Genomic DNA, 224,581 nt, shown 5'->3' with positions numbered 1-224,581 from the left:
GGCTGATTCCTGGTGGCTGTAAAGACCAAGTGGCAGCTTTTCTGGGAAGCCTTCCCTAGCCACTTGTCCCGACCACCCTTTCCACCTAATAGGTGCGTGTTTTTGGTGAAGGCTCCTAACTGACATTCTCCTAGTCCCTGTTATAACTGTCCTTGTACCTGTTTGCCTCCTTCACTGATCTCCAGAACAGGGACTGTCTTTTTCAATTCTGAATCCCCAGTGTAGCATAGCATCAGGCATAGAGTTGGCACTTGGTAAACATTTGCCGGGTGAATTTTTTGTGCACCAGGTTCAGAATTCACAAAGATACTCTGTGGATCTAGGGGAACTCATGGTCTAGTGGGCCAATTCTCAAACTTCTTCATCTTAGAACCCCCATACACTCTTAAAAATTGAGAGTGGCGTTTGAAGATCCAAAAAGCTTTTGTTGGAGTCATATCTATCATATCTATCAATCTGTCAATACTTACCATATTAAAATGGAAACTAAGAAAAAATTTCAATATTTATTAATTCATTAAAAGTAACAGAAACAAACCCATTACACATTACCATGTTAAGATACTTTTAATGAAAAATAACTATATTCACCTCCCCAAATTAGTGAGCGCATGGCAGTTATTTTACATTTTTGCAAATCTCTTTAATATCTGGCTTAATAGAGGACAACTGGATTCTCAAAATCTACTTGAGCTTTCTATCTGTTGCTATGTATTGGTTGTTTAAAGTACCGTATAGGAAGAGAATCTAGTTTCACACAGATACGTAGTTGGAAAAGAGAATAGTATATAGCTGACCCTTGAACAAGACAGGGGTCTGTGAAGTTGTAAACCCATAACTTAACCCTCTGTATGCTCGGTTCCTTCGTCTTCATGATTCTGCAACCCTGGATTCAACAAACCGCAGATCACGTAGTACTGTAATAAACTAGTCCACATATAAGTGGACTAGTGCCGTTCAAACCCATGTTGTTCGAGGGTCATTGGTATTTGTAGCCTTTTTGTGTGATCCTGGATATTCTTCTTTGATGCTACATCAACACTTGACAGATGGTATGCTCTTAAGGGTTAGTTGCAATGAAACTATATCAATAACCTTTTTGTACAACGTTTCATTGTAACCAATTAGTCTGTGTTGCACTTTGGTTGGATCTTTTACCCAGGGATAGTTTTGTAACATCAAGCATTGGTCATTTGGAAAATGATTCACTGAGCTATGCAGATGTTTCAAATGTCAATACATTTCATTATATATTATTAAAAAAATCACGATGGTTTCAACAGAAAAGTTTAAGTGTGGGGAAGCTGTAAAGCTCACGGCAGAGACAAGTTTTCTAAAATTCTAGTTTTCACTTGAAAGCTTGAATTGGATCATTGGCAACAAGTACCGTCAGGTTTTTCCCTGAAGTGACACAGTCTGGTTTTTTGTATTGTTTTTCGAGAAAAGACCTGCCAGATACCCAAGTCTGATAACCATGGTTTGTCTGTCAGTCATTCCTGCAGGTAAATGTGGCGCTCCATGAAAAAAGCAGCTAGTTCAGCTCACAACTCAAAGAATTGTCTAGGTGCTTTCCTTTAGACACCACCATACTTCGGTGTGCAGCAGAAGTGCTCTATGCATACTTCCCAGTTCATCACACAGAATATTGAAAAGACTTGTTGCTAAAGGACTAAGATTTAATAAAATTAATATTTTTTTACTGCCTCATCAAGGACATTCTTAAGTAAGAAGCCAGCACTTATTTCTTAAATTGCTAGTGCATGGTGGTACAGACTACAATGACCATTTGTAGTACAGTTTGGGCTACTGCCTTGATTTGTACTAAGGCAGTTTATCCACCAATGTTCTTGCACCGTCAGTGCAAATGTTGACACTGTGAAAAAGGAAAATAATGTCTTAGTATTATTATGAAAGTAATCTTGACCTTATGGACCCCTGAAAGGGTCTTGGGAACCTCTAGGGGCCGGAGGGCCAACCACAGTTTAAGAACTGCTGATCTAATGGGTATTCAAGTCTCTCCCCAGAAGGCTCCCTGAGGCATCACTAGTGAGAGGTACGTGATTGGTCACAATTCCTGAGGATATGGCAGGGAAGTGGTAGCAGGAGTCAGCAGCTGTCCTGGGCTCATAGCTGGAGGAGTTCAAACAGTCTGGACTACCACTTGTTGGGGAAGTTTTAAAAGGGATTTGATCTCTAAGGTCCTCAACGATGCTAGGACATTGTATCCGGGGTTAGGGGGCCACAGCAGTACGTATTGCAGTTGCCAGTCTGCGTCAGAGAGGTGATAATACATCTGTTTTCCAGTGCGTAGCATGGGCATGGCTTAGTAAATATTGAATGAATTACTCACAGGCGACAGGAGTGATGGTAGGAAGTTGGCACCTCCCCTAATGGGCAGCCCTGGGGAGGACAAACTCATTCTGTCTACTTTAAACTTACTCTAATGGTATAGGAGTAGAAGATGTCATGGCTTCAAGGAGGTGACAGGAGGTGACAAGAGTAGCAGCAGATGGGCGGTAATTGTGTTCCACTTGGAGGGAGAAGCAACGAAATAACTGGGCCCCAGGGCTGGTTAAAGAATCATGCATGAAAGTAGCGGCAGATCTGAGAGGACTGCCAGGTGGTCCATGCAGTGTGGGCAATGTGGGCAGCGTGGGCGGGTGTGGAAGGAAGTGGAAGCACACAGCACCCACCTCCCTGACCGCTTCCCTCCACTCAACCTACAGGTTAGCAGGGCAGCTGGAACAGGGCTGCGAGCACCCGCCTGGCCACTAGGGGAGCTCTGGTCTCTGATTATGCGGCCTCACACTTGGGTCCGGCTTTTTCAGTTACTTTTGTTCTAGCGCTATTCTAGGCCGGTGCAGCAGCAAGGCCTGGCAGGGCCTGGAAGTGCCCAACCCAGTCAACAGTTGAGCCTACCTGAGGCAGCCTCAGGTTGGATTTTTGCTTGCTAACTGCCTCAACCAAATCTGTGGCCACAGTTCTCTTAGGCCCAGGCACTTGTATCCATAGGCTTACTGTTTTCAGCAAAGCTGCTTTTTGAAAATTCGGATTTGGCGAGGGACTGGATTTGTTCACGTACTCTGAGCAGTGATGAAGCACAGAGTGTCCCTTGCAGCCACAAAGAGCAGCGGCAGCTGCTGTCCCAGCAACAGAAGAATGACACTTGGTGAGGCGTAAGGCGCTGGCCAGTGAGCTAGGGGACAACAGGAGTGCGACTCCTCGGGGACAGCTTCCCGACGAGGATGACTTCAGGGATCTGGGTGCAAGTAGGAGGAAGGGGCCTCGGGGCAGACTGCCGGTCTGCCCCCGCTCCATTTCTGAGCCAGATCAAGTGGGTACAGAACTGAATCCCACTCTCTCTGCCCTGCCCTGGGGGAACCTCCTCATGAAGCCAGGCAGAGGCTGCAGGCAGAATCACCTTTATTGGAGCATGACCTGTTGGGGGCTTGCACCCTCACGGCCCCCACAGGTAGCTGGGGGGTGGGGCTCGCCAGTATCAAAAAGGAGGAGAAGAGCGGAGGCTGTGGGGACTGGCTGGAAGCTGCTGGCGGGGTGCAGCGGGCTGGGGCCCTGGCAGGTTCAGACTGAGGTACAGCAGCGTTAATAATACTCTCGGAGCGTTAATACTCTGGGGAGGGGCAGGCACTTAGGGGGCCCTAGGGCATGAAGGCACTTGGATCCGGGAGGGGACAGGGGATGTGCAGTGGGACTGGGCAGGGCCAGGCCCGGGGTTTGGCAGGCACTTCGGGCAGTGCTGGGGTGGCAGGCTGGGCCCGACAGCCCAGAAGGCTTTGGTGGTGGCAGGCACAGTCTCTGGGCTGGGTCTGCGTCGAACAGAAGTGGCTGCCCTAGTGCTCATCTCGAAGCTCTGAAGGCAGGAACTTGTACTGCTGTTGCCGGATCTGTGCCAGCTTCTTCCGCGCCTCTTCCAGCTCTCGTTCCTTCCGAAGCATCTCTTCCTGGGCGGCAATGATCTGAGGGATGGAGATCAGGGACTCAGGTCAGTGCGTCTGTGCCTTAGGGTTTAGGGTTGTTGAGACCGGCACGGGCACTGGGGCCGCCCTGCTGACAGCGTCCCTCAGAGTGTCTGCCACAGAGCTTACCTGGGCAATGCCCCCGACCATCTTCTCCTTCACCACCACTGTCTCGTTCTCCTGCTCTTCAAAGGCTGCAGCCTTCTGTGCCGCCTTCACCAGGTTATCCGAGGCTCGTTTCACTGCGTTGCCGGCAGCCTGGGTAGAGAGAAGGCAGCATGAGTTGAGAACTCAGGTAGGGTCCCAGCTGAGAGAGTCCCTCAACTCCCTCACAGAAAGCATGCCTCGGGGGTGAGTTTAAAGCAGCACAGCTCAAGGTACAATGGGATGGGTCAGGGTTCCTCACCTGAAGCCGTTTCATTGCCTCAGAGTCCTGGTCTGCCTTGACCTTGCAGGCCACGAGGAGCTGGGCTGTGGAGGCGGCGACCTGCTTGGCTGATGAGATGAGCTTCTCCTGGCTGGCGTGGCCTTGGACAGCTGCATTGGCTGCCTCACACAGATTGTTGGTGGCTGCAGCCACCATCCGGGCCTGAAACAGGGAGATTAGATTACAATATGCCTCTTGCTCTGGTCCATGCCCTCTCCAGCCTTCTCAAGTCTCTGAAGCTCAGAGGGATGTAGGGGGAGTTATACACTCACGGCAGAAATGAGGCCCTGGGACCACTGCCCATCATCCAGTGCATTGGCTGGAATGGCGCCCACCTGTGGAGGAAGGCGGGAGCCTGCTTAGACCTGTGCTCTCCGCAGGTCCTAAGGGCCTCCCAGCGACAGTGCAGGCAGGTGTGGACGGCAGAGCTGCTGCCGTCCCCTTTCTGCTGGCTGTCCGAGTCCTTACCTTCCCTTGGGCCACCAGTTCCCTCTGGGCGGCTGACGCAGCCTTCACCAGGGCACTGGTGGCTGCTGCGATGGACTTGGCAGCTTCTAGTATCTGTTCCTCGAAGTTCAAGGACTCGTCCGCCTCCTGCAAAGAACAGACGAAGGTTTGCAGAGAGAGATGGAAAGTAAGAGGGGCTGAAGGTGCAGATGTTCTGAGGGTAGGGGAGAGGGAGGGAGCAGGACTGACCTTGGGTTTGGCCCGGGGCTTCAGCTGCTCCAGCTTTTTGGCTGCAGCCTCAATGGCAGCCGCAGCTCCCAGGAGCTCGTTCTCAGCAATGACTGTGGGGTCCTCTGGGTCCACCCATTCTGTTCCTGGTGGGACGAAGTGGGAAAGGAAGAGGCTAAGGCAGAGCAGGGAGGTCAGGGGCACTGGGCAGCACGGTTACTAGCACCGGGGCCTTGGCATCTGTGAGGACTATGGGCAGAGGCCAGCTCCGAGCAGGCTACCGGAAGTAGAGGTCTCCCCGGGACAAGCGTCTCCCTTCCCTCCCTGCCCCTGGTCGCCCCTCACCCTTCATGGCCTCAGCAGCCTGGATGAGCTCAGTGACTGAACCAGCCACACGCTTTGAGTGCCCCGTCAACTGCTGCTTCAGTTCTGGGCTGGGCTTCTGCAGGGTCTGGGGAAGACGGGGGCAGGGAGCAGGGAACATCAGATCTTAGCGTCTACCTTGACCTTTGAAAAAGGGCAGATCAAAACCCTCCCCACCCCGCCCCCATTCCTAGACCGCTCCACACCACAGCCTCAAACACCACACAGCCTATGCAGGTGGACTCCAGGCATCACACGGCACACATGGTGAAGACAGTGGGGCTGGGCTGTGTGTCACTCACCGGCTGACAAGGAACAAGGAGAATGATGAAATGAGAAGAAAGAAGAGATGACGAGGTAGAGAAGGAGAAGGTCAGGTGGGAAAAGAGGAGAAAACAAAAAGAGGAAGAGATGAGTGGGAGAACCAAAGATGCTAAGACTGATGGGGCCCCAGTGGAAAGGAGACTTGGAAATAAGAACAGATTTGGGGACTAGATGGTGGGGTTGGGGGGGAGATTTGAACAAAAAATTAGAGAGCGGGGTCTGAGGCCTGTGGGAAGAGCACTGTGTGTTTAGGGAGGCTGGTGTGAGGAGCAGACAACTCCCGCCTTACCAGCAGCACGTGGTCCAGCAGTTCCAGGTAGCCATTGGCACATTCCCGGCCATAGTGCAGGGCTCGAAGCCGCACATCAGGGGCCACTTCTGGGTGGTAGGCTGCTTCCTATACCACCGGGTAATATGTTAGCTTTAGGATCCTTTGGGAGCTCCCAGTCCCCCAAGTCCCTACAGTTTCTCCCTACCATGTTCTGCCCTAAAGCTGCCTCACTGCCTCAAACTTCTGCCTCACCACAAGGATGTCTACCTTGCAAGCCCGAAGCATATCTGCGATTGCACGGCGACTTAGATTGGCTGTGGCAATGACATCCTCCTGGCGACAGGAGTTCCCAGCAGCCACAGCCTTGGCTGTTGCCATGGTGATACCCTTGGTCATGCGGATGAAATCTTCCGGGGTAGAGGTCTTGGCAGGTGGCTCTGGGGAACAGAAGACCTGTTGGGGGTAGAACAAGAAGAAAAATTCCACAGTAAGTGAGGCTGTAAGATAGCACAGCAGTCATGTGATTGGTTTATTCATCCATGTGTTCACTCAACAAGCATTCACTGAATATTTATCATAGGTCAAGTGCTTGGAGACTTTCACACGTTCACAGCTAATATAATAGAAGGCAGCTGGTCGTTATTTCTGACTGAAGTGATCAGGGAGAATTTATCTGTTTGAAATTAAAGAAGTACCTCTGAGCTGGGTTTTCATTCGTAAAGTAAAGAGAAGCCTTGACAGGGTGAGTGGTGAAGGTGGGCAAGGAGCCAGGTCTTAAGAAATATAGATAACAGGAGGGCTTTTTTTTTTTTTTTTGCGGTACGCGGGCCTCTCACTGTTGTGGCCTCTCCCGTTGCGGAGCACAGGCTCCGGACGCACAGGCTCAGCGGCCATGGCTCACGGGCCCAGCCGCTCCGCGGCATGTGGGATCTTCCCGGACCGGGGCACGAACCCGTGTCCCCTGCATTGGCAGGCGGACTCTCAACCACTGCGCCACCAGGGAAGCTCTGGGAGGGCATTTTAGGTAAGTGGTAGAGCATGAATAACCAGGACATCAAGTGGGAGAGTATCAAGGAATGTTCCAGAATACACGGATGAAGGAGAAAAGATTGTTGGGGTCTTGAATATCAGAATAAGGAAGTTAGAATTTCATATAATATGTAAAAGTCATAAAAATATTTTGATGTATGTGTTCATCCAACAAATTACTAAAGATCAGCTACGTGGCAGATTCTGTGTGAGGTGCTAGGAATGCAAAGGGGGATAAGGTAGACAAGGCCCTTGTTCTCGTGGAGCTTACAATCTGGTTTTGGATACAGATTATACATAGGTAAACGAGCAAAGAAACTAGACTGTGAAGGAAAAAAAGAGGGTGCTGTGATGAGAAAGAAAAAGGAAGTCCTTTTTCATAAAGGTGGTCAGGGAAGGCCTCAGGAGGAGGGGATGTTTAAGCTGAAGCCTAAAGGAGTAGAAGGAACCAGATGTTCAAAAAGCTGGAAGAGAGCAAGAGCAAGGGCCTGCAGTGGGCAGAGCTGAGAATGCAGTGGGCCTGGGGCCTGGAAGGGGAGGAGAGCAGGGGCCCTGGGGCCTGGGAGGCGATGGTAAGGAGAGTGGATTTTACCACAGATGCCAGGGCAGTCACTAAAGGGCTATAAGCACTGAAGTGACATAACCTGATGTATATTTTTAAAAGATAATTCTGGGAATTCCCTGGCGGTCCAGTGGTTAGGACTTGGTGCTTTCACTGCCATGGCCCTAGGTTCAATTCCTGGTCAGGGAACTAAGATTCCACGAGCTGCAAGGCACGGCCTAAAAAAAAAAATTATTCTGGCTACCGTGTAGAGAGGATGGACTGGAGTGGGTGAGTGGAGTGGGGAAGCAGGGAGATTAGACAGACACTATCACATAAACACAGCTAAGGACCGATGACGGTTTGGACAAGGTGGTGGTAGCAGAGATGGGGCAAAGGGCAAATGAGATCTATTTGGAGGGAGCACTAAAAGAACTGCTGATGGGCTCAGATGCAGGGAACGAGAGAAAGATGTTAGAGCTGGGTTTCTATCTTTAGGAACTGAGTTACTAAGAGGTGCCACTTACTGATATGGGAAGATGAGGGAATGATCAGGTTTGGGAAGCAGAAAGTTAGGAATTTCAATTTAGACATCTCTAAGGAGAGGTGAAAACAGAAGATGAGAAAGACGAATTTAGAAGTTAGAAAGATGAGGGACTTCCATGGTGGTCCAGTGGTTAAGAATCCGCCTTCCAATGCAGGGGACGTGGGTTCGATCCCTGGTCAGGGAACTAAGATCCCACCTGCTGTGGGGCAACTAAGCCCACGCGCCACAACTTACAGAGCCCACGCGCTCTGGAGCCCACAGCGAAAGATCCCGCATGCCTCAACTAAGACCCAACGCAGCCAAACAGATAGATAAAAAAAAAAAACTTAGAAAGATGAGTAGGAAAGATGAAAGTGACAGAGACTGAAGGCAGGGACACCAGGTGGAAAACTGGCACAGCAATCGCAGTGAGGGAGAATGCTGCCAGTGGGCCCGGAGAGGAGGGCTGAAAGGAAAAGAGAACAGAGGACCTGGCGATGGCCTGAATATGGTGAGTAAGGCAGTGAAGTCAAAGATGACTGAGGGAACCTTCAGGACCGGGAGGCTGTTACCATCGTTAGTGGGAAGCAGCACGTCAGGAAGAACAGCTGGTTGGGAGGCACTGCATCTCGGTGCTGACGTCAAACAGGCAGTTGGAAATAACTAAACTCAGAATTGGAATTCAACTTGTTAGAGAACAATAAAGAGAGTGGTTAAACTTGCCAAAGAAGAGGATAGAGTAAGAGGGCGATATGTGCAGTTCTGGGAAGGCCTCTATGTCTACTAGGTTGAAGGTGATTCAATGACGACTACAGAAGAGACGTGGGAGGCAAGAGAAAAGCCAGTGTCAAGAAGACCAAAGGAAGAAAAGCTTTCAAAGAGAGGCTTGCTAAGGGAGTCAGCTGCTTTGGAAATGTCTGAAGAAGATGAAGGCCAAGAAGCGGCCACTGCATGTGGCAACTAAGAGGCCACTGGTGACCAGAGAAAGTGGGGGGATGAAAGGGAGGTGTCAAACGCTAGGGAGGAAATAGGTGAGGAAGGGGAAGACAAGAGTGCAGCTCGTGTAAGAAGTCTGGCAACGAGCAGGAGACTGTGTATCTACATCTGTGTGTGTGTGTGTGTGTGTGTGTGTGTGTGTGTGCAGCGCAAGTTCACCATCTCTCACGACCCTGCTCTCCGACCCAAGTCCCCGATGCCCCAGACTTGCACTCACCGCCAGTTCCTGCCGTATGTGCTCAGTGGTTGCCTCCAAGGCCCGTGTGCCTTTGGTGGCCTCATCCTCCACAGCTTTCACAGTCTTAAGCAGTGATGTCACATTGGTCACCATCACCTGGGGAGCACCAGAGGAGGGAGGGAAGGAGGGATCATTTTAAGGAACAGGAGGAAGCACAATGATCCGCTCCCTCCCCAGAAGCAGCTCGCATTTCCTCGCACCTTGGCAGAGTTCTTGAGCTGCCACACGGCGGGGTCGTCCCCAACTTTGCCAGCTGCAGCCTTTGTTGCACTGATGAGGTCTCCCAGGGCCTTGGCCACATCTTTCACTGCATTGATCAGCACCACCTGTGTGGGGGAGCAGAGGCTCTGGTCTGTGGGAAGAAAAGGGGGAACAGGAAGTGGTTCTGGCCAGAATTAGGGGTGTGAGTTGGATACCTGGGTCTCTGGGTCCTCGGCTCCCAGGCTGGCTGCACCCAGCTTGACCACGTCGGCGAGGCGGGTGATGGTGGCCACAGAGGACTGGGCAGCCTGTGCCAACTTCTCCTGGCTCCCAGCTGCGTTCTGCACCAGGACCTTGGTGTCCTCCACCAGCACCTTTGCAGTCTTCAGAATGCCCTCTCTGGGGGAGGGTCCGGCCCAGTCAGCTCTTCTCAGGCCTCCCCCGGCCCCTCCAGCCTCTGTGGCCCAAACCCCGCCCTGCCTCCATGAGGCCCAGTGCCCTCCTCACCGGTGGTCAGCGAAAGTTTCAGCACCCTCTCGATTGAGTGTACCAGCGGTAGCGAACATGATGGTGGTGTCGAGGTCGGCAATGATGCCGGACACAGCACTGGCTGCCGTGATGCAGGCCTGGGTGCCACGATTCCCGGCCTGGAGCGCAGCCAGCACGTGGGAGACCTGGGGGAGGAGTCATGTGGCGACTGTGGCCGGTGTCCCGTGAAAGGGAAAGGTCACCGGTGTCTGAGAGAAGGGACGGAGGAGAGGGCTGGGAAGGCTGGAGGAGGATGGGAAAGGCTGCAGGGTTGGGGAGCCTGGCCCTCAGTCCGTGGGGATGAGCTCGGTCACCTTCTCAGAGACTCGCCGGGCGCACTCTATGAGCTCCTTCTTGGTGTAGGCGTCACTGGGGCTGCACTGCAGGGCGCCTGCCTTGGTGGCCAGAGCAGCACAGCCGTGTCCCAGTTCCTGAACCCGGTGCTTGATGTGGGCACCTATCTGTGAGCAGGTGAAAGAGGGAGATGGATTTTACGAGAGGCGCTCGGGTACGTCCAGTGCGCTCGGAGGAGTCACTAAGGACCTAAGAAACCATGCACTGCAGACTGAGGAGGTAGTGAGAAAAAGCGCCCAGCACAGACTTGTCCTGTTTCACAGCCTTTAGTCAGGAGGCCACCTCCCACACATGGAAAATACTGGCCTGTGGGCACCAGCTGTGAGGACCTTGTTAAGCACGGTGAGGAGGAGGGGAGAAGCACTTCATGCTGGGGTATCTGAGTCAGAGGCCACGGCTTACAAGTTGGCCTGTGTGCAGTGCGGTTGTGGAGGGGTTTGGGGCTGGGGATTAGGTGTGTCACGCTAAGATCCATTTTTACTTGCTTTCTTGGAAAGCCAGGAGCTTAAGGAAGGAAGCGCTTCAGGGCTTTACAACAGAAGAACCAGGAAGGGAATACAGGCTTGCAGCACAGCAGAAAAGCAGCCACAGGCCCAGAAGAGGGTCAGCAGAGAAACAGCGGCAGACCAGGAAAGCTCTAGATCCTGGGCTGTCTCCTTTATGCCTGTGACCGAAGGCTTTGATGCTGTCCCTATGCGGGGCCCTGATCACTCTTTCGTGGAGTGGCCCTGAGGAGGAGTTCCCCTTTCTATGAAAGATCAGAGGGGGCGAGGGTGGGACAGCCCCACAGGCTGACATGATGGGACAAGGGGCATGCCTCTGGGGCTTCCTGTGAGGCGCTGGGGAAGGTCACAACTGCCTCCGAGTTACCTCTTCATTTTCAGCAGCCACAGCTGCAGGCTTGGCCTGTGAGGCCAAACGGCCATAGTCACTGGTCAGCTGGTTAGCGAGAGGGCCCAGCTCCTCAGGGCTGGTGTTTGACTTGGTTACCTGGAGACAGTGGAAGAAGTGAAGTTATGTCCAAACTCGACTTTCCAAGAGCAGTCCTCTTCTTCTCTCCCAAACTCACCATCTCCTGAACGGTGACAGCAATGGCCTTGGCTGTCCGCACCATAGTCGTCTGATAATCCACGAAGGAACCTTCTGGTTCACCCATTGGTCCTTCATCTAGCTAAGGGGAGAGAATGGGGGAAGAGGAAAGATTGTTGGTCTCTGCCACTGGGCTCAGGGACCCTGGTCCACAGTAGGCTCTGTCCATGGGCACCCCAAGACTCCAACCTGGTTGATGGCCTGGGTGATGGAGTCCACCATGCCGCCGACAACCCCGGCAGCACTGGCTGCCTCGTTGAGGGTGGCTGTCAGGTCCTCCACGGCCTCTGTCATCATCTGTACAGCCTCCTCCAGGGCTTCCTGGGTGTGAGCTGCTTGCTGTGGGGCAGACTGAGTGAGCTGGGGCCCAGCTGTTCCTGCTTCTCTTACTGTAGCAGCAGCCTCTCAACCCGGCCCTCAGTACCTTGGGGTTACCGCCAGCCTCCTTGGCCGTGTACAGCAACTGCAGGGCAGACTCGGCCAAGGTTTTGGTCTGGTCCAGGAGTGCCATCTGCTGAGGATGACTCAGGGTCTTGGAGGCAGCACCCACTGCAGCCAAGGTGAGCGGCTCAAAGTACTGGGCCATCTGGGACACCTGAGGCAAGGGTTTGGAATGGGTCAGCCGGGCCAGGTACCCTTGCTTACCCTATCCCGGTCTCCCCACGTGTCTCCCCAGGTACCTTGTGTCCCAGCTGGGAGGCTTCCGCCCGGGCAGCACTGGCCAGTGGCTCAATAAGATGGGAGATCTCCTGCACTGCAGTGAGCATCTGGGTATGCAAGGCCTGGGGAGGAAGCGAACTTTAGCTCTGACTGTGACCTGCAAAGGGACCCTCTAGTTGCACAGAACCCCACTCTTCCTTCCACATCCAACTAACTAACCCCCTTGGCATGTTCCATACCCTCGATGTTTCTATGAAGCCCATTCCCAGATCCCCCACCTTCCTCAAGCCTGCCATCGCTCCTCCCAGACACCTTTCACAGAACCCCCTTCCCCCTTACCTCTTGAGAGATTCCCTCACGGGGAGCAAGCTGCTGGCTGATTGCGGCAAGGGAAGCCTGGTCTAGGTCCCGCAGACAGCTGTTCAGAGCTGCAATGGCTGCCTCACACTCCAGCTGCCCTGGAGCCTTGTCCCTGCAGACACATCACAGGCTCCAACACCAAGAACGTCCCTTTAACATAAGGCTAGCCTGCCTTTCCCTGTATCCCCCGAATCTTGGACAACAGGTGTTCTCCAACACCATCCCATCTCATTGCACCTAAGTGCCCACCCCTCCATTCTGTCACAACGTATATCCCCCAGTCACACCGGTTCTCCAGCCCGCCCCCTGTACCTCATGCTTGTAATGAGCTTCTTGATGGAGTCTGAGACAGTACGGGAGTGGCCAGCCAGCACCGACCAGCGCGGGGGGTCCCGGGGATTGACTGCCAGGGCCCGGGCTGTCTGGATTAGGCCCCCGGCACTCTCCAACATTGTCTTGGCAGAGATCACAATGGGCTCCATGGCAGCCCGGCCCTGGGGAGAGGGGAAGCAGGGAGGTGAATCTCAAGACTCCTGGGAAGATGAAGCGGCAGACGGCCCATCCATTCTGCCTTCACCCGGCCTCACCTCGGGGCTGATCTGGGCGGGAACGCTGGAGAACTCAGGGTTGGACGCAAAGGCACTCAGATTTTCCACAGCCTCTAGCAGCGGGGCTGTTGCTGCTCGGCACTGTGCACGGTTCTCCTCTGTGAAGGCCCCGTCCAGCGCCTGAAAAGAGAGTGATGGGGAGGCCCTCAGGACGGACTGGAGACAAAGGCGGTGCAGCCCAGGTCTCCCTCCTGAGCTTAAAGGGTGTGGGGAGAGGCTGGTGATGACCAGCCTGGATAGGACAGGCCTTGGGCTCAGGCAGGTGGGATTTGGTAGAAAGCCTCAGGGAATGACAGGGGGTCAGGGGAGAGAAAACTGGATAGGTCAGGGAGAGGCTGAGAATTCAAACACCGGGAACCTTGATGGTCTTGACAAGATTGGCCGTGCTGTTGGCCACCTCCTTGGCCGATTGTACGAACTGGCGCTTGGCTGTAGGATTGGCAGTCCGGGCAGAAGCCAGGCGGCAACTGTTACACAGTGCAGACGTGTGTTTGGCCACAATGGTGGCTGCAGAGAGCACCTGAGGAGACAGAAACGTGGAAGAGCCACAATGAGGGCAGGAGGGAAGTGTCCACTCCAGGGAGCAGCCCCTTTCGCTTGGGGGATGTATAGCAATACCCTTGGAAGTCTAATTAGGAAAGACAAAGTCACCTGAAAAGTCAAGATCTGGGAGAGAGAGATACCCAAAGATGAGCATGAGCAGGGTGTGGGGGAAAGAAAGATGAAAAGCCGACACACTGATGGAGAAATAATAACAGGCTCTGTAGGAGAGTGAGCTCAAACATCCATAAAGAGGTGGTGAACTTGGCAGTAAGTGAAGGAACAATGAGAAGCACGGCAGGAGAAGACAATGACCCAGAGATGCTGTGGGTAGGGGGTCAGAGCTGGGGCCCCAACCTCTCCTTCCCCACATGTCCTGCATCTCCCTCTCCCCCTCACAGGGCTGGTCTGTCCTGGCTCAGCAGCCTTTCCCAGGCTTGTCCATGGTGCCTGTCCCTTTGAGTTACCTGGGCCTGGGTGCAGCCAGGCTCTCCCAAACTCTGACAGGCCATCTGAATTGCCTGGTTTGCTCGGGCAAACTGCGTGGGCTCCACCAGCCCTTGCTGTCCAGCTTGGCTATTGGGGTCAGAGACGCCAACCAGATATGCAGCCTGGGGAGAGAGAAGAGGTGGGGTGAGGAATAAGGAATATTCCTTAGGTGGGATTCGAATAGCGATAGTGGGGACAAAGGGGAGCAGGGCTAAGTTTAGTGGCCAGGTTCTATGTGAATGGAGGTATATTAGCTAGCTATAGTTACACTATAAGAGGGAAAAAAACCTCTCCTGTTTTGTTAAATTTGTTCAAACATTTCAGAAGATTAAAAAAGTAAAAAAAAAAAAAAAAAGGAAAGACACAAAATAAGGTTTTTATTAAAATTCTATACGTATGTGTTTGTATGCTGGGTCTTAAGGTAAAAAGTACTGCTTACTGTAAGTGGCAGTAAAAAAAAGTTTGAAAGCCCCCCCCCCCCACAAAACCCCTTCTAGAGATAGTTGTAAAACTATAGAGGGTGTTAGGCTAATTAACACTTACGATACCTCCAAGCTTCAGAGATTTGGAAAGGGGGAAGGGATGGGTATAATGGTTGCCAAAATCTGTTTTTGCTTGGAAGACCATCATAAGGTTTGATTCTTACTTCACCCAACACATGGTAGCTTTGCTTTTTCCTCTTCATGCTATTCCAGAAATAAGTTAAACCATATACCGCAGGCCACCCAACAGAACAGGACACGGGGAGGTAGGGCGACTGAAGGAGCAGGATGATAGGCCTTCAGGGACACAGTCTGAGATGATGAGCTCTCAAGCCAGTTTGTTTTAAGGATTCATATACGAAAGCAGAATACTCTGAGCTAATAGGTCGTTTTACACTTCATAATGTAGAAAAAGGCAAAGTTAGTGGTGATGCAAGTAACTGGAAATTTAGTCCCTGGTACTATTCTAATAAAGTAACAATTATGTGGGGACTTCCCAGGTGGTCCAGTGGTTAAGACTTCCACTGCAGGGAGCCCAGGTTCGATCCCTGGTCAGGGAACTAAGATCCCACATGCCTTGCGGCACACCCCCCTGCCCCGCCCCACCAAGTAATAATTATGTGAAAATAATTTGCATATGCTAATCAGCATATACCAAGAAAACTGGGTCTGGAAACAGCCCAATGATTGGACAGTGTAACCATACCTCAAAGCACCAGGGCTCAGGGGTGACAGTGATCAGAACTGCTGATGTTCTATGATTGCTGACAAATATCTATACTTTAGGAGGGGGAAAGATCCCCAGTTTCCATACAGTTAGCTTTGCAAGCATAACTTTCTGAGTTTTCTGCAAGTGTGTCAGGCTGTGAGGAGGTGGGGGAGGGAAAGCAGGGGCATTCCAGGGACCATCTCAGGAGCATAACCTGTGCAGCTGCCTCGGTGAAGCCGCAGAGGGCCTTGGAGGCTGTGGCAATGGCCTCCCCAAACTCTGGCAGGTTTCCGTTCTTGGCATTTTGGGAGATGCCAGTCATGGCTTCACCCAGTACCTGAGGAACACAGTGTGTCAAGAGAGTCAGAGCCTGTCCTCAGAGGGACAGAGCAGCCCCCGGTTAGTTCCATCTTCCTGTCCTCTGCCCTCCTGGGTTCTGGGTGCACTTACCTTTGAGTTTTCCATGACACTGTCCAGGCAGCCAAAGTAGGACATGTCATTGATGGGCTGGACTGGGTTCTCTAGGAGTTCCCGGACCGTCTGTAGAGGGGGTGGGTGAAGTGAGATCCAAGACACCCCCCTCACCCTCCAACCATGAACCCTTTCCTCAACCTCAACCCCATTTAGCCTGACAGGGCCCACCTCCAATTCCCGCAGGGCATTGTCACACTCTTTCTGGCCGGGCGCCTGCTGGGTGCACATGGTGATGAGCTGGTTGATGCTGTCAGTCACTGCCCTGGGAGGAAGAGAAAGTCAAGTGAATGAGCGCAAAGGTCATCATTTCTGCATCCTGTACGTGTAGGAAGTCTAGCCATTTCTCTTTTGCCTGGAACAACTCCTAAGCCAGGGACTTCTCATGAGATGTCCCCTCCCCAGTCTCTTCAACATTCTAGGGCTGGGCTTCCCAGCTCCCACGTACCGGGCAGCTGCAGCCAGCTGACTCTTGAGGTTGGGGGCTGCAGGGTCTGTGGACAGGGCTTTGGCGGCCAGAAGAAGTTTGCTTGAAGACATGGAGATGCCCTTCAAGTTGGACACAACCTGGGCGCGGTCCTCCTGGCTCTGTTGAAGGCAAGAAGGTCAACACATTGTCCAGTCCTTTCTTATCTGTCTCTAAAAGGGATCTTCTGTCCCAGACACTCAAGTACTGCTAGAGACTGGGGAGGGGAGTGAGCCAGGAACAGGTGAGGACTCTGTGGTCACAGAGATGCCTCTGATCTAACCCTCGAACAGGACCCAGTGCCTCTTCGTACCGGAGCCTGGCCTGCCATCTCCACACCAGCTTCCAGGAAGGTGCTGAAGTCCTGTCCGAATCGACCTGAGGCTCGAGCCAGGTCCTGAGGGGTTCCCCGAGAGGCCTGCACCAGTTCTGTGGCTGCCTGATTTAGCCCAGCAGCGGCTTCATTCAGGCGGCTCTGAGCTTCTTGAAAAGTCCCGGTGCTGGGGGGAAGCTGCAGGGTCAGAGACAAAGTCAGGTGCAAGAATGGGAAATGACGTGAGGGAGAGTCTGGTAGAGGAGCGCTGAGAGGTGGGCACAGACCCTGGGGGCAATGAAAGGGGATACATCTGGGGAGTCAGGGTCAAGGAGAGGTCCAGAGGTAGAAGCTTGGAGTCCTTCATCCTCCCTGTGTTCCCCTCACACCCCTGTCCTCCTACCGAGTCACTCAGGAGTCGCTTGCTGGCATCTCCCACTGCTCTCAGGGCATTGTCCACATCTCGCTGACCAGGCAGGCAGCTGACGCAGCGGTTCAGGGCCTGGGTCACTGCTTTGGCCACCTGAGGTGGGAAAGGAGACAGGGGTTGCCAAAATGGAAACAACTGGGAGATCCCCTCCTCCACCCATGGGAGACTCTGAAAGTGAAAGCAGAAAAGGGGTGTTTTAGCTGAATAGGCCAGGGTATCACGTTAGGGTATCAAGCGATGCTGACCAAACTTCCCCAAATGTGGCTTTCAGCTAGGCCCCTGCCTCAGTCTAGCTAAGACACTTCTACTAAGACTGAGAAGGAAGGGCGGAATCCAGAGAGGAGCTGCGGTGTCGATGAGACTCTTCCCCCGTCAGGGTGGGCCTTCTGATGGGATCTGGGGGGGAGGCAGGGAGTGGCCCTGTCCCAATACCTGACCTGCGCAAGCCGCTGCTGGCTCTCAGGGTCCCCTGGATGGCCAGCTGCCTTCTTCGCCTCCTCGATGAGGCTGCTGGCCTTATCCAGTACATCACTGGCTGTGTCAAGCACAATGGCTTGCACCGCAGGATCTGATGTCAGGGCAGCTACGCCCCTGGCGGCTTGGGCCAGTGACCGCAGCCCACCTGCCACATCCCGAGCTGCGATACCTGGGGAAACAAGGAGAGAGGAAGGAGGGGAAAAGGCACCGTCACTGCCAGGCCCTGATGCCAGTGGCTTCCTCCGTACAGCTCCCATTCCCCCATCCTCCTCACCACATGCCCCATTCCCAGCCCTGTCCACGTACCTGCGTAATTCTCATTGCCCTGGGCAACCTCCCCCAGCAGCTGGGCGATGGCGGAGCTCACTGCTTTGGTGCTGTTGCCCAGGTCCTGGGCACACTTCTCCATCTAGGGATGAAGGAGGAGACTCAGGGGATCAGGCGCAGGAGGAACTGGGAAGAGGGAACCTGAGCAGCTATTCAGGGACAGCTGGCAGTTTGAGTGAAGGTTCTGGGCAGCTCTGGGGCACGGGTGAGAAGGAAGACCTCAGGGTTTGAGAAAGAATGAGGTCTTTCGAATACCTACCGTCTCCCCAGGTAAGGGCTTAAGCTTGCCATCTCGAGCCGCTGCCTTCACTTCCTGCAGATCTCTCTCTAGATTTTGAACCACACTCAGAGCAGAATCCATCTCCAAAGGCCCACATGCTTCCTGAGCCTACAAAGATATGGGGGGCGGGGGGGGGGGTTGAGGTGTAGGAGGTACACTGTGTCTCATTCACGCCTCAGGTTACACAATTACCCATTTTAGGATATTCTGAACAGATTCTCCATCAGCCTAGGACTCCCCCCTCATCTTCCAAAAAGGTAGCCAGCTCCTATACCTTCTGGGCAGCGGTGCGGAGTTCAGCCAGCGCAGTGCCAAGGTTTTTAGCACACTGACTCAGCTGCATGGCCGACGCCTGGTCCTGAACTGTTGGCACTGAGGCCTTCGCGGCTGCCACCATCTTCCCACCTGGCTGTTGGGGAACAGGTAGGCAGATGAAGTGTACCATACGCCCTCTGGGCTTGGGTACAGGGACTGATGACGGTCAGGATGTGGTGAGCACTGGGGCTCAGTACTGGGAGAGAGGCTATTGGCAGAGATTTAAACTGATTAAATCTAAAGGTCTCACAGAAGAGTGGGAGGGGTCTGGTCTGAGTGGTGAGCGGAAGATGCCTTGCCTGCAGGAAGCTCTGGCTGGCAGCGATGAGGGCTAGCTGCGCACTGGGACTGTCAGGCTGGGCTTGGCTCCCTCGGACGCCCTGCACCAGCAGTGGAATCTGCTCTGCCACAGCCTGTAGGTGAAAATGTCATCAGGGCCACCTCTCCGCAGGCTGGGGGAAAGTCCCCCATCTTCCATGCCTCCTCCCGCCCCCACGCGCTTCCTGGCGTCTCACCTTGCAGCTCTGCATCAGCTGTGGCTGGGGGCCGGCAGAGGCCTTGGGGGTGGAGGCTGCATGTTGGGCCGCAGCGATGGTCTGTGTAGCTGAGGCTGCAGCCTGCTTGGCTGCGTGCTTTAAGGACAGAATAGGGAGGACGAGGCCCAGACATTCCTATACCCTGTCCCTGGCTTACCCTGCCCGTGCTATCCCCCAAGGAAACATCAGCGTCCCCGCACATCCCTCCCAGTTTCATTCCTCCTAGAGCACCTACACTGGCTTGGTTCCCAGCCTCACCTCCAGGCGCTGCACCAGCTTCTTCTTGATGGCATTCTGTGCAGCTGCGTTGGTCGCCATGCGGAGACCCTCAGCTGCCTCCCGCAGTCGCTGCTGCTGCTCCTCACTGTCAGGGTGGGCGGCTGCTCCCTGAGAGGTGGCGAGGGGACAGTTACCACCCTGCGTCCCTGTGGACCCTAAATAAGCTCTTCCCTGACCCCTCCAAACTCAGAGGTATTTTCCTGAAGGCATTTCTAACTACCCCCACTGAAAGGTAATCATAGTTGAGACGAGCTACCTCAGGCAGGCAAAAGGGGAGCCTACAGGGGCTCTGGCTTCCGTCTGGGATGCTGAAGTCCCTTTCTTGGGTAGAACTGTTTCTGCTTCCCCTCTCTGGGGAAGCAGCCGTATTTCTTCCCCCCTCCCCACAAAACACCACTAGCAAATGGGGGTGAGCAGGGCTCTCTGGGACAAGGATGCGGTTTAGAGCAGGGATCTCAGGGATGCCAAAGCAGGGGCCCTGGTTACTCCTGCAAACTGAAGAGCCCCAGAGCCCAGGGAGCCTGGGAATCTACTGGCTTCTTCCTGACAGTCCTCTGCACCCTTGTGTCCCTGTGTCCCACCGCCTTGTCTTTCTCTGCGCTGCTAGCAGCGGATCCCCTGGGACTGAATGCCCGCGTGCATTCACAGGAGACCAGGAAGCAGACAGGTGGTGGCAGCAAAGTAGGGCAAAGTAGGAACCGCAGGCCTTGGTCTTAGAGGAAGAAAAAGGGTACAGTTTCCTATCAGTCAGCAAGGACTCCGGGAGTCACACTGGCTGGAAGCCTGGCGCCATCCACTCACCGCCTAGGGGCGCATTTTTTCCTCAGTACTCCTGTATTTGTTCTCTTGTATCTTCTGCTTTTCACCTCCCATAAGTGAGGGTGACTCTCTGGACCCTTCTACCTCCCTACAGGGCCCAGTCTGGGGGTGTGCACAGAAGGCTCTCTACCTTGGCAGCCTCCACCATCTTGGCTGTGGCATCGGCCAGGATCTTAGCGGCGCTTAAGAGCTTGCGGGAATTCTCCAGATCACTCTCGCCCTCGGCATCAGCCTTGATGGCATTGACCAAGTCAGAGGTGGCTTGGGCTAGGATGCGGGCCTGTCGCACCATCTCACCTGAGAGCGTAGGCACAGTCAGCGAAGGGAGCCAGAGACACTGAGAGGGTGTTGGGGGTGGAGGAAAGTGGTGCAGGCAAGGTGGGTAGGGCTTTTAGGGACAGTAAGGAGACACAGAAGTTCTTGAAGTGATTTCCCTGGAGTTACTGTTTCCTGGGTTTAGGATCTTGGAAAGGAACAGATTTCCTGGTGCGTTCTGATGGGAGGAGGGGCCGGGGGGCAGTCTCCAATGGGCATTTTCCGTAAGTAGTCTTGAGAGGATGAGACTCTTTGTGAAGGATTTTGGGGGTTAGGGAGTAGAATGGGGATGGCTATCTCTTAATAATATCATTTTCCATCTATTTTTGTGTACACGTTGGTATGTTCTTTAAATACACCAAGGAAGGCAGAGTGGATATCATATTCCTGCTTTACAGATGGGGAACTGGAGATTTCAGAGATTAAACACCCAGCCCACTGTGCTGAGTGCTTGGTGGGGGGGTGATGGGTCTGCAAGGGAATTTCCAGTGGACTCGGGGAACCTCACTGGGATTCTCTGTCTTCCCGGGGGGCTGTCCTTACCAGCATCACCCATGGAGCTAAAGATGTTCTCGGTGACAGTGAGGATGGTGTCAGTGGCCTGGTCATAGCGGCCAGCAGGCCCAGCCCCTGTGGCATGGGCCCTCACGTGCTGCAGCAGCTCATTCAGGGCCTGGGTGACAGCTGTAGCCGCTGCTCCTACTCCCCGCAATAGCTGCCCATCCTCTGTGGCGGCCTGGGAGGCGGACACACAGCCCTCCACGGCTTTGGCCACTAGTCGTCCGGCCTCCACCAGCTGCTCTTGGCAGACAGGGGAGCTGATAGTAGGAGCCACCACCTGTGGGCAAAGTGAGTGTCAGAGATGTAGGCGAGGGAAAGGAGTCGTGAGGTAGGGGTGTCTGTGGTGTTCACAATAGTTATTAGGTTGGGTAGTGAGGCCTTGGGGGCCAAAGAGGTAAAATGAGAGGCTCTTGTGTGTGTGGTAGCATCACCCCTAGGCACAGGCTGCAGCAACCTTTGGGGCTCACCTTGGTACAGGCCACCAGCTGGGAGGTGGACAGGGCACACTGTGTTGCTGCAGCAATAACCTGGGTCTGAAGCCCTGAGTCCTCTGTTCGCTGGGCCACACTCTTGGCCTTGAGGACCAAGGCAGCTGCAGCACTTGCCACGGCCTTGGCTAGCTGCATGAGCACCTCCTGTGAGAAAACAGCAGTCAGCATGGCCTGAGATCCAGCTTGGGATCCACGGACCCTTCTCAGAGGCACAAGCTGTTTCATTAGTCCCACCGACTCCAATCACGGAACAGTGTACGCAGAAGCAACCAGAACCTACCCCAAGCCCCTGCCTCGAGCACCAAGTGGGACAGAACCCCCACCAAGGAACAAACCCACACCGAGAGAAACAGTGTCTACACCAAAGGGAGAAACGCATGAGGCGGATACACTCGGACGGCAATGGGGAGGGAGGGTGGGCAGCGCTGTTACAATGGGATGGAGGGAGGGGTCCCTCCCACCCCCAGCGTCTTTTCTCCATTTCTTCTCAATCTTGGTTGGAAGCAGTCACCCTGGAGTCTTGGGAACAAGTCCCTGTACTACCCTTCGGACCCCATTTTCTCAAGTCCTGCCTGGGCCGTGCCTCCCCAGCTCCCGTCATGTTCTGCTCCCCCAGGAGGCCAGGGGAGGGGGCAGAGCGAGTGTATGCGGCTCAGAGAGGACAAAGCTGGGAAGGCCCAGGCCAGAGGCCGTTACCGTGGGGGGATCGGGGGGAGATGGCACCCCAGCCCCTCTGGGCGCACAGATCTGCATGGGAAATCCAGGATGACAAGTCAGCTGAGGAGACGGGCATGGGGCGGGAAGGGGGAGCGAGAGGAACAGCGTCCTCTGGGTGTGTGGTCCAAAGGACTGGAAGCGGGGGTTCAAGACGCCCTCAAGTTGGGGTGAGGGCTACATACGGGAAAGATGACAGGCAGCCAAAAACATATCACCAATAAGGGCCAAGGGTGAACTAATAGGTTAAGTTTGGATTCAGGGGTTCTGAATTCTTATCCCCAAAAAAGGGACTGGGGGTTCCCAGTGTCATCCCTGGAAACAGAGGTTCAGGTTGGCTCTGAGGGGTCAATTTACAGTAGCAGGACAGGAGCTGGATTCAGGATCAGAGGTTACCTCCTAGAAGCTGGGGTCTGGGGGTTGGGTAAGTCACCAACCTGGAAGTGGGGGTCAGTATCACTTTCCCCAATTTGCTGCAACAGCTCCCCACTGGCCTGGCCCACGTTCCCAGCTGCTTGCAGCAGGTTCTGACGGGGCTGTGGAGAGTGAACACCGGTCAGAAGCTGCCTAATCCCTGCCCACATGTCCACGGGTCCTACACGCCCACGGGTCTCACCCTTCCATCCCGCAACATGGACCGCCCCCTTCTCCTTGGGCTCAAACCCTCCCCTCTCCCTAGTGCCAACCCCTGGCCCCTGACCTCGGCACTGGCCGGCTGGGCACTGCGCAGCAGTTCTGACACCGCCCCCGCCAGGCCCTTCGCTGCCTGCAGCAGGGGCCGGCCACTGCCACCTTCGTCCTCCAGCAGGGCAGCCAGCAGCTTCACGCCACGGGACATCTCCGTCAGGTTGGAGGAGATTGTGGTGACTGCACAGCCCACTGCGGTGTAGTCTGTCTCGGCAGGGTCCCCTGGGGGGAGAAGGAAGAAGAGGAGGCCAGTCACAGGCAGTTAGTCACACACACGTCCTGAGAGAGACGTACACACGAAGTCCCTTCCGTGAGTCAAGGTGCAGTCACACCGAGCCAGTCACACTCACGCTTGCACATGCTCGCCCTCCCCTCCGCCACCGCACACAGAGGGCTGGGCATCCGGCCTACCTGCTGTCAGGTTCACCACGGAGGCAGTACCGGCTGTGATGGCGTCTACCTGGGAGTGGATTTCATGCTTTGATTCATCCATCTTGTTCTTACGCCAGGCCTTCGAGGCCTGAGAGAAAAGAGGAACAAACCTCAGGACCTGCTCTGCTGCAGTTAACCCCAACCCTGCTCCTTGGAGTCCCAGCTTCAGCACCATCGGCCTCTCCTCTGTCCCATACTCACAGCATCCTGTCCCAGAGGGGGCAGAGTGTCAAAGTCATCCAGAGTGGCCTGGGCAGCCTGCACAGCTTGCATGCTGGAGTTGATGGTTCCAGTGAGTGCCTGCTGGGCTGACGTCTATGAGTCAAAGAGAGAAGTAACAGGGAACATTTAGAGGAGAGAGAAGGCAAAAGAGAGCCTGAGGCCGAGAAGGAGACAAATAGGGACACGGGAAAGACTGCCGAACTCCTGGCTAGGCCCAGCCAAGGGGGGCTAGGCCCGGAATCATGGCGGCAGTGGGGGCACTCTTACCAAAGGAGGCATGTGTCCTCGGTGCATCTGGCCACTGGTGATCTGCTGCTGGGCAGGTGGCATGCTGCCCACCTGGAAATTTTCAGGACCAGAGGCTCCGGAGCGCATGATGGCTGGCAGGGCCACGGAGCCATGCTCCACCTTCCCCACCCGGTTACACTGCTGCTGAAGAACTGTTGACCTAGAGAGGGGACGTACGGGGAGCACTCCGAGGACCTCCTCCTCTCATCCCTTCCCACCCCGCTCTACAGCCTCCGCACGTCCTGTGGTCTGGGCGGTGCGTGAGGTCTCACCACAGCCTGCGGCTGGTTAGAGGCATCCTAAGGACTCCCCACCTCCCACAGTCCTTGGGGGTCCTGCCTTGCCTTCCCTGCCCAGTTCCCCTCGTACTTCTTGGGGGACACCGAGTCCTCCAGCATAGTAGACTCCTCGTCTCCTTCCAGTCCAAAGTGATCCTTGCTTTTTTTCTGTAGGGAGAAAAAAAGAACAAGAGTTAAAGAAGAGGGAAGTGGGAAAGGCAGCCTTTTCCTTCCGCAGTCAGCCATCTTCCGGAACTTGGGTCCCCCTTTCTAAAGGACCGGCTTGGGGACAAGGTAAGGGAGGAGAAGGAGAAGGTGGGGGTCAGGCAGTGCTCACCTTCTTAAGGATGATATCGATGTAGCCAGCAATGAGCTGTGCGATCTGCTCCCCCTCGGTTGTCTGCACCGAGTAGTAGCCATCTTGGTAGTCCCCGAAATCCTAGGGGGACAAGGTGGGGACTCAGTGGGAAAGCCTGAATCCACCCAGGATGGGAAAGGGTGGGGCGGGAGCCCAAGGTTGAGCTGATGAGGGGCGCTTCCCCGCCCCGTGCCAAGAGCCTCTAGGACAACAGCCTTTCTTTAATCTCCTATTTCTTTATTTTCCTTGGAGGGAAATATTTTATTTCCGAGGAGTGCTCTTTATGCTACAGTTTCAAATGCGTGGCATTTAGGAAATCCCTCTTCTCTCACCCTGAATTGGGAGGACACATTTATCATTTATCATTAAATGACCATAGTTAAGGATTAGTACTAGTACCCAAAATGGAAAAACCACCTTTACTAATTTCCCTTCTCAGTGGGGCACTTCCTCAAGGTGGGATCAGTTTTCAATTCATAATGCCAAAACATAAAGCTAGAGGAGGAAACTACTGTAAGTAGCTGTTGCTGAAAGAGGGGAGGCTTATTTTTCTTTCTGTCACCTTTTTCTTCCCTCTCCCCAAGTTTCCTGTGATCTCAGCTTGCTGGTTACAGTTATGTTCCGTTGATTTAAAAAAAAATGTTTCATTTAAGCTTTCCTCATTCTCCAGGAGAGTTTCCCCTCTATTCTAATCTCCACGTTCCTGCAATAGTTCCAAAGTTTTCCTTTTTTCTGGAGTTGCATTCAGTGCACCTACCCCTGAGCAGGGGTGCGGGGGAGACCTCTGTGGCTGCCCCTTCTCTGAAAACTCCAAAGCCCTTTCTCCCCCGAGACCCCAGCTCACCAGGGTGAAGCTCTTGGGAGAGGCAGCCCAGCGTTTGATGTTGGTGAGGTTCCACTCCTGGATCACCTCTTTGGTCTTCTCGTCCACTCGCATCACACACTCCTTAGTGATGCCCAGAAGCCTGGGCACCAACTTGTTTTTTCCTTTCATCTTTTCCTGTAGGGCAGAGGTTGTCATTGGTGTTATTAGTCAGGGGATCAGATCCAGACCACAGTGGGGTGCTGAGGTGGGCAGGGGTGAACCAGGGTGTCTATGGATGGACCTGGGACAAGGCTATGTTAGGATAAAGGTAAAGGGAAGGAAAATGCAGGGTAAGGAGGGAAGTGATGGTGGAGAACTGACAAAGGGGCAAGTTTTCACACGGAAGAGAATGAGATTCTTGGGGAACAACGGGAAATGTGACTGGGGGCAGGGTTAGAGGCTCAGAGAGGAAAGGGTAAGAGTAAAAGTAAGGGTGGGCAGAGAGAAGTATCCGTAACCCACCTTGACCAGGAAGAAGGAGACGCCGTACGTCTTGAGGGAACGGGCTAGCTTCACATAGCGTACCTTGGCCTCGATCTCACTCATCTGTCCACAGTTCTTGTGTGCCTTCGAGTATGAAATGGGGAAACATTTAGCAAAATGTGGGGAGGATGATATCGCAGATGAGGAGTTAAGTTGGGATGTGAATTATGATGGGAGAGCATGATGGGAACAGAGGAAAAGTTAGGGGGATGCAGGCTATAAAAAATGAGAAGGTGAGGGGATGGGGCTGATAAAGGATATGCAGAAACAATTATTCAAGAAGCGAGGGATACAGTTAAGGAACTTGCAGACATTCTGTAGACGTGAATGGATGGTTAGGAAGTAGAAGGTCAAATACAAGGCCTTTTGGGCTGAGGATTCAAAGAGTGGGGATAACACCTTCCGTCTGTACGAAGATATATACTCTTCACAGTAATTTAGGCATACTACCTCGTTTGATTCCCCTATCAATCCTACTCAGGGAACATAGTTATCCCATGTTAGAGGTAAAGAAAAGAAAACAAGATTACTGAACTGAGTTCCACAGCAGATGCAGTGTGCAGGTGGAGACCAGAAGCCCAGGTCTTCTGCTTTCTCGGTGCAGGAGGGGTGGGAGAACAGCTTGGAGGGTGGAAGCAAGGTAGGGGTGATAAGGAGGGGGCGGGGGTCCATTTAGTCAGTAGGATTAAGCAGCAAAGCTCCCGGGTCATCCCAAACACTTTCCCCATCCCCATTCACCTGGAAGATCTTACGCTCTCCCTTCTGCTTCACATACTCCTTGGGCAGGAAGTCCTTCAGGCTACACCAGAAAAGGGAGGGTCAGCATGTAGTGGACAGCATCAGGGCTATGTGGGCCATGGACTGTGGGCCTAGGGTTGTAAGGAGATGTCTAGGAGAGTATTATCTTTGGGGAGAAAGAAGACTCAAGGGACTAGATTCTGGATTGTCCCTGAAATCGAGATGACTTCGTACTAACTCTTGAATACAGCCTGTGTCCCTCCTTACAGGGAAAGAGACTAAGGGAACTTGAGTCGGAGGCTCATTCCTTCAGGAAAAGAGGGTCGAGAGCACAATTTTAGGGGACCAAGGGCAGAAGGAGCTCACGAGAAGGATGACCATGCTTGTAGGAAGCTGAGAAAGCCACACCAAACTGTAGATATTCTGAGAAACACCAGTGGATGAGACCTGTGAGACTTTGGAAATCTGATGTTCCCTGTGACGAAAATGTACTTTCCCTCTGGCTATTGCAGTACAATTCTTCAGAGCATCTCAGGAAAGTTACATGCTCACTTCAGAGGTAGGGGGCAGGGGCAGGGATTCTGGACTACATTTATATTCCACATGAGGCCAGGGAGGAGACAAATGGACGATGGACGCTGAAAAGGTACCCATGTGGGTCAGACCCTGGGACCTGAGAAGAGGAAACAGGGGAGAAGGACTGGGATGGAGACAGCCCCGTTGTGCTGGGGCCACAGTGGCAGGGAGTCCTGGGCCCTGCCAGGGTATGGGATGAGGGTCACTCACTCGAGGAAACCAGCCTTGTGCTTCTGCTCATTGTGGGGCCCAAACTGGATCTGGCATTGGAAGCCAGCGAACTCACAGGCCTTGTCGAAGGAGACAGGGTGGGAGCCATTCAGGATGTCATCTCGTGCCTGCAGAGCACAGCGAAAGGAGGCTAATGTTGTCTGGGGTACAGAGATACCCCCACTGCGCTTCTGCCTCTCTCCCTACCACCCCATGCCAGGCAAGTCCTTTCCCTACCTGCACATAGAGAAGGTTCAGCTGGACAGGGTCCCGGGAGTCCACATTCTGGTCTGAGTAGAAGAACTTCCTCCGGAGCAGAAGCGTCTCGTGCTCCTCCACTCCCTGTTCCCTCAGCGTCCGGCCATGGTCCAGCCAGTTCACTGGGACACAGAGGGTCCCCTCAATGTCTAGTCCCTAGAGCCCCTATGCCATCTAATCTCCGGCTTTTTGTTTGTTTCTTCATTTCCTACCCTCTCTCACTAATATGTTAAGTTCCATGAGTGTAGGACTTTGTTTTACTACAGATGCATCCCCAGTGTTTAAACAGTGCCTTGCAAAAGCAAGTATTCAGTAAATAACACAGAAACGGCAGCCCCTGCCACCCTGCTTGTTTCAAATGCCCTCTTCTGTCCCTTTCTGCTTACGCTCGTCATCTGTGTGCAATTTCTGCTTTAGTTTCTCCATCTTCTTTTCATCTCGCAGCAGTGTCTTGTCCTTTCGTAAGGTCCCTGTCACCTCCTCCTTCTTCTCTTCCATGAGCTCTCGAACCAGTGAATATTCATCATGGTTGGTGATGCCTGGGGGAGGGGGTGGGTTGGCAGCATCCCAGGCACTGCAGCCAGGTCTTCCGGCAGAGCTGGGGCCTCCCCCTGCGCCTCCGGCCCCACTAGCCCCTTACCAATGCGGGCACAGATGGTCATGAGCATGTCAGTGACGGTCTTAGAGTCGTCCACCATGACAGTCTTCACAGTGCCATCCAGCATACGGATCTTCAAGGGCCTCTGTTTCTTCCTGTACTCCATGGTGTCCTATTGGGGCAGGAATAGGAGGCAGGGGCCCACTTTAAGCTAAAGGTATTACTTCCTTTTCAGGCAGCCAGAGGCGGAAGGAAAGTAGATTACTAAAAGGAAGACTATGGTGGCTCGCTCGAAAGCAGGGTATTATGACTGCCTGTAATAGAAAGAAGGTATGGGGGAGGTCAGAGACAACAGATGCGGGTGCTGAAAATAGGAAGTGGAAGGAGGGAAGTGATGGAAGAGGATATTGGTGGTCCTTGATAAGTCATACTCACCCCATTTCGGAGCATGTAGTAATCCAAAGCTTTCCCGGCCTCCAGCCATATACCCTTTTTGGGGTCATCATCTGACAGAAATAGCCCAAAGTCGCTGGCTAAAAGAGAGGATGGATCACCTCAGACTTATAAGGACCCCAATGTGGCTGAATGGCTGCACCACTGCCCCTTATTATTTTCTCAGTGATCTGGGGCCTAAAGGGGAGGGAGGGAACCAAGGAGCACAGGCCTGAGAGATGAAAAGCCTTGGGGGACAAGAAAGTCATCCCCCAAGGCCAAGAGCCTGGGAATGAGAAGGGACCGAGGACTCCCGCCCCAGCCATCTGGGTCGTCAGACTCACGAGGGCCAGACAGGGCCTCTGGGATCCGCTCACGGATGATGCGACAGGCGTCATACACCATGGTAGACGGCTCGAACTGCATCGTCTTTACCACATTCCCAATGCTGATCTTCAGCGAAAGTGCAACCATGGTGGCGGCTTCTCCTCTCCAGCCTGGCTATACCTGACCTGTGGCATCAGGGCATTAGAATACACCCTTGTTGGAGGAGAGGAGGCCCCCCAGATGGAGGCCCAGGAAAGGGAGTCACCAAAGCAGATAGCGGTGAAGTTGGTTTTGTTTTATTTAATAATTTTAAAGAATGAAAGATGAGTTGCATCAGATGGATGCCTAAGGTGTCTAAGACATCTGAAGGAGAGGCTGATCTGCAAGGTACAAAAGCAGGTCTGAAACGCAGTGTTACCCGAGGACACCGCCCCGCCCCCAGCACTGGAATCTGTGCCTCCCTTTTTTCTTCCAAGTGTTTCTCTCTTACCCTTGTCCCTGCTCACCTCCTTTCCCAGCCCTGCCTCTGCCCTGTTTTCATCCTTCCTGGTTCAGTCTTCTTCCCTCTTTGTCTCTTACTATACCCTGCTGACTTCTTCCTGTCTGGAATTTTCAGAGCTCTGCCCTGACTCATCATATGATCTTCCCTCTCACAGCTTTAGCCTCCTCCTCTGCAGAATGAAGACGTTATATTAGATAATCCCCAAGGGCTCTTGAGACCTGCAAACACTGTCTCTAGCTAGTTCGGCAGGGAGGCCAAACACTTGCTGTTCAATCCATCCAGGCCCACTTGTCTCAGCTTTCCTCTAACCTGACATGCTGGGGGCCTCCCAGAGGAGTTTGGCCCATGTTTGGTTTCCCAGCAGTCAAGCTAGAATCATGATTTTCTAACCCAAAGGGATCTCAGAAGTGATCTAATCAACTCTTTAATTTTGCTGAAGGGGAATCAGACCGTGTGTGTGTGTGTGTGTGTGTGTGTGTGTGTGTGTGTGTGTGTGTGTCTGTGTGTGTGTATGTGTGTCTGTGTGTGTGTGTGTGTATGTTTCAAAGCAGGTCAGAGAAAGAGCCCAGTCCTTCTAACTCAGTCCTTGCTCCTTCTAAGTCACCAAGTTACTACCCAGTTCTCACGGTAACTCCTCCTATGCTCTCTCATCTTCAGTTAGTCCTTCTGAAACTCTGCCCTCCATCTCAGCTGCCTCTCCTGACAGTATTTTCATTGCGGCCGGGGACACCAGTCTCATCGAGCCCTCCCGGCACCACCTCTCAGTGGAGGCGGCAGGCAGTGCAGAGTGTACCAGACCACACGTCTGCCTAGCAGCTGATGATGTGACCCAGCTCCGCACAGAGATTGGTGCCTCTTACCTAAGAGAGTGAGCAAATCTAGGCTGCCCATTGCCCTCTCTACAAACTGCTAGCCCCAAAGGGAAGAAAGCAGACTAGACAGAAGGCTGGAAGCAGAGGTGGGGGTGTTAGGAAACAGCAGCTGAGGATCAGGGAACTTGGCAAGGGGTATGTTTTTGGAGGGTGAAGAGATTAGGAGGGATTGAAAATCTAGGTAGAAACAGGAGGCAGGAGGCAGATGTGGGAAAGGTCTGGACCAGGGATATGATAGACAATTTCTAACCTTATAAATAGTACAGAGTCTCAAAAAAGCAACAGCCACAGCTCGTCCTCTATCGTTACTCCCAAGAGCGGACTCTCCCAGTCTCCCCACTACTAGGTTTCTACTCCCCTCCCCATTCCTGGAGCACCTCTCCCCATAGCTGGACAGACCTGGCTGTTGGGTCGCTGGAAGGTCTGCGAAGCTGAGGGCACACTGAAAAGACCTTAGACCCTAAGCTGAAATTGCATGTCTCCCCCCATTTCCTCCGGACATATGGACACCCCCTTCTTCCTCAAGCACGGAAACCTCTGGTGAGACCCCGATAAGGGAGTTGAGTCATGGCTACCCTCACTTTCAGGCTGGTCCTCAGTGGACATCCACATGGCTACAAGAGGGTGAGGGAGGAAAGGGAACTGAGCGAGTTGGGGGCGATGATAGCACAGAACAAGGCCCCTGGAAGTATGGGGAGAAGCTATCCAATTCCTGTTCTGGCCTGAGAACTTTGCTCCCCTTTCTATCATGTTTTATGGAACAGCAACAATGCCCCCCCTCCGTGTCCCCCTCCCAGAGAACTCCTCCTCCCTCAAGACATTCCTGAGATACATTCCAGAGGAGTTGGGCAATTGTGGGGGGGGGAATAGAGGACAGGAGGTCAAATCCCAGCAAGGAATGGAATGTAAATGTACTGGGGGTAAGGAATTTGGGGTACATAGAGAATACAGTCAGAGCAGGTACCCACAAAGGGAGCTACAGAAAGACAGGGAGTTACAGAGAGGGACAAAGGGAGAGAGAAAGCTGAAGACAGAGTCAGAATGTAAGAGGGCTGGGGGAGTAACACTCAGTCTGTTACCAAATTTGGCCTCTGAGTCTGTAACCGCTGAGAGGGAGGGGAGGGTTGTGGGTGAGACTGACATATCCGGCCTCAGGCTGCTGGAGGCTCATTTAGGGCTGGACTGGGCAGCTGAAGGGCTGGACCTGACTTCCCCCAGCACGACCCTTCCCCACCTACATCCAGATCCATGCATATTCATTCTCCCTAGATGTACCCCAGCCTATGCAGAGAGCTCTTTCCCACAAAGCTACTTATACAGTCCCTACCTACACATTATCTCAAACACACAGCCCTACACAAATCCATCACAACCACGTCATCTTCCCATGGACTCCACCCCACGCACACAGCTGGGACGTACAAATACACCTCTATCGGCAAGCACACAGCACTCGGCCCCAACACCTCTCCTCTCATTATACAGACATTCTCCTTCCATCCATCCAGTGAGCATTTTCGAGGGCGTGTTATGGGAAGGCCTTGGGCCAAACTCTCAGTGGCGGGTAAGCCCTAGCCTCTGCCCTCAATGGGCTCCTGGTCAGCAGAGTGGATGAGCTACATACAAAGTTACAGAAGGCAGGATGTGGTAAGAACCAGGTGGTATGTGCTCACGGAAGAGATCCCTTTAGGTCAGGGAAGGGGGACTAAAATGTCTTCACGAAAAGTGTCATTTGAAGTTAGGATTTAAAAAAATAAAGATAATAAAAAATAACAATGATCTATCTTTTATTGACTATATGTCAATTTCTTTGTGTACATAATTTCATTTAATCCTTACAGCAACCCTGCAAGGTAGGTGTCGGTATTTCCATTGTTACAGATTAGGAAACTGAGGCTCAAAGAAGTTAAGCACTTGTTCAAGTGTTTAACTTGAACAAGTCACACAGCTAATAAGTCACACAAACGAATAAGTTGTGAAGCCAGGATCCAAACCCAGGTCTCTGACTCCGAAGCCCAAGCTCTCTCCACTATTCCAGCCAGCCGGAGATGAGTCAGGGGTGGCATTCCAGGCAGAGAGAATAGCATAAGCAAAGGTGGAGAAGCAGAAAATCACGGAGGGGCATTCAAGGAAGTGAGGAGGCAGGCTGGTTGAAGCACAGCGTACCTGCAAGTGAGCAGTGATGGGGAAGTCAAGGTTAGGGTGGAAAGGCAGGGGAGAACTCGGTCAGGAGTATGCGGAATTTCACCTACCGGAGGGCAACAGGAGGCAAAGGGAGGCTTTGATCAGAGAAGGGGCATAATCAGAACTAAACTTTAGGAAAATAACTCTGGCATCTACCTTGGAGATTGGTTGTAAAGACACTGCATTAGCACAAGTGGGAGGTAATGAAGCCAGAGTTAGAATGGTGGAGAGGAGGACATCACTCATTACAAATTTTAAGAGGTAGAACTGACAGGAGCTGATGACAGTCTGTCCTCAGGAACCAAGGCCCAAAGTCAGGCTGGGGTCCCATTGCTTCGCGTCATCAGTAGGCACTCAGAGTGGCTGGGAGAGCTTGAGTTTAGGCAAGGAACTGGGAAAGGGGGAATGAAAGGAGCAGATGGAGCTGAGAATGTGAAGATGAGGCTGCAGTTAGGGGATGTGGTTAGCAGCCAGGTAGGGGCAGAAAGGATGGGGTTAGTGACTCTATCAGGCTGGAAATGGGGAAGACAAAGTGTAAAGAAAGACTGGGAAGATAACAGTAGGAAAAATAGTCTATAGTTAGTCACTGGATCAGGCTGGGGGAAGAGGAAGAATATGTGGATGGTGGCTAAGACAGGGAATGATGGAGTGAGGTCAGAGGCCAAGTCAGGCTGCAAGAGGTTGAGAAGAGATGTGGTAAGTGGCTAAATTAGGCTACATTAGTGGGATGGGGGGGAGAGTGAAGGGACGTTGGCAGTGTCTAAGTAAAGATGGAGTTGAGGGGAATGGGATGCAGCCAGTGGCCGGGTCAGGCTGGGTAGGGGATAGTGTTGTGGTCAGTGGCAGGGTCAGGCTGGGAGTGAAATGGGGGTGTGGTCAGTGGCCTGGCTGGGCGTGGGATCAGCAAGATCCAGTTTCCTCTTTGGGTCTCATTTCCTCTTTTCTCTTGGGGCAGTGGGGGAAGGGGATCTATAACTAGACCGAGAAATTAAGGAGGCTTAGAATCAGGGAATGGCACATAGCAGGGACCGTAAAGACCTGGCAGTAGTGTTGGACTGGTGGTGGGGTATTCAGCAGATGACCTGGAGGTATGCACTTGAATGAGTGAGTGAAAATGGTGGGAGAGTGCTTTAAAATGATGGGAAAGCTCAGATTTGCACGAGAGAAGGATGTGCGGATTCAGGGGTGGGAAGGGAGGCAGAATTGACACTGAGAACGGATGGTAAGGTGAACAACACGGGAGCATTAAAGGCAAGGGAAGTATTCTGTAAGTGGGTAGGCCTGAAGGGTGTGAAATGCAGGGCCAGGGAGGAGAGTTGGAGGGGAAGGTTTAATATCCAGGGAATGAGGGAAGACGGAGGCAGTAGGGCTGAACTTTCAGAGGATTAAGCCATCCCCTTCTCCCATGGGAGCAGTTTCCTTGGTCTGCTTCCTCCTTAATCACCATCCCGTCTCCCCTAGGCAGTCCCCCACTTGTTACTAAGCCTTGTACACCTCCTGAGTCTCTAACCCTTTCCCACCTCCTATCTTTTAAACAGCATGGTCCAGGAACCCCTGCCCCTCAACTGTGGTGGTCACAGCAAGAGCCCTAGGCTTAGACAGTAGAATGAAGCTGGAATCCCAGATGCTTGCAATTCTAGCTGAAGCCCAGAACCCTTGCCTGAAATTAGTTTGTCATTTCTCTGGGCCAAAGAAGCCCCTGGTACTACAGAGGCATAAGAGCCCTCCCCGCAAAACAAGGGCATCTACTTACCGCCAATCTCTTAAATTTACCTGCCCGAGGTCAACCACCCTGACCTCAACTACAACACCGAGAACTGCCCGAGATTCCTAACATTAACCCTGACCCTAATTTGTCTCCTGATTCCCAGTACTGGCTTTGACACTCATCTCTTTCTTAGCACACACCTGAATCCAATCCCTGATCCCTAATTTTGATCTAATTTTTACCTTTAGCACCAAATCCCGACCTTAACCCTAAATCTTGACCCCTAAACCTAAAGCTCATTTGTCACTTGATTCCTGATTCACCCCTTCCGTTTATCCCTAATACTGACTATGCCAACCTTCTCTAATCCCTAAAACTGGACTTCTAACCTAGTTCCTGTTGGTGACCCTTAACCTGACCCTGAACTCTAACTTTGACTTATGTTGGCCATCCTAGAAAACAAAATAATGCTCTTAATCCAAACTTCACCTACACAAAACACACCTGACTCACACTAATAAATCTAAATTTTAACCCCGGTTTTATAACTCCAAAAGCTAACCTTAACTCCTAAACCCAACTCCACCTAATCCGCAACTCACCCAATGTGTTCCTACTCACCCGCTATCAACTAACCTCAAAGCCGATCCCCGCCCTGCGCCACACTGCCATCCACTCCTCGCCCTCCCCCAAACTCATCTGCTCCCAGGAAGGGCCTGGCTCCTGAAAAACGGCCTATTTAACTCCGAGCACGGAGATACACTGGACGCTGATCTCTCCAACAGGACCCGAAACAGACGCAGAAGAGTCAGCGGTCCCGCCCGCCCACCCGCCTCCCGGACCTGGCCTCGCAGCCCCACCCTGAAGCCCCAGCTCGCCCGGTCCTCCCTACCTGCGCTGCCCGGCTCTGTGCCCCGCCCGCTGGTCCGCTAACCCTCTCGTTCTCCGGGTGGCTCTCAGGCTCCGGCCTCGCCCTCTCTTCGACACTCTCTCGGCCACTTCCGTCCCGGGAACGTCCCCCACCCGCGGGCGGCGCCCTGGGCCCGCGCTCTATGGTCGCGGGGGCTGCAGGAAGCTGCTCTGGCTCCAGCTCTCGATGCTCGGGAGCCCGCCGACTACCGGCAGCCCCTCCCCGGCAGGAAGCGAGGGTGCGGCGCAGCCAGAGAAGGCGCCCGAACTGCGCCGGAGTTCCCTTTTAGGCTCTAATCCTTCCTTCTTCTAGCCCGGGGAGAAGGCGGGGTCGGTTCCCCAGAATGCCCGCCCCCAGGGAGTGAGGGGGCGGCAGGCACGTACCCTCTATTTGCATAGCGCCCGGGACGTGGCGCGCACCGACGCCGCTTCCGCGTCGGGGGGAACTCCAAGTCCCGGAATGCCTCTCGGGTAGGTGCGTCACTTGTGTTGTGTTGGAAGTTGCGGGGAATCGAGTCTGGGAGGCGGGTCCGTTTTCAGAGACCCTGCTAGCAGCTAAGAGGAAAACCCCGCTGAGGAGCCTATAGGTGGGGTCGACTGACGGTCCGGGTCGCGCGTAGGGTTGGGGATTGGGGCCGGGTGGAGGGGTGAACTCCTGCGTTTCTGCACATCCTTTCCGTAGATGTCTCATATGGAGCTGGCGTTGGACCCGGGTGACCATGACCTGCTGGGCTTTTTGCTAGAGGAAAGCGGAGGTTTCGTGGCGGCGCCCGATGAGGCCTTGGAGGCTCCGCTGGGTTGGGAGCTGCCACTTTTTGAGGTGGGTAGGGGTCTGAGTCGGGGAGGCCCGGGGCCGGTTGTGGGGTGTGTCCCTGAGGCAGTGGGAGGTGATAGGTTAAAGCCTGTTAATCTGAACCCTATGCAGGCTCTGAGCAATTGGGACGTAGAGGATTTCCTGAGCTGCCTGCCGAGTCCCCCAGCATCGTTGACCGTTTTCAGCAATTCTAACCCCTGTCTTGTCCACCATGATCACACCTATTCTCTCTCACGGGAGCATGTCTCCATAGATCTAGGTAAGTCTGTAATAAGTGAAGTTTTGGGGGAGGAGAGGACTCACGGGCCTGGCTATTCATACTTTCCCTTTTTCAGATACTGAGAGATATGGAGAAGAGGGGGCTCAGATGACTCCATTGCATGTGGAGGAGCCGGCAGAGCAGGTACTTGACTTGATTTACAGGAGGATTATTCCCCGCATTGCACGGGTTGGGGCAGGATTCCCCATTCGTTTCTGACATCCCTTTGCAACTCTGCTGCCCACCTCTCAGGAACCCCAGGAGATTGCTAGGCTAATACTGACTGAGGAGGAGAAGAGGCTCTTGGAGAAGGAGGGGCTTACCCTGCCTGGGACGCTTCCTCTTACTAAGGTAAGACTCCCATTGGAGGAGGGTTGTGAGTCCCAAGTAGGCCAGTTCTGTTAATTTTATATCAGTAACTTGAAAAAGAACTGAGGTGAGAGATTAGCACATTTGTTGTTACTAGGAAGCTGGAGCATGTAGTTAGTGTGCTGGGTGCAAGGGCAGATGGTGGTTTTGCAGGGCTTGTACAAAGTTTGGTGTGCTTTTTAAGTAAAAATTCAGAATTATCAGGGTAATATTAGTAAAGGGATTTGGAAAGTACTGTGCAAGCATGGGTCCCTGACACTTATATTTCACTGGTTTAGCACTAATCTACCTATAGCTGAATAGTAGAATTAAGTATTAAGGTTCATCAAGGCTGGATTGAGTAGTATAACAAGAATAAGTGTAAAATCCCAATTTTCAAGCAGTGAGTGGTGGCTTCACATGCACAGCATTGTGATACTGTGATGAAATCAATGTTCATTAACAGAAAGGTTAAAAGAATTTTAAGTTCTTAAAAGTACAAGTTGAGGGAATTCCTTGGCAGTCCAGTGGTTAGGACTCTGTGCTTTCACTGCTGAGGGCCAGGGTTCAATCCCTGGTCAGGGAACTAAGATTCCACAAGCTGTGAAAAAAGAAAAGTACAGGTTGAGTCAACAGTGTGATATGGCTACTAACAAAGTGAATGGAGTTTGGAAGCTGTATCGTCGGATACCAGTAAACTAACAGTGTTGCTGCTAGAAGGGCAGTAACCATCTTGCTCTCCTTTTTACTGGCCAGAAAGCATCTTAGTGTCCAGTTTTCAGCCCTGATCTTTTACAGATATTAAGTATCCTTATTAAGTCCATCCTGCGAAGAGTAGATAAGATGATGAGTTGTTTTTTGCCCAGTTTTTTTTAAACTCTGAATAAATGTCAAGTGCTTTTAAATAGCTAAAGACCTTTGTTCTATTACAGCCCCAGAGATCAGGTGCTACGTAAGTCTAATAGGTAGAAATAATAGAGGCAGATGTTGGCTCACAATAAGGAAGTTTTTTTTTAGTTAATAAAATTGTTACAGTGGCTTGGCTTGTGAGGGCATTAACAACTGGTCCTCAGAGGCACTCAGACAGAAGCAGAGTGCCTGTTGGTCAGGGAAGCTGTAGAAGGAATTTCCACATTGGGAAGATCGAACTCAGTTGCCTTCAAACTCTTTGGTCTAATGTTCCTCGGATGATACCCCTTTTCCTGTCTTCTCTCAGATGGAGGAACAAGTTCTGAAACGAGTGCGGAGGAAGATTCGAAACAAAAAGTCTGCTCAAGAGAGCCGCAGAAAGAAGAAGGTGTATGTGGGGCGTTTAGAGAGCAGGTATAAAAGGGAGCGGAACTCGGGGGTGGAGAGAACAGAGGTAATTGGAAGTGTTAGGTTTTTTAAGGGTGGATACAGGCCATGCCCCCACATCCCTGTTATTCCTCCAGGGTTCTGAAATACACAGCCCAGAATCTGGAGCTACAGAACAAAGTACAGCTCCTGGAGGAGGAGAATCTGTAAGCAACTCTTCGACATCAGTCCTTTCTCATCCCTCCCATTTAATACTGTCTCAGTCTTTCTCTTGCTCCACACTTGATTTCTAATTAGGCAGCTCCCACGTGTAAGGTCTGATGCTTGGCCTTTAGTGGGTCTCTGATTCTAAGAAGCTCATAGTAGCAGGGAATAAATTTGCAAGTAACTGTGGATAAGTATCAAGAAGGAGAAAGGAGGGAATAAGAAAGACCTCATGTGGCGGATGGCATTTGATAGTAGATAGGATTCTGGGGTGGAGGTGTGGGGAGCATTCTAGGCAGAGAGAACACAGCATAGTCCAGTCTGGCTGGAACCCTAACACGGGTGAGTTGGGCTGGAAGGTAGAGAACGTATAATCCCTCTGTGTGCAGAGCCGATCAGGCAGTGTAGAACCACTGAAGGGGTTTGCAGAAGGAGTTTAAATCAGGGCAGAGACGTGTGTGTTTGTTTTAGTGAGGTCAGGCATTTTGTTCACAGAGAGGAAGAGATCACTTGCAAAAATAGGTCCAAAAGTAAGAGAGGATCCAGTGCACAGGTGGAGGGGATGAACTTAACAGGAGGGTTTTGTTGTATGTCAGGGTGCCAGGCCAGGGCCTGCTGTCTGTCCCCTCTCTTCCTCTAGGTCCCTTTTGGATCAGTTGAGGAGACTCCAGGCCATGATGATTCAGACAGCAAACAAAGCCAGCAGCGGCAGCACCTGTGTCTTGGTGAGGATGGTGATGGAAGGAGAGATTCTCTTCTCAGGTGGCACGGATAGGGGTGCAATGCAAAGCCCTTCTTCATCTCGTTTCTCCTGTGCTCTAGGTCCTGCTGTTCTCTTTCTGTCTCCTTTTCGTACCTGTGATGTACTCGTCGGACACAAGGGGGAGTCTGCCAGCTGAGCGTGGAGGTGAGATCCTTGAGGATACCATTAAGGAAGGGCTAGGGGAGAAGCCCAGCCTGCCCTGAACGGCATTTGTCTCCTCAGTGTTGTCCCGCCAGCTTCGTGCCCTCCCCAGCGAGGACCCTACCCAGCTGGAGCTGCCTGCCCTGCAGTCAGAGGTACCAAAAGACAGCTTGGACCATGAGCTCCAGGCTCCTAGCAATTCTTGCTGCCTCTTCTATCACATGCCTCAAGCTCCTAGCACAGAGCCTCCCCTGAAGTTAACACTGCCTGACAGTTTCTCAGCGTCCTCCTGCCCAGGTCCCATCTCTCCCCTGCATGCAAATCTCACAAGTGAGGGAGGATGGCTCTCTACCCACAGCTCCACGTCTGTTATCTTGCCGGGCAGATATTCAGGCTAGGTGTGAGGATGTGGGGGCCTCAGTCATGGTCTGCAGCCCCCAGTCTGTGTTCAGAGGAAAAGGGACGGGAGGGGGCTCGCCTCAGGTCCTGGTGCCCTGTCAGGAAGCCTGAGGACTCAAACACACCACACTTACTGGCTTTCTGGGTCTTTTATTTGTACCCATGTATGTCTGTCACCCCATGAATGGGCCTGGGGGAATCAACTGACCTCCTTGAACACTTCATGCAGTGAGGGGATGGGGTGAAGAAAGAAATAAATAAGTGATTCTGACGCATGGGTCACCCTCAACCCCTCTTTACTGGCGCGGTTGGGTGGGGAGAAGGGAGGGCATGATTGTCCTGGTGGCTCAGGGCTGCAGGAGAGTGGGGGTGGGTGTGGAGGAGGAGGAAGGGCCAGGCTGAAGGCTGGGCTGTTAGCGCCTCCTTCCACAGTTCACGAGGCGCACTCTGGGCTTGGGTTTGCCACGGCTTCCTTTGGTCCAAGTTTGGGCCTGGTGCTCAGTCCCGTGTCCTGTTTGGCGATTGGCCCAGGGGCCTTTTTATGCTGCTGCTGCTGCAGGGCCAGCTGCATGGCCCAGATGCTCAGCGGCCGCATGTAGGCCAGCGAGCGGAACACCTGCTGCTGGCAGTACGCCTCAGGCGTCTGGAAGGCCAGGCCCAGGCGTTCCCACACAGTACGGTAGCAGCCTTCAGCTGTCCGGAAGCCCTCCCAAGTCAGGCCCTGTCGGGAGAGATGGCAGTCATATTACTTGGCAACCTCTGAGTAGCTATTTCAGCTGGACAGATGGAGAGAATAGGGTCTGTGCCCTCAGGGAGTTCCCAGCCAGTGGGGGAGATAAACTTGACTCACAGGCAGAAGCCTGAAGGCAGGAGATAGAATGCATGCCAGGGAAAAGGGGGAGGCTCTCTGGATGGATAAGATGACATTGAATCAGGCTGTACATAAGTTTGATGGCTGAGGAAGTTTGCTAGGCTAAGGTACAGATTGCAGAGAGTTGGGGAAGGGAGTGAATTACCTCTTGGATCATGGTGGCTGCCAGCCCGTAGACCACACCCACCCAGACTTCATCAGACTGGACACTGGATCTATCAGGAACACCATGGGGCTGCATTCCATTCACAGCCCCCATGGCCCCTCCTGCAAAGCCCTGGACATTGAATTCAAAGATAGTTTGGAGAGCACGGACCACATGTGGGGTAGGAAATACCTAATGGGGCAAGGGAAGAAACACAGTCTCTTAAACTTGTTTCCCACCTCCAGGAAAAACCCTTACCTTTCTCTCCGGTTCCTCCTCCTAGTCTCTCACCTCACTGTCTCCTTCTCCTAGGCCACTGGCCCTCAGGAACCACTGGCCAGCACACTGGTCAGACATGATGCTATAGGACTGAGGCTGAGAGCTGCAGTCATAGTTGTAATAGCGGCCTGGAGAAGGGGAAGGACAAAGTAGGGCTCCTTGCCTCCCCAGAGCTGCCTTAAGATTCTTTAGGATCCCCCAACTCACCATTCCACAGCAGTCTCTCATAGGCTTCTTGGCCCCGGCTAAGGATGGAAGAAAATTTATCCTGGACCTCCTGTGCCCCACACAGAGCAGCCATCTTGACCATCACAGCCACAGCTGCCAGCCACAGTCCTCCACAGTAAGCACTGATCAGAGACACAGGTTCAGGGATTAGCCTGGCAGCTCTAGCCACTCCCATGTAGAAATAATAGGCAGTCACTCGTCCTTAAGCCCACAATCCCTTGATGCTCAGTTCCCCACCTCAGGCCCCTGGAAATCCCTACCCCCCAACCTGGGGCCTGTGGTGACCCATCCATCATAGGTTTGGTCTGCATAGCCTCCATTCTCAATGAGTCCATCTTGGTCCTTGTCAAACTTCATTTCAGACTCCATCACGGCCTAGAGAGGGACCAAGATACTGAAGACCTAGATGCTAAGAAAAGACAACAGTAGCCAGCCGGGCTCTCCCCAAACACCAGGCAGCATGCCCCTGGCATGACCACTGCACATGCATCCCTTACCAGACACACAGGCCACATGTCCCTCAGGAAGCAGTGGTCACCCGTCAGGTAATAGTCCCGATAAACCTGCAGCACAAACTTCAGGTTCAGGTCCTTCCAGTCCGCAGTATCATGGACCACATATGCATTGACCCGGAGCCATGGCTCATCATCTGGGGAGGGGAGAAAACCTGTTTCATCTGCACTGCAGGGTAGGGTAGAGGGTGCAAAAATCGAGGAAGAGAAGCTCACTTGTGGTGGAGGGACTTTTACCTGGATCCCCAACATCATGAGGCACGACGTTCCTCCTTTTCACAGGTGCTATTATCCCACTCATCAGGTACTGTTGCTGTGCCAGATCCTCCCTGAGAGTGGCCAGAGCTGGGGGAGCAGATACACAAGCGGGGGGCGCGGGGCAGGGAATGGGTAGGCTTGGGGTAGGGCACAGAACTGTGTGTGTATGACTCCAGAGGGGAACCAATACGCAGGATCCACATTATGTTTGGGTGGAAGAGGCAGTGTGAGGGACCACAAAGGTTCAGGGGCGTGGGGAGCTAAGAGGGCGGAAGAGGCACAAAAGGGACCCTCACCCATGTCATACTGCAGGCTGAGCTCGAGTTTGGGCCAGAGCATGACGAGGGCAAAGGAAGCGTAAAAGTGGACATCATATGTGTTGTACATGCGATATTCCTGGCCTGGAGAAATGAAGGAGACACACTGTTGCCAGGATTCCTGCTGATCCTTCATACTGCCCTGCCTAGCTGCTCCTCTAGCATTGGGGGTGGGGCACTGTCACATTCCATACCTGACACTTACCCCTCATCCCAACCAGTACCCTGGGATAGGCAAAACCCATCATCCCGCCTGGGGGCAGGGCACCAACTGGCCTCATGGATATGGCCTGCCATACTGCGTACACCAGCGGCCCATACCTTCAAGGTAGCCGAATCGACCATACTCTCGTAGGAGGGGGCGGAGCTGACACATGCTCCCCACCGGCTCCTCTCGTAGGCAGTCCTCAGGAACTTCCAGCCATACTGTGCCCCCATCAGCCAGGAAGTATAGTTCATTGAACAGCGCAGATTTGTACCAGGCAGGCAAGGATCTGGGGAGTCAGGAGGAGGGAACAGTCCAGTGAGTGTGGACCTCCCAGGAAAGGACGGATTTTGGGGTTCAGCAGAGTAGGGGTCCCAAGTGAATCCCAGCCCAACTCTGCTGACTTTGGTGGGTGGAGACTGAATCAAGGAGTCCCAGTTGAGGTGTGAGTGCCTGGGAGAAAGGCAAGAGATGGGCCCCGTTGGCACCTGTCATCCAATACCGGGCTCTGCCAAGCCGAGATCCTCTCTTCCCAGTCTGCGTATCTGCACAGTGCATAGTGGCTAAGGGTGGGTGCTGCATCACCATCTGGGCCAAAGAACCTTGTGTACCGCCTGGGGTGGAGAGAAAGGGGAGGGATGAGAATGTGGGCTCCAGCTCAGAGCCCCAGCACCACGGACCCTGTGCGCTCTCATTCCCATCACCTGTAGTAGACCTGGCCCTTTGCTCCAAACATGATTCTGGGCATGTCCCAAGCCAGTGAGAACTCCAAGCGGCACTGGCCTCGAGGTGGCAGCTTGCCCATAACACACACTGCCCCAGCGATGCCTACTCCTTTCTGCGAGGGGAGGCTTTGGCCTGAGAGAAGCGCAAGATGAATCAGCACAGGCACCCCCTTCAGCCGCAGGGGTCCCTAACATGGGACTAAAGCCTGCTTATTACCAGGCCTCCCACCCCTGCTCCCAAGACAGGGACAACCTCTCTTCCCACCACCTCCCTGTCAGACCCCCCATTACCAGCGAGGGAGTCCAGCTGTCCATCCTGAAGTAGATCCTGCCACACCTGCTGCCCAGTGCTGTCAGGGTCAAAGGCTGTGAGGTGGGTTACCATGGTATCTGCCTGTTAAGGGGCCAAAGACTCTGTGAGGAGAAACTCCACAGGTACGCTGGCTCCTGACTAACTCCCCTGAATATATTCCCGCCTCCAAGTTCCAGAGGCTAGGGTGGTGAGGGTGGGACTCAGGAGGTGAGGAAGTGAAGAGACCATGGTGGCATGGGGGCTGGGCTAGGGCCAGGCTGAGAGTAGGGGTTCAGAGGCTATGGTATGGGGCAGCCTCCTCCATACCGTGAGTCGTGCAGCCACAGCCATCGTGTAGGGATTTGGAGGGGTTGGATGATGCAGAAGCAGCCCCTGTACAGTCTCCCCATCACGCTCCAGACAGAAGGGCTCATTCCACAACCCCCCCGGGGCATCGTCTTCACCCCCCAGTCCATTCCGCATGGAGAACATGATGGACACGTCCAGGGCTTCATCCCCTTCATTTTCCACATCCCACACAAAGACTCCTACAGGCAGGCTGCTGTCCTGGGAGCAGAAGATCAGACTCAGATGGTCCCAGCGTATCCCTTCTGGCCCCACTCCCCAGGATCAGTCCTTGGCACCGATGATCTGACTCAAATACCCGGCAATATACTCTCTCTTCCACTTGCATCTCCCCATATTGCCTGGCAGGCTGTCTGCCAGGAGACAGAAGACCAATTGGGCGGTGGTCCTGGGAAACCAGCATGATGTTCACTCTCCACCCCCTCTTGCATAGGTCATGGAACTTCCAGGAGAGACAGATCCTGGGGAAGGGAGAGCAATGGAGGAAACACAGAAGGGGAGCCTCACCTGGTAGTCATGGGGCAAGATGGGTGTGATCTGGCGGCAGGTGAGGGTGACATTTTGGCCAGGAAGCTGATAGACAGTCCAGGCTCGGGGATACAGGGCGTGGTAGAATGCAAAGTACCCACACAGGCCCCAGTTCCAGCTGTGCAGGACACTCGGGCGCTCCACAGACAGGACTTGCTGGTACACAGTCTGCCCTTTCCGGCGCAAACACACTGTGAACTAAACCAAGAAGGTACATGGGCTGGAACGGGGTAACCCACAGGTACCTCAAACAAGTCTCCCTCTCCTCAGAGTAGCTCCTGCCCTGCCAGAGCCCGCAGTGGCGACCAACGCACCACAGCCTCACTCATCCCCCAGGCCTTCCCCCCCAGGCTCGGAGTGACCACCGAGTCGTGCCTCCCCCATCTATCTCCCTTCACTAATGTGGTCTTAGTGCCCTAAGCCAGGCCCTCACCATCTCTGCTTTTACTCTTCTGCCTCTTCTGAAATTTGGATTTCAGACTGACCTTTCTTACAGAGAAATCAAGATATGTTAGTCTGTGTTTATAATGTTTCAGTGACTCCCCGTGGCCCTCAGGCTAAAGTCTAAACTCATCTACCTGGCTTTCAGGGTCCTTCTTGATGTGGCCTCTCCCCGCCCATCAGACTCATTACCTGTTCGAGCCCTTATATTCTGCTCATATCAAATACTGTTCCCTGAGAGCACTACATTTCCTCCTCCACGCTTTTGCTCATGTTCATGCTCCATTTGGTAAAACCCCTCATCCTTCAAGGCCTAGGTCAAATGCCATCTCCTCTCCTCAAGCAGTGAGTCATTCTGCTGTGTGTCCCCCTACCCCTCTAGTCTAGCATGTTATAATGTGCTCACATTCTGACTCCCTGACTCCTCTGGAAGGAGGGCTATGAGGGATTAATATCTCTTCCTTGGTTCAAAGTATGCCTGATATCTTTAATGTATATATGCCTGTTATATTTAATGTATATATCAAATAATTTTTTTATGTTGTTGGAATAGTAGGTAATGGTTAAGACCACAGGTTTTTAACCGCAGAGAAAACTGGTTCTGAATCCCTGTGCTTCCATTTACTAACCATGTGACCTTGGGCACGTTACTAAATCTCTTTGAATCTTAGTTTCCTCATGTGTAAAATGGGCCTAATAATGGTACTTCCCTTGTAGGACTGTCTTTAAATATTAAATATTATACAAAAGAGTCACAAGGTTGGAAGACATTCCCCCGGGATACCTCAGGGATGAGCCACAGAGGAAGCCTGGGCCATTGGGCAAGGCTGGTAAACCTGAACTAGGAAGGGCATTATCATTAACAAGACTCAAGGTCTGCTAGTCATTTCTCCTTTGAAGATAAGCTGAAAGCTGGAGGCCTCCCTCAGACAGGAAATAGGAACTTGGTGGACAACTCAACATGGGAGGGCACTAGAGAGATATGATGAAAGGTGGACCACATGCCTCTGGCAATCAAAGGCCTTCATCACTCCTTGATGAAGGAACACAGCGAAAAGAAGTGAAGCTTCAGAAAAGGGAAGAAGTCTGGAGATCTATGCCTGGGAGAGGGGCTTCCCAGGCCCCCAGCCAGAGAGACCTCCAGAGGAGTGACCACCAGCAGAGAAGCTGGCCTCTGGCTGAAGCCTGGCAAATCAGGGCGAGCAGTGGGCGCTCTGCATCCTGTCCTCCTGTGCATTTGTAGACTGTTGGTTTGTTTTCCCTTCTGATCTTTCAACCAGGTTAAGTGATCCTGGAATTCTCTGACTCTCTGTGGCTGGGTACTGGCTCAGCTAGTGGAACTGGGGCAGCAAAGTAGGTAGGAGGCATTTACTAGAAAAATGAAGGGCACAGGGGTACCTTTTTTCTTTCAGGAAATGTGTGCTCTGAGTGTCTCGTTCTTATAGTACATCCTAGCACACGGCTGGGCACACAGAAAGCATCCTGAAAGTACTTACTGGACTGAATCATGTACATCTCTAATTGCCACATCCTACACTAGCAAAGAGACCCTTCCTGGCCTGGGAAGTACTGCCTGGACCTCTCCTCCACCTCCTGGCTCTTACTTGATCAGCAATGACTGTTTGGTGCTGGTACATTCCAGGATTAAGCTGCCAACGACAGAACTGGCCTCTCCAGCCTCGGGTGATAGTGCCTCCCCCAATGCCACCCAAGGGACAACCTAGAGAAAGAATCAGGATGGTTAGTGGGGCATGGGAGAGGAAAACGAGCCCATTTCTCACTTTCTAGACTATAAAGATGGATTCCTCTAAACACCATGGGGATATCAAATCGACACATTGTACATTTTAAACTTACACAATGTTATATGTCAGTTATATCTCAATAAAGCTGGGGAAAAAACCCTAGGGGATGGGTCAGAGCAACTTAAATAAGCTGAAAGCCTCTTTGCCTAGCTCTGCAGTAGGCCTGGACGCTGGGCCCTCTGTGACTGGGGAGAGCTGGAGTGAGGCTCACCATAGATCTGTCTCAGGGGCACAGAGTTGATGAGGTCGATGAAAGGTGTCTTCTTCTCCACCTGGGTCTTCCGGTACCACCACTGCAAGTACCTAAGGAGCAAGGGGCAGTGTGAGTGGAGGGGCGGCGGGCGGCAGTCACCGGCCTCTCTTTGGACACCCAGCTGTGACTTCCCATTAAATGTCCCGAGGACCCATCGCCTTCACTTCCAAACCTCTCCTACTCTCAACATCTCTACAATTCAAGGTCCTCTCATCTTCCCAGTCACCCCAGGTCACAGTATGTGACTGTCTTTGTTTCTCCTCTCTACTCTCCTTAGAAGGAACTTTCTGATCTTTTCACACCACTAACTCCACCACCACTGCTTTAATTTACTCCAGGAACTTTCCAGTTATGGTTTCCTGATTTATAATCACTCCCACCCCACATACAGGCATAGGCTGCTGCGATAACTTTCTTCTTTTTAAAATGATGATTTTTCTTCCTGATTATGAAAGGTGAAAATTTGGAGAATGCACTAGGTGGAAGGTGAAAAAAATCCCACCTATATACAACCAGTGTTTACATTTGGGGGCATTTCCTTTTAAGTCTTTTTCTTTTTTTTTTTCTTTTTCTTTTAAGTTCAGCATTTAAACTATAAGCTTTCTAATTTTGCTCTCTCATAATATCCCAGTAAAGCGTTCTAAAAACCCCAACATTTTCCTGGTCTTATCACAGCTCTGTATCCAATAGGCAAAAGATTCTGTTTGGGATTCAAGGCTTTGACATCTCTCTCAAGTCTATTTTCTAATCTTCCTTCCTACAAATTCCCATTCAGAGTGGGTCCTCATTAAGCAACCCCTGCCCTGCCAAACTCTCTCCCAATTCCACTCTTCTCCCTCACCAGCTAGTTTATACACATTGTTCAAGCACACCACTTGTAACCATGTAATTGGGTAACCCCGCTGAGGCTTAGTTTCCTCATCTACAAAATGGGGATACCTATTGCCCTTCCTACCTCAAGGAATGGTTGGAAGGGCAAATGGCACAGTAGATAGGAAAGCCACAAAGTGGAATATCTGTGCATACACTGTCTCAACTCCCAGTAAAACACTGTCCTGTTATTTTAGTGTTCCTCATGTGAGTCTGACATACTTTTAAGTTTCTTGGGGAAAGGGACAGTGACAAAGACTAGTTGATTATTACCCACAGCTTCAAGCACAGGGCAGGGCACATGGTCTGCAGTCAGTAAGTATTTGCTGAATTTACAAAGAACGTATGTACAGACAATGGGGCATAAGAGAAATGAACAGGGACAGGAGCAAGGGGAGGGAAAATCTGACTAAAGAACAGGGAGGGTACATTCTGGGGGTGAGAGGAGAGGGAGGGAAGACGAAGGATGGGATGATTGGAAGGCAGATCTTCTTTGCCAGCTTAGAGGAAACTGGACTTTGAAACTGGAGGCCACAAAGGATTGGTGAAGGGAGGGAGGGCACAGCCGGATTAGGGCAGTGAGGGAGAAATGCAAGATATGAAGATAGGCAGAACAAAGGAGTATCAGGCGCAGAACAAGCACTCAATACATATTTACTGAATGAATGGATTCTGGCTGAAAGGGAGAGCAACCAAAATTGAGTTCTTACCGCTCCAAGGCCAAGAGAACTCTGTCTTGCTGGAGCTCCTAATCACAGTACCTACCCCCAGTTCAGCTCCCTCTCAGAGCCCACCTTTCTCTCACTCCACTTAGCTGCTGGCCATTCCTGACCTATTTGGCCTTTTCCATAATTTCAGCCCCCACTTAAGAATAATCATTCAGAATTCTTGCTTGTCTCACCCCTGATTTCTCCTCAATGCAGGACCTCATCTCATTCCAAAACTCCTGTGTCAGTGATCCCCACCCTGTCCTGGGATGCAGAGCCAAGTCCAGGGGCCTGAACACAGCTTCAGGCCTCTGTGATTCGGCTCATACTTAGGGACTGGGGGGTAGGATGCCTACAGATGGGTTCTTGACCTCCACGTCCCCACCACATGCACCCCAATGTGCTGCTCTCAGTACCCCAGCCCTAGATCCTATTTTGACCCAAAGCCTTTTGGGGTCAAAACTAGGCCGGGTCAATTTCAGAAGCAGCCTGGAGGGATTATTTTTGTCTGGTACAGGCCACCCAGGGGAGCTGGCAAAGAAGTCAGATACCCAGGCAGCCACAGGCCCTTCCCATTGCCTAGGGCTTGGGCTAGGTACACGGGCTCCCCACCCCAGCCCCAGAGCACTGACTGTGGAAGAGAAGGAGCCCCTATTTAAGAGGTTGCCAGGCCTGGGTTTCCTGAACTTTAAGCCTCCCTCCCCAGCTCTGTGTTTATTGTGTGGACTGACTCAGGATGACCTCTGGGTGATGCTTTCTGTTCTCACATCCACCTGCTCCTGTTAATAGGTCTTGGCCCCATCACTAGTCTTTGAACTCAGTGGGGATCTAGAGGAATCTGGAGGAGTTCTACAGCCCAGGATAAGCTCTTGGAGTGTCTGCCACCCTTGTGTAGGGGGAGACCAGGAAATGCTCTGGAAGATTATTACTAAGCTCTGGGGACACCTAAGGCAGTGCCTCTCTGGTCAAAGGTCTTTGCTTTTTATATAACGGGCCATCTATTCCGGAATAGAGTGAATAGCACCTCTTATCGCTCTCTCCTTATAGTTGAGAGCAGGAAGGCTCTCACCCTTTCCCTGGAGCCAAAGCTTGAGGAAAGAAGCTGATGGGTGTTGGGACTATTAAATGCTGTGCCTAAAAAAGGTTCAATGAATACTCCAGCTGCTCAGGAGAATCTGGGGCTGAGAATCCCACCTCCTCCCCAGAAAACAACATTGTATCAGTACCACAGCTGCCAGAGTATCCCTTCCTACCTTGTCACAAAGTACAGCTAATCCCAAAGAGCAATCTCTGGAAAAGAGCGTGTATGTGAGAGGGAGCCTAAATGACTACAAGGCCCAAATGCTCCTGCTCCTTCTTGCTAAAAAGACAAGTTACTGGAAGGAAGGGGGTTGCAAAGAGATGTGACCTGGTCTCACCCTCCAAAACCATGGGCTTAAGAATTACGTTGGGAATGGGGGCCACCTGACTAGGACAAGGTATCCACCTATTTCTCACCCTTTCCTGCCGCTGCTGGAACAAAGTGAGGTATAATAAGGTAGTCTAGGCAATGGGATCTACTCACCTCAAGCCCATGCCCAAATGCTTCATTAGGTTGCTTAGCGAGACATTGTTGGCATTAAAGGGTTTCCTCTTCTCTGCAAACTCGTGAGCCAGGCAGATGCGCCAGCCAAAGGGAGGCACCTGGTAGCCCTTGGCTTTACCCTCATAGGAAGCCATCAGCGGCCCAAAGTCCTGCGGATTGCTGTAGCACTGCTCATTCTGGGGTTGACTGTCTTCAGGGTTCTGGCAGTCTGTAACCTGCACAGCCTCAGTGCCTCCAGTATTTTCAGGGCAATAAGCCTGTGGATCCCCTTTGGCACAGCTGGTCTCTTCCGAGGCTGGGACTCCGGTTCTCATATTCCCTGGATTCTGGGTCCCCACGACCTCGGTGGTCTCGGTTCCCGAGCTTTCTGGTACAAAGTATCTGGCCAGCCAAGCCCAGATGTGGGCGCGGATTGTTAGGTGTTCTCTCGGAGGGCCGGCCTCTGGGTAAAGCTGAGGTGAGCTGGTGTCTCCGTGGAGCCGGGGAGCTGTTGCCGCTGCTGCGGTGGCGGCGACAGCAATAAAGCCGCCACGGTCTCCCTCTCGGTCCTCTCTCTGGGTCCTGGGCGGGAAGGATAGGGCCTCGACGTCATTGGGCCGCGGTGATTAGCTGGCCCTGCCAAAGGGCGACTGGGCCCGCGGAGAGGGGAGGAGCCCTCGGGACCAGCCCGCCAGGCACCGCCCCCGGGGCCCGCCTGGGAGCTCGCGGCAGCACCGGCCCAGTCACTGGGCCGTGGCACCAGACCCCCCCGAGGGGTGGGCGCCGGGTCCCGCCGGCCGGTATCCGGGACGGCGATCGCACCCGGGTGCCAGCCCGTGGGAAGGTGACCCAGGGTAGCGGGACCACTCGAGCCCCTTCCGGCCCTGCCGGCCGGGCGCTTCCGGCCGGAAGGGGCTCCGAGGGGGAAGAGGTGGGGGGGCGGGGGCCGAGGGAAGTCCCGCCTCTGCTGCGGCCGCAGCCACGCACTAGGTCCCGGCCCGGTGGGGCGGGCGACCGAGGGCCTCGGTGCACCGAGCCCCCAGTTTCGACCGTGCGAGGTGTCCGGGCTAGGGGCGCGAGCTGCTGGGCGGCCGTGGCCCTGGGCTGGGACGTGGAACCTCGAGGGAAGGGGGCGGAGGCGGCCTGGGGGTCCCGGCGGGGTAGGGGGAATATTCGGTGCTGAGCGGGGCTGGGGGCTGGGATCCAGAGCGACTCCCTCTCTCTCCGCAGTGCCGAGTCAGCTGCCGCCATACCTCCCTTCCGCCTTCCCGCATCCCAAATCTGGGCGCTTCCCTCTGACACCCTGGTGCTGAACGTCCATTCCCCGGGTCCTCACCCCCAGGCTCACCTGAGACACCCCTCCGGGCCGTGGTACTGACCTCTGATACCCCTTGTTTCCTTCTAGATCCGATTCCGGAGCTGCCATGATTGAAGTGGTAGCAGAGCTCAGCAGAGGTCCTGTGTTTCTGGCAGGGGAGACGCTGGAGTGTGTGGTGACCGTCACCAACCCCCTGCCCCCCACGGCCACTTCTGCATCCAGGTGGGGGTGCCGGTACTGAAGAAGCTGGTCCTTCTGGGAGGAAGCCTGGTATCTATAGTGCTGAGCCAGAGCTCAGGTTGTCCTGTGACTACAGCACCACCTTCTTGCTCATTGTGCTCTCATTGTAGGAAAGGCTATTTAACATTTAAGATGTGGGTGACATAGCCCACCACTCTCCTCTCCTCTCTCCTCCCCCACTCCCCCTTTTACCCAGTATACTTCTCTTTGTTTAATGGTTTCTCTTTGGGGTTCTGGATTCTCTGATCCAGAGGACAGCCGCCTCACTGTGTTGGTCTTCTCAGTGTGGTAGGGAGTTTGGGGGAGCATTTGTGAGGTCAGGAACTGCCCTCTGATGTCCTCTTTTCCTCCTCCCACAGTGAGGCTCTGGCATGGGCCAGTGCCCAAATCCACTGCCAGTTCCATGCCAGTGAGAGTCGAGTAGCACTGCCTCCCCCTGACTCCAGTCAGCCAGATGTCCAGCCTGAGAGCCAGACTGTCTTTCTACCACACCGAGGTTAGAGATGGGGCATTTGCCTTTGGAGGGGGATGGAATCATTGTTACCCAAGGGTGAAATTGTCAGATTGTTCTGGTGGGTCATTATAGTCTCTGTTGCACTGGGGATGTGGAAGAGTGTAATTATTGCTTTGGCGGCGTAAAACTGTTCCTATTTCACAACGAGAAAAGAGGAGTGGCTTGGTTTGGGTTGCCCTTTGTTGGCAGTGCTTACTGCCCCCACTTGCTGTGCTAGCCTTCTCCAGTACTAGACAATGGGATTATTAAGTTGCAGTCTTATCTTTTCTAGGTGAGAGGGGTCAGTGTATCCTTTCCACTCCACCAAAAATCCTATTCTGTGACCTGCGGCTAGACCCTGGAGAGTCGAAGTCATGTGAGTGACTGCCCCCTGACCCCTCGATTGCCTTCTAAGGCTCCTGGAGGGAGGACCTCTCTGGCTGCTTCTGGCTGCCCTGACTACTACCTCCCAACCAGACTCCTACAGTGAAGTGCTGCCTATAGAGGGACCACCCTCCTTTCGGGGTCAGTCAGTCAAGTATGTCTACAAACTGACCATTGGCTGCCAGCGTGTCAACTCACCCATCACTTTACTCAGGGTCCCTCTGAGGGTTCTTGTGCTGACTGGTAAGTAAGGGTTCCTGGAGGGAAGGGCTGGAGAAGAGCCTCACCAAAGCAGAAATGATCCTTAGAGGGTTTGTGAGAGGGGCTGGAGGGAAGCTTCCTGGTCTTAGTGAAGGTGTGAGGGGGTTGGGGAGAGAAGGTTCTGGAGCATAGGTGAGATGTGTACCTCAGCCGTGGCGCCCCTTACCTACAGCCCTCTCAGGTTGGAGTCTAAAACCCTACCCACTACTCTTCTCTCTGTTCTCTCCCACCACCTCTCCACTCATTTTCTCTCCAGGCCTTCAAGATGTCCGCTTTCCCCAGGAGGAGGCAGTTGCCCCATCCAGTCCATTCTTGGAAGAGGATGAATGTGGCAAGAAGGACTCATGGCTCGCTGAGCTGGCTGGGGAGCGCCTCATGGCTGCCACATCCTGCCGCAGCCTCCGTGAGAAGCCCTTCACATTGTCCCACCCCATCCTCCCCTCATAGTATTCCTGTCTCAGAGATTGAGTCTCCTAGCTGCCACATTCTCCTGAGGATCCAGTGATACCTCACCCCAGATTCTAAAGGAAAAGCCCCACCTTTTGGCCTCTGGCTTCCAGCCCTAGACATTCCCCAGTGCGGACCCCAGGCTTACTGTGTCCCATTCTCCCCAGATCTGTACAACATCAGTGATGGCCGAGGAAAAGTTGGGACATTTGGCATCTTCAAATCTGTATACAGACTTGGCGAGGACGTGGTGGGGACCTTAAACTTAGGGGAAGGAACTGTAGCTTGTTTGCAGGTGAGAAAGGAGAGGGACTTTGGGGGAACTGGGTCTGAAGGTCTGGGTGGAAAGAGAGGGTCTGCATAAAGAGGGGTGGCAGGTAGAAATGGGCAGTGAGGTCACCCAGGATCCCTCTGGTAAAACAGCGTGAGGTTGGGCTGCCCTCCCACCCAGAGTCAGCGCATCCCAGCGCCTGCCAGCACGCACTTCTCTTCTTGCTCCCAGTTTTCAGTGAGCTTACAGACGGAGGAGCGTGTGCAGCCTGAGTACCAGCGGCGCCGCGGGGCAGGGGGTGCCCCCTCTGTGTCTCATGTCACTCATGCCCGGCACCAGGAGTCCTGCCTACATACAACCAGAACGAGCTTCTCCCTCCCCATCCCTCTCAGCTCCACACCAGGCTTCTGCACAGCTGTTGGTGAGACCCTGACTATTACCGGGGGTGGGGGGGCACGGTAAGATGCTGCGTTTAGGTAGCGTATAATGAATCCTGATTCCTAACACACTCCCAGACATACCCATATCCAGTCTGTGACCCTTAACACTTTCTCAGACCTTCAGCCTGTTTCCTGGGTGCACTGACCCCTAAATTCTTAACAGCTTTGCACATCTTCACTCCCCCTACCCACTGGGACCCTGTGATGCACTGATCTCTGACTCGCCATTGCATTTACTTCAAGCTACGAAGTCTTGACTGTCTCACACTTGGGTTATTAGGTAGTTGATGCCATCATCCTTACTGTCACGGTTCCAGTTTACACACTAGATTTCTTCAGCCAAACTCTCGATCCTAGCTCCCTGACCCACACCTCCCCGCTCTTCCTGAATACAGGTTTGTTTTTTTTTTCTCATTTGCTAACCACATCCTGTCATTGGGTTTTACTCCTGGCTTCTAATGCTTCTACCTTTATCTTTTTTCCCACAGTATCCCTGAAGTGGCGTTTGCATTTTGAATTTGTAACATCCCGAGAACCAGGTTTGGTGCTCCTACCTCCCATGGAACAGCCCGAGCCTGTCACCTGGACAGGGCCTGAGCAAGTGCCCGTGGACACCTTCAGCTGGGACCTCCCCATCAAGGTGCTGCCTACAAGCCCTACCCTGGCCTCATATGCGGCCCCAGGTCCCAGCACCAGCACCATAACCATCTGAAACTGGCCCACGTGGCACTACTTTCTTCAGGATCCTGAGAACTCAGCACCTGGACTCTAGTAGGGCCCATTTTTTCCACCTGGGGTCCAGTGGCACAGATAATGAGAGGCAGGCTTTCAGCTGTAGCATTAATTTATTTATTCAGAATAAATCGGCAGCTTCTAGTGGTTTCCCTGGAAGTGGCAGCAGCAGTGGGCAGTCAGCAAAAGGGCGGTCGGTTGAGTTTAGCTGGAGTGGGGAGCAGGAGCCGCAGGAATAGGGGTGTTAGCTGAGCCCCACTCTGGGTTGGGTCCTCCCTCTTTGCAGGGCAGCCGGGGGTCAGATTTTTGCACCAGGGAGAACTGGCACGTTCCTGCCTCCCGACGTACCTCACACCCAGCGGGGAAGTCGATAGGATGTTGGGACCTGGGGAACCAAAGGACGGGGAAGGAGTCAGGACAGTGAAGGTCCACCTTTATCCCTGCCTCGCATCCCCCCTCCCAGCATTCCTCCCATATCTTCCCCCAGTGCCCCTGTCCCCCCTAACCGAGCTCTTGCCTGCCATATATGGATATTTTTCGTTTCATAGCAGGAATATTTTCCCTCCAGATCCACCCCAACTCCCCTTACTTTGTAGCCTGAAGCCTTCTCTCTCACATTTTTGTTGGTACCTTCAGGTTCGGCCAGCTTCATACTGCTACTTTGTTCATTCTCACACCACAGCAATCTAGTCATGACCTGGCCATCTCTCAGTCACTCACATCAGAGCCATTCTCTCTGGCCCTCAGTGGTCACTCACGTGTCACAGCAGCCCACACCGACGGGATGCAGGCAGGTGCAGTGGAAACAGTCCTTGCGGAGCCAAGACTCGCCCAGGGTGAAATATTTCCCTTCATGGTGGCAGGGCGCTAGGGAAGAGCAGGAAATGTTAGTGTGCTGGAGCGCAGGGAGTAAGTGCTGCCGCCCCCGCGTTTACCCTCTCCTGTTTCCCAGCTCGGGGGGTCTGGGTCTTCTGACACAGGATCACCCCTGAGCCCCCTTCCTCCCAGTGCCCTCTGCTCCTGTCCTTCCCTAACGCCTCACCCAGCTTTACCTTGAGCTTGGAAGTAGCACTTGCTGTGGACTCCTGGGTGCTGGAGGAGCAGAGATATCACCAAGCAGGTGATCCCCCAGCCGCCCAGGGTCCCCTTAGCCTGTCCAGCCCAGAGCATCCATAAGGCCATTCCCGCAGTATGGCCCTTTCGGACCGTTCCTGGCTTCTGTTCAGGCTACTCTGGTCTTGTCTCCTTGGCTTTTCTTTGTTTCTCTCCTCGAGTCTTAGTTTCTGTCTTTCTCCCCTGGGCTCCTGTCTCGCACCATCTCCGTGCCCTCTCACAGGCTTGGGGATGTTTATAAAGTGAGGACCCTGGCCCCCTGCTGAGTAGAGCTGGAAAAGCTGTAACTCTGTTTCCTGAGGTGAGGGCATGAAAACAAGAGGTCTAGCTTTAACAAGCTGTGAGAGCTGATTCATGCCCCACACAGCTACGGGGAGGGAGGTGGCCATGGAAGGGGCACTGGACTGGGCACTTCCCCAGCAAGGAGGTGGGACGGGTGGGGGCCCCCAGGTGGTCCCCAGAACTCCTCCCTGGCCTGGAGAGGAAGCATTCCACCATCTCCCCCCGCCCTGTAACACACACACGCGCACACACACACACACACACTTCAGGGGTGTGTACGCTGGGATCCCTGCCTGGACCGGAGGGAGGCATTTCCTGGGGATGGCTAATCCTGTGCCCCAGCCAAACCGAGGAGATGCAGTAGGGTGCGACAGCCAGAGGCTCCAGGAGAGCGAACAGGCACCTGGAGTGGAGAATGTTTCTCTCAGACCCTAGGGCAGGGTCTCCTTGCAGTATCCTAGAGATATGGCTGCCCCTCAGAGATTAGGGCTGGGGGGCAGGTGTCTCTTTTTTACAGGCATCCCAGAGATTATCCATTGTTCATCACCCCTAAACATACTGCAAATAAAGGTTCTCCCCATGTCTGGGGATGGTTCTTTCAAAGAAGAACATCTCTAAATGCCCTAATGGTATGGATCGCTCCAGTTTCACAGAGATACCGCCCTTATCTCCTGTACATTATGGAATGAGAATTTAGGAACTTATCCTCTGACATCCTTTTTTGGGTTTCCTGCAGGTTCTGGAGAACCTAAAGATGGGTGATTAAGAGTATAGGTTATAGAGTCAGACTCTGGATATAGATCCTGATTTTACTTAAGAGTTGTGTGACATTGGGCAGGTTAGTTCACCTCTCTAAACCTGTTTCCTTAACTCACAGAGTTGTCAAGAGGATGAAATGAGATAATGCGTGTAATGCTCCTGGTACTGTCCCTGGCACGTAGCCCTCCGAAAAGAGTGGCTGCTGTGGCTGGTGCCAGACGTCCCTTTCTTTGAATGATGGTGAGCAGCTCTGTGTGCACAGCTGAGAGCTTCTGCTGGGGCTGCTATCTCCTGGCACAGAATTCTGCCCCTTTCACACTTAAGCTTCTTGTCATCCCTACCGCCTTCAAAACCTGCCTCCAGCAACATTTTGCTTTTGGTCGGTGTATGCTTGAAATTCTGAATGTCTGCTTTGAGAAACAGTGTTGCTAATGAGCCTACTTTTCCTAGGTCAGTACCCTCACTTCTACCCTGGGAAGAGGTATCCTTTTTCCATCCTTCTAGCTAACTTTAGGACTCCTGCTTTTTCTGGTAAGGATTCTGATCTACTTCTTCCCATCCTCACTCAAGTGAACTCTCAAGTTCTCCTTTCTGACCAGTCTAATGCTGGCCATCTCATTGGTACTAATTGCCCCAATCAAGCTGGATTTCTTTCCCTTTTTCACACTTCAAAGACCCCTGTTCCAGCTATTCTCCTACCCACAGGGCCAATCACTTTGGCATTTATTCTATTTTTCCTTGTAAGTCTCTAGTTCCATTTACCCCAAGACTCCCACTCCCTGCCACCCAGTGGTTCAGATCCAACTACTTCTGGCTGACTTTTCCAGAGGGTTACCCTTCCTCTCACCTCCTCACCATTCAGAAACAACTTCGCCAGTCCGCCCCAAACTCCCTGTTTTCTTCCAAGAAGACAGCTTAAGTGGCTGGAGATGCGGACTGCACCGCACCTTCCCCCTAGTCAGGTCTGATATCCTTTCCATTTCAGAGGAGCACCAAGAGAAGAAAAGAAAACTCACAGAGGAGCAAGGTGCCCGGATATAGGCTGGCATGTGGGAGGCATGGCCTTGGACTGCTCAGGGCTGGAGCAGGTGGATTAGAAGGCCTGACTAATAGAAGGGCCCAGAAGTCTTGTCAGTGGTCAGTAGCTCTGCTGGTGCCTTTGTGGGGCACCAGCTGACACCCTTGATGTTTGGACCATAGACTACCTTCTGCTCCTGTATCCGGGAGCCAAACCAGTAGGGGGCGGACACTAGGGGGGAGCTAGGGAGCTTGAAGGTGGTGGTGGTGGTCATGCTGTAGGCAGGGGGGGCCCAATGGGGATTGGTGTGTGTGAAGTCATGGGACAGGAGAGGTGAGAGTTAACCGCCTGTAATGAAGATGAGGTAGGCATATAGGGGCAGGAGTAGGGGTCTTCTGGAAAGAAAGGCTGGGGCGGAGCCAGGAGCCCTTTCCCAGAAGTTGGGTGGGGGAGAGGGCGGCGGGGAGGTGTTGGTTGAACCCGTTTCTTGCACGCCTGCGGGTGTGCGCGCTCGCGTGTGCATCTGCCTAGCTTCTCGGGGCCAGAGGCCACGCTTGTGGTTGCCGCGTGTGTTGACGGCTGGGGGTTCTGTGGTCAGGGCTCAACTCCGCGATGCCAGTTGGTGCCGGGGGGGCGCGACGGCTGGCTCTCGGGCCGGGAGGGGGCGGCTGGCGAGCGCTGACCACGCGGGGACAGAAAAACATCCGCCGGAGGCTCGGCTGGGCGGCGCTCCAACAGCTCCGGGCAGGTGCGCGCGGGGAGGAAGTGAGCGCATTCCGACCCCCCAGCCGCTGGCCCTTCGGTGAGTCACCGCCGACCCCCGCCGGATAGGATAGGAAGGACTGGCAGCGGCGGCGGGGAGGTCTGGGGGCCGGAGCCCCGAGGGGCAGCTAGGCTGGCGTGGGGAGCCGGGGGAGGATCGTAGAAGCGCCCGAAAGAGTTGGGGGGAGGGCCCCGAGGGGTCCGGGTCTGGGTTTCGCCCAGGCTCGAAGCACCTAACAGACACCCATCGACCCGCAGAGCTTGTGACTGCCCGGGGAGACGGGCGAGTCCCCGGGGGAACACTGGAGCTGAGGGAGAGGGGCCCCGGGGCAACACCGAGAGAATCGGGGAGGAGAGACCCGGAAAGGGCCGGGAGAAGTGCGTGGCTGCGGAGCGACAGCGCGGTTGGCTGGAGTGCTGGATAGGCCTGGGCCAGCCAGAGCCTGAGATGGAAGGAGACTTCCACCCAGGCGGGAAAGGGGAAATGGCCACCCCCCCTCCCCCCCCCGAGATCAGGTCTGTCCAGAGGCCGTGCGCGCCGAGAGTGAGAGGTAGGTTAGGGAGTAGTGGGAGTTAGGGCTCTTTGGGTACAGTTGTGGCGAGGTCACTAAAGGCTTTGAATGCCGAGATGAGGAATTCGGATTGGCCTCGCAGGCAGAATCGATGGTCTCTAAGCAGTAGTGAGGAGCTTAAACGCAAGGTTATCTGTGTCTAGCACTACTGCCGCCTTCAGTCTTTGCCAAAGGATTAGGCATTGATCCTCTAATTTTTATAGTCATTTAAAATTGCATGACTACATTTATCAAACGAGTTAAGTAATTTCGTTGAATTTTTAAAAAGAGAAACGTTGAAGAATCTGATTCAGTATTTGATTTAAAACCCAAAAGTGAGGCTACCAAGATTAGTTACATGGCATCGAGTCTTTTCCTTTGTCTTGCTTTTGTGCCATTTTCCCCTCACTGATGCGTGGGAGTTCTTGTGTTGTTAATGCTTCAGTTCTATGTCAGTAGCATAGCAGTTCTAGTTTTCCTCTCCCTCATCTTACGGTCTTTACTTTTAACGTTAACTTTTGTCTGTGCAGCCCCTTAACTTGCACTATGTATCCTAAATCCAGTAAAACATTTCATTGGGCTATAGTATAGAAAGATAAGTAACCCAGCTTTACCATATATGTTAGGTTACTTATTATCGTCTGTGGGCATGTATGTAACTATAAAGTTTCTATATTTACCCTGTGGCTGATAGAGAGATACAGCTAAAGTTGTTATTCAGGATAGTATTTCTATAAACAGAGCAATTTATTAGTCTTATTTATCTTCTAAAATCAACTCTACAGTGTCAGAAACTGACACTAATTCTATCGTGATCTTTTAAATTGATGTTATCTTGGGCCAAAGGCAATTGCAAAGATTAGGATTGTTATAATTTATTTTCAAGATCCTTAAATTTCAGTTACCTTTGGCCCCAAGCAAGAAAATCTGGGTCAGTTAATTTTTTAGAAAGAATATAGTTTCCCACTCTGGGCCCTGTTGTTTTCTCCTGTGCTGTTTCAGCCCCAGCCCTACCTTATTCCTAGTGGCCTTTGCCTTCATTCCTTCTTTGCTCTGCTGGGCATCTTTAGAGGAAAACTTCACACCAATTTCCTCTACCATAAATTCTCTCCCTCCCCTCAACTCTACACTTCTCTTTGCCAACATACACCACTGCTTCTTCATTGATTTTGTTTCTTTTAAGCCTACAGCCCTTTCTGGCTCTTTTCCATCTTAAACTCTCTTATGTTGAAATCTCTTTTTCTTCCTTTCTCTTTGGTAAGACCTCGGATTTTTAAAAGGTTAGGCTTTATTTATTCTGCATGATCCACTTCTGTCTTCCTTCCTCTTCTATCACTTTTTTCTTATTCTGGACTCTTTGTACACTCTATTATGCTTTCTTTCAGCAAGGCTTCAACCTTCTCCTTGTGATTAAACATTCTTCCTCTATATACAGCACAAGATGCTTATGCTTCCATTCTGTTTCCTACAAGAAAAAAAAGTCGTCAAATTCACATCTACTTCAGTCTCGTCTTCCAACATTTTGCATCCAGAGTCATGACGTGGCTATTGTAAAGTCCATTGAGTGACCACTTAAGCTTGGTGTCGTGCTAGGCACTGTAATGGTGCATTTCATAATCCTGGTGCCAGATTCCTAAATGCTTACCAATAATGGATGTTATCACATGTGTGTGCATGAATGCTCTCACATATGTATACACACCAAAGTACACAGATAATAGAACCATAAGTCAGTAAATGACTATGAATATGTATATTCAGTATATTACATTATAATCAAGCCAAATACATTTTGGGGTGGAAAATGAGGATGAGTAAATTCATAGCTAGGATAGAAGGTTAAGAGACAGTATCCTTTGGCATTCTGTATTCAGACGAGAAGGAGAGGAGAGAGTCTTGCCTGTGGAGATCAAGAGACTGTTTGAAGGTGGCTGAGTTTCAGGAGTTGAGAGAGATGACTTGTAAGGCTGTGGTGAATGGCAGGAGGATGGGATGAAGGGGGCAGAGTCCCAAGAACAGACAGTTGCTGTACCCAAACAGCTCATATTCTCTCTGGCTAGAGAATATAAAAGATTCTTGGGTTGTGGTACTGGTTTCAACTATAGTCAAGTTTCTCTTGATAACCCGTATTGAAGTTTTCCGGCCTTGTCTCTGCACCATTAGAACCATTCTTACCAATTTTTTCTTTTTAATTTTTTTCTGCTTATAAATCGGTACATAAATGATAGCCCCACCACTAATAATTAACCCCCGGCTAACCATCATTAATTTTGACTAAGTTACTTATCTACTTATATGCTTTAATTTTGCCTGCCTGCCCCACAGTCTACTTGTGGTAGTAGTGACTTTTAAAATGCCGTTTATGACTCTCACTTTTATCTCATTTGTAAATTGCTCTTTTCTTAAAATTGCAGACTCAAAACTAGATACTGAGAAGGCATCTAGTTCTTTATTATCTCTGAAATATGACCAAGGAGGTCTTTGCTTAACTGTCTCTACTGAATGCAATGGGTTACTGCCACCTGTGGTGAAGGTGGCCCATTCTATTGTCATCTAGCTTTAGGTACTAGAGGTTGTTCAGCTAAATCTGCCTTGCTATAGCATCTCATTTTTTTCCCCGTAGTTCTGCTCCTTGAAACATATGGGAAAAGTCTACTTGTTTTTCAATGTGGCAGCTCTTTAAAGATTTGAAAGGGTTTGTATTTTGTTAGCTATTTATCTAAGCTTTTTTCTTTACTCCAACACTGTTTAATAGAACCTACTATGATGATGGAAGTGTTCTCTACCTGTCCTGTCTAAACAGTAGCCACTAGCCACATGTGACTATTGAGCGCTTGAAATGTGGCTAGTGTGACTGAGGAATGGAATTTTAAATTTTAGTTAATTTAAATTTAAATAGTTGGAGGAGGTGAGTGAGTCTTGTGTTAGCATAGCTGTAAACTCTAGGAGTTAGTACACTGTCACATGGCTGTCTTTTGGCTGCTCCAGAAATCTTATGGTCACCTCAGACCTGGTAAAAACATATGTAACTGGGCTCTTGATCTGTCTGGAGGCCAGTCTTACATGTTGTCACAACTAGAAAAAAACACAAATCCGGCCCCCAAAGCCCTGTTGAGTAATGTCAGTTTTTGTTGGAAGTTTCTTAGAAGGGGTAGAAGATGAAGGCTATATCTCATCTCCCATATCTCAAAAGCAACACTTAAAAAAAATCCCTCATTTAATCTCTCTCCCTGAGAGTCCCTGAAGTCCCTCTCCCTTCTCTTCCCTTCCTTCTCTGAAACGTCTTTTCCCCTCTTCCTTGAGCCTTCCTCGTCCATGCTCTTTGAGCACACCTCTGACCCCTGCTCCTTGGAGAAGGGTTCTTGGGTGTGCTCCTCGTCCTCCAGCTCCCCTTAGGGAGAGGTAATTCTTATGCCCTAGGCTTGACCTTCCTGTGGCATAACTGCTGCATTACCCGCATTTTTTCCCTGCAAGTCTTCCTGGTGCTTCAGCTTCGCTTCCGCTCTTGACCCTACGATGCCAACACAAATAGGGAGGCCTCAGGTTACTAGGACAACCAGGGCACAGGAAACCGTAGAGGCTCAGCACTCCCACAGGCATCACAGACTGGCTGTGCCAGCTCGCTTTCTCCTTAGGGACTCAGTCACACCTCCTAATCCCCATCCCCAAATTACCCAGACTGGAGGATACCCAGGCCTAAGCCACAGACCCCTGATTTTGCAGACCTGGTGGTGGAATGTGGAGTGGGTGGGATGAGGAATGGTGAATGAAGCTTTCTTACTAACACTGATATTCCAAGTCACCTTGGTGATAATTAACTTTTGTACCAGTGAGAATTACATTCCCCTGAGAGCTGATGAGAGTGTAAGCTTTATTTATGTTATTTATACTTGCTACATTGCACCTTGAGTCTTGGATCTTTTTGGATCCCTGAGTAGATGTTTTCACAATTTGCTTTGGGTTAAAAGATTTAGCAATCTACTTCTGATACACTGGCACCAGTTAATGTTTAGTAAGAAAATAATGGTTACCAGATAATGAATTTAGGTTCTATTTACACTTTATTATAAAGCTAGTCATTTGTTTCAAGGAAGACCATCTGATTTGATTAAGTCTTTAAAGCTGTGAATAAGTGCAGATCTACTTGTACTTAGATGCTCAGAGAATGTTGAATTGATCCAAAACTGGAGCAGGCCACTTCTGTGGAACATTCCTGGTAGGCCAGAGCAAGAGAGAATAAGGGGGGATAAGGTAGACCTGAGAGCTCTTCTCAAACAGTTGCAGGACTGTCTTGTGGAAGAGGGGTTATATTTACTTGGTTTACCTTCACAAGGTGGAATAAGGACCTTTATTTCAGATGGCAGTGATGGCGGACAAATTTTGACTTAATAAGGAAGAACAGTTGAATAGTTAGAGGACCCCAAATTGGAATGAGCTGAATTGTTAGGCAATGAATTATTTGTGACTGTATTGTTTATATAGAGGTCAGATTACCATTTGCAGAAGCATTGGATGAGATTTTGGACATTTAATTGGATTTGACCTGTAAAGAGAAACAGGCAGATTTATCAGAAGTCAATTCACCCTTTCTAATATGATTCTGTGCCACCTATTGTGGTCAGTACGATTTTCCTAGACACTTCTGCCAAGTTTACCCACCTGAGTCACTGAATATTAGATTTGGTAGTAGAGTGTTTAGAGACTTCTCTAATGCTGTGCACTAGTCCTCTGTTGATTCCTCAGGAATGCCTCAGAGGTGGCTGAGAGGTGTAATGAAGGAGAGCTGGGGCTCTGAGCCCTTTACCTGTGCAGGGAGCGGGGGTTCTGCTAGAAAAAACCCCCAACGCTTAAAGGCCCTGATATTCCAGTTTCTTCATCTTATTGACAGGGGAAAAGATATGGAGCAGGGACGTGTCTTACCAAATGTCACACAGCTAATAAATTTCAGAGCTGCAATTCAAATCTAACTCTTCTAATTCCAATCATTTGTTTCTTCCACTCTACTAGTCTACCTTATAATTCAGGAAAAGTTTCTGTCCATTTTTCTGACCACCGCAGTAATCCAGAATTTTATTTCTTCAGATCTCCTCTTCTCTGTTAGCCACTGAACTAGTCTCCCTGCTGTCCAATCTCTACTTCTTGTCTATATTATCTTCACTGTTGCCAAGTTACTCTTCATGAAACATTGTCTTCATCATGAAATTTCCCTGCTCAAGAACCTTTATGTCGCCTGTGAGAACTTTACAGCCTGGCACATAGCTAGCATTCCTTAGGATTCTTGTTCAGCCAGCTGAACTTGAGCGCATTCTCTTATGGGCTGTGTAATAGTGAGATTAACCAAGTCCCACCCTACCGCTAGACTCCAACTTTGGTAGAATTTTTATGTACATTTTTAATCAGGGATGACGATAAGATACAAAAGAAATAGAAGATCACAGCTAATAAAAAGCAAGTTGTATAACAATATGTATAATATAATCCAATTTATATGACACATGCATTTTTTAAAAACAAAAATGAGATATATAGAAACTGGAAAAAAACACACCAAACTGGTGACAGACATTAACTCTGATGAGGGGGATTAAGAAAAGTTGGGAAGTAGGGGAGGAAGGTGGGAACTTAAAATATGTATTTCTCCACTGAGGAAAGCCTCACAGAGTGGAAGGGAAACCTAAGGAACCAGGCTTGGAACTGACAAGAGAAAGAACTGCTTAGTTGTCTTGCCTGGCTCCACTGCAAGCCATTTCTTTGCCTCTTGCATCACTCTTTGAAAGAAATAAAAGTCGCATGAGATTATTTGATTGGTCAAGCTTAAGTCATGGCCCATCTGTGGCCCTATCAGGATATAGAGAGAAAGGATCTGGGGGAAGGACCCCCTAGGGAAGCTCCTTGGTTTCTGTCGAGGGAGGGCAAACATTTGATTTTACTCTCCCAACAAGGCTGTACACAGAGCTGGAGAGTCAGTAGCCTGAAAGGACATCAGAGTAGTCTTAGGATGCTGGGGGCTGGAAATGACAAATGTCCACTGACTTCATCACCCCTCCCCGACCTATCTGCATCTGGATCCTAGGCCTGCCTTTTCTTTTGGCTCAACCAAACCCTCTGGTGTGGTTTGTTTTTTTGTTAGTTTTTTTTTTAAGATGGAAGCGTTTACTTCTCAATTATGTATTGAAGATTTTTTGGCCACGCCGCACAGCATGTGGGATCTTAGTTCCCCGACCAGTGATCGAACCCATGCCCCCCCGCTGTGGAAGTCTTAACTTCTGGACCGCTAGGGAAGTCCCTCTGGTGTGGTTTTAACCTTTACTAGAGAATGAGGGGCAGTGAGTTAAGGGGATGGGGCAGAGGAGAAGGGTAAGGTAGGGCAGGTAGAGAGGGCAGTTAGCAGGTTTTACTTTGCTTTCTCCCTTTCCTGTGCTTGCACAGAAAGCCTTTTCAGTGACTGACAGTTAAAAAAATGATCATAATAAACATTTGTGAGTCCAGTTACAAATAAAAACCTTATCCCTCTGGCTGTTCTAACAACCTGCTCCTCTGATGGAGGAGCCATTCTTCCCCTGTGTCATGTAGACTGTGGCCAGGGTGGCATTTCTGTCCCTCTCCCGTGTATGTGTCCCTGCCAGCACACACACCAGATGACTGTTGGCCGTATTTGGAAGGTCCAGACCCCAATCAGAGTATGTGCCAAAAGTATTTTGTTTTCTCACAGGGGGGATTCTTCACTTTTGAAGCATTAACCTTCTGATAAAAAATACCTTTCTTCACCTCTTAACATAGCTTAGGCCTGACTTTTTGAAAATTAACTTGAGTTAATCACAAAAGGGTGTGCAAATTTACACTCTAACTTCTGTGAACTGGAAAGCAAATTCCCTGACCTAACTCTATTTCTGCTGGTTAGAGAATCCATTCCTCTGGTATGTTTCAGAAGGCTGATGGACCAGGGATAATCTTATACCACAACGGACTGATTAACCTCTGTAAAGACTTATTGGCCAGCTACCATTAATAACAAAAAAAGACTTAAATAGCTCCTTAACTGTTGCAGAATAATTATTTTTTCAACTTTATTGAAATGACAAGATGATGCACACATTTTATTTATTTTTTAAAATTTTTTAAAAATTTTATTTTATTTTTGGCTGCGTTGGGTCTCCGTTGCTGCACGTGGGCTTTCTCTAGTTGTGGCGAGCAGGGGCTACTCTTTGTTGTGGTGTGCGGGCTTCTCATTGCAGTGGCTTCTTTTGTTGTGAAGCACGGGCTCTAGGTGCATGGGCTTCAGTAGTTGTGACACATAGGCTCAATAGTTGTAGCTCACGGGCTCTAGAGCACAGGCTCAGTAGTTGTGGCGCACGGGCTTAGTTGCTCCGCGGCATGTGGGATCTTCCTGGACCAGGGCTCGAACCTGTGTCTCCTGCATTGGCAGGCGGATTCTCAACCACTGCGCCACCAGGGAAGTCCAATGCACACATTTTAAATGTGTAATCACTGAGTTTTGACAGATTTTTACACCCATGTAATCATCTCTGCAGTCAATATGTAGAACATTTCTCTCACCCTCCCCAAATTCTCCTGTTGCCCATTGCAGTCAGTCTCTCCCCACCCCACCTCAGACATCCACTGATCAGATTTCACCGTAGATGTTTTGCCTACTGTAGAGCTTCGTGTAAATGGAATCATACGGTATGTATCCTGTGTATGGCTTCTTTAATTCAGCATTATGTTTTTTCTATCCATCCATGGTTTTGTGTATACCAATAGTTCATCCCTTTATTGCTGAGTAGTATTTCATTGTTGGATATACCACAATTAGTTTATCCATTCACCTGGTGATGGGCATTTAAGTTATTTTCCACTTCGAGCTGTGAACGTTCACATACAAGTCTTTGAGGATATGTACACATGTTTCTTGGATAAATACCTTGGAGTGAAATCTTAGGTCCTGTGTTAATTGAATGTTTTTAACTTGATAAAGAAAAAACTACCAAACTTTTGCAAAGTGGCTGTTCAATTTTACATTTACCAGCATTGTATGGAAATTCCGGTGTTCTGCATCTCCATCAGTACTTGGTATCATCAGTTAAAAAAAAAATCATTCTAGTAGCTGTGTAGTGATATCTCATTGTGGTTTTAGTTTGCATTTTCTCAAAGACTAATGATACTGAACATCTTTTCATGTGCTTAGTTGCCACCTGTATCTTATATCTGGTGAAGTCTTTTTAAATCTTTTGCACATTTAAAGAATTAGAATGTTTGGCTTCTTGTTATTGCATTGTAAGAGTTCTTTATATATTCTTGTTATTATAAAGGTTTTAAAATATTCTGGATACAAGTCCTTTGTGAGTATATGAATTGAAAATATTTCCTCACGTTCAGTGGCTTGCCTTTTTATTTTCTCTACGGTGTCTTTGGAAGAGCAGAACTATTAAATTTTGGTGAAGTGTAATTTCTTACTTTTTTCTTGTCTAGTTAGTCCATTTTGTGCCCTGCATAAGAAATCAAAGTCACAAAGATTTTCTCTTGTGTTTTCCTCTATATCCAGAAGTTTTATAGTTTTGACTTTCACATTTAGGTCTATTTATGTTTATGATCCATTTTGACTTCCTTAACTTTGTCCTCACTGCACAACAGATGCAGTAGGAAAGGGGGAATCTAAAATAAAGATGATTACCTCTCTCAAAAGCAGATATATTGTAGAACAAAATATTAAACTTTTCTTCTGTGTATTGTTGTCTTCATCTAATACTATGTATTAAGTATTCATTAGTAAAATATGTATCATCAGCTACTGTGAGTCAGGCACTGGAGTTACAGCAATGAACACACTAGACACTGTCCTTGCTCTGTGGAGTTTACATGTTAATGGGAGAGGTTGGGTTTTAGTGAGCATCCATTGTATGCATGGCAAAGTCAAGAAGATGTCATTGCCTCTATCTGTGATTCCTCAATTGAAGGAAGTATTTCAGATCCTTGGCAATCTGCTTAATCTTATTGTATGATAGAGCAGGAACCTCCTTCCACAAAGGGTCACTAATCTGTAGAGAAAAGGGAATCTTGGGCTGCACACAGCCCGCTATAATGCAGTAGGGGAAGTGGTGGAGCAGTACAGGATGGAAAATGGTAGTAAATGGTCTCATGCTCCTGTTACTGCTGAGGTATAGTGACTGGACTTAATGCTCTCTTCCTTGGTTTAAGCTGAGCGTTTTGTTTTTGCCTCTAATCCTGTTTTTGAGGTCTTTTTGCCAAAAAGAGTTCACTGATGGTATCTTCAGAGAACTCTTCGATCTCTTTCCTGATAGCCAGAATGCCAGATATCTTCTATAACTAACCATTCGTATGTTCTTTAAACCCAGTCATAATTTATTTGTGTTAAATATACCACCATTGTTCAAGCCACCTCAAGTATAAGTGCCATTTACTATTAACATTTATAAACTAGTACTAATATTAGATAACCAGATAATAAGTGGTGTTAATTCAGAGTAGGATGAGATCACTGTGGCCCACTTGACCTTTAAAGAAGAAATAAAGCTTGAACTAGTCCTGAAAGTTAAGTAGGATTTTGGTTGATAATAAAGAGGGTGGATTAAATAAGGAGGGTGGATTAATTTGGATTAATGGATTTGAGGAAAAAGAGATTAAGGACCAGCACATACACCATTCATGGTATAACTCCCCTATCATCTAGCCATAGCAAATGTCATTAGTCCATCGTGGCACTCATTCTTACTGAGCCTGGACACAGCCCAGTAAGACTAGAACTAGATAATAGGAAAAAAAAATGTAGACATTAAATGGAGAGATATTTTGAAAGAGGTATCAGTGAAAATGTCTGACCCTGGAGGTTAAGATGTGGGGCATCTCCCATGTGCAACCGGGAAGCCCTTGGTACAGAGACTGTGAAGGGTTTCTGTTGCATCTGTGCTGAAAATACAAGCATCTGAGGGGTGTGATAGGCATCACAACCAGGCTCAGAAAGATAGTGCCAGGGGACTTCCCTGGTGGTCTGGTGGTTAAGAACCTGCCTTTCAATGCAGAGTACGTGGGTTCGGTACCTGGTCGGGGAACTAAGATTCCCACATGCCGTGGGGCAACTAAGCCCGTGCGCCACAACTACTGAGCCCGCGCACTCTGGAGCCCGAGCGCAAGTAGAGAAGCCTGTGCGCTGCAATGAAAGATCCCATGTGCAGCAACTAAGACCTGACACAGCCAAAAAAATAAATAATAATAAGAAGAAAGATGGTGCCGGGGAAGACAGTGCAATTTAGTTTGCTGGAGGGGGCCATTCAGGCCGTTTCTAGGCTGGGAGAGACCCTAGAGTTTTACCAGCCAGCAGAATAAGCAGCAAACAGGGGCAAAGGAACATTGCTCTGGAGATCTAGGAAGCCAGAGGACCACCAGCTCAAGGAGTTCAACTTTCTCCTGCTGCTACAAAGTCCCCTTCCCCTCGTACATCCAGATCCATCTCCAGCTAGAGAAGCAGGGGAGAGGTGGCTATGTGAGAGACTGAGCAAGTTTTATTCAAGAGAGTCTGAGCAGTACCTTAAAGACTGTTGAAATGATCAGACCTGACTACATTAGACTGGTTCAGGGACTTCTGAAGGATGTGGTGTCAGCAACTGTGAAGATGTACAAAACCTTTATGTGAGTAGAAGGTGTCAGTCAGCTCATCTACCACCTTTGACGAGGTAAGGCAGGAGTGAGTGAGGAATGTGCAGGCCTGTGCACATGTTTCCAAGAGGGGCTAATTGGGCCCATCTGAGGTAGGTTAGGATGGATGCTCAGTGCACTCAGATTCAGGGGGACTGCTTACCCATGTGTACCTGCCTTAGCAGCACCAGTGTCCCAGCACTGGCTGGACCCATGGCCAAGGAAGAACCATGTGACTGGAACACATCCACTACACCTGGCCCGGTCAAACCTATGAGGACATTCCTGTGATCTGCTGTTTCCATTGGCTTCTACCTTTTATCTGACCTCACTCATCCTGAGGAGACCATGTTTTGGGGAGTCATCCAAATTTCTTGGATTTTGTCATTTACTCATTTTCTCATTTATTCTAATATTAGTTGAGTCTGTTATGCCATACACTGTGCTAGGCACTGAGGATACAGTATTTTGTAGCGGTAAGGAAATAAACACAAATAACTATAATGAGGTTTGAGCAATATTAAGTTTGAAAAATATTACTAAGAAAGTACAGAACATTATTGGAACACACATTTTGGGGGGACCTCGTCTACAAAGGAAGTAGTGATGTTTACGTTGTGACCTTTAGAATGATTTTGAGGTGATCAGGTGAAAGCTGGGAAGAATGTTTCAGGCAGAGGGAACAGTATGTGCAAAGGTGACAGATATGAAAGGAATGAAAGAAGTTCAGTGTATCTGGAGCCTAGAGGGGGAGGGGAAGGATGTGATGTGAGATGAGGCTGAAGAGATAGGCAGCGACCAAATCATTGAGCACCATGAAATCCATAATAAGGTAGTTCATCCTACTATGGAGGCCATTCAAGTGTTTCTATGCAGAGGAATGACGTTGCCAGCACTGCATTATGGCTGTTCTATAGACAGAAGACTGGAGAGGATCAACACTAGATGCTGGGAGACCACTTAAGGGGCTGTTGCTTTGGTCCAGGTGAAAGACGATGGTGGTTTGGACTCCATAGGGTAGAGGCAATGGAGAAGTGGATGGCCTTGAGGGCATATTTTGGAGGTATATCCAGCAAGACATGGATGTGGAGAGTAAGGGAGATGGAGAGTTCAAGGATGACTCAGGTTTTTGGCTTGAGCATGTGGGTGGATGGTGGGTCATTTACTGAGTAAGAGAACAATGGGGTGGGAAGATATTTAGGGGGAAAATCACGTGTCAGGTTTTGGACATAGGAGTTCGAAGTGCTTGCAAGGCCATCAAGTGAAGAGATCCAGTAGGCAATTGGATATATTAGTTTAGAGCTGACAGAAATGGACTGGTGATTCATTCTTGGCCTATAGAAATGGTCATTGGAGTTATGCGTATAGATATAATTGTAGACAAGAGAGTTGGGTGGAGAAAATCTAGAGCCTCAAGGAACACCAGTCAACCCAAGGGACAGGTAGAGAAGGAAGAGTCGGTCAGAGACAGAGAGAACTGGTTGGAAGGAACCGGCAGTGTGGTGTCACAGAAGGTGTGCCACTACAGTTTGCTCTAGAGACGTGTCAGAGCGTTTGGCTGGACTCCTGATGGTGCTGAAGTTACCTATAATGTTTGATGGGGTGGGTGGGCTACAGAGGACCAGAGGAGCACACCTGGAGCTCCCCACCTACCTTAATAACCAAGCAGCCTTCTGCCTGTCGAATCTGAAGAAACCTGGACTCCAGGAGGTAGCAGGGGCTCAGAGGAAGGAAATGGTTCTCACACAGGTGTATTACCATCAAGCCTCTGCCTTTAACCTGGTGAGGTTTGGAACGATCAGAGTGAATCCCAGTCTATGGACCTGAGCCCTCCCACAGATTTGGTTGCATTCTTATCACTTCTTAGAAGTGTGTAAGTGTATCCTCATCTTTTTTTTTTTTCTTTTTCTGTCTTTGCCACTCTGATTCTGCTGCCCAGTTGGTTCCCCTTGGTTCTTGATCTTTGATTTAGTTTGGCTTGCTCTCCCTTTCTGAGGAGTAGCTTTCATATATACATACTTCTTTTTTTTTAATTTTAATTTTATATTGGAGTATAGTTGATTAACAATGTGTTAGTTTCAGGTGTACAGCAAAGTGATTCAGTTATACATACACTTGTATTCTATTCTTTTTTTTAAGTATTTTTTTTAATTGTTAAAAAATTTATTTTATTTTTGGCTGCATTGGGTCTTCGTTGCTGCGTGTGGGCTTTCTCTAGTTGCGGGGTGAGTGGGGGCTACCTTTCGTTGCGGTGCGCAGGCTTCTCATTGCAGTGGCTTCTCTTGTTGCAGAGCATGGGCTCTAGGTGCACGGGCTTCAGTATTTGTGGCATACGGGCTCAGTAGTTGTGGCTTGCAGGCTGTAGACCGCAGGCTCAGTAGCTGTGGCACACAGGCTTAGTTGCTCCACGGCATGTGGGATCTTCCCTGGACCGGGGCTCGAACCCGTGTCCCCTGCACTGGCAGGCAGACTCTTAACCATTGCGCCACCAGGGAAGCCCCCCCATCTATCTATTCTTTTTCAAGTTCTTTTCCCATTTAGGTTATTAAAGAATATTGAGCAGAGTTCCCTGGCTATACAGTATTGGTTATCTATTTTAAATGCAGCAGTGTGTATATATATACATACTTCTAATAACCCCTCTGCTTGACTGACAGGCCCTGGAAGCTGCCTCCTTGTGCTTGTAATAAGCAGTCACCACCGAGCACAGCCCAGTTTTATAGGCCTAAATAAGTGTAGATGCTTCCTTTACCCCTCTAGAGGTGTTAGTTGCTCTGAGCCTTGGAAGTTCAGTTCTCAGTCATCTCCTTCTCTTCTGTTTTGCTTGGCTGAAGCATATTTATTAGCTAGATTTTAAGGTGGTTCTACCTTAAAAAAAAGAATAGAATACAAGTGTATGTATAACTGAATCACTTTGCTGTACACCTGAAACTAACACATTGTTAATCAACTATACTCCAATATAAAATTAAAATTAAAAAAAAGAAGTATGTATATATGAAAGCTACTCCTCAGAAAGGGAGAGCAAGCCAAACTAAATCAAAGATCAAGAACCAAGGGGAACCAACTGGGCAGCAGAATCAGAGTGGCAAGTTCAGTAGAAACTTGGCTAGTATCTGGGCCCAGTCTTGTTCGTGGCCTTAAGGCTTTTGATGGCTTTTCCTGTGGAGTAATATTCTGTGGAGCTTTCTACCATGTGCTTTCTTTCCTGCCAGGATTAGTCAAAAATTAGCCCCAAATTGCTACCCTCCTATTCCAAAAGTCTGTAACCTTTATGTTCCTTGTATTGGGTCTGAGGGATGACTGTAGCCCTTAGCTTATTTCAGGACCCATGATTAACATACCCTGGGTCTAAATAATGAATCTATAAGCCCAGTGGTGGCTTGTAATTTCTATACAGAAGCTTAAGGGCAGAAATCTGATTGGAAGGGGAGGGAGGCGGTTAGAAGATTCATCTTGATGCTGAGTCCAAAGAGTAATGTGACCAGCTGACTAGGACTGATCACCAGAAAAATAAAAAACAAAGATATGCTTAATAAAAATATGTACTTTGTTCATATAAGTGAGTTTTATAAATATAGAATCTAGGACCTTTAAAAATATTTTGTAGGCTAATTATTTCATTTACTTAGTTTCTTCCTTCCCCAAACAAAGTATGATACCGTTAACCTGAGAATTTTAAACACATGCTTTGCTGACTTTTTCTGTTTGTATTTTTAAAATATATTTATTTAGGCTGCACCAGGTCTTAGTTGCGGCATGCGGGCTCATAGTTGCGGCATGCATGAGGGATCTAGTTCCCCAGCCAGGGATTGAACCCGGGCTCCCTGCATTGGGAGCGTGGAGTCTTACCCACTGAACCACCAGGGAAGTCCCTATTTGTGTATTTTTATTTGGTTTACTTTATGGGACGGGGGAAGTAGTTTACTGCCATCGATGCCAACAACTCTTCCTCAGTTCCTCCAAGCAGTCTTTTCCTTGGTAAGTTATACTGTAAAATTCTAATCATTACTGTTGTGCAATGTCAAAATGCCTTATATATGTAGCAATGACAGCACACATGCCCACACCCAGGGAAACAAGGTCATGTTCCACCTGAAATTATCTCCACTGAGGTGATAGATCATGCCATGATCGTGGATGAACTCTCCGAGGAAATGACTATGGGAAGAAGAATGCCAAAAGCAGAGGACCAGAGCGTTGGTGGGGAGATGGGGGTGGGGGTGGATGGCCACAGTTCAGAGGAGGAAGAGGATCTACACCACAGTGAGCGATCAGCGGATACTGAGATGGAAGGATGACTAGGAGGATGAGCTGTGGTGGAAGCCATGGTAAGAGATTTAAGAAGAAGGTGTTGGCTGACAGTGTCAAATGTGTTCGAAGTATAGTGGAGGAACTTACTGTCCCCTGTAAAGTAGGAACTTCACTGGGTTCTTCCTCATCTCGATTATTTATAAAAAATTTACACTAGACTATTCAATTCTATTCAACAAGTATTTACTGAGGGCTTCCCTGGTGGCGCAGTGGTTGAGAGTCCGCCTGCTGATGCAGGGGACACGGATTCGTGCCCCAGTCCGGGAAGATCTCACGTGCCGCGGAGCGGCTGGGCCCGTGAGCCATGGCCGCTGAACCTGCGCGTCCGGAGCCTGTGCTCCGCAACGGGAGAGGCCGCAACAGTAAGAGGCCCGCGTACCGCAAAAAAAACAAAACAAAACAGTATTTACTGAGCTGCATACTAACTGTGGTGGGGTTGTATAAAAGAGGTAGAAAGTGTTTTAAAGTAATATGTCTTTTTAAATAAATATACTGGTTAATTTGTATATAAAAGCTCCATCAGTTTGGAATGGTATATTTGTTAAATGGAAACTACAGACCTATTTCAGTGACATTTGAAGAAACATCTTTTGGTATCCTTTCATCCCTGTGATACCTTTTTTTTTTTTTAATCCTCATCTAATTTTTTCTTATTATAAAAGTGATACATAATCATTGAAAATACAGTTATATGTAAAATTCTGACTCATCCCCAAAAGATAGTGATTCTTAACATTTTGATTTATATCATCCCAGGTGTCTACTGTGTATTTATATGTGTGTATGTGTGTGTTTAATGAAACTGGGCTCATTCCATACATTTTTCAACTTTCTGTTTTCACTTAATGATATATCATGAACAATCTTTGATATCACACATCTCTGAAACAATGTTTAGTGGGCTGCTTGGATTTTAATGTATGAGTGTAACATAATTTAATTATACAATGTCCTATTATTAGAAACTTAAGATCTTTCCTGATTTTTCATTATTACAAACAGTGCTATATTGAGTATCTTTGAAGCTAAATCTATGATTGTTTTCTTTAGCTAAAATTCTTGAAGTGGAATTGGTGGGTTAATGGTAAAAATATTTTAAAGGTTTTTGATGGAAATCACCAAGTTGCTCTCTAAAGTTGTTCCAGATTGTACTCTTACTAGTAGTATGTGAGAGTACCATTTTCCTACCCACTTGCTAGCGTCAGGTATTAATATTTCAAAAAACCTTTTTTATAGGTGAAAAAATAGTCCTTCATTGTTATTTCAGTTTTATAGCCATTTTATGTCTGTGTGTGTGTGTGTGTGTGCATATATATATATTCGTTGGTGGCAAATACTTACTCTTCGAAGATAAATTTTATGAAAACAGAAGTGTTTTAACAAGGTGAATGGTCCGTCTTGGTAGTACAGTTTTTGACTGAATGTAGATGTGACCCTGAAGTGGCCATATCCCAGGTCTGTCACTTACTAACTGGACAGTCTTGGGCAATTGGTTAATGCCTCTAGGCCTCAGAGTCTTTACCAAATGAGCACTATAATAGTACCTGTCTTAGCGAGTTGTTAGGCAGATTAAATGAGACAACTAGATGCAAAACGCATGGCCCAGTAGTTGGCATACGGCACAGAATAAATATTAGCAGTAGTCATTGATGAGCCTGATTTTCTCGTGTGGTCTCAAACCGGCTGAAGGCAGCATCAAAAGTGAAGTTTCAGGGGCTTCCCTGGTGGCGCAGTGGTTGCGAGTCTGCCTGCCAATGCAGGGGACGTGGGTTCGTGCCCCGGTCCGGGAAGATCCCACATGCCGCGGAGCGGCTGGGCCCATGAGCCATGGCCACTGAGCCTGCGCGTCCGGAGCCTGTGCTCCGCAACGGGAGAGGCCACAACAGTGAGAGGCCAGCATACCGCAAAAAAAAAAAAAAAAAAAAGTGAAGTTTCAGAAACAGTTTTTTAAAGGCATCATCTTGGGAGTGATCATCTAGACTCCAAAGGATACTGTTCTTTCCATCAACAAATGCCGTAGGTGCTGAGAGGATCCAAAAACGAATAAAACATGTCTTCTGTTTTCAAGTAGCTTACTGCCTCGCAGGAGGGATGAGATGTACCCTCATTACTCTAATATGAGGCAGAAAGCGAAAGCCTCGCAGAAGAGGTCAGATAGAGCACCGTGAGGGTTCAGGTGAGGGACAGTTCTCTAACAGATGGCAGCAATATTTGAACCAGACCTTGAAGAAGGGTTAGGATTTGAATTTGTGAAATATGGGATGGGAATGGGGAGGGTTTTCTTGGCAGAAGGAATCACCTGAGCATGAAGGCAAGTAAAGCTGGACATAGAAATCTGGGTATTATCAACCTCTGGCACTAGCTAAAATCGTGGAAGTGGATAAATGTATAATTGGTATTAATTGCACAAGTCACAGACTTGGAGGTGTAGAGATTTTAACTTTTGTTTTTAGAACTGGTATCCCCCCTCTCCACTGAGAGAGGAAAGCTTACTCTTGTACATTTCAGGTATATACCTGTGGGCATTCTACCAGTTTAGTTCTATCCTTCAGAATTTTAATTCAAGGATGCAGGCCAGCCACTTGTAGGGAGGCTTGTATCCTTGTCACGAGTCTCATCTTGGTCATTTCCTCCCTCTGCAACAGCTTGTCACGTTCTCCTCTCCCCATAGCTGGTCCTTTTTAAAATTTTTATTGGAGTCTAGTTGATTTACAATATTGTATTAGTTTCAGGTATACAGCAAAGTGGATCAGTTATACATATATCCACTCTTTTTTAGATTCTTTTCCCATACAGGTCATTACAGAGTATTGAGAAGAGTTCCCTGTGCTATACAGTAGGTCCTTATTAGTTATCTATTTTATATACAGTAGTGTGTGCATATGTCAATCCCAGTCTCCCAATTTATCCCTCTTCCCTTTTTCACCCCCCGGTGACCATAAGTTTGTTTTCTACATCTGTGACTCTATTTCTGTTTTGTAAATGAGTTCATTTGTACCATTTTTTTAGATTCCACATATAAGTGATATCATATGGTATTTGTCTTGCTCTGTATGACTTCCTTCACTCAGTATGAAAATCTCTAGGTCCATCCATGTTGCTGCAAAGGGCGTTATTTCGTTCTTTTTTATGGCTGAGTACCAATAGCTTGTTCTAAGAAGATGATGGCCAGTGGTGGTTTTGATGGATGGTGCATAGATAACTCCTTAGAGACGTGTCCACTGTCTGCCTCACCACCAGCAGGTGAACCCTGCACATCCTCTTGCTCTTTCAGAGACTCTTAGGGTTGGCACTCCAGCTCACTTTCCCTTCTAAAGCCTACAGTTCCCTCTGGGCCCATATGAATTTAAGAATCCCTTCTCTACACTCCCGGGTCCTTAGGAGACTCAGCCTTCCAGCATCCCGCACCCCCCATAATAGTACATGCACCATCCCTGAGAGGCTGGCCACTGGCGCTCTGGACAAGGCAGGCTGCCCAGGTCCATCACTGGATGATCCAAAGGGTAGACTAGATGTATGCTTAGGGCACCGGCAAAGCAGGGCCACAAAATAGATTTGGAGGAAAAGATTTTGATATATTTTTTTAAATGTGAAAGTAGTTACTGTGGGAAAAAAATCAAATTTATTGTACTTCTTTATATTTACATTGTATTATATTGTAAGTGTGAAGGACTGATTTTATTTTTATTAATTTTTTTGGCGGGTGGAATACCATAATCTTTCAGTGTTTGGGGTTTCTAAAGACCCTAATTTGGCCCTGTGCAGGTCTAGTCTCCTCTTTGACTCCTCCAAATTTTAAGGGGCGGGATTGTCCTTGCCCTTGTCAGCGGCCCCTTCCCCAAATTATCCTGACGACAGGGAAGTAGGGAGTCCATAATGCTCCTTTCTCTCTCTTTTCCCCAACTCTTTTTCTCTCCTGATTTCCTGTGTTCTTTTGGAAGAAGAGGAAAATCAATTCTGTCTCTTCATTCCTCTGTATAACTCAGTCTGAACTCACACCAATAGCAGTGAGCTTTGAATTTAGCAATGTTGGAATCGGGGTCTTTGCTCTCAATAGCAGTCAGTTCATTTTTGGCTTAGCTGCCACATTTCGAGGTCCAGCCAGGAAAACAGAAATCACTCTAAGTATTTAAATCAAAGGGAATTTCATCCAGAAAATTAGCAATAAAAGTGAAGGAAGAGCTGGGAAGCCATTCAAGGGAAGGCGAGGCAATCCAGAGATTAGCAACAGCAGGAATCATCTTATCATCCCTGGGCTGAAGGAACAAGGATGAGTTAGAAGCTGGAACTGGGGAGCGCCTGCCTGAGGGCGGCTGCAGCCACAGGGGACACACAGCTTCTGCGGGAGGTGCTGGCCAAGGCAGAGGGAGAAGGGGAGGAAACACCGGCTCTGGCTTCCTTCTGACATTCTTCTGTCAGTGCCCCTCGCTGACAGCATTCAGCAGGGATCCGGGAGCCAGGGGCTCAGTCTGTGAATGTCAGCCTCGCTGGAGAGGGAACGGCGTGGATCTGATAAGAAACAGGCCAAGGACTGAATGGGTGGGTTGGGCCAGTGGGCGCAGGAAGGAGCCCTTCACCACTTTGCCACATAAACTGGCTTTTGTCCCTTCCTAGTTAGTACACTTCTTCAGGGTGGGTGAGGCAGGCAACTATATTCTGACTTATTTTTGTGTCCTCTGAAGTCCTCTCAATAAATATTTGTTATATTGAACCGAATTTAACCGAATTCCTAAACTCTCTTTTGGGCATGTATCACTGACTGGCTCCTCTTCTTAGACTTTTCAGTGAGGAGATGAAAATTTTGAAGACCTTTGCACAGTTGCTATGAAAACAAGCAGACTCATTGTCTTCAAACATTTCACCTTCCAGACTGTGACCTCAAACTGCTGATGGTGGGGTCTAGTTCCTTTTTGGGTAGGAAATATCTGTAATAATTACCATAATAATTAACATTTATATAATGCCTTACAACTTACAAAGTACTTTTACATTCATTTTCATCATAAGTAGGGGATCCTGGAATTCGTTTCTTTGTCCTCTGTCAGACTAGCGTAAAGCTTAGATTTGAAAGAAAAACATCAGGGTTCTTCTCTTCTGAATCGCAGATAGTGGGCAATCTTCTCGGCCCTTTTTGTTAGATAGTTTAGTTACTTTCAGTAGCTGATGGACATGTTCTCAGCTGCCGTTTGTTGGCAGAGACTGGCATCACATTACTGCTCCATTTTTCTCTCTCAGGGACCTAGCAGGTGTTTGAAGACAGTGACCATCTCATCTACTGACATGGGGTCTTTGCAGTCATATGTAGCACACCTGTTGTTTTTAGAGCCCTATTCTCATCCAAATATGTATATATGTACAGTTGGCCCTTGAGTAATATGGGGTTTAGGGGCACCAGCCCTCCAGGCAGTTTAAAATTCATGTATAATTGTAGAGGTGGCTCTCCATACGTGGTTCCTCATCTGCGGATTCAACCAACCATGTAGTACTGTAGTACCTATTTAATCGAAAAAAAAAATCTGTGTGTAAGTGGGTATCATGGCATGATATGGAAAAATAAGTTGAACCGTGTTAACCAATCAGAATAGTTTGGACAAAACATGTCATTTAGAAAACTGGCATCTGGTGTGGACTGCTTCTGGGTGTATGCACGTCCCTAAATGTCTGACCTTTCAGGATTTGCCTTATCTGCATAAATACCACTCCTTCCTCCTACATAGAGAACACTGGACTCTCACCTCCTGCTTCCTTTCTCTTAGACTAAGACTTGTTAATCTGGGGTCCTTTGGCCTTCAAGGGTCTCAGAAGATCCTGGGTCCATGTGTCCCCAAAACGATATGCAAACTTTTGTGTGTAATATATATATGTGCCTTTTGGGGGTGGGGGGTAGGGAGAGAACGTGTCCATGGTTTTCATTCAATGTTCTACCCCCAGCCTGTCTCTGTCTTCTTTCTTTATTCTGCCTGAACCTTCAACTCCTAGTTCTTTCCCTCACTCAGAAGATGATTTTGCATCTTCATTAAGGCATGCAGTGGAGCCCCTTATTTCACAGAACTTGTCATATTATAGAAGATATTGAGTCGAATTTTTCCTGTTGCCCTGGAATTGGTGACTAGGGTCTAAAAACGGGGACAAAGAAACACTAAGCACCACACATTCTGGAGAGAGCAGCTAATGGCTGGGGTCAGTCACCTTCTCGAGGGCTTACAAAGAGATAGCAGAACTGGCCCTGGTACCTCTAACCACTAACCCCACCCATCCCTCATCACCTCACCTTGTTCCCAGTCTGTGTGAGGTGTAAGAGGACTCAAGGGAGGGAGTCATGAGCCTACCAGGGAGTACCTCCCCCTCCTTTTGCCCCCCAAACCAAGTAGGAGGATATCAAAGAGAGTCTACAGGAAAGAGAGGCTGATTTCTCATTCCCTGGCTAGACTCTGTGTTTAGACAGTGGACTTGTTTAGCTCTGCATTTATCTGAGAAGAAGAAAGGCAATTAGGCGTGAAAGACAGGGGCTTAGTGGTAGAATAGCCTGTATTCCTTCTGTTTGGCTTAGCAAGGACATGTGAGTTTCTCGTGGTTCTGGGGATACTGAGGAAGATAGCTGGGCTTGAGCCATCTTGCTGGTAGTCTATGCAAGAGGCTGCCTGCTGGACAGAAGCTAGGAGGGTTAAAGGAGGTGACCTGGAGCGGGATTGTTTCCATTAGGGCACAGCTCAGTGGAGAGGCCTCACAAGTGCCCTATAAGAGAGCTGGCATTTTGACATCTGTCAAACAACAGGCTCGGGTGGCCTGTCGTCCACAGCCAACAGTGGTTTGTGATGACAGACACCTTATTAAGTGAGGAGACGGTTATCTCTTCCCTCTCTGCTCTCCTCCTGGTTCCCAACCCCTGTAGAGCTAGACCCCTTGTAGAGAACCTTCTAGAGAAGTAGAAGAGGAGGAGAAGCCACAGGAGGGAGCATGCTCTCCTCCCCACTTCAGGTTCCTTCAACCATGGCTCAGGCTTGGGCTGGAAGAGGGAAGGAGACGAGTTCTGTGTTGGACCTGAGATTGGAGTTTAAATCAATTGGATTGGACTGAATTGTCACATAACTAAAAAGGAGCGGAGAGCTGTGGAACCTGTCTGTGCTATTGTGAGGAGTGGGAAGGAGACATGTCAAGGCACAGTTGAAGACTGTGATGGGGTGGGTGGCAATGTTTATACCTAGCTGAGTTCAGTGCTCAACCAATAGTTACATTTATCTATCACTAAATCCATCCCTGAATTCATTGTTCCATCTTCCCCTGCAGTCTAAGAGGATATGTTTCTTTTTCTGTAAAGTGAATCCCTCCATCTGTACTCTTGTTTGTTCGTTGAGAAAACATTTATTTGACATCTTAAATGTATTGCCGCTGTTGAGGTACAAAGATTAAACATGAAAGAAATTTTTCCCTTGTAGAATACACAAACTAGCCGGGTAGGGTAGAAAGTAACTACCTGCTTTAAAAACAACATCTTAGGGCTTCCCTGGTGGCGCAGTGGTTAAGAATCTGCCTGCCAATGCAGGGGACACAGGTTCGAGCCCTGGTCTGGGAAGATCCCACATGCTGCAGAGCAACTAAGCTCTAGAGCCCGCGAGCCACAACTACTGAGCCCACGCACCACAACTACTGAAGCCCGCGCACCTAGAGCCCCGCTCTGCAACAAGAGAAGCCACCGCAATGAGACTCCCGCACACTGCAGTGAAGAGTAGTCCCCGCTCTCTGCAACTAGAGAAAGCCCGTGCAGAAACAAAGACCCAACACAGCCAAAGATAAATAAATAAATTAAATTAAAACAAAACAGAATATATTGTCTTTAAGAAGATACCTGCCTACCCCACTAGGTCATGTATTTTATGAGAGAAGGAACTTTTTTTTTTTTTGGCTGCACTGCACTGCACGCAGGATCTTAGTTCCCTGACCAGAGATTGAACCCGTGCCCCCTGCAGTGGAAGTGCAGAGTCTTAACCACTGGACCACAAAGGGAAGTCTGAGAAGGACTTTTTATCTTGCTAATCTTTGTACTTCAACACTGGCAATACATTTTGGATGTCAAATGACTTGAGTTCTGCATGATTTTTGAATGTTCCACTAAACATTTGTATAGGGTGTCATATATAAATAAATCTGTTCTGTTGTTACTTATCCTAACACTGGTGTTTAATCTGTTTTTTTTTTTTAAAGGAACGGCTTCTGATCTTACTTCTCTTAAACCCTAACTTACTCATTCCTTACAATTAGGTGCAAGAATCTGAGTGCTTCAGTAAGTCTTCTATGATGGTCATGTCCAATCATTTATGTATTGAAATACCTATTATTTTATTATAAGTTATTGCTTTTTATTTCTCTTTTATATTAGATTTAGGACATTTTATTGGTGTTTTGAAATTATGTGTATAGATAGCTTGTATTATCTATGAATTTCGTTTTAGGTTAGTAAAGGTGCTGTTATTTAAAATATTTATTAGAGTAATGGAGACTTAGGTCTGATAGGACCGAGAGCCACTATGTAGCCATTGGTTTCCAAAGTGTTGTTTGGAGCCACAGAGCTCAGATGTTTTGCTCATGAGCTCCCTAAAATAACAATAACCCCCTCACACCATTTTAAGTTGAAACCTAACATTTATTATCCAAGTTTACATTTATGTATTGTTAACAGGAGATAGAAAATACTAATCATTTTATAAGTTGAAATAAGCTGAGGATTGACTATAATCATAAAAAATATTTCATGATGATTTGACAAAGTAGACTTTGAACTATCTTATTGAATAGAGCATGCCAAATACGAAATAAGTTACTGAATTTTTTATCCATGGGTTTTTTTCAGTGTATCTGAATTTTTTCATGGCCCGTAAGACTTTCCAATTACATTTTTTTAAAAGTCAGTTTATTGAGGTATAATTTATATATGGTAAAATTCAAATGTGTACTCCAGTTACTTTTAAAAGAAAGTATGTCACTAATGTATTTTCCTTTGGCTGTGCCAATTGTAGAGAATCTCAGCATGGGCTAAACACCCCATTTCCAATGCCACGTTTTACCCTTAACAGAAATATGTATATGGTAAGGAAGGCAGGAAGCCCCATTAGTTTAAGGCCCCTTGATTAATCTTTAAACATTTCCCTAACCAATACCTTCATTTATATATCCCTTTGTTGGGTGCCCCAGTATTTACACTCTAGAACAATTCATCATAGTAAGGTTTGGCGGCAAGGGACATGCCTTTCTTTTGTAAAGCGGGGGAAGGACTATGTGAGCCCAAGTTCATTCTCCAGAAGATGAATTTTAGGAAAGAGCACATATGGAAGACTAGGGCCTGGAAATGGATTCCCTTGAAACGATCTGTATATACATAGCCCTTGGAAAATCTTTCTGTACTCCCCTTGCTTGAAGGCTACCGCCCAGAGGTTCAGGGCTCAGAAGCTCTCTCTGAGAGGGCATGAAGGGCAGGGGTTGTGGATTTCTGGGCTCACTTCTACTACTTCTCCTGGAGCACCTGGGCTTCTTTTCTGTTTTACATTTAAACTTTTGTTTGAAGGAAGGGTTTTGCTGCCAAAAATATCACTTTGAAAAGCACAGCTTCCATGGGGAACCATTGAAGAAGTTCAAGCAGAGAAGTGACATCATTAGGTTTTTGTTTCAAAAGGGTCATTCTGGCATCTGAACCTGTCATCGCAGAGGATGGATTAGAGAGAGGTGGGACTGGAGGTCCAGAGACCTGTCGCAGAGGCATTGAAACAGTCCAAAGGAAAAACTGTAAGAACTGGAGACTCTGGGCTCCATCCCAGAGTGGCAGCATCCACTTTAGATGGAGCAGGGCCTTCGTGGTTTGTGAATCCCCATCCAGCTGCCTCTCACATTTACACTTCCTGCGTGGCCCTGGAGGGCCTGTGCCTTTGTGACCCCAGCCTTAGAGGAATCTTTGACTCTTTCCTCTTCACCTGTGGATCCAGTCTGCCACCAAGTCCTGTTGTTTCTTCCTTCAAATCATCTTGTATTTGTTTCTCTCTCTCTATTACTATTCCATCATCTTGGACCAGGTGATTAGCATTTCAAGCTTAGATTTCTCCAGGAGCCTCTTAACTTATCTTCTTGCTTTCAGTCTGTCTGCCAACCAATCCTACCTTGCCACTGTAGCTACTCTTTTTGTTTTCTATGACGTAATTCAACCACGTAAAATGAGTATAGTTTTGTTAAATCTTGCTTCAGATTTCTCCTCCTGTCCCAGTCTTTGGCTTCTCTAGAAAATTCTAAGCACAGCAGAAGATTAAAATAGGGATTAATACATTTCCATTCTCTAGAAGCTGTTGTTTAGATCTAGAAGATTATGTTTCCTTTGCTTCTTTTTATGTGAGATATTTGTAAATTGAGCAGGAGGGAACACCTGCCACTTTTTCTCAGTGAAAGATTTTGCAAAGAAAGTATAATTTTAAGTAGAGTAGAGAAGGAAATATAACCGAGAATATTATATTTAAGACTTTATGGCATCAGATGCTCCCAAGGGGTGGTAAGTCATTACTGGGGATGTTAACAATGGTGAAGGGTGGGAACAGGAACATAGGGAAACGGTATATAAACCTGGGAGAACAGGCCAAGTGTGGAAGAGCAATGGGAACCACTGGGACCTTCTTGGACACTCACAGAGGTGCTGGTCCAGGCTTGGAGGGAGCAGATGGATGAAAAAATGGGTTCACCTGGAGCTTGAATCATCATGGAGATAAATGTGTACGGTGGCTTCTCCTGACAGTTCTTAAATTGCTTCCTAGGCATCGTTGGCTCTCCAGGAAGCATTTTCCATGGAAAAAACTGCTCTTCTGGACCGTCTTTTCACAAAACTGCTATCTGTGGCCCTCACAGTATGTATCATTTCAACTTTCAGAATACATATCCAGACAGGTAAGTTAGAAGCTGGGATTTGATTTGAAAATATTTTAAATTTTAAAACTTTTTTAACTTATACAAGAAAACTGTGTGTGAATTCAAAGTGAAAAACCCTTGACCCTGTAAACAATAATAGCAGCTCTTTGGGGATATTGAACATGATGAGAAGGTGAACCCAAGGTCTAGAACCATGCTGTGTGCTGCTGTGTGGAAGGTGAGGGGAGTCGGGAGGGGGAGGGGAGTGGGCCACATGAGCAATAATGGGGATTTGACCTGTTTCCAGGAGTCTCTCTTTCCCTCACTAGGGCTAAAAGAAATAATGCAGAATTTTAGTAAGGTCTTTTTTTTACCTTTAATATGTTTCAATATGTTGGTTTTTTGTTTTTGTTTTTAAATTTTTATTTGGCTGCAGCCGTGTGGCTGTGGGATCTTGTGGGATCTTAGTTTCCTCACCAGGGATTGAACCTGCGCCCTCCGCAGTGAAAGTGAGGAGTCCTAACCACTGGACCGCCAAGGAATTCCCACTGTGTTTCTTTTTTATGCTGCCTCTCCCTCTCCCTTACTGAAATGCTGCATTTGAAAATGTATCTTTTCTGCCTTATTTTATCTTACTTTCCGCGGCTGCTCTCTGCCCTCTGTTGGCAAGTTCTCTTGGACCTGTCTTGTGTGCAGGAGACAATCACATGTAAGTCAAAACCTTTTTCTGCAGGTCAGGTTGGTTAAGCAGAGAGAAGACTGGAAGGTGTTTTGTTTCTCTGGAATCCTATAGGCTTGGAGGCACAGTCTTGGTGTAGAGCAAACCGGAGGGTCCAGAGTTAGCTGTGAAATCAGGGAGGTTCCAAGTTCAGTACTGAACTGGGAGTTTGTTTGGGGCATCAGGGCTTGACATGGAGATTGGCATGAGCCTGAATCCCATGTCAGTCTCAGAACTCAGCAAGAGTCTGAGGATCCTTTGGCCTGAGTGTGACAGGCCTCAGGACTTCTTTGCACTAAGGAAGAGGGCAACTTGGAAACTACCATAGCTTCTAGCAGCTAGCTAATTGATGCTCCACAGTTTAGTTCTGGATCAGATATGAGGTGTTTGGGCTGGCCCTGTCCCAGAAGAAATTATAGATGGTGTCTGTGAAGTAGTGAGAGGCATTACCAACTCTACAGAGATAAAGTTGGCTCCTAGCTGGGTGCTGCTCAGGCCAGCAGGACCTTTAGGTTTCCCAGGCTTTGTATGGGTAGCAGTAGGGCCACCAAATACAGACAAAATCTTATTGTCCATATCAGTGAGGACATAATTAGATAGTTGGAATAAATAGATAATTGATCTCATTTATCTAATATTTTCAGCCTCTCCCTACAAATAAACCAACAAAACAAAAAACTTTCATTGGATGTTAATAAGAAACAGCATTAAGTGATTAACTTTTATTTCCCTGACCTTTCCCACTTTCTAGTCTTAGTGGCCAGTTGGAAGGAAGAGGGAAGGGGCAAGATGCTTGAAATGACATGTCATGCATTTAAACTTGTCTGGGGAGTCTGGGCAACAGTGGTGTCTGGTCCTCACTTGGGTCTGCAGGTGTTCCAGAGAGACTCTTCTGGGTCTTTAGTGGCCATTACACTCTAAGCACAGCCTCACATGGTAAATTCCTTGAGTCAGCAGAATATCTGTACAGAGCCCCACCTTAGAGACTAGGAAACCTGGATTCTCGTCTCTGCTCTGCTATTAAAAAGCCATGTAGGATTGGGGGAGAGGGGCAGGGTAGGAAGCTATGGGACTTCACTCTCTGAGACTCAGTTTTCAATTATCTTTAAATGAGGGGAGTGAACAATATTACTTATAAGATTCCTCCTAGCCCTGAAATTCTGTAATTCTGGCAGAGATTGTGTCATTTGGATTTGCTTCTCTCATTAAACTGTGTGTAGTTGCTTGAAAAGTATTATTTGGTGGATTGGGTCTGAAGTTAGAGCCATGTCTTTTTCAGGTTGTCCCATCACCCTTTTGACTGGTCTATATCCTTCTTTTCCTTGCTCAGATAGAACGAAATTTCTTTACACTAACAGTGTCAGGAGCTGGAACTGGAGTTAATCCATCTGTGTTAAAGAAAGAGCTGCCCTAAGGTTTTCATTTCTACCAGGTTGAGGGCAAGAGACGTTGTTGGGGGGCTTGCCTTTGGCCTCTGTGCCCAGGGATTCCAATTGTATGCTCCTCAAAGGTAAGTCTATCATTCAGCTTTTTGTATTCACCCCCATAGCTTGTGCAAGGCAGCCAGTGTTCAATAAAGTATCGTACCTAAGAATAAAATGGCATTGTCCTTAATTTCCCCCCAAAACCACTAGGTGTCGCCTTCATCTCAGAGAAATTACGCCCCTCCACTCCCTGCCCGCCCACCCTCCTCCCTCTACTCCAGCTTTCTCAGCTTCTTGGCACTCTGATTTCTGGAGAAGTGGCTTGAAGCAGGAGACAAACTGTGGCTCTTGGCAGGGAGAGGAGCATGGGTTTATGTGCATCTCCTTTATGACAATTTGAGGAAAACTCCCTAAGGTCCCATGCAGCCCCTCCCAGCAACCATGATATCATCCCTCACACGCTGTTCCTCGGGATCAGATCAGCACTCCAGATATGGGGTGTCTGGGGTGAGCCTTCTAGGATGGAAGCTTGGGAGTGGGGTGGAACCCAAGGGGGGCACAATGGGCTTCCACTACTGGGGAAACGTTTTGCATAATCAGTCTCTGAGCCTTTATCAGGTGCAAGCCCAGGCTGTGCAGGAAGACAAAAGAGAGAAGAGGCTGCTCTGGGCTCCCACCCTGGAGCAGATGGTGTGGCGGGAGCCCAGTGGGCTATGGTGGCCTCTGAGGACACGGGAGGGCACATTGGGGTCGTGGGGACAGGAAGAGGGAGATTGGAGGGTTGAGTCCTAAGGAAGAAGGAGACTCATGGACTTCGTAAGGACTCAGGAAAAATCGGTCACCGGAGCGCCTTGGTCCCGGAGGGGCTTATCTTCCAGGGAGCAGGCATGTCTTACTGGTGAAGGAGGGAGAGGTTCCCGTCAATGAGAGGGGTGCTATCGTTTACTAGGTGGAGGACAAGTGAGGATACCGAATATGTGGGGATCCCTGACTGTTTCCTGGAGGCTGGAGTGTTTGAGGGACTCAGGGGAGTTAAGAAAGGAGACCCTAAGAAGAGCGGGATACGCGAGGGGTGGGTAGGGAGGCCCTGGGCTCGTGGGAGTGTGTGAGATGGAGAGCGCGCGGCGGGGTGGCCCAGGGGCCTGGGGGAGACGGGGTAGGCCTTAAAGTGAGGGGACGCCCGGGACCTCGCCGGCCTGAGAGGCCCTTGCGCGGAGCCCCCGGGCTGTCGCCGGGTGGGTTGGAGACCTGGGAGGTCCCCGGGCGCCCGGGTGGGAGTGGGGAGTCGGCAGGGGGGAAGACAGCAGGCGCCGGAGGGTGGGGCCGGGCGGGGGAGGAGGAGGGGCCGCGGGGAGGGGGCGGGGAAGGCGCGGGGCGGGGGCGGGGGCGGGCGGCCTGCCCGGGGAGTCACACTCTGCAGCCGCCGGCGCAGCGAGCGGAGACGGCCGGGCCGCGGCAACCTGACCTGGACGAGCGGCGCGCCCGGGGGCCCAGGCGGGGGGCGGGAGGAAGCGCGGGGCAGCTCCGGCCGCCCGGACCCAGGAGAAGCGGAGCAGAGAGGAGCGGGGACACGGGCGGGGCCGCCGCAGCTCCGGATGGGACCAGCGCCCTGGGCCCGTTAGTCCAAGCAGGAGCTTCGGGAGAAGCCTTCACAGGGAGATTTACCCCTGCCTTTCCTTCTCCTCCGGCCCAGGCCTCGCTTCGCTGCCCGCCTGCCCATGGTCCCAGTCCTTCCGCCGCGCCGGCCCCCTCCCACCTTATCCCCTTGGTCCTTCTTTTCGCAGCTCTCTGCCCTCCTAGCCCTTTCAGCGGTGAGGTCCCCCCAGGCCTTCTCTTTGTACCAGCCAACCCCCCCCCCTCCACCCCATCCCAGTCTCGGATCCCCTTTTCCTTCTCAGCTTTAGATTCATCAGACGAATTCACCTCTCGCTCTCCTCATCCCAGTCACAGGCCCCCTTGGTCCCTGCCTCCTCCTGCCACCCTACTCTTGGCCCTCCTCCGTCCCTGCCCTAGGCTGGTGGACCCACTCCCCGGGGCTTCCTCCCATCTCCTCCTCCCCGATTCCTGCCACTTTCTGTATCCCAGCCTACCTAGCTTATCCTCACTTCTCTCCCTGGCGGCCTTCCCCAGGTTCCAGGCTGGGCGGTGCTTGTGGCTCCCCCGTAGGCCAGAGTGGCCCCAGGTTCTGGGGGGGGTGGGGCCGCTGCTTCCTCCCCATGGCACTGCCATCACTCCTGCTGGTGGTGGCGGCCCTGGCAGGTGGGGTGCGTCCTCCGGGGGCGCGGAACCTGACGCTGGCGGTGGTGCTGCCAGAACACAACCTGAGCTATGCCTGGGCCTGGCCACGGGTGGGTCCCGCTGTGGCACTCGCTGTGGAGGCGCTGGGCCGGGCGCTGCCCGTGGACCTACGGTTCGTCAGCTCTGAACTAGATGGCGCCTGCTCTGAGTACCTGGCCCCGCTGCGCGCTGTGGACCTCAAGCTCTACCACGATCCCGACCTTCTGTTGGGCCCCGGTTGCGTGTACCCCGCTGCCTCTGTGGCCCGCTTTGCCTCACATTGGCGCCTTCCCCTGCTGACTGCGGGTGCTGTGGCCTCTGGTTTTGCGGCTAAGAATGAGCATTATCGTACCCTGGTGCGCACTGGTCCCTCTGCTCCCAAGCTGGGTGAGTTTGTAGTGACGCTACATGGGCACTTCAATTGGACTGCCCGTGCTGCCTTGCTGTATCTGGATGCTCGCACAGATGACCGGCCTCACTACTTCACCATCGAGGGCGTCTTTGAGGCCCTGCAGGGCAGCAACCTCAGTGTGCAGCACCAGGTGTATGCCCGTGAGCCGGGGGGCCCTGAGCAGGCCACCCACTTCATCCGGGCCAACGGGCGCAGTGAGTGTGGCCCGGGCTACTTAGGGTCAGGGGAGGAGGGTCGCTGTGTCCCTGGAGCTGAGCACTGGGAAGCTGTAGATGGAGATAGCCATGGAGGAGCCGAATGTGGTGGTTGGGATCAAGAAACACGTGTGGATGGAGCCCCTGGGAGGGGCTAAGGCGTTATGTTGGGGGGCTTGTGGATGTCACAGACAGATGTGAACAAGGAGTAAGATGGCCTGAGGGGAGAAGCTTGTGTCGGGGAGAGTGTGGGATTGGGGGAAGTTGAATTTGGGGAGCAGTGTGAGTTCCCTGGAGTAGTGAGTGTGGTTGATGGTCACTCCAAAATGTGTGCCTGTCTGTGAGCAGAGACTTCTCAGACTGGGCCGCCAGTACCCCTTGGTGGCATAAAAAGCGTGAAGACTCCATAAATGGGCTTCGCGGTGCAGCTGATTAGGTTGGGAAAGACAGGTAGAGCTCCCACTGAGAGAAGTTCTGAGCAGTCAGTGCCTTTGAGCTTAGGGAAAGACAGGGCAGAGTGGGGGAGTGAGGAGGGCTGGCGGGGAGCAGCAGGCAGGGCTCTGGAAGAGGAGGGGCTTGAAAGATAGCTCCCTTCCTCTGGGGTCTGGAGTCAGGCTCTGACTTCTGCCAGATGGTCCATACGGTCCCAGGGTACTTATGACATAGACTCCAAGGGGGGAGGGATGGGGAACATCTGCTGGGTGGTTGATAGATTAGGGCCTCTCTTCCTCGCTAAAGATGGGAATGCAGATGGTCAGAGAGGGGGCTGTCTAGGGTCCTGGATGCTTTCTCAGAGTGCCCCTCTGTCACGTACCTGCTCCCAGTTGTGTATATCTGCGGCCCTCTGGAGATGCTGCATGAGATCCTGCTTCAGGCCCAGAGGGAGAACCTGACCAATGGAGATTATGTCTTCTTTTACCTGGATGTCTTTGGGGAGAGTCTCCGTGCGGGCCCCACGCGCTCCACAGGCCGGCCCTGGCAGGACAATCGCACCTGGGAACAGGCCGAGGCCCTCAGAGAAGCTTTTCAGGTATCATTTGAGCCAAACTTGAAGGGAGCAGGGAGAGGAGCTTTTTTGGGAATTCTCTGTCTGTCACAAGACCCCACAGAAACCCTAGCAACAGGGCAAGAATTGTGAACCACAGGGATTAAATGGACAGAGGCTTTCCAAGTCTAGTCTCACCTTTGTGGCTCTTTCTCAGTGTGTCTTCCAAGGCTACCTCCCGAGATCCTGGAACACTGACTTTTCCTAAGTACCAATGGTACATATATCGTGGGGTGGGGGGGGGGAAGTTCAGGAAAAGATCTATACCCCGCCCCTGGGAGGGCTTCCACCCTTTCTAGAGAGGCGAGGCATGATTGTGTTGCAGTTAGATACAAGTACAAGAAAGGATGTGATGATGTGTCCTGGAACAGACACTAAGAACTTGAGTGGTTCAGAGGAGAGAGTCACTGTGGGCTGGGTTTAGGGGAAGCTGTTATAAAGGAAGCAAGACTCTATGGTGACTTTAAAGATAGATGTCATATTCCTAGTCAGAGTGGGAGAGAGGATGCAGGCAGCTGGAGCAAAGAAAAAAAGATGGGAATGGACATGTTTGGGGATCCAAGAAGATACTGACCTGACAAGAAAGAATGGTTCACTTGGAGCACATTATAGGAAATAATGCTGCGGAGGTAGATTCAGATTAAGGAGAGCTCTGAACCTAAGACTGAGGCGTTTGGACTTGAATGGTGGGGTCTTTGAGGTTTTTTTGTGATGAGAAATATACTGACAGAACTCAGGTTGGATTAGAAGAGGAGGAGACAGTGAGGCCACCTGCAATAGGTTAGAATGCGGTATGGAGGTATGGGCTTGAACTATGGTGATGAGAGCAGGAATGAAAAGAGATGGATATGAGAAGCAGTTTGTAGGGAAAATTGACATGACGGTCTTCACTTCACTTCTCTGCTCAAAACTTTCAATGACTTATTTCCTACAGAATAAAGTCCTGACTCCTTATCATGACATTTAAGATTTTATACAGTCCTCAACCCACTTTTAAAATCTTACCTCCCAGTACTGCTGAGTACTCCAGCCGGCTAGACCTCGCTCAGACCTGCTACCTCGGGCCTCCCTGCCCCGCTGCCTTTGGGCTCTTTGCTGCTTTTGTCCACAGTGGTCTTCCTCCCCTTACCCCAAATCTCTCCCTCTCAAAATCATACCCATGAATTGCTCCCTGATTCTCCCACCAATTTTTCACTTACTTATGTATATAAGTACTTTTTAAAACTTATTTATGCATACCCCCTTCTTATCCCAAAAAGAATTTGAGGTGGCGTATAGGATAACCTTCAGGTCTTTTCAACCCTGAGATTCTTTGACTCTAAGTAGATGTGTATAAGGGCTGGACTTGGGTGGCCACCTTCTGCAATGAGTAAGGTTTTATGTGGCTGTGATTATATATTCGGTAGTGTCTGACTGTGAATGACATATCTGTTTGCATGCCTGAGTATAAGTCTGTGACCGTCACACTTGAACACGGGCAGTGGCAGGACAGGTTTTGTTGCTGCTGAACTTTTGCCTAAAACGACCTTCTCACCTTTGTGTGTCTGGATAATGCTTGTGTATTCTATAATACTCAAATCAATTATTTTCCCTTCTAGGAAACAATCCCTGAATCCTCAGGTTGGACTGAATTTCCCACTCTTGTGCCTATCTCTAACTCCTCTAGAACTTACAACATTATTCAGTCAATGTCTGATTCATCTGAAGACTGACTCATTCTGTTAGTGTTTACTTAGCTAGCACCTGTTATGTCCTAGTCACTGTGCGAGGTGCTAGTATACAGCAGAGAACATAACAGATGTCCCTGCCTTTTGGAGCCTACATTCAGTAGAACAGACAGACATAAACAAGCAATAGATACAAACATAGAACAAACTGTGATGTGTTACTTAAAAAGAGAAAAAAAGCATAGCGTGGTATGAGAGGAGAGTATCAGGGGGGTTGTGCTTTAGCTAGTGTGGTCAAGGAGGGTCTCTCTAACCCTCCCAAATGGGAAGACTCCACAGGTTTCTGGGCCATACTCTCTTTGTGGAGGGAACACCTCTCTTCTTGTGGGAGAATTCCTACCAGCCAAGGGGCCCCAGCACTTAGGGTAGGAGGAGGAGGGATCTAGTCTGCTAACAATTAGTTACATACAGTTGACTCTTGAACACTGTGGGGGCTAGGGGCACCCACCCTCCATGCAATCGAAAATCTGAGTATAACTTTACAGTCAGGCTTCCCTCTTGGAGGTTCCATCCACATCTGTGGATTCAACCAAGTGTAGATCATGTAGTATCATGGTCTGCGTTTATTGAAAAAAATCTGCATATCAGTGGACCTGTGCAGTTCAAACCCAAGTTTTTCCAGGGTGAACTGTAAATTAATTCTCAGCTCTCCCACTCACTGTAGGCATTATTCAGACAGAAAAACAAAGAGGGAGGTTTTGCTACGATATAAGAGAAGGGGCAGTCAAGAATATGCTGAGGGGAAAATCAAAGGGAAGTGGTGTGGTCAGCTCCAGACAAGGGTGAAAGAGCAGAGAGCCCACACCCCAGAGATACCTGGCCCGCTGGGGTCCCAGAGCAGGCCAGCCTGGAAAAGGTGGCGGCAGAGGTGAGGAGTCCCTGATATAGATGCCCACAGCCTTTCCAGGAGGGTGTCATGCCCAAGGAAGGGGTCCCAGCTCATGCTGGATACTAGCTATTGGGGGAGAGGACTCTCAAATTAAATATGTTGCTATGATTTTTCTCCCTCATTGAACCGTAGCCGCTTGAGGGCAGGGACCATGCTTGTCTTTGTATTCCGTGTGCCTAGCACGTTTGTTGAATTGAATCAACGTGTGTGTTGGGAAGAGGGGGGATGGGGTTAGGAATTCATTTAGACAGGAGTAGAGCCGGCAGGTACTGTAAACCAAGATGATCAACCAGGAAAGGGAAGAATACGTAGATACGGTGGAACTAACCAAATGACTAGGCTCTAAGGATCCAGAGGCTCTGTCTGGACATTTGAGGACATTCTACAGGGTCAGAAACCCAGGGAGAAGCCACAAACTAGGTGACCAGCATGAGACTGGGGTACAGATGGGGGACACCAGCGGCTAGAATGGAAGTAAGCAGTAAACCAAGGGCCGTGGAAGGCAGCATCTCTTGTGGAGACCATTCTGTTAATTTAGGCCACTGTTAACAGCACCTCCTGCGGCAGCCAGAGTGGGTCTGGGTGTGGGTGGGCCCACAGGCAGAGCCAGGCATCTGCTGTCCTTGCACATTTCCCGGGTGCCCTCCTGGCTTCCACCCACCGCTGTACCCATTTTGGCAGCCTTTGCTTTTTTTTTTTTTTTTTTTTCCCCCGCCTGGGGTCCCCTGTGGAACGGGACACAGTTACCTACCTTTACCTTCTCTCTAGCCCCTGAGCAAGAACAGAAATTCTTTGGAAGTTCTTCTGCTTCTCTCTCTTTTTTTTAGTAGCTGGTAACCACAGCAAAACAGAGTCGAGCATAGCAGTTCTCAAAGTGTGGTCTTGGGATCCTGGGGGCCCCTGGAATCCTTTTTTAGGGGGACCATGAGGGCAAAACTAGTTTAAAAATAATACTAAGGTGTTATTTGCCTCCGTCACTCTCATTCTTCCATGATTGTACAGTGGAGTTTTCCAGAGGTTATGTGACGTGTGATGATGTCATCATTCTGGCAGCTATAGGAGGTGTGCTTGTGTATTCTTGTGTTTTAAAACTTTGTCAGTTTTAATTTCTAATATGGTAAATATTGATAGATGTAATCCAAACAAACAAAAGCTCCTTGGGGTCCTCAATAATTTCTAGTGGCGTAAAGGGGTCATGAGAGCAAAAAGATTGAGAACTGCTAGTCTAGCAAAGAAACAAACCTAGGCATTTACTTTTTAAAAAGCATTGAAAACCTATTATCAACCTTTATAACGAAATAGACATTGTGTGAAGCCTGATCTTTTCAAGTTTTTTAACTAACTTTTTACATTTTTTGTCAACCGTATCCTACCCTTCTATTTTTCTTTTATTCTTTGAATAGGTGTTACTGAACGAACCCTTCCAGCCCCACCCTCAGTCTCCCTCTCCTTTTTAATTCTGCCTGACAGTGGGAGAGTATTAGCAGTGTGTGATCAAGCATCCAAACGCTCCAGTAAGAATAATTACATCATGAAGTAGACTCCAGTCTAATATAATCAATGTGTATTAGAAACTGACTTCATTATTTCCTACCTGGAATGAATTGATCTATAATAGATCGTAAGTGATATATCTAGTATCTCTATGGTACTTTCTATGACAGGAATTAACACAACTGGTAGAAACGGCTAGTTTTATTTTTTAAAGAATCAATTTTATTTATTATATTTATTTTTTGGTTGTGTTGGGCCTTCGTTGCTGCACATGAGCTTTCTGTAGTTGTGGCGAGGGGGCGCTACTCCTCATTGCGGTGCGCAGGTTTCTCATCGTGGTGGCTTCTCTTGTTGTGAAGCACGGGCTCTAGGCGCATGGGCTTCAGGAGTTGTGGCACACGGGCTCAGTAGTTGTGGCTCGCGGGATCTAGAGCACAGGCTCAGTAGTTGTGGCACACGGGCTAAGTTGCTCTGCGGCACGTAGGATCTTCCCCGACCAGGGATCGAACCTGGCAGGTGGATCCGCCTTGGCAGGTGGATTCCTAACCACTGCGCCACCAGGGAAGTCCCAAAACGACTAGTTTTAATCTCTCATTTCACAAAGTCACGTTTCACAAAATATATTGATCTGAAGTCTTTCCCCAAAGTTGCAGTGCCAGTTCCCTGACGAAGGCAGAGGCTGGTCTCAGTGATTGTGGAGGCCTGAGGTGGAGGCAGAGGCCAAGAAGCGGGAAGTGTGTGAGGCCAGTGGGCCAGTGGGAGCCAGGCAGGCATCCCAGGGAAAGACAGAGACATGCTGACTGTGGCCAATGAGAAGTGTGCATGAATGAGACCATGTGTGCCACTGGCTTATCTATGAGATGTGTGTGGGCATGTGACTGTGTGTTTTCCTTGTGACTCATGATGTGTGGGACTATGCCAGTATGCAGGACTGCATATGGTGGGTGTTCCATGCACATTAAAGGAGCCGGCTCATGGCTTTTTACAGATGGAATCACTCTCTCAAAGGATTTCCCCCAGTTGTCATAGGACCTGAAATCTCTAATTCACTGGGTGGAGGCACTGTGCTCAAGTGGCCCAAATGAAAATGTAAACATTTTACTGATAACATTAGCAGTAATTAACACCAGGGAGAGGAGCTGTTGCTCAGTGTTGTCCTTGCCAGTAAACAGGTGCCCAGAAAGGATGGGACAGAGGAGCTGTGAGTGTTATGGCAGCCCTGCTGGGAGGCCTGGGTGGTAGTAGGGGCTCCAGGACGATGAGGAGCCCAGTTTGGGGGATGGAGTTGACTTCATGTATTTCCCAGTCTCCACCTTCCCAGAACCATCCTGTCTATCTATCTTGTATGGAGGTGTGCCACCTGCTGTCCCCAGAGTATTAAACACACACACACACACACACACACACACACACACACACACACACACACACGAGTTTAGTATCCTCTCGGCCTTCAGAGTCACCCATGTACATTTTATATCATGTATATTTCAGCAAGTTTCCCTGTCCTGCTTCCTCTCTTCCCCTAATGCCCATCTTGAATCATTTCCACTCTCCCATGTGCTGTTCGTACAGATGGTATTGGTCATCACATACCGAGAACCCCCGAATCCTGAGTATCAGGAATTCCAGAATCGTCTTCTGATAAGAGCTCGGGAAGATTTTGGTGTGGAGCTGGCCCCTTCCCTCGTAAGTAGATCTCTCTTTCCCCGAGAATCAGGCCAGGCTTTGAGGGAAGCCTCTTCTCCCTAACTCAGAATCAAGCCTTGGCCATGGAGCCAGCCCTACTTTGGGGGCTGTCCACTTCCATTCAGGATTTTCTCTTCTGCCTTAGTGTTCAGTGAGGCAGGGATGGCACCTTAGGAATGAGAGGAGGGAAGAAAGCAAACCAGAGCGAGGAGAGGTAGAAGGAGACCCCAGAGATGGAAAAGGGGGCTGGGGAAGGGGCCTGGCAGGACCTTTGGAGAGCACTGCTGAAGTTACCACCCCCAGATGAACCTCATTGCTGGCTGCTTCTACGATGGGATCCTGCTATATGCTGAAGTCCTGAATGAGACAATACAGGAAGGAGGCACCCGGGAAGATGGACTTCGAATTGTCGAGAAGATGCAAGGAAGAAGATACCATGGTAATGGAGAGGGTCAGTTGGAGGCCAGAGTGCCGCTGTCACGCTCAGGAGTGGAGTGGGCAGAAGAAAACACAGACACCAGGGGCAGGAGGGAGAGTTAGTAGGGGTCAGAGAACATGGCAGAGGTGGGCACATTAAGAATGGGGGCAGGGACAGACTGTGAGGTGACTGGAGGGATTGGGAGGATAGGAGAGGGGCCTAGGGTAGATCTCAAAGCAAGGGGTACTCCTTTCTGTCTTAGGTGTAACTGGACTGGTTGTTATGGACAAGAACAATGACCGGGAGACTGATTTTGTCCTGTGGGCCATGGGAGACCTGGATTCTGGGGACTTTCAGGTGATGGGGGATGAGGCAGGGAGGAGAGTGGGGGGCCTGCAAACCCAGCTTTCAAGGGGTTAACGGGGGCAGAATCACAGGTTCTAGAGGCAGGGACTTATTTCCTCTGCTGGAGCTGCTTGGTGGGTGGGCGGTAGGATGGGGAGAAAAGCACCCAAGTAGCTGGGTTTGGGGGGAGGAGGCTGGTGGGAGCAGGCCTGTGGGCCCTGTTTTCTCCTTCCTCACAGCCTGCAGCCCACTACTCGGGAGCTGAAAAGCAGATTTGGTGGACAGGACGGCCCATCCCCTGGGTGAAGGGGGCCCCCCCCTTGGACAATCCCCCTTGTGCCTTTGACTTGGACGACCCATCCTGTGATAAAAGTGGGTGTGTGCAGGGACTGGGAGCAATCCTTCCTCCCTTGACTTTGCATTCTTTTACCTCCTCCTCACGGGCTCCCCCACCCTTAGCTCTATATCACCTGTTCTCCCATGCCCCCTGCCTGCTTCTTTACCTCTCGAGATCTGTCAGCTCCCTGCACCTAAGAGCATCCCCCCTCCCCGTTCACAGCACCACACACAGTCTTTCTCAGGGCCCCCTCTCCCTTCAGCCCCACTTTCCACTCTGGCAATCGTGGCGCTGGGCACAGGAATCACCTTCATCATGTTTGGCGTTTCCAGCTTCCTCATTTTCCGGTGAGTTCTGGGCTTTCCGCTGACCTACTCCCTCCCTCCCATTTCCACACAGCCTTCTGGCTGAGGCCAGGAGGCCCCTAGAACACGGGGGAGGGAATGCATCCCTCTCTCTCAGTCCTGTGTCTGGGGCGTGACAACCGCAGCTTCAGGAGCTGCCGGGAAGTCTCTGCAACCCCGCTGTTGGCTTCTGGGGTGGTAGGATTGGGCTTGCCAGTCAACTGAGGTGTGCAGTCCTTACAGAAAACTGATGCTGGAGAAAGAGCTGGCTAGCATGTTGTGGCGCATTCGCTGGGAGGAGCTGCAATTTGGCAATTCAGAGCGATACCATAAAAGTGCAGGCAGTCGCCTCACACTGTCGCTGGTGAGCCCTCGTCTCAGCTGTCCCTCTGCTTCCCTCTGAGTGCCTGTCCTTTCGTACCCTGGACCTTTCCCAGCACATCAGCCTGTAATGATAGCACCTGCACTACCACCACCATCTAATGTTCCTTTCATCCTTCCGCCTCCATGTTGCCCTTGGCCCCAGCGGGGATCCAGTTACGGCTCGCTCATGACAGCCCATGGGAAATACCAGATCTTTGCCAACACCGGTCACTTCAAGGTGAACAGTCGTCCACTTGTTCTGGTCCCCACCATTTCATTCTGTCTCATCCACATCTGTCACCTCTTCCCGTGACCCTCTGCTCCTCATAACCCTCCTCTCTGTCCAGCTGATCTCCTGGATGCTCCCACAGTTCTCCAGTCTTTCCCAGCACCCAGAGACCCTTTCTGATATTAATGTCCCTCTTCCCCTTTCACTCCCACCATCAGGGAAATGTTGTTGCCATCAAACATGTGAATAAGAAGCGCATTGAGCTGACCCGGCAGGTTCTGTTTGAACTCAAACATGTAAGTCATGGTGTATGGGTTGAGGGCCAGGGGTAAATAAGAATGGGGAAGGGGAACGGGAAGGGGAGGACTAGGGAACAGTAAAATTGGCTAGGAGGGCAATGGGTTTATTTATAAATGATTTCAAGTTGTAAGGACAATTAAGAGAAAGGTCCTCTCATGTAGTGGTAGATTTCTGTATCTAATTTTTAGCTCTTTCAATTCTCTTTTTCTTCCTTTTTTTTTTTTCCTAGATGAGAGATGTTCAGTTCAACCATCTCACTCGCTTCATTGGCGCCTGCATAGACCCTCCCAACATTTGCATCGTCACCGAGTATTGTCCTCGTGGGAGTTTACAGGTGAGGGATATAGGTGGGGATTATAGGGGCAGGGGAGATAGGCCCAAAGTTACACTGACTGTGCAGGTAATAGTGGGGCTAGGAAAGTCACATAATCTATTCCATGTCACTTACCAGGATATTCTGGAAAATGATAGCATCAACTTGGATTGGATGTTTCGTTACTCACTCATTAATGACCTTGTTAAGGTGAGTCTTCCCCACTCCTCCTTGAGTTCATCCACTTTAAAATGCCTCCCTCTTTCTATCTTTGCTTATGATTTCTCTTCCTAGTCTAAAAATTCCATCTCTCCATTTCCCCTTATTCTTAAGGTTGGGTCATAATGGGTAAACAATGGATTGGGGGCTTTTAATTGGGGGGAATGAGTTTTATCTGCCACAAAGAGTCCTGTACTTGTAGAGAACTTTTGTCTTCCTGCCCTAGCTCAAATCTCAGATCTCAAATATCTCAAATCTCTCTCCATCATCTTTTCTTTTTCCTCCAAGAGTTTATATTAAAATCTCTTAGCAGGGAAAAATTAATGGGGTCTCCAAACATTTATCTTCTATTTTTTTTCCTCATCATTTACTCTCTAACCAATATTTCACGTATCTGCTCTTTTGTTCAGAAAAACTGAAATTCGAAATGAACATTTATTAGTAAAACTAAGAGAAGCCAAGGAAAATTATACTAAATGTTTGGTATCTTCTAATATACTAGGTTTCAGCTATTTTCAAGTGACCCAGAGGTCTATGGATTTGTGAAGGCATAAATTTGAATCTTGCACAGGTGGGACAGGTGTTTAGAAGCAAGTCCCCTAGCCAGTGAGCTAGCCTAGTGGATCACCTGTACCACACCTGGAGCTGGCTTTGGTTTCTCTGCATAGTTTTCAAGAGGTTATTTAAAAAATTTTGTGTGTGTGTGTTAAAGTTTGCCATCAAGTCAGAGATAAAATATTAGGTAAAGTTGATGTGGTGCTCAGCTGGAGGTGTGATGATAAATGTAAGAAAAACATGACTCTTGAGAGAACAGTGATTTGATGGAAAGGTGATTTAGAACAAAGCCAGAAGCCTAACATCTGTATTCACGAGTTTGGAGATTCCCAAAGGTTTGTTGATATCAAGATGCAACGAATAAAAAGGAAGAGTTCACAGAGACTAGAGTTTTGAGTTGTTTAAGCCCAGAGCTAAACATTTAAAGGAGGTTAGCATACAGGACACCGTATCCTTTTTCGGTTCCACCTGAACTGACTTCCCAGGGGAAGCAGGGACCTGCCTTCTTAGGACCTGCCTTAGAGTCCCTCATAGGCAACCTTTCTCTCCTCTCTGGCCCCAGGGGGGCCAGAAGTCTCAGGCTTCTACATTGGCTTGGTAGCTACCTCCTACCTTTGTCCATTTCCCAGGTTTTTCTAATTTACTATTTTCTCCACTTTCTCTCTGGCCCGACATCCCCTGTAGTAGATGGCTTTCCTCCCCTATCTCGACTTGCCTGCCTATACATGGTTGTATGTTAAAGTTTACAACTGGCTCGTCTTCCTTGGTGCATCCAGGTACTCTTGGTACCTGGATCTCAAGCCATGTCTTCCTGAGTAGTGGCCAAGCATTTGAGGCCACCATGGGTGTTGTATTCTTGGAGTTCACCCTCAGAGTTCTGATCCCGTCATTACTCAGAAGACAGACCGCCCTTTCCAGGGTGATAACTGATAGCTCCCCTTGTCCTTCCTCTTAAGCATGTCTCCTATCCCTGGTGCTTGGGTGCCGATATACTGCTTAAGGTACCAGGAAGAGACGACTCTCCTATTTTGCCTGCTTCCTGGGGTGGAAACTGTACAAAGGATGCATTCCGAAATTAGCTTATTGTTTTTATGGTCCCGAGATCTTTTTTTTTTTTTTTTTTTTTGCGGTACGCGGGCCTCTCGCTGTTGTGGCCTCTCCTGTTGCGGAGCACAGGCTCCGGACGCGCAGGCTCAGCGGCCATGGCTCACGGGCCCAGCCGCTCCGCGGCATGCGGAATCTTCCCAGACCGGGGCACGAACCCGTGTCCCCCACATCGGCAGGCGGACTCCCAACCACTGCGCCACCAGGGAAGCCCATGGTCCCAAGATCTTTAAACAGCTAGCTAATGTCCATCTCACGGAGAGGGGGTATCCCAAGCCAGATATGATCCAATCCCATGACTTGATCTGTATCCTGCAGGGCATGGCCTTTCTCCATAACAGCATTATTGCATCCCATGGGAGTCTCAAGTCCTCCAACTGTGTGGTGGATAGTCGTTTTGTGCTCAAAATCACAGACTATGGCCTGGCCAGCTTCCGATCAACTGCTGAACCTGATGACAACCACGCCCTCTATGCCAGTGAGGCCTTCCCCCACAACCTGCTTTTACATTGCTCCCCCGGCCCTGATCATTTCCACCTACGGAGGGTGGGAGAGGGAGACGGAGTGACAGTAATACGGCGAGCATTATAGGAATGAGGCCAGGTGGGCTTGGGGATTTCCTTTTTGAGGACCTGGCCACCTGTTCCCTCTTTTCAGAGAAGCTGTGGACTGCCCCAGAACTGCTCAGTGGGAACCCCTTGCCAACCACAGGCATGCAGAAGGCCGATGTCTATAGCTTTGGGATCATCTTACAGGAGATAGCCCTTCGCAGTGGTCCTTTCTACTTGGAGGGCCTGGACCTCAGCCCCAAAGGTGAGAGTCAATCTACGACCCAGAGCCTCCTCTACGTGGGGGACCTGTTCTTCATCCAAACCCTTTATCACCCTCAGAGATTGTCCAGAAGGTCCGAAATGGTCAGCGGCCTTATTTCCGGCCGAGCATCGACCGGACCCAACTGAACGAAGAGCTGGTTTTGCTGATGGAGCGGTGTTGGGCCCAGGACGCAGCTGAGCGACCAGACTTTGGACAGATTAAGGGCTTCATTCGCCGCTTTAACAAGTGAGAGGGCACTATGGTGCAGGAGCTCCCCGGGGCTAGAAGCCTCATCAGTCTTAGTGGGTGAGGTGGGGTTGGTGGGGCCGAGAGGGTGGGTTGGGTAGAAAGCCCTGGGGGTCTTGAGCATCTTGGAGCAGGTACCCTATCCTGGCCTCCTTCCAGGGAGGGTGGCACCAGCATACTGGATAACCTCCTATTGCGCATGGAGCAGTATGCCAACAACCTGGAGAAGCTGGTAGAGGAACGCACACAGGCCTACCTGGAGGAGAAACGCAAGGCTGAGGCTCTGCTCTACCAAATTCTACCCCAGTGAGACTTCGGTCCCCCTTCCTGAATTTTCCTGTGGTATTCTTCTGTTGGTTTCTGCCTAATCAAGCTCCTGAGAACTCACTTCCCAACCCTTAGAATGCTGCTTTGTTACATCTCGCTACCATGAGCCCATTCTGGCTCTAGACCGTGTGTTTTCATTCTGTCTCCAAATGAGTTGTGCTGCCTTCTTCCTGGCTTCCCATCCCTTCTTCTTAGGACGCTGCTCTACCAGACCTTTGCTCCAGCAAGTGTATGTAGAACAATCCCAACTTGAGACGTTTAGCCCACATCCCCAGGGATCCCCTTCCAACCCCACACCACCTGTACACCTTACCTTGCCCTGGACTGTAATGTCTTCCCAGCCACCTTCCTTCTCCTCCACCAGGCTCAGCTTTCATGTTAGAACTCATCTCTGCTCCAGCCATACACTCCTTTCCTCTCTCTCGCCCTCCCACCCTCTTTCTCTGAGTTTGGCTCAACCTGTACCTTTGCTTCCTAGTTCAGTGGCAGAGCAGTTAAAACGGGGAGAGACCGTACAGGCCGAGGCCTTTGACAGCGTTACCATCTACTTCAGTGACATCGTTGGCTTCACAGCTTTGTCAGCAGAGAGCACCCCCATGCAGGTGAGAGCCAGGTGAGGGGCAGAGGGTGGGGTAGAGACCTGCGGGAGCTTCACTGGGGCATAGAGATCCTTGATAATAGGGAAGATTAGCTTGGTCTGTAGTTTCCATATCTTGTTATGGCTTGTGTGTTAAGAATTCTTAGAAAGTTGGACAGTCTTAGTTGGACAGTCTTAGAAGGTTGGAAAGTCTTAAGGCCTCTACTTTCCCATCCCTGTTAGGTGGTGACACTTCTTAATGATCTGTATACCTGCTTTGACGCCATAATTGACAACTTTGACGTCTACAAGGTGAGAGCTGGGGCTGCCCTTACACTGACACTCTTTTAAAACCCAGTCTGCCCGAATCCCACATGCCTTACCTGCTCCAGGGTCAGTTTTCCTGCCTGGGTCTCCAGCATCCTAGTGCTAGCGTACCCTTTGTAGACAAATGAGGCTCTGGCACTGTAATTGTACATTCCCATCTAATCTCTTGTGAATCCTTAAGGCTTGCCTAATCGGAACCATCACAAGATCTAGCCCCTGTCTGCCACTTTTTGCCTGGGGGTATAGGCATAGCCTAGTCATCTTTTCTCTTCTCTTCATCCACTCCAGACATGGAGGAATCATACAGGATGTGGGTATAGAATGATTTATTGGGGTGAGGGACAAGCTATGGAGTGGAAGCTTTTTGTTGAAGTCATTGAGTTGGCACAGGGTAGGCTTTATTGTGCTTGGGAGTAAAAATGATCGGGCTTTGTGACCAACCGTGTGGCCTTAGGCAAGTAACAGAAGCTCCCTGAGCCTCAGATATTTTATCTGTATGATGGGAATAATAAATTTATTGTGGAAAATGCCTAATATTGTACAGATAATATTTATTACCCACTCCTGTCCCTTCCCTTTGGACTTACTCTGCCATCTCTGTTATTACTGTAACAAAGAACTCCCATAAACCCTTTACTTGCATTCACCAATTGTTTATATTTTCCCCCATTTGCTTTATTTAAAAAAAACCTATGTCTCCATATATTATTTTCTGAACCTTTTGCAAGTAAGTTTCAGACACAGTGCCCCCTTTTTAAAAGAAATAAATTTATTTTATTTTTAGCTGCGTTGGGTCTTTGTTGCACGCGGGCTTTCTCTAGTTGTGGGGAGCAGGGGCTGCTCTTTGTTGTGGTGCACGTTGCAGTGGCTTCTCTTGCTGCGGAGCACAGGCTCTAGGCACGCAGGCTTCAGTAGTTGTGGCTCGCGGGCTCTAGAGCACAGGCTCAGTAGTTGTGGCGCACGGGTTTAGTTGCTTCCCGGCATGTGGGATCTTCCCGCACCAGGGCTCGAACCCATTTCCCCTGCATTGGTAGGCAGATTCTTAACCACTAGGCCACCAGGGAAGCCCCACAGTGCCCCTTTATCCCTAAACAGGTCAGTGTGTAGTTCCTAAAAACAAGGATCTTCTCTTACACAGCTTCAGTACAATTAACGAAGCCAAGTGCCTGCTTTCTTACCTTTGACACTTCAGGCTGTCTGAGGCTCATTTCACAGGGCCTCGCTGACCTCCCCACCAGCTTCTGTGCTCTTCAGGGCAGCCCTGTTGTCTTGCTTCCCATTTCCTGACAGCAGAGCCTATTTGACCATGTCCTGTTGCAGACAGGGTGTCCATTCAGCAGACATTTGTAGAGTATTCGCCAGGTGCTGGGATGGGCAGGAGGATTTACCGATTCCCTTGACTCCCCTTCTCCCAGATTCTCAGGACCATGGCACTTACTTTCTAGTCAATGTTCTGGCCCCCAGGCTGTCAGGATGACTCATAGTGGTACCCAGCTTGTCTCCTTCTGCCCTTCCCCATCCCCACTGATATAGATAGAGGTGACCTTTTCATCCCCCTCTCAATCAGGTAGAGACGATTGGAGATGCCTACATGGTGGTATCTGGTCTCCCAGGCAGAAATGGTCAGCGCCATGCCCCGGAAATTGCTCGTATGGCCCTGGCATTACTGGATGCGGTTTCTTCCTTCCGCATCCGCCACCGACCCCATGACCAGCTGAGGCTACGCATAGGGGTCCACACGGGTAAGGCTGACTCTCACTCCTGTCCTCATATCGACTTTTCCCAGGCTCTCCCAACCTATTTCTTCTCACAGGGCCCGTCTGTGCTGGGGTCGTTGGCCTGAAGATGCCCCGCTACTGTCTTTTTGGAGACACAGTGAACACTGCTTCCCGAATGGAGTCTAATGGTCAAGGTGAGACATTAGCCCTCAACCCCAGCATCAGCCTCAACCTGTGTTGGCCTTTTCTTCTTTTCAGAGTTCCTCCAAATCTCATTCTGAGAGACCACAGTTCCTGATTGCCCCATCCTTGGACATATTTTGGTTCTAGTGCATGTGCCCTGGGAAGACTGAGACCCTCCTGAGGGATGGTGGTTGGGTAAAGCTCTCTCCGATCCTGCCAGTTCTTCGGTTGCCTTTTCTTTGATTCTTCTTTCCATCATTTCCCCTATCCCACCCCAGCCCTTAAGATTCATGTCTCCTCTACCACCAAGGATGCCCTGGATGAGCTAGGATGCTTCCAGCTAGAGCTTCGAGGGGATGTGGAGATGAAGGTGATGGCAGGCCATGGGGAGGGAGTCATGGAATGGGAGGATGAACACAATCACGGGGTTTGTGGGGGGAAGGAAGGGAGATATGAGGAATAACATAGAAGAATCTGAATTATCTCTACTTCTCCGCTTCCAGGGAAAAGGCAAGATGCGAACTTACTGGCTCCTAGGAGAGCAGAAAGGACCTGCTGGGCTCCTGTAAACCCCACTTCTTCCCAAGTCAGACAATCCCCTGCTGCTGGTACCCGGGTGGGCAGTGGCCATCATCTCTCCACATAGCAGAAGTGGACATTGTCACATGAGATGGAAACCAACATGCACAAAACCCCCAACTTATATGGAAGTTGCTGCCCTTTGCAGCCCAGCCTTGTACATATACCTGTTCCTCTCTGGCCTGGTTCCTTTCCTCCCTACCTTCTGTAAATATCTGTATCTAAACCAGAATATTTTGGCCAAATATAAAACAAACAAAACCAGTCATGGTGACATAATCTGTGTTAGGGGCAACTCCAAGGAAAGGTTATGGGGTATGGACACGGTAACTCACAGAATCACTGAATGAGCAGTCTCAGGATGAGAGAGAACCCTTTTTATGTAAAGAGCCCCTTCACCAAGTACACTTCCTCCCCATCTCTTCAGTACAGACAGAAGGAGATTCCATATTCCACATCTACTTCCCTCCTCGACCCTTAGACAGGAGTAGTTCTACCCCTCCCTCCACCACCTGCCCTCCTCCCTGACAGCCAAGGGAAGATATTTTTCCCAATTGGTGGGAATAATTCTCGGGTTCATAGGGCAAGGGCTGCCCTAGAGACAAAGGCACTGGTGTTGAGAAGCTGCAGTTCTTCCGGAATGGCGTGTCCAGAGTCCTGATGTTACTGACACCCTGGAGGAGTGCCAGAATGAGGACAGAGCCCTCTCTCCTCCAAGCCGGGACAGAACAGCCTCTTCCCCCACTCCCAACACCTGGTCACCCTCACACACCGGTAGCTGTGGTGCCCTCTGTAGCCAGAAGGTTTCAGGCTGTTCCTTAGGGTAGTCGTGAGGCTGTGAGGGAGAGATACTGAATAACTCTTGGCCTGAAGCTCCCTCTCTCAACCTCTGGGCCTGCTGCTTTCCCACAGCCTGTCAGGGCCCAGCTGTACAAGTGGGGTGGGATGGGTTCTTACCTTTGTTGGGGCAGGAGGCCCTGATTGCACCAGCTCCTTTCCATAGTCGCGGTGTGTCACAGACTCGACCTCAGAGTCCTTCCTTGTGGGTTCCTGCTCTGCCTGCACCTCTTTACTACATTGGCCTGGGGAGCATCAAGGCCATTCTCCCCTGATTTTTGTCCTCCCCCTCCCCTTTCCCCTGCACCCAGCCTCTCACCAGATCTGGTGGTGCAAGAACATCTCCAGCATGGCTTCACGTTTCCCTGCAGGAGGTCAGGGAATGGACAGAGTGGGGGAGTCTGGTTAAGAAACAGGCCCAGAAGAAAAAAAATTGGGGAAAAGGAAGAAAAACTGAGCTTTGCGTTTTACACTCATCAGACATTCCTCTCTCTGTCTTCTCTGCTAGACTCACTCTGGCCCATTCTCTCATGTTTCATACCTCGAATTGGCTGAGAGTGGTTTCCTGGGGGCTGGTATGAATCTTTCTGGGTGGTGCTGGAGCACATGGGTGACTGTGGCTCCAGGGTCAGCAGTCCCCGGTGTCCATGTCGGAAAAAGAAACTCTCAGAGCCATCCTGCATGCTTGGGACTTGATCCAGGTGGTTGGTGGCTCTCTGTGGGCCCCAAGTTGAGTGACCATGATATCCTTTCTGGTACCCACCCTCATCGACTGGGGGCAGCCTTCAAGAAAAGGGAGCAGGTAAAAACCTTAATACCTCCTCCTCCCAGTTGTAGAGAAGGCACTGGCCCCGTGGCAGTGTTTCATTGAGAACCTTACTTGTCCCTTCAACCTCAGGGGGCTTCCACAGCCCTCGGGCACCAGGTTCTGAGACTTTCAAAAATTTCCAGGGTTGTTTCTGAGGCTCCCAGTGGCTGTGGTGACTCCAGGAGGCATAATTAGGGAGCAGATCTGCCCTGGGTTTTATGAAGCCTGAAGAAGCAGAGGAGCTGAAACCAGGGCCCTGGCCAGAGCCTGGCCTATGCCTAGAATCAGCGGCAGGACCAGGACCCGTGCCTCGACCAGAGCCGTTGCCAGGACCTTGACCAGAGCCGTTGCCAGGACCTTGACCAGAGCCACTGCCAGGACCAGAACTGGAGCCAGGACCAGGGCCAGAGCTGAAGCCAAGACCAGGGCTAGAGCTAAGGTCATTTGCAGTATAAGCAATATGGGAAACAGAGACAGGCTCAAAGCCAAGTCTCCCATGGCCTATCTTGTGGGTAAATCTGGGTCCAGTGTAGCGCTCCCCAAGAAGACTTTCAGAGGAGGGCTCCATGAGAAGGCTCCGTTCAGAGTAGGGCGCTGGGGTCTTTGTAGATAATGCAGCTGCTTTGATAGTGGAGGCGGCTGCAGTGGCTGCAGCAGCTGCTGAAGCTTCTGCGGTTGCAGCTCCCAGGGCTGACCTATGACGGCCATCCCAAGAAGGAAAGGGATCCGAAATAGACCCTAGTCCTTCGCAGCTGGGCTGTACATCTAAACATCTGAAAAAAAGTGAAAGCGGCAAAGTTGTCAGAAGCGCAGCAAAGCGAGTCTATTAACCTTCCTTGTCCCCTTAAGCCTGCAGCCAGAGCTGTGCCTCTCACCGTGACTGTGATCCCTCGGTAGACTCAGTGGTCTCCATCTTCAGACGCCAGCTACTGGGTTGCCATAGAGACGGCAAATCATTCCAGGAGACTGCGCAGAACCAGAGCTGGGCTGACGGCGAGGGTGGGGGTGGAGGCAAGGTCTCTGCGGGGCGGAAGTCTTGCACCTGGCGTAGTTTGGGGAGTCTGCCTTCCGTCTGGCCTCCCTTCCGCCTCAGCCCGGCTTTTGCGGTTCCGCTGGCCTAAGGCCTCGCCCTCCATACCTAAGCAGGACTTACTGAGGCTTTCTAAGGTGGTTCTTTGCGTTGAACAGGCACAGAGCTGTTATATCAGATGAAAGCCTACTTGGCATGTTTATGGAGGAGCAACAGTAGTTCATTCTCAAAAGTGGGGGCATCTTTTCAAAAATTTTAAGGATGGAAAGACATCAGACAACAGCTTAAAAGCAAAATGGTGAGACATGGGAATTAGTCAAAGGGTAGCGACTTTTTTGGTGTGATTACTTCTCTTTCAATAAAAGGCCTTCACATTGACAATCCTCCTTCCAGCCCCCCTTACAACATGGCTTGGCATCTGAATTGAGCAAGTCTTGGGATTCAGTCTCTTCCTACTCATTCAGGCTTATTCCTACTGCTACTTTTCTAGAGGCCTGACCCAGGTGGACCATGAGTCCTGAGCTCACAGATATATAGGCAAATGCTCCTTTAGCTACAGGATGGGCCTCCTTAGTGTCTCAGACCATAGTCAAGGGGGATCATAGTCTTGAATCAGTTTTCTTTCCTATTTGTGGTATAAATCTTTATATATTTAAGACAGGGATCCAGAATTGAGGGAGAGCAAGTTTATTAGCATTACAGGGTGCCGTTTTTCCCCACCCCCATCCAAGCATCCAAGTCTGAGGTCCTTGGTCATTTGGTAGGTTCAACCTGGAGGCCACTGGAGCTGTCGGCCCCCAAGTACGTGAATGTGCAGGTGATACACAGATTGTGCACCCAGCTTCCCATCGTTGATCACTGAAATGGAGCTTGGGTCAAAGAATGAAGATCATACCGAGGGGTAGGTATGAGAATTCATAGGTGAGAGGCTCAAGGGCCAAACGTCACTCACCAAGTCGGTATCCATCTCCCAGCCCCTCAGCCTTTGCTGTCTTCTTGGCCACAAGGAGAAGGTGTCCTAGAAGCTACAGGGAAAGGGGAAGGAGACATGTGGCTTCATTTACCGGGAGCAAAATTTCTAGCTGAGTATAGGGCTCCCCCAGCCAAACCCTGGCCCTTTTCTTCCCACCTGCTGGTCTTCTTCTTCAGCCTGGCTAATGCGAGGAATGGGCTTCTTAGGAATGACCAGAAAGTGCACAGGAGCCTGAGGGGCCACATCACGGAATACAAGACACTGGGAGCAATGACAGGCCAGAGGCCACCATGTTATTTCAACAGGCTGGATGGTATTTATGAAATTCCTAAGGGGATGAGTCCTAATGGCACCCCACCTGCTGGTCCTCATACAGAATGTCAGCTGGGAGGCTTCGATCCAGGATCCGGGAGAAGATGGTTGGGGCTGCCCCCCCAGGAGCTGCCTGCTGGGCCTTGGCCACTTCGTTCCCATCAGTCACAGCTGCAGCTCCTCGGACCTGAAGGTGGGTCAGACACACCCAAGGGAGGAAGCTGGCAATACCTGTTTCATGTACTTAGTTGGGGCTGGCAGAGGCTGGCCATTAACTTCACCCTTCTAAGAACCTATTAGTGGTTCCCACTCAAAGGGAAAGTTCCTCACTTTCAGAGCATCAGCAGCAGAGAGTAGGGCCAGATAGTGCTGGGCCTGGTTAGATAACAGGCAGATTTCACTGCAGGATTCAGCAGTGCAATTGATTCCTGCTCCTAAAGGGTTGAGGAAATCTAGCACTGTTCAAGGGAAAGGATCCAGAATGAGAACCTGGAGGCTTAGGTCCAAGTTCCTATTTTACTATTGAATTACCTTAGATAAATCCCTTCTCTCGGCTTCAAATATAAGGGGGGTGGTTTGCATCATCTCTTAAAGCTACTTGGAGCTCTTTCCGTTTACTCTCACCTTGTTAATGTTTCCATTTACTTCCATTACTTGTTTTCTGATCTTTAAGCCGTGTTAACTATCTTATCCAGGTTTTAATACAATTGCCCTGTTTGACACAAAGGTGTCTGGGTGTCACATCTGACCTCTTACTGTGAATTTTCACTCCAGTCCCCTGAATCGGTGGAGGGAGGAGTTCAGTTGAGTGAACACAACCCCAGCCCCTGGGGATTGAGGGTAGGGAAGGCCCAGTTTCCCAGGGACTGAGAGAAGGCTGAAGTCAGAGATGTCACATTGTGGGGAAAAGGGACGGAATGAATCTGACCCCTTGAGTCGCTCTGGCAAACAGGAAGAAGAAGGGGAGTTAGCATTAGTGCTCAGTAGAAAGCCAGGAGTCTGACGGGGCAGAAGACCGGCTCCCAGGAGAAAAAGCTCACGTCCCGCAGGGGGCACTGAGGAGCTGCCCAGAGTAGGCGTTCGGTCGGCTGGGAGATGGCAGCAGACGCTGCACTGACCCTGTGTCGACCTCGGTGCCCGGGCCTGTGCAGGGCGTCGTTCATCGCCAGTTCGTTTCTCTCGCAGCGAGGCTTTAAGAGATGCTGCTGTGACCACCAGTCCGACCTCACCGCACAGCCCTGGAGCCTGCACTTCGGGAGGGGCAAGGTTCCCGGCCGGGCGCTCGGGCTCCGGCCCCGCGAGGCCGCAGGGCTGCGCAGGCCGGGGGTAGCCGGGGAGGAACGCGCCCCCCGGCCCTGGAGGGCGTCAGAGCCCGCGGGACCCCTTCCTCGCCCCACGGCCACCTCTCACCTGTGCCCCCCGCGGCCCCGCTACCGCTACCGCCCGGCGCGCAACGCAGAGCCTGGCGGCCAACAGCGTGGCCACCGCCATCTTCCCCTCGGCCGCGGGAACCTCCCACCCCGGCCAGCGCTCGGGCTCTGTGGCCAGCCGAGGTGGGGAGGCGGGGAGCCGGCGAGCGGCGGCCATTGGCTCCGCCCGCGGCCGGGAGCGAACCCCATCATCCCATTGGGTCACGCTCCTGGGCCCGGCACGCCACTGGCTCCACCGCCACGGTAGAGGCGGGATCTTTTCATCCCATTGGCTTCTTGTGCCAACTAGAGGGCGAATTTTCTACTCCTTTGGCTTCGTCCTCTAGTCAGACTGAAAGTTCCTTTACGATTGGATCCCCTCGCTAGTTGCGCTGTGAGATAGTTTCTCATCCATTGGAAGGATTGAGAGACCTGGAGGTGGGATTTTCCTCCAATTGGCTCACAAGACAAGGCCGGCCCAGCTTAGGTTGCGGCTCGGGGGGGGCGGGGGGGTAGTGGGGCTTTTATCGTATTGGCTCCTTCTATTCGGGTCGGGCCCCTACTGGTGGGCTGGGAGGAAGGGGGCGGTGCTCCGTCACCTGCCGCGCAGAGGCTCAGAGGCCGTGGACCCTTTCATTGCCTTGGCCGGGAGGAGGGCGGGGTTCGGAGAGGAGCCGTTCCGCGCTTATTGGCCCCAGGAACCACCACTACCCCTGGAATTCCAGGCAGATAGGAGTCCCGGAAGAAAGAGGCGGGTGGAGGTCGCCGGGCGGTTGGCCTGAAGGTGAACGGGCACGGGTTTTGTTTTGTTTTTTAACTGGTGGGATAGATACCCAGCATTTTCCCCAAAAGGACAGTTTCAGCCCCTTGACCTTTTCAAAGATGTTAACTTACTCATCTGAGGGCAGTTCCTCCTTAGTTTATGTGCTTGTTAAAATATTCCAAGACTAAAGATTCTGCAGTTTGTTTTCGGGGCGGTTTTCGCATTTTTCTTTTCCTTTTTTTTTTTTTTAACGGGCGGGGCCAGGAGTGTCCTGTCTTTGCTGCACGACTAATAAGCAAAGGAATACGTATCCAATGTTATTTCCTAATCAGAAAAAGTATGGGATACGGTTAGCTCCGTGCCTGGCATTTTCAGTGAGCCGGGCGAGTTTGAAGGACAAGGGAAATGTATTACGGCTAGGTTAGAAGTATATTTCGTTCTGCTGGAATATATATTTTTTGACATCAGAAACATGGGGTCACAAAATGCTAATGTACTCACACCAGGAAAGTTTTAGTCTGAGGTTTAACACAGGAGAAAAGTCACCACCGTATCGTTAGTTTTGTTTTGTTTTTTTTTAGCACATGGCCTGACATATATAGGTGCCCAATAATTATTTGTGGAATGAATAACATTTGGTGTTTTTTTCACTTCCTTTTCCATAATATATAATACATATGTATTACATATTCTTATCCTTCCATTTACAGTCAGTTTCCCATATTATTACATAGTCTATGTAAATATACTTTGTAATGGCTGCATAATACTTTCTTGAATGAGTTTATCACAGTAACCATTCCTTTATTGTTGACTATTAGCTGAGTTGGTTTTAGTGAGTGGTCATCATGGTGCTAATTGCCTAATAACCAGTAATGGGGAATTCTACTTCTGGAGATAGTAATGATTTCTTTTGAATAGCCATATTATCGTTAGAGAGTCCTTTCTCCTCCAAAGGACAGACATTTGACCCTGTTATTTCCCCCAGGAGTTCTAGCAGTCAAAGTTGCATACCTTTCCTTGGAATAATAGAGGGCCTCCCTAAACGTGAGGAGATGTACACTGGCCTTTTCAGTGCCCTGGAGGCTGCCGTTGTCCATGTGCCTCTGGGACAGCAGCAGCCCCTAGAGCTGCTCTGGAGAAGGGCAAGAGATAAAAGGTGCTGGGAAGAGGAAACCAGCCAGGAGCGGTAGGTGAGTACAGAACACTTTGAAACTGGTTATTTCTTCGGATTCTCATAGAGGCAGGTAGCACAGAGGTTATCCTATTTTATAGATCCAGAAACAGAGGCCCCGAGAGGGAACGTGACTTGTCTAAGATCACAGAGCTCATTAGTGTCAGAAACTCCTGTTCCCCATAAGAATCAGCAATGGGCTTCCTAGTCACTCCCCAACACTCACTGACTCTGGCCCCTAGCCCACAGTCTTCTCCACTCCAGGCTCTTGTGATCACTTGCAGCTGCTCTCATCTGAGAGCTGCAGCGCTCTGCATGTTCTGGCCACTGTCTCCTGTACTTTGATCCCTACCACTACATCTGCTACTGGACCTCATGAGACTTCTGTTCCTTTGACTGTTCCCTTTTTTAATCTGTCAATTGCTTCCTGGCTTCACGTTCCTATTTGTATGGTCAGCTCCCTCCACATCCTCAAGCCTTCTTTTGCATTATTTTCCTGATCACCCTCCCTGATACCCTTCCCGTCACCACCCATTAATCTAAATATTTTGCTTCTCTGCTTCTCTAACTAGGTTCCTGCTTCCAGCTATACCTGAATCCCTAATTGCCCACCGATCAGGTTTTTCTCCAGTTTCCCTCATTAGCCTTCCCAAACCTTCACCTTTCTTCCTGTCTCCTACCTCCCACTCTTATCCCTCTCCTCCCCCACCAGCAGCTGACCTTGTCTCCTACTTCACAGGGCAACTTCCACCAGATCCTACTCCCTGCACCTCAGTGAAGGCCCCATCCTTCCTTCCGTCCTTTCTTCCGTCCTCCTTCCTCCTCCTGGTCTCAAGAAGTGGTGTTTCTCCTATCCAGAGCGAATCCCTTCACTTCCGCCTTGACCCCATCCTCTCCTTCCATCTTTGGGATGTAGCTTCACCAGGCATCTCTCTTTCTCTTCTGTACCCTTCAAGGTCTTTTTCTCTACTGGCCCCTCCCTTTTTCCTAAATACAAAATGCTTTCTTGACCCCACATCCCCCTGTAGATATTGTCTGACTTCTTCCCTGCTCTTTTCGTCTAAGTTTCTTAAAGAAATTCCTTCACACTCACTGCTGTTTGGTCCACTGCACCACTGAAGCTGCACCCTCTGAAGTCACCAAAGACCTTCTGATTGCAAAATCCGATGGACACTCTTCAGTCTTTGTCTTACTGGAGCCCCTACCTGTGTCTAACATCACTGCTCCTTCTTGAAATCCCCTCCCTCCTTGGCTTCCTTGAAGCGACTCTCTCCTCCTGATGCCAGAGCTAGCAGTTTGAACGTGGGTGCAGTGGAGGCACATGGCTGGATCCAGCCTCTCTCCTGCCTGGTGCTCTCTCTCACCCCCTGTAGGTGCCAACCCCAAGGTCCTAGGGTGTCTACCCTGGGCCGGGCTCTATCTGCCTCATACAGAGCCAGCCAGATTCCAGTGGCTTTCCCTTTATTGCTGATCTGGGCCAGGCTCACAGAGGCCTGCACCAGGTGTTGACAGTGTCTGTCCCTGGAGGAGGGAAGCAGAGGTGAAAGGGTCAGGTACAGGGGTCAGATATGGGGCCAGGCTGGACACTGCATGGGCTAGGGAGCCCAGGGGGACTAGGGTGGGAGCTGGGACGGCCAGAGGGCCCCTTCTTCTGGAGGGCCTCAAAGTCAGAGTTGTTGATGATGGCTTCTCGGAGGGTAGGCATCTCCGCTAAAGGCACATAATCTGCTCCTGGGGGTGGAAACCAGTGCGGGTATGGGATGCAGGAGGGAGGGGTGAAATAGTCCTGGATGGGATGGTGGAGGGCAGGAGTGCCTTCCTGCCTGGCCTTCTGATTACAGACCCTGGAGTGGACCCCTACCCCAGGTTGCCCCCTCACCGTGAGGCCTCCCTCCTCGCTGCCGGGTCTCCTCAGTCTCAAAGAAAGTCTTATGTTCTTCCCAGCACCAGTCACAGGCCGCACAGAGGAAATTAGGCGCAAAGCAGTTGCACCAACAACCTGGGGCAAGGGGGCAGCCAAGAAAAGTATAGGGTACTGGGGCTTCCCCAGGGGCTGACTGCATTCTCATCTCTTCCTCACCAACCGCAAGCCCAAGTCTCTCCTCCCAGCTCCCCATCTGCATCCCCAAACTATTTGCAACCTATCCCAACCCATGCGCACCCCTGCACTCCCCTTGCTTTGGAAGGTACCTTTGACCCTGCAGGAATGGGACCTGGTAGCTGCGTGGTCCTCATGGCTGTGTTTGCAGCGACATTGGGCTCTCCAAGCCCTGGGGCTAAAGGTGGCCCACCTCTTGACCCAGAGCTCACCCACCTCCTCTGGGCGTGATGGGATAAAGCAGAACATGAGGCAGCGGCACTGGCCCACATTGCAGGGCACGGATATGTCTGTGACGAGCGGGATGGATGGTAGGGTTAGACCAGCACCTGACAGGGCCTGGCTTTCCCATGTCAACCCCCTCCCCCAAACCAACACACACACACACACACACACACACACACACACACACACACACACACACACACACACACACACACACACACTTGCTCTCATACATCCCAACACGTGACAGAGGACAGTTATCACTCCACACCTGAGATGATCTGGTGCTCTCTCAACAAGTGTCCACAAAAGCACTTGGACTCATCCTCAATCCGGAAACAGTCCCATAGATGATGGGGGCAGCGCCAGCCAATATAGAGACCTGGGTGTGGAGGGATTGAGTAATAAGGAAAAGTAAGAAGAAAAAATAGCCTAAGCTCCCCCCAAGGTGTTCTCACCTCTCCCCTCGTGTGTATCTATCTCTACCCATGAGTCCTCATCCCTACCCCTTTAGACTTTTTTCTTCAAGGTTTGCTCATCGCCCCACAAGTGTCTTCAGATCCCTCCCCCCCCTAGGATCCATTCCATCTGTGTCAGCCCATCAGAGGGAACTGAAGACGGTCTTCAATGCCGAGCAGGAAGATTATATGTGAAATTTTGTTTGACGATGAACGTGTATCTCGCTGAGTTCTCTCTGACTGTGGATTCTCATCTCCTCCCCTCCCAACATTAGAGTCCACCTTTGTTCTGTTTCCTTGAAGTGTCTAAGGTGAGGGAAAGGGAAGATGATGGGCCAGGTGCAGAGTAGATGGTGGGGACTGGCTCCTAAGGAGTGTAGTATTGAAGGGACCTGAAGAGGAGGAGGAGGTTGGGCAGCCCTGGTGCCAGGAGGTAGGAGGAGGGCTTCTGTCACTTCTCCAGGTTAGCACCTTCATACTTCCCTTCTGCATTCCTGGTATTACTGAACTAATACCCTCTGTGAACTTGAGAAGGGCTGCCTATGGCTCTCCAAGGGTCAGGAGAAAGGGGGAGGCCAGAAGTCATGAGTGGTGAAAAGCAAAAATATAAGCTTATGAGGCTGAGAAAGGAGGCATGGAAAGGAAGGTGAGGCCAAGACATATCCCTGAGAGCAGGCACCAGCAAGAGGCCACCACCCTTGAGATCTGAAACTGTCTGGCTTCAAGGTCAGTCTCACCACAAGGCAAGGGTGGTGCTGAGTAAATGTGGGAGGAGAACCAGAGCATTTCCCACTCAGAGTTTCTCATCCTCTGTGGAGCTGAGAGTACCCCAACTTCGAGCCAGGAGTCCTGAGTTCCCAAGGAGTGGGGCCTTTAGCTCTAGGACTCTTATTCTCATTTAAAGTTTCCAGTGAACTGTCACCTCTACCAGAAAGTTGTCCCTGACCTCCCCTGTCTGTCTAGGGGCCCTTCCTCTTGCCTTCTGTGGCTCTCATTCTACTCCTATCACAGTACAATGCATTATAATGGACTGTTCACTTGTATTCTCGTTAGACCGTGAGTTCCTCCAAGGAAGGGTCAGTCTTTTCATCGATGTCCTAACACAGGACCTGGCACAGAATAGGTGCTCAGAGAATATAGATGCTTGACTGAATAAGTGAGTGAGCAAATTCCTTTAGGAGGGGAAGAGAGACTCCATATTCCAGGCAAAGCCCTGAAATTCCATAAGGAGAATGAGAGTTAGTGTCCTCTGGTCTTTGACTCTGGCCAGGACAACAATCCACAATTCTGTGCCTGTCAAACTAGATTTTCTTGTCTTTCCCCTGGTCTCTTAGGATCTTAAGCCTGTCCAGATGTGGCTTTTGGTTTTGCTGCTTCTGACTTGATACTGCCAGCCTGTGGTATTAGTGCCCCATTACAACAGGGAAGCTTGGTTGAAAGGGCAGATTTTAGGCTGAGTCACAATGCGGGTGGGCGGGGACCAGGATTCCACTAGAGGAATTCTGATCTCTGTTCAACAGTGCAGGATCGGGTGAGGTGCAGAGGTAAACAAGTGTTAGTGCCCATAGATCAAGCCCTAGCCTGAGGGCCTGGGAGAGTCAAATTCAAGCACTGATGTGGGAGTCATTGCCCACCTTTCAGATGAAGAAGACTGCAGTTTGAACCAGGGGAATGGCAATTATACCTCAGACACTACTTGAGGGGCTGCAGTGATGACAGCCTTTTTTTTTTTTTTTAAACTTTTGGCCACACCATGCAGCATGCGGAATCTTAGTTCCCTGAGCAGGGATTGAACCCGTGCCCCCTGCAGTGGAAGTGTGGAGTCTTAACCACTGGACCACCAGGGAATTCCCCATGACAGCCTTTTAATGGAGTTCCACCAAGGGGACTAAGGCCTTTTGCCATATCAGAGCAACAAGTCACCTGGAAACTGTCCAGGGTCCTGGGCCATCTCTGCCTTAGGATCTGTTTGGTGCAGGGTATCTGAGCCTTCGTTCAACCACCTGTTCCTGCCTGGTTTTATATGAATATCCCCACTTTTTGTCTGCATCCACCCTCATCTACCTTGGCCTACCTGCCTGCTCCCCTCCCAGATTCCAGGCAGGTGGCATTGCCATTTCCACAAGGGCTATTCATTGAACGGGCAGGTTCCTAGATCCTGTTGGATGGAAGGATGTCCATGGGCCTGTCACCAGCCCCTGAAAGGCTGCCTGGGCTCACCTGTTTGGATGGCATTCAGGGCTGCCTCCTTCTCCCACTGGAAAAGATAATTCCCCTGAGCACCAAACTTCCCTTTGTGCATTGCCTTAGTCACTTCCACCAGGTCTGCCTGCTCAGCAGGGACCACTGGGTAGACGGTGTAACCTGGGGAGGAAGGGGCTGAGTAATTAAGGGGAAGTGAGGAGGCCCTAAAACTAAGAGAAGGGGCCAGGTCAGAGAGTAACTCAATCTCCTCCTCCTGGGGCAGGTCAAAGACAGTGATGAGAAAGGGGGAAAGGGCAGGAGCAATTACGGCTGGCTTCTTTCTTCCCCTTCTTCTTGCCCAGCTGGTGTTCAGGCTGAGCTGCGTGCGTGGTGCTGTCAGTGGCATCCACCCCTTTCTCTCCCTCTTCTTCCTCTTCCCCATCTTTTGCAGATGTGTCCAGGTGGACCTGGGCTGGAAAGCCCGAAAGGGAGCGCTTTGGAACGCTCTCAGATTCAGAGGTCTGGATAGACCTCCTTGTCCATGAGCCCTCACTGGAGGAAGACTCAGAGAAGGCTTCCTTCAGATAATCAGAGGAAGACACAGAGACACAGCTTAATGATGAGGTCTGAAAAGTAAGGTGTTTCTCTGGGACCTTGGAGATGTGAGTCTCCAACTGGGTCTCAGGGGTAGGGGTCTCCAAAGGGACCTTAGAGGCAGAGGGTTCTAAAGAAATCTCAGAGATGGAAGGCTCCAAAGGGGTTTCAGCAGTGTGGGTCTCTAAAGAGATCTGGGAAATGGATGGCACCATATGAGATTCAGAGGCAAGGGGCTCTAAAGGGGTTTCAGAGAGGGCAGGCTCTAAGGGGATTTCAGGGATAGGGGGCTTCTGTGAGTCCTCAGCAGAGGGGTCCTTTGAAGAAAGGCTCTCTTCCGCATCCATGGTGGTATGAGGCTCTTCTGTGACCTTGTCTGCTTCCATCTAGTGGTAGAATAGGGTACACGTTTCATTAGGTTGGGATTGGAGGGTCTGCAAGTCAGGATTCACAGGGGGCTATGGAATTAGGATAAAGTTTTCAGTGTACCTGAGATATAAGGGGGAAGCCAGATGAGCTCTGGGCCAGGGTATGGTGCTAGGAGCTTCACCCATGTGCCTAGACCCCATACCGCATACTGAAAGGCTGAAGCAGTCAGAATCCCATCAGTAGATGGTAGCAGAGGAGGGGTCCTAACATAGCATCTTGGCTGGTCCAAGAGCAGGGTTCTGGGCATAACTTAGGACCATGGAGGTCAGGCTGTGGAGTTCTAGAGGCTGGGAAGACCAAGCCAAAGTGGGGGTTTGCTCCCAAGAGTGCAGGAGGATGCCATGACCACAGTCTAGTTTTGTCTAGGGACCCCTCCCCCACCCCTTGGTGATGTCATTCATGTTCAAGGCTTCAGCTGCTTCCAGCTGTATGCTGATGACACCTGATGACTCCTAAATCCATATTTCCAGCTCAGACCTTTTTAAACCCCTGTACTTCACAGTCATACCCAACTGTCTGCTGGACATTGCTAAATGGATGTCCCACAGGGCATCAAAACTGAACTCTGAGAATTATCCTAGAATTCTCCTTTACCCCTCAGCCTACATCTTTTTTTTTTTTTTTTTTTTTTTGCGGTACACAGGCCTCTCACTGTTGTGGCCTCTCCCGCTGCGGAGCACAGGCTCCGGACGCGCAGGCTCAGCGGCCATGGCTCACGGGCCCAGCCGCTCCGCGGCATGTGGGATCTTCCCGGACCGGGGCACGAACCCGTGTCCCCTGCATCGGCAGGCGGACTCTCAACCACTGCGCCACCAGGGAAGCCCAGCCTACATCTTAAAATGGGCACCAAGGACTATATTTCCTAACTTCTAAATATCCCTCAAATCCATTCTCTCCTCTCCTTTCTCTCCAATTTTGTTCAAGTTCTCATCATTTTCTACCTGGATTATGTAATAACTTTGCCCCTCTGCTGCCTTCCCCAGCATATTAATCCACTTTCCCATTCTTTCATTGATTTAGGTAACTCCTACAAAGAGCCTAATCTTAACACTTTTACTCAGGTACTGGACTCAGTTGAAAGAATCTGGGAAGAAGACAGGTTAACCAAAATGACAATACCAACGAGTTGGTGTTGTGCTGGGGTAAGCCCAGGATGCTGTGGGGAGTGGAGTGTGCCAAATTTATCTTGGAAGGATGTCCAAAAGGGGTCAGTCCACCTTAATGACCCAGGCGAGACTTTTCTAAAATGCAAACCCAACAACAGCATTCCCTTGCTTAAGAATTAACACTCAGTGACTCAGCCTAAGAATTAGGTCCAAATTTCTTGGCCCTGACATTCAAGGCCTGTCATCATTTGCAACACTGCCTAAGGATTTCCAGCCTTACCTTCCCCTGGTCTCTACCTTTGTCCATGCTCCAGAAATACTATATTTATCGTTTCTTAAACTCATCAGGGCCTTTCCAAAGGGGAAGTTTGTGTCAGAAAGCAGAGGGAGAGTAGGATGATGGGGAGGAAGATGGCCAGACATTCAGCAAGTGGATAAAGGGGCCTGAGGGTGAAGAACCAGAGGATGGGAGGAGAGGAAAGGGAAAAGAGGAGGAGGGAACTGAGTGGAGAAACGTAGGGGAGAGAGAGGATAAGGATGAAAAGTAGAGAATGGGAGGGGGTTGGACTGAGGTGGGAAGGGACAGGAAGGTGTTAGGAGGGAATGGAACGAGGATTTGGAAGAGGGGCCTTTTGAGAGACTACATACCTCTGGGCTTTGTCTCGGCTGTTACAAGTCCTTAGGTCAGGATCTTGTCTTAAGCGGGGAAGGGAAGTATTGGCCCCGAGGGAGAGAAGGCGCTTGTGGTTGTGGACGAGCCCTGGCTGCAGGCGCTGTGTGCTGAGAGGCCTTGCCTGCAAGTCACAACTTGAGGAGGGGACTTGGACACCTGCAGAAAATCGCAAAGGAGCTCTGGCCAGTTCTGAAGAAGGGTGGGAGGGGGAGGGACGAGAGGATCCAGGGCCGATGAGGAAGGGCCTTGACTGAAGCCTCTGGAACCCTGGCCGGGAGTGGAGGATCCGTCACCAGGGCAACCGGAACGCCTAGTAGTCTCCGTGGCAACAGCAGTCTGGTCACCTCCTCGGTGAGTGAGGTCTCCTGAGGGGTCTGCATTTGACCCGGAGGGGACAAACCTAGAGGGTCACCTTTTTTTTTTTTTTTTTTTTGCGGTACGCGGGCCTCTCACTGTTGTGGCCTCTCGCGTTGCGGAGTACAGGCTCCGGACGCGCAGGCTCAGCAGCCATGGCTCACGGGCCTAGCCACTCCGCGGCATGTGGGATCTTCCCAGACCGGGGCACGAACCCGCGTCCCCTGCATCGGCAGGCGGACTCTCAACCGCTGCGCCACCAGGGAAGCCCGGGTCACTTCTTTTAATGGGGTTTTGCCGGATCTCTGTGAGCGGTTTTGCGGGACCTTTGTAAGACTCTGTGAGGGTCTCTGGGTAGGGTCTGCAGATATCTGAGAGGACGGCCGTGGGTGTCTGGGCTTATGAAGGTCTCTGTAGGGTTCCTATGAGATGTCTGTGGGGTGGTCAGTGGGGGCTGTGAGAATCTGATGGGCGCATCTGGGCTCCGCGGTTGGGGAGAGAAAGGCGGGGACTCTGGTAGCTGGAGCTGGGGCGGAGTCTGTCGTTGAGCCCAGCAGGGCCAAGTTAGAGACCAATAGGATAGGGCCGGGGGCGGGCTTTAGCGAGAAGGACCAATCGAGCTAATCGGGGGGCGGAGCGTCATACGACGTCAGGCTGAGGCCGCCGCCGCGGGGCCTGGTTATCGTCCGTCCAGCGCAGCCCGGAGTCGCCCAGACCTGAACTCCTACCCAGGTCCCCGGCCTGGCCCCAGCAGGCTCGACCCCGGCCCCGGGCCCGCGAGGACACCGGAGGTCACCCCCCGGGGGTGGGAGCGGAGCCGCGGGTCAGCTCTGCGAGCGCCCGCGCTGGCCTGTCCGGCCCCGCCCCTGCCCCGGGCCATGGCCCAGTCCTTGTCCCGGCCCCTTTTCCTATCCAGATTCGGGCCTTGGCCCCCGACCCCGCCCTCGCCCCGCTTTCCACATAGGTTCCAGCTACGGCCTGGGTCCCAGCGCATGCCCAGGTCCGGGTACCAGCTCAGGCCGCCACTCCAGTCCCTGGCCTGGCCCCCATCCCAGCGCCTGCCCCTGTTTCACCTCCTTTCCCAAATCCCAGCCCAGCCCTTGTCCCAGACCCATTCTCAAAATTTGCTTAAGCCCGGGGCCCAACCCCTGCCCCTCCTCCGGTCCCCATCACAGTCTCTTCTTCCATCACATCTCCTACCCTTGCATAAGTCCCAGTGCCCAGCCCAGCCCAACTCTTTATCCCAGTCTTTGCCCTCATCTCTGTGTTTACCCAGGTCTCTCCCACTACCCAGCCCTCTCTTTCATACCCTGCCCCTCTCCCAGCCTCGACTCAGGTCTGGGCTCCAGCTGCCGTCAGCCTTACTGCTACTGTTGCTGTTGTCTGTCCTTGGCCCAGGGGCTGGTGAGTGCAGAAGCAGGAAAGACCGAGGCAGGGATGGGGTTCTGGCAGGGAGGGGTGGACTGGAGGGATTCAGGAGAGGTGGGACCTGGGCAACTAGATCACTGGGGAAGACGTGGAGAGAAATAAGAAGTCTTGCATAATTGAGAGGAATTGGCAGGGTTAGAAGAGTGGTAGCTGTGGGCTTGAGGCTCAGCAGGTGGCTGACAGAGACTGCAAGGTTTCCTTTCTTGGGGTCCATCCGGACTCCACTCTGACTCTTGCTTTTCCAAGAAAGTCTTGAGTGCTTTGCACCTGCTCATGAAGTCTGGTGGGGGAGACATAGTCCCCCAGCAGAGAGCCTCTAGTCCAGTGTGGGAAGATCTGGCCTAAACCTTTGAGGAACTGGGCATGCCTTAAAACAGGGTTAAGAAAGCAGTTTTGAAAATAACATGTAGCAAATAACAAAAAAACATGGACATGGGTTAGTTGCCATTATAATGAGTTTTCTTCTTATAACGAGTTTCATTCCAAATAAGCTTGATTTGCTGAGGAATAATTCCTGACACTTTTAAAGCAGGGTTGAAACTCAGAGACTATTTTACAGTTGGGGAAACTGAGGCTCAGCAAGAGATCAATTTGCCCAAGATCATACAGCTTGTCAGTGGCAGTGTGGGGCTAGAAAAAGATTTCCTCATTCCTATCCTATACTGGTGTTTTTTGTTTTTGTTTCTGTTTTTTTTTTCATTGCAGTATATGCCCAATAGGAAAACAGATCCAAGTGCAGAAAGGCTCAAAGCACAACCTGTCCTCTCCCCTGTCTTCCCACAAGGGGGCTTCATCCACAAACCCTCCTTACTTGTCAGTTGTCAGCCCAGGGCCACCATCCAGTGAGGAAGTGACTCGGACAGGAGAGGGAGATACCCAACTTCCTAATGGGTGGAATGTGGGAGGATGAGGGGGTCCTGGCCATAGGATATGTGCTGTAAAGATGGCCCCATAATAAAGAGTCATCATGGCCCCAACCCCCAGCCATCTCTGGCGGGTGGCACTCTAGAGGTGATGGGGATGTGCCTGAGGACGTCTTTGGCAATAACAAGTAGCAGAGCAGCTGGGGGTGGAGGGGCTGCGTTTCAGTGAGCTCTGGGGCCCTGGTTCAGTGTACAAGCTTGAGGAAATCAATGCACGCCAAAGGTCACTGCTCCTGCAGAGATGTGCAAGCTCTATGTGGATGCACACTGGTATCTGGGCACTTATGCGTCTGTGTGTGTACCTGAGGGATCTGTGAGAATGCTGGGCATGTGCAGTGTGTATATGCTTGTGTGTTGGTAAGTGTAGGTGCGTGTCTGTTGTGTGCATGTAAGCCTATGTGTCCTTAGTGCCTATGTTACTGTGTGAGGGGGAGGTACATGTGGCCCATGCATGTTCCTCTTTAGCTCTTCTTGCCCCTCCTGCAGACAGATCACTGAAGTGTCACCTCCAAGTGGATAGTTCCCGGTTGGAGGCAGTGTTGGATGCCTCCCACAACATACATGAGTAATCCATCTGCCCCCAGCCAGATTCCTTGAGGGGCTCGGTGTTGGTTACTGCTCAGTGTTGATTACTGCTGCTGGCAGATCGGGCACTCAACAGAGGCAGAAGGCAGGTCAGTTTTTCAGTTTAGGTGAGGGGGAGTCCATTCTGTCAAGCCCAATTCATAGCTTCTATCCCTGCCACCCCAGCATCTTTGTTCATGAGCCCATTGAGCAGACACTGGGATGACTAAGAGAGGAGGGTGACTGACAGCCACAGAGCTGTAGAAAGCTGAAAGATGTGGATTAAAGCATGATTGCCCAGAAGCAGTTTCAGGTGCTTTGGGAGGATTATAATGAAGGTGGAAATGAGCACTGACTAGGTCCCACAGCAGGCAGGGCTGCCCTGAGTGCTGTTACTAGTCACTGGCCTGCAGGGGTGCTCTGTGACCTGGTGGTGATGAGACGTTTCGCCTGAGGAGAGACTAGCACTGTCACAGGACCACGATGGCACAGTCGGTCTCAACAAATCCTTGGGTCTTTTCCAACTGCAGTTGCATAACCCAGGCATGCCTTGCCATTATAGGAAATAGCCTTTTGTTCTACTGAGTGCTGTCACTAGAAGGGCCAGCCTCAGCCCGTGTGTATGCATGCGTGCGTGCGTGCGTGTGTGTGTGTGTGTGTGTGTGTGTGTGTGTTTCAGGTGGTGATGGAGAATCTAGCCTCATCTGGAAGCACTGGCGCATCCAAGGCAGGTTCGTCTGAGCTTGGTTAGGGCCTTACTTGTGCTTCCTCTGGGACACAGCTCTGTAGGTCCTGGTGAAACCCAAAACCAAAGCTTGGAGTGAATGGGGCTGTGGACGCTTTCTCAAACATCTGCCCTCTAGGCTCCTCCCAGCATCCCCAGCTTCTTTTTACTCCCTTTTCCCACCAGGCTATTCTATGACTTCTGTAGCCCCTAGCCACTTCAGGGTGGCTTAACTAGTCCCCCAGTTCTCCAGGCCATGCCATGTTCCTTTAATCACAGGGCTCTTTATGCGCGTCTGTCTATTGTTTCCTAAAGGTCATTAGCTGCTTTCATCACCAGCTCTCTGAGAATCTGCACCGGGGGCCTGGCCAGCATTTCTTCTAACAGTAGCAATGACCCATCTGATGACCCATACCTGGTACCAACTTTGAGGAAGAGGAGCCCTTCCCTAATTCCAGCAGGGGGTGCTCCAGTGCTCTGCTTCCCTGTAACAATAGTATCCAGGCCATTCAGCTCTTAGCTTTCTGCCTCCCAGTTGTCACAGCAAGGGCTCCTAGGAAACCTTTCTTCCCCATCTCTTGGTTCATTTCCCTTCATCCCTCTCTGATACATCACCACTGCCCTGTGAGTGCTGCTCTGTGAGCTTCTCTGGTTCCTGAGCAGTGCTCAGCTTGCAAGGTGGCAGGTCTTCCTTGTTGAGAGTGACCATGTGGCCTGAACTGCACAGACTAGTCCTTGGGTATAACCGTGGCTTTTGAAGAGCACAGGCCAGTCTAGGGCTAGTGACCTCCACCTATATAGGACGGCTCTCTGCAGGGTGACTCAAGGTTGCTGAAGTTCAGTAGGGCCAACCTTGATCTGTGTTCCCTCCTTCAGCAGCCTCCTTTTCCAGATGCTTCTTTCTCTGTTATTTCAAATGCCTCATTTTTGGAGTTACATCTCCCATCTCCAGAGGGGGAAACTGTCAGAATAGGCAAGGCCTGTGGGTATTTCCTACTGGGCTAAAAACTCTGCTTCAAGGTCTCCCCTACCCACTGCCCCTACTCTTGTCCTGAAGCTGCTTGAGTTCCCAACCTTCTCATCTGTCCTGGGGGCATCCTTCTGGGCTTCGCTGGGGCTGGTCTTAAGTCTCCAAAACAGTCAGATTCCCCAGAGCTTTGCCTGTCATTTGAGGCCCTCTTCTATCCAGCTGAGCCGCTGGGTTCTTTGCATTGTTACAGCAGTCCTGGTCCCTATGTGTTTGCTTGGTAGCTGCTTACACCAGACTTTCCTGCTCACTGGGCTCTGCTCCTAACAGCCATGATCAGGTATCTTGGCATTTCGGCTACAGAGGGCCACTTTCTCCCCACTTCCCACCCCAGCCTCGTCTGGATATGAATATTCCCAGGTAGTTTGAGATTCCACTGGCTTACCAGTTGACTGCCTCACTGGGCCTCCCTCCAGGAAGCGCCCCCAGCCCCTCCTCTGAATCCCAGAGGCCCTGCTGGCTCTCCTTTCCTCCTCTCCCTGGGGCTCTTGTGGTGGCCTGCCAGCTCCTGTCCTTGCCTCTGCCACCCAAGCAGGCCCCTTGCAGCCTCACCACATTTTCCCCTCCCCTCTGCCGCCCTGAGCCAGTATACAGACAGCTCTTGTGAAGCTTCTGAGAGTTTTTATTGCTCCTGACCACAGGGGAACAGAAAGGGGAAGAAAATAAACAAGGCAGTTTCACAGTTCCCTGCTGACTCCCAAGCCCACAGGTGGAGTTCCAGGCTGCTCAGTAGCCTAAGAGTCCATGCCAGCGCGCGCACACACACACACACACACACACACACACACACACGCACACACGCACACAAACGCGCGTACACGCACGCACGCGTGTGCACCATCCACAGCTGTTTTGTTAGGCTTGGTACGAGGAGAACAATGGCTCCTAAGTGAGGGGCAGCTGTGGGGTCCTCAAGAGGGTTCTGGTTTTGCATTTAGACAGATCAAGGTTTGAATCCTCAGTTTGGTCTAGCGTTAAGCCTCAGTTTCCTTATCTGTAAAGAGAGGTCATTTTTCCCAAGATCACTGTAAGGTTGAAAGCAAATGATGGCAAGGGCAGCATGAGACCAAGTTCCCGGGCAGAGGAGAACCTTTGCTGAGTCGGTGCTGTGGGTGAGGCAGCTTGGTGTGCCTGGGGCTTGCTGGGAATGGCCTGTCCTACTTTGCTCCTTTCTCTTCCGCCTGCTCCCCAGGAGGCCTCTTCCTGACTGACTACTCCACCTGCTCACCCCGCAAGCTGAGTCCCTTCCGCTCCTTCGCCAGCACCGAGCTCTTCCACTTCCATGTTCCCGAAGACACATTCCTGGCCGTGTGGAACCTCATCATCTTCAAAGAGCAGGGGGGAACCTTTGGGGACCACTGCCCAGACCAAAGTGTGACTGTGTGAGCGTCTGAGTTAACCTCCTGACCCCTGCTTCCAACCCCAGGCCACTTTCCAAATGAAAATGCGAGTTCAGGAGGTCAGCTGACCTCCTGACCCTGACCCCTGACCCTTGTCCGGATTGAAGTGTGACTGGCTGAGGGCCAAGACCTCTGTCTCCTGACCATTCCTGGCTACTGTATGACTGTTTGAGCGCCCGAGCTGATCTTTTGCCCCTTATGTTCTGACCCCTGACCTGGAACCACTTTGTTGTGTGGGTTGGTATAGGGAATCCACTTGTTTTACTGGTGATAAATGACAGTTCTCCTTTCTTTCCCCCGTTTTCCATGTCCCACCCCATTGCCTGCTTTCCTCTTCTCTTCATTCTGGTCCCCCAGGTATTTCCGTTCTGGGGCACCCCCTGTCATCAATCCCCTGCACACACACTTCCCAGGGGATACGGCTGTGCCTGGGGTTTTCTCACTGACTCTCAGCTGGACACTGCCCAACCGCACCTCTGGCATCTTTAACGTCAGCAGCCCCTTACCTGGGGACTGGTTCTTGGCTGCCCACCTGCCCCGGACCCACGGCCACATCTCTGTCAAGGTGGGTTGATACTGTCCAGGGTAGGAGGGGCCAGAGCTGCTTCTCCATCTCTGGGCTACCTGGCACACCAGCCTTGTGCCAGGATGGGCAACAGCATAAGGGTGGCTGGCGTGGGGCATAGCTAGAGGTCAGCCGGTCACCTGGTGGGTCAAGACTAGTCTTGTTCTACATCTTTGTTGGTGATAGCCCCGCAGACTCTTGTAGGCTTTAGCCCAGTCGTTAGTCCATTTGGGAGTATACGTTCCTCTTCTATCATAATTTTAGCTCCTGACACCTTATGGAAGATGTTAAGAGAATACTCGGGGGCAGGGAAGCCCCTTCCTGTTAAGAAGCGGCTTTGGGCGCCTGGCGTCCAACCTGATTGTTGACGCTCTTTCCCCCAAACATCGGCAGTGATTTCATAGAGCAGAGTTTGTTAAAGTCTCCAGTGTTGTAGGGTTGAGGTCAGGCTGCTTCTCCATTCTGGTTTGGAGGGGAAGGAAATGCTGCAGAGTTTTCCTGCCACTCCCAGGCACTGGGCAGGCTAGACCTCTTCAGAGGACCTGAAGGTTTCTTGCTCCTGTCCACTGGTGGGAAGGGGGTGGGATGTGGTGGCCATGTCAGAGTGGGATGGCCACGGGTGTGGGGTCAGTGGTAACGGCAAAGGGCCAAGCGTGAGCTGAGCAGGATTTAAAGAACAGGACATGAAGAACAAGAAAGTGAGTAGGGTTTGGCCACTGAGAATTGGGAGAGGCAGTCAGGTGAGGATTTGAGAGGCCAGTTAGGTGAGGATTTGACCTGGCCATCTCTCTCCAGGGTGAGTTCCTTGAGGGCAGGGGCCCCGGACTGTGTCAGACTCCCCTCTCCTCCTCCTGCTGAGGCCCAGCGTTCAGAGGTGTTATAATGCTTTTGAATGAGCTGAGAATTACACAGGGACAAGTGTATGGGCACTGCTGTTGTCAGAGATGGGAACTCAGGCTGAGGGAGCATCTCGAGGCCTCAGTGATAGGCCAGTTTTTCCTGAGAGTGATGTATGGGAGAACCTCCTCTGCAGGCCTGGGAGCCCTCTGGGTGAGAGCATGTTGCGAACTTGCCCGGAAGTGGCTCTGGGTTCTAGGTTCTTGACTCCCATCCGAACCAAGTGTTCTTCTATTAGGAGGAATGTTTTCTTAGGTCTTTGGCCAAATCCCAAGGAGCCTGTTCCTGGTCCCAGCTCTGATTCTTGACTCTCTTTGTGAGAAGAGAAAATCTTTCTGAAGCCCTGCTGTAGTTATCCAACAACCTTTCTGACTGAGCAGGAGGAATCTGGCGCCTAGGCCTGGGCTGGGATTATGGGAGCTGAAGCCTGGTTAGGAGAGGTCAGAACCAGGCTTGATGTGCCCGTTTGCATCTAGATATAGCGAGTGGGGCCTGGGGAACTTGGCACTTCAAGCTGGAGCCCTACCCCATAGAGATCCCTGGGGTGTGGTGAGATTAGAGAGAAGAGGGTGCAGTTACCCTGTGACTGGCAGCTGTGTGTGGACCCCACGAGAGACGGAGCTCTCCAGTCAGGCCTGTTCTAGAGGTTGGGGGGTAAGATCTTCTTTGTGTTTCCTCTAAGAATTTGGTTATCTTCTGGAATCTTACATGGGCCTGTAGGGCTTCTTAAGTTCTCTGGTTAATTCCCTAGAATCAAGCCTATGGCTGGGTTGTCCAGAGCATTCCTCTACGGCTCCGTCTTCTCTGCTTGCTTCGTCCTCGTCCCATCGTCCTGACTTCCCATAAGGCTTGGCCAACACAGGAAGTTATTGTGGGTTCAGGGATATCCTTGGGTGGGGACTGAATGGTCCCAGCGTAAGAAGGCAGCACTGTTCCTCAGCTTTGGGGACGAGTTCAGGCCTCCCTTTAGACCTTAGTCTTTGAGCACCTGCTTTGTCCCAGGCCTTGGGTTGGGTGCTAGGGACACAGATAAATAAGATGTATACTAGTGAGATACAGGAGGTTTTAAGAGGACAAAGGAGAGGTGGATAACTCAGCTTGGTAGTGTGGTGGGGAGTTGGTTTTAGGAAACTGTTAGGAAGTGAGACCTGCTGTTGAGGAAGCAGGGAAGGGCATTCTAGGTGGTGGGAGTAGCATGGGCTAAAGCTTAGAAGGGAGAACTGAAGTGGTTCAGTGTGGGGCAGGCGTTGGGGTGAGTGAGGGAGCTGGAGGGGTGAACAGAGGCCAGATCAGGAAGGGCCTAGAAGTTTGAACTTTATCCCGAGAGTGATAGGGAGCCTTAAGAGGTTGTAAAAGGGAAGTGACTAATCTGGTCCAGGCCACTCTCCTGGGCTGTGGTCCCACACTTCTGCTGGCCTCTGTATTATTCACTACTGTATTCCTAGCGCCCAGCACAGAGCCTGGCACATGGTGGGGGCTGGGCAAATTTTTGTTGCCCTTCTGCCATCTTCTCAAACTCGTGTTTCCAAAGCTGATCTCATTTCTCCTCCTTTCCTTTTCTCCTTCTTTCTGTCAGCGACTTCTGTCTTGACCTGTGCCCTCTATCTCCTTACCTTTCCTGTGTGGCGCATGTGTTCCTCCTGTGGTGTCCAGCTGCCAGTCTGCCCTGAAGGGCTGCCCTTTGGCTTGTGGGTAACATCTGGCACCCAAATGGCTTATTAGGGGAAGTTCTCCAAATATCTGGGGCACAGTTCTCCTTGAACTCCCCAGCTTCCTCTCCCCAGCTCCAAGATTTGAAAGTAAGTGAAAGCAGATAAAAGAATGAAAACAACAATAAGGAAAGAAAAGGAGCAGATTGTACAGAAGAAAGGATTCAGTTGAATCCACCCGCTAGGACCAAGTGTGGCTCAGTATCTCAACTGAAGTGGTTCAGATCTGCTAACAGTCTTCCTTCTGTTCTTCTTCCTCCTTCTAAATTATTTTATTTGTATTTCAAATAGGTAATATATGCACCCGGTACAACATTCGAAAGGTACAAAAGGCATACAGTGAAAAGTAAGTCTTCCTCTTCCCTTTGTCCCCTTTCAGTCCCCACGTTTCCTCTCCAGAGCTGACTAGTAACTAGCTGTTACCTAGTTCCTTATATTACTCTTTCCTCCTTGAAACATTTTCTCCACTTGTCCTTTGTGACTTTACAGAACTGTCCAGTTTTCCTCCTGCCCACCGCCCACTCCTCTGTCTCCTTTCCTGGCTTCTCCTCTGCTTGATCTCTTCACATGTGGTACCCCAAAGCTTGGTCCTGGGACAACTCCTTTTTATTTCTTCATTCTCTTGCTAGGTGTCTCCAGCACAACAGTTTTAAATACCACCTATAAGTTCATGTCTTCCAGGTGTATTAAGTGAGTTCAAATTTCTTTGAATCTCAGACTTTATATCCAGTGGCTTCCTTGACATCTCTGATTGGATGTCTAAGACCAGTCTCAAATTAGCAAGTACATATCCAAACAAAGCCTCAAGTCGAAATCTCTTTAATTCCTATTTCACTTCTCCCAGTCTAAGCCTCTTTGTTCTCTAATCTTCTTCTCAGTAAATGGCACTGCCATTCACCAGTTGCTCAAGCCCCAAATTTAGGTGTCATACTTGATTCTTCTTTTTCCCTTATTTCCCCACAACTAATCCATAAAGAAAAAGTATTGTTGACTCTACTTCTAAAGGATGCCCTGGATGCATCTACGTCTGTTTCCACTCTTAGCACACCTTCCCTTTGTCGTCTGCTGGGCCAAAACAGTAATCTCCTAAGTGGTCTCCCTGCTTCCACTCTTGCCCCCTGCCATCTCTCCAGTGCTCACCTACTTCCATGTTGATTGGTGCTAGCTAACTGTGGGCCGGAGCTGTGCCGAGTGCTGGAGTATTCCCACAGAGAAGGCCAAGATCTTTGGGCATCTTCAGTCTACAGGCCTCACCCAGAGGCTCAGGCCTTACTAAAGAAACTCAGCCCACCTATACTAGGACAGTCTAGGAATCAATCTAAGGCCTTCCACTCCAGCTTCTTTCAGACCGCTTCTCACTCCACTTCTCACTTTTGGCCCTCCTGGTCCCCTGGTCCCTTGCTTTGGTTCTGTTGCTTCCAAGAGCGCGGACGTTGACTGAGTTTGGATTTTCTCACTTGGCTTCTGCCTTGGCAGCTCTTGAGGACCTGACTTCTGCTGCCCTTCCTGTGGTTCCATTACGGGATGAAGGTCACTGCTGCACCTTCCCTGGTCTCCACTGACTGAATGCTCCCGTGCACAATAGGAAGGTGTTAGACATGCACATTATACAGTTTAAGGAAGGAGCACATCTTAAATAGAGAGGTCATGTCCACTGATCTTTTAGTTAGGGCAACAGCAAGCAAAATGTGGAAGAAAGTGTTTCTTCCCTCTGGACTGTATAGTAAGGACGGGGGCTGTCTCCCAGAGTGTGAGTCCCCACCCTTAGGGCTTATTCACCACAAGATTATTGTGGTGGTGATTCCTACGTTAGGAGGTGGGGTTGATGAAATAACTTGTGAGAGTATTTCTGGTCCTTAGGGCTTGACACAAAAGATGAGGGACATCTGCTTTGGAAATCAGAGATGGAGGTCTCTGTGCAACGAGGTGGGTTCAGGAGCTCTCTGAAGGGACCTCTTTTTGACACCTGTTCTTTAACTCAACAGATATTTTCTAGCACCTAGTGTGTGCCAGGTGGTGTGCTAGGTATTGGGGGTGCAGTGATGCAAAAGGTACAGGAAAATTCCAGGCAGAGGGTAAGGAGATATTCCAGCCTGGCATCCATCAAGGCCCCCTTCCAACCTTGTGGAGCTTTGCTAGAAGTCAGCAAACAAACAAACAGACAAAACAAAACAAAACAAAAGTCAGCAAACAAGCCTTGGCTGGCTTTTTCCGTGGCATGGAACTCAGTGGGATGTCAAAGCCTGGAATTCTTGTCCCAGGTCAAGGCTAATGGTATGTCTCGGTCAGAACAACCACATAAGTGAACAGTGGCCTCTAGTTTATTGGGCCAGCATAAGACCGTTTGTCCAGAAGATGAGAGAAGCCTAATCAGGAGCCCCCCTCCCCTGAACTGCTAGGATCGAGGGCCCAGAGAGCTGCAAATGCCACAGAAGAGGAGCCGGAATTAATGGGCCCATCCTCACTGGAGATGCTGCAGGGCCAGAGTGGTGTCCTCCCAAGTAGAGAAGTGTTAGGGATTTTATCCAGAAGAGTAGCTCGGGGAGATGTGGCGGTTCTCCTCCAGTGGCAGAGGAAACCCAGACTGAGGCAAAAGGAGCAGATGTATCTGTGGGCCCCTGAGGCAGAGCGGTGGTCGGGGGACAGAAGATAGGCTTTGGCTTTGTACAGGTCAGAGCTGCCCCCAGCTGGGTTGATTCACTTATTCATTCATTTATTCAGCAAACATTCATCTGTGAGGGGTGCACTTTACTTTAGGCTCTGTGTCTGGGGGAACAAAATAAGACCAGGTTCCTTTTCTCAAGTTACCTGTAGTCTGGAGGTCCCTTGGGAGGCAGAGTGGCTCTTCCCTGGGGGTATTAAAGCAGAGGCTGGACAAGCACTTGGGAGGGGCAGGTGGAGAATAAAGGAAATTAAAGATTCGGTTGGGGGAAGCGGGGAGGTTTGGACTGGAAGCCTTTAAGGGGCTTTCTAGTGCCCTTGGAGTGCTAGTGTTCTACGTTCCTGAGGGCTTGGTGGGGGAATGAGGTGGTTTGAAATACCTTGAGGGGCTGCCCAGGAATGCTCAGGAGTTGGGGTTACTGGAGGTGGGGAAGGGAAGGCCTGACTGTCAGGAGGGGCCCAGTTTTGAGTCCCTAAACCTCAGCCAATGCTGAGGATCCCAGCAGATCCTGCAGACCTAGGAGGGACCCAGAGCTTAGAGGACTGCGGTCACAGCCCCAGAAGCAGGAGGGCCAGAGGAGGTTTGTCCTCCGCCTCAGCAGGCTGTTCGCCGCCATTTAGTAGCACCTCGCTGTCTCCCCTCCCGCCACCCCTGCTTGTGTCCCAGGGTCTCCAGGATGAGTGTCAGTACCTCCTTCAGCCGCAGCTGATCGTCCGGCGTTTGTTGGACGTGGCTGTGCTGGTGCCTGGGCGACCCTCTGAGCAGACCCTCTCCCTCCACAATCGCTCAGCCCTGTACAAGTAAGTCAAATACTGCCCCACACCGGGCCCTTACCATGTTCCTTCCCCGGCCTTAGCCTACCTGCTGATCTTCCTCTCCCTCTGGCCAGCCTGGACTGCTGAGCTACCCAGAGCCCCAGGGTGGCTCCCACCCCCTGCCTCCCCCTCTCCCAGCACAGAGGGGAAGACCCGAAAAGGCCTCCGGTTTTTCTGTCCCCTACTCCTCCCTTCTTCCCAGTGTCTCCCTCATCCTGTGTCCCTCTCACTTCTCTGTACCCTGTCTTTTCTCACCTCCAACCTCCCCTCTGCCCAGGGTCTTTGTGCCCAGCTTCACTTACAGGGTTTCAGCGCAGCTGGTGTGCGTGGGGGGCCGCGGGGCATCCGCCTGCCCCCTGACGCTGCGCCTACGTCCCAAGGCCCCACCCCTGCACAACTCAAGCTCTGTGGCCTGTGGAGGTGCCTCGGTATGCCAGCTGGAGCTGGCACTGCCCCCGTGGGGGCACTGGGTCTACGTGCGTGTGGAGACACCATCCCGGGGCCCTGGCAGAACCGTCTGCTTCCAGCTGTGTGTGCGGTTGCAAGGTCAGAAGCCCCACACCTGCGCCAGCCACCCAGCTTGTGCCGACTTCTGTGGCTGGGAGGAGGCAGGCACAGTGGCTGTGTTCACTGGTCCTCGGCCACGTGCCTACGACCTCCCCGGCCCAGCCCAGGCTCCTTTACTCGCCAAAGCCCTCCCACTTGGAGCTTCAAGTCATTGGAAGACCATCAGATCTTTTCTTGGTACCTGACTTGGGGCTCACTAAGGGACCTCATTACTCTCCTTGATTTAATCTCAGTGTCCTGGAGTAGGCAGGGGACAGCTAGGACTTCTGGGACATGGTCCTTGCCAAAGCCCTTGCAAGTCAGTGAGAGGGTCCATCACCTGTTTCAGCAGTGTCCTCACTGCCTGTGGGGTGGGAGAGATGACCTTGAGTCCCTCCGACATGACATTCCATTAGCTGTGACCACTAGGGAGCCCCTGGACCCTGTCCTGTGGCCTTAGATGCCAGACGCCAAAGGGACATTCGATTCCAGTTCTTAGCCTCCCCACCCTTTGTTATGTGGTGGGGCTGCAGGGCTGTGAGGGCGGCAGGCCCCAGCTCTGATTTCCTCTGCCCCACAGAGTGCCCACAGCCCAGCCTGTCCCATGCCCTGGTCCCCGGAGCTGCCATGAACATGCCCCAGTCACTGGGCAACCAGCCACTGCCCCCAGAGCTGTCATCCCTCGGGGCCCCTGCTGAGGGGCCCGGGGCCACATCCCCACCTGAGCACTGCTGGCCAGTGCGCCCGACGCTGCGCAATGAGCTGGACACCTTCTCCGTCCACTTCTACGTCTTCTTTGGCCCCAGCGTGGCCCTCCCCCCTGAACGCCCAGCCGTGTTTGCCCTGAGGCTGCTGCCAGTGCTGGACAGCGGAGGCGTCCTCAGCCTGGAGCTCCAGCTCAACGTGGTACTATTTGTGGAGAGCGGGGAGGTCGCCCTTTGGGGGAACCCGAAGGGGAAGGTGTCGGGGTGAAGGGGCCCTTACCTCCTCCAGAAAGCCTGTCTAGGTTGCTTTCACCTTTCATGGTTAGAGACCATGCCTCAGCCCAATTCTGGTCAACAAACATGCCCTGAGTATTTACTACACATGGGCTGGGTCAGTCAGGGCAGCTGAGCGGTCTGGATTTTCCCAGTTGTATAGGCTTACTTGCCACTCACTAAGGGCCTCTCTCTATGGCAGGTGTTTACTTTTTTTCGCATATCTCCTGTGATGGGGAGCTCACCACCTCTTGAGGCCACTCTGATTGCTAGAGGCATTCTCGGCATTCCATCAAAGTCTGCCTCCATGGATTTTTACCCACTGACCTTTGTTTTGCCCCAGAAGCTATATCCAGTAGTCTACCCCGTCCTTTTTTTTTTTTTTTAATAGACATTTTTCAGAGCAGTTTTAGGCTTACAGAAAATTGAGGAAAGTACAGAGAGTTCCCCTCTTTCCCCACACAGTGTCCTCTATTACTCACGTCTTGCATTGGTGTGGTACATTTGTTGCATCCCTATCCAATTTTAACAGCCCTTTGGATGCCTCTCAGCCTCGCCAAAGCTGAACAGCCTCAGCATCTTAGACTTCTCATCCTCTGCTGTCTCCTCTGGTCATACTTCTGGTCATCATGCCTCTGAACTAAGTGATCCAAGGTGGTCTGACCTGGGTGGCAGGCAGCATTTGTGCAGCCTGAGATCAAGTTACCTCTTTCAGCTGCTGCCTCACACTGTGGGATCACCTGAGGCTTGTGGTGGACTAAGACCTCTGGATCTTTTTCCTTTTCTTCCTTTTTTTGCTTCAAAACAATTGTATACTTTTTTATTATAAAAATAATAGGATCACATATAAAGGCTTCGGAAAATAGAGGAAGACACCTCCATAACACAACTGCTTAGCTTTTTGGTATATGTCCTCCTAGTCCTTATCCACATTAACTGATGTGTTTATCTAGTTGTAACCAAGGACCATGCACATTTTCATGCCCTGAGCTTGGTTCATGTGAACCGCTGCCAATACCTATCTCATATTTTTGCAGCACACTTTTTAACCTGAATGGAAGAATTTATGTCTATCTTTGAGACATTGCCTAACACTGGTTTGGACCTTGCATCTTCACTGCTTTGTGTAATTCACACACTTGAAAAGCTGGCCTTCTAAACCTCTTAGTCATTATTTTCAGCACTGAACAAGACTGGGCCGAGGGCAGAACCCTGTGTCAGGCCATTGGCAACTGTCTTGGGTTGGCGTTGATCTAATTATTTATCTACTGTTCCCTCAGCCAATAATCCTTTTAACTTTACTATCCCTCAGCTCTGGGGCAGGGATCATTTTCCTATCACCCACCTGAGACCTGGTCTGTCTTGAGGCGGTATTTTATGGGACATGGCGCAGAACTTTCTAGTGATCCTCCTGGTCAGGACAGAGCTGACTCTTCAACCCCAAGATGTTCCTTATTTTCATACTCAAATTCTCTGTGTTATGGCTAAGACTGTATATGTTTTGTGTTTGCTTATCGCCATGCCTTTGGGCAATGACAGTGAAGTCTTGATTTGACCTTGAAACTATAGAGCCTATGTCAGAGACCAGCCCCACCCATACTGACTCTTCCTTAGTATCCTGAGAGGAGAGGCCCACCTCCCCTGCTGCTTTGCCCTGTCTTTCTCTGCATTCTTGTCTATTTTCTCTAAAAGGCATCTGCTTACATTCCAGCCATCTGCATGCTATGACACTGCTGCACACCTCAGACAGCCTGTTCTATTTATTCTGAAAGGTATATTGGCACACCTACTCTGATCTTTTCCTCAAGTATTTTGATGTTTTCCCTTGGGTCAAAACTGGACACTTGGCTCAGAGAACTGCATACCTAGAAAACATTTTTTCTTTGGCTCCCACCAGAATGGCTTTTGCTGAAAAATACTTTGGCATATAGCCCTGGGCTTGCATTGAGGGAAGTTATGAACAAGTTGTATGAAATTCACTCTTGCAGCTAAGGATAGGAGGTGGGGCAGCACACAGTGCTTCTTTGATGTGAATTTAACTGAGAACCACCCTTTTGGGTGCAGTGCTTCTCCTGAGACTCTAACTTTTATCTTGTGGACTCACAAATGTGGTAACTCACGTTTCCTTCCTTGCTTTGGTTGCTTGGAAGTCAGCAAATATATGGCCCACATCTAGGGACAGATTTGTAAATTTCCCTCATGTATTTATTTTATCCTGTTATATGTATTTAATAAGCTGCCTCAAATCCTTCTTGAATGAGGTGAGCTTATGGCATCCTGTTACCTTTATTCTTGTAGACAACCCTTTCCCTTTACTCCTATGGATATCCAGTTTCTTTTAATCTCAGCCAGCTTGCTACATTTAATCCCATAGGCGTTCTATTACCACTGCTCAGTACCTAGAATTATTTCACCTGAGGAAGAGTGCATTTCTTTACATGCCTCCCACCTTCAAGGCCAAGGTGAAGATGTGAAGATGACTGACAAACCTTACAATCACCTTTGTTTACAACTAGTGTCTACATCCAGCAACAGTGCTCTTCCCCTTCCCCCCATCAAGCTAGATAGGACTGAAAAAGTGGGTGTTGTCTCTTGCCTAGACAGAATTTAAACAATTCTTCCCAAAGAAAGGACTCAGAAGTGGCCTTGCCTTCTCATCAGTCTTTGAAAGATCTCTGCTGTGGAAGATCTGGTGTTTCCGTTTTTTTGTTGTAAGAACGAGGAGGTGAGGGGTGGGGAGGGTGCTTCCGTGTGGAGAGCACCTGCAGGAATGGGATGTCCAGTGAGGGCCTGGAGGGGTTTCTGGGGAGGGGTTAAGAGGTGGAGGAGTCTGGCGGGGGTGCTGGTGGGAGGACTTAGAGGGTGTGGCCGCCTCATCTTTATACCCGCCCTGCCCAGAGCTCCCTGCGCCAGGAAAATGTGACAGTGTTCGGATGCCTGACTCACGAGGTGCCCTTGAGCCTGGGGGATGCAGCAATGACTTGTTCCAAAGGTGGAGTGAGGAACCGGGGAAGGAGTGGGGGCTGGAAGTCGGGGGCAGGGGGGTGGGTATGGAGGAAGGATGGGCTAGGGCGTCTGGGAACTGGGGGCAGGCGGGTGAGGGTTCTTTAGGTCCTGACCCCACACTGACTCCTCCCTTCTCCCCTCAGAGTCCCTGGCCGGCTTCCTCCTCACGGTCAGTGCCACCTCCCGAGTGGCCAGGCTGCGAATCCCGTTCCCGCAGACGGGGACCTGGTTCCTGACCCTGCGCTCCCTCTGCGGGGTGGGGCCTCGGTGAGCGGGGCGGGGCGCGGCGGGGCGGGGCGGGGCACGGCTGCGCCCGGGCCCGGTTGATTGGCAGTTTGTGCGCAGGTTCGTGAGGTGCCGGAACGCGACGGCCGAGGTGCGGTTGCGCACTTTCCTGTCCCCGTGCGTGGACGACTGCGGGCCCTACGGCCAGTGCAAGCTGCTGCGCACGCATAACTACCTGTACGCGGCCTGCGAGTGCAAGGCCGGTGAGCCGGCTGGGTTGGCGAGGGACCCCACCCGGGGCGGTCGGAAGGGAGGCGGCACCCTCAGTAGCCGGGTTTGGGGGGGGCGGGGTCAGGGTGGGACCAGCCTCCTCTGGCCTTGGCGTCGGGCTTGAGCAGAGACCACCAGCGGAAGTATCTGCTGAAGCCCGCGCTGCCTTCTCACCTCTTCCACCCTGTGCCCCTCCCATCCGCAGGATGGCGGGGATGGGGCTGCACCGACAGTGCGGATGCGCTCACCTACGGATTCCAGCTTCTGTCCACGTTACTGCTCTGCCTGAGCAACCTCATGTTTTTGCCCCCCGTGGTCCTGGCCATTCGGAGCCGATATGTGCTGGAAGCGGCTGTCTACACCTTCACCATGTTCTTCTCCACGGTATGCGGTGGCGTCTGTGTCTTTCACCGAGTCCTTATCCGTGGTGGTGGGTTAGAGTGTACATTTCCACCACGGGGTTTGGGGATGTCTACACCTTCATGGTATGATAATGTCTCCTCTTCACTGTACAGCAGTGCTTCCTGACCGCTTCGTATCATGGCATGCGAACGTGATAATTTTTATAAGGCACATTGGGATATATGAGCAAGGCTGTTTGCGGCTTAAGATAACAGTCACTGGAGACAGTGTGGGGTCTCCAGCGACCCGCACCCTGCCTGTCCACTCTAAGGGCTGAGGGGACCTTTACCTCAACACACTGGCTGAGAAACTCTGACCTACAATTTGGAATTGTGTCTACACAAATCCCCTGAGATACTACATCTAGGGATCTTTTCATCTCATCCCTGGGCTCTTGGTATCTTGTGATGTACAGTGCCTGCCTATGAGCACTGCAAACATCTTAGATGGATTCAGACTTTTCCACATGTCTTAGCAACAAGGATATCACAAAAACCAATACATGCCTCTCTGTTGTCCAGTATTAATAGATCAGACATATATCCAAATTACAAAAATCCTACTTATCATCTAGGAGAAAGTGAGGGGCAAATGTCCTGAAACTGAGTCATGTTCTAGGGCCCTGGTTATTTCTCCACAGGTGAGGAACAGTGGGCTGTAACCGAGCCATGTAGCAGGACCTTGGCCACTTAAGCTGCATGAGAACAGCACACCTCAGTTTTGTTTGACTGGTCCCCTTTTTAGACCTGCTCTGACAATGCCCCACTCTGTTTTTGTATTCAACATTGTTTCTCTCTCTCTCTTTTTTTTAGTTTCAAGATCCTTTTTATATTGTTGCTCACCAAATTCCCTAGCAACAGCTCTTTCACCAGCGCACTCTTGGTTATGTGCAGATCTAATGTGGTTCACAATTAGTAAGAACACCTAAGTGTGTCAGGAGCCTGGAGCGTGTGAGGAGAGCCTATCCATTCTCCTGCACTTCACAAAGCATCCTGGGCATTGGCTTCAGGGTATTCAGTGTCAGATGACTTCTTATCTTCTGGATTTGATGGCATATCATCCTGAAAAGACAAGACCTTCCCCTAGTAGGAACACTGGGGGAGTCGAAAGTGCCTGGCACCACATACAGTGCTTCCACTTTCTTAAATAAGGCAGTAAGCAAATGATCAAGGAAAAGATACTGGCTCTGAGGTGTTGCCTAAAGTCGTGCTCTAACTCCTGTTCTTTTTCCACACGTGCCAAAGTGTAGAGCTACTTGTGATTCATTTTTCACAGGCAGGTTTCCTGTTGTCACTCTTTCCTCTTCTTTATTTTGTTTAGACTTATTTCATTCCTCAGCAGTCTCCATTTAAGGACCCATCTTTCATATTGCAGGTATCAGCACCAGTATGGTAGGCGACAGTCTTCTTCCTTGTCTTCAAATCCAGGACAGTCTACACCTGGGAGTAGTGTGTCAGTTCCTACCCAGGGCCTGGGAGCAGACAGTAGCTTTGTTCTTCAGGAGTTTAAAATGCAAAATGTAAATAAGTAGAAAAAGCAAAACAAAGCAAGCCACAAACCCAGCACTTGATTTTGTAGGTAGCCGACAGTTCAGATAACTATAACAGAAAAACAACGTCTACTGAATACATGCTGTGTGTCAGACACTGCTCATCGAATCCTCCCCATAGCACTGTAATAATAGGTATTGCTATTATTATTATCCCTTTTTTTGCAGATGAGAAAAGTTTACATACTTTGCCTAAGGCCTGAGGTGAGTGGTAGAACCAAACTTCACACTCGGCCTGCCTCCAGATCCCTCTCATGTAATCACTGAGCTGTAGTGTTCCCTTTGCATAGGGCAGTGAGCGTGCATTGATACATTTCTAACCTGACTTCAGTTTCTCAGAAGTCCTGGAGTACGTGGAAATACTAACGACCTCACTTTAGTAGTTCTCAAATTCTTAAAAGATAAAAAGAGCCAATCAAAAGGTCAGGAAATATAACCAAACCAAATACAGGAAATCACAGGGAAAATATATCAGACATTGCGGTTGTGCACCTCTGACTCATACAGTTCAAGCCACATGTCCTTTACAGTGCTAGAGGAGTCCTCATAATTGGATCCCCAAAGACCCAGACAGAGCTGACATCCTGGGGCCCCTGCAGCCTTCCTTGTCGATTGCTGAGATCCTGACTGCAAGCCCACCTCCTCATTACCTCTTCTGTTCCTCACACCAGCACAAGTAATTCTCAGTGGCCCTTGGCAAAATCCCATGACTGTTTCCAAGAGGAAACGGAAGCAGAAAATAAGAGAACAGCAGGAAGTTTCATTCTGTCCCGAGTACAAATATCCTAATCTTTGTATGGATTGAATATATTTGCATCTTCAATTTTAAATTCTCTAGTGCCAGGATACTCTGTTTTGGAGCGTTAGACAAACTGTATAGTTATGTTATAAAAGTATAAAATTCCACAGAGAAAAACAACTTAGTATAATTTTCCAAAATTACCTTGTAAGTAAAGAAATGTCCAAAGCTGAGGAAGGTGTCAAATTAGATTATACTAATAGAAACTAGTTAGTAGTCTGAATTTCTTTTCTTAAATCTCCCAATCTTTTTGTGTTATTTCACCACTTCTTTTTATTGCTGATGACAAAAGGAATACTAATGTAAAAATTAGTCCACAATTTTCAGTGAGACAATAGTGCAATATATATATATATATATATTTTTTTTTTTTTGCATAAGGGAAAGTTTATTAGTGTGGGGATATTCTCCCATGAATATACATGGCATAAAGTATAAGATGACTGTAAGGTGACTAAAATTTACTGGGCACATACTGTGTGCCAAACATATAGGAGAGTATTCCAGACTTTCAGGGTAGAGTTTCCCAGGTGCCACTATAACTTAGCCTTCAGTAGCCCACTCCAGCTTTCGGTTGAGCCAGTTGCTTCTAGGTGATGGGTAAATGGTTACACCAGTGAAGTCTATGGTGGTGAGCAATTTGCTTTGCCTCATTTACTATGAATTGTGCGTCCTGGTTAAGGATGGTGCTGAATGGGTGCCATGGCAATCGATAATGGCTCCTGCTCCATGAAGAGTAAAGCTGGCTGAAGCACAGCAGGCAGAAGAGACAAACATATGCCTAGAATATATGATGACAAGATGCTGTCTCCTCCGGGTTGAGGAGTTTCAATGAAGCAAGCTGCCACAGGTTGTTGGCGGGTTTCCCTAGCACAGTGTGCCCCGGGAGGGAGTCGATGATGGACTTTACTGATGGCATTTTTGGACATTCAGCAGTGACAGTAGCCAGATAGGATTGGTGAAATGTAGATCGTGTTGGTCACCTCACACTGCAGTTTTATTTATTTTTATTTTTTTAATATTTATTGATTTATTTTGGCTGCACCGGGCCTTAGTTGTGGCACGTGGGATCTTTGTTGCAGCGTGCGGACTTCTTAGTTGCGGCATGTATGTGGGATCTACTTGCCTGACCAGGGATGGAACCCAGGTCCCCTGCATTGGGAGCACGGAGTCTTACCCACTGGACCACCAGGAAAGTCCCCACACTGCAGTTTTAATTTAACTCTACCCCTAAGGGTTTTCTACAACCTTAATCTCTTTGACCTTCTAGTATACTTGTAGAATAATCAGTCATAGAAGATTAGAGAGATGATATCCCCCAAAACCTCTCCACTCCAGAGACGATCTCTCCATTATTCCCCACTCTTTTTAACAATGTAGAAATTCCTAGGAGGAAATAAACCTTCAATTAATTATTTTCTTAGATGTGTCTTCAATGTTAGGTGATTCAGCTTTGCTTTTTTTCTGCGGTATTTATCCTCTCTTATCTGAGATTGAAAGATTTATTACAAGTCCCTCTTCCAGAAGTGTTTGGGCATTTCCTTCTATATACCTGAAAGTCAGGCATATGAAACAAGTGCTTGGTGAAGTGTGAAAGGTAAAGTTAATGCTTTAAAATAAAATCCAAATCATAAAACAGTATTGGGTAATTTAGTGAGCAGTAGTATGTATATCTGGTCTTGGAGGTAGAGAAATAGAAAAAGGCCAAAATATTGATTTGTTTAGGAACCAAATTAGTTCCCAATTAATCACATATAAGAGAAAGAATTAAAAAATAAACCTTTGAGGGCTTCCCTGGTGGCGCAGTGGTTGGGAGTCCGCCTGCCAATGCAGGGGATGCGGGTTCGTGCCCCGGTCCAGGAGGGTCCCACATGCCGCGGAGCAGCTGGGCCCGTGAGCTATGGCCACTGAGCCTGCGCATCCGCAACAGGAGAGGCCACAACAGTGAGAGGCCCATGTACCACAAAAAAAAATAATAATAATTAAAAAAATAAACCTTTGAGGCATATTCAAACATTAAATGGACCCACATGAAAAGTCTCTCCAAGTTTCCCAGTAAGAACTCATTTTCTCTATTTAATAATATAAAAGAGGGATTTATGTCCCCAAACTTATGAACCCTCTGAAAAGCCTGGGATACTCACTTAAAACATGATAGGGCTTCCCTGGTGGCGCAGTGGTTGAGAGTGCGCCTGCTGATGCAGGGGACACGGGTTCGTGCCCCGGTCCGGGAAGATCCCACATGCCGTGGAGCGGCTGGGCCTGTGAGCCACGGCCACTGAGCCTGCGCGTCCGGAGCCTGTGCTCTGCAACAGGAGAGGCCACAACAGGGAGAGGCCCGCGTACCGCAAACAAAAGAAAACAAAGCAAAAAACCAAAAAAACATGATAATTCCAGAGCAGTCTCTTCCTGAAGGGACAACATTCTTTACCTCCAAAGTGAAGGGAAAGAAAGAGGATAGGTACACAAGTTTAAGACTTGGCAGTTTAAAATGCGAAGGAATCAAACCCAAGGTTTCCCAATATCAATTAATATCCCTGAGTTTTCTTTTTCATTTATTTTTCTTTTTCTAAACTCCTAGCTTGTCCCTGCCCTTATGTTATTCACCCTTTCCCCTCTGTTGGTTGAAGTTACACATTTTGCAATTTGAATGACTGGATGAAATCTTCAACAGGTTCAAAAGAAACATTAGCAATTTCTTTCTCATTCTTTGTCTCTCAAGACTAAACTTTTGAGTCTGTTTTCCCATCCTGTTGGTGGCAGCTCTGCATCTGGGCTGGCTTCTGTCAGCTTTCACAGCAGCCCTGCTTCAGCTTCCCACCTGCTTTCCCTAAGGTCGCTGCTGTTTCAGTGAGGTTGGGGTGTCATGGTTTGTGCTATGAGTTCGGGATATAGTGCTCCTTTTCCCTGAACTCTTCTTCCTGACCTCGCCTCCACCTTCTCGTTCTCAGCTCTGACTCATTCAAACAGGAGACTAGGTTCTCCCATTTTCATTTTCCCCAGAAGTTGCTGAGACCCCACTGCTGCCAGTGAGTGAAACTGTGATATTGCTCTGCTATCTCTCTCCTCAGCTGTGGGCTGGATATCCCTGCCCTCTCCCTACCCACACCCAGAGCCGTGCCTCTGGAGGCCTGGATACCTGTCTCACTAAGGTCTGTAAGGCTGTCTCTCTTTTGGGCTCAGAGCCCTTGTGACTTAGGGTTGCCTTTTGATGGAATGATGAAGAAACTGATGTGGGCTGAAAGTAGTGCCTAAAGGATCCCTCCAGTCAGTGATCAAGACACTTCAAAGGCTGCCTTTGGATGGTATAGCACAGCCTTCCTGCCCCAGCTTCGGTTCAGCCTGATGCATTTCAGCCCAATCCTGGCAACTACACTGAGTTGTTTCTCCTCTCAAGAGGTGCTCTCAGTAGCCATGGCTCCCTGAGGACCTGGGGTAAAGTACAGGGGACAGAGGTCAAACAGATTGATTCACAGAATCTTAAGAGACTTTTTTGATCCCCTAAAATCTGCTGGCGTGTCTTGAACTCAGCTCCAATGAGTAGATTTTGGTCAAGTTTACATAGGTCAAAACCTTTTTCTTTCCCATTATAGCTTCATAATTTTTCTTAACCCTGCTTTCATTACCATAATAACCCATTCTTCCTGACACAGAGCAGGGGCGATACTGGGAGATGGGAGAAGTGAGCATGCCACTGTGATGGTTGTTCTCGGTCAGAGCTGTTTGTCTTCAGAGACCTTGCCCAGTCTATTTTCTTTGGGTGGGCTCGTAAGGCACATGATATAGAAGGAAGCGTGTTCCTGCATCTCTGCACCAGATATTCTTGAAACCATCCATGGCCTTAGTGTTTAGCATCAGTAAGTACTCAAATTACCTAAATTCTACACAGAAGTTCAAAGAAAGGTGACAGCAAATGTTCCAAGACAAAATAAACTTGAACTCAGGTTATCCCTGGGTCACTGTTTTCACAATAAGGGAATGCAGGCTGCCAGAGGTCCTGATAGCATTATCCAGCGGGGCACAGGGATTGCGACCACAGACCCAAGGGCTGATGGCAGAGCTTGGTTCCTTAATTGGGGTGCCCAGTATAGCTTGTTCCAGTTCCACTGTGTCCCCTGCACCCCACCTTTAAGCTCCTCAATACCCTATTCTTTGCTGTGTTCCCCATGGTGTAGGGTAGGTGAGCACTGTCCCTTTCCTGTGTTCTTCCCGTGGTGTAAAGTGCCATGCTCTTTTCCCTGGCTTTAGGGACTCTGCCTTTTTTCTCACCGTCCCCCCCGCTTCCCCCATGGCATTGGGTGGGAGAGGATGCAGAGGACCAATTAGTGCAAGGTCTGAAGGTGAAGCATGACTCAGAGTCTGAGCTAACAGACAGGGCTTGGGGTCTGGATTGGCCAAGAGGCCAGATTCCAGCCTCAGAGCTTGGGCCAGGATTACAGGTGGGACCCACACGAGCACAAGGGGATACAGGCAAGGATTGACCTCAGCTTGAGAGACCTGGATCCCTTGGCTTGGTGCTCTCACAGCACATTCCAGAAGCAGGAAGATTAGGAAGGTGAGGACGAGGCTCAGGGCTGCCAGATACGTACAGCCTAAGACACAGACCGGGCCTCCCTACCACATTCTTCTTAGGGGTGGGGAGTTGGGCATTTCCCAGTTCTGCTCAGTCTGTGCCCTCTGACTTCCGCTTTTCTGACAGCAGCACGCCACCCCTATGGCCTCTTTCTCCAGTTTTGTAGACCTGGACCTTTGCCGCAAGTTCTCTCAATGCCTGTCCTCTCTTCCTCCAGTTCTACCATGCCTGTGACCAGCCAGGCATTGTGGTTTTCTGCATCATGGACTACGACGTGCTGCAGTTCTGTGACTTCCTGGGCTCTTTAATGTCCGTGTGGGTCACTGTCATTGCCATGGCTCGCTTACAGCCTGTGGTCAAGCAGGTCAGTGCAGAGTGGGCCCTGGGGGACAACCATAGCCACAGTCTACTTGAAATCCACTTCCCGATCTCTCCTGGGGGCATTGCCAAGTGCCTCTCCATCCCGGCCCAGCCCCTGGAGACCTCTTTCTCTAGGTGCTGTACTTGCTGGGGGCTATGCTGCTGTCCATGGCTCTGCAGCTTGACCGGCATGGACTCTGGAACCTGCTTGGACCCAGTCTCTTTGCCCTGGGGATCTTGGCCACAGCCTGGGTAAGGTTGGGAGGGCTGGGGGCGGGGAGGTCCCAGCAGGACTTGGGTGCAGGGACTTGGGTATCTGGTTCTCAGTTTAAGGTGGGCTGGGACCCTGTCGTCATCACTGTGCTGCTCACAGCGCTGCACTCCAGTCTTGGCAGATGCCTTCAGGTCACCACCAGGGCTCAGGGGAAGCCTGAGAGTGACCAGCAGTGGCTTGGGTTCCAAGGCCTCGCGTTCCTGAGCCCCACTTCTCTGCCTCCCCCAGACAGTACGCAGCGTCCGCCGCCGGCACTGCTACCCGCCCACGTGGCGCCGCTGGCTTTTCTACCTGTGCCCAGGCAGCCTTATCGCGGGCAGTGCCATCCTGCTCTATGCTTTTGTGGAGACTCGAGACAACTACTTCTACATTCACAGCATTTGGCATATGCTCATCGCTGGCAGTGTGGGCTTCTTGCTGCCCCCTCGTGCCAAGACTGACCACCAGGTCCCATCTGGAGCCCGGGCCCGGGGCTGCGGTTACCAGCTGTGCATCAATGAGCAGGAGGAGCTGGGCCTTGTGGGCCCGGGAGGGGCCACTGTCAGCAGCATCTGTGCCAGCTGAGAGGGGCTTTGGGCTGCCCTTGGGGAACGTGAACTCTTCCCCGGGGCAGAGAGCCCTTCCTTGGGTTCTTCCTGGGAGCATGGAGTCCTCCCAGGGATAAGAGACAAGTTGTATTTCTTGAGGACATGGAGTCTTTCTTAAGGACACGGAACTCTTTCAGGGGCCTGGCACACTTCCGAGGGCCTGGAGTCCTCCTGCATCTTCAGGACTGGAGCCCGTGCAGGGCCACAGAGCCCCCTCAGGACCAAGGAGTCCCTCCCAGGGGTGTGGAACCCTTCCCTGGGTATGGAACCCTCCTGAGGACATGGATTCCTTCCCTGGGAGACCAGGCCCTCTCAGGACATGGCGTCGTTCCTAAGGAAACGGAGTCCATCCTGGGGAAGCTGAGTCTCCAGATCTTCCCAGCAGCTCAGCAACTCTGGGCTCGGGCTTCCTTCCCAGAGGCAGGATCTGGGCTGGACTGCGCTGGGAGGGGGATGCAGGACAGATGGGGCTGGGACTGGGGCTGCGGTGGCTGGTATCCTGAGTTGATGCAGGTGGAGTCTGGTGTGTCTCCAATGAAGTATTTGCTGGTTCTGTGCTGCCTTTTTTTTTCCTGAGGGAAACGGTGTGGGGAGGGGAGGGAAAGAGGGACCCTGAGACAATCAACAGGGGTGACGGAGCCTAGCTGGCATGAGCTGCTGGAGCTACTGTCTGAGGCTTTTGCCCCATTGTGTCAGGCTGCAGCAGCCGGGAGTAGGGAGTTGTGTGAGTGTGTGTGTGTGTACTTGCTGAGATGATTTCAGTCAGTGAGACCTCCCTTGTGGTGCCCACACCCAATAGGGAAGGAGGCTAAGGGCTCAGGAAATTGGACTAGCAGGTACAAATCTCAGATGTGCAAGAAATATCACAAGAATGTAACTTCTGTTTTGAGTCTCCATTTTGCCCGAGTGCCAGAAACATAATCTTTTGTCATTTGGGGATTTCTTCTCTTTCCACAAAGGTCACAGCTGAGTCCCGAGGGTCTTATATAATGCCGAGATACTGCAAGGGTGTTTTCCCTGGTCACCAGGGTCCATGTGGCGCCCCTGAGATTTCCATCATCCCACCTGGTCCCCAGTTAGTGGTACAAGCAGGCTTTCCCAGAGTGGTTTCTTGTCCCCATCTGTGTAACCCTTTCAGTCCTGAGGCTCTCCACCACTTCTGTGCCACATGCAAAGACTTGTGAGACCTTGGCTACCCAGAAACACCTTGAAGCCATTTCTACCCTGGGGTCCTGCTCTGCATTTTACTTGACCAACAATGCATGAGTTGCTCCAGCTTTCACACCCTGCAAACCTGTCCAGGGGCTTGGTCTGGGGAGTGGGGCTCAGGGCCCCTCCCTTTTGGGGCCCTCCTATGCCAATGCTCTCACTACATCCCCTCCTCCTTGCTTTTTCCTCTCCCTAACTTAGGGAATCTTTTATTAATCTGGAGGTGGGGACACCTATTTTTCCTTACATTTTTCTCCCAAATCTTTTGTTTATGCCTTAGTCTTTTATGTTCCCTTTAGAGCCTAGGCTTTTGAAACTCAGATGCCAGGAAAACATCTCTTTGTTCTCTGCTTTTTGCAATCACATCTCTTCCTTCGGGCACTGAGCAGAGTGATGTGAGAAGGTCACATCTCACATCACATTCACCAATTGAATGGTGAGAAGGAAGGAGAGGTGTGGGCTAGGTGTCTGTTCCTGTATCAGAAATATTATGCCACACAGATCACTAGGACACATGAGCCCAAATAGCTGGGATTCAGGACACAGTAGAGTACAGAAGGCACTGAAGAGGGAGACAGAGCTGAGACAGACCCCACCCAGCTAGGAGGGATCAGAAGGGGTTTTCTGGAAGCCGGACGGAGTGGAGGGCATTGAGTGAGGATTGAATGAGTTTCCATAATGCCAGGATGTTGGGAGAGTGTTCACTCTGGTCACCAGTGTCCATATCACATTCCTCCCCTGAAATTTCCATCATCCCATCTGGTCCCCAAGCAGGAAAGCACTTAGAACACTTAGTATAGTGCCTAGCCTGCTATGTGGTAAGTCTCCAATGTATGTTAGCTAAAGGTCAGGTGTTTGGACATGGGAGGCAACAGCAAGGGGGAGACACAGGAGCAGGAAAGACTGATCTTTACTGGGGAACTGGGACTAGTTCAGGGCCTCTGGACCTGCAGGGTGTGTGTGTGTGGAGTTAGGGCGGAGGCAAGCAGCCAGTGATGAGGCTGGGCAGGTACATGGGGTCTGGCTTTTATCCTAGGGAAATGAGCAATGGCCTCATTGGAGGGATTTAAGCAGGAGAGTAGCGGATCAGATTGTTTTGTTTTGTTTGCGTTATTTTGTCTTTTCAGATAGGTGTTTTGACGGCTGGTGCAGAGGATGGATTTTGGAGAGGATTTGGAGGCTGAAAGTGCAGCAAAACCGATGTTGCACTATTTGAGAGAGAGATGGTGAAGGCGGTGTCAGTGGGAAGGAGGGGACTGATCCGAGAGCTGTTACGAGGTGGATTCTCTAGGACATGGTGACTGCTTAGATGTGTGGGGTGGTGAGGGGTGAAAGAAAGCCTGTGGTGACTGCCACGTTTCTGGCTTGCTGACTTGGGGCGGGTGTTGGTGCCATTCCCTGAGATGATGACACACCTTTGTGGGGCAGAATGATGAGTTCAGTTGTGGATAGTTTGAGTTTGAGGTGCCTGTGGGATTCCTGGAGGGAGAGGGCCAGCAAGAAGACCGTGACAGGCAGAGCAGCTGAACCAGGTCTGGAACCTTGGCCTCCTGGGTCCCAAAGCAGGGGTCCTTTGTTGTCTCCTGACTTGTTCAAGTGACTTCCTGGAATACATGGCCGTGGCCACCAGATACTGCTGCTCCCTGCTCATGTCTGTCCACACATTTGGACTAAACCCCGGACTGTCCACAACTGCCTGGGGCACACCCAGCAGCACAGGATCCAATCCCCAGATGTGACATTGTGAGGGCTTCTGAGGGACAGTTCAGTTCAGTAACCCTCTATCGGGAAAGCTCTGTGGGAGCTGCAGAGACAAGCCATACCTGGTTGAATCCCGCCATCAAGGAGCCCACGTGGTGGTGAAATACCATGGATGCAAAGCAGAATGGGATGGATACCGAGTGAAAGATACCAACAAAGTGCTGTGGGACGTAAAGGAAAGAGAGACTATTCAAAGTGCACCAGGAAAGGCTGTGTGAGAGAGCTGGTGTCTAAGGTGGCTTGGAAAAATAGTCCCAGGTCTCGCCAGAGATCAGCATGAGCGAGACACCAAGGTGCAGGCAGTACAGACACTGTAGCGAGGGGGTCACCGTGTGAAGGGGGTTAGTGGAACATCGGGCTGGAGAAGTGGGGGGCTGGGTTCTGGAGGGCTTGAACTCAACTGAAGAGTTAGGGCTTCATTCTGTGGTTAAGGGGAGCCATCGTAGGCTCTTGAGTGAGGCATCAGCCAGGGTCTGGCCAAAGTAGGACAAGCGTGAGTGATATAAGGGGTCTGTTATAGAGAACAGAGCTGTCGATTGTGGGAGCAGTTGGAGAAGCCTGTGCAAAGCTGGGCCTCTGCACCTGGTGTCGGGCCTGAAGCTGCTCTCGGGGGGCGTGAAGGGGGAGGTGAGGACAGACCGGAGCCCGTGTCTGGGCCTCGCTGCCTTCAGGCTCAGTGACACTGGTGACCTGCAGGAGGAGCTGGCACTCTCTGGCGTGGCGCTACACTTGGCACGGGCCTCCGAGCAGCTGCAGGCGGCGTGGCAGGAGCTGGAGCAGCTGTGCTGACAGCAAGGTGAGCCCCAGGCCGGTGACAGCAAGTGAGGGCTCCCACCACGACCGTGCTGCTTCGCCTTCGCCTCCCATCTCATGCGGATTTCTCTCGTGGTCCACCCGATCCCAGAACCTTACAGGGAAGGAAACTCGGGGAGGCCCGGTTCCACCCTAGTTAGCTCGACCCAGTCCAAAGCCACCACAAGAGAGCTAACCAGCACTCTCCGGGGATGATGAACCTGGCAGCAGCCGGTGAAGGACAGTTGGTCCAAGAAAAGGAAGCTCTAGAAATCTCCAGTAGCCCCTGGGTTGACTGTAGGGTGGGTGGTTGTCACTAGGCTCTTCACAAATTCTTCAGTCCTCCCCCTCCTTCCAGATGCGTGGTAGGTGGGTGTTCCCTCCCCCTCGGTGTCAGCCCTGGTGTGCGCCTTGCCTTGGCCAGTGAGGTGGAAGTGGAAGTAACAGGTCACTTCTGAGCGGAAGCTTTAAGAATCAGCGCAGGCTTTGTCATTTTCTCTTTGCCTTTTGCCACTTGGACCAGCAATGTGCCAGATGGTGGCTGCTTTATCATCCTGAGTCCCAGAGGGATGAAGGCGATGGTGCAGAGCACATCCCCCAGCCAACCTCTGATGGACCTGCAGCGTAAGTGAGAAAAAACCTTTGTGGTTTTAAGCCACTGAAATTTTGAAATCATGACCGGAGTGTACCCTAGCCTGTCCTGCCTGATAGAGAGCAACAGGAAAAACGGGACATTTCCCTGGAGAGCAGGTCTCCCCTCAGCAGAGCTATGGCGGCAGCTTTCACCTCTGTATTCCTCAGGCTGTAGATGATGGGGTTCAGCGAGGGTGTCACAACCCCATAGAACAATGCGATAATCTTAGCCAAGTTGGGGTCCTTGGCCTTGGGCTTGAAGTACATGAAGGAGGTGGTCCCATAGAAAACCACCACCACTGTGAGGTGGGCAGAGCAGGTAGAGAAGGCTTTCTTCCAGCCGGCAGCAGAGGGCACCCTTAGGATGGCAGCAAGGATGAAAACAGGACAGGCAGATGAGCCGCAACGGGGCCAGCGTCACGACAGTAGTGGCCACCATTGTTAGCAGCGCGTTTAGAGAGATGTCCCCACAGGCTAGTTTCAGCACTGCCAAGATCTCACAGAAGTGGTTGATGACGTTGTGGCCACAGAAGGGGAGGCTCCAGGTGAGAGTGGATTGCAGCAGGGAGTTGGCAAAGCCTGTCCCCCAGCTCAGTGCCGCCATCCACACGCACGTCTGCCTGCTCACGAGCTCTGAGTACTGAAGCGGCTGGCAGATGGCCACGTGACGGTCACACGCCATCACGGCCAGGATCGGGCACTCCGTGGAGCCCAGTGCCAGGGTCCGGAACATCTGCAGGGTGCAGCCAGGGACGGAGATGGTGCTTTGGGTTTCCAGGGAATTGACCAGCATGAGAGGCACAAAGGAGGATGTGCCACAGATATCCATGAGGGAGAGGTTGCTGAGGAAGAAGTACACGGGGCTTTGCAGGCGGGGGTCCAGCATGTTCAGCCCGATGAGGAGGGCGTTCCCCAGCACTATCACAGAGTAGATGCCCAGGCAGAGTACAAACAGCACCATCTCTAGATTGTGGTGCTCGTGTAGCCCCAGCAGGACATACTCTGTCACGGCCGTCTGGTTGGCCCCATCCATCTCATTCTCCCTCCTTTCCCATCTGGACCACACGGGTGTTGGAAAAAGCACCAGCTGGCCTGGGAGCCAAGCAACCTGGATGTATGACCTGGAGCGGGTCAGCCCTGCCTCTGGAATTTAGTCTCACCATCTGTATAATAAGAGAGTGGACTTCAGGTCTGCAAGCCGGCCCTCTCAGCTCTGCAGTTCTGGTGTAACTTAGGGGAGGCAGGACCCATTCTAATCCCCTAGGCTCATCTGTCTTCCCCCCAGGGTGGGCTCAGGGGAGATGATAGAGTAGGGTTCATGTTTCAGGTGCTCCTTTGGAATCTAAAGCGTTCTTGCCTGTTAAGAGGAAGCATCATTTCTAGGTTATGACTTCATATGGCTGAATTATGCCCATAGTGTTTCAGATTCATTCACTCACTGAATATTTGTTGAATGCCTCCTCTGTGCTAGGTATTATTTAGGTGCTGGGGCTATAGTTGTATGAAAAATAAGTGGATAAAAAGATGCCGCACCTGTCACAAGTGCTGCCCCTCTTTCTTAAGAGATGAGCTCGGGGAGGGAGGTGGGTGATGAGTGATGCTCACTTAGCGTTCCTTTGGGCACAAAGATTGAACATTTCCACTCCATAGGATGTGTAAGCCTTATTCTGGCCATTCCTCCTTAAGGAATCACAGACCATCCATTGATTTTTAAAAGAACGTACAAGAACATACATATCCCAATAGAGCCACTGGTCACAGCATTTAACCCTGGTCCTGAAAACCAAGTGACTCTCTTCTTGGCCTCCATATTGCTTTTTAGGATGAATAATATCAGCAGTAATCTCACACAAAGAGGGAAACCAGGTCTCATGTGGTAGAGGCGTCATCAGTCATTGACTAGCTTTATACAGGGAGGGTGGGAAAGGTTGCGGTCTTCGCCCAGGTAGCTTCCGTTGCTCTTCTGAGCTGGTCTCAGCCTCTTTGGGAAATGCCAGTGTCACGAGGGAGTGAAGTGTCAAGTGTTAGATGGGAAAGCTGTCTTGTAGCCCCAGTGATCCCTGGTGTAAGGGAGAAATAGGAGCTGAGGGTGAACTTTAACATTTCAGAAGATATATAACTACCCCTTCCCTCACTCCCTTCACGCCTAGCTTTACTGTGAGGCCTATGTCCTGTGACAGCATTGGAACCCTGTCCGTCCTCCAGGACTGGATCTTCCCCCTCATTCCTCCTGCCTAGTTGCATCTATCATTTGTAGGGGCCAATGGGCTCACCCTCTCCTGAATAAACCATGTATTTTCCCAGCACTACATCTTGGCCCAGAAGTTCCCTTTTATAGGCAGTCCTCCCTCTCTTCCCCAGTGGGGGCATTCCTGCTCCTTCAGAGTCCAGCTCATCTCTCCTCCTCTCCCTCCTGCACCCTGCAGAGTCACCTGCCCGCTTCTTGTGCTCCCACAGCCCCTGACCATCCTCTGTGCTCTCGTGTTGTGCACCTGTCTCCTCTACCACCCTCGAGAGCGGGACTGTCTCCTTCCTCTCGGCACCTTGTACAGCGAGTGCTGCCAAGGACAGTCACTCAACAGATATTCAGCGCAGGATTCTGAAAACCCAGCGTTGCATCCCAGCTCCAGCTCTAACTAGCTGTGTGATGTTGACCAAGTCGCTTGGCCTTTGAGACTCAGTTGCCTTCTGAAAAACGGGAATTTTGTGTAGCCAGATGAGACACACAGAAAAGTGCTGGTGAGCCACCCAGCAGCAAGACTCCAGATCAAAGACTGTGTCCTCAGCCGCAGGCACCTGCTGGATCTGTGCTCATCACCTCCCCGCACAAGAGCTCCAGCATCTGTCATGGCCCCTCTCTCCCCAGAGCCTGTGCTGGTTTTCCCTCCTCCAGCCTAAATCAAGGCGATTGTTAGGGGCGTTTCTGGAACATACAGGGGTAGTTGATAAATCTGGGTCAGCCAATGACCGTAAATCTTATCCATGTAAACATTTAAAGGTAGCGATTTTTTTGCTGAAGTTTGACAGGTAAAGCATTGCCTGATTGTGATGGTTCATTCGTTCCCTCATTCATCAAATTGTTATTGAGCACCTGCTATGTGCTGGGTGCTGGGAATACAGCAGAGGCAGATGCAGCTTCTGGCCTAACAGTTTACACTCATTTCCTTGCTCTCTGGTGACCTTGGTCACATCCCTTCCTCTCTCAGCTTTAGAAACCTCTGAGATTCTCTCTGAGTCTGGGATGTAAAGTAAAACCTGAGGTCTGGAAAGAAGAAGTTAAAAGGAAGCATCTTTCCTGGGTTGTGACTTCAAGTGGCTGGATTAAGCCCAAAGCTTAATTTCAGATTCAATTATAAGGCCTTGGTCTTTTTTGGGTGTGTTGCCCAAAAAAGACCTTTTAACCTCAAATTTTGACACTGGACATAGGTGTGGAGGGTGTTTTCAGGCAGGTAAAAGGTGGGAAATAGCCTGACTCTGCATTTCTCTTCCCCACCCTTGTCTCCAACAAAAAAATCAAGTGGGAATGGCACAGGCAATTGAGGGCTTTTGTCATCAGGCTCTGGTCTGCCCTCCTGCCTCAACTCCTGTACCTTCATCCACCCCTGCTCAGCCTCAGACCACTCCCCATTGATGGACAAATCCCACACACTCCTGTCTCGTCTCTCTTCTCATACTTTCCTCAGCCGGAGCGGCCTTTCTCTTCCACTCATCCTCCAAGGCTCAGCTCACACACACCTCCTCCGCGGGGCCCGCCTTCCCAGTCCACAGAACTGACCATCCCGAAAACATGACGCTCACACAGCCACTAGCAGTTAGTGTGTCATTCTCTCTCACACAATAGACTGTGAGCTGTGGAAATCAAAGGGCTGTGTCCAGTTCATCCCTAGCACCCTGCAGTGCCCGCACGCAGGAGGTACCATTTGAGATCCAGTGCTTTTCTTCTGCCAAAATCCTGATCCCAGATTTCTTACCTTGAGATCACCCTCTCTCGCCTTCCTCCAGAGCACACACCAGCAGAACAACGATGTAGCCATGTGATTGCTGGGAGGAGAGCTTTAGTGGGGCCAGTCTCCTCCCTGCAGGGATAGCTGCTGTCTCTGGAGAGCTAAATCAGGAGAGTGATAGGGGTTCCTTACAGTTTAAGAGTCTGATCATAACACATTCATGGAAGTTAGGAACAGCCCACTAGGCCATGGGCTTATGACCTCAAAGAAATAAGGCTGTGTCTAGAAAATACCATGCTGCCAGGTTACCAACAGCTTTGACTGCAGCGTGGGCCCAGGCTGGGACATGAGGGAGCAGCTGCAGTTCCCTTGCTCCATCAGTTAAGATGAGCTGGGTTTTGCTGCAATAACATACAACCTCATAATTTTAGTGGCTTACCACGACAGAGGTTTAGTTCTCATGCTACATGTTCATTGCAGGTTTTCAGGGGGCTCTGTTCCAGGTCATCATCCTCAGAGACCCTGGCTCCACCACCTGGGACATCACCAGTTGTTACGGCTGGGGAAGAACACACCAGAGCATCTCACACCAGAAGTTAAGTGCTCCAACCCAGAAGTGACTTGTATCCCAAATGCCCACAACGCACTGGCCTGTGTAGTCCTACCACATGCTCAGCTGGAAGAGGACCAGAAACGTTGCAGAGCGCTTGGGTACGATGGTGTTTCGCAATACACTCAGAAAATCACTCTAGCATCTGTCTGCCAGGCCTCTCACCCTGTCATGTCCTGGAAAGTCAGATATCCAGAGTGATAGGAAATTGAGTGTCTCTGAGAATCATTGTCTAATCCACTCCCCAGTTTTACCCCTCCTGAGAGGCAGGGAGATGCCATGGAAGGAGCCCTGGACTGGGGTGAGGGGCCCAGATTGCATTCTTGCCTTTGTTCCGATTCTGCTATATGACCTTGGTCCAGTTTCTCCTTGAGTGAAATGGAGCCATTCAGTTAGCTTGTCTCTGGTACTCTGTGCAACCTTCAAAACATTCCCCCCTCACATCTTTCTAGCAACTTCCAACCCTGAGGTCTGACAGACCCAGGGTCACTTTGCATGGTAAATATCATGTCAATTTCATTGGCTGGTAAATCTAGTTTGAACCATTTAATACTTATTTTAGGCTTTACATATTATTTTAAAAGGAAAGTGAGGGGCATAACAAGAAGAAGCTCCTGTTACGATTTCCCAGAAATGCCTGGCTCTGGGATTCCTGCTTCACATTCCTCGCTGTGTTAGCAAAGCAGGTGAGTGTGGGCTTTGAGGTGAGTCAGAGCAACCAGGGCCCATGTCCCAGACCTGCCACTTGGTAATTGTTTTCTCAGCCTCAGCTTCCTTACCTGTGGAGATAAGAATAGTATTTCCTCATGGGGTGATTTTGAGGATCCAGTGAAAGCTCTTAGCACAGAGCTTGGCACATGGTAAGTATTCAGTCAGTGGTAGCTGATATTATTACTACCATTATGTTCCCTTCCCCAAGCAGATATTCTGGTTTTTTGCATGTTTAAAAAAAAGTCCATGAGAAGAGTCAACATGCTAGATGGGTTCTCCTTACCTCCTACCTATTGGCCCAGTGGCATTAGTGCAGGCAGGTGGCTGAAGCAGCTGCCTGGTGAGGTGACCTGAGGCGTGGGAGAGCAGAGCAAGGGAGTACTGAGTTCATTACCAGCAGACACACTGTGCTGGGATGGGCCAGCCTCCTGGTCCCTTGCCATGCAGACACGTCGTGTGCTCCTTGCCCTTGGGCACCTCTCAGTCCCTGCCCAATTTAAAGTTCAAGCTCTGCAACTATACAAGTTTGCACATTTGCCAGCTATGGGGCTTCAGAGACCCCAGGTTCCCTGTGCTGCTCCAGGAGGCCCTGGCTGGGTGAGGAGGGCACAGGAGAGACACTGGACAGAGAATCTGAAGGTCTCATTGCAGCCCTGCCCCTTGGACCTGAGGCTGGGGTGCTACGACCCCTGCCCTTGGCCTCGGCGTCCTGGGCTGTGAAATGGGGTGTCTCCTTCCAGGAGAGCTTTGGGGACCTGCACTCATGAAAGGTTAAGGAAAGCGAATTGCTGTACAGGGTGAGACTCCGAGCCCTTGTGAGGGACCATGAAGTCAGGGGTTGAGCCAGGTGCGTGAGTTTCTGCAGGTTCCCTTTTCCATTTCCCTTTCCATGTCCTTCTCTTTCCTTCACAATAAAGAATGACAACTTGACACAGTTTAGGGACTAAAAAACAGCCTTAAATAATGCAGCAGCAGTTGCAGATTTTCCCATTATACTATGATTTGTCTCTTGGAATTTTTTTTTCAAGGACACAGGTCAAAATAAATATTGGAAGATTGTCCCCACTTATTTTCCAGCTGCTTCGGAACAGGGCTGTCTTGCCACCCCATGGTTACCCACAAATGCATCCAAACAAGCTCATCACCACCCTCCCATCCCACCCGCTCCAACCTGATTCTCTCATCTTCCCCATAACTCAGGGTTTCTTTCACGGTGGAGCACTATCCACCCAAATAAGCCAGAAGCTCGGGCACCAGCGCACAGTCCCCCTCTCCCTCAGCCACCTCTGCGATCAGCTGAACGTCCCCAAGGTTTCTCAGCCCCGCCCTCTCTGCCTGACGGCCCACCTGGCTCAGGCCCCATGGGTGCCTGGGTTACGGCACCAGCTTCCACACTTGCTGCCCTCAGCCCAGGGCCCTTCTCGTCTGTGCTCTCCTCTGGAACCACATGATCTTCCATGTCTCAAAAATAATATTATTTTTAAGTTCAAAGTGATGTTCATTTTAGAAGTATTGGACAATATTGGAAAGAATAAGTAAGGAAACAATATTTATCTGTAACCCCATCAGCCAAAGGAAACGACTATTAGTTCACATTTTGTCTTAATTTTCCAGAATTTTCTACAGACATACTTATTCATATATCCATAAGGAAAATACCTTTAAAGAATTGGGATTATACTGAGTACAAAGTTATATGTTCTGCCTTTTTCTATTAATTACAGTGTGAGAATTTCCCATCATCAAATATCCTTCAAAAAATAGGATTTCTAATGGCTGTGTCACAGTCTATCATTGGGCTCCACCAGGATTTATTTAAACATTCTGCTGTGCTTGGACATTAAGATACTTACAATTTTTTGTTACCATAAATAACGCTCTGATTAATATCCATATATGTGTATACATATATATATATATACTTATACATAAATCTTTGCACCTCTAATAATTTTCTCAGACTAATTCCTAGAAGTAGAGGTGTTGCGTCAGAAGGTCTGAAGTTTTTTTTTTTTTTTTTTTTTTTTTGCAGTACGCAGGCCTCTCATTGTTGTGGCCTCTCCCGTTGCGGTGCACAGGCTTCGGACGCGCAGGCTCAGCGGCCATGGCTCACGGGCCTAGCCGCTCCGCGGCATGTGGGATCTTCCCGGACCGGGGCACGAACCTGTGTCCCATGCATCGGCAGGCGGACTCTCAACCACTGCGCCACCAGGGAAGCCCAAGGTCTGAAGTTTTTAAGTTTCTTGATTCATACCCACCGCTTACTTGGCAGGAAGGTCATATTAACTTATTCCCACCCCCACCAGCAGTGTATGACATTACCTACTTCACTGCACCGTAGTTAACAATAGACATTAAAAACAATTCTTTGACAATTTCATGGGTGAAGAAAGGTATCTAATCAGTGACCTTTCTAAAAGTATCTATAAGTAATGATTGTAAACCCAAATGCCCACAGGATAAAGTCCTAACCCCTGTCGTGGCATCAAAGGCCTAGCAGAAGGTCTTAGTGGCAGCGGTCACCCTGGCTTGGTCAGGCTGTGAGCTGCGGGGCTGTGCTTCCCTCCTCTGTGCCTCTGTTCTGACCAACCGAGGAATAGGAAGAGGGACTGGAGGGGAACTGAGGGCCCAAGCAAGGAATGTGCTTACCTGCAGCCAGGCGGCAGGAGAGCTGGCCCGCTGCTTGCGACCAAGCTCAGCTCTCCCATCACGTGGACGGTGACACTGAGGCCAGAGCGGGCAGGGAATGGAGATGCTCTCTGAATCTGAGTCCATTTCCTCTGTGTGTTCACTGAGCTCTCAGAGAGGAAAGCTGGGAAAAGGCTGAGCACCAGGAAGAGGTAGCTATGGCAGGGTCCTAGGGGGTGGGCTGAAGACAGGTAGAGCAGAGTCTCCCCAAGGCCAGGTGAGGCCTGGATGCCGGGCAGGGAGGCCCCGGAAGCTACTGCTGCTAAAAGGGAGACAGGAGAATCCAGGCCCTAAGCTGCTTGGAGTGATTGGTATCCTGGTGGCTGGGCAGGTCTGGAAATCTTGGGTGCTAGGGCTCGTCACTGCCTCTACTGTCACCTCCCAAGGCACTAGGTCATGCCTGTCATCTGTGAGCTCCATCTCAGCTCTGCTCAGATTTGGGAAGGACCCCAGGCTCTGCCATTGTCACCCCTACATCGATGTGTTTTCTATTTATTTAAAAAGTCTATTTATTTATTTATTTATTTTTAAGGGCCTGGGGTTGGGCCGGGCTGGACCTTGGGACAGAGTGGAATCCGATACTACCTGCTCTTAACAGTAACACTGAAAATAAAGCAGGAAGAGCACAGTGAGAGATGCAGAGTGGGAGGGGCTTCCTGGCGGAGGTGGCATTCAAGATGGGCCTTGAGATGGGGGCAGGGATAAGTTAGGAGCGTGGAATTAACAGATACACATTACTATATATAAAACAGAAAAACAAGAACCTCCTGTATATCACATGGGACTATATTTAAAAAATAAAAGATGGGCCTTGAGGGTCAGGCAGTCCTTTTACGAGTGGAACTGCCTGCTGGGTGGAGGCTGCCTTGTGGAAAGAACCAGCAAGGGCACAGAGCTGGGCAGTGCTGGGCAACACTGAGGCTCACAGCTGGCTGGCGTGTGCAGCTGACAGGGGGGAGGCTGTGGGGCACAGGACGGGGAGGGAGTTTAGTCAGGGCCAGCTTGTGGGGTCCTCGAATGCCCCACTGAAGACCTCACAGTTCATCCTGAGAGCTCTGGGGAGCCATCCAGGGGTTTCAGTCAGGAGAGTGACAGGATCACATGTACTTTTCAAAAGATCCCTCTGGATGCCCCTTGGAGGAGAGACTGGGAGGAACAAAACTGAAATCCTAAGGCCAGACAGGAGGCTGGTGTAAAGATGCAGGCAGTGATGCTGAGAGCGCCCCATGGGTCTGCCGGGGGGAGGAGCAGAGGGGTGATTGTGAGCTCCTCTGTGGCAGGATCAGTGGGACTTGGTGCTGCGTTTCTGGGCTGGGTTCCACACCCACAGCCCTCACTGTAGGCTAATGAAGGCCTGGCCTGCTAGCCTGCAGAGCCCCGGCCTCCCTCACCTGGAGGTCCATCTCCTGTCCCACACCTTCCTGGCGGCCTCCGTCACTTCCTCGTTCCTCAGGCTGTAGATGACGGGGTTCAGCATGGGCGTGACCACAGCATAGAGGACCGTGGAGGCCTCATCAGAGATGCGGGCCTCCTTGCTCCTGGGTTTCATGTACGTGAAGATGACGGTGCCATAGAAAAGCAGCACCACAGCCAGGTGCGCCGAGCAGGTGGAGAAGGCTTTGTGGCGTCCAGCGGTCGAGGGCACCCTCAGGATGGTGGCCAGGATAAGCATGCAGGACAGGCAGATGAACGCCAAGGGCACGGGCAGCAGCAGGATGGCACGCACCCACAGGAAGACCTCGTTGACTGACGTATCACCGCACGCCGGCTTCAGCACTGCCAGGATTTCGCAGGTGACGTGACTGACCACACGGTGGCCACAGAAGGGCAGCCTCATGGCGATGACTGTCTCAGTCACTGACTTGAAGAAGCAGAGTACCCAGGCGGCTCCCGCCAGCAGCAAGCAGAGCCGGTGGCCCATCAGCACCTGAGTGGCCGGCAGTTGGCCAGGTAGCAATCATAGGCCATGATGGCGAGCAGCAGACACTCTGTGGAGCCCGTGGACAGGCTCAGACATATCTGCATCGCGCAGCCAAGAAAGGAGATGGTCTTCTGGGCCGACAGGAGGTGGACCAGCATCAGGGGCACAAAGGTGGGCTGTAGCAGATATCCAGGGTGGAGAGGTTGCCCAGGAAGAAGTACATGGGTGTGTGCAGGTGGACGTCCAGCACGCTCACTGCCACGATGGCTGTATTCCCCAGCAGGGTCACCAGGTACGTGGCTGAGCACAGAGGGAAGAGCAGGTGCTCCAAGGCTGGGTAGCCCGAAAATCCTTTCAGGAAGAACTCAGAGACCTCTGTCCTGTTGACCAGCTCCATACTGCAGGGCCCTGGAGGGCACAGCTGGGAGGCAGGGAAAGAGGGTGCAGGGTGGCGGGGAGCCCACAGAGTCTCTTTAGGGATGAGGTATATTGCTAGGGTCTTTTCCAGCTCTGACACACTCTCTCTCTGTGACTTTGGGCAGTCCCCATTCTTCTAGGCTGCGATTTATCCGTGTGAAAAATGAGGATTGGTGTGGATCAGAATTTCCCTAAGAGTCTTAATGAATGTTAGTAGGCAATCTGAAAAATCAATTTGAAACAACATGGGGTTAATCAAAGGTAAATAATATACTGCAGGACTTCTCAGAGCCTTTAATGCCCCACTGTGATTTGGGACTTTCTGAAAGCAGTGTAGAGTATGTAATTCCCAAACTTATTTGACCATAGATCCTCCTTTTACAGAGCACCCATTAACCTCCTGCAAATAAGTATTCTACCAGCATAGTCTGGGAAGCAATGGGCTGGATCAAAGGTCCTCAAATCTTAGAATCACTTGGAAAGTTTGTTAAAACACAGATTTCTGGGCTCTATCCCCAGAGTTTCTAACTCATTAGGTCTGAGTGATGCTGCTGCTGTTGGCCAAGGGACCACACTTTGAGAATCACTGGGCTAGGTGGTCTCTGAGGGTCCTCCTGGCTTTCAGGAAGCCTCTGAGCTACTTTACACCATTCCCACTGTTGGGGGTGCCCTTCTTTCTCCCTCAGCCTGCAGAAATCTGACTTGTCTCTGCAGGTCAGCTCTGGTCTCCATGCGTGAAGCACACATTGTGCCTCGCCTTGGAGAGGGTCCTGGCCTCTGAGCCTACCAGAGCGCTTGTCCACCTGTCCCCCCATAGGGCCTGCTTCATCAGCTGCTGTGTGTGGATTGACCTTCCGAATCTGCCTCCATCGTGTGTTTTTGAGTGAAAAATTGATAGATCTTTTGGCCCTGCCCCAAACCTCCTATTTTCTCTGAACCTGAGCCAGGGCTGCTTTGACTTCATGAACTCCTAGGCATCAGCGTGGAATATGCCCTGAGAGGTCAACTCGTTGGAGCTCCCATTGTGCAGGTAGGGAAACTGAGGCCACACAGCAGATCCCTGGCAAGGCGAGTCTAGAATCCAATCCTCCCAACAACATGACAGCTGCACCATGCTCAGAGCAGATGTTTGCCTCTGTTAAACCCCAAATCTTGGTTGGTCTTTTACCACACTGGATGGACGCCTTTCTCCCAAGTCCCCACCCTGCCCCTAATCTTCTCACCCGCTAAGGAGCATGACTTAACCCTTCCTTGGTGTTTCGGGCACTTGGCACTATGTCACTAAACCCTGGGATGCACCGCCCAAGCCTGGGTCTGGGTTAAGCTCCAGTTCCTGTCAACGCCTCCCTTGTAGCAGACGATTTCCTTCTCTTAGTCCTCCCATTTTTCAGAATCAAGAAGTGATTGAGTTCCTACCATATGCCAGGCATTGTGCTAGGCATTAGGGGAACAAATGAGAACACGTGTGCCGCCAGGCCACTGGATCCCAAACGTCTCCAGTTCCCACCCGAGCCTCATCCTGCTTCTGTTGGCGCGCCTCTAGTGACAGGAAGCGCGTTACTCCCTTAGACATAACTTTTCTTCTTTTCATCGTGCCTTCAGGCCAGTCAAAGGGTCACAAAATCCTTCCTGATACGGAGTCTCTCCGGGTATCCCTGGGCCTCCACCACCCAGTGAGGCCCAGGCTCGGGGGCCCCTGTGGATGCTCCTCTCACACATACAAGTGCAGGGTCCCGAGCTTTGGGCCGTACCTCAGGGGCTGAGGGGCCTTTTCTGCAGCAAGGAGAGCTCCGACCTTGCCCCAGGTCCACAGATAGGAGGTCTTGCCTCACTTTGACTGTGTCTACAGATGTCGTGGGGTCGGGGAGCGTGAGCTGTGAGCTCCCTTCAAGTTTCTGCTGGGAAACTCTGAGGCTGGCTTCCTGGAGAGGCACCCTCCCTGGACAGAGGATCAGTAGCAGCAGATGCTGTGCCAGGGCTGGGGCAGGCCAGAGCCTCCTCTTTGCACGGTTCCATGTACCACATAATTTATCCCCTAAAGTCACTGGCAAACATCTGCAGTGATTGTCTACCTGTCCGAGTATATATACACCCACGCAGGTTACCACAAACGCACCCACCTGTCTGTGTGTACAAACGCCCGCCCGAAAGCCAGGCACACACATTCTCCTGTGAGTATATACGCCACACCAGGCTCGAGTGTATGTACCTGTGCAGCAGACACTCACTCTTGCTCTCTCTTACACACACACACACACACACACACACACACACACACACACACACACACACACACACACACACACACACACACACACACACCCCGTTAGTGCAGACCCTCAGACCTGTGGCCAGGGCTTCAGAGGACCAGGCAGGACGACTTCCCCTGGGAAGAGGTGTGTGGAGACCAGGCAGGGGCTGTGGAGGCATCACTAGAGAAGCAGCAGCCCGGAGGGTGGGGAGCAAACTCTGCCGGGGGATGAACCCGAGGACAAAGAAAGCTCAGAGCAGGGACATGGTCACCAGACCTGCTCAGTGCCTTGTCTGCCTTCCCCTGAGTGCTGAAAATCTGAGAATCTGAGCCTCCTGCTGTGCCTTCTCTCCTGGGGCTGGAGGTTGCAGGGTGCGGGGTGGAGCAGTGGGGATGGGGGGAGTGCGGGGTGGGGGGAAGTTGCAGGAAACGGGGAGGAGGAGGGATGTGGCTGCAGGCTGTGGGACAGACTCTAGTTCCCAAAGCAGGGCCAGGAAGCTTCGTCTGCAGAGCCCACCGTGTCCTTCCTGCCTTCAGATCTCTTCTGGCCAAATGCTATCTGAAAACCAGTTCAAACGCTACCTCTCCCGGGGAGCCTTCCTTTATCCTCTCCCAGGCCACCTGACCCCTCTGTCCTTTGTGCATCACGGCCCTGTGTTTGCACTTCCAGAATGGCCCTCACCTCTCTCACCGACTTCCTGCCTGTTGCCTACCCCAGCCAGCCCACAGGGGTGCCACCCCCTACCCTCTTCACCCAGATTCTGAAGGCCAAGTTGAAGGCCCCAGCCTGGCCACAGACAACTTCTTCCTGCCTTGCTGCTACTTCCTAGGGCTAAGACAACTTGGGAGTGAGCAACTGGCTACCAGATACGAGCTGTTCCTAGCCTGGATGACACATGGCCCAGCTGGGAGGGGTCTTGCAGATCAGCAAGGCCACTACCTTGTTATATACGGGGGAAGTGAAGCTCAGAGAGGGAAAGAGACTTGCTCAGCACTGCACAGTGAGTTAGAGGGGGAAGCCAAGGCTCCAGGAATTCCCCTGGGGCTCCTGACTCCCAGCCCCTTCCTCTGCCCACATTTCCCCATTTTTTCACTTACCTTCAGGCTCTTCCAGATCCATGTCCCTTGTTCCCTGGAAAAAGTTGCAGAGACCAGGAACCTTCTCTGGCTGGAACTAGGAGAAAACAGGTCAAAGAAGCAGGTCTGAGCCTCCTGTATCCAGGGAACCCCAGTGGGCAGGACCCGGAGTTTCACACTGACTCAACTTTCCAAACTAAGAAGACATGCCTAGGCTTTTGTAGAATTCAGCGAAGTGCTTGCAACTTGATAGACTAACGTGGAGCTTTTAGAATTTGGTGGAAGTAGACAAAGTACTTAGAATTCAGCAAAGTTCTTTGAAAATGTGTCAGGTTTGGTAGAATTAGGAAATTCTGGTGGGCTCAAGGCTGAACAGCGTGCCCGATAGTTTACTATGGGAAGCCAGGGACCGCCCGACCTGGGCAGCTCCCAGCTCCATGCCAGCTGACAGCCTCCTGGGAAGCAGGCACCTTTCAAAGCTCCCTGCACCAAGGGACTGCACCATCCCCAAGGCAATTTAGAGGGAGAAGAGGAAATGTGCACAGCTTAGAAACTTTGGGGTGCTTCAGGGATGATGTCCCAAAGACCCAATTACACAGAGTCTACTTAGAAATCTTAATTGGTGTGGAAAAGTTGGAGAAGGTGGCTCAGGGGCAGGGATCCACCCTCACAGGTCAGTCCCCAGCCAGCGCAGGCCGAGAATGTTTACAGGATCAATAAATGAATGAATGGATGGATACACAATTAAATCAATGCATAAGCAATTCTCGGTGAATACATTTAAAGAGAAAGGAATGAGTGAGTGAACAAATGATAGGCAGGGTTGCTTTCCAGGAGGGTTAGAGGTTTTGGCTCAACTCTCATAGGGATCTTAAGAAAATGCAAAATCTGGAAAGAGTGTAACAGGGGAGGGAACTGGAGGGAGAGACAAAGAGAATTACAGAAGAACAGAGCAGGGGCTTCCTCACAGGCCATCCTGACCAACCCTCACTGTATGGACAGGAAAACTGCCCTAGAGTGAAGCAGCTGGCTCAGGTTACCTAATGAGGCAGAGACATGGCCCTGGATTTGTCTGTACTTGAACCGTTTGTCCCTCAGTCAATGCAAAGCAGGTCACCCCGGGTCAGTTAGTGATCGGGTGCCTCTCACCTCCACCCACCCCTCTTCCCAGCCCTCAAAACAGCCATCGTGGTGGTTTCTCCTTGAGGTTCCTTCTAGTTTTCTGACTCCACGCCTCTGCGGGCTTAAGGACATCTTTATCAAATAGGGTAATTTTTATTTTGAAACTGGGTATTGTCATTGCTGTTGGATTTTTAACTATTTTAAAATTAACAGTAATTTTATTAGCTTTTTATTTATTTGTACAAATTGTACATATAGAACATTCTCGTAAAAAATACAAAGAATGCAGAAGTATATAGTGTTAAAGTGACACTCTGTTTTCATGTCCCCTCCTCCCTACTCCCCAAAGGTGACCAGTGTTACTAGTTTTATGTATGTCTATCAGGTACTTTTCTGGTCTTTTATATCTGCATATCTACACATAGAAATAGATTTTGTGATCATGTGTAAGATGGGCTTTTTAGCAGGCTCTTTTGTTGCAGTCTTACTGAAGATAAGTGATATACAACTGTACACATTTAAATCATATAATTTGATAAATTTTAACATAGGTATACAATCATGAAACCATCACCACAAACAAGATTGTGAGTTTATCTGTCATCAGCAAAGTTTCCTCACGCCCCTTGGTAATCCATTCCTCCCTCCCCCAAGCAGGCCATCACTGACCTGCTTTCTGTAAATATAGATCATTTGCATTTTCTAGCATTTTACATACATGGGATTATACAGAATGTACTCTTTTAAAATATGGCTTCCTTTAAAAAAATATGGCTTCCTTTAAAAAAAATATGGCTTCCTTTACTCAGTGTAATTATTCTGAGGGTCATTCATGTTGTGTGTATCAATAGCTCTTTTCTAAAATAACATCTTTATTGAGCTATAATTCAAATGTCAAACCATTTCCCCATTTAAAGTGTACAATTCGATAGTTTTTATTATGTTTACAGAGTTGTGCAGCCATCATCACAATCAGTTTTAGCACATTTTTAGCACTTCCAAGAGAAACTCTGTACCTGTTAACAGTGACTCTCCGTTTCCCCTCAAGCTTCCTCTGGCCCTAGGCAACCACTAATCTACTTTCTCTATATATAATTCTATTCTGGTCATTTTATATAAATGGAATCATATGATATGTGTCCCTTTGTGACTGGTTTCTTTCACATAGCATGTTTTTAAGGTTGACCTATATTGTAGCATGTATCAGTACTGAATTTCTCTTAATTGCTAGATAAAATTCCACGGTATGTATGTCTTTTTCCATTTGGGCTGCTGTAACAGAATACCATAGACTGGGCAGCTTAATAAAGAACAGAAATTTATTTTTCATAATTTTAGAGGCTGGGAAGTTTAAAATCAAGGCTCAGGTAGATTTGGTGTCTGGTGAGAGCCCATTTCCTGGTTCTTGGACTACCGTGTTCTAGCTGTATCCTCACATGACAGAAGGGGTAAGGGAGCTCTCTGGGGTCTATTTAATTTAATTTAATTTAAATTAAGTTAAATTTTATTTTTTGGCATTCTCTTATTTTCTTGGTGTTCTTTTTTTAAAAATTTATTTGAGGGCTTCCCTGGTGGCGCAGTGGTTGAGAGTCTGCCTGCCGATGCAGGGGACACGGGTTCGTGCCCTGGTCTGGGAAGATCCCACATGCCGTGGAGCAGCTGGGCCCGTGAGCCATGGCCGCTGAGCCTGTGCATCCGGAGCCTGTGCTCCGCAACGGGAGAGGCCACAACAGTGAGAGGCCCACGTACCGCAAAAAAAAAAAAAAAAAAAAAAATTTATTTGATTGAAGTATAGCTGATTTATAATGTGTTAATTTCTACTGTATAGCAAAGTTGTGTTAGTGTCTGGTGTACAGCAAAGTGATTCAGTTATACATATATATAATAGTTTGCATCTGCTAATCCCAAGCTCCCACTCTATCCCTACCGCTCCCTCTCTTTGCAATCACAAGTCTGTTCTCTATGTCTGTGAGTCTGTTTCTGTTTTGAAGATAAGTTCATTTGTGTCATATTTTAGATTCCATGTATAAGTGATATTATATGGTATTTGTCTTTCTGGCTTACTTCTCTTAGTATGATAATCTCTAGGTCCATCCATGTTGCTGCAAATGGTATTATTTCATTCTTTTTTATGGCTGAGTAGTATTCCATTACATATATGTACCATATCTTCTTTATCCATTCATCTGTCAGTGGACATTTGGGTTATTTCCATATCTTGGCTCTTGTAAATTGTGCTGCAATGAACATTGGAATCTTTTTGAATTATAGTTTTTTCCAGATACGTGCCCAGGAGTGGGATTGCAGGATCATATGGTAGCTCTGTTTTTAGTTTTTTGAGGAAACTGTTTTCCATAGTGGCTGCACCAGTTTACATTTCTGGGGTCTATTTTATAAGGGCACTAATCCCATTCATGAGGGCTCAACCATTATGACTTAATCATCTCCCAAAGGCCCCACCTCCTAATATCACATTAGGGGTTAGGATTTCAACACATGAATATTTGGGGGACACAAACATTGTCTATGGCAATGGATATTTTAATTTATGCATTCATCATTTGATGGACATTTGAGTTTCCACTTTTTGACTGTTATGGATAATACTGCTATGAACATTCATGTACCAGTTTTTGTGTGGACATATGTTTTCATTTCCCTTGGGTACATACCTAAGAGTGGAATTGCTGGGTCATATGATAACTCTATGCTTAACCTTTTGAGGAATTACCAGACTGTTTTCCAAAATGGCTGCACCATTTCACATTCCATCAGCAATATATGAGGGTTCCAATTTCTCCAAAACCTCACCAACACTTGTTATTATCTGCCTTTTTGATTATAGCCATCCTAGTGGATGTGATCTCATGGTGGTTTGCATTTTCTTGATGACAAGTGATGCTGAGAATTTTTCATGTGCTTATTGGCCATTTATATATCTTTTTTGGAGAAATGGTTATTCAGATCCTTTGCTCATTTTAAAATTGGGTTATTTGTCTTTGCATTATTGTCCACTGTTTTCAAGAGCACGTTTAGGATTAACTTCTCAGTGTTTCAGATAGAGTCAGTTCTGTTGAGGGAGAGCTTTGAAATTTTCTCTTCTTATAGACTGCCTCTTCCCCTGAAGTAAGTCTCTGAGCCACTGCTGGGTGAAGGGTAGTAACCTCTGGTCTTCTCAACTTGTCTGTCCCAGTGCCCTGAAAGCTGGGGTGGGTGAGATTGGAGCAAGTATTCTCTGGCTGCTGCATCTGGGGTAGAGCCTCCACCCTATGAGTGGAGACTCAGGGGAGGAAGGGAGCCCCCAATTTCTCAGCTGCACTAACCATAAATTTAGCCTCTGTGACTCAGAGTTGGAGGGGATGAGAAATACTGGCGGCCTGCCTGCCCCATGATAAATGTTTTCTATGCATTTTGAAAAAATGTGTATCCTGCTGTTATCGGGTGAAGTGTTCTATAAATATCAGTTATGTCAATTTGGTTGAGAGTGTTGTTCAGATCTTCTGTATTTTTACTCATTTTCTCTCTACTTGTTTTTTCAATTATTGACGGAGAGGTGATGAAATCTATGGCTGCAGTTAGAGATTTGTCTATTTCTTCTCTTCTGTCAGTTTTTGCTTCATGTAGTTTGAAGCTCTGTCATTAGACACAGGAACTTTTACTGTTGTTACATCTTCTTGATGAATTGACCCCTTTGTCATTTTCAAATGATCCTCTTTATCACTGTTAATATTCTTTAAAATCTACTTCATATGCTGCTATTACTATAGATTTGGGTCTTTAAAAATTTAATCTGACAACCTCTGCCTTTTAATTGGGATGTTTACACCATTTTCATGTAAAATGACTATGGAAGATGTAGACAACAAACAAACGCATGGATACCAAGGGGGAAAAGAGGGGTTGGGATGAATTGGGAGATTGGGATTGACGTACATACACTAATATGTATAAAATAGATAACTAATGAGAACATGCTGTATAGCACAGGGAACTCCACCGTACAGTAGAAACTAACACAACATTGCAAAACATCTATACTCCAGTTAAAAAAAAATAAAATGACTATGAATATGGTTGGGTTTAAATCTTCCATCTTGCTGTTTATTTTCTACTGCCCCACCTGTTATTTTTTTCCATTTTTAATTTTGTTCTGTATTCTTTTGGATTAATTGAGTATTCGTTATGATTTCATTTTATCACCTGTATTGGCATACTAGTTATTTATTTTTAGTGGTTGCTTTAAGTATAACCTATCAGTTTACCTTTAATTAATATTGTACCTCTTCACCAACAGAGTATAAACCTTTTAACAGTACACTTTTATTTCCCCCCTCTTGGGCTTTGAGCTATTGTTGTCCTATATTTTCATTCCACTTATGTTATATATCCTGTAATACCTTATTACTTTTGCTTCAAATAGTGAACTATTTTTAAAAGAAGTTTAAAATTTAGAGGAGAAAGTCTTTTATATTTATTCACATATTTTACACTTCCAGAACTCTTAATTGCTTTGTGTAGATCTAGATTTCTTTCTGGTATCACTTTTATTTTACCTGAAGGAATTCTTTTAACATTCTTGTAGATATGGTCTACTGGTGATAAAGACTCTCAGCTTCTGTATGTCTGAAAACATTTTTATTTTGCCTTCATTTTTGAGAGGTAGTCTCACTTAGTATATGATTCTGACAGTATTCCCCCACCCTCCTCCGTATTTTAAAGATGTTGCACTACTGTCTGGCTTGCATTATTTCTAACAAGAAATCTACCTCCATTCTTATGTTTGTTCCTCTGCATAATATGTCTTTTTCTTTGGCTGCTTTTAATATTTTTCTTTATCATTGGTTTTAAGCAATTTGATTATGATATGCCTTGGTGTAGTTGTTTTCATGTTTCTTCTGCTTGAGGCTTGTTGAGATTTTTGGATCTGTGGATTTGTAGTTTTCATCATATTTGAAAATTTTTCAACCATTGTTTTCTCACGTTATTTTTTCTGTCCACCATTCCTTTTCTTGGGATTCCAATTGTACTTATATTAGGGCACTTGAAGTTTTCCCAAAGCTCACTGATGCTCTGCTCTTTCCTTTCTTTTTCTTTTTTCTTTTTTTTTTCGGTCGCACCACACAGCTTGTGGGATCTTAGTTCCCCAACCAGGGATTGAACCCTGGCCTTTGGCAGTGAGATCGCTAAGTCCTAACCACTGGACCACCAGGGAATTCCCAGTTCTTTCTTTTCTTTTTCATTTTTTTCCCCTCTATGTTTCATTCTAGATTGTTTCTATTGCTCTGTCATCAAGTTTACCAATATTTTCTTCTGCAAGCTCTGGTCTGCCATTAATCCCATCCAATGTATTTTTGTTTTAAAAAAAACCTTTAAAATGTTTTAGGTTGGCAGGAGAATTCCAAGATAGTACATAGATTTCCTGTATACCCTTCACCAAGCTTTCTCTAATGTAAACACCTTATATAAATGTAGTGCATCTATGAAAACTAAGAAATTAGTATTTTTACAACACTATTAATTAAACTAAGGCTTTATTCAAATTTTACCAGTTTTCCCATTTTTCTCTTTCTGGGGCCAATCAAGGGTACCTGTTGCACTTAGTCATCCAATGTATTTTTTAATCTCAGAAGTTGTATTTTTCATCTTTAAAAGTTCTATTCGGGTCTTTAAAAAAAATTCTGTGTGTGAAGCTTGATTTTAAATAAATTACAATATAGACATTTACAGTGCAGATATTTCAATATACTTGTTTCTCTTAAGATGGTACTTAATAGTCTACTGTATAAATATACTAAAGCTTATTTGACCATTTCCTGTTTTAAACAATTAGGTTATATCCTAATGTGTTTTTCTTTTGCCATAGAAACAATCTACAAAGAATATGATTTTATGCAGCTCTTTGATACACACACAGATATTTCTCTAGGATAGCTGTCTTGATAGGGAATTATTGGATCAAAAGTGTAATTACTTAAATTTTTGAAAGATGCAATCAAATTGCCCTCAGAAATGCTGTCTTTTTTTTTTTTAACATCTTTATTGGAATATAATTGTTTTACAGTGGTGTGTTAGTTTCTGCTTTATAACAAAGTGAATCAGGTATACATATACATATACCCCCATATCTCTTTCCTCTTGCATCTCCCTCCCTCCCACCCTCCCTATCCCGTCCCTCTAGGTGGTCACAAAGCACCGAGCTGATCTCCCTGTGCTATGCGGTTGCTTCCCACTAGCTATCTATTTTACGTTTGGTAGTGTATATATGTCCATGCCTCTCTCTCACTTTGTCCCAGCTTACCCTTTCCCCTCCCTGTATCCTCAAGTCCATTCTCTAGTAGGTCTGCGTCTTTACTCCCGTCTTGCCCCTAGGTTCTTCATGACCATTTTTTTTTTTTTTAGATTCTATATATATGTGTTAGCATACAGTATTTCTTTTTCTCTTTCTGACTTACTTCACTCTGTATGGCAGACTCTATGTCCATCCACCTCACTACAAATAACTCGATTTTGTTTCCTTTTATGGCCAAGTAATATTCCATTGTATATACGTGCCACATCTTGTTTATCCATTCACTTGTTGATGGACACTTAGGTTGCTTCCATGTCCTGGCTATTGTAAATAGAGCTGCAATGAACATTGTGGTACATGTCTCTTTTTGAATTATGGTTTTCTCAGGGTATATGCCCAGTAGTGGGATTGCTGGGTCATATGGTAGTTCTATTTGTAGTTTTTTAAGGAACCTCCATACTGTTCTCCATAGTGGCTGTATAAATTTACATTCCCACCAACAGTGCAAGAGGGTTCCCTTTTCTCCACACCCTCTCCAGCATTTATTGTTTGTAGATTTTTTGACGATGACCATTCTGACCAGTGTGAGATGATATCTCATTGTAGTTTTGATTTGCATTTCTCTACTGGTTAATGATGTTGAGCATTCTTTCATGTGTTTGTTGGCAATCTGTATATCTTCTTTGGAGAAATGTCTATTTAGGTCTTCTGCCCGTTTTTGGAAGAAATGCTGTCTTAATTTAAATATCCAAGTGTGCAACAGTACTAATTTCTCAATACCCTGACAGATACTGTGTGTTATCAGCCTTTTATATTTTCTGTTATGATGGATGAAAACGGATACCATATTGTTTTATTTTGCCTTTATCTGATTACTAATAAGGTTAGGTATAATTTCATGCTTCAATTTTTGCTGTTAAATTTTTTCCTTTTGTTAATTGTCTTGATATTTTATGCCCATTCTTCTAATTTTGAAGAATACTGATTTTCTAAGAGTCCATTATGTATTCTCTATGATATTCCTTTGCCTATTATATGTGTGGCAAAGATTTCCTGTCATTTGGCCTTTTACAAAAAGGTGCCTTTTTGTTACATAGAAGTTTGTTTAGGGTGCCTTTTGTTACATAGAAGTTTAATGATTTTGGGTAATTAAATTTCTCTCTCCTTCATTTCTCCAAAGTTTTAAATATATTTTCCTTTGGTACTTTATTCTAGTACTTTTTAAAAGTTTTGTTTTTTAATTTCACTCTTATTTTATCTGGATTTATTTATTTATCTATTTATTTATTAGCAAGATAGGGTAAGTTTATTTACTTGCCTCAGCAGAATTTATTGTAATGGTAACCCTTTTCTCAGTATTTAAAAATGCCATCTTGGGCTTCCCTGGTGGCGCAGTGGTTGAGAGTCCGCCTGCCGATGCAGGGGACACAGGTTCGTGCCCCAGTCCGGGAAGATCCCACATGCCCCGGAGTGGCTAGGCCCGTGAGCGATGGCTGCTGAGCCTGCGCGTCCGAAGCCTGTGCTCTGCAACGGGAGAGGCCACAACAGTGAGAGGCCCATATACTGAGAAAAAAAAAAAAAAGCCATCTTTATCAATACTAATTTCTCATATTTATGAGTCTCTTTCTAGACTCACTGTTATGTTCTAAAGAAATTTTTACTGTCTTTTACTGTCCTCATACACACTATTTTATTTAGTTACTGTAGATTTGTAGAGTGTATTGATATCCACTAGGGCAAATTCCCTCTTACTAGCCTTTTCAATAATATCTTGGCTATTCTTTTATTTATTTATTTATCTATTTATTTATTTTTGGCTGCGTTGGGTCTTCATTGCTGTGCGCAGGCTTTCTCTAGTTGCGGTGAGCGGGGGCTACTCTTCGTTGCAGTGCACAGGCTTGTCATTGTGGTGGCTTCTCTTGTTGCGGAGCACGGGCTCTAGGCACACGGGCTTCAGTTGTTGTGGCTTGCGGGCTCTAGAGCGTGGGCTCAGTAGTTGTGGCGCACGGGCTTAGTTGCTCTACGGCATGTGGGATCTTCCTGGACCAGGGCTTGAACCTGTGTCCCCTGCATTGGCAGGTGGATTCTTAACCACTGGGCCACCAGGGAAGCCCATCTTGGCTATGCAAATGTTCTTTTCCAGAAAAATTTTGCAATCAGCTTGTCAAATTTCATAAAAATTCTTCTGAGATTTTGCCTTTAATTTATCAACTAATTTGGGGGCAGAATTGACATTTTCGTAAAATCAAGTTTTCCCATTCAGGAACATTGTCTTTCCATTAATCCAGGTCTTTTACTATGTCCTGATCACATAGCTCTCTCCTAACATGTTAATGAAGTGCTTTTCATCGATATATGAATCGATATATATGTTGAACTCTTTTTGTATTTCTGGGATAAACCCTTCTTCCTCATGGTGTTTCATTCTTGTCGGTGCAGGATTGATTTGGGGTGATCTGAAGGGCTCCAGCTCCTGGGCTCCACCTGGTGGGTACTAGGCCATTCTTCAGGACTTTTGGGGATGGGTGTTGAAATAGCTGTGAGGCCCTGAATTCCAGGGCTCGGGCCTAGGCAGATCCCTATGGCAGCAGGATGATAGATCTAGGAATCTGGTAGACATACAATCTGTGTGCCCCAGCTATGTGGCTTTCTATCCTGCCACCTTAGGCTCTACTAGTTTCTTACTGCTCAGAGACCCTGAGAGAAGAGACCAAATGTGTATTAAAACAGTCTATATTCTCTCAGAATCCAGCAGTCTGTTCACTGACATGTCCTTTCTCTAAGCTTTATATTTATCTTTATGCCGTTTTCGATGAGGGTAAACCCTCAAATACAATTTTATTTTTATGAATCTGGATGGCTTTTCATATCAATAGACTTACAAATCAGAAAGCTATGTCCCGACTTTGGTCCGGAAAGTAAGCTCTTGAGTCTTGGGCACCAGCCTAGTTTGGAGCACAGAAGTTGTTTAGAGATCTCACTGAGAGTTGTCGAAAATAGAACTTCTGTATGTTTAAATGAAAATAAATTCTTAACAGCAGTGAAAATTCAGTGAAAGTGAAACCACACTCCCTCTTGGGTGGGACTCGAGGCCAGCCAAAACTGAGACTGGGACTCAAACCCATGGGCTTTGACTTGAAACCACCCGCGCCTCAGATTGGGGCTTGAACCCACAATCCCTGACTTAGGAGGGGACTCAAACCCACTGTCTTTTAATTGAAACCTCTCACCTGATGTCAGGACTTACTGAAGCTCAGGTCTTTTTATCTCAGTGGAGAAAGAATTCCGCCAGAGGCAAAGTGGCAGGCAAAGAGTGAGTTTATTAGCATAGGATGCTTTTGAGAAATGCAAACGGGTAGACAAGAAGGCTCTGCCCTGAGGACTGAGAGGGCTTTATTTTTATAAACAAAGGAAAAGTGGGAAGGGGAAGAAGACCACCTTCTTTCTTATTTATGGGCAAATATCAAGGCTTACATCGTTAGTTCCTCCTTTGTCCTATACGGTTAAACCGGGACTGTCAGGGCACTGTTTAAATCATATGTGTATTAGTAAAAGGGTGGTAACATATACTAAAATATGATAATTCATCTCAGGTTTCAGTATAATGTCCCCTTTCACCTATATTTCTGTCTTGACTACATGTAGAAATGCTACTCTTCAAGGACTATTAACTCCCTGACTTCATGTAACAAGATTCAGACCCCATATCTATGGTCTTTGCTTGTTTGTTTGTTTTGTTTTTTGTTTTGTTTTTCCAGTATGCGGGCCTCTCTCTGTTGTGGCCTCTCTCATTGCGGAGCACAGGCTCCAGACGCGCAGGCTCAGCTGCCATGGCTCACGGGCCCAGCCGCTCCGCGGCATGTGGGATCTTCCCGGACCGGGGCACGAACCTGTGTCCCCTGCATCAGCAGGCGCACTCTCAACCACTGCGCCACCAGGGAAGCCCATATCTACGGTCTTGTGGTCCCCCCAGTCATCTCCCACCCCCAACCCCCGTGGCATGCGGGATCTTAGTTCCCTGACCAGGTATTGAACCTGTGCCCCCTGCAATGGAAGCGTGGAGCCCTAACCACTGGACTTCCAGGGAATTCCCTATTGTCTTGTGTTTTAACTATCAGGGTTTGTGGCTTGAGTGTGTCTGGCGCTTGTATGCACCTGGTCTTCTTTCAAGGTAGTATAGATTGTTGCTAGGTTACTGGGTGTTTTTTCTTGAGTGGTCATTAGCTTACAACAGTCTCCCAAACTCCCTAAAATTCTCTTTCTGTCTTTAATTAGTGGGATTTCTTTTCTTTTTTTATTTTCTTAACTTATTTTTTGGCTGCGTTGCATCTTCTTTGCTGTGCGCAGGCTTTCTCTAGTTGTGGTGAGCGGGGGGCTACTCTTCACTGCGGTGCGCGGGCTTCTCATTGCGGTGGCTTCTCTTGTTGTGGAGCACGGGTTCTAGGCACACGGGCTTCAGTAGTTGTGGCACGCAGGCTCAGTAGTTGTGGCGCACGGGCTTAGATCTTCCCGGACCAGGGATCGAACCCATGTCCCCTGAATTGGCAGGCAGATTCTTAACCACTGAGCCATCAGGGAAGTCCCCTAGTGGGATTTCTAAACTGACTAATTATCCTACTCTATCCCTATCAAGAGTGCCACCAGCAGACCAGAAATGTGGAGGAATTTCTGAAAAATGGTAAGCAAATGAGGTTAGATTGCTAGAGGAAACCACAGCTAAACAAAGTAAGAAAGGGATTACTGCAATAAAGGGAGTGGTCTGGGGGGCAAGCTCAGCTCAGAGGCAGCAGTTACAAGGAGCAGGAGGAAGGGTCTGAGACCAGCATCCAGATGACTGGTAGGGACTCTAATTAGCAGCAAGTGGGCAGGTCCAGGTAGTGGGCATCAGAGATAGTTGCCCTCAGACTGAGTCAGTAATTGTTAATTCTTGGACGGGAGACTAAGAGAAGTTCCTGGAGGAATGGGGGAGCCACCAAGCCCAGACGATATCATCTCAGTAACACCTCCAGCCCCTACATCATGATTCCTGGAGATGGTAAATGGAAACTGAATCCACAGACAGGCCAATAGGGAATCTTAAATAAGAAGATGAACCTACCATGTGGAATTATATGGTATTTGTCTTTTTGTGACTGGCTTATTTCACTTAGCATAATGCCCTCAAGGTTCATCCATGCTGTAACATAATGTGGAATTTCCTTATTAAGGCTGAATAATATTCCATTGTATGTATATACCACATTTTATGTATCCATTCTTTGCTTAATGGACTCTTGGGTTGTTTCCTCGTTTTAGCTGTTGTGAATACTGCTGCTATGAACATGGTGTACAGATATCTCTTTGAGATCTTGCTTTCATTTTTGGGGGTTATACCCTAGAAATGGAATGCTAGATTGTATGGTAATTCTTTTAAATTTTTAAAAAAATTACACTATTTTCCACAGTGTCTGTACCTTTTTATATACCCACCAATAGTGCACAAAGGTTCTAATTTTCTACATCCTCACCAACACTTCTTTTTTTTTGATAGTAGCCATCCTAATGTGTGCGAGGTGGTATCTCATTGTAGTTTGGATTTGCATTTCCCTAATGATTAGTAATATTGAGCATCTTTTTATGTGCTTATTGGCCATTTGTGTATCTTCTTTGGAGAAATGTCTATTTAAGTACTTTGTCCCTTTTTGGATCAGGTTGTGGGTTTGTTGTTGAGTTTTAGAAGTTCTCTGTATATTCTGGATATTAATCCCTTATCATATATATATAATTTGCAAATATTTTATCACATTCTGTGGGTTGCCTTTTTATATGGATAGTGTCTTTTGATGCACAAAAGTTAAAACTTTTTGTGAAGTCTAATTTGTCTATTTTTCTTTTGTTACCTGTGCCCTTGGGGTCATATGTAAGAAATCATTGCCAAATTCAATGTCCTGAAGCTTTTGTCCTATGTTTTCTCCTAAAATTTTTACTGTTTTAGGTCTTACATTTAGGTCCTTGATCCATTTTGAGTTAATTTTTATATATGGTGTTAAGTAAGGGTCCAACTTCATTCTTTTGCATGTGGATATCCAGTTTTCCCAGTACCATTTGTTGAAAAGGCCATCCTTTCCCCATTGAATGGTCTTGGCACTCTTGTCAAAAATCATTTGACCATATATGTGAGGGTTTATTTCGGGGCTCTCTATTCTATTCCATTGGTACATATATCTGTCTTAATGCCAATACCACACTGTTTTGATCACTGTAACTTTGTAGTAAGTTTTTAAATCAGGAAGTGTGAGTCCCCCAGTTTTGTTCTTTTTCAAGATTGTTTTGGCTATTCAGGGTTCCTTGAGATTCCATATGAATTTTAGGATGAGTTTTTCTATTTCTGCAAAAAAAGTCATTGGGATTTTGGTATGAATTGCATTGAATCTGTAGATTGCTTTGGGTAGTATTGACATTTATACTCTATTAAGTCTTCCAATCCATGAACGTGGGAAGTGTTTCCATTTATTTATGTCTTCTTTAGTTTCTGTCAGCAATGTTTTTTAGTTTTTGTTGTACAAATCTTTCACCTCCTTGGTTAATTCCTAAGTATTTTATTTTATTTTTTGATGCTATTGTAAATGGAATTGCTTTTGTAATTTCCTTTCAGATTGTTCACTGTTCATGTAATAGATATGCAACAGATTTTTGTGTGTTGACTTTGTATCCTGGTACTTTCCTGAGTTCATTTATTAATTCAAACAGCTTTTTTTGTGTGTGGAGTCTTTAGGGTTTTCTACATATAAGATCATATCATCTGCAAAGAGAGATAATTTTACTTCTTCCTTTTCAGTTTGGATGCCTTTTATTTCTTTTTCTTTTTTTTTTCATTTTAACATCTTTATTGGAGTATAATTGCTTTACAATGGTATGTTAGCTTCAGCTTCACAACAAAATGAATCAGTTATATATATACATATGTTCCCATATCTCTTCCTGCTTGCGTCTCCCTCCCTCCCACCCTCCCTATCCCACCCCTCCAGGCGGTCACAAAGCACCGAGCTGATCTCTCTGTGCTATGCGGCTGCTTCCCACTAGCTATCTACCTTACGTTTGGTAGTGTATACATGTCCATGCCTCTCTCTCGCCTTTGTCACAGTTTACCCTTCCCCCTCCCCATAGCCTCAAGTCCATTCTCTAGTAAGTCTGTGTCTTTATTCCTGTTTCACCCCTAGGTTTTTCATGACATTTTTTTTTCTTAAATTCCATATATATGTGTTAGCATACGGTATTTGTCTCTCTCTTTCTGACTTACTTCACTCTGTATGACAGACTCTAGGTCTATCCACCTCATTACAAATAGCTCAATTTCGTTTCTTTTTATGGCTGAGTAATATTCCATTGTATATATGTGCCACATCTTCTTTATCCATTCATCCGATGATGGACACTTAGGTTGTTTCCATCTCTGGGCTATTGTAAATAGAGCTGCAATGAACATTTTGGTACATGACTCTTTTTGAATTATGGTTTTCTCAGGGTATATGCCCAGTAGTGGGATTGCTGGGTCATATGGTAGTTCTATTTGTAGTTTTTTAAGGAACCTCCATACTGTTCTCCACAGTGGCTGTATCAATTTACATTCTCACCAACAGTGTAAGAGGGTTCCCATTTCTCCACACCCTCTCCAGCATTTATTGTTTCTAGATTTTTTGATGATGGCCATTCTGACTGGTGTGAGATGATATCTCATTGTAGTTTTGATTTGCATTTCTCTAATGATTAGTGATGTTGAGCATTCTTTCACGTGTTTGTTGGCAGTCTGTATATCTTCTTTGGAGAAATGTCTATTTAGGTCTTCTGCCCATTTTTGGATTGGGTTGTTTGTTTTTTTGTTATTAAGCTGCATGAGCTGCTTATAAATTTTGGAGATTAATCCTTTGTCAGTTGCTTCATTTGCAAATATTTTCTCCCATTCTGAGGGTTGTCTTTTGGTCTTGTTTATGGTTTCCTTTGCTGCGCAAAAGCTTTTAAGTTTCATTAGGTCCCATTTGTTTATTTTTGTTTTTATTTCCATTTCTCTAGGAGGTGGGTCAAAAAGGATCTTGCTGTGATTTATGTCATAGAGTGTCCTGCCTATGTTTTCCTCTAAGAGTTTGATAGTTTCTGGCCTTACATTTAGGTCTTTAATCCATTTTGAGCTTATTCTTGTGTATGGTGTTAGGGAGTGATCTAATCTCATACTTTTACATGTAGCTCTCCAGTTTTCCCAGCACCACTTATTGAAGAGGCTGTCCTTTCGCCACTGTACATTCCTGCCTCCTTTATCAAAGATAAGGTGACCATATGTGCGTGGGTTTATCTCTGGGCTTTCTATCCTGTTCCATTGATCTATATTTCTGTTTTTGTGCCAGTACCACACTGTCTTGATTACTGTAGCTTTGTAGTATAATCTGAAGTCAGGAAGCCTGATTCCTCCAGCTCCGTTTTTCGTTCTCAAGATTGCTTTGGCTATTCGGGGTCTTTTGTGTTTCCATACAAATTGTGAAATTTTTTGTTCTAGTTCTGTGAAAAATGCCAGTGGTAGTTTGATAGGGATTGCATTGAATCTGTAGTTTGCTTTGGGTAGTAGAGTCATTTTCACAATGTTGATTCTTCCAATCCAAGAACATGGTATATCTCTCCATCTATTTGTATCATCTTTAATTTCTTTCATCAGTGTCTTATAATTTTCTGCATACAGGTCTTTTGTCTCCTTAGGTAGGTTTATTCCTAGATATTTTATTCTTTTTGTTGCAGTAGTAAATGGGAGTGTTTTCTTGATTTCACTTTCAGATTTTTCATCCTTAGTGTATAGGAATGCCAGAGATTTCTGTGCATTAATTTTGTATCCTGCTACTTTACCAAATTCATTGATTAGCTCTAGTAGTTTTCTGGTAGCATCTTTAGGATTCTCTATGTATAGTATCACGTCATCTGCAAAGAGTGACAGCTTTACTTCTTCTTTTCCGATTTGGATTCCTTTTATTTCCTTTTCTTCTCTGATTACTGTGGCTAAAACTTCCAAAACTATGTTGAATAACAGTGGTGAGAGTGGGCAACCTTGTCTTGTTCCTGATCTTAGTGGAAATGCTTTCAGTTTTTCACCATTGAGGACGATGTTGGCTGTGGGTTTGTCATATATGGCCTTTATTATGTTGAGGAAAGTTCCCTCTATGCCTACTTTCTGGAGGGTTTTTATCATAAATGGGTGTTGAATTTTGTCAAAAACTTTCTCTGCATCTATTGAGATGATCATATGGTTTTTCTCCTTCAATTTGTTAATATGGTGTATCACGTTGATTGATTTGCATATATTGAAGAATCCTTGCATTCCTGGAATAAACCCCACTTGATCATGGTGTATGATCCGTTTAATGTGCTGTTGGATTCTGTTTGCTAGTATTTTGTTGAGGATTTTTGCATCTATGTTCATCAGTGATATTGGCCTGTAGTTTTCTTTCTTTGTGACGTCCTTGTCTGGTTTTGGTATCAGGGTGATGGTGGCCTTGTAGAATGAGTTGGGGAGTGTTCCTCCCTCTGCTATATTTTGGAACAGTTTGAGAAGGATAGGTGATAGCTCTTCTCTAAATGTTTGATAGAATTCGCCTGTGAAGCCATCTGGTCCTGGGCTTTTGTTTGTTGGAAGATTTTTAATCACAGTTTCAATTTCAGTGCTTGTGATTGGTCTGTTCATATTTTCTATTTCTTCCTGATTCAGTCTTGGCAGGTTGTGCCTTTCTAAGAATTTGTCCATTTCTTCCAGGTTGTCCATTTTATTGGCATAGAGTTGCTTGTAGTAATCTCTCATGATCTTTTGTATTTCTGCAGTGTCAGTTGTTACTTCTCCTTTTTCATTTCTAATTCTATTGATTTGGGTCTTCTCCCTTTTTTTCTTGATGAGTCTGGCTAATGGTTTATCAATTTTGTTTATCCTTTCAAAGAACCAGCTTTTAGTTTTATTGAGCTTTGCTATCGTTTCCTTCATTTCTTTTTCATTTATTTCTGATCTGATTTTTATGATTTCTTTCCTTCTGCTTACTTCAGGGTTTTTTTGTTCTTCTTTCTCTAATTGCTTTAGGTGCAAGGTTAGGTTGTTTATTCGAGATGTTTCCTGTTTCTTAAGGTAGGATTGTATTGCTATAAACTTCCCTCTTAGAACTGCTTTTGCTGCATCCCATAGATTTTGAGTCGTCGTGTTTTCATTGTCATTTGTTTCTAGGTATTTTTTGATTTCCTCTTTGATTTCTTCAGTGATCACTTCGTTATTAAGTAGTGTATTGTTTAGCCTCCATGTGTTTGTATTTTTTACAGATCTTTTCCTGTAATTGATATCTAGTCTCATAGCGTTGTGTTCGGAAAAGATACTTGATACAATTTCAATTTTCTTAAATTTACCAAGGCTTGATTTGTGACCCAAGATATGATCTATCCTGGAGAATGTTCCATAAGCACTTGAGAAAAATGTGTATTCTGTTGTTTTTGGATGGAATGTCTTATAAATATCAATTAAGTCCATCTTGTTTAATCTGTCATTTAAAGCTTGTGTTTCCTTATTTATTTTCATTTTGGATGATCTGTCCATTGGTGAAAGTGGGGTGTTAAAGTTCCCTACTATGAATGTGTTACTGTCGATTTCCCCTTTTATGGCTGTTAGTATTTGCCTTATGTATTGAGGTGCTCCTATGTTGGGTGCATAAATATTTACAATTGTTATATCTTCTTCTTGGATCGATCCCTTGATCATTATGTAGTGTCCTTCTTTGTCTCTTGTAATAGTCTTTTTTTAAAAGTCTATTTTGTCTGATTTGAGAATTGCTACTCCAGCTTTCTTTTGGTTTCCATTTGCATGAAATACCTTTTTCCATCCCCTTACTCTCAGTCTGTATGTGTCTCTAGGTCTGAAGTGGGTCTCTTGTAGACAGCAAATATATGCGTCTTGTTTTTGTATCCATTCAGCCAATCTGTGTCTTTTGGTGGGAGCATTTAGTCCATTTACATTTAAGGTAATTATCGATATGTATGTTCCCATTCCCATTTTCTTAATTGTTTTCGGTTCGTTATTGTAGGTCTTTTCCTTCTTTTGTGTTTCTTGCCTAGAGAATTTCCTTTAGCAGTTGTTGTAGAGCTGGTTTGGTGGTGCTGAACTCTCTCAGCTTTTGCTTGTCTGTGAAGGTTTTAATTTCTCTGTCAAATCTGAATGAGATCCTTGACGGGTAGAGTAATCTTGGTTGTAGGTTTTCCCCTTTCATCACTTTAAATATGTCCTGCCAGTTCCTTCTGGCTTGCAGAGTTTCTGCTGAAAGATCAGCTGTTAACCTTATGGGGATTCCCTTGTATGTTATTTGTTGGTTTTCCCTTGCTGCTTTTAATATTCTTTCTTTGTATTTAATTTTTGATAGTTTGATTAATATGTGTCTTGGCATGTTTCTCCTTGGATTTATCCTGTATAGGACTCTCTGTGCTTCCTGGACTTGATTGACTATTTCCTTTCCCATATTAGGGAAGTTTTCGACTATAGTCTCTTCAAATATTTTCTCAGCCCCTTTATTTTTCTCTTCTGCTTCTGGGAACCCTATAATTCGAATGTTGGTGCGTTTAATGTTGTCCCAGAGGTCTCTGATACTGTCCTTAATTCTTTTCATTCTTTTTTCTTTACTCTGCTCCCCAGCAGTTATTTCCACCATTTTATCCTCCAGCTCACTTATCCATTCTTCTGCCTCAGTTATTCTGCTACTGATTCCTTCTAGAGTATTTTTAATTTCAGTAATTGTGTTTTTCATCACTGTTTGTTTGTTCTTTAGTTCTTCTAGATCCTTATTTAACATTTCTTGTAGTTTCTCCATTCTGTTTCCGAGATTTTGGATCAGCTTTACTATCATTACTCTGAATTCTTTTTCAGGTAGGTTGCCTATTTTGTCCGCATTTATTTGGTCTTGCAGGTTTTTACCTTGCTCCTTCGTCTGTAACATATTTTTTTGTCATTTCACTTTTTTTTTTTTGATGGTGGGACTGTATTCCTGTCTGCTTGTTTGGCCTGAGCCATCCAGCACTGGAGTTTGTAGGCCGTTGGGTAGAGCTGGGTTTTGGTGCCGAGATGAGGACCTCCAGGAGGCCTCACTCTGATTAATATTCCCTGGGGTCTGAGGTTCTCTATCCGTCCAGCGGTTTGGGGTTGGCTTTCCCACCACAGGAGCTCAGGCCTGACCTCTGGCCTGGGAACCAAGATCCCGCAAGCTGCATGGCGTGGCAAAAAAACAAAAGGAAAAGAAAAAGGAAAAAAGGAGCAGTACAATAACAAAGAATAAAAAAAAAAGTAAAATTAAAAAGATAATAAATATATTAGGAGAAATAAAAATATAATTGAAACAACTTCAACAAAGTAAAATAAAACCACAACAGAAAAAAGAAAAAAAAAACGGGGGAACAAGCCAAAAGGAGCAGAACAATAACAAAATATAAAGAATAAAATTAGAAAAATAAAAGATTTATTAGAAAAAATAAAAATACAAACAACAACAGCAACAAGGTAAAACAGAACCCCAACCTAAAAGTAGAAAAAAAAAAGCGTTGGGCTTCGCTGGTGGCGCAGTGGTTGAGAGTCCACCTGTCGATGCAGGGGACACGGGTTCGTGCCCCGGTCCGGGAAGATCCCACGTGCCGCGGAGCGGCTGGGCCCGTGAGCCATGGCCGCTGAGCCTGCGCGTCCGGAGCCTGTGCTCCGCAACGGAAGAGGCCACAGCAGTGAGAGGCCAGCGTACCGCAAAAAAAAAAAAAAAAAAAAAAGCCTTGGCTATGGGCGGTGGAGTTTTGACAGGGGGGTGGGGTGGAACTTAGGTAGGGGCAGGGTTTAGGATGGGTGGGGCCTAGGTGGGGGGTGGGGTGGGTGGGGTGACTTTCAAGCGTGGGGTGGGGCCTCTGCTTAGGACCTGCCCGGAAGGGAAGAGGAAGCACATCCAAAAGGGGGCTTATGGAGTGTGGATTTCCGGAGTTAGAGGTAAGGCCCTGGGTGAGGGTGTGTGGGTGGGGTTTAGGCCCAGCATGGTTGGAGGGGGTCTCAGAGGGGCTACCTCTGAGTGTAGAGGTAGGGCCCTGGGTGGGGGTGTAGAGGCACAGCAAGAGGGAGGCTCCGAGGGCAGAGGATTAGGCCTGGGAGCCCAACAGGCTCCCCGGTGCCTAAGTGGACAGGGAACGTGTTGGCTGTGTTCCCTTCCGTTCCTCTGCCCCCCAACCAGGGTCTCCCCTGTCCCCGCTGGACCCCTAACTGTGGGTGGTCCCGCTGGGTGTAGGAACTCCTCCCCTCCCCCAGCCACCTCTCAGGGGTGCCTGTCCCGTAGGTCCGGCCTTTACTTTTGCTCCGCCTTCTCTCCCTCCCACTCCCTCAGGACCCGCGTGGCTGGAGGGGGCCTCGGTGGGCAGAGGATCAGGCCTGGGATCTCAGCAGGCTCCCAGGGGCCCAAGTGGGCATGGGAAACGCTGGCCATGCTCCCTTTTGATCCTTCGTGCTCCCAATGGTCCCTTCCTTTCCCCCCTGGGCATGGGATCCCTTCCCCTACCCCAGCCGTCCCTCAGGGGCCCCAGTCCCATCCTGCCTCCACTTCTCCTACCCCCTCACTCCCCCCAACGCCCAGGTCCTACCCGGTTGCTGGGGGTTCCTCCCATTCCCTTAGGTGTCAGTGGTCCCCCACCAGTGCCTGGTAGGTGCCCTAGTTGCGAGGAGACGCGAATTCCACGTCCTCCTAGTCCGCCATGTTGACTCCGCCCCCCACGAAAAAACCCTCCTTGATTGTATTTCTGCATGCGATTCTCTACTTAAACATAACAAAAATGTTCCTTTTTTTTTTTTTTTGCGGTACGCAGGCCTCTCACTGTTGTGGTCTTTCCCGTTGCGGAGCACAGGCTCCGGACGCGTAGGCTCAGCGGCCGTGGCTCACAGGCCGAGCCGCTCCACGGCACGTGGTATCCTTCCCCCACCAGGACACGAACCTGTATCTCCTGCATCGGCAGGCGGACTCTCAACCACTGCGCCACCAGGTAAGCCCCAGGCAACTATAACTTTTGACAGGTCCGAATACAAAACTGATTTATTTACAGTGTCACCGCTAGGTGGTGCCACCAATTAGTGAAAACAATGGTTGCTGTCATGGGACAACCGAAAACCACTTGCAGCCAGTACAAGCACAAGTTTGTGAGCTTGTAGGGAACTTGTGTGCCCTTGTGCACTTGTGTATAAGCGTGTGCACACACAACTCTTGGTGCATGAGTTTGCTCTCAGTGCAATGTTGGTTTACAAGTGTACACATGTGTGCATGTGTGCAAGTCCATGCAGAGGTCTGTGCACCCTGGAGAGCATGGGCATGAAGCTAATGATATGAACTCCAAAAGTCTTGACCCATCAGCCGTATGTATTGTCTGGAACTCTGGCCCCTTATCTTGGAAGGCTGTTTGTAGAGCGTGCAGAAGCCCTGACCCTAAGGGGGAAATACAGCGACGCCACAGGACAGCTTTTCTGAGGCAGGGAATCCCTAGACACAGCCACACATCCTCTAAGGTCATCAGTCCTGCAAGCCCTCCAAGGAGGTCTCAGTCAGTTGTGACGTCGTGGAGGACCGTGGTCTCAACACCTTCCCGAGTGCCCAAAGCTTCAAATCAAATGCCCACCTTGGGATTGTATCTTCTGTCCAGATGGGGAGTGACCCTGCACTTAAGAAAATAAATGTGTGTGTATGTGTGTGTAGGATGGGGGAGCTCCCCCAATTCCCTGCCCCCACCCAAAGTCATCCAAATCCACACACCCTTTCCCTGTTATCTCTGTGGACGGTCCTCAGCTGATCTCAGCTCTCACTCTGGAGCCCCCCTCACTCCGGGAATCGTGCTGTCTTGATTATTTGCGGTCTAGAATAGCCCACAAAGCTGGGGTACCTTAGGCAAGTCCCCTCCCTCAGTTTCTCTGGCTCTCAGTGAGGGCTGGGTCTGTGTGACTCCAAGAGGCCCTTAGTGCTGACTGGAGTTCTGCCAGTCGCAGGGCCCTGCCCCCCTCCCGTGGCTGGTGTGGGGTGGGAGTCTCCTTGGAGAAGCTCCCAAGAAGGAGAAAGTTCTGTTTGGCTTCCTCCTCCTCCTTCCAGCACACTTCCCTCCTTAACAGGCCCCCAGGGAAGGCAGCTGGGCTCGCAGACCTCTAGAAGCCACAGGAGGGAGTTCTCACTTGAGCATCATTAAAAGTTCAAGTGGCTTCCTCCCTCCACGCCCCCCACCCCAGGGTGAAAGCCCCAGGACTCATTAGACCCACTGCCCCCAGAGCCCAATTTGGTTGAAGGGAATGCTTGGCTTTTCCATCCAGAGGAGCTTTGCCTTAACGGTTTGGGGCTTCCCTGAGAGAGCTCATCTCAGATTGAGGTCAGAGAGGGAAGGTCCCCAGAGGTCACCTCTTGCCCTGGCACTTTTCCAGAGGAGGAAACAGGCTGCAGGGGAGGGACTTGTCCAAGGTCCCACAGAGGTGGGCTCACTGTGGAGGGCCCCCGGGCATCCATGGTCTCGGGATGGAGATGCAGAGCTGGGGCTTCGGGGAGGCCCTGCCACGTGTGAGGAAGGGCTGTGAGAACAGTCCGACAAGCCCACAGCAGAAGGGGCTGCCCAGGGAGATAGTGGACGCCCATCCCTGGACATGTGGGTGGGATGGGTAAGTGCTTGTCTAGATGAACAGAGGATTCAGGACCAGGAGGGGGAGAGGGATGCGAAACTGCTCAGGTCCTGCCCCCTCTGTAAATTCTCCCCCAGGCAGGAATGGCGTGTCACAACTGCTGGGCTGGGGTGGCGCGAGGGCCTGCCGTTTATGGCCAGTTGAGCCTGTTGGTTGGAAGCCAGGAAGCTGGCACTGGGGCCTCTCTGACCTCAGCAGCCTCCTTCCTTCCTCCTGCAGCCCTGGGCTAACACCCAGACCCTCTTAGCTCCCAGATCCAGTAGGACCGAGGACGCAGAGACAGTTGTTCATCTTCCCTGGATGATAAAACCCTGCCTGCGGGGCCTGCCTGAGCTCCTGAAGTGTGGGACAATTGCACGATAGAACCTGACTAGTCCAGGAGGCCTCTGTGGGCTGCAGGACAGGGAGCCGCAGACTCTCAGATGGCACGAGGTCTCCCAAGTCGACTGGTGCAAACTCTGCTGCCTTAATATCAGTGGCAAATGTGTCAGGACCTGGTTTAAGTGCCTTATAAATCTTAACTCCTTGAATCCTCAGAAAACCCTATGTGGAAATATGCTCTAATGAGCCATTTTACAGATGAGGAAACTGAGGCACAGAGAGTTTAGGAAACTTGTGCACAATCACAGGGCAAGTGAGTCATGTGGTTCGAGAACCCATGTGCTGTGCTCTCAGTAAGAGAGGAGGGAGCCCAGGGAGGGGACAGAGCTGGCCCAGTCACTTGGCCAAACAGCAGGATTGGGGGCCTAGACTCTTTATCTCCAGCCTCTGGCCCCTCCCCACCCCGCAGCCCCTCCTTTCAGCTCCTCTGTCCCGACCAAGCCTCGCTGTGGGCCTCCCCAGAGCTAACAGTGGCCAGGCCTCCCCTTGGCTGGCAGCTCCAGCCCAAAGAGGCTGCACCCACATTCCCTGGCTGCTCTCCAGCCCACAGGAGCTGAGAAAACAAAGTCCAGTGACTGTGAGGGCTGAGCAGAGGCTGCCGAAGGGGAGGAAGCAGCGAGGAGCCACCGAGCGGAGGCCGCTGTCAACTCCCAGATGCTGGGCCTCCTGGGGAGCACGACCTTCGTGGGCTTGATCATAGGCGCTGCTGTGGCTCTGCTGTTGCTGCTGCTGCTGCTGGCCGCCTGCTTGTACTGCAGACAGGAGGAGACTGACGTGGAGAGGAACCACCCTGCTGCAAGGAGAAACCGAGTCCAGTGGGCCCAGCCTCCGATCTCCTCAGGCCGGGGCCACCTGGGACGCTTGCACCATATCCGTTATTCTGGCCGTGTGCCTCACATGCCCCATGCGACCCTCCATCACCACCATCACCTCGCCCACCACCATGCCCACCACGCCCACCAGGCCCAGCGAGGCCGCCGCTGATGCCTGGATGGCAGCCTGCCCCACCATCACCAGGATGCGGGGACCCCGAGGTTCCCGTGCAGAAGGGCACCTCTCGGCGGTGAACGTCGGGACCTGCCTGGGCTTCATTCGCCTACTGTGCCCCGTGTGCTACGGAGGCGGAGGACTGAAGAGCTCCAGGGGTGGCCCTGACGGGGCTGAGAGCAGGGGTGGTGGTGGTCCTTCGGGGGCGGACACCACCTTGTGACTGTAAGTCCCAACGGGCACCAGAAGTGACGGCCAGTCTGGTGCAGGTGCACAGGGGTGTGGGGATGCACAGAAGGTGTACCCTGCTCTCTCCGAACAACCAGGCCTCTGGCCAGGGCGGTAGCTGGGAGGCGCCCTGGTAACGCCCTTTCATTTGCAGAACATAGCTTGAGGCTGCACAATCAAGTCAATGGTGCCTTAATACAAGAAAATAAAAACCACTAAGAAGCTTTTGTGAAGAGGCTCTTGATTGTAACTCAAGTGGGAGGGAGGGAGCGGCCAGCCCTTTGTCTGCCTCGCCCAGGACCTTCCTCTCCGGTGGGACCGAGTGCCTGGTGCGGGCCCTGCAGCGGGGGAGATTGGGCGGCTCTGCAGGGCTCTGAGGACAGTAGGTGAGAAGGCCTGGGGCCTGAGCTCTGATGAGGGGGAGGTTAGGGTTTGCAGGCAGCCCTGCCCAGACAGAGAGAGGGGTAAGAGGCCGTCCAGGCTGGCCCCTGGGCTCTACCTCCAGGGCTCTCTTCAGTCCATCTCTAGGGCAGACTGCGCTCTGGAACTGCAGAAGCCCCCTTCCATGGGCTGTGCTGAATTAATGTTTCTTTGGTAACTGGGTCAGGGTTTCTTATCCAGGCCTTGAGTCTCCAGCCAGCCTGACCCCTCCCGTGCTTGGGTGTGGCTGGCGCTGTGTCTGGGAGGGAGGGTGTGGTGCTGGGTGGCCTTGGGAGAGTGCTCACCTCAAGGGAGTCTCAGTTTCCTCTTCCCTAAAATGGGATAGATGACAGAAACATCTTGCCAAAGCCTGGAGGCCTGTTCCCAAATACCCCAGAACAGCTGATGGGATTCCAAAGTGAGGAAGGAAATCTTGTTCTGAGGCCTTCCCTGAGGAAGGAAGTCCTGTGAGCCAGGATGGGAAGTGGAGGGGAGAGGCTTGGGGGCCAGGCCAGGTGGTGGGGAGGGGCTGGAGAACAGGCCAGAAAGTCCCGGGGCCTGGTGACTGACTCACTGGAACAGAATGTCCTGTTTCTTTTCTATTTCCTGGTGGATTCTCTGTGAGGGCTGGGATGGGAAGGGGTGGAAGGGGGAGAGGGAGGCAAATTCACACTGAGAGCTGGACTAGACTGCAGGCTTGGGAAAGTGGATCAGGGTCTACGGTGCCTTTTGAACCCGCCTCCCCTCGCCTCCCCCTACGGCTGCCCTGAGCTCATCCCCAGCTTGGACTCCTGCTGCAGGCCCTCTGGGCTGCCTACCTCCAGCCCTGCCCCTTTGTGAAGCATCCCCACACTGTAGCCTCCTCACTGTCCTTAGAACAAAGTCTCTGCCTCCTGGTTGGCCATTCAAGGCCCCCTGGTCTGTTTTGTGCCTACTCGTGTTCCTTTTGTCCTATCCGCACTGCTCCAGTCCTCAGGCTCAGAAAACCCTGCACCTTCCCTTCTCTGTGTCTTTGCCCAAGACGAATTTGTTACTCACTCCTGTGGGTTTCCAATTTATTATTATTATTTTTATTGTTGTTGTTATCGTTATTTCTCTTGACACACTGAACACACTCTCTTTCCCTAGAGATTTACGGCAAGATTCAAAGGCCTCTGCCTTCATAGGACTGAGAACTCTTTGAGGGCTCCCCACTGCCCAGGGTGGGACCAGTCCACACAACAGATGGTCAGGAAAGATTCCCAGAGCTTCACGCTCTCTAGAAAAGTAAATGTGCTTGGAATAACCACTGCCAGAAGCTTGGGGCTTCAGGGACACCAGGTATAACAGTAGGACCCTGCAAGGATTAGGCCGTTGAGCTCCTGGGGCCTTGCTGAGGGAGCTTGTGTTCCTACCCTATCTCCCCAGTGTTGGGGGTGTGTGGAGGTCTGTAGCCTGCTGGCTTGGACCATGCCCCCCATCCCTCTGCAGAGCCCCATGTCAGCCTTGGCTGGCCTGTCTTTCCTAAGTGTGGCTTCGAGCATCCTCTGGGAGAACCAGGATGCCTGCCATCACCTTTTCCCTTTTTAATATAAGTGGGATGTATGGGAGACTTCCCTGGTGGTCCAGTGGTTAAGACTCTGAGCTTCCACTGTAAGGGGTGCAGGTTTGATCACTAGTGGGGGAATTAATATCCCACATGCCACGTGGTAAGGCCAAAAGAAAATTAACAAATATATATATGGAATGTATGGGGCGTGGTCTTTCTTCTGACCAGTAGACAGTGATGGATGCTGGGAGGACAGATGTGTGTCTAAGTGGTAGACATCTTTGGGAGGCCCACTGCATCTGGGGCTTATAGGCAGGGACTGTCTATCATAGGATTACAAAAGTCACAAGAAGAGAAAATACCTGGAATAAACCCGTAGGACAAGCAGTTCCCCTGGTGCCCTCCATCTCCCAAACTGACTAATAGATTTTGGTAATTCAGTCTGAAACCACAGGCCCCACAGATTGGCTCATCATGTTTCCTGTCTCCTGCTTCTGGTCGCCCCAGCTAATACAAATAATTCAAAGTGTCCAGCTTCCTGTCACAGCCCCTGCTGGCTCCAGGCTCCTCCTCTGTGTGGGTGTCCGGTCATCTCAGAAAAGGGAAGAGAGAGAATTTAGCAGGGTATCATTTACTAGGAGTTGTCACTCTCCCATTCTGTGTGTAGGCAGTTTCCTACAACTAATACCAAAGAAAGTTCACTGGGCCTTGGAGAAATTGAAAAGGACCCAGGCTGTGTGACCCTGGACTAGGCCTTGGCCCTCCCTGGGCCTTTGCACTCTGGTCAGTAAAACTGTAGAAGGAGGCAACTGCTCTGTGGACTGGTGGTACCCAGAGAGAGCATCGAACTAAGAGGAAAGGGAGGAAGCCCCTCCTAGACTATTTGGTACTCTAGTTATCACTACTAACTAGCAGTAGGCCTTGGGCAGGGCATTTAACCTCTGTGACTATGGGCACTGTTACCTCTGAAATGGAGATAACATCACTTCGCAATGTTGCTGGAACCATGATACTAGACAGTGCCTGACGGTGTCTAGTACCTGGAATTATTGTTTCTCACAATACCTTTTCTCCAAGTTTGGGTAAAGTGAGGCTAATAACCCGGTCTACTTTCCGGAAGTGGTGGTGGTCTCAGGAGGTGTTGGCTGTGGAAGGGCTGTGACCGAGTGACAGTCAGGATGGAGCCCCTTCTGGCAGACTTACTTATGGCCTGGGCCTGGTTCACCCCCTCCCCTGAGTCGATGAAGTGGACACCCTGGCAGGGAGCAGGGCTGGAGTGGCATGGGTGTGCATGTGGGGTGAGGTGGGGTGAGTGCAGTCACCAAGGGGGCCGGCAGCTGTGCGGGTCCTGGGCCCTCACTCACAATTGGAGGAAGGAATGCAGGAAGTGCTCACAGCCGCTCAGATATCTCAGAGCCTCGTCCCAGGCAGGACCAAGGCTGCAGTACCCTGGGAATGAGTGTGCCATGGCCTGGCCCCTGGGGTGGCCACCGGGCCAGGAGCCCACGGCCCTGCGTACAGCCAGAGCTGTCCCTCGCGGAGCCCAGGGTAAGTTTTCACAGCACGAGCAGGCAGCGAGGAGGGCTGCCTGGAGCAGAGGGGAGGCTGGAGCAGAAGACCGGGGAGGGGGACTAAGGAGCCCACAGTCGTTACTGAAGGGCTCAGATATCCCTCCCGGAGCATGACCTGCCTTATCTCAACAGCACTCTCCCAGCCCGTGCAGAAAAGGAGGCCGAATGAAAGGGCACTTGTTTCCAAGCAGCACTCCCTGCATCTGGCCCAGAGCTGCCATTGCCTCCTCCCCACTTTTGTCCCTGCCCCCAGCACAGGGCCAGGGGTTTGAGAGGCAGCAGATAGGCTGATTCAAGGACTGGCCCAAGGTTCCTCCAGGGGAGGAGCCTGGGCTCATCTCGGATCCACAGGACGGGGGGAGTATTTTATCTTTTGTCTGAGTGTACAAACACTCATGAACTCCATATGCGTCATCAGAGGGCTGGGTTAGTGAGGTTCCCTCTGAGCAAAGTCTTCTGCCTTCTCCTTCCAGCCCCCTGCATCCAGGGAGTCTTGAGCTCACATCTTTCAGGACAGTGCTTCTTCCAGAGCTACCAGGGGAGTTGCCCATGGCTCTTAGAAACCTGGCCCGAGCCTTAGAAAACAGTGACAGAGACCCCCTGAGATCGGAGTAGAGCCATGTGGGGCACCCAACGGCCCAGAGGGGGCACCGGCCAGGGCCTCAGACCGATATCTTCTTAGAAGACCATCGGGAGAGCAGCTGGAGGAGCAAGGGTACCTGCTATCACCAAGAGCCCCTCGCTTCGGATGGGGAGCTAAGGTCTGAGACGCATCCCGGGTTGCTCAGTGGGTCAGTGGCCAAACAGGGCCATGGAAACGGCAGTGATTGGAATTGTGGCCGTGCTATTCGTGGTCACCGTGGCCATCACCTGCATCCTCTGCTGTTTCAGCTGTGACTCAAGGACCCAGGATTCTCAGGGGGGCCCACGCCCCAGCTTCACGGTGGCCACGTTTCGCCAGGAGGCTTCTCTCTCCACGGGGCCAGGTCACCATGTCCAGCCAGTGGCGGGTGTCCGGGACTTCTGGACTTTCATGTGAGACCTACCAGCCCCCAGGATTTGCTCTGCTGGTGGTCAGACTCATCTACCCCCCCAGCAAGCCTTCTCTGTTGACCCACTCCTTCAAGCCTGGCATTCCTGTCCTTCCCTGCCTGTATCCAGAAAACTCCCTGTCCCATCCCATCCCAGCTTGCCATGGCCTCCAGTCTGGGAGATCCATGGTGATGGGGCCAGGTGGGAGTTAGCTCTGACCCCTGAGAGCTCAGCTGGACCAACCCACAGGATGGGGCTTAGGAGAGGTCCGGAGCTTGAGTGACCGGGCAGAGTTGGATGGTATGGTGGGCCAGCTCTTCTGAGCTTCACGGTGAACTGAAATATCACTGGACTTTATAGTGAACAGAGTGTTGGTTAACTCAAGTTATCCCAGGATGCCTATGAAACTGGTTCTATTGCCACCAGAGGAAGCAGCTCCCTCAGTGGACAGTTTTACAAACTTATCTGTTCCTCTAATTGAGTCATTTTGCTACTTGCCTGTGCACATCCTGCAGAGCCCACCCCTGAGATCTGCCTCCTACCCGTTACCCGAAATCAGCCCCGAAATTCTGAAACCAAAGGGATGCTTCCTGGGAACTGGCAATGTATTTTATAATTGAAAATGCATATCCTTTTATGGGTCTCCCAAGAATCAGGGTTGGGGAATCACAAAAGGAAACAGAAGAGAAAAATAGAGTCACAGAAAGTACAAGATGTTTTATTAACAGGAAAGCCAGAAAGAAGACTTTGAAACATATTTTGAATGAGACTTTATTACTATTTTCTTATAGGTCACTTCTATTCTTAGAGACTAAGTGACCTGTGTCACTCAGGAATGATAGAAAAATGATAGAACTCCAAATGATAGAACTGAAAGTTAATTTCGAATTAGTTAAAATGTTATGTTATATTGACAGTATGTAACAAAGCTCTTGTTTGCATCACAAATAAATAGATGTTCAGTTTTTATTTATAGAAAATCTGTTTTCTCTGTACCCATGAAATAAATGCCAGGCCATATTTAGCATATGGTTTGAAGGCTGCAGAATTCTGAGTCTCCTGACTCATGTCTCCAGCCAGCCCTGAAGGAATGACTCTCCCAGGACCTGCCTGTTGAAGGGGGCAGGACTGACCTTGAGAGGAGGTCTGGCCTCTGAGGGTGCCCGGATGGGCCACTCTGGCCACGTGGCTGCCATAGGAAGGACTCTCAGAGAGAGAGGCTTAGGGCTGCAGAGGTGCAGAAGGGTAAGGGGACAGGGAGAGAGTCAGGCTGGTGGAGAGGCGTGGAGGCGGGTGGTGTGGGGTGAGCATGGGGAGGGAAGAGGCACAGGCCAGGGACAGGAGCTCCTGGCGACCGCGTCTTGGTCATTCTGGACCCTAGAGCCTGCAAGCAGGGCCTTCATAGAGCATGTGGAGGGTACCGGCTGCAGGGAGGACCTGGAGGTCCTCAGTTGAGTGGAGTGAACTGTTCAGGTCATGTTCTCTGAAAGTGAAGCCCAGACAGAGTTTGGGGTGCCAGATGTTTATAGGGATCAGCATGTGTGAGGGCAGGAGGAGGAAGCAGGATTAGACAGAGGAAGGAGACAAATAATGATGCAGGCCCTTAATATCCCCCCACCTTTGCTGTCTCTGAGTGCTCCCCCACAGCCTCCCAAGTTTGACCTCAGGCAAAGCAGCTCTGCAGCTGAGGCTGGCCCTGAAGTCCTTCCTTGAAGGGGTCCTGGGTGGTGCATCTCCACAGGAGCTCAGCTGCGGCCTGTTCTCAGAGGTGCGCCGACCAGTCAGAGGTGGCTGAGCATGTCCAGGGACAAAGAACTAACGGGCACGGGAGCTCCAGGTGGGCAGAGACGGCAGTGCGAGACCTGGGAGGGGAGAGAAGAGTGGGCCTCGGCCTCTCTCTCATCTCAAGCAGAGTTAGCGCTGTTCTAGGTCGGGCATCTTCAGCTGGACCCAAGTATCAGGACCCCAGGCCCAGGGCTCTGCCTCTGTATCGTGTGGTCACATCCTTCCCTGGGTCCGTGGAGGGAAGGTCTGTAGGCTGGACTCACACAGCTCTGAAAACAAGCAATGTGGGGGGCAGCCTCAATGTGCAGGGGGGCAGTCTGTCAAGCCCTGAGGTCTCCTTATTTGCTCATTCGCTCATCCACCCACTCATCCACCCACCCATCCATGCACCCATCCATGCACCCATCCATCCATCCATCCACCCACCCATCCACCCACCCATCCACCCACACATCCACCCGTCCATCCACCCACTCCATCTACTCAGCCTTACTTCCTCATCTACTCATGCATTCATTCATTCATCTCATCACTCATTCACTCATTGTCATTCACTCCTCCATTCAATAAACACTGGCTGAGCACCGACTGTGTACCAGGCCCTGCCCAGGGAATGTGGGAGTCAACCAGACCTGGTCCCAGCATTCGATGAACTCCCAATATAGTCACCTGGACAAGGGTGCAAATAACACAGGTGCTCAAGGGAGGGAGAGCTGGGAGACTCAGGGAAACCTGGGAGGAGGTGGCTCTCGAGTTGGACTTGAAGAAAAGTTGCCACTTCAGCAAGCAGAGTTTGGGGGAGGGTGTCCAGACAGAGGGAACGGCGGCATGAATGGAGGTTCAGAGAACGTGCGGGCAGGGAGTAAGCAGTTCAGCGTGAGTGGGCGCGAGGGGACGAGGCTGGGCCACAGCCAGCTCCTGAGGGAACCACTTCTTGCCACTTCTGGCCAGCATGTTTCCGGGCAACAGCAGATGAAGGCAACAAAGAGGCAGCCTCCCTTGTCAGGCTGGGTAGGAGCAGTCTTCCCTAGCGCACACACGCACGCACACACACGCACGCACACACACGCCAGCGTTGCAACCTGCTGTTGCCACAGGGGAGAGGTGGCCCCTGCAGCAGGGGCTGGAGAGAAGGTTCTTGGAGACTCAGGGGGTGGCCGGCCCACAGTGGAGGTGGAGCCGAGGGTGAGGGAGAGGCTGTTCCAGGGAAGCAGGGAGTTTGAGAAGGGCAGGCAGTCAAGGCCAGCACCCTGGAGCAGGCTGACAAAAAGGAGGCGCCAAGGAGGAGCAGCTGGAGAAGGGGCAGGAAGGTGGGGAGCGAGGGGGCAGAGAAGTGGGGAGTAGGGTTACCCGATCTAGCGAATAAAAATACAGGACATCCAGTTAATTCTAATTTCAGGTAGACAACAAATAATTTTTGGTATACATAGGTCCCATGCAGTATTGGGGACACACTTATACTAAAACATTATTCGTTGTCTATCTGAGGTTCAAATCGAACTGGGTGTCTGGTATTTTATCGGACAACCCTACGAGGGAGGGAGTGGTTCTCAGAGAGGGCGGGTCAGTTGGTTGAAAGCATCAGGGGGGCCAGCGAAGGGGAGCACCCAGGCCTTGGGTTAGGCAACGTGACAGTTGACGATGACCTTGGCGAGAACGGTTTGAAAGGAGTGAAGGGAGCAGCCCCACGGCGGTGTGCGTGTGCGCGGGCGCGTGCGTGCGCAGGGGCGGTGGAGGCAGTGGGAGCTGAGTCAGCAGGAGATCACAGCTGAAGATAATCTGAAGGGAAGCAGGGTGATGTATGGTGGCCTTTTTTTTTTTTTTTTTTGGTACGCGGGTCTCTTACTGTTGTGGCCTCTCCCATTGCGGAGCACAGGCTCCGGACGCGCAGGCTCAGCGGCCATGGCTCACGGGCCCAGCTGCTCCACGGCATGTGGGATCCTCCCGGACCGGGGCACGAACCCGTGTCCCCTGCATCGGCAGGCAGACTCTCAACCACTGCGCCACCAGGCAAGCCCCTACTACTGGTCTTTTTAAGAAGGGGAGGGAGGTTGAGCATATGGAAGGCCCGAAGGAGAAGGATTGCCGAGGGAGACACTGACAGCCGCCAGCGAGGAAGGGACCCACGGAAGGGTGGGGCTGGGAGCTGGAGCACAAGGAGGGGATCCGAGGGGTCAGGTCTGGATGGCAGGTGGGGGGCCAGGCAACGCTGCTGGGAAAGATGCTTGAGGATATGGGTAGATGCTCATGTTGTGTGGGGGGCGCGTGGGGAAGGAGGGAGATGAGGGCATCATGCCAGATAGTCTGTTTTCTTGGTGAAGCAGGAGCATCTGCTCAGAGATGGGTCTAGGGGAGCTGGGGTCAAGGAGAGCCTGGAATGATGCCCCAGAGAAGGGAGGAGCAGCTCCTACAGTCCTGCTTTTCTTACGTGTGTGGAGTGTGTGGGGGCGAGAATGTGTGTGGTCTGGGTGCGGTGCGTGCGTGTGGCATCTGTGTGTGTGCGTTGTATGGTGTGAGTGTGTATGTCGTCAGGCATGCGTGTGAGTATGCAGTGGTGTGTGTTGGCCTGAAGTGCTCCTGCCATTCCTCCCAGTGCAGCCCATTGTGTAAGAAGAGGGAGGGGTTCTCTCACAGGCCAGCACGGAGCCCCTCTATCCCCAAGGGAGGAGGTGGCAGTGTAAGACAGGCTAAGGCTGGCACCAGGAGGCTGGCAAAGCCGGGAGTGTTTACTTGGTGGCGCTGAGGGAAGAGGCTGCTCAAGGTCACCTGGAAGTCTGGGTGGAGCTGCACTCGAACCCCCAATCTCTCAGTCCCCAAATGCAGCATTCTCTGTTCATTCTGCTAATACTAGTTCTTATTTATTGGACTCCTACTGTGTGCTAGGCACTATGCTTTCTGCGTTTCATCTTGTCTTTGCTCACAGTGACTCCCTCATCTCCATTTTACAGCCGAGGGACCTGAGCCCCCGCTGTGGGTTGCTCTGGGCCGATGCGTCCTAGCGCTGCTAGAACCTGCAGACACAAAGTGAACCTGCCCTTTTCCTCTGTAAATGGGGCTGCAAGTCTCAGCCGACCCATTTCATATCTTCAGGATGAAGGAGAGGCTGGAGCACCAGGGATCTGATTTGCCCCGGGTTTCCCTGTACAAGAGCCTTGCTCACACGTGACCCACCTGGATCTGTCTTTGAAGAAGGAAGAGGTCTTTGCCATACACAGTTCGAACAGGCAGCCCAGGAAACCTCACCCCAGATAACTCTGCCAAGGGTTGGACTGCTGGGTTAACAGACCTCAGCCCTGGGCTGCCCAGCCATGGCCTCCCTGCAGAGGTAGGGACTGTGCCTCTCCACGCCCAGGTCCACCCCAGGACAAAGGGGAGGGAGAACCCTGCTCCACTCTGCTCAGCTCTGTCCCAGCGCTGCCCCCGCCACTCCCTGGCTGGGCCTCAGCCTGGTGCAGAGGAGGTGAGAATCCTGCCCCCTTGTCTAGAGGCCATGTGAGGGAGGGAAGAGCCTGGAAACCCATCTGTCAGGAGCCCCTGCCCCTCCGCCTGCCCTTCCTCCACACTCCTGACCCTGCAAGCAGCTTGGTGTTTCTCTCTGGGACAGGCTGGATTCTGGAATCAGGAGACCCTGAAATAACATGTTTTCCGGAAAAGTACCTTCCGTAAAGGAAACCACTTGTTCCAAGGAGTTGAAAAGGGCCATTGTGCTCTGCCAGTCCCCGCTCCCCTCAGGACAGGACACTTGAAAAGACACACACTGCTACACACACACACACACACACACACACACACACACACACACACACACACACACACACACACACACACACACAGAGATGCATTCATCCAGTGCATTTGTAAGAGTGAAAGGAGCAGACTAAACACCAATCAGAGGGGGGCCGGGCAAATCCTAGCAGAGACACAACATGACACTAGGCAGGTGTAAAAACAATGAGGTAACTTTAAACTCATTACCATGAAAGGGCATTTATCATATATCAGTGAGTAAAAAGTAGAGGGAATTGGAGAACTATAAACGTGCCCTGTGGTAAAATCCTATTTCTGTTAAAATACACTTAGATGCATAGAAGAGGGTGTGGAGAGCTACACGCCCAGGCGTTAAGTAGTGACTGTCTCCAGATGGGCGGGGTGTTTGTGTGTTTCATGTTTTCCCTTTTTGTTTATCTGTATTTCTTGTAATAAATGGTTTGCTTTTGGATAAGAGAAAGCAAGAAACTAACAAAGGAAAAGAACAAACTTAATTTTTCTAAGTTATAAAATGAACCAACTCCAATCTGAGGAAGAGATATAAAAACCCAAATGGTGACAAATTCTCAGGACCGACAGACAGACACACACACACATATTCTGCGTAATTCACAGGGTTGAGGTAGAAACGGCTGAGGAGTCGGGGAATCGTTGCTAAGTTTCTAGGAAACGCTGGGATCTGGATGTGAGGGTGACTGCGGGGACTTCAGGGCCTGAGGGGTGTGTCTGGGTGGGTTGGGGAGGGTAGAAGGAGTGTCCTGGGACTCAGCCTAGCCTGAGGGAGAGGCTTAGCTAGACACGCACCTACCTTCTGCCTCCTGAGAGAGCGTACGGATCCTTATCCCCGGTCCTCAGTTCAGGCAAGGCTGAGAAACCTGCCAGGGCATCTCCTGCCTCTGCCGCCTCCTGCCTCCGCCCCACACTGTTGGGGAGGGAGATAGCCCACTCATATTACATGGCAAAGGGAATTACAGTCGCTGATGGAATTCCACTGGCTCATCAATTGACCTTAAAATAAGATTATTCTGGATTGGGGCTTCCCTGGTGGCGCAGTGGTTAAGAATCCGCCTGCCAATGCAGGGGACACGGGTTCAAGTCCTGGTCCGGGAAGATCCCACATGCCGCGGAGCAACTGAGCCCGTGCGCCACAGCTACTGAGACTGCACTCTAGAGCCCACGAGCCACAACTACTGAGCCCACGAGCCACAACTGCTGAGCCCACGTGCTGCAACAACTGAGCCTGCATGCCGAGAGCTCATGCTCTGCAACAAGAGAAGCCGCCACAATGAGAAGCCTGTGCACCACAACGAAGAGTAGCCCCCACTCGCTGCAACTAGAGAAAGCCCGTGCGCAGCAATGAAGACCCAACGCAGCCAAAAATCAATCAATCAATCAATCAATAAAAAGATTATTCTGGATTATCCAGATGGGTCCAATGTAATCAAAAGGGTCCTTAAATGTGAAAGAGGGAAGCATGAAAGTCAGGTCAGAGTGATATGAAGGACAGCAGCTAATAAATGAGGTCAGCCTCTAGAAGCTGGAAAGGAAAAGACAAGGAAACTGATGTAGCGTCCCCAGATAGGAACTCAGCCCTCTGACACGAATCCCGGTGAGTCCCATCTTGGACTCTGGCTCTAGAACTGTAAGATTGTACCTTTGTATTGTTTTAAGCCACTAAGTTTGCGGTAATTTGTTACAGCAGCAGAGTATCCTTGGCTCCACCATTAGTGCTCACCAAGGTTGGAATTTGCCCATCAGGAATCCCTTTTCTGGCTGTCGAACATGTAAGGTGGCATCTGAGGGGATGCAAGTATTAGAGTTGAAGAAGGCGGTTGGGCTCAGGGGATAGATGGGCTGGACTACTTTAGAGAAAAAGATGGGAAGATAGAAATCAAACTTCTCAGATGAGTAGGGTGAGAGTAACAACACAGTGACTGCCAGGCTGTGCTAGGTGTTATGCGACGTGTATCTCCAGCAATCCCAGTCCTATCCTGTGGAAACAGCCATACAAGCACGCAAGGGTGTTCTTGCAGTTTTATTTTTGATAGCAAAATATTATAAAGATCCAAGTACCATCAACAGAGAAATATATAAACAAATTGTGGTACAGCCACAAAATGGAATAATAGTCATTACAAAAATGTACTGACTTGGAAACTGCCTACTAAAAATAGAGAAAGAAAAGTAAGTGACAGAATGGTCTTATAAGAAGAAAGGGGGAGCAAATAAATAAATATCCTTTCTTCCTAAGGAAAAAAAAAGAACCAAAAAACTCCTAAATTACACTTATGTGTATGTGTTTGTATAAACATAGAGAAAAGTCTGGAAGGATATGATTACCACTAGGGATAGGCTCGGAGGGAGAAGGAAACACTGTTTTCTTTATATTCTTCTGCATCGTTCGAATATATTTTAACAAGAATTTGTTGGTTTTTAGTCCATGTAACATTATTTTTTAAAAAGACGGTACAAAGGTTAAAAAGAGTAAACTTTACTATTACTGTTGTTATTTGCAAAAGGAGCTCTCTGGGCGGAGGAATGCCAGAGCTCCACTTAGCAGGAACACTCTGGACACAGATGAACAAAATTGATTCCTTTTCCTGTGTGAGCTTAGCTGGGGAACGAGGTAACATGAATCCTGTGAGTGGAAAAGTGGAGTCATCCTAGCCTGCCTGGCCTTTTACAGATATGTGACCTGACGTTCTGCGAGGGACCTGACATTGCTCTAGACTGTGTGGCAGTTCCAGACTGAAATACAACTTTCTGGCCCCCGTTTCAGTGAACTTGGAACTTCCTCAAAATTCAAACCCCCTTTTCATAATTCATCATTTTCACGTGAGGAATAAAAATGTCTGTGTTTTGCTGCCTGATCCCACTTGAAATCTGAGGTCTTGTTTATGTCTTGAAACCCCAGGTCTTAAAAGGAAGGGACACTGGCAGAGAGAGAGTCCTAGGAAAGTAGCCAGGGTGGGGCGTGGAGTCTGGGGTCCTTGCTCTTTCATCAGGCTCACAGCACAAGGGCTGGATCAGGTGTGTGGAAGTTCTCTGTCTGTCCAGCCCCTGAAACTCTACAAGGTGTCCCAGGTTTGCAAAGCTCTTCTGCAGCATCATCACAATTGTCTCCTGCGATATGCACGGGGACCCAGTGGAGCGGTATCGACCGTAGTTTACAGATGAGAAAACTAAGACCTTGAGACACTAAAGTGATGAACCCCAAGCCATTCAGCAATTTGGTCTCAAAGTTTAGGACAGAGTCACATCTCCTTATTCTCCCATCTCCTTCAACCAGAGTTTCATTTTTATCTCCTTTATATCTTCTATTTCCAAGGTAGATTTTGTTTGATTAAAAAAAGGTCTGAAAAAAAAAAAAAAAAAAAAAAGGTCTGCTGCTTCAGAAAGTTTGAAAGTCAATGATCCAGAATGATGTTTCCAAATTCCCAACTGATACTAATGTTCAGCAGTCAGGAATGACAAATTGGAATTTCCAGGAATTCTTGAGAATTTCTGAAATCATAAATTATTATGCACTATTCATAACACTTATTTACATGCTTTTAAATAATGAGTGACCATAATAATAAACAGTGAATAATTTTCTGTGATAGAATGATGTTAAAAGTTTCAGAAGTTTTCAGTAAATAACATAGTTTTATAGTTTGTTATTATTATGAATCAATATATTATGACAAGATTATTTCAATAACATGGAAAGATGATCTCTACCTAATACAGACATTGGATATAGAAAACGTTAAAAGGAAGGAAACATTAACCCCAAATAAATGCCAAACAAAATCACTTAAAATTGAAAGAGAATACCACAAACATTTGATATTAAAAAGTTATCATTTGAAAAATGAACTTTAAAAAGACAAAGAATTAATTGCTCCAACTTTAAAAGACAAGAATTAAAGATAATCTTGATCTTTGCTTTGTGACAGGTATTCCAGACATAGAAAACTTTCATTTTGCATTGATGTTGGTTGAATTAAGAGTGTGTCCCAAACATCTTCAAGTTGAGTGTTAGGGTGCATGTTGCTTCATAGAAGCTCATTTCCTTTTTTAATTATAATTTTTTTTTTTGGTCTGCTTGCCTCAGTCTTGATTTTGCCATTGAATTTAATATTGCCCTTGCTGGTGGCTACTGCCTGGACCTGATTGGAGACCCCTGTTTTGTAGTCCTTACTTTACTGAAAGTTGTGGAGAGGGTGGGATGTGAAAATGAATAGTGAGCAAATAAATCCAGTGCTTGGATTTAAAAAAAAAATTGCTCTTGCCAATTCAGATTTTAGAGCAGTTTCTGATTTCATGTTGGAGTGTTCTACAACAACAATCACATCTTTTGCATCTCTTCTGTTAAGTATTTACAAAGAACTGTAGCCTATGGTGAATACTCAAATATTTGGAAATGCCAGCTACATTATTGGAAAGTTTTCATATAGTATTAATGTTCAGACCCGCTAGCAACGTTAATAGCACTACACAGAATCACTTCTTGAAATTGCCAATATAAGGACTTATTTTGCTTCCAAAGTTTATTTTTTTCTGACACCACTCATAGGATTTGTATAAATATCCTATGTGTATGAACTTACTAGTATTTATTTTATTTGTAGAAATGAGTTGCTGTTAGAAACAGACCAGGCTACAAGCACACACTTATAACCAGTGTGTGCTGGTAAACTGACTCCCTGGGGGGGAGAAAAGTCATAATATGTAGCTTTTGCCAATTTCTGAGGGGAGGTGTAAATATTCCCACTAGGGTCAATTTCAAGCTACCGATGTGATGTCACCGAGAGTCAGAAAGAGATGCTCACAACTGGCCGGCTCTCTCTCTCTCCTTTGGGTGCCAGCTCTACCCCACCACAGGCAAGACTGATTAGATTGTGACAACATCTCTCCTTCCTGCTCCCATTCCATTCTGGAACTGTCGACCTTAATTTTCCAATACATGCTTTTGCGTTTTCTACTCTTGCTTTCGTTTTGGTATTAGTGGATTCCTTTGAACTAGTGAGATCTCTATGTTGATCATTAAGTTTTAATTCTCACAGGGGAACAGCTTTCTCAGGTTTCTAGATTCCTCAACTTATTTTTATTAGGATTTGGGCTTTGGAAAAACATTACATTTCTGAGAAATGCTGGGAAGGAATTCCTGCAGAGAAACACTAATCCAGAAAACCGGGGTGAAAACATCCCATTTGTTTGAATGTTCATGATTCTACTGGGTATGTTTTCATTGGTCCCAATTTTGCCCACTGGTCATTGTCATTCACCTTATTTTAGGGCATTTTAGGTGTGGAGTCCTATACAGTTTGCTGTTAAGTTTAGTGATTTTCCAGAGAGGCTGACCACCAGGATTGATTAGTGACCACTTGACCTCTGTCTGATCTTGTATACGTGGCACAAGTTAGTCGGCAACATAGCTGGTTGTCTCCAACCTGTTTTCTCCTTCATTCTTTTTTTTTTTTTAATATTTATTCATTAATTTGGCTGCGGTCGGTCTTTATTGTGGCATGTGGGGATCTTCGCTGTGGCTTGCAGGATCTTTGCTGCGGCATACGGGATCCTTTTTTAGTTGTGGCATGTGGACTCTTAGTTGCGGCATGTGGGATCTAGTTCCCTGACCAGGGATAGAATCCGGGCCGCCTGCATTGGGAGCGTGGAGTCTTAGCCACTGGACCACCAGGGAAATCCCTCCCCTTCATTCTTATTCTTAGCACAAAAACCACACAACCTCCCTTGGAGCTAGGAGTGGCCAACAAAGTGGAGTGCAATGTCTGGGAAACGTCCTTAAATAGGGAGGGCGTACTATTCTTTTCTTTTAATCACTCACAGCTAAAATGAATTAAACAGCAGACTAACCCACCTGTTCCTATGTAAAGCACAGACCACTAGCAAGAAACTTAGAAAGGTCAGTAATGGAGTGTGATCGATGGAAGAACTCAGCATTATTTAGTGACTCGGGAGGCCTGGGGGAGGAGATTTGACCTAGACGTGCAAATTATATAATTTGTAATGTAAGAGACTGTAGCCCCCTGGGTGCCTGCTGCCTGTCTGCCAACGTTGACGAGTAAGTAAAAAAATTTTTTAATAGATCTTTACTGGAGTATAATTGCTTCACCAAAAATACGTGTTAGTTACTGTTGCACAACAAAGCGAATCAGCCATATGCACACACATGTCCCCTCCCTCTTCCACCCTCCCTATCCCACCCTTCTAGGTCATCGCAAAGCACGGAGCTGATCTCCCTGTGCTATGCTGCCGCTTCCTACCAGCCAACTATTTACTGCGCTGAGTTGGTTAGCCTGGGGAAAGAAGTTTTCAGATTTCTAATCCTTCACGGGATCTTTTCAGGAATGTCTGTAATCTTAACTTTGTAGCAACCAGACTCCTGGAAGGCATAGAATGTACTTTATTGCTCCGCCAGCTGAGAGTATAAGTACTGGTTGAAGGAACAAGGGGATTCAGCCTAGGGAAGAGATCATGAGAGGTGAGCGCTGGGGATCTGAGAGCCACTTTCACACGTTAAAATAAAAAAGAGTTTAGGCTTCTTCATGGAGACCCCCCAGGCCAAAATCAGGACCCATGGGTGGAGGCTACCAATTTTACCCTTAGTTAAAGAGAAACCTATCTAGCAGAGCTGGAAGGAGGTAGCGGAGGGGGGCACCTCTTCACTGCTGGGAGTACTTGAGCCGAGGACACTCTGTTGTAGAAAGAACGTATCAATTGAGCACCAGTTCCCAATTACCAGGCTATACGTTGGTACCTGTCCATAAAGATTTCCAGGTCTCATTTTCCTATTGAAGAAAGAAAAGACAATGTGGAACATTTTTTATAAAGCTAAATATTTGATTTTTGAAGTACATTTCCTTTGTTCTGAGATTATGTTCTAGTTTTTGTTAGATAGTAGGTGGTATTTGTTATTGTTTAACATCCTAACTCAACAAAATAAAATCTCGACAACTCCACGTAAGTCTCCATTAAAAATAAATTATATCTCGGTGAAATCTGGTAACCCGCAAGGTGAATGAAATGACACCCAGGCTGTCTCTGACTTCACCTTTCAAGGAGCTGTAGTTTATGCTAGTGGCCACTAGATGCCACTCTTGTTTAGTTACAGCAGCTAGATAATTTCATGGTGCAACTAGAGAAGCCAGAAATGGGATCTACTTGCTTTACAGTAAATTAAACTTTATTAACAAAGTATTCATTTTTTTCCATAATAGCTACTTTTTAATAAACACTGATTTTTATTAGTGTTTGAAAGCAAAATTAATTTTCAAAGTTCAATTCTTAAAATTGAAATGATTAACTTTCTTAAATGCTTTCTTTGAATAAAAGTCTCCAATAGTCTCAGAAATGTAGTGTATCTACAATAAACTGTTTCCCTTGATCAAGAGCCTTCTGTGAGCATCTCAACTGGCTGATGACTTTATTCACGAGAGCAGGGTCTATGTCCTGTCCATTTTACAGAGCACACAGCATCTAGCATGATCTCATATTAATGTAATGATAATAATCTCCATTTGTCTGGTGGTTTACACTTTACCAAGCCCTTATAGTTTATTCCCTCTCAATGGTAGTTCAAGTTGCAGAGAATGACCTTTTCTTTGTTCTTCTTTGTTATAAGCCAAAGTGAATCTAATGCCCATTCTTCACAATGAAAGCTTTCTTCCTCACTCACTCATTCATTCATTCAACAAACATTTATTGAGCACTGCTATGTGTTAAGCCCTATACTGTGCCCTGTGCTGGGCACTATGTGTTAGTAATAAACACAGCAGATGAAGTCCCTTCCCCCATGGAGTGGACATTCACATGGGGAGACAGTCATTAACAAATGAAGAGATTACTTGTCAGGTGGTAATGAGTGTTATGGGGAAGAATAAAGTAGTAGGGGGAGGGAAAGCAATGGCAGGGTGTCCATCTTAGGTAGGTGAGAAGGTGTGCTTCATGCAGATGCCTGAGTGATGTGACGGAGAGCGAAGTTTGGCAATCTGGACAAAGCACATTTCAGATTTTGTGGCAGTAAGGAGCTTGGGAGTTTAGTGTCAAGTAAGGAGCTTGGGAGGACGTCAGTGTGGCTGGAGGGAAGGGAAGGAGGGGCGAGTGGTGGGAGATTAGGCTGCAGAGATGGACCGGACATGGATTGTGTGGGAATTGGGATTTATTTTCCCAGTGTGACAGGATGCCATGGGTGGGTTTTGAGCTGGGGAGGAACATGCTCTGAAACATGAAGAATGGGAAGCATGTGCACCTACTGAGTAGGCTCAATTTGTATATATTTTGAAGGAGGCAGACAGGACTCCCTGATACACTGGATGGAGAGGGTGAGGGAAAGAAGAGTCGAGGAAGATCCATAGGTTTTCAGCCTGAGCAACCAGGTGGGTGGTGATGCCCATTTAATTATATGGGAAAAACTGGGGAAGGAGCAAGTTGGAAGAGGGGCATTGAGAAACTGAGAGTTCTATTCTGGACTTATTAAATTTGAGGATTCTACTGTACATCCAAGTAGAGATGTTGAGCAGACAGGTATTATTCTAGTCTGGACTTTGGAGGATGGGTTGGGGCTGGCAAAGTTGCTCTGAGATCTATTCTTGTGGACCTCTGCTACCTGGGCAACTTAGGTACAATAGGAGCTATTTAACTTATTCTAATGGCACCTGGGAATTTAGCACGATCCCATAATATCTTCACTGAATTTCAACTGGAATACTTAGTAAGTTTTACACCTACTGAAGCTGTCAGACATAAGACCAATATGTTTCAAAACATACAAAGTGGGCTTCCCTGGTGGCACAGTGGTTAAGAATCCTCCTGCCAATGTAGGGGACATGGGTTCGAGCTCTGGTCCGGGAAGATCCCACATGCCACGGAGCAACTAAGCCCGTGCACCACAACTACTGAGCCTGCTCTCTAGAGCCTGCGAGCCACAACTACTGAGCCTGCGTGCCACAACTGCTGACGCCCGTGCTCCGAAACAAGAGAAACCACCGCAATGAGAAGCCCACGCACTGCAACAAAGAGTAGCCCCCGCTCACCGCTACTAGAGAAAGCCCGCGTGCAGCAAGGAAGACACAACATAGCCAAAAAAAAAAAAAATACAAAGCATATTTTGAAAAGTTAAAGATTACACTTTTCTATTAAATTTACTTAACTAATTTAGAAGTTACTTTGCTTCTGAATGACAGTTGTACCAACTGGAGAGGGCTTTCCTTTGAGCACCTCCTGCTGGTGAGAGCATCAGGGATCAGATGATACCTGTTGAATCAGCAATCCCCTTCTAGAACTCAGTCCTAAGGAAAGCATTAAAAAAAATGAATCAAGTTTTCTCAACAAAAACGTTCATCTCATCGTCATTTACAAGAGAAACATTGTAAACAAAGTGTCCACCAGTAAGTTGCATACTCAGTAACTGTGGTGTAATAATGGAAATGGAAAATGATTCATACATCAAAAGATGTTAACAAAGTGTTTTTAGTAACATAGTAGGGCTGGTTATGATATAAAATTAGGTGAATCATAAGATATAAACGTGCACATACAATAATATTCTCAATCACATAAAAATGTGTATAAAAATGAACAATTAAAAAATTGTAATACATTAACTATACCACAATAAAACTGTAAAAAATTTTTTTAAAAATTAACAGAGGGAACTTATTTCAAACTTTTTAGAGCAGTTAACTCTAGGAGATCAAATTCCCTCTTATACTGCTTTGGTTTTGTCCAAACTTCCTACAATGGGCATGTGTTATTTTGTGCTCTGAAAAAACATCATCCTTTGGATTGAAAATAATGAAAAAAAAATGGGAAAATGGAAAGAACTAGCTTTGGTCTGGGGATCAGGAGCTAAGGATTTGTGTCCAGAGTCCTGGCTCACCCTCTGAGCAGGGCAGACTCCCTTCTTTCTCTGAGCCTCAGGTTTCTCACCTGCAGAATGTGGATAGGAATCCAGCCTGTCTCTCTCCTGGAGTAGATGTGAAGATCTAGCAAAGATGCCAGCAAAGGCGCTGATCCCAGAGGTAATTCAAAGTCTGAAATGTGAGGTGTGCTCTCCAAGGCTCTAGGGACTATGTCCTGCCTTCCCACGAGTGCAGAGTTAGTAGGAGAAGGTAACTGAAGGGGGAGAAGGTTCACAAACACAGTGGCTCCTCTGGGTACCCTGTTCTGGGCCCCAAGGAAGAAGGTCTTCAGTGTCCACTAGATGTGAGCCTGATCCTGACTCATTCATGCCTTAGAGATTTGGTGGTTAAATAGGAGAGATCTCAGCAAGCATCTGATAATAATACTAATTTTATTGTTGCAGTTATTGAAAATTCCCAGTGTGTCAGGCACTGTGCTTGGTGCCTTTTACTAATTTTGTTCATCAGTTCTACCCAACAAATATTTACTGTGCACATTCTATGTGTCCTACCTGTGCAGTTTGTGTTAACTCCATTTTTATGTGGCAGGATTTCCCCACTCCTTACTCCTTTATTAGGGCCCGTCACACACCATCTCCCTTTTGGCATGAGTGAGACACACCACACCAAGCTGGGATAACAGGAGTTCACCTTTTTGTAACACAAGTCAAAGCACAGAAAGAGACAGAGACTTTTGTGGCATAATAATACACACACGATATATTAAGGGTATATCAACTTATATGGTAGTCAAGCAACTTGCCTACATTTCCATGGTAATTAAGTGATGGAGCTGGGAAGGGAACCCAGGACTGTTTTCTCTACAGCCTGTGCTCTTTATGACTGTGCTACTTCACCTGTTTGTAGCCCATCCAGGGTAGAAGCTGTTCTCCCCAGCATCCTCTACTCAAGCTCTGCCCTCTCGATACCTCCTGAGTCAGGGCATCCCATTGGAAGGTTTTTTTCCAGGATGAGCTGTAACTTCGATCCTCTCTTCCTGTCTCATGCCAAAGAAGCCTTCCCTGACCACTGCCACACTAGGCTAGGTTAGGCAGCCCGTCCTGGGTTTCCAAAGGGTTCTGTACTCCTTCATGGTGAAACGGAGCAGGACCCTATGATACTCCCCGCACCTGCCCGCCACATCCTCAGCCTGCCTTTTGTCCGTGGAAAAAATTTAGCCAAAGAATAAGTTTAATCAGAGAAGTGAGATAATGCAGAAACAGAGGAAAACAGTCAAAGGAGACCAAATAACAGTTTAGTCATTAAGCATAGCCAAGGACTTTTAGTTCCTCCTTAAGGGCTATAGATAATATTCCGAACCATATTCTGGGAGCTGTCTTGTAGATACTGAAGCCCCCATCAGGAGGAAGAAGTTAACTATATGATGACCAGGCTGTAGCCATGACATAAGCTGCCACAATTCCAAGAATTGGCCTCAGAGAAATGGAAACAAACCGACCGTGGAACTGAAGATTAACTGTACCTAAAACAATCGAGATGACGCTGGTCAGACCACCGATGACCAATTTCAAGATGACTGTGAGAGCTGACTGTACGGTTTCTGCAGCATGTAGCCCCCTCCCTCTATCTATAAAAGCTCTTGTCCCCTGATTGTCAAGGGGGGAGTCGGCCTTTGGACAGGCGTACGCCCTCCCCTCTGGTGGCCAGTCTCAAAAATAAAGCAACCTGTCCTTTCCTACCAACACTTGTCTCTCGAGAATTGGCTTTTGAGCAGTGAGCAGCCAGACCTGGGTTTGGTAACAATGGCACTCTCCACACTTAGAACTCCTTCAACGTTCATTTTCTCCTCTTGGCTCTAGCTCCATGGAAGCAGGGTCTTCCTTGCTACATTCACTGCTGTGCTGCTTGTCACTCGGGCTGTTTGCCTGATGTGGAGGAGGTAGACCCTAGGCACGACCAGGTCACTACATGAGGATGAGTCCCCTGGAGGGTTGGCATCCTGGAAGGCCCCAGTCAGAGGACCCGTAGAGTCCTCAGCCCTAAGCCCGTGGTGCTTGCTTTGGATTAGAGACACATGTGGTGGGATGGGTACTTAGGGAACACTGCAAGAATTAGATTATTTCCATGGGCTTTGACATTTTAGAGGTAACCGAATATTGTCAGTTATCTTTCAGGGCAAGAGAAAATGGAAAACAGTGAATGCAAAAGCAGGAGACATTTAATCGTGTGAGCAAACCTGCCACGTGGATCCTCGATAGTAATGGGATTTTCTTAGAATTGCTAAAAAATTGCTGCTTTATCATTTTATCTGCTTTTGTTTTTTGTGGTAAAGCTCCTGGTATTTGGCCAAAGGGATTGGAATTACAGGTAATGACCCCTAGGATTCAAGATGACTATGGAAGAGCAGCCGGGTGTGGGTGGTGGGTGACCAGCACAGGGATTTCAGCCGTACGGAACGGCTCTCACCTGATGTTTGTGGTCTGGTTCTTAGGGAAAGTGAGGACATAGGGGCTTATGGGAATTGTCATACTTACTGTCTGGGTAAAAGCCATCTCATGGCAAGGCTTGCCTTCTATGATAATTTTTATTTATTATTTCTTTTTATGTTGTACATTCAAAGATAAAAAGAAATTTAAATTTGTTATCTGGGGAGACTAAGAGGATAGATTTTTTTTCCATCTTGAAAAGAATGTGTGTTTATTCTTCAAGAATAAAAGTTAGGGGCTTCCCTGGTGGCTCAGTGGTTGAGAATCTGCCTACCAATGTAGGGGACACGGGTTCGAGCCCTGGTCTGGGAGGATCCCACATGCCGCGGAGCAACTAGGCCTGTGAGCCACAACTACTGAGCCTGCGTATCTGGAGCTTGTGCTCCGCAACAAGAGAGGCAACGATAGTGAGAGGCCTGCGCACCGCGATGAAGAGTGGCCCACGCTTGCCACAACTAGAGAAAGCCCACGCACAGAAACAAAGACCCAACACAGCCAAAAATAGATAAATAAATAAATAAATGAATAATTTTTTTAAAAAAGAATAAAAGTTAGTTTCTAATTCCCTTACTTATATTTTATTGCTATTTTCCGTTTTTATTTTTGCTATCCATTATGAAAGTCACACTCTTTACTTATGAAACTAAATTGATATCATTTTTTACTGGGGTAAAGTATACACAACATAATATTTATGATTTTAAAGCGTACAGGTCAGTAGCGTTAAGTACCTTCACATTGTTGGGCAACCATCACCTCCATCCATCCCCAGAACTGTTTGCCTCCTCCCAAACTGTAGCTCTGTACCAGTTAAACACTATCTTCCCATTCCTCCCATCCTCAGCACACCATTCTACTTTTCTGTCTCTATGAATTTTAATACTCTAAGTACCTCACATAAGTGAAATGATACACTATTTGCCTTTTTTGACTGGTTTATTTCACTTAGAATGTCTTCAGGTGTCATCCGTGTTGTAGCACGTGTGAGAATTTCTTCCTTTTTAAGAATAATATTCTGTTGAATGGATAATTTTTATTTTAAAAATTCTATTATGGGCTTCCCTGGTGGTGCAGTGGTTGAGAGTCCGCCTGCCGATGCAGGGGATATGGGTTCGTGCCCCAGTCCGGGAAGATCCCACATGCCACGGAGCGGCTGGGCCTGTGAGCCATGGCTGCTGAGCCTGAGCGTCCGGAGCCTGTGCTCCGCAATGGGAGAGGCCACAACAGTGAGAGGCCCGCATACCACAAAAAAAAAAAAAAAAAAAAAAAAAATTCTATTATGGCAAACTTCAAATATACATAAAAGCACAAAGAATAGTATATTGTGCTCCTAGGTACCCATTATTCCAACGGAAGATTGTTTATTCCATTTATACTTCCACCCAGTCCACATCCTACCTTTGGAAGCTAATTCCAGAACTGTCACTTAATCTGCAAACATTCCAGGATGTATTTAAAAGCTAAGAACTTTTATTAAAAATGTAACCACAACACCATTATCACAACACCCTGAAACACTGAACAATGATTCCCTAATATCATCAAATATCAAGTCATTATCCAAATTTCTATATAATTTAAAATGTTTTAGTTGATTGTATTTTCTCATATTTGTAACTGGCCATTTCAAGCCTCTAAAGATCTGGTGGTAGTAGAAGGGGGTTAGTTCTAAATCAAGGTAAATGAGATTTGAACTAATCAGGCTCCAGGTAAACTTCATGTACAGGTACTTGAAAGAATCTTTTCCTGGCTTGTCTGTTCCAAAGGATATTTGCTTTCTTCTACAAGCTCTGAGAGTAGTGAAGCAATTGTGTCTTTGCAGTTGAGCACCCCCAAAGATTTAGCCTTTTAATTATTTGTGCTCTCTGATTTGGATTTGGCCTCTTATGCCCTTCTCTAGGGAAATTTAGTACTTTATAGTTTCGAGATAGGTAAGAGGATGGACTCTGGAATATACCTGGTGATGTTAACTGCAACTTGAAATTGAAAAGGCTTATGAATGAAAAAGAAAAAGGCAATGAATGATGGATATTGGAGGATATTGTAAGACAGACTCAAGGATAAGTGTAAAATAAAGGGACTAGCTGAGCAATTCCTGTTATAAATGATTGGCAGTAGTATTCCCTGGGGGAAGGGACAACATGAAAGAGGAGACTCAAGGCAGGATTTTTAGCAACAATCCAAGGTACAACTTTCTTCTTCTTCTCCTTCTTCTTATTGTTTTATATTAAATTAGGGCTGCCAGATAAAACATAGGTTGCCGGTAAAGCTTCAATTTCAGATAAACAGTGAATGCTAAGTATATAAGTATGTCCCGAAGTGTCCTGGGTACTTTGGCCGTAAGCATTTTTGCTGTAGATATCTTTGCCGCAGGCATTTTCACCGCAATCTTTTTGCCGCATCACTAATTGGCCGTAAGGCAATTTTGCCGTGAAAGAGAAAATAACGGGTTGACAGTTTTGGGTTTGACAGGTTGGTTAACTGGTTGAAATGTGTTAGCATTTCTTCCAGTTGGCGACATCATTGACGGCTTTATCGAGCTGACAGATGAGGATGGGATGATCTGACCCCCAGAGTTGGCTTCCAATTTTGAAACACACTAGGGTGGAAGAGAAAGAGACCTCGGAGTGTCTTGAAGGCATACCGTTGAACCCACACTTCCCACAGAACTTTGGAACGTCTATCAACAGACATGTGACAATGTGCCAAGAACAAACAACTGTGTAGAAGCTTTCATTATGCAATACAAACCTCGGTCACAAACGTGCACTCTAGTTATTGGGAACTAACACCTCTCTTTTAAGTTTATTTTTATTGAAGTACAGTTGATTTACAATGTGTTAGTTTCTGGTGTACAGCAAAGTGATTCAGATATATATGTATATATATATATATATTTTTTTTCCTTTTCCATTATGGTTTATTACAGAATATTGAATATAGTTCCCTGTGCTATACAGTAGGACCTTGTTATTTATCCATTCTGTATATAATAGTTTGCGTCTGCTAACCCCAAACTCCCAATCCAACCCTCCCTGCAACCCATCCCCTTGGCAACCACAAGTCTGTTCTCTATCTGTGAGTCTGTTTCTGGGAACTGACACCTCTCTTTTTGGCCTGCTGCACCTCTTGTGGGATCCTAGTTCCTTGACCAGGGATTGAACCCCCGGCCCTCGGCAGTGAGAGCATGGAGTCCTAACAGCTGGACCGCCGGGGAATTCCCGACAGCTCTCTTAACAAGGGAACAAATTTTAGCAAAAAAGAAAAAGTGTGACGCTGAACAAGGAGAGGAATCAACAAAGAAAAAAAAAAAAGGGCGGGGAGAGGGCGTATAAAATACTATGAACGAGAGAATCCATGCTTAGGTACAAGTGCTTAGGTACAATGCACAAATAAAGTCAGTTATTTGTGCATTATTGCCATGAATCTATACACATTTTAAATGTATTCAAATGTTTTGTATTTTGCAATAAAGTCTGTTTAATTTTGTTATTCATTTCTCATGCTTCATTATGTCCTTTTTAATGTTCGTTCCCCTTTTATTTTTCGTTCTTAGCTTTTACGGCAAAATTGCCTTACGGCCAATTAGTGCTGCGGGAAAACGCTTGCGGGCGGCAAAGATGCCTCCGGCAAAGATGCTTCTGGCGAAAATACCTGACACGTCCTGGGTAAGTTGACGTCTTTATACTAAAAAAAGTATTCGTTGCTTATTTGAAATTCAAATTGAATTGGCCATTCTGTATTTTTATTTGCTAAATCTGGTAACTCGGCCGGCAGTCAATGCGTAGGGACTCCACCTGTGAAACAGGGCCTTTGACCTTTAGGCCTCTTAGTTTTCTTTCTTAGAGTATGGTTGATGGTTGAATTTTCGTTTCTTTATTTAGTCTCCTTGTCCTGCAAGTTCTACCTAATGTCATAGCTTTTTTTGTTGTTGTTGTTTGCGGTACGCGGGCCTCTCACTGTGTGGCCTCTCCCGTTGCGGAGCACAGGCTCCAGACGCGCAGGCGCAGCGGCCATGGCCCATGGGCCCAGCCGCTCCGCGGCTTGTGGGATCCTCCCGGACCAGGGCACGAACCCGCGTCTCCTGCATCAGCAGGCGGACTCTCAACCACTGCGCCACCAGGGGAGCCCATGTCATAGCTTTATATTAAAAAATTGACGTAGTTTACATTAGTACCAACAATATGAGTATTTATTTTTCTCCATTCTCATCAACATCTAAAGCTACTGTTGGTCTTTTTTTTTTCTTTTTGCGGTACGCGGGCCTCTCATTGTTGCGGCCTCTCCCATTGCGGAGCACAGGCTCCGGACGCGCAAGCTCCGGACGCACAGGCCCAGCGGCCATGGCTCACGGGCCCAGTCGCTCCGCGGCATGTGGGATCTTCCCGGACCAGGGCACGAACCCGCGTCTCCTGCATCGGCAGGCGGACTCTCAATCACTGCGCCACCAGGGAAGCCCTATCGTTGGTCTTTTAGTTTCTGCTAATTTTCCGGACAAATGTTTGAGAATTGCTGGTTTAGAGCACTTCTTAAATGAGACGAACTTTTCTTTTGTGACGCCTAGCATCAAGGTTTTGGTTAAAAAGAATTTTAAATTTTATTCTATATTGTAAAGAATTTTACAATGAAATGTAATGACTTACAACACGTTAGCTGTTTTTAAATTCCAACAGTGGATTTTCCAGCTGCTTCCAACAAAACTGATCTTTTCTGTGCATACTCAAGGCAATACTCAAGAATTTCACATTAGCTTTAACAAAATCAAATATTTATATTGAAAAAGAAAACATTTGAACTTAGAACTCGTTAAGATAAAAAAGTTAACAAGCTGAAGATGCCTTGTTAGTTAATGCCACTAATGGCAACATCTAGGTCAGATAAGTTATAGTGATTTAAAACACCATTCTCACTAGCTTTGTGTAACCGTATTTGTAATTATTGCCATAAGTGATTTAAAAGGTCCCGTCGTCTCTTTAGTCTACATTTCCACAAAAAGCTCTTGAAAGAACAAATTCTGCTCGGTTGTTTTTTCCTTTGCTTAAAAAAAAGAAAGTGCCAGGAATCCCACCCCACCCTGCTGCTGGGTAACAGTCAATCATTTATTATTCCTGGATCAAACACAAGCATTCATGTCTAGGAAAACATTTTGCAATGAATGGGATCTTGGTCTCTACTAAAAACAAAAAATGGCTAAAAAGAGACTTCAATTTATTTTCAAATTCTATGGCTAAATTCCTATAATTCCTAACTGGTGAAAATATTGGCAAGCTACTAGATTTTACTTAGGATCAGGTTTACTTCTTTGGTGCCTGCCCAGAGGAGCTATTGAGAGCTACTTGTGGCTAGCTTTTAAGAGACCAAATGGACCTCGAAGGGAATGAATATTGACACTAATGTACAATGCACAAGGAGAAACAGAAGAAAGAATTGAATACTTTTATTTTTTGAATAACTAAGTATAACCAACTATCACTTCAAAGTTTTAATATTTGGCAAACCAAAAAGGTTACTTCTCAAAATGACCAGACATAACTGAACCCTTTCTTTGCATTTTGATATTAAGCTGGGAGTTATATAGCTTATCAAAATTCTTATCTAATCAACTAATTCAGACTCACCAAATACAATCACTGTCAATCCAGACATACTCAGTGGTCTTCCTTTCCTTAAGCCTAATCAGACCTAAAGCTAATTAATCCCCCCAAAATAATCAGTTCCCCTCAAAGTGATCAAATCCCTTCCCCCAAGCATTCCCAATCATCTAGTCAACCACTAGCTATGATCTAGCAATCATCCATTAAATAAATGTCATTGTGGCAGGGACTGATAATCTTTCAATATCCATTTTTCATTTCCCCTTTCACTAATAGAAACCTCTAAATTTTAACTAAGCATTCTGCTTCCTGGCTAGACACTATATTTCCCACCATCCTTTGCATCTGGGCGTGTCCACGTGACTAAATCTGGCCAATGGGATTGAGTGGAAATGATGTTTTCAATTTCCAGGTTATGTCCTTGAGAACTGTCCATGCCTTCTCTGTCCCCCTTTCTTTCGGCTGGAATGTTTTAATTAAAGTGGTAAACCAGCTTTGATCAGTTGGATGATCAAACCAGCTTTGATCAGTTGGATGATAAACCAGCTTTGATCAGTTGGATCTGGCCAATGGGATTGAGTGGAAATGATGTTTTCAATTTCCAGGTCATGTCCTTGAGAACTGTCCACGCCTTCTCTGTCCCCCTTTCTTTCGGCTGGAATGTTTGAATTAAAGTGGTAAACCAGCTTTGATCAGTTGGATGAGGACAACAACATAGGGGAGAGTGGAGCAAAAAGAAAGAAGTGGGTCCCTGGATCACCTTGTAGAGCAGCATGACAGAAGTGCCAGTGAAGTCTCATGGTCATCCAGTCCAGATGCATGTAGGCCAAGGGCTGTTTCCTTACACCTACAGTCATGATGCAGTGTCCTCCTGTCCCACAGGTCAGATCTCAAGGTGTGGCCAACCACAGAGGGGTTTTGAAGGGCTCAGTACTTTCCAAGTCCTTGTCACTCAGGTGCTGAAGCCTGTGATTAACGAGCAGAAAAAGAACTTGGCCCCCAAGTAGCCCTCTTGCAGTCTAGGAAGGTGAAGTCACCTAAGACTTCTGGTGAGAAGTCTTTCTGTTCCCTTAGAGGTGAGCATTTGTGAGAGACCAATGAGATACTTTAGAGTTATGGACTATTAAAACTAAATCTGGGTAGAGTAGAAGCCTTTAGCAAGACCTGTAGGTCATAACTATAGACATTAAACATCTGTGGATGAGTCAAAATGTTATCAATTCTCAATATTTTCAAATGGATGGTGAACCAGCTTCAGACACCTCTTTGTGGTTCCTGCCGCCTCCTTGTATGCCCTTGAGTTTGGTGAAATTGGTTTAATTATATCATTAGGCCCAGCTGCCTCTTGAGACTTGGGATTTTCTGCCAGAACATTCAGTTGTGCACTTTGAGGACTGTTTACAAGAGTTGGTGAAGTCGAACAGTGAAGTGTTTCATTAGAGGGGGAGTCAATTCCACTCCAAAGTCGTCTTTATGCTCTTACACTAGGAACATTATTAGAGAATCAGAGGGTACTCAGAGACATTTAGTTAGAGCACAGTATATAGAGAAGACAAACTTTGCGTAGATTGTCTCCTTGGACAGAGATGAAGGTGAAGTTTATAAAAACAAAATCTGCAGGTGATCTTTGTTTTGGGGTAAGTTCATTGGCGCCAAGGAAGGCAGTTTGTGCTTGAAAAGGGCTGACAGAGTTATGAGGAAAGGCAATTCTTAGTTGTATGTGGGTTTTTCTGAGAAGCCTTATGATTTCAGCTATAGTACTGCGTTCGTCGTGTGTCCCTCTCTGTATCATAGCAGCCGGTGTCCTTCCATTGGTACCTGCATGATTTTTCTCGCTGGAATTTCTTTGGGGAATTAATAATATGGGAATTTCATGATGGTGCTTTTGGACCCAAATTGAAACATAAACATATACATGTATGTCATGGCTGTTGATCCCTAGCTTACAGAAGGGGGCATGAAGCGAGCATACTGCCCTTGTTATAGGACTGTGTGGATCATCCGGCTGTGTGTTTGATGTAGTACGACACGACACGTGATGAGATCTTAGGCAGCCTAGATAATAGGATAGGGAATTGTGATAACTATTATCAATACATTTCATCTTCTCTGAGAAACACAAAGTGAAGCTTTACTGTCATACTTGCTGGGAACATGTCCCAAAAGATGAAAGACATTTTAATTTTCTGAATCCAGTCAAAGAACCTGATTCCACATCCAAACATATTACTTATTATTTTAGATGTACACGACAAACCAGTATCCATAATCCAAATCACAATTATGCTGCCCAGGTCCATCTCTGATGAACCTGAATGAGAATTGAAGGTGAAGAGTGTGTTGATCACTTGATGAAGAAATTCATAATGCCACATTAGCTAAACTTGATGTGTATTGCCCATAGTTCAAAGTCTTATGATAGCTATTTTATCACGAGCTAGCATTGTCCTGGCAATTGTGCGACCGGCTGGGAAACAGATACATACGGAGATAAAATTTCTAAGAAACTATTTTGTCAACTCTTATTTTTTTCCCAATGTAGCTGAGTAAGTTTCTGTAGACAAGGGGCTTTCTGGGAGTGAGTGGCAGCTCTTACATTAAAAACAATATAATGCAGAATTAGAATTATGGAGGATTTTTTGGTAGAAATTGTTTATTGTTCCACAATATCTGGTCATCTCTTCTTTCAGAATCAAAGAATCCCCAATTTTTAACTAGGTCACATGTTTGCACAGAATTAAGGCTGTATTTCTCAGCATCTCCTGCAATTAACTACAGCCACGTGACTAAGGCGAATGGATTGCAAATAGAATTGTAGCATGACAGCTTCTAGAAACCTGTCTTATAGGACGGCTGGCATATGCCCTTTGCTCCCTGTATTATTCAGGATTCTCCAGAGAAACAGAACCAACGGGAGATATTTATTTGTTTATTATGAGGAATTGGCTCACACAATTATGGAGCCTGGGAAGTCCCACAATCTGCTGTTTGCAGATCCTGGAGACTCAGTCTGAGTCCAAAGCCCTGAGAACCAGGGGAGCTGATGGTGTAAATCCCAGTCTGAGGCACGATGAGATGGGATATCCCACTGAATTCCTCCGTCCTCCACCTTCTGTTCTATTTAGGCCCTCAACATATTGAATGATGCCCACCCTCATTGGGAAGGGCAGTAAACTTTATCAAGTTCACAAATTCAAGTGCCAATCTCATTGGGAAATGCTCTCACAGACACATCTAGAAACAATGTTTAATCTGAGCATTCCACGGTCAGTCAAGTTGACACATAAAATTAACCAGCACCCTCCCCTTCTTCTTTGTCATTCTTTCCATCCTACCATTTGTAATGCGGCATGAGAGCTGGAGCTCTAGCTGCCTTCTTGGACTGTGAGAATAAGGACTACACCATTGTAATAAGAAAGCAGTAAACTAGAAGGAAGTGGAGTCTTTGAGGAACAGAGATTCCACAATATCCCTGGATTACCTACCCTGCACATGTTTATACAAGACAGAGAAATGAGCTGCTATCTTGTGTAAGCATTACTAATGTGAGGCTCTGCTATATTTGATTAAACCTAATCTTCACTGATACAAAACCTTATCTTTATGTTTACTTGATTCTTCATGGGCCTTAGTCAATGGGTCTCTAGCCATTTCCTGTCAGTGGTAAGAGGCCAAACCTTGGTCCTTAGGATAACAAACTCAACATGTTACGAATAGGGACAGATCCAATGAATCTCAAGGACTTAAATTTTCCAGCTGCTTCAGTTGGTTCTGAAGATAATAGCCACGAGCTCTATGAGGCAATGTGACTACATTTATACTCTTCAGAGAGCATTGCTAATGCAAAACGTATACCTATCCTTTGCTTAAGGATGTTGATTCATTAATGAAAACCTTTCTGCTAAGGGAAAAAAGTCAATAGATGGAAAAAATTTTCTAATGATTTTAATACGAAAAATTAGGATACTGATCCAAGATACCCTAAACAATATTCACAGAAGAATATATTAATTGAACAATGAAAACAAGTTTATGTAATAAACAGCAGTTAGAAAGTAAATAAATAGAGTTTATATGTAAAATGTAATATAATGAAGTTTACAGTACTTTCCAAGGGAGGAAGAAGGACTTGATAGTGGGTGGGGCGGGGGAGAAGGGATTCTTTGGAAAGTGGAGTCTTCTTTCTGCCCTATTTTCTTCAACAATATTTCAGCATTTTGGGGGTTCGTGGTAATCTTGCATTCAAACTGCACTATAAATAAAATCATATCACAGAAAATATTTCTAGGGCAAAATAAAAATAAATACACGAATGCTTCAAAACATGTAAAAAATAGTGCATGTGCACAGCCCACTGAAGAGTCACAGGAGGTACTGCCTCTTCATTTGTCTCGCCTGGCAATACATTTGGGCTCATCCCTATGTGGCAAACAGCTCTTGTTTGTTCCATATGTTCCATATGTTTGTTCCAGCTAGAAACTGCTGTGCTGAGTAATAAGTTGGTGAGTGTGTCTTTGCCTGAAACCAAAAGTCAAAATATTCTTGTAGTATATGTCATTGGGTGAAAACATTGTTATTCTGAAAAAAAAAATTTTTTTAAAAATTAAAGGAGTCGGGCTTCCCTGGTAGCGCAGTGGTTGAGAGTCCACCTGCCGATGCAGGGGACGCGGGTTTGTGCCCCGGTCCGGGAAGATCCCACATGCCGCGGAGCGGCTGGGCCCGTGAGCCATGGCCGCTGAGCCTGCACGTCCAAGAGCCTGTGCTCCGCAACGGGAGAGGCCACAACAGTGAGAGGCCTGTGTACCGCAAAAAAAAAATTAAAGGAGTCACTGTCTGAAAAGTAGAATAACCTTCAAAGCCATACTGGCAGCAAGTCATTACTGACTGGTCATTATGTGGGGTATGTGTATGGCTGGAGAGGAGGGGTCAGGAAGAGGCAGCAACTCGAATCTCTTTACAGGGGTCTTACACTTGGTAACAGTGAGCTAAGTCCTTAAGAGGTGTGGTAAGAACGCCAAACTGCAGGCAAAACTGCCACATCTAGCCTTTTTGCCAGGGCCCTGGGCCTAAAATCGTTCCTGTGTTTTCTTTCAGCCAGACTTGAGGGATGCAGGGTGTGTGTTCCCCCGCCTGGGAGAAAGAACGGGATAGTTCACCTGTACCTGTTCGCTCGCCTCCCCATTTTCCTGAAATCTCTTGAACACCGGCTGGGTCTGTGCTCGCTCTTTTCCGGCTCTGAGCCCCACCGTAAACCTCGGTAAGTGCTGCTGGAGCCAAAAGGCATGGGCTGTGGAGTCAGACGAAGTTGGATTCAAATCCTGGCATTTCCTTCTCTGAACACTTTTAAGTCTTTCTTATTCACCTCCTCCCTCTTTTCCCCCAGACCTTCCTCTGACCTTGCTTTCTCCTCAAGTTGCATCATATCAAGTTTTTTCTTCTCTAACTTCACTGTTACACGTGTTCAATCTGCCGTCTTATCAGAAAGAGTTTTTGTGTTGGACTCGACTCTCCTGGAGTGCTCTTGGCATGTTTTTGTTCCTCTGGCGGTTCACTCGCATCAGGAGACTTGTTTCTCTAGGTTCTGTTTACTCCTCTGTCTGGCTGCTGGGTGCTCTGCTGCTGGCGCTCTTTAGGCAGCCGCATCCTGGGAGTGGGCCAGGCACTGTAGTCTGCCCGTGTGTGTTAGGGTGTGAGACACTGGCCGCTTGTGAGTCCTTTAATAGGCCCCAAGCTGCCAAGGCGAGTAAAACTTGCATAATTCTCTACTCTGGGCCAGAGAGACAGACCCCTGGGCTCCTCCAGCGAACCTGACATGGAAGCAACAGCCCTGCCCCTCTGTGGTCCAGAAATCGCCCAAGCAGACTCTCTTAGATACCACAGCGTTTCCTCTCCTTCTTGCCCCAACACGTGATGCTTGTCTCCAGGATCTCCTTGTACAGAGGAGTAAAATTCCTGCACCACTTCCATCTTTTAGGACTCTCACATAGCCTCGGCATTGCCCACGGCTCTGAGTCTCAGCAGCTGCCTGTTCTAGGAAAGTAGAGTAGCTGGATTGGGGTTGGGTTGTGACGCATTATGGATTCTACAGAGCAAACTGCTGTCTTCCCAGAATCCTCAGAGGATTCTCTAGTAGAATCTTTTAGGATTTAATTTTTTTTTATTTTAATCTTTGATTCCTCTGGAATTTATCTTGGTGTTTGGGGAGGGGTCTTATGGAACTGAGACCCAGAATAATGAGCCCGATTCCGAGAATGTGGAAAGAAGCAGGACATTGGAACCAACTGATGTAAGAAGCAACTGCTGCTGCTCAAAGGCATT

At 49.0% G+C, this 224,581-nt stretch overlaps 13 protein-coding genes, 2 long non-coding RNA genes and 1 pseudogene across 30 annotated transcripts; 8 read left to right on the top strand and 8 right to left on the bottom strand.

The window, feature by feature from the left end:
- Positions 1-3,406: 3,406 nt before the first annotated feature.
- TLN1 (talin 1) lies at positions 3,407-35,370 on the bottom strand. Of its 2 annotated transcripts, XM_060154861.1 has the most exons (57): positions 35,092-35,370; positions 28,951-29,118; positions 28,610-28,707; positions 28,217-28,346; positions 27,963-28,115; positions 27,556-27,698; positions 27,319-27,446; positions 26,533-26,593; positions 25,774-25,878; positions 25,291-25,446; positions 24,426-24,527; positions 24,180-24,256; positions 23,790-23,970; positions 23,502-23,615; positions 23,280-23,388; positions 22,882-23,090; positions 22,619-22,717; positions 21,444-21,611; positions 20,959-21,253; positions 20,231-20,397; positions 19,261-19,389; positions 18,982-19,098; positions 18,766-18,879; positions 18,426-18,560; positions 18,131-18,259; positions 17,851-17,953; positions 17,505-17,713; positions 17,041-17,160; positions 16,638-16,835; positions 16,307-16,446; positions 16,030-16,123; positions 15,838-15,927; positions 15,602-15,724; positions 14,175-14,318; positions 13,526-13,687; positions 13,147-13,287; positions 12,872-13,053; positions 12,539-12,671; positions 12,220-12,321; positions 11,964-12,134; positions 11,729-11,878; positions 11,520-11,621; positions 11,321-11,440; positions 10,411-10,557; positions 10,076-10,242; positions 9,784-9,967; positions 9,568-9,693; positions 9,347-9,463; positions 6,305-6,490; positions 6,056-6,163; positions 5,425-5,530; positions 5,101-5,225; positions 4,873-4,998; positions 4,677-4,739; positions 4,384-4,566; positions 4,107-4,235; positions 3,407-3,977 (listed from the first exon to the last, which is right to left on the bottom strand). In XM_060154861.1, the coding sequence occupies exons 2-57, from the start codon at positions 29,078-29,080 to the stop codon at positions 3,852-3,854; spliced, it is 7,626 nt and encodes a 2,541-aa protein (XP_060010844.1). In that variant the 5' UTR covers positions 29,081-29,118; positions 35,092-35,370; the 3' UTR covers positions 3,407-3,851. The 2 variants fall into 2 exon arrangements, with proteins under 2 accessions (XP_060010844.1, XP_060010845.1); XM_060154862.1 differs by lacking the exon at positions 35,092-35,370 and having other exon boundaries at positions 28,951-29,127.
- CREB3 (cAMP responsive element binding protein 3) lies at positions 35,171-39,603 on the top strand. 4 transcript variants are annotated; one of them, XM_060154869.1, is made up of 10 exons: positions 35,179-35,583; positions 35,791-35,928; positions 36,034-36,181; positions 36,258-36,325; positions 36,434-36,532; positions 37,746-37,852; positions 37,963-38,031; positions 38,670-38,754; positions 38,852-38,936; positions 39,015-39,603. In XM_060154869.1, exons 2-10 carry the CDS (start codon positions 35,791-35,793, stop codon positions 39,329-39,331), a joined length of 1,116 nt encoding a protein of 371 aa, XP_060010852.1. In that variant the 5' UTR covers positions 35,179-35,583; the 3' UTR covers positions 39,332-39,603. The 4 variants fall into 4 exon arrangements, with proteins under 4 accessions (XP_060010853.1, XP_060010852.1, XP_060010850.1 ...); XM_060154867.1 differs by having other exon boundaries at positions 35,180-35,579; XM_060154868.1 differs by lacking the exon at positions 35,179-35,583 and adding an exon at positions 35,590-35,695.
- GBA2 (glucosylceramidase beta 2) lies at positions 39,467-50,317 on the bottom strand. 2 transcript variants are annotated; one of them, XM_060154863.1, is made up of 17 exons: positions 49,699-50,317; positions 46,516-46,607; positions 46,104-46,219; positions 44,038-44,256; positions 43,492-43,731; positions 43,164-43,266; positions 42,852-43,005; positions 42,636-42,761; positions 42,264-42,436; positions 41,922-42,026; positions 41,605-41,712; positions 41,353-41,504; positions 41,124-41,230; positions 40,835-40,977; positions 40,640-40,755; positions 40,349-40,540; positions 39,467-40,053 (listed from the first exon to the last, which is right to left on the bottom strand). In XM_060154863.1, the coding sequence occupies exons 1-17, from the start codon at positions 50,031-50,033 to the stop codon at positions 39,766-39,768; spliced, it is 2,769 nt and encodes a 922-aa protein (XP_060010846.1). In that variant the 5' UTR covers positions 50,034-50,317; the 3' UTR covers positions 39,467-39,765. The 2 variants fall into 2 exon arrangements, with proteins under 2 accessions (XP_060010846.1, XP_060010847.1); XM_060154864.1 differs by lacking the exon at positions 39,467-40,053 and having other exon boundaries at positions 40,348-40,480; positions 40,607-40,755; positions 49,699-50,170.
- A 77-nt stretch (positions 50,318-50,394) lies between these two features.
- On the top strand, positions 50,395-56,261 carry RGP1 (RGP1 homolog, RAB6A GEF complex partner 1). Of its 2 annotated transcripts, none has more exons than XM_060154865.1 (9): positions 50,395-50,542; positions 51,104-51,238; positions 51,616-51,752; positions 52,042-52,125; positions 52,227-52,376; positions 52,651-52,797; positions 53,009-53,136; positions 53,344-53,533; positions 54,041-56,261. In XM_060154865.1, the coding sequence occupies exons 2-9, from the start codon at positions 51,123-51,125 to the stop codon at positions 54,262-54,264; spliced, it is 1,176 nt and encodes a 391-aa protein (XP_060010848.1). In that variant the 5' UTR covers positions 50,395-50,542; positions 51,104-51,122; the 3' UTR covers positions 54,265-56,261. The 2 variants fall into 2 exon arrangements, with proteins under 2 accessions (XP_060010848.1, XP_060010849.1); XM_060154866.1 differs by lacking the exon at positions 50,395-50,542 and adding an exon at positions 50,640-50,756.
- On the bottom strand, positions 54,469-55,674 carry MSMP (microseminoprotein, prostate associated). Its single transcript, XM_060154871.1, has 3 exons — positions 55,337-55,674; positions 55,043-55,151; positions 54,469-54,669 (listed from the first exon to the last, which is right to left on the bottom strand). The coding sequence occupies exons 1-3, from the start codon at positions 55,464-55,466 to the stop codon at positions 54,489-54,491; spliced, it is 420 nt and encodes a 139-aa protein (XP_060010854.1). The 5' UTR covers positions 55,467-55,674; the 3' UTR covers positions 54,469-54,488.
- Positions 56,262-58,161: 1,900 nt separating the features above from the next.
- On the top strand, positions 58,162-87,817 carry LOC132522854 (uncharacterized). Its single transcript, XR_009541355.1, has 3 exons — positions 58,162-58,258; positions 84,521-84,610; positions 86,660-87,817. It is a non-coding gene; the product is annotated as an uncharacterized LOC132522854 (long non-coding RNA).
- Positions 87,818-88,203: 386 nt separating this feature from the next.
- NPR2 (natriuretic peptide receptor 2) lies at positions 88,204-106,041 on the top strand. 5 transcript variants are annotated; one of them, XM_060154852.1, is made up of 22 exons: positions 88,211-89,636; positions 90,461-90,666; positions 96,367-96,480; positions 96,784-96,919; positions 97,161-97,255; positions 97,483-97,615; positions 97,843-97,927; positions 98,159-98,288; positions 98,451-98,525; positions 98,735-98,812; positions 99,046-99,150; positions 99,268-99,339; positions 101,326-101,485; positions 101,665-101,820; positions 101,898-102,066; positions 102,226-102,372; positions 102,872-102,995; positions 103,214-103,282; positions 104,865-105,039; positions 105,111-105,209; positions 105,477-105,568; positions 105,702-106,041. In XM_060154852.1, exons 1-22 carry the CDS (start codon positions 88,970-88,972, stop codon positions 105,765-105,767), a joined length of 3,153 nt encoding a protein of 1,050 aa, XP_060010835.1. In that variant the 5' UTR covers positions 88,211-88,969; the 3' UTR covers positions 105,768-106,041. The 5 variants fall into 5 exon arrangements, with proteins under 5 accessions (XP_060010834.1, XP_060010835.1, XP_060010837.1 ...); XM_060154853.1 differs by having other exon boundaries at positions 88,212-89,636; positions 98,168-98,288; XM_060154851.1 differs by lacking the exon at positions 105,702-106,041 and having other exon boundaries at positions 88,204-89,636; positions 105,477-105,661.
- Positions 105,697-109,004, bottom strand: SPAG8 (sperm associated antigen 8). The gene is given in 8 exon segments (XM_060154859.1): positions 105,697-106,295; positions 106,298-106,451; positions 106,550-106,612; positions 106,735-106,849; positions 106,934-106,979; positions 107,156-107,330; positions 107,433-108,195; positions 108,298-109,004. Coding segments are annotated over 8 exon segments (1,395 nt in total). The 5' UTR covers positions 108,336-109,004; the 3' UTR covers positions 105,697-106,254.
- Positions 109,005-109,123: 119 nt separating this feature from the next.
- On the bottom strand, positions 109,124-111,284 carry HINT2 (histidine triad nucleotide binding protein 2). 3 transcript variants are annotated; one of them, XM_060154856.1, is made up of 6 exons: positions 111,148-111,264; positions 110,856-110,927; positions 109,784-109,924; positions 109,582-109,686; positions 109,405-109,477; positions 109,124-109,310 (listed from the first exon to the last, which is right to left on the bottom strand). In XM_060154856.1, the coding sequence occupies exons 1-6, from the start codon at positions 111,226-111,228 to the stop codon at positions 109,219-109,221; spliced, it is 564 nt and encodes a 187-aa protein (XP_060010839.1). In that variant the 5' UTR covers positions 111,229-111,264; the 3' UTR covers positions 109,124-109,218. The 3 variants fall into 3 exon arrangements, with proteins under 3 accessions (XP_060010839.1, XP_060010840.1, XP_060010841.1); XM_060154857.1 differs by lacking the exon at positions 110,856-110,927 and having other exon boundaries at positions 111,148-111,284; XM_060154858.1 differs by lacking the exons at positions 110,856-110,927; positions 111,148-111,264 and adding an exon at positions 110,362-110,844.
- Positions 111,285-114,534: 3,250 nt separating this feature from the next.
- FAM221B (family with sequence similarity 221 member B) lies at positions 114,535-121,233 on the bottom strand. The gene is made up of 6 exons (XM_060154849.1): positions 120,826-121,233; positions 118,407-119,028; positions 118,085-118,228; positions 115,678-115,788; positions 115,274-115,471; positions 114,535-115,082 (listed from the first exon to the last, which is right to left on the bottom strand). The coding sequence occupies exons 2-6, from the start codon at positions 119,026-119,028 to the stop codon at positions 114,919-114,921; spliced, it is 1,239 nt and encodes a 412-aa protein (XP_060010832.1). The 5' UTR covers positions 120,826-121,233; the 3' UTR covers positions 114,535-114,918.
- Positions 121,234-121,876: 643 nt separating this feature from the next.
- On the top strand, positions 121,877-148,039 carry TMEM8B (transmembrane protein 8B). Of its 4 annotated transcripts, none has more exons than XM_060154842.1 (13): positions 121,878-122,608; positions 127,063-127,252; positions 127,628-127,835; positions 133,770-133,903; positions 134,196-134,464; positions 135,045-135,370; positions 138,340-138,433; positions 138,591-138,714; positions 138,793-138,935; positions 139,148-139,326; positions 146,483-146,629; positions 146,761-146,877; positions 147,128-148,039. In XM_060154842.1, exons 1-13 carry the CDS (start codon positions 122,083-122,085, stop codon positions 147,461-147,463), a joined length of 2,793 nt encoding a protein of 930 aa, XP_060010825.1. In that variant the 5' UTR covers positions 121,878-122,082; the 3' UTR covers positions 147,464-148,039. The 4 variants fall into 4 exon arrangements, with proteins under 4 accessions (XP_060010826.1, XP_060010825.1, XP_060010824.1 ...); XM_060154841.1 differs by having other exon boundaries at positions 121,879-122,608; positions 147,132-148,039; XM_060154843.1 differs by lacking the exon at positions 146,761-146,877 and having other exon boundaries at positions 121,877-122,608.
- On the top strand, positions 129,780-133,345 carry LOC132523534 (uncharacterized). The gene is made up of 3 exons (XR_009541554.1): positions 129,780-129,816; positions 130,733-130,787; positions 132,427-133,345. It is a non-coding gene; the product is annotated as an uncharacterized LOC132523534 (long non-coding RNA).
- A 3,899-nt stretch (positions 148,040-151,938) lies between the features above and the next one.
- On the bottom strand, positions 151,939-152,917 carry LOC132523530 (olfactory receptor 13C7-like; annotated as a pseudogene).
- Positions 152,918-161,221: 8,304 nt separating this feature from the next.
- LOC132523529 (olfactory receptor 13J1) lies at positions 161,222-162,152 on the bottom strand. Its single transcript, XM_060154846.1, is given in 3 exon segments — positions 161,222-161,760; positions 161,763-161,930; positions 161,933-162,152. Coding segments are annotated over 3 exon segments (927 nt in total).
- A 27,497-nt stretch (positions 162,153-189,649) lies between these two features.
- Positions 189,650-190,432, top strand: HRCT1 (histidine rich carboxyl terminus 1). The gene has a single exon (XM_060154847.1). The coding sequence runs from the start codon at positions 189,650-189,652 to the stop codon at positions 189,977-189,979; it is 330 nt and encodes a 109-aa protein (XP_060010830.1). The 3' UTR covers positions 189,980-190,432.
- A 3,009-nt stretch (positions 190,433-193,441) lies between these two features.
- Positions 193,442-195,741, top strand: SPAAR (small regulatory polypeptide of amino acid response). The gene has a single exon (XM_060154848.1). The coding sequence runs from the start codon at positions 194,541-194,543 to the stop codon at positions 194,766-194,768; it is 228 nt and encodes a 75-aa protein (XP_060010831.1). The 5' UTR covers positions 193,442-194,540; the 3' UTR covers positions 194,769-195,741.
- Positions 195,742-224,581: the final 28,840 nt, after the last annotated feature.

The sequence above is a fragment of the Lagenorhynchus albirostris genome, chromosome 7, assembly GCF_949774975.1.
Source record: "Lagenorhynchus albirostris chromosome 7, mLagAlb1.1, whole genome shotgun sequence".
Lineage (NCBI taxonomy): Eukaryota > Metazoa > Chordata > Mammalia > Artiodactyla > Delphinidae > Lagenorhynchus > Lagenorhynchus albirostris.
Note: the sequence above shows the minus strand (reverse complement) of the source record. Positions and strands in the feature narration are given on the sequence as shown.

Coding starts and splice junctions, on each gene's coding strand:
- HRCT1 (XM_060154847.1), top strand. CDS start 189,650: ATGCTGGGCCTCCTGGGGAGCACGACCTTCGTGGGCTTGATCATAGGC.
- NPR2 (XM_060154851.1), top strand. CDS start 88,970: ATGGCACTGCCATCACTCCTGCTGGTGGTGGCGGCCCTGGCAGGTGGG. Junction 99,151..99,267: donor GTCCTCGTGGGAGTTTACAG/GTGAGGGATATA, acceptor GTCACTTACCAG/GATATTCTGGAAAATGATAG. Junction 102,996..103,213: donor CAGAGAGCACCCCCATGCAG/GTGAGAGCCAGG, acceptor CATCCCTGTTAG/GTGGTGACACTTCTTAATGA.
- HINT2 (XM_060154856.1), bottom strand. CDS start 111,228: ATGGCGGTGGCCACGCTGTTGGCCGCCAGGCTCTGCGTTGCGCGCCGG. Junction 109,687..109,783: donor TTCTGTATGAGGACCAGCAG/GTGGGGTGCCAT, acceptor CATTGCTCCCAG/TGTCTTGTATTCCGTGATGT. Junction 109,478..109,581: donor CTGAAGAAGAAGACCAGCAG/GTGGGAAGAAAA, acceptor CTTTCCCTGTAG/CTTCTAGGACACCTTCTCCT.
- TMEM8B (XM_060154840.1), top strand. CDS start 122,083: ATGGCCCAGTCCTTGTCCCGGCCCCTTTTCCTATCCAGATTCGGGCCT. Junction 122,609..127,062: donor TGTCCTTGGCCCAGGGGCTG/GTGAGTGCAGAA, acceptor CCTGCTCCCCAG/GAGGCCTCTTCCTGACTGAC. Junction 138,936..139,147: donor GGCCTGCGAGTGCAAGGCCG/GTGAGCCGGCTG, acceptor TCCCATCCGCAG/GATGGCGGGGATGGGGCTGC.
- MSMP (XM_060154871.1), bottom strand. CDS start 55,466: ATGGCCTTATGGATGCTCTGGGCTGGACAGGCTAAGGGGACCCTGGGC. Junction 55,152..55,336: donor GTGCTACTTCCAAGCTCAAG/GTAAAGCTGGGT, acceptor GCTCTTCCCTAG/CGCCCTGCCACCATGAAGGG. Junction 54,670..55,042: donor GGTGTGGGCTGCTGTGACAC/GTGAGTGACCAC, acceptor TTGGTTCCCCAG/GTCCCAACATCCTATCGACT.
- GBA2 (XM_060154863.1), bottom strand. CDS start 50,033: ATGAGAACCGGAGTCCCAGCCTCGGAAGAGACCAGCTGTGCCAAAGGG. Junction 43,732..44,037: donor TCTTGCCCCATGACTACCAG/GTGAGGCTCCCC, acceptor TTCTGCTCCCAG/GACAGCAGCCTGCCTGTAGG. Junction 40,054..40,348: donor CAGCCACCATGATCCAAGAG/GTAATTCACTCC, acceptor CTCTCCCGACAG/GGCCTGACTTGGGAGGGCTT.
- CREB3 (XM_060154869.1), top strand. CDS start 35,791: ATGTCTCATATGGAGCTGGCGTTGGACCCGGGTGACCATGACCTGCTG. Junction 38,755..38,851: donor GCGGCAGCACCTGTGTCTTG/GTGAGGATGGTG, acceptor CCTGTGCTCTAG/GTCCTGCTGTTCTCTTTCTG. Junction 38,937..39,014: donor TCTGCCAGCTGAGCGTGGAG/GTGAGATCCTTG, acceptor TTGTCTCCTCAG/TGTTGTCCCGCCAGCTTCGT.
- TLN1 (XM_060154861.1), bottom strand. CDS start 29,080: ATGGTTGCACTTTCGCTGAAGATCAGCATTGGGAATGTGGTAAAGACG. Junction 18,561..18,765: donor CCAGCCAGAGCTTCCTGCAG/GCAAGGCATCTT, acceptor GTTCCCCAACAG/CCAGGTGGGAAGATGGTGGC. Junction 4,740..4,872: donor AACTGGTGGCCCAAGGGAAG/GTAAGGACTCGG, acceptor CTTCCTCCACAG/GTGGGCGCCATTCCAGCCAA.
- RGP1 (XM_060154865.1), top strand. CDS start 51,123: ATGATTGAAGTGGTAGCAGAGCTCAGCAGAGGTCCTGTGTTTCTGGCA. Junction 51,753..52,041: donor TGTCTTTCTACCACACCGAG/GTTAGAGATGGG, acceptor TATCTTTTCTAG/GTGAGAGGGGTCAGTGTATC. Junction 52,126..52,226: donor CCCTGGAGAGTCGAAGTCAT/GTGAGTGACTGC, acceptor CCTCCCAACCAG/ACTCCTACAGTGAAGTGCTG.
- SPAAR (XM_060154848.1), top strand. CDS start 194,541: ATGGAAACGGCAGTGATTGGAATTGTGGCCGTGCTATTCGTGGTCACC.
- FAM221B (XM_060154849.1), bottom strand. CDS start 119,028: ATGGAAGCAGACAAGGTCACAGAAGAGCCTCATACCACCATGGATGCG. Junction 118,229..118,406: donor TCAGCCTGAACACCAGCTGG/GCAAGAAGAAGG, acceptor CTTCCTCCCCAG/GTTACACCGTCTACCCAGTG. Junction 115,789..118,084: donor CCTGAATGCCATCCAAACAG/GTGAGCCCAGGC, acceptor CTCCACACCCAG/GTCTCTATATTGGCTGGCGC.